This window comes from Balaenoptera musculus, chromosome 2 (genome assembly GCF_009873245.2).
Source record: "Balaenoptera musculus isolate JJ_BM4_2016_0621 chromosome 2, mBalMus1.pri.v3, whole genome shotgun sequence".
Taxonomy (NCBI): Eukaryota; Metazoa; Chordata; class Mammalia; order Artiodactyla; family Balaenopteridae; genus Balaenoptera; species Balaenoptera musculus.
Window position 1 is genome coordinate 91,956,610 of NC_045786.1, and position 248,041 is coordinate 92,204,650.

Genomic DNA, 248,041 nt, shown 5'->3' on the forward strand with positions numbered 1-248,041 from the left:
TTCCCCCGGCGTTGAAAATAGCAGTCCCTAACTGCAGACATCTGTGGGAAAGCAAGTGTTAAAATAGCAAACGGAAAAGCCCCGAATGCCCCTTGCTTGGCAATACATTGTTAAAGAAAATCTGGGAAAAGAGCGCTCGCTCTAGGGTGCACGTTGGTTATAACTCAGTGAATTTGCTTTATTATGTAACAAGGTTTGTTGACTTTGAGTTTTATGGGAAAGGGGTTGTTAAGGAGTTGCTGTCTTCCAAATTATTTAATATACGTAAGAACAAGAGAGTCAGGACTTATTTTTAACAGGGGTGGGGTGATGGTGGACCGAACTCAGATGCTCGGGTTCAGCTGCTCCCCGCTGGAAAGACAAGTGTTGGCTGGAAAGGACGGGTTGCTTTATTCAGAAGGCAACCTGGGGGGAAGGCAGAGTCGCGTCAAAGAACCAACTCTGAAGCGTCTGCTCCACCATGAAAGTTTTTAAAGGGAGAAAGGGGGGAAGCCATTCGCAGTTAATCATTTGGGGAGGGGGGATCAGAGTCTTCCTTATCTTCCACTAAGTGCAGACTTTCTTCTGATTGGTTGGTGGTGGGGTAACAAGGTGGTGTTTCAGGAATCTGGTGCTCAGCCTGAAGTTACCATCTTCCACCTGGGTGGGGCCTTAGTTCTAGCAGAAGAACTCAAAGATATTGTTAGGTATATTCCTGGTTTCTGGGGGAACCAGGACCCTGCTTTATTGTTGTACTATAGTTTCTTGACTGCTCCTCCTTTGTTTCTGCATTCCCTCTTTTTTCTATTTAGCAACTGTTTGAATCTGCCCTTTGGCACACAGGGAAGGTCTAGGAGGCTGATGCCTCTTTCCTACAAACAAGAAACGGGGACACAGAAAGGATTTGTACACAGAAGGGCCTCACAGGGTCCTGCTCCATTTCAGGGAGACAGGAAAGGAAGAATGGTGTATGAGGGGAAAGAGGAGAGCTGATAGAATTCAGCTTCTATCCCCTTCCCTGCTTTGCTAATTTCCTTCTCTGTGGGGCGGTCAATGCCCTTGAAGAACTCATCTCAGGTAGTTTAGTGCCCTGAATCCAGGGACACCATTGCAATCCTGCTACTTAGATGTGGAAGTTCGGGCAAGTTTCTTTTTTTTTTTTTTAATTTTAATTTAATTTATTTATTTGGTTGCGTTGGGTCTTCATTGCTACATGCGGGCTTTCTCTAGTTGCATCCAGCGGGGGCTACTCTTTGTTGTGGTGCGCAGGCTTCTCATTGCATTGGTTTCTCTTGTTGCGGAGCTCGGGCTTTAGGCGCGCGGGCTTCAGTCGTTGTGGCTCACGGGCTCTAGAGTGCAGAGGCTCAGTAGTTGTGGTGCACAGGCTTAGTTGCTCCGCGGCATGTGGGATCTTCCCGGAACAGGGCTCGAACCTGTTTTCCCTGCATTGGCAGGCGGATCCTTAACCACTGCGCCATCAGGGAAGTCCCTCGGGCAAGTTTCTTAGATCTTTTCAGACTCTGTTTCATCTTTTTTTTTTTTGGCCAAGCCACCAGGAATTGAATCGGGCCCTCAGCAGTGAGAGAGCACAGTCCTAACCACTGGACCGCCAGGGAATTCCCTTTCATCATCTTTATTTATTTATTTTTTAATATTTATTTATTTTATTTTATTTTTGGCTGCGTCAAGTCTTAGTTGTGGCATGTGGGATCTTTGTTGCGGCCCGCGGGATCTTTCGTTGTGGCCTTCAGGCTTCTCCCTGGTTGCAGCGCTCGGGCTCCAGGGCGCATGGGCTCTCTAGTTGAGGCACGCGCGGGCTTAGTTGCCCTGTGGGATGTGGGATCTTAGTTCCCCGACTAGGGATCGAACCCAAGTCCCCTACGTTGGAAGGCAGATTCTTAACCACTGGACCATAAGGGGAAGTCCCCCCTTTCATCATCTTTAAATGAAAACAATACCACCCATTGCAACGAGGAATAAAGGAGATTACATATTTAATGACAACACTTTGTGTTCCTTCTTACAGTGCCCCATTCATTAGTCCAAGGTCTCAAACACAGCTAAGACAAAAGCCAGGCTCTGTCAGTTTGTCCAGACCAAAATGCTTTCTTCTTCAGCTCACTGCCTTTCATATCAAGGGTCCCCCCCCACCCCCAGGTGGAGAAGATTTTCAGAATAACCTGATATAGATTGTGGGCAGGTTCTCTACATTTCTGATGATCTGCAGCCTCATGTTTGCGAAAATCTTCCATAGGCACCTTCCAATTTATCTCTTGGAGCCATTCCTTTGCTTTACTTTCAGGGACTAGTAAATGTACAAGCTGGTACAAGTTTGAATATCTAGGCTCATAAGTTCTTACTGTAAGATGAAATTGTTTAGCAAACCCCAAGGGATCCTGTGAACAATCTGGAAATTCCTTAGTTAAGGCCTTAAGTTCTGTCCTAGTCCAAGGGTGTACAGGTAAGAGCAGGTTTCTCCTTAAAGGGGGTGGCTATTACTTTAGGGCTGTCTTTATCCTTTCCCTTAGACTCAACAAGTTCTTCCTTTGAGATTAGAGGTGGAAGAGCAGAGGGGTCAGCATGGGGGAGCTCAGAAAGAAGAGGATACGAAGGAGCCAAAGGAGGAGAGAAAGGAGGAGAAGCAGTGATGACTTCTGAGGTCTTTTCTAATCTAGTCACCATTTCTGATAATTTCTGATTTGTCTCTCACAATGAAACCATTTTATCATTCTCTCGTTTTGAGGCTTCCAGGTACCAATTAAAATGTCTCCATTCTAGCTGTTTGATCTTAAGCTGGCTTTTTCTAATTTAGTGTGCAAATAAAATTTACCAACTTAGGTAAATCGAAAGTGCCCCATTTTGGGCCATCTCAGGGACAAATGATTTTTGGTCAGACCTTCCCATTAAGTTTAATGCTTGCAAGCATCAGTTTAATGGGTGTTATACATAAACCCAGCTGGGGTTCCCATAGGTGGCTATTCATCCGGGAGCTGTTTGGCCCGTGAGGCACGATTTCCCATTATTAATTTGGTAGTCCGGTTCAGGTATGAGATATGATCTGAACAGTTTTCTGAGGACAGTGTGGTGGACTGGATGTGCACTGCTTCTGAGTCTAGCTCCCCAAGGAATTACCCTTGAGTCGGTTTGACTCTCTTATGTGTCTCGGTTTCTCCCTGTGACAGTCTAGAACTGTCATGGGTGCGGGGAGTGCTAAGTTATCAGCTTCTGTTGCGCCCCCCAGATGAGCAGTATTTACTTAATGGTCGTAGTGGGGTTCCCTTGTAGGACCACTGCACATAGTAAGGATTGATCCTCAGACACTTCTGCAAGGTCCTCAGTCACCTGAGGACGCCTTGTGGCCAGAAGGAGCAAAATGTCCCTTTATTCTTCAGAGCTGAATAACTCAGTCTCTCATTTCACTAACAAAAAAGTTTTGTTAAGACCCGATATCAATTTACCCCTTTTTTTCCCTTGATTTAAGCCGAACTTAACAAAAACCAGCTACCTACGTTTCCCTGGACTTGCTGTCCAGATCCCCCTAGGACCCTGCCTAGGAAATTCCTACGTGCCCCTTAAGACAAGTAAAAACCAGCCCAAATAAAATTTTCAGGATCATCACCAAAACAACGAGATCTGGGTATTAGGAGAACTCACCAGAACACCTGAGAGATGCTGAGAAGCCGGTGAGGGTCAAAGTACCCATGCTGGTACTGAGTGCCGGTTTGAGGCGTCTTCCAGGTGTCCTCTGGTCTCTGGTATCCTGCTGACTACACCAAGCATATGTCGAAGAAAAATTAATCAATAGCCAATCTATGAAAGAAATGGAAAATTTTATTTGAGCCAAATCTGAGTACTGTAACCCTCAAATTTGTGTTCCAAGAACTGTTCTGCCTGTTAGAAGTCAAAACACAGTTACCTAAGTTTTTTGAGACAGAGCCGTACATTAGATGGCGTATTATTGACAGTTTACACAATCCAGATCGGCAAGTGCAAACTGATGGGTCATTGTGACCCCTTTACAAGATCAAGAAGAAATGTTGTCTTTTAAGGAGTTGTCTTGTTCCTGCTAGAAGGATGTTGCTGTTTATGGTTGAGCAGGTATTTCTGCCAGCGGGGAAGGTTTTGTGGAGGCAAAATGCAGATACACAATGCACAGTAGAGGGGAGACAGGAGGCTAAAGGGCAGAGGAAATTTTTTTATATTTAAATTTTTCTTGTTTTGCCATAAAATGTGAATTTCATTTCACACACCTTATCAAAAATTGTTTTGGGAGAGTAATGAGACAGGAAGCCAGATTATCCACAGGTGAAAGAAGAAATCACAATGGAAATTAGAACATATTTTGAACAGAAAGACGAATAATGAAAATAGGACATAGCAAAATTTGGGATGCTGCTACCTGGCCTTTAGAGGGACAATTTATAGTTGTTAATGCATATACTGGAAAAGATAAAAATTGAAATGGAATTACCTTATCTTCTATTTTAAGAACCTAGAAAAAGAACAGTAAATTAATGGGAATTCCCTGGTGGTCCTGTGTCTAGGACTTTGCATTTCCACTGCTGTGGGCCCAGGTTTGATCCCTGGTCGGGGAACTAAGATCCTGCAAGCCACGTGGCATGGCCAAAAACATAAAATAAGAAACTTGTTGTGATAATCATTTCATGATGTATGTAAGTCAAATCATTATGTTGTAAACCTTAAACTTATACAGTGCTATGTCAGTTGTATCTCAATAAAACTGAAAGAAAAAAAAGGTACTATGGTAGTGCCCCATGACCTCCTGCCTGCCCAAGGAGTGGCTCAGGAACTAAGATCCTGCAAGTCATCCATCTTTCACACAGTGCTAGATTCGTTTTTTCTAAATCATTCATTATGGTGATTATCTGCTCAAAATGTGTCAGTGATTCCTTATTGCCTAGATTCATGGTTCCCAGACTGTGAGCCAAGGCATCCCTAGGCAGCAAGCTCACTGGGATGCCATGGGATAAACTTTTGGGGGAATCACAGTGATACATGACATGTTAGACGACATGTGAAGTACTGGCTCAAAGTAGGTCAGTATCAACATTAGATCATGCTATGTTCCTCTCAGACAGGATAGGAAGGTGGTAGTGTCCAATTTGATTCCAAGGCTTGAGAAATTAAACTGTGCCCCACATCCCATTAGTAAATAATTGTAGTTATTTAAAAATAAAAATATTTTCTTTAGATTTATGTGTATTATTTTTTCAAATACCTACTAAGTTGTTAGGACATAAGTGCTTATCGTTTGGATCTAACTACTTAAAAATAGAACTTTTAGGTATATCTTTTGGTGTGTCATAAAACATTGAGACACTAGGAGCATCATGAACTGAGACAGTTTGTAAACTTCTGGCCTGGATGATAAAAATCCACTCCTCCTAGCTTGCATTTAAGTTTCTTCAAAACATCTAGTAGCACCATGTACTTTCCACTCCCATTATTCCCTGGCTCAAATCTTTCTCCAGTACTTGCTTGTTGTTTGACCTTGGGCAAATCAACTTCATTTCATTAACTAATTTCCACTCCCATTATTCCCTGGCTCAAATCTTTCTCCAGTACTTGCTTGTTGTTTGACCTTGGGCAAATCAACTTCATTAACTAATTTCATTAATTAATTATATGGATTAATTTCATCTAATTTCTCTGAGCCTTTTTCTTTAGCTATAAAAAGGGTTAATAGTGCTTACCTTGTATGACTGTAATGAGGATAACATGAGAATGAACATAAGGAGGCACACACATAAACATCACATATGGCATATTACAAGTGCTCGGTTAAGCGTCAGATATAATCCCCTCTCATCTTTTTGTTAACATCTTGGCCGTGCCACATGGCCTGCGGGATTTTAGTTCCCCGACCAGGGATCGAACCCATGGCCCCTGCAGTGGAAGCACAGAGTCCTAACCACTGGACCACCAGGGAATTCCTCCCCTCTCATCTTGAACCTTCTGAAGAAGCCCAGTGTTCTTACTTAGTTCCTCAAGACTCATCTGGATATCCCCTCAACTTTTTTTTTTTTCTTCAGTCTCTCATTTTATTTTCTCCTTGGAAGTTCCAATGATCCCCTCCTTGGGTTTGATTGATTTGCTAGAATGGCTCATGGACTCAGAGAAATATTTTATTTGCTAGATCTGGTTTATTATAAAAGGATATAACTCAGGAAGAGCCAGATGGAAGAGATGCATGGGGAAAGGGCGTGAAGCTTCCATGCCCTCTCTGAGTGCGCTACTGTCCCCAAATCTCCATGTGTTCACCAACCTGGAAAGTTCTCAACCCTCTAGCTAGCCTCTCTAAATATTACTCTTCCTTCAACCACAGTCTACCACTTCCATCAAGCCTCCCCCAACCGAACTAGCCCAGAGTTAACTACTATAGCACAAAACTATATCACACAACCCACTGTTGAACTATTGCCTTTGTTATTCAACTTGTGTATCACCTGCGCAATGTTTCACCACACGTACTGTAAGCACTTCTGAGGTTAAGAACGTCATGCTACATTAAAGTTTCCTATAGCGTCTAGCAAAGTGGAGGGTGCAGATCACACTGGTTCATGTAATGCATGAACTTATTCCCGCTGTACATCAGAATAAGCACCACAACACCTCCACATGTACAAAAGGCAGATGGAGCAGCAGAGGTCAGACGGAACACAAGAAAAGGCAAGACTGCACAAATGCTGGCAGGTGGTGCAAAGCAGCGTCGTGAGGTGAAGGCCCCTGTGAGGCCAGACCTTGAGCAAACAGGATCTCAACACTGGGCAACATGAGTAATGGAGGAGTTGGGATAGTTCCATTCTTAGGAGTTAACTAGGGAGACATGACAAGGAGGTGAGGATCTCACAGCTGAGTTTCCCACCCTTTCCTTCCAAGAAGGAAGTAGAACTTTTGGGGGGACCAGAAATGCCAATTACAAATTCACTTGGGTAAACAATCTTTTAAACTATAAACATCCTGAAAATGGGTAGAAGAAAATATTCAGCCCTTCTCACCAGTGAGAATTATTTAACTGGGTTTCCCTATCAAAAATATTTGGGACATAACCAACTGTGTGAATGTTGTATGTGTATGAAGGAAAAGAATTTTAGCCCTATAAGTTAGGGTGGGACGTTACTTGACTTGATTGGGTGGCTCTGGGCAGCCCCAATAATGCTGAAGAGTAGGGGGAGTTGCTGAAGAAATTGGGAGAGGTGCAGAAAAAAATGGGAGATGGCCAAAGCCAAAGTCTGCCTAGTTTGACTATGAAATATGACGGTGCCTTTGGTGATCTGGCGGTTGCAGGGGTTGGGGGTGGCTGCTGCGGACTTCAGTTGACTAAGGATCCAGGGGGCCAAGTCCAGGATTGGCCGAGCAAAGCAATAGCAGAGATACACGCGTACTTAGGAATGCAGGCAGCTAGTGACACAAACCTGGTGGACGGAGTGTGGCACCCACTGCTACAAACAGGGAACACCACAGAAGACTAGCTAATGTTCCTGGAAGATGGGGTTGGGGGGTGTGTGTGGGGGGCACTAGCCACAGAGCATTTAATGAGCGGAAGAAAAATATTCTGGGTGAAACTGGAGGCTTGGACTTGTTACCTAGATTAGTTCGATAGTATTCAGTGGACGTATTTAGGTTAAAAGGCTATTTTCATTTGCCAGTGTTGCAGTCTGAATAGTTACAGAAATATTTATTTTAAAAGTAACACTTTATGAAAAAAAACCCAGAACTGATTTAGATTAAAAGCTCCAAGGTGTATTGTTTCATAGGTGTTATTGCTATTTATACCTTCACCCCATTTATTAAGCCATTTCAGGTAACTTCCAGTTCATAAATTTACAGTGAGGTTGTAGAGCCCAACCAGGATGGGACAGAATGTGTTCCAAGTGAGGAGGGGACCGCAGGGTTCCTCAGCGATGTCTCCCGCGGAGCACCTGCGCACCACTGTTTCTTCCCGCACGTCTGAATGTGACCTTTTGGCTTCTCTGGCTGTGGCTGGTTTAGTCTCCTGATACTAATTCTGTGCCGCTCTGTTGCCTAGGAGGTTGATCCAAGCTTTCAGGCCCCCTCTCTTGTAGGCCTCAGTTACGTATTGTGAGGTTCAGGAGAGCTGGCCAATCTGAAGGCTGGGAATGCTTGCTTAAAGGAGGAATTGCCATTCCAGCATAAACTGTCCTTAATCCTACTGCAGAAACTGTTTTCATTCTGGGGATGGTGAGTCCTAGAAGATCATGGCCAAGAAGCAGACGTCTTAAGTGGCTTCTTCTGAGAGTTTATCCCCAAGAGGGAGCCATGTGGCCACCTGCTTTTTATCACATTTCTAATAGCTGCTCCATTTCCTCAAGGGCTGTTGTAAAATCATTTACTTGACTGTTACATAAGGTCTGCTGTTCTAGGAACTGGGCCCTCTCTTCTTCTTTTATCTTCAACTTTACCTTTAAGGCCTGCATGGAAAGACATTAAAAAAGACAAAAAACAAAAAACCACCAAACTCTGACTCACAGGAAAGACAATACCATAACCAGAACATTATGCTTCTGTTTCACTGAGGAAGACCACTGGGATACTGACAGACATTGTCTTTTCTATCTTAGGTTTGTTTATCTGTGTTGGTTTTAGGAATTGTCTCTCTCTACTACAGAGTCTGTTATCTCAACTGGAGCAATGAAATCCTCTAGGATTCCGTGTAGTATCCCATGGTTCATCCAAGCAATCCAAAGCGGTCCAGACCCAAGAATCGGGGTTTCCTATTACAGGTTTCCCTGAGATATCAAGTTTCTACAGCATGGATTTCACACAGGTGTCAACTGTCAACCTGGAGCCACCTAGCGTGTTGCACATTGCCTCATGCCCTGCAGATGTGAACATTTCTAAGAGTCTTTAGAACAGAAAATTAGTTGAAAAAAATGGTGAAATCAAATAAAGTCTTGGAATTTAGTTAATAGTAATGCATCAATATTGGTTTCTTAGTCTTGACAAATACAGCATGATAATGTAAGATGTTAATATTAGGGGAGTTGAATTCTCCATTATCTTTACAACTTTTCTGCAATCTAAAATTATTACAAAATAGTTTATTAAAAATGAATAAATAGATAAATAAGAAAGAGCCCTCCACAGATCCACCTATTGTGGTAGGAAATGGTAATTTTGCCTTGCGGAGATGTCTGCCTCTCACCTGCAACTCCTCCATCTGCTTTTTGGCTGTTTCGTTAAAAAGCTTCAGTTCATCTTGCAAAGTTTCTAACAGCAGCTAAGAGAAAAGTACAATGTAGTAACAAATCTTTATTGAAATGTGAGAACTTTCTTCATATAAACTAATCTCTTCATGGGAGTTGAATCAGATGATCGCTAATATCCCATCTGTTCAGTCACTGACTGAGTGTCCGCAAAAGTGCCGGGCTCTCTTGTGGGCCTGGAAGAACTGAGTCCACAGGATGGACAGAGAACCCCACCTCCACGTGCTCTGTGCTACACAGGTAATATGAACGGAAGGCAGTAGCCACTAAAGGGGTGACAAATCGCCTAGGGGAGCTGAGGAAGGCTTCCATACCTAGTATTCTAGGATTCTAAAATGACAACTAATCTTCCTGGGGAATACATCACAGAAGCTCAAAACGCTTTAATTGCAAACAATTGCCTTCCTACTTCAGGGAAGGAACCAAAGAGAAGACAGATTTAATTCAGGCTGGACCTTTGTAAGACACAGTTCTCAGCAAAGGAATAAGGGGAGAAATTTGGTAAAGCGAAGAATAGAGAAACCAGAAAGCTGTCTCTACTGGTCCACCCTACTATGGGTTTTAAAGTAGTACATTTTCAACTTAGACTCACTCATATTTGTAAGCACAAAGTCACCTTCCAAGTAAAATATGCTATGTTGAGTACACATCCACCACCCTCTTCCACTACCCTAGATAACTGAAGGCTGCTTCACGGGCTTTGCCAAGCATACGGCAGAGACCTGCCTAGATCTGCAGAGCCTCACGCTCACTGGGCCTTCGCCCACTCACACCCACACCCTCACCATCGAGTCCATGTGATCCGTGGTGGAGTCTTGCTGTGACGCCAGGGTCTCACTGCCTAAAACCAGTAAATACAACAAAGTCAGCCCTGCCTAGGGAACTGCAACTTAAAAGAAAATTAAAAGCCCTCCACAGGAGTATTCATGAGGGAAACTTCTCTAAGCATCTGAAAACTCTCTCCCCTGAGTTTTCACCTTGGCAAGGTCACCCACGCCTGCCCTCCAGAGCTGGATTTTATCTCCCCTTCCTCTCTAGGTATGGCTATGGCCAAAACTTCATCCTGCTTTCTCCTCAGCTCAGCGGAAAATTTGTCCAAAAGAAATGTATAGGTTGTATTTTTTGGTTTTGTTTACAATACACAAAACTATTTTTAAAAGCTTTTCAGGCCTTAAAAAATTTTATTATTTTTGGTAAAAACAGTGCATACACGTAGGAAATTAAAATCATCCAAAAACGTATATGATGACTATCAAGAATATATCCTAAAATGCACAGGTTAATGGCAGCATTCAAAGTCAGCACTCCTTAATTCAAACAAGCCTGGGCTCCTTCCCTGGGCATTCTCAGGCTCCTCAATTCAGGCTCTCTTACAGTCCTGGGGTAATCCCTTCTTCCGCTTCCTCTCTGTGACAGACTCTGCCCTCTAGGGACAGGGTCAGAACAGGAATCACATTTTAAACACCGTGATTCTGCTAGCTAGCCAGCTTTAGGAACCCTTTCAACAGTATTATCTCTCTCTCCACCTGTGAAGCTTACCTGTATGCTATATCCCTTGAAAGAAAGAAAATATTTCTGATCTATTTGCAAGATCATACCTGTCAGCACCAAACTAATGGTATAAAGTGTTCAGATAAGAAAGAGAGAATCCTCTCTGCACAACCATCTGAAACTCCGCTGGGCAGGCAAAGTCAACATCACAACAGAACAGAGAGGAGCTCCCCCAAATCTTCAGGGCTTTGCTAGGCAACCCCTGCACTGACTGGGTCAGCTGACACCATGCCAGACCCCTGATGCACAGTCCCCAATCACCCAGGAAGGGGCACATGCACTGACTCCTTTGAAGGCAGTTGTGTGCCATCTCTTACCTGGGTTGAGGCCCTTGCTCTCCAAAATTGCCAAACAGTTGTCCTGAAACTTCTCCAGCAGCTCCACTTTTTGGGTCAGGTCCTTCAGCTCTCCCTGTAGGGGTGCCATACAGACAGGTAAGGCCTGCCCCATTCCTCAGGGGCAGCCACAGTGCAAGCCTGGCATCTTCTCCTTCTGCACTCAGGCACCTGGCGTGGTCCCTCAGGATTCCACAAGCATCACCCAGTGCAGCTGATGGCAGGTCTGGTGGATCGCTTACCTGAGTTTCAATCAACTTCTGGTGCAACTGCTTGTTGACGGCCTCTAAGAGCTGGTTCTTATCCTTGAGCTCTTCCTCTGATTTCTCTTTACTCAGTGGCTTACAGCTGTAATGATAATCGTACTTAGATGAAGTGGTGGAGGGGTTAAGAGTATGGGCTATGGAGTCAGGTTGGTTCTAATCCTGGCATCACCACATAGTGGTATATGACCTTCAGGGAGTTGTGTAACCTCTCTGAGGCTTTTTCCTCATTTCTAAAATACCCACATCTCATAATATTATTATCATGAAGGATAAGAGAGAATACATATACAATTCTTAGCACAGCTACTGACACAAAACTTTTAATAAGTAATAGCCATAGCCAAAGCAGTCTTGAGGGAAAAAAACGGAGCTGGAGGAATCAGACTCCCTGACTTCAGACTATAATACAAAGCTACAGTAATCAAGACAATATGGTACCGGCACAAAAACAGAAATATAGATCAATGGAACAGGATAGAAAGCACAGAGATAAACCCAGGTACCTATGGTCAACTAATTTACAACAAAGGAGGCAAGGATATACAATGGAGAAAAGACAGTCTCTTTAGTAAGTGGTGCTGGGAAAACCGGACAGCTACATGTAAAAGAATGAAATTAGAACACTCCCTAACACCATACACAAAAATAGACTCAAAATGTATTAGAGACCTAAATGTAAGACTGAACACTATAAAACTCTTAGAGGAAAACATAGGAAGAACACTCTTTGACATAAATCACAGCAAGATCTTTTTTGATCCACCTCCTAGAGTAATGGAAATAAAAACAAAAATAAACAAATGGGACCTAATGAAACTTAAAAGCTTTTGCAAAGCAAAGGAAACTACAAACAAGATGAAAAGACAACCTCAGAATGGGAGAAAATATGTGCAAACGAATCAACGGACAAAGGATTAATCTCCAAAATATATAAACAGCTCATGCAGCTCAATATCAAAAAAACAACCCAATCAAAAAATGGGCAGAAGACCTAAATAGACATGTCTCCAAAGAAGACATACAGATGGCCAAGAAGCACATGAAAAGCTGCTCAATATCACTAATTATTAGAGAAATGCAAATCAAAACTACAATGAGGTATCACCTCACACCAGTCAGAATGGGCATCATCAGAAAATCTACAAACAACAAATGCTGGAGAGGGTGTGGAGAAAAGGGGACCCTCTTGCACTGTTGGTGGGAATGTAAATTGATAGAGCCGCTATGGAGAACAGTATGGAGGTTCCTTACAAAACTAAAAATAGAATTACCATATGACCCAGCAATCCCACTACTGGGCACATACCCAGAGAAAACCATAATTCAAAAAGACACATGCACCCCAGTGTTCAATGCAGCACTATTTACAACAGCCAGGTCATGGAAGCAACCTAAATGCCCATCAACAGACGAATGGATAAAGAAGATGTGGTACATATATACAATGGAATATTACTCAGTCATAAAAAGGAACGAACTTGGGTCATTTGTTGAGACGTGGATGGATCTAGAGACTGTCATACAGAGTGAATTAAGAGAGAAACAAATATCGCATATTAACGCATATATGTGGAACCTAGAAAAATGGTACAGGTGAACCGGTTTGCAGGGCAGAAATAGAGACACAGATGCAGAGAACAAATGTATGGACACAAAGGGGGAAAAGTGGTGGTGGTGGTGGTGGTGGTGGTGGTGGTGTGATGAATTGGGAGATTGGGTTTGACATATATACACTAATATATATAAAATAGATAACTAATAAGAATCTGCTGTATAAAAAAATAAATAAAATAAAATGCAAAAAATCAAAAAAAAGTAATAGCCATTATCATCATCAATATTAAGCCTTTTCAAAGTTCTGAGTCCTTCTTGATAGTATTTTGTCTTCAGAACTTTTAAGTCATGCCCAAATAACAGATGTTATTTCTACAGACTTTTCAGCTTATGTTATTTCTGTCTGCAGGACTGCAAAATGTCCAAGCAAATGGATCCTTCTCCAGAATTTCACCAGCAGCAGCAGCAGCAGCAGGAGCAGGACACTCATCTCGAAATCACTAACCACACGCAGGCTCTCCCATCCTGAGGGCTTCCCACTCCTGCTGATGGGCCACAGCTAGGTTGGGGCAGTGGTCCTGGCATGGAGCCCCCAAACCCTTGTCTGGTACTCAAGATGGTAGCATCACTGATTCTTGCCCTGACAGTGGTTCGCAAACCTGGCTGTGCCTCACCCCTGAAAATCCCATCTAGATTTCTGGGGTGGCACCAGACTCCAACACAGTAAAACAAGTCCTGTGAGTGATTCTGAAGTACAAGCAGGATTGAGCTCCACTACCCTAAAACGGTGGCCAGGTTTCATCTACCCTGACGCTCACCTCTTCCTGATGTTCCTCCTGGTGGCAGTGTCTGTAGCTTTCAGCTGCCTAGAGAAGCAAAAACAAATCAGGATGTTAACTAGACTTACTGCGGTGATCATTTTGCAATATATACAAATATCAAATCATTATGTTGTACACCTGAAACTAACACAATGTTGTATGTCAACTATACCTCAATTAAAACAATAACAACAACAAAGAAATCAATCAGAGAATCACGGTACTGTTATTACTTTTTTTTTTTTTTTTTTTTTTTTTTGTATTTTTGTCCAGGCCGTGTGCAGCATGCGGGATTTTATTTCCCTGACCGGGGATCGAACCCCGTGCCCCCTGCAGTGGAAGCACAGGGTCTTAACCACTGGACTGCCAGGGAAGTCCCAGACAGCACAAGCTTGAGAAGCTCTGAGGGCCCATGCACTTTTGTTTCAGCCCAGACTACTGAAAAAAGCTTATGAATAGGGCACGGCTCCCCTCTTGACCACCTCAACAACCTGACAGACCTGCTTCTGCTCAAGACAGTGTGGCCACTTCGTGTCAACCTCACTCACACGGGAGCTGAACACCAGGTAGAGGGTCACACATGCCCACTACACTGGGCTGGACTGCTCAGAGCAGCAACCTAGGCTAACAACTAGGCCCCACCCGCCACGACTACCACTTAGGGCTCATTTGACTGCAGTGCTGCTATTTGTACACTCAGAGCAAATGCTGAGAGAGCAAAGAATATCTCTTATTGCAACCCTGGCTGTGCCTCTTCTGACCTGATCAACACAGAGGGTTCTGACAAACAGGTCATCAATGCTGCACTGCTATAGGCCACTGACTACAGGCCAATCCTTCAGATACCCTGTGCTCTCAAAAGCCCTCATTCTTGGTACTGAGCAATTTCTAGCCCAATGTTCTAATTGGATACCGATGCTCTGACTCTCACCCATTGTCTCGTCTTGGTTTGATGATTTTTGTAACATCATTTTCTGCATCTCCTGAGTGAGGTCGGGAAACATCGACTTCTTTGGACCTAACAGGTAATAGGCTCTTAGCAGTGGCTCGAGTTTGTGCATCTGCAAAGGAAAACAAGAGGGTGGAATCCCACGCATCATGACCCAACAGTGCAACTCTATAAATTCAGAAGAATAAGACTTCTAGACCAATTGGGAATAGAAACCAAAATTCTTTAAATGTGACAGTACAGTGTGTTTGAGGGTAGCCAAAAGCTTGCTGATACAGCAAACTGAATGGCCAGAGGGTACAGATGTGAAAGTGGAGATTCATACAAGCAAAGAGGATGAGAGGCAGTGTGGCCGTCAGCAAGGCAGAACACAGCTGAGTCCTTCCTCACACAGCAGTTGAAAGGAACTATGTCATTCAGCTCCTAAGCACTCTGCCCGCTCTCCTAAGGCTACACTCAAGCTGCTTCGAGTTTCACCAGTTGCTTAGTTGTTTTGACCAGACTGGTTCCCTAACTAGTACTCTAAGAGACATCTTTGTGCCCCAGCATCTAGGAGAGTATCTGGCATATTAACAGAGGTTCAAAACCTACTTACTGAATAAACGGAACACGGCACAGTTTCATGGGTTATTTCACAGACCATCTCTAAACTAGCTCCTCTATTCTTCTTCCCCTCTTCCATGCTGACTGCCTTTACCACCAGCCCTTTTAATCTGTTTATCCATCGTTAAGTTTAGAGGCTCGTTAGGTTCCCTTTTGGTATTCTGTTCTGATCCTGCTAGGCTACTGCCAGATAACCAGAGAAATGGCCCTGACATGACAGTCTTCTTCCCCAGAGGAGAGCATTTCCCCCCTAGCCCTTATGCCAGCCCTCTACCACACACACTCTTTCTACCACTTATATTCCATAGCAAATTCAAGTCACTTGTTCTGGAGTTAAGCACACACCCCCAGCACATGCACAGGATTCTTCTAGTTTATACTAACTTTCACTTTGTTCATTGTAAAATGGTTCCTTTAAGCTTGACCTAAATTAAGAGCCATAACAATTAAATCAAGCTGAAGATATGAGGTACAAAGCACAGGATCACAGGGATTAGGAAACTTTGTGTTTGATAAAGATTTATTTTGATGACTCTAGCTGCACAACAGTTTGGAATAAATATGATTTCTCAGGCTAACAAATTATTTCATTTATAGGTACACTCAATGGGCACTTACATCCTATTTTCCCCTCTTACCCACAAAACAAGTGTTAAAAAGGTTCTTTCTGAGGTCTCTGTTGGAAGTAAAAGGTAACTTTGAGTGCATGAATTTACCTTCTCCTCTCTCAAGTATTAATAAGTTACACACAATAAGAAATCTATCTCATGCAAAAAGGTGTCAATAGCAAATTGATCAAAATTAACACTCTTCATTGACTGGAATTGGTTTCAATAACCCATATTTGTTAGATCCTATGGACTGCATCATAGGAAAAATTTAGCAGGATTTAACAAAGACTATCTCCTTAAAATGAGAGATGCGAAGGAGGGAATTGGATGGCTGGTGTCAAGGAAGGGAAGACTTGTTTTTCACTGTATGTCGTTTCCCCACTTTGAATATTTATTTATTTTGAATGTTACCTATTCAAAAAACTAAAGAAAAACCACCCCATGCCTAAAATCTAAAATCCTGAGAGGCAGCCTAAAAATGTTAAACTATTGAGGTTACATATGATCATAAAGCTGGGACAAGGAAAAAAGCAAAGAGATGAAAACTTCCAACTTGGCTGGGGAGATGCCAGTCACTCCCCACTGAACGCGAGACTGCTTTCTAAGGGAAAGGCAGCATAAGACCGGCTCCATTTCCTCCATCAACTCCTAGGTCCTGCTGATGCCAGAATTGCCACTCAGGTGTTCTGAAGCAACATAGGACAAACAGAACCGTTTGAAGCCTTTGAAGTAAAGCCTATTTACTTCAAAGGTCAGTCCTGCTACTGCTCATCAGTCAACTGCATGGAGTCATCTGGGAAGGGATCTTAAATAGCTGCTTCAAAATCTCCTATCACAGGTTCTGATGTTTGAAGCCTGTTCTGTGCTATAATCTCTAGATTAGGCAGCTCAACAACTGCAGACTTCAGGAGATGACTTTCAACCACAAGCCGACTAACACAAAGCAAATGGCAAAGCAATCAAACATTGCTTTTATTTTATTTTATTTATTTATAATTTTTTAGTTTTTGACCGCACAGGGCATCTTGTGGGATCTTAGTTCCCCGACCAGGGATGGAACCCAGGCCCTTGGCAGTGAAGGTGCAGAGTCCTAACCACTGAACCGCGAGGGAAGTCCCAAACATTGCTTTTAACCATCTCTCTTCCCCCAAGATTCTCGAATACTAGTTAGGCCTGACCCTTCTCTCTCACTTCACTCAACAACTGCTTACTGAGAATGTATTATATAAGAGACACTGTGCCGTTACAAATGTGAACCAGACACAGTGTGAACCCTAGTGCTCCCTAAGTATCCTGCTTTTCGTATGACTCTCTCTTCTCTCCTCCCTGGCAACAAACCCAGTCCCTCCAGATAGCTCATCTGGAAATAAAACAGGTAAATGTTTAAAAAGGGATTCCTAGCTTAATGGGAATAATATTGTAGAATAATCAGCAACTTAAATCTAATTGGTGAATGCAGCAGAGTTCGGTTTGGGGGAGCAGGGGTGCGGGGCAAGTCTAAATTCCCACCATGTGGCCCTTCCCCTAACTCCCATCATAAGCCTAGACAGCCCGGTTCTAGGGGAGTTAGCAGGTTGTCAGAGCCGATAGAACCCCCTCCCTTGCCGGAGCCCTCCACTCCCAGCCACCGATTTTATCCCCCATACTCCTGGCCTGACCACCCGGGACCAGTTCGCACCGCCCGGGGGTAGGGGCGGCGTGACACCCACCTGCGAGCAGGCCGCTGCTCAGCACAGAGGGGGGCTGCAAGTACACTGTCTTGACCACGCTGGTCATCGTAACGAGGCGGCACGGCTGGGGCCTGGAAGGTACAAGGTGAATGTTACCCAGGGGTGGGCCAGGGGGCCCGAGCAGGCGGAGGACCCCAGAAGAGCGCGACTCGGGAGAGAGAAAATCCTCCATTCCCAGCCCATCCCATCGGCCTCCCACATCCAGCCCAGTCTCCCGCCCCGGGAGAGCCGAACCCAGGCGCCTGCTGCTCCTGCCCGCAGGCCTCGTCGCTCTGGTTCAAAAGATGCTCGGCAATAACTGCCGTACCGCAGACCGGGTCTGCCGCCTGGGTTTCAAACCGAAACTTCCGGTGGCCGGGAGGGAGGGGTGCGATGCGCTCTCTGTAGGCGGCCATGTTGTACGGAAGGCACTGCCGTGGGCGACGCCTTCGGGGGCTGCCATGCTGTACGGAAGATCCGAATCGAGGCACGAGCGTGAGCTTCCTGGCGATGGATGGATGTGGAAGCCCCCAGGTCTGGGTGGGGGAGGGGAGTGGTGCGCTTTGCCGGCCTAAATGGAGCTATGAGTCATTGGCGTCTTATTCCGGCCTTGGGACGCCAACGCGGTCACGTTTAGAGTCCATGTCACAATCCTCTTTCTTTGGTCTGTGATTGTTAGGGATGGTGCATGATACCGGATAGCCAGGAGCACAGAGAGGGATGGGCAGAAAACTACACGTTACAGGGTGGAGAGTGGCAGGCGAGGTTTGGAGAGGGTCTGTGAGCTGAAATACCTGAAACACCTACCCTCAGTCCTAACTTTAATAACACTCATCCAGAATTTAAGCGGAGATTCAAAGCTACTCCTCGCGAACAGGGCAGGGTTCTCAAACAGTGCACTAATTCATTTCTCTCAACAAATATTTATTGAGCACCTGCTATGTGCCAGACCACAATTCTAAGTGGGCGGATGGGATGAGGGCAGCAAATATCAACACTAACCTGGGGTCTGCCCTCCTGGAGTTTACAATCCAGGAAACAGCAAACAATCACACAAACTTGTCAACTATATCTCAGTTAAGCTGGGGGGAAAAAAAAAAAAAAAAATATATATATATATATTTATCAACTATAGTAAAACTATGAAGGGAAAGTACAATGTGCTGTGAGAGAAAAGCAGGGAAACCTAGTTTAAATTGCAGTCTTTTTTTTTTTTTTTTGGCTGCGTTGGGTCTTCGCTGCTTTATGTGGGCTTTCTCTAGTTGCGGCGAGCGGGGGCTACTCTTCCTTGCGGTGTGCGGGCTTCTCATTGCGGTGGCTTCTCTTGTTGCAGAGCACGGGCTCTAGGTGCGCAGGCTTCAGTAGTCATGGCACGCGGGCTCAGTAGTTGTGGCGCACAGGCTTAGTTGCTCCGAGACATGTGGACCAGGGATCAAACCCGTGTCCCCTGCATTGGCAGGCAGATTCTTAACCACTGTGCCACCAGAGAAGTCCCAGGGAAGACATCTTAAGTGATGTTTGACTGACAAAAATGAGTAGGAGTTAATCAGATGAACAATGGGAAAGAGGAGAGCAATGCAAAATCCCAAAGTAGGAATGGGCTTTTCCTAGACGGACTGAAAGATGGGAGGTGAATGGTACTGATAAAGCTGGAGAGATAAGAAGTCAAATGGCAGTCTTTGTAGGCCAAAGGTAAAGAGATTTTTTTCTTTTTTTTTTTTTTTTGAGATTTTTTTTCTTAAGGGTAATTAGAAGTCATTGAAGTATTAGGGCAGGAGAGTGTCATTCAATTTATATATATATATATTTTTTTTTTTGGCCGCGCTGCGCAGCTTGTGTGATCTTAGTTCCCAACCAGGGATCGAACCCGAGCCCCTGGCAGTGGGAGCGCCAAGTCCTAACCACTGGACTGCCAGGGAATTCCCCAATTTATATTTTAAAAAGTTCACTCTGGCTACTCCATGGAGAATGGATTGAAGGGGAACAAGAGCAGAATTAGAGAGACAGTTGGGAGGCTACTCTCATCATTCAAGTGAGAGATGATGGGGGCTTGGCCAGGATGGTGGTGGTGGTAGTGGAGATGGAAAGAGGCAGACACATTTAAGACAGCTTTTGAGGGCAGAATCTCAGGACTCAGTGCTAGACTGGATGTGGGGGAAGGAGGAGTAAGGGGGAGGGAGATCTTAAGGATGACTCCCAGGCTTGAATAATTGTGTGGATAGAGTCATTATTTTGTGTTGGGAAGAGGTTTAGCTTTCAGTTTTGAACACGGCAAACCTGAAATGCCTTTGAGACATTCAAGTGGAGCTGTCAAGTAGGCAGTTGGAAATACAAGCCTTGAGCCCGGAGGAGAGTCTGGGTTGGAGATATACTCTTGGGAGTCATGGGTATACATATGTATTTAAAGCTATGGTATTGGATGAGATCACCAAGGGAAGAAGTGTACAGAGAGCCTTAGGACCAAGGACAGGGATGGCAGTACTTAGAAGCTGCAATGATTAGAAGGTGCCAGCCAAGAAATCTGATAAAGAGGTGCCAGAGAGGTGAGAAGAAAATAAAGAAAGGGTGGTGTCCTAGAAGCTAGGAAGAAGGAAGTGGTAAACTGCTGAAAAAGGGAGTGATAAACTATTGAAAATAACTGAAAGGGCAAGCAAGATGAGAATTTAAAAGAATCCATTTAATTTAGCAACAGAGAAGTCATTGGTGTGTACAAAATCCTGCAATGAATAAACTCATGCATATGTTTTCTCACACACACACAAAAGTCACTGTTGAGTATCGGAAGAGGAATTCTGGTGGAGAGGCTGGAGTGAAGCCACACTGGAACAGATTGAAGAGTACACGAGAGACGAGGAAGCAGAGATGGCGGGTGCAGAAGAGTTTGTGAATGGAGTTAGAACAATTGGGCAATAACTGGAGGTGGGTTGTGGGGGTCAAGGAAGGGTTTTCTTGAAGATGTAGATAATAGTGGGTACATGTGCCTATGGGAGTGAGCCAGCTGAGAGGAAGAAAAGGATGCTTCAGAAGGGAGATGGGATGATCAAAAGAGCAAAGTCATAGAGAAAGGGGCAAGGGAGATGGTACCTAGAGTAGCATCTTCAAACTCCTTTGTGCATGTACCCTCACAAAATATATATTTTTAAAATGCACCTTCTTCATTTTTAGTTGATGCCTTAATTATTTCATAGTTTTAAATAGTTGTAAAGGACATATTTTCTGCTTGTTGTATATTGTGTATGCTCTTTATTCATTTCTAAACTTTTTTTTTCTCTTGGTGTTTCATTTTGGATAATATCTATTGCTATGTCTTCAAGTCCACTAATCCTTTTTTTTTCTAAAACGTCTAAACCGTTGATTCCATCCAGGGATTTTTCTTTTTTTTATCAGACATTTTAGTTTTCATCTCTACAAGTTCAATTTGGGTATTTAAAATATATATATATATTTTTTCTTAAGTCTCTACTTAGCTATGTGAACATATGGAATACAGTTATAATAATGTTTGGATGTTCTTGGCTTTGCTCTATCAAGGACTTCCTCAAGCAGAGCATTCTCAAGTAGTCCTTTTATTTGTTTTTCAGAAAATACTACAGAAGGAGGTGCCAGAGTAGGAGTCAGAATGAAGGAAGGGTCAACTGGGAAAGCGGAGGTTGGGGAGGCGAACTTGCCGACCTAAGGCTCCTTCTTAGGCTGATCAATATGAGGAGAGGAAAATTATGAAGAAGGAAGCTCTTGAAACTGATTCCCTTAAAACTATCTGTGCCCACCTACCTTCTAGAAAGTGTTCATGTCTCTGTGGGGATACAAGCCCTAGTTGAAGGCCTCTGATGCAAAGTGTGTGAAGCCGTTGATGGGGCCATTACTGCTTCTCTCTTTGTAACAGAAGGGATGGGTTGAGAAGCCAGTAGGAGCACGGTAGTTGAGTTGGGGACTTGGTGCCTTGAAGGTGAGCACATTTTGCTCTGATGCCTCCAGGTTTCTTTATGAATAGAGTTTTTTGTCTACTGAAAGTTGGGGTGCAGGGAGGTGAAGGGCATCTGATGTCTGAAGCAGGTAGAGAAAGTATGAAATGATCATTGCAAAGAATGGAAACTAGTAACTGGAATGGAAGCTAGCTAGGCAGGGCTGAGACTGCAGGTGAGGTTGGTGGTCATGGATTCAAATCTACGTCAGTCTGCCCAGCTGAGTGATATTCGTTAGCAATCCTGAAGCTCTTGTTGGATGTTTGTGAACTTGGTAAAATGTTGATCTTTTCCCTATGTTAAGGTCTAACATGAATAACCACACAGAGGCCTCATGATAACAAGTTTATCAAGGTCCTTCCAGGGCTCTTCAGTGCAAGGTGGCTTGGGATGGCCAGCCATTTACATAGGACACAGTGGCTTTCTTTTGTTTCTCATCTTCCCAGTGAATTGAGTTACAGCTTCTTCCCTTAAGCATAAACACCACTACACCTTGAGTTACTGTTGTCCCTGTGAACAAGGGTGAGGTTAGAAAGTGTAAGGAATGTCTGTTTTCCCCACCCCCAAGCAAATCTTGATGCATGGCATGGGTGCCAGAGAGCTTGTCATTGCCCACGTGTATTATCAAAGGCCGAGATAAGGCCACCACGGAAGAAAAGATCAGAAACTCCCCAATATGTCCTCTTTCCTGGTACCCCTCACCCGCCTCCCTGTCTTGTCATGCACTGGGAGAAGGAGTTAGTTGGAGGGGGCTGAGGGCATTTGCCTTATAAATCTCCTGTGAGATGTCTCTTTCAGAACCAGGCTCAAGCTGAGATATTGCCTAAATATCATGGTATGGGATGTGCCCGTAAAATCTAAGATTCTGCCGGTCAAATCAATCTTTAACATTGTCACCAAAGTGCCACAGCCATGGAAGGATGGGTTTCCCCATAGTGACAAACTATTCCAAGTTACATTTTTAAAACATACGGTACACATACTCATGCTCTGGGTGTGAGTTCAAGGATCTGTGGCACAAATAGGAGAAATGACCTCAAGTCCCAAATGAGTGTTAATGCAGTGTCTCAGTGTTAAGAAACCATTTCTTGAATTTTCTAGAGCCATCGTGAATGCTTTGACTGGTTTCCCCTTGCCTCACAGCATGCCTAAGCCTCTCCCGTGTGTCCAGGGCCATACACTCACTGTAACCACCCATAATGATAATAATAGATCTGCTGAAACTCAAAGGAAATAGAAAGCGCTTCAAATCCTGCTTTCTAAAGTTGGGGCTAGAGAGGCGGGCGGGATTACCCACTGCTGTGGGAAGCCTGCTCTTCGTTCGGGCCACTCTGGGTGTGAGGTGCTGTTTTGGATTACCACTGGGTTCTTCCAGTCCTTTGGGCCCGCTGGTGTAAAGAACAAATCCAGTGGGTACCTTGGCTGCTCTGACTCATCTGCCTTCCTGAAGGGTTGTGTGGCCACAGCCTGCCAGAAGGGGACCCAGAAGTCCCTGCGGAGGGCCCTCAGTTGTGCCCAGATCCCTGATGCCCACCCCAGCCACCACTTCATGTTCTCGTGAACATTTCACTGGTTGTGTTCGGGCCAAGTTTCTGAAGCTCCAGTCCCAGACATCAACGTATCCCCCTGCAAGGCACGAAAGAGGGTGTGGAGGAGCTGGTCCTTTTCGTCCAGGGCCCTGCTGCCTTCCTACAACACAGGGCAGAAGAGCCGCGGTGAGTCACTGAGAGACCACTAAGATGCTGGACTCGCTTTTGAGTCAAGGCCAGACTTCTGCTCGTGCTCAGTAAGAAGGGCTCACCTCATCCTCCCTCTGGCTGATGGTCCCACATGAGACCAGAGCTCTCTCAGCCTGGCTGTGTGATAACAGGATATAGTCCATGGTGCAGAGAAGCCAGGCCAGAGAGGCTGAATTCTACTCGGACATGAAGAGAGAGAGGTCCCAGCGGACCTCCAGGGAGCTGGTCCAAGTTAGTCCTAGTCACTGTCTCTCCTTCCTGGTGTCAGGAGTCAAATGGGTATCATTATCTTGCAAAGGAGCCAATATAACCGGTCATTTCTGCCCACGGTCTTCTGTCTCTTCCACAAAGCCCATATTTTCATTGGGGTTCCGGCCTCACTTCTTATGGGTTACTTGGAGTGGGAGGTAGGGCTCAACAATATAGGAAAAAACCCCAAAACACCCCCTGATTTGCCTCCAGCTCTGCCACACACTGTCTCTTTGGCCCTAGAAAAGTCCTTCCCCTCTGTGATACTCACCCATAAAATGACCTGCATCAGTGGTTTCGCACCACATTCTTCAGAGCCACCAGGAGCTTGAGGGGATCCCCAGGGTCCCCTGAGAGGCACAGTAGAAAGGGAGGCTGACCTGGCTCTGTACTCCCCCACCCACAGCGCCCACCAGAGTGGCTGCTTTTTATCTGCTTTTATACTGTTTCCACACAAGGATTCTTTGAAGAAAGGATCCTGAGGCTCCAAAGTTTGAAAACTGCTGGAATAAATGATTGTTAAGGTCCCTTCCAGTTTGAGATACTTGGACTTCTAAAGCCCAGCTCAAGTCATTCCTCCTCCAGGAAGCCTTCCTGGTTACCATTCCTGGGTACTTGAGCTCCAGCAATAGTCATGGTGACAGGCCTATGGCCCTCAGCATGTGCTGCATGCTACCATCAGTGACCCATCGCTGCCTGCATGTGTGTGTGAGCTGTTTCCCCAGCTAGAGAGTGAGCTCCTTAGGGCAGATGTCTGATTTTCCCTCCTTGCCTCTGTCCCCGTGTAGTGCCATAGGCAGAGTTGGTGTTCAGTAAACTTGCTGAAGCTCCAGGTGTCGTGAGCTCTCATGTGGGATAAAACCTTCCAGAGAGACCCTTTGCTTTGGGGAGGGGGCAGTCAGCCTTTGGTCTGCTGAGTGCTCCTAGAGAGACCTGTCCTTAGGAAGCTGGGACCTTGACCTGCGAAACAGCTTCAGACTTACACACTCCTAAAGAGAGCAGCCCTGAGTTCCTGCCTTAATTGAACTCTTCTCAGCCTCTACTGCCCTCAATGCCTCTCCTGGCAGGGACTCTCCACACATTGTGGCCATTGAAGAGGCCTCCTCCTCTTGACCCTGAACCTGGGAATCAGAACAGCCAGGAAACCTTATGGATGGTAGGCTTCTCAGCTGGAGCTGGAGGGAAGCACGGGGGAGATGGGGAGGAACTCCAGGCTTGCTCAGAATGTAGCTCTTTCTGGAGATGGAGGCCTAAAGTGGGGAAGGAGGGGAGTTTACTGAGAGGCACCTGCGAAGGCAGGTTGTTAGAGGGTGTCAGAGGCCAAAGATCAAGACAGCCACAGGCCAATGTCCCTGGGGCAGGTAGACAGGAGGAGAGTGGCAGTTGTGGTGGAATGAGTCAGGAAGCCTGTTCTGCCATTTACTAGCTATGCGACTTTGTGTAAATCACTTAACCTTACCTAGTCTCAATGTCTTTACCTGTAAACCGGTGGCAAAAGGACCTGACCAACTGTAGGCTACCCCATACAGAACTGGTGAGATTCCCAGGACACGACGGGTGTGGAAGTGTTCTGCAAACTAAAAGATGCAGGACGTAAAGGACTCTTATGGTTGTTAACAGGGGAGAGGACCCTTCCATGTCAATGCAGCTTCCCATGAGGGACCATCAGCAATTTAGGAATGCTCTGAGGCTGACCATTCCTCCTCCTCCTGCTTCACTTCCAGCAGCCATCTCTGCCTGGCCTTGACGAACTCCTGGTCAGACTGAGGAGTGTGAGGGGCACAGGTAGTTAAGGACGGAGGGCCCAGCCCAATTCTGGCCCAGAGAGGATCCCCAAAGAGAAGGAAGTGTCCTGATAAAAAGCCCCTGAAAGGTGTGAGGTCCAGGAGGCTGCTGAGGTTTCCCAGGGCTCTTTTGGTTGGTGAGGTGCCCTGGCAGGGTCCCAAGGACTGGGTCCCTTCTTAGTCCCACTGAACTTCTTGTCACTTGGCATGGGGGCCAGGTCAGCCTCCCCTGATACATGGAGCTACACCTGTGGCCTTCCCCCTTCCAGAGGGTGGGTCCTGGTTGGCACTGTGGGGCAGATGCGCCCTTAGCAGGTCACAAGGAGAGCTTGGCGTTTCGCTCCAAAGACCACCCCCCGCGCCCCCCCCCCACCCCCACTGAATCCTCTAGATGTGGGGAGGAAGCAGCAGCCCCTACCAAGGCTGGATCATCTGGCAGCGTTTAAAATCCGCAGCTGGAGAGTGAGACCCCTCCACGCTGATGTGAGGAAACACCAACAGGCTCTAGCCTGCTGCTGCCCCTGCCTTGTCACCCCCGACAGGCTCTGGGCCCCAGTCCGGCCTCTCGGGGCCCCCCTCAGCTGCTGTAGCCTGAAGTGTGGGTGCTGGGCCTGCGCACCCAAACGTCTGGCAGATCTGGCTGGCTGTTGGGCAGCATCACAGGGCTGCCATCCCCTGGCCCCCCACGGCCCTTCCAGGACGAGCTGCTCTGGTGGGAGGCGGGCAGCGATGGATCGTACACGGTCTCCCTCAGCGCCAGCCACAGCGTGTCACGCTTCCCATTCAGCTGGCCCCGCTCAGGTACTGTTTGCTCAGTTTCATCCAGGTCCTCTGGAGAGGCACCCATGGAATCTGGCACACGGGCACTGGGCTCAGAGGTGCTTAGGCAGGTCTCGTCAGAGACACTGAGCCCCTCCAGGGTGCTGGCTGAGGAGCAGAGGCAATCAGGAGGCTCTGCGACCTGGGGCTTGGGCTTGGGGGAGCGGGCTGGGGCTTCCGGTGATGCCTGCACAGGCTCAGCCTTCTGTCCTTGGGAGTCCTGCCTGGCCCGGGTTTTGGGGCTGGGGCCAGCCTGCTTATAGGGGGAGGAGGTCTGCAGGGCTGGGCACTGGCTGAAGAGTGCCTGGTGGTCCAGGAACAGCTCCCTTGGGGAGGTAGGGGCTGGTGGGAGCCGGGAGCAGCAGGGGCCGTCATGCAGCTGTAGATCCTCGGAGAGCACTGAGGGCCGGTGGGACAGCTTGCTGGTGGCTGTACTAGTGTCAAAGCTGGGACTCCGGCGTCGTGCCAGGGGCTGTAACTCGTACTGCTCTGGGCAGGACCCAGGCGCCCCTCCCACTGGCCCTGGTCGTTGGCGGCCTGCCTTCTCCCCACCAGGCTCCCCAGTTCCGGCATCCCACGGCAGGTGGGCACAAGGCCAGAGGATTTGCCCACAGTTCTTCTCTGGTCCAAAGAAACAGCAGAGGGATTGGAAGAAGAAGCTGGCGAAGCCGCAGCTGACGCACTTCACCATCATGAGGACGATGCCCAGCTTGCGATAGAGCAGCACCGAGGCAGGCAACATGAGCACACCGGCTGCAAACAGAGCTGCAGCCCCCACTGCCGTGGCGCAGCTGGTCTGGCGCAGCGAGAAGGCCACGCGGCTCAGGCGGTCAGGGTGTGGGCACAGGTGATAGGAGATGCAGTAGTTGACGGTGAAGTCGACCGAGAGGCCCACAGAGGCAGAGAGAAAGAGGGCCTCAGCAGTGTTGAGCTGCCACTCGAGTAGAACCAGGAGCCCCACCGTGAGCAGCACGGTGCCTGCCACGGCTGCCACAGAGAACAGGCTAAGTGGAACGTTCCAGGTGCCCAGCAGCAGTGTGGCAAAGGCCAGCGCCAGGGCCAGGCCCAGCACCACAGCAGGCTCGGTGCTCAGGCTGTGCTGCAGGCTGTACAGCTCCAGGCGGCTGGTGAACCAACCCCGGCGCAGGCCGGGAGGTGCCCTGCCCAGCTCTGCTGCCAGCCAGTAGCTGACCTCAGTGTAGAAGTGGTGGGCCTGGCTGTAGTCTGGACTATACTGGAAGTTGGTCTGGAACTGCAGGACCAGGGCGGCCAGGCCGCCCTGGGTATTGAAGCGGGCTCCCAGGTCCCGGGTGCTCTCGGGGCCTTGCTCCAGAGCCATCATCTTGAGGCAGTGCAGGAAAAGCTGGGGGGCCCAGGGGAAGCCCGAGTGGCCACAGCAGAGGCCAGGCCCCAGGCGGGCGCAACCGGGGCTCTCCATCCAGCGCCGGAGGGCCTCCACGAAGCACAGTGTGGGCCAGCCCTCTGGCTGGGCCCCAAAGAAGCTCTGATTCCGAGCTCCCTGGCAGAGTGCCAGCAGCCAGCGCTGGGCCTCAGGACTGCTGGCCGAGAAGGCAGGGTCACTCACCAGAGAGCTGTTGCTGCGAGGGTCCAGGGGGTCTCCAGTGTCCACCGGCAGGATGCCCCACACCAAAACCACAGGCATGTGGCCGCCCTCGCCCTGAGGCAGCCGCTCGAACAGAAACTGCTGACGGTACTCGGCGTCGAAGCGTTCGAAGGGGTGGCTGGGCCGGAAGACCTGGCCGCGGGGCGGCGGCAGCGTGGGCAGCCGCAGGCGGGGGCTGACGCCGGCGATGTAGGCGCCCCCCGCCGCCAGCGCGGCGAACCAGCAGATCCAGATGTAGCGGAACTTGATGACGCCGCAGGGCAGGAGGCGCTGGAAGAGCAGGCGCGAGGTGCTGGCGGCCGCCCTCCGAAGCCCGCGGAGCCGCCGGTGCAGCGCCAGCGCCAGTCGCCGGGGCGCGCTGCCGCCCCACGGGCCGCGCGCCCGGGCCGCACAGCCGCGCGCTAGGTAGCGCTCGTGGAGCACCGCGGAGGAGGGCAGCCAGGCCAGCGTGAGCGCCAGGTGCGCCAGCACAGCCGTGCCCATGTAGAGCGCGAAGCAGCGGATGGCGGGGAGGCGGCTCAGGTAGCTGGCGTAGAAAGCCGCGCCCGTGGTGAGGCCCGAGACGAGCAGCAGGTAGCCGAAGTGGTGCATGGTGCGGCCCACACGCTGCGCCAGCCCCCCGGAGGGCAGCTGGCTCTTGCTGAGGCGCCAGAGGTCGAAGAAGATGAGGGTGTGGTTGGCGCAGACGCTGCTCAGCAGGACAAGGGCCGCCAGATTGACGAAGGGGAAGTAGGCCATCCGGAAGGCCACTCGGTAAAGAAAAAAGGCGAGCAGCAGGGAGCCCAGCACCCCCAGTAGCACCATGAGTGTGAGGAAGAGGGAGCGCAGGTAGAGGGCGATGCTGAGGAAGATGGCGGCCAGGGCCAGCAAGGGGTACACCGTATCCTGGGCCAGGTAGTGCCTCAGCAGCTCCTGCTTGAGGCCCAGGTCCATGCCAGTGATGGACGTGTAGTTGTCGGAGAGCCCCCAGGGCACGGCTAGGCGGTCCAGGTAGATGCCCATCATGGAGGCACCCTTCGGGGTGGGCAGGAAGAGCAGGCTGTACTTGAGGGAGGGCACCTGGTAGTCAGCCGTCTGGGGACTCAGAAAGTCCCTGTCCAGCAGGAAGTGCAGGAGTTGGTAGACAGCACTGCTCCGGGAGCACTTGGTGGGAACCTGGGCACAGCGTGGGGGCTTGTCCTTCCCGGGTCCCAGACAAGAGGGCACCAGGGCACCACGGTGATAGTAGAGGGCACAGGCCCGCAGCAGGGCCAGCGTGCGGGCTGCGTCGGCTTGAGTAGTGTCCAGGCAGGAGGAGCGATTGGAGAGCACGGCCACATAGTTGCCCAGGGACCAACTGGGGCAGCACTCGTTGGCTGCTGTACGCTGGCACAGAGCCCCAAAGCTGGTATGGGAGCGGACCTATAGGACACACACAGCAGGAGAGAGCTCAGGGACAGTGCAGGGTCCCAGGTTTCCCCAGCGCTGTCCGAGGCCCTCTCACCTCCTTTCAGGCTGCAGGACAGAGGCAGAGAGGTATCTTGACTGCCCAGCAAAACCTGACTGGTCAGGCCCAGGTTCCAGCAGCTACATCTTGACTCCATCAAAGAGAAGCCTCAGGAATGCTGCCCCAGGCCTCAGCCTGAGAGGTCTTGCCCTAAAGGCCCCAGCAGGTCATACACCCCAACTCTGCACTGCCTGAGACAGGAGTAGGAGTGGAAGTGGCAGCTGCAGACGGAACGGGGCCAAGTGTCCAGGGAACTGGACAGGTAGGAAAAGTGGAGGCCAAAACATTCCAGGATCAGGGTCACTGCCAAACCCTAGCCCCCATCTCTGTCCACTGGTCTGCTTAAACCTTGTGAGGGACAGGGCTGTTTCTTTTTCAGACCTCATGCCTGTTTTTCTCCTCCACCCTGATGCTGACATTACAATAGCTGGTGTAGTTACAGAGAGTGCCAGCCTGGGAATCAGAGGCCCTGTACTGCCGTCAGCTGGATGTATGGCGTTGGGCCTGAGATCGTGGTGACAACAGTAACATTTATTGAGAGATCACTATTGTCAGTCATTATGCTATATTTTTTACAAATTCTACCTTGTTTCATTGTCACAACACCCCTATGAGGAAACTACCATTATTCCCATTTTATATATACAAAGACCGAGGCACTGAGAGGTTGAGAAATGTGTCTGAGGTCACACAGCCAAGGAGTATTAGAGCTGGCCTTGAATTCAGGCATCTGACTCCAGAGCACACGTTCTTTAAGCCTAGTGGTGTTCACACTGTTTTTAGTAGCGAAACTTTCTTCAGATGTTATAGCACATGGTTCTCCAGTTAGCATGACTGGATCTGCAGTGCTTGGGTTGATGGGGGCTGGGGGCCTTGGGCTGGGGCCTCCTCAACAGCTCTTGAGGCTCCTTTTCAGGACCTTTCGAAAATCCCCAGACTCTTGCAGGGTCTGTCTTCCAGCACCTGTGTCTTGGCTCTTCTGGAAACAGCTGACTCTTCTCTCCCCACTCAACCCAGAACCTCTCAGCAGGGTTGCAGTAATTTTCTAAGCAGGGAATGCTCTCTCCTAGTCCAGGCCGGGCGTCCTGGCTCAGCTGTATTTCCTTATGCTCAGGTCCCTGGTGTCCCTGGTTCCCCTCCAGCCCCTGGCACCTCCCTAGCCAGCTCACCTGATCCTGTTCCATGCGACACATGGAATGGATGGCGTGCAGGTTCCACAGGCTGCCCGCTGAGGTGGACATGAACACCAGCTGTGCATAGCTCTTCTCTGCAACACACCACCCAGAGCTCACCCCTTTGGCCCCAGGTCCTGGGCCTACCAAAGGGAAGACGCTTACCCAGGGCCACATGAGGTTTAGATTCTCAGGAGCCTGAAACCTGTGCCTGGCTGCCTGATCCTGGGCCTGCATCCCTCCCCTGTGGCACACCCCCATCCAGCTTGCCCCTACCTGGCTGGAGCACCTGACACCTGCCTCATCCTCCCAGCTGTAACTCAACTTCCTTGGCTTGAATGTGACTGGCCAGGCTCCTTCCCCTTCTGTCTGCCCAAATTTGTTCTCCTGGGCCCTCCTGTTCTAGTAGGTGGGGAGGGGGGTAACCACCATTAAAGCCAGGAACTGGCCAGGCTGCAGCTTACCAGGGGGGCCACAGAAGAAGCTCTCTTGCCCTCTGGCCTCCAGGGGCTCCACCATCCTCCAAGGCCGGACCATGCCCTCCTGGGCACTGCTCCAGGGTGTGGGGCTCAGAGTGGTATGGGGGTTTGAGCTGAGGTAGAGAGAAAATCTGTGCCAGGCCCTCTGACCTGCCTTCGGCTGCTCTCTGAAGACCTCGTTCTTTCCCCGGTTCCCCCCAACAGTGGAAAGATGGGAACCCATTACCTGTTCAGCTCAAGGTCTGGAGAAAGGGAAAGCAGCTTCTTGGGGCCTGTGACGGACTGCAGCGCTCTCCAGACCACTAGCTTGCGCCCAATATCCGTGTCCCGAGGCTCAAAGCCCTGCAGGGAGGAGGGCAGAGAAGATCAGGCCGGCAGGAGGGGGAGTTCTCCTTCTCCCTTCTCGGCTCTGCCCCGTTGGGTCCCTGGAGCAGGGAAGGCTGGCCTGCCTGCCTGGATTGTTGGACACGAGGATCACCTCTATACCATCTCCCAGCTCTCTCTGTAGAGCCCACTGCTGCCACCCCACTCCCAGCTGGGCCACTCCAATTTTCTGCCCCAGACTGAGCTGAGGTGGCCAGGCCTGGGGGCCCATCCCTCCCCTTGGTCCCTCACCAGTAAGGGCTTGGAGAAATCGGGTAGCTGGCCCCCCAGCAGTCCAGCCAGGGTGCAGAGGAGGATGACAGCCAGACACAGCAGCAGCACGGCCACTGGCCACTCAGCAATCAGCTGGGAATAGCTGGGAAAGAGGAAGAGATCCCACATGAATTAGCGTTGGGTGTGATGGCAGGGAGTGCGTGAGCTTAGAAGCCACCAACAAGGGATGGTGGGGCTAAACTGGGCACTGGCCTGGTCACCCCTAGGGTTCCAGAGAAGGCCCAGGCCTACCTCTTTGGCATCTGGAAGGCCCGTACCTGCCTGTGGAAGAGAAGAAAAGACGCTTGCTTGCTAGAGTCCTCTTGTAGGGTGGGAGGTTGGGGTGGGGGTGGAGGATAGAGGAAGATGGCATCAACCCTTTTAGGCTTTCCCACTCCCAAGCTCCAACGCTTCCTTCCTCTTCCATCCAGGCTGCCTCCTCCATCAGACGCAGGGGACATCCTGGGCTGCCTCCTAGTGAAGGAGTCCAGAGCCCGGGGGCGGTCGACCCCACTTTTAAGCCCTGCCCCACCTTCCAGGGCAGCTGGCAGGCTGCTGGACCCCTCCTTACCTGACGCTGACCACGTGGTGCTGCACAGATGCTGGCTTCCAGGCCCCATCATGCTGTGAGGGGGCTGGGGAAGGGCTGAGGCTGGAGCCATGGGAGCACAGCGCTGCCCGGTCCCCAAGCCCTGGAAGGGAGCTGCCCCCCCGGTATTCCTGTGGTGCCCGGGGATAGGTAAAGTGGGCAGGGGCCAAGGGGCTGGATGGGCCCACAGGATGGAGGGTGGAAGTTGCTGGTGGGGGTCCCGAGGAACTGGAAGGGTCCTCAAGGGGGCAGCTGTGGAGGGCGCAGCTTCTCTCTGGGCTTGCCTCAGGGGCCACAGCCTTGCTCTGGGACCTGGGGAGAGAGGAGGCAGGGAAAAAGGGGGTGGGAGACAGCGGTGGTCCACACCGTGCAAGCAGCCTTGCTCAGTGAGCTGAGACGGACGGGGCTCAGGCTGTTCTAGTCCTAAGCCTGGGGAGAGGCAAGGAGGGTGGAGGCTCTGGGTCTACACCCCCAGCCTACTTCTTGGGGTCCACTGTCTCATTCACGCATCTGCCCATGCACCTCAAAACACATATGATCTTATCTACTCCTTTAAAAACCACACAGGGGAAGTACTTTCCTTCTTTTATAGATTTGAAAACTGAGGTTCAGTGAGCCCGGAAGAGCTGGGCCTTGAACCCAGTTCTGACTTGCAGCCCTGTGCTCTTTCTGCTGTAGTTGTCTCTTCATCCTCTTGTCAGACGTTTATTGAGCACCTGCTGCACTTTTGTTCCCACCTTAGAGCCTTTGAGCTTTCTTTGCCCTCTGCTCGGGATGTTCCTCCCCAGATAATTGCACGGCTCACACCATTACCTTCTTAGAGAAGCCCTCCCTGACTACCCTCTCTAAATAATCATCCACCAACTCCTATCCCCCTACCTACTCTATATTTCTTCCTAGCATTTTCCACAACTGGACATTGTATTATATATTGCCATGTTTACTGCCTGTCTCTCCTATGGAATGTGAGCTCCGGGAGAGCAGGGCCTGGTGCATTTGTTCATCTGTGTGTCCCCAGTGCCTTGAGCAGCACCTTGCACACCGAAGGTGCCCCAGGGATGTTTGCTGAGTGAAGGCTGAGTGCTGGACGGGCTGCTAATAGTGGTGACAGGATGAATAAAGCCCGGTCCTTGTCCTCCAGGCACTCATGGTAGGTGGGCGATATGCAGGGGCCACCGTGTTGAGTGCTGTGAGAGGGGAAGTCACACAGGGCTGAAGGCGCCCAGAGGAGGGCCCAACTTTGACGGGGTGGGGGGAGGTCAGGGAAAGCTTTGCAGAGGCAACCACTGCCTTTTCACCAACCCTGGGCCTTGGGACAGGAGGTTTGCTCTGCAACGGTGTGCACAGTTGGGAGAGGGAGTTGGGACCCCCAAGGAACTTGCCAGGGAGGAGTCAGCAATAGATTCCTCTTTCCAAATTACGCACGAGGGCAGCACTCTGTGCATGGACCCAGCCCCACTCCTTGGGTGCAGGCAGAGGTGGAGTCCCACCCCAGGGGCAGGATTGCCAGACCTGGGACAGGAGAAGATGGCCACAGAACAGAGTGCCTGAGGGCCATGGCGGGTTCCCAAGGGGTTCTGGGCCCTCCAGCGAGTCTCCTTTCTTCCAGCCGCCTGCTACAACTTGCATAGCTCCCATGGGAGAGCCAGGTCTATGCCGAGCAAACCCTGGCTTCCAGTCTTGCCTGCTGCACTGCTGAAGGGGCCGTGGGCCAGAGTCCTGGCTGTGGTGGCAAGTGGACATTGCCCACAGAGGCGGGGTTCTGCCCAGAGACCAAGTAGAGGAACTGGAAAGAATAGGCAAGCTCCTCCTCTTTCTCCCAGAAGGCTGGATGGCAGACAGTCAGGGGGTGGGGTATAATTCTCATGCTTGGACTAAAATAGGGGAGCAGTGGAGGTGGGATCCTGGCTCCATCATCCTTTAACTCTGGGGTCTTGGGAAAGACACACAATTCTTGGAGCATTGGCATCCTTGTCTGCTGAGTGAGGGTACGATGATAACGCCTCCCTCTCAGGTTTAGTATGGGCATTAACTGAGGTAACACATGTGGGGTGCCTGGCGTGGAGCCTGGCATGTGGAAGACATTTACTTTCCTGCCTCTTCCCGCACTCAGTGCTGCAGGGAGTGTGTAGTTTAAGAAGTGTATTTATATTTACAATTTGACCTCTTTAGGCACCTCAGATAATATATCTCCATTTGAGAACTTCTCACACCTTGAGAATCTCACTACATATATAATTATAAGTACTTTTCTTTTTGTTATCCAGAAGCAGCATCAGAATTTGTTTCATGATTTAAACCACTGATTTTTTTTTTCTTACTAACTCAACACTTAGAAAAATAGGAATTTGATTAAACTTGTTCTCAAGCAAGACCTCAGATGACCCCATAAAGTTAATGACACAGCAACCAGTGTCCTTGCAGATAAAATAGCTTATGGGCCCATCACCATGGGCCAAAGGGAAGCTGGAAAAATGACCCGGGTTCATGTGTATAAGTGTGGACATCTACTTCTTTAAGATTTTTATTCTGCGGGTCTTTTTTGAGCACCTGCCACATGCTGGGCACTGTGCTTGGTCTGGGTTGGATCCTGAAGGCATGAAGGTGACCCATTAGTCTTGGTCTCCCTCTTTAGAGCAGGGCCTGCTTTCCGCAGTCAGGAGGGTGGGGCAGCCAGGGTGCCTATTTCAGCTGCGCATGGTCTTAGAGCACTCACTGAGCTTTGGGCTTATCCTAGGAGCCAGGCCCCCACTTGGAGTGTCAGTTTCTTTTTCATTAAGGGAAGCCAGCACTCCAGGGCGTGCTGGCAGAGAACAGGAACTCCAGTTGTCCTTCACCAGTCTACCAAATCTCATAAGCCACCCCCTTCCTTAGCAGGCTCCTGTTCAAGGGGGATTCCAGCATCCACCATTGGTTTGCTTCTACTGGGGTCTCCCTGGCCCCAGCCCCTTCCTCTCAATCCCTTCTATTCCTCTCCAGGGACCTAGGATCAGCTGCTCCCAAATCTCACCCTTCATGACTGTGCCCATCATTGTGAATGTGGCAGAATTTGAAACTTTCCACATTCCGACTGCTGTAGAACCGGGAGTTTGTCTTGACCCTCCCAAGGAGAAGAGCCAAACTGTTCTCAGAATAAAAGCTTTCTCCTGCCAGCCCCTGCTGCCCTCTAGAGACCTAGTGATAGTATGAGTTAAGCACCCCACGCCTTGCCTCCCCAGGGGGCTTTCATTCTCACCCTCTCAGTTCCATGGCTCTGACTGGGATGAGCAATTTCCTGGGCCACCTGCCTGGGCCCACTGGTCTGTAAGCTAAGTGATTGGGGCAGGCAGGTAGGTTAATGGAAAGTGATGACACAGGCCTCACTCATGGCCAAAGTCACAGCAGTCAGGGCCTGGCTAATAGTGCCCCAGACACCTCTCTTGGGAGCCCCGTGAGTGGAAAATGTACATGTGTATTAACCATGCCCCCAAGTCCACAGACACGTAGCCATATGGACATCCATGTGATCCTGCGGAGTGGCCAGGACAGATGAGGGAGCAATTCACGCCACTAGGAAAATAAAAAGGTAATTTTAAAAACACAAAGAATGAACTATTTCAAATTGCCCTGTTGTCAATGCATTAGTAAATGTGTGTGTGTGTGTGTGTGTGCGCGTGCTATCTTATTCACTCCTCAGAGTGCTACTTAGTTCAGCAGGAATGTATCTTTGTTTCTTGGATTGAAATGAATCCCTTTGCCTGATTTGTCCAGGGTCTCTGGGGAAGTGCAGAGAGGGGCCAGAGGTCTCAGGGAGTTGCTAGAAGAGAGCAAGTGATTCCTGTGCCCAAGTATGACCCCCACGTGCAGGGGAAGTGAGCAGACCAGACAGGGCTGATCCTTGGCAAAATATCCAAGGCAGCAAATGACTCTCCAGCCCCTTCTAGGGATGCTCCTGGCCCCTGCCCTATCCTGTCACTGTCTCTGCCTTGTCCATACTTGGCTTTTTGGTCAAGCCATAGTCCCAGGCAGCCCCCTGGTCCCGGGAACACATTAAACCTGTGTACCATCCCGTTGAAGAAAGTTCTGTGGCTTTCAGACTGAAAGGTGGCTAAATCTACCCAGGCTGATGTGTCAACATAGAGGGAAGAAAACATTTCCCTCCACTTGTGGGGTCTCCTCTTCACTCAGGTACAGAATGCACATTTTAACTGGGGCAGTCTGGAGACAATGTGTCCACCTCTGCTTTTGCCCCCAAAGAACGCTTCCTATTTCAGTCCAGGCAGGAGAGAGAGGCGGTGTCATGTCAGGTGAGGGATTCTGGGGGCGGCAGACCAGGCAGGGCACAGAAATTGCGCCATATTGCTACCTGGCTGGGCTGTTCCCTCACACATATGGTGGAGGAAGGGAGAGGAGAGGCACCAAGATCTGGGCCCTCAGCGGGAAGATGTTCCTTCTGTCCCGCCAGCCTGGTGCTCCTTCAGGGACGGTACTGACCGCAGCCTGAGCCTCAGAGCCTGCCCACGCAGCGCCTCCAAAGAGTGCAGGTGGCTGCCACACGTGGGGACTCGAGCCTACACGTGCGCAGCTGGCCATGTGGGGCAGACTGGAGACAGACGGTGATGGACAAAGACAGACCCTAGCTTGGAGGCCGAGTGTCTGCCCTCTCCCCAGGACACACCTTGGAGAGTCTCCCGTCTACAGTACACGCGCACCCTCGACCACATTGACTCGCTGGAACCCGGACTGAGGTTGCTGCAGGCTTGGGGCTTACAGAGAAGACGCGGGGGCAGGGCCTAGAGGGAGGGGCTCTGGAGGCCGGAGGGGCTGGGGATACTGGGGCCTTAGAGGAAAGGTAGGAACACTGGGTGGGGCAGGTCCTGGGGGCGGTGAGGGCTAAGGGGGCTGACAGTAGGGGCTATCGGGAGAGAGAAAATTGACCCGGCAGAATGAGGGCGTGGCCAGGGGGCAGGGAGTCTGGAGGCCCCAGAAGGGGCTCTGGAAGGGGCTGGGGACTGAATGGGACGACATATGGCGGCTACTGGGGATACCTGGGGCGGGGATTCTGGGAAGGTCTGCGAGCTGGGTCTGCGGAGCAGTCCGCCCCTACCTGTCCGGGGAGCTGCCGTCTGGAGCCAAAGGCTCCCCCTCGGGCCGCTGCTCCCCTTCCGGACCCGGGCCGGGAGCCGGATCGTTGCTGCCGCTGCCGCTACCGCCGTCCATGCCCGTGGGCGGCGCCGCTGTCCGGGCTCTGGTGCTGAAGCGGCAGCGGCGGCGGCGGCGGCGGCGGCGGCGGCGGTGGCGGTGGCGGGCTCCTGCGCACGCGTCGACGCCAAGCGGGTCGATAGCTGGGCGGGGCCGACGAGGAGCCCAGCCAATGGGCGAGGCACCGGGGGGCGGGGACAGAGGCTTCCCGCCGCGCCGCTGCCGGAAGGCTCGCTGTCTTTAAGACCCCCGGGCGGGAATTGTGGGCCCTTCTACTCAGGCCAAGTCTGAGATCTGCTGTTAGAAGTCTGTGCAGTAGTTCGCACACCGGCCTTTCCTGGGGGGCATCCGTCTTCCCGTGAGGGACCAGGAAACGCGACCCCAGGCACGGTGTAAAGAGCCTCATAACTTGTAACGCAGACTCTTCCAGCCCCAAAGAGGGAGCAGCTCCAAGCCGGCACGCAGACTCTTCCAGACCCAAAGAGGGAGCAGCTCCAAGCCGGCACTTCACTGCTCCGGACGCTGAGGGGTTGAGAGGTTGGGCTACTTTTAAACTCACATTTCTCTCGGCTCCGCTCAGCGTCCCCTCTTTCCTTCCCAGTAAGGCTAGGCACCTGCTCAAGTTGGGTCTTCACGTTGGTCTGGACCTGGGTCTGCGCCCCTCAGTTGTGGAGCCTGGATTCTGTTATTCAAGTGCAGAGTATGGCCAGGGAGAGGGACAAGAGAGACACTCAGAGAAGCCTCAACTCTTTTACAACCACCCCACTTCAGCCTGGAAGGTACCCAATAGTCACTCATTCCAGGGCGCTTGCTGCTTCCCCTGTCAGGGAACGGCTGTGACAGAGGGGCGGTGTGATGGGTGGTGGAGAGGCCTGGCTAGAGGGCTGTTACCACAGCTCTAGAACAGATATGGGCCCTGTGAGAAGCCTGGGAGTTGGGGAGCGGAGAGGATCCCAGAAGTGGAATTTGGATGGGCAGAAGGGGTTTTACAGTAAGCAGGCTCTCTGTGTGTGTGGTAGGTGCCTTGGCTGAAGCATGGGGCTGGGGAGAGAGTCAGAACCCAGAAGTGTTTGGACTATGGGTATCCCTAAACTGTGTGCAAACCGTGTGCGAGGCATAGACCAGTAGGCATGAGGGTGGGAGAGTCTAGAGTTGTAGAAGTGGTGGCCCTGCCCTGAGTAGCTTAGTTTGGTTAGAGAGATAAAAAGCCAGCCGATTAATTGATGCCAACTGGGTAGGGTGTGGTTGGGCCCATGTGATGGTCGATAGGAGCTGCAGAGGAGGGGGCAGTGTGCAAAGACAGAGAGGACCTCACTCATCCTAATGGGCTTTAGGGAAGCCTTCATGTTGATGGTGGAGCTTCAGCTGGCTTGGAAGGAAGGCATTCCTGACCTGGGGGTGAGGTGGAGGTGGTGGTGGTGGGGAAACTGTGCAAAGTTTAAGAGGCTGGAAATTTCTATGTGTTTTCAGGGGATAGTGAGAAATAACATCTGGAGAGTTAGGGATCCATTGAAGGCTTCTGATCTGTAGGGTGAGGCATGTAAGATGGAACCTTGGAAGGCCCACCAGGTCTGGGTATATATGATGGGATAGATGTGATGAGACCATACTTGAGACCTTTTGATGGGGGGTGGGGCAGAAGTGAAAACAAAAGGAGGGGTGACCTTATTCAACCATATGCTATGGACACTACTGAGAATGCCTGACTGGGTGCCGATTTTCACAACTAGGGAACTCAGAGACCACTGGGCCCCCTGAGTGCCAGTTTGGATGTGAAGGAAGATAGGCTCTTTTAAGAGTAGAACATGGCCTCCAGGAGGCTGTTTATTAGATACAGAAGATTCTGGTTCAGGCCCCATGCCAGGTCATGCTCTCCATTCTTATGTCCTGTTTCTTTTGCTTCCTCAGTGATGTGGACCAGGGGGTTGCCCACAGGGCCCTGGGGGGTGGCCCCCCATAGGACAGTGCCCTGGTTCAGGGTGGGAACCTGGAGGATGGTTGCCATGCCAGGGGGGTGCCCACCACCATGGCAGTGCCCAGAGCCAGGGCCGTGACCATGCCCGCCACCATGGCAGGGCCCCTGTGATGAACAGATGAGCCAGATGAACAATATTAGAGTCAGAGGTCAGTACCAATCTTACCTGCAGTCAACTGTCCGTCTCCCTTCCCCTTCCCCCTCTCCAGCCCCTACTCTAGGGGACTCAGGATTCCTGGGCACTAGCAGGGGCTCGTTGTGGAGGTCAGGAGACAGGGATAGCAAGTGACTGCTCCTAGCCCTGGGCCTTTTGCCTTGATGAAGCCGGAGCACAGAGCAGACACAAGGGGAGGAACCTAGATTCATTGGGTTCCATTCCTTGAGCTGAGATATGACTCCCACTCTCTGGACCTCGGTTTATTTTATCTGCAACTAAGAAGCAGAATTATCTCATCTCCTCTCTTCCCTCACCCAGGAACCCATGCAGAGTGATTAGAGGTTTTGCCATGCTGACTACTTAGAAGTGAACGTGGGGCTGGGGGAGGCTACAGAGGGGCACAGTGAGGGCCAGGGGCAAGGAGGAGACAGGAGGCAGGGTGAGGGGAGTTGTGGGAGCCACGGAGAAGGAGAGGCAGCTGGAGGGTGGGAGGAGACAAAGGTAGGAGGTGACAAGGTAAGGATGCGTTTGTTCTCTATGCAGGTAGTGTATGCAGGTACAAGGCTATGTGCTGCATTTACATACAGATAGCTATGTCTGTATACATGTGCATGGGTGGGCGCCTATACATGCCTGCTGTGTGCACAGATACATGTGTATGAGTGCATGTGCCTGGTCGTGTGTATGTGACTGTGGGAGTACACGTGAGCCCATGCCTGTCCCTGAGAAGGTGCCAGACTCAAGAAACCAGGAAGAATAGAAAGTAAAATCAAGGCTTTATTGCCTGAGCCAGAAGAGTCCTGGGAAAAGTGGTTTAACCTTCTGTCTTGGCTGGAACCACTCCTGAGGCCCCAAGGCCAGAGAAGTCTCTTTGCCTCTTGCCACAGGCCTAGGGAAGAGTAGAGACGCTACCTTGCTTCTGGTGCTGGGCACAGGGGACCTGGGGCCCCGGGGGAGCAGGGCTGGGGCTATGGCCTTACTCTGGGGGGTGGATAACTCCCCAGTCTGCTCCTGCCGCCTAGGGCCTGAAAAGGGCTTATAACCAGTGGGGAAGAGGCCGGCTCCATGGTTAGGGGACTTTCCTGTGACCAAGTTAGGGCTGCCGCTGCCCCATCCAGGCTCAGTGATGCCTGGAAACTGCCACTTGCCACCCTGCTTGCCTCTTCTATGACTGTTTTTGTGGTGGGGCCAGTTCCGGGCCTAGGAGCTGGGTCTGCTGGTGGTAGCCAGTGGGGGCTGGGGGAGGGGGAAGCAGGGAGGAGGGCAGGCGGCCTCCCTTCTCTGGCAGAGGAAGGTCACTGGGGCCCTGCAGTGTGGTTGGGATTTGGGAGCAAGCCAGCTATCCAGGGAGGCTGTGAGTAGCCAGGAATGCAGAGAAGCATGGAACAGGAGGGGAAGCAGCAGGAGAGAGGATGGGCTGCTGGGGCAGGGAGGGGATGTGAGAAAAGGAGAGAGACAGATGGGAAAACAGGAGAGGAGCAGAGGAGAAGGCTGCCGCCGGTAGTGGGTGAACTTGCGCTGTGATGCCCTGCTGGGGCTGAGGCCTCCCTATTCTGCATTTGGGGGACATTGTGGCTGCTCCCTGAGGGTCTAGGAAGGGGCTGGAGGTCTGGAGGACGTGGCAGCGGGGAGGAAAAAGGGGAGACGGCTGGGGAACTTTCTATCCTTTGGACCTGTGGGAAAGGAAGGGAAAAAAAGAAATAGCTTTAGTTATTTGGTTCTGCAGTGAGAATCCTGTCTTCCTCCTGGTGCTGATTTTGTGCCCACCTCCCACCCCCCTCCTCCAACAAGCCTCAAGAGCCAGCTGAGTTCTCCTGGGTGGGATGGGGCTAGTTAGGAAGTGTGGGTTCTTGTCCTCACTCTGTCAGCTGTCTGCCCTCCCAACCTTGGCCAAACTCCCTAACACTAAGGGAGGCGTCTGCAGTGAAAACCCTGTTTCTTCTACTTCCACCTTCAGGCGGGCCCCACCCAGTCTCCCCCTCTGCCTCCTCCCCCCAGATCCCACTTTTCCCAGCCCAATCTCTACTCAGATCCTCAGCTGTTTCTTGGCTCCTGCTTATGACCTTCTGGTCCCAGCTCTTAGCCTTTGCTCATGTCTCCTGCCACTTGGAACTCTCTCTTGCTTGACTCTGTGTCGCATTCCTGCAGGAAGTCTGCTTAGATTGGGCCGTCCTGCCTGCCCTCACTGCCCAGCTGCTGGCCCAGAGGGCTCATTCTTGCAGTAACTAATTTGCGTGGTCCTGGGTGTTCTGAAGTGCTCCATTGGTGAGAATCGCCTCCTTGCTGAGACGTATATTTCTTTTTTCTTTTTCTTTTGGCCGCATCACACAGCATGTGGAACTTCCCTGACCAGGGATGAAACCCGCACCACCTGCAGGGGTAGTGCGAAATCTTAACCACCGGCCCACCAGGGAAGTCTGAGATTTATATTTCTTGAGGGCCAGCATGGTCTTTTGTTCCTTGTGAGGGGAGCCAATGGCACAGTTGCCAAGAGCTGTGTTCAGGGCTCCAGACCCAGCCACACCTCCAGGGCCTCACCCTGAGCGTGACCCCTAACTTCCCCAGAGCTCATGTGTACGCAGGAGGAGCCCCTGCCTGTTTTACTCCTGAGGTTGAAGATCTAGTGAAATGAAGGATGTGTGGGCATGCTTCTTAAACTGTAGAGTGTACTACAAAATGTAAGGGCTTGTTTTCATTTCGGAACCCTACCACCACCCACACACACACACACACACAACACACACACACACACACACACTCTTGGCTTGCGGTAGATGTGACTGACTGACTGCCCCTGCCTTCACCACCCTCCCCTTCCTTCTCTCTTCCTTCTTCCACCCTACAGCCTCCCGCTGCAGTACTTACCTGGCTCCATCTTTATGGGGCAAGCACAGAGAGTGACAAAAAGAACACCTGTGAGTCAACAGGTAAAGTTTAGTTTACTGTAATCTAAATCTGTCTCTCCTTCTTCCTCCCAGGGATGTACACACGTAGACCCTTCAAGGGATGAAAGGGATAAAACTGCTCCCTGTGGCTTAGCTTGGGACTCACTATGGAGCTGGACACTGAGTAGGCGCCAGGCAAGGGTGTTGAGCGGATGCACTGGGTTCGTTCATATGGTAGGCAGACGAAGACATGAAAGCATTATGCACCCCTGAACCCTACACCCTCACACGTGACCCACCAGATCCACCCCCAGACTCACAATCCTGTATTAATTCATTTTTTAAAATATAAATTTATTTATTTATTTATTTTTGGCAGCATTGGGCCTTTGTTGCTGCACGTGGGCTTTCTCTAGTTGTGGCGAGCGGGGGCTACTCTTTGTTGCAGTGCGTGGGCTTCTCATTGCGGTGGCTTCCCTTGTTGCAGAGCACGGGCTCTAGGAACGCGGGCTTCAGTAGTTGTGGTATGCGGGCTCAGTAGTTGTGGCGCGTGGGCTTAGTTGCTCCGCATCATGTGGGAGCTTCCCGGACCAGGGCTCGAACCCATGTCCCCTGCATTGGCAGATGGATTCTTAACCACTGTGCCACCAGGGAAGCCCCCTATTAATTCATTTCTACTTGGGTCAATTTCAATCATGTTAATTATTCATGTAGCATGCCTACCATGTGTCAGGTCACAGTACTCAGTCCCTAGGGACTCTTGTCCCTGTGTAGACGCCTGGCATAAAGGTGGGGAGGGAGGCTTAGAGAGATCAGTGCACCCAGAGCAGGGAGAATGGGGTTGGTGGGTAGGGGCCTCTGGGGGATCCAGGGGATCCTAAGACATTTACCCCCGTGGCACAAGTGAATGGAAAACCTTCCTTGATCCAAGCTGCTTGTTCCTGTCTCCTCCCACCAGGACTGGAAGGGGACTTGGGGGCTGAGCCAATCTGTCATTTGCCAATAAGTGTGCTCTCATAGGATGGAGCTTCTGAGGTGCCCTGGTGCCAAGGCTGGCCTTGTCTTGCTTGGGGCTGGCGCATAGGTCATGATGGACCACTCCAGAATGGACCCAGTGCAAATGTGGTATATTAATTAATTTTTTTTTCTGACCCACAAATCAGAATCTAATATGTGACATACAGACCAACTACTTGACATGAGGGCACTCTGGTACTCATATGGTTGCCAAACATAGAGGCACAAATGTTCACACACACAGACACGCACACACTTCTGTACTACAACAGCCCCAGCCCCTTGCAAGACAGGCCCCTGGCACCTTTTTTTTTTTTCTAATTAATTTATTTGGATCTTCGTTGCAGCATGTGGGATCTAGTTCCCTGACCAGGGATCGAACCCAGGCCCCCTGCATTGGGAGCGTGGAGCCTTAACCACTGGACCACCAGGGAAGTCCCCCGGCACCTTTTGAACCACCCATTTTTGCTGGCTTTTACTTATGCAAGAAATGTTCAGCTGAGGTCAGCCTCTGAGCTATGCCATGGTCCTTCCTGTCGCCTCCTTCTTCCCCTTAGTGAGTAATAAGTATGGAAGAGATCCATGGGACTAGGGTTGGGGAGGGAGTGGTAAAGAAAACCTTAGGGCCAGCCAGGATCTGGCTTGGAAGAAAGAGAAAAGACAGGCCTTGGAAAAAAAACAATCCCATTAAAAAATGGGCAGAGGGGCTTTCCTGGTGGCACAGTGGTTAAGAATCTCCCTGCCAATGCAGGGGACACAGATTTGAGCCGTGGTCCGGGAAGATCCCACATGCCGCAGAGCAACTAAGCCCGTTCACCACAACTACTGAGCCTGCGCTCTAGAGCCCGCGAGCCACAACTACTGAGCCCACGCACCACAACTACTGAAGCCCGCGCACCTAGAGCCCGTGCTCCACAACAAGAGAAGACGCTGCAATGAGAAGTCCAAGCACGGCAACGAAGAGTACCCCCTGCTCGCCACAACTAGAGAAAGCCTGCGCGCAGCAATGAAGACCCAACGCAGCCAAAAATAAAGAAATAAATTAATTAATTAAAAAAAAATGGGCAGAGAACCTGACATTTTACCAAAGAAGACATACAGATGGCCAGCAGGTACATGAAAAGGTGCTCAACATCAGTAATCATCATGGAAATGAAAACCAAAACCACAACGAGATATCACCTCACACCTGTTAGAATGGCTATCATCCAAAAGACAAAAAATAAGTGTTGGCGAGGATGTGGAGAAAAGGGAATGTAAATTGGTGCAGTCACTATGAAAAACAGTATGTTGGTTCCTCAAAAAATTAAAAATAGAACTGCCATATGATCCAGTAATTCCACTTCTGGATATTTATCTGAAGAAAACAAAAACACTAATTTGAAAAGATACATGCACCCCCATGTTCATTGCAGCATTATTTACAATAGTCAAGACATGAAAACAGCTTAAGTGTCCATCAACAGATGAATGGATAAAATGTATATTATAAACAATGAATATTATTTAGCCACAAGAAAGAATGAAATCTTGCTGTTTGTGACAACATGGGTGGACCTTGAGGGCATTATGTTGAGTGAAATAAGTCAGACAGAGAAAGACAAGTATCATATAATCTCACTTACATGTGGAACCTAAAAAATTCCCCAAACAAACAAAAAAACCCCTCAAGCTCACAGATACTGAGAACAGATGGGTGGTTGCCAGAGGCAGGGGGTGGGACCTGGGTGAAATGGGTAGAGGGGGTCGAAAGGTACAAGCTGCTGTACACCTGACACTAATCTAACCTTATCGTTAATTATACCTCAATTTAAAAAAAAAAGACAGGCCTTGGACTGTCTCTCCCCAGTTCAGGCCAAGGTGCTTGAGGGGTAGGAGTTGGTGACTCTGGAAGGGAACTAACACAATCTCCTGGACCCTCAGCTAAACCCCTGTGCCTGGCGCATCAGAGGCTGTAAATGCAATTCTAACTCAAGAAGAGAGCGCAGACCCAGGAGTGGGGTCAGGCACCTAGACACATAGCACACAGACCCACATTGCGTTTATGAGAGACACACATGCGCGCGCGCGTGTGCACGAATGTCACCCACACAAAGAGACACAGAGGCACAGGTACCAATTCAGTACACACACACACATACCCAGGGAGACCATGACCACACAGGCCCACAGCACTCACAGAGCCCACAGCCAGCGGAGCCAGACCCTTACCTGGGAGTGCAGAGCAGAGGGCAGGAGGCAGTCTGAGGCTCTGTTTGTCCTCAGGTATATTTGTGAAGGATAGGGAGGGGCTGGGGTGGGCCAGGTGCACTGGGAGGATCCTGGGCTGAAGGTGTGGAGGAATGAGGGGGGCTGGGCTAATCTTTAACTGGGCAAAGAGCAGATGGAAACAGGGTGTGTGTGTGGGGGGGTGTGTGTGTAAGGGTGGAGTGGGTGGGAAGGAGCAGGGAAAAACCCGTTACCCCATCAGCCTGGTAACAAGATGCCACAGAACCAAGGCAGGGGGCCCATACCCTGGCGAGGCTGTTTAGCACCCAGAGGGCCGTCTCTAAACACTTATGGAGCTCCTAGTAAATGCCAGGCCCGGAGGTGCTTCACACACTTAGTTAACCCACTGACTCATACAAAACAGTGAGATTATCACCTGCTTCCATGGGGGGAGGAGGAAACAGTGAGCCTAGTGGAGGGGCCTCTGGAATCTGTGCCCTGGGAGCCAAGCCCCAGGCCTGAGCTCTCACGTGTGCTGCCCCAGCTCAGGCGGCTCGCCTGGGAGTGGAAATTGAGTGAGTCAGAAAAAAACCAAACTTGTGGTTACCAAAGTGGGGAGGGACAAATTAGGGGTATGGGATTAACAGATTAAAAACTACTATATATAAAATAGATAAGGAAAAAGGCTATACTCTATAGCATGGGAATTATACTCATTATCTTGTAATAACCTATAATGGAATATAATCTGCAAAAATACTGAAGCACTATGCTGTACACCTGAAACTAACACAATATTGTAAATCAACTATACTTCAATAAAAAAAAGTTTTTAAAATAGAACTGGGGATAAGATTAATACATTTCCAGGACACTGAAAAAAGAGAAAAAAGAAAAGAAGAAGAGGGGACTTTGGAGTTGGAATGTCGCCAAGCGGGAAGCAAGCCTAGGGTTTTGCAGTCCAGACCACCAGCTTGCTCTGTGCTCTGCAAGCCCCTGCGGCCCGGCCCAGCTGAATCGTCTGGCCTCTTGCTTGTGCCACACCCCTTGGCTTCCCTTAGGCCCCTGCAGACAGACCAGATGCCCCTGTTACAAGGCATTCCCCTCTCTCCCTGCATCTTTCTTCTCCTGTATCCTGCTCCGTGGGACTATCTGCTTACCTTTGTATCCCCAGGGACTGGCCCTTAGCAGCTCTCCTGGCCCTCAGCAGGTGCCCAATAAAAATCTGGTGCATGAATGCAAGGTTGGAGTGTAGTTACTGTTGGGTAGTAACTGGTCTCCATTTCTGTGGTTTATATTTTGTTTATTTTTCTCGCTTTTTTACATATTAAAAACATTTTTTATTTTCTGGAAAAAGGAGAAGGAGGAGGATCTCTCCCATGATGGCAGTCCCCTGGCTGACCTGAGCTCATGCTGCCCACCCCTGGGCTCACCGTGATGGGTGAAACCGAGGCCAGCTGACACTCCCACCCTCAGCTAGGCGAAGGGGCTCGGAGGGGCCCTGTTTCGATCAAGGAGAACAAGGACCATGTGAAATCGAGAACATGCAGGAGGAGGCAGAGAAGTTAAAGCAGCTGCTCTCTCTAGGTTCTCCTATAAAAAGCCTGGTTGAACTGGATGCACCTGGACTGCTTTAAATTCATTTTTAAACAGTGACCTGCCGGAGAGAAGGGAAAACCTGGGCCTCACTAAGGTTTATACTTGAATGTAGTAACTTTGTTTGGAATAGCTAAAAACTGGGGAACTTCTCAAATGTCCATCAATATGTGAATGAATAAACGGATCATGGTGCGTGCACTCCATGGGTTACGACAGTAAAAAGGAATGAACTATTGATACGCACAAAAACATAAGTGAACCTCAAAATAACTGCTGGTGAAGGAAGCAAGACATAAAGAATCCATACTACATAAGTGTCTATAAAATTCTAGAAAATGTGAACCAGTTGATAATGACAGCAGATCAGTGGTTGCCCGGGGAAAGCGTGGTGGGAGGGGGAGGGGCTGGGGGGAGACATTAGAAAGGGACATGAGGAAAGTTTTGGGTTTCATGGATGTTCATTACCTTGATTGTGAGGATGGTTTCATGGGATAAACACACGGCAAAACTTATCAAATTGTACATTTTGTGCCATTTCTGGTATATCATTTTGGCCTTAATCAGAGCTGTAAAAACAGAAGCAACATAACCACATCAGAAAACAATTTGGAAAATGGAGAGGAGGAAAATAGTGACTCTCCTTTATTTCCATGGTGGGCAGGAAAGGAAAGTAGTTGTGTGTCAGTTTCTTTTAAAATACCAATTATCTCACATCAGCTCTTGGGGATAGGTGTTACTATCTTCCTCTCTTTTATAGATTAGGAAAAGCCAGGATTCAGAGAAGTTAACACACTCGCCTGAGGTCACCCAGCCAGCGTGTAGTTAGTCCCAATCGAGGACCATCTGAGTCTAGAGCCTGGGCCCCTTCTCCACATTACGTTGTCTCTCTTTTCAGGAATGCATTTCTGAAAAATTCCAGCCTGCTTTGGTAACACTGTGGGCAAAGGACTTTGGTTTATGACTAGATGGGGAGTTATTAATCCGTCATGTACATATTTGCTGTGAGCCTTAGGGGAGCTAGTGCACAGAGGACGGGCGGAGGTTTACAAAGGCGTGGTGTCTGCAGAGCTCACACCTTCCAGCCCACGCTGCCTGAATGGTACTACCTGTGGCCACCACGCCCTGCCCTCCCCAGCCCTCCCAGCCCCCCTCTTCCAAGAATCCTCCTTTTCCCCTTCTGGGACCCTGATGTCATGACCTGTTCACCCCCAGCCCCAGCCTTTGGCAGAAAGCTAAAAGGAGAGGCCTATGGCTTCATGGACCCCCCAGGGGGAGAGGGGACTGCAGGGCTGAGGAGGGCAGTGGGGCCTCATGCTCTGGGCTCAAGGTTCAGTACCCTGGTTCTCTGCATCTCTGGAGTTAGGGTCTGGGCTCCGGGTCTGCATCACTGCAGGCAGGCAGTAGGAGGCACAGAGGCCTTGGGCCGAGGAGGTAGACCCATCATTTTTTTTTTTTTAATTTTTATCGGAGTATAGTTGATCTACAATGTTGTGTTAGTTTCAGGTGTACAGCAAAGTGAATCAGTTATACATATACATATATCCACTCTTTATAAGATTCTTTTCCCATATAGGTCATTATAGAGTATTGAGTAGAGTTCCCTGTGCTATACAGTAGGTCCTTATTAGTTATCTATTTTGTATATAGTAGTGTGTATATGTCAATCCTAATCTCCCAATTTAGAGGTAGACCCATCTTGATGGGGTGGACAGAGAAGTGAGGACAGTCCGAGTGGTCTGGGTGGGGTGCAGGCCTTCGGGAGGTGAGGAGGATGTCCACAGCAGTGGGTGGGCACATTGGAGTCAATTTTTTTTTTTTAATGGATTAGTCTTGCTTAATAATGTCTTATTTATTTATTGGCTGTATTGGGTCTTAGTTGCTGTGCACAGGCTTTCTCTAGTTGCGGCGAGCGGGGGCTACTCTTTGTTGGGTGCGCGGGCTTCTCGCTGCGGTGGCTTCTCTTGTTGCGGAACATGGACTCTAGAGCACAGGCTCAGTAGCTGTGGAGCACGGGCTTAGTTACTCCGCGGCATGTGGGATCCTCCCGGACCAGGGTTCGAACCCGTGTCCCCTGCGTTGGCAGGAGGATTCGTAACCACTGCACCACCAGGGAAGTCCTGGAATCAATTTATAGCAGAGCACGATGTTCTGTGGGATCCCTCTACCCAATCCTAAGATGTTGGGGGTGAGCAGAGCCTCGACCTCGTGTGGGTCCCCTCTACCCTCTGGCACTGTGCCTTACAGATAGTAAGTGCTTACCAAGTGCTTGGGTTTATTGCCTGGCAGAGAGAGGTGGCCCTTCCCTACCAGAAAGGCAACCAAGTGGAGAAGAAAGGCACTCTGGGAGGAAGGAGAGACATTTCTGGGCTCAGGGAGTGGAGAGGCTGAGGGCATCTCCAGAAGCAGTAGAGGCCCTGGGTGGGGGGGCCTCAGGGAGCGTGTGGACTGATCGTGAAGGCCAAAAGGCAGGATGTCAGCCCTCTCTGTGACCCCCAATCTCTGTCAGCAGAGCCAGCAAGGCCCTTGCTCCTGGGCTGTCCTGGGGGGTGGGGTGGGGAGGGAGGCGGGACAGCCAGGCACCTTTGCAGGGTTTGAGGGGACAGGTTTCTCCTGGCAGGAGGGCAGAGGTGGCCGGCCTTGACCTGGGCTGGAGAGGGTGCTGCAGGGATGCGGCCGGTGCAGCGGGAGGCCCCCACCCGACCACGAGAATCCCGGTCGGGTCACTGACCCTGATCGCCAAAGAGAATCGAATAACACTAGCCCTGGCTAATCCACAGATTTCAAAGCTTGATGAGATCAAATGACATCACATGTGTGAGGGCTTTGGCAGTGTTAGATGTAAGTGCAAGGTGTTATTATGATTATCAGTATTAGCACTGATGACCTATTTGTCTTCCTGGCCTCATCGTTCATCCCCTTGCTCTCAGTGGGATCTTCCTGAGGGACACATCTTCGTCTTTGGCCTCTGGCATCACTCAGAGTATTTCACTCACAGGTGAAGTTTCCCTCCCTGCCCCAGCCTCCTTCCCCATAAAGTGACCAGACATCCAGGTGTGCCTAGGAATGGGGGGACTTCTGGACACAGGACTTTCAGTGCTAAGATGGGCTCAGGTTCAGGCAAACCTGGACAATTGGTCACCCTACTTCCCTTCCACCCCCCAGGCTGCTTCCTCTTCCCTGTGATGACTGTGGTGTCCCAGGCATTTCAGCGTGCTCTCTCTCACCCTGGTTGCCCTCTTCTGCCTTGAAGCCTCTAGGCTGGGTGATACCACCTCAAGAGAACCGGCATCCACCCCCTGCCATTCCAAAGGCCAGCTCTCAGCAATCCCTCGGCCTCCTCTTGGGCTTCTGTCCTTCTCTCTGCCCCTGAAAACTGTGCCAGACCTTTTCCCTATCCCTGGAGGGTGTGACCCCACCCACACCTCATCCCCATGAGAGGCCCCTGTGATGAGCTTCAAGATGGGGAGAGCCTGTCTGTCCCAAGCCAGCCTTCCAGCCTCTCTGCCTGCCTAGAGGAAGGAGCACCCTGGGCACATGCAGGCAAGCCCGGCCTGCTGCCCACATCCATGAGGACCCCAGGCCTGAGACCCTTCCCTGGAAACTCCTCTGCCCTCTCTGGTACAGACCCCTCCCTCCACGATCTGGACTCAGCCTCCTCCCTGGTTTCCTAAACCACTGCATGGCCTACTCAGCCCCTGCTGTCAAACCTTCAGTGAGTCCCTCTGGACGGATTTGTCCCCTCAGTCTGCCCTTCAGTGACCTACCTGGTCTGGTCTGCACTTTCCTAACTTAAGGGTCACTCTCTCTTTTTTTTTTTTAAATTTATTTGGCTGCGCCGGGTCTTGGTTGTACGGCACGCGGGATCTTTGTTGTGGCATGCGGACTCTTAGTTGCAGCATGCAGGATCTAGTTCCCCGACCAGGGATCGAACCCAGGCCCCCTGCATTGGGACCACGGAGTCTTATCCACTGGACCACCAGGGAAGTCCCCTAACGTTTTCTTACTGGTAAGAAGCCACTACCGCTTCATGCAGCACTCTCACTGCCATCCCCTTGCTGAGTCTTGCTCATCCCCTGGAAGGTTATCTCCTGGAAAATTGTAGCAGGGAAGAGCCAAATCTGACTACATGTAGGATCTGTTTCTTTTACTTTAACCTTTGCTTTCCCCTGCTTTTGTTCACTAAAAGGATATTGTGTATACATAATGGCCTGCCTCGGGGAACCCTGCCCCTCTGCCAGAATGTTAAACCAAGTGCCTTTTGTTCAGGCAAACATCCAGACCCTGTCCACCTGTGGATGGCTAAGAGAAAGAAGAAATTAACACTTAACACATCCCTTCCCGGAGGCTGGCCATTCCAGGGGATATTTGCAAAACGTCTGGCCTTTTTACTTTACTGCCTCTCTCCTCCCCCTCTCTGTGCTATAAAAGAAACTGGCATCCAAACCCCGATAAGATGGTTATTTTGAGACTTTAGTCTGCCATCTTCTCTGTCTGCTGGCTACACCTCGTCTCCGATTTATTGGCCTGTCCTGTGGCAAGCAAAACTCCTCAACTGATGAGTCTTATGTCACCCTGGCCTCAGGCTTACGTGGCCTGGTATCGTCAGGTGCCTCTGAGGTAGCGCCTGGATCTTCACTTTTTGTTCCCTCATTGACCGGACCTGGTGAAGTAGCTCAGGGGTTCGGTTCCACGTCAGGGTTCTCTTCCCACTGCCGGCCTGGAGCTGGAAAGCTCAGGATGCCCCAGCCCAGGGCGTGCCCTGGAGAGCAGAATGGAGGAGGGGTTCCCCGAACCATCCTTCTGCCACCTGATGCTTCAAAGGACTTCGGCCCCACCCTGCTCTGGCATGTGTGCTCTTGGGAGTGGTAGGGCCCAGACCGTCCCTGGCATCTAGAGCCTGCCAAGAGCTTGTCCCTCTGGCCCTACCTCATGCACTCTGAGTCCTTCCCACCCAGGGCCAGGCCTGGCCTGACCTGAGAGGCCTGCACTAAACCTCTGGTCAGTAGGAGTCATGACAGCAGTTTCTTGATCCAGGGAGGCGCTGAGGGTCGGGTGGTAGTGCTATGGGCCCAGCCGGCAGGCTGCCTGAAAGGGTGGGGGACCAGCCAGGGAAGAGACACGACCCAGACCTGCGGCCCGCGACGACAGGCCCATCCCTGCGTAGAGAGAGGGAGGGCACACAGTGAAGTATCAGGAGAAACAGCGTTGTTGGGACAGCCAGGAAAAGAGCTGGTCAGGAGGCAGGTGCCTGGCTGCTAGGTTCATCTGAGCCACAAACAGGCTGAGCAGCCTAGGCAGAGGGGTGCTACCTCTCTGGTCTCATCACCAATAAAATGAGGCTCCTGCAACGCATGTGGCTTCTCCGGTCTGATGGAGTTGGGAGGTGGGGGTTATGGAGACTTGTGGGAGGGGCGCTGGGAGCAGAAGGGCGGGGAAGAGGGCCCCCCAACCAGGCTTCGGTAACCCTGCTGCCCCCTAGTGGTGACACAGAGTAACAGAGACATGGTCACCCCTGGGGAACACAATGCTGGTCACACCCCGCCTTCCCTAGACAGGGAAAGGAAATTCACGGTTAGGGACTTTAGCGGACACCGCCTCCCTCAAGGCTGCGTGTGTTCTGGGTGGAGGGAAGGGCAGCCGCAGCCAATGCACAAGTACCCACAGCCACGCACAGGATAGCATGGCTTCCTCACTCATGTATTCATTCTGCAAGCGCCGAGGGAGGCTCTGTAGTGTGCAGGGGCACTGGGCCAGGCCCTGGGGATTTAGAGCCCCTTGGCACACCATTCCTGCCCTCAGAGAGCCTCTGTCCACGGGGGAGCAGACAGGCACACCAGAGACTCTGGAGAAAATAGGAGACTGCCCTGAGGCGTGACTATTGTGTGAGTAACACTTGGGAAGCACATGGCCGGCCACCGTGGGGCTGTCTGACTATTGGTTTCTCCTGGGCACATGGGCCTCCAGCCTGCTGGGTCCAGAGGCCTTTGCCACTAGTTTAGGGGAGTCCTTTCCTGCAGGGCCTTCCAGGGATCTGGGTCGCCCTCCCTGCAGGAGAGCTAGATTTCTACCTGTGTCTGCTGCTCCCCGCTGCTGTCCTGCCCCCACCCTGGCTGGAAACAGGCGCAAGGGGTACGGCAGACCTTGCCTCGCTCCTACCGCCTCCTCTATCTACACCTGCCCTCCCCAAACCTGGTCTGGGGACCTGGGTTCCAAAGACAACAGGGAACATTAGGTCTCAGCTGCATCTCCCCCTCCCAGGCTGGTGCTCTGTGGGCCTTCCAGCTCCAACCACACAGCATGGGGCAGGAGACAGGGGGCCCAACTGCCACCCCACCAGGGCCCTGCCCTGACCTTCAGAGACTAGGCTGGAACTCAGTAGGCAGCACGTGGAGAGGGTGGGAGAAGAAGCAAGTGTGTGTGTGTGTGTGTGTGTGTGTGTGTGTAGCCTGGGTGCGTCACCATCACTGGGAATGTAGACGAATCTGACTCAGTAGGAACATCCGGCATGAAAGGAAGAGAGAGCACAGTGGCATTTCCAAGCAGGATGGGAACTCTGGGTGGTGGAGACTGGCCATGGGGTCAGGGGTGCTGTTCCAAGGCCTGGCCTAGAAAGAGGCTAAGCGTGGTGGGGAGGGGAGACAGGAAGGTGTAGTTCAAGGGGAGCAGAGGTTGGACCTCTGACTGCCTGGGCTGGTCTGGGTAGGAGAGAGGGCAGCAGGGCTTTCTGCTCTGGAGACAGAAGGGGACAAGTCATGCATGGAATCAGAGAAACAGGCCTGGTCAATCAGGGATGAGGGGAAATGCAGGGACTTCCGACCTGACCTTCAGGACCTGGAGGTCGGGCACCTGTTACTACTGAACCAGACCCCAGGTGCTCCTGATACAGAGAGACCACCCCTCCTCCCAGAGGCACTAAGGGTGGGATTGCCAGGCAAGCTGCTCCCCTGGGCAGAGACAACAGCCTCAGGTGCTCCGGGAAGATTTGGGGAGAGACTTTCCCAGGAAACATTACTTCCTTTCTCGGGATCAGAGAGGCTAAAAGGGCCAGCCCTGGAGAGCAAGGCCAGGAAAGGCCCAGAGTTAGGAGCCAAGGGGGAAGGCTGTTGGCCAGCCCTGAGCTGTGGCGGCGCGGACCCTGAGGGATGCTCCCCACACCAAGGGGTGATCTGGACAGCTGAGCGTCCCAGGAGTGACTGTACTTGAAAATACAGGGAAGGGCTTCCCTGGTGGTGCAGTGGTTAAGAATCTGCCTGCTAATGCACGGGACACGGGTTCGAGCCTTGATCCGGGAAGCTCCCACATGCCACAGAGCAACTAAGCCCGTGTGCCACAACTACTGAGCCTGCACTCTAGAGCCTGAGCCACAACTACTGAAGCCCGTGTACCTAGAGCCTGTGCTCCGCAACAAGAGAAGCCACAGCAATGAGAAGTCCGCGCACCGCAACGAAGAGTAGCCCCCGCTCGCTGCAACTAGAGAAAGCCAGCGCCCAGCAACGAAGACCCAACGCAGCCAAAAATAAAAAATAGGTGAAATAAATATTTAGAAAATATATATATATATATATAAAGAAAATACAGGGAAGACAATGTTGAACCTAAAGGAATGAATGACAAATGGTGTTATTTTAGGTATGTGGTAGTACTTGGTGGCCTAGGGGAGGGGAGCTTCTTAATCCCTTCGAATTACTTAAACCAGAACTGATGAGGAGAGCGAGGGGACAGGGGACGCTCATTTGAGTTGGGCCCCTTGGACCAGGGAGCACAATGGGCTGGGCTATAGGTCTTTCTCTACTAATGGGAGGGCCAGAGGGCTACTTGGCTGTCCATCTGTCTGCAGGCAGGCCAGGCTGGGGTCCCACTGGAGCATAGGGCCCCCTGTGTGCACTCAACCCTCCAGGGAGAAGTCCCTGCCAGTCCATCTGGGGATGCTGGGGCAGGGCAGGGAGAGGTGCTGGGCAGGGCCAGCTGGCTGCCGGGGCCCTGATCCTCGCCCTCTGAGGGTGGATGGTGAGGGCGGTGGCCACGGCGTTCCTGGCTGGGAGCCCAGAGGAGTCTTTTGTAATCACAACATGATCTCGTGTGCTGGGCGGTGAAGCCGGCAGGGAGAGGCCGGCAGAGGCCCGGCTCCGGTGGCTCCAGCTTCCCTCCTGCTCTGGCTCCCCCAGGGCTGCTCTGGAAATCTCTCGGTGCCTGCTGTTGCCATGCACTCGGCTGTGAGTGGCACCTTGCCTTTGGCGGGGGGCTTCTTGGGGCTGGGACACCAGGCGGCCACACTCTGGGGGCAGCTGGGGGCAGCTGGGCCTGGGAGGAAGAGGGCTGTGCCTATGCCGGTGGGGGGCTGGGTAGGGGCATCGGCCACAACGGGGTCCCTGCAGCCAGAGAAGGAGGGACCCGGGGATCTCGGTGCTGAGGCACAGTGTGCCCCGGGGTGGCTCCCCGGCTGGGCCTGCCCTCAGAGCTGGCTCTTTCCTGCCCCGACTGACTGCCGGCAGCTCAGGGCCTGGAGAGGCTGGGCCTGTGGGAGTGGCTGTTTCCCACAGGCTGGGCACAGGTTTGGGGAGTGGGGTCCAGGGCCTGGGAGCCGAGGACAGAGCAGGGGCCTCTCTTTTCACCGTGGTTCTTGGCCTGGGAGCCAAACAACCCCCCCTCGACCTCCTGAATACCCTGGCAACTTCCCAGTCACGGCAGGTTCCGCTGCCAGAGCCATTTATAACTCCCATTCCAGGCTCTGCTCGGCATTGGAGCTCCCTGGAGAGCCGGGGGGAGGGGCAGCCACTGCTGGGAGCTGCAGGCCTGGGTATGAGGCCCCGGCCTGGGCCGTGGAGGTGGCAGGAAGATGGGCAGAGAGGCCAGCGGGGTGGGGCTGGGGCCCTTCCATGGGCCATCTCCCCACGTGACCCTCACTCTGGGCCTGGAGTCTGCTCCTTGGGTGGTAAGAACATGGTAGAGTGGGCGAATGTGAAAGTCGAGGAACTGGTAAGGGATGGGCCCAGCAGTCAGGAGCTTGGGCCCCCTGGCCTCTGCAGGGGCCTCATGGGGCCGAGTCCCCAATGAGCAGGCAGGAGGAGAAGGATGCAGAGCTGGACAGGAGGATCGTTGCCCTTCGCAAGAAGAACCAGGCCTTACTGCGCAGGTACCAGGTGAGTGGGCTGTGATGGGCCGGGAGGACTGACCGGGTTGGCACTCCCTGCCCGATCTGCAGACCCTGAATGGTTGTCTCTCCCTGCAGGCTCTGGGCCTGGGACCAGGGTTAGGTTGGGTGTGTTCCATCTCAGGGGCTCTGTGAGGGTCCTGGGGACTCTGTGATGTAGTGCCTCTGCCCCCTGGTGTCCCACTGGTGTCTCTCTGTGTAGGCCTGTTGACATCTGTGTCTCTGTGCACCTGGGGGGCCATGGCCTGTGCTGACCCCGGGCCCTCCCACAGGAGATCCAGGAAGACCGTCGGCAGGCAGAGCAGGGGGGCATGGCTGGGACCACGCCGGAGCTCCTCCGTCCTGACGGCCTCACTGTCACCATCAGCCAGGTTCCTGGAGTAAGACCCACCCGGCAGACAGGGTGGGGTGGCAAGGAGGTGGAGGCCCAGCCCGTGCCAGGGGAGCACAGCTGCCCCCGCTCCTCTGCTTCTCCCGCTTACATTCTGGGGCATACCTACCAGCTCCCAACCTCATGCAGCCCAGGCCACTGCTGGCCCCCATCCCCAAAGAGCCACAGCTGAAAGGTGACCAGAGAGAAGCCTCTTCATGCCCTTTTCCAGCCCCAGAGCTCAGCACCCGTATCCCCAAGCACAGGCCGCTCGTAAACCCCAAACCCCAGGGGCACAGAGATGTTGGGGCTGAATGCCAGGAACAGCGTCTGAGGGACAGAGCCTCATTGTCTGAGCGCTTTGGATTTCCCAGCTCAGAGATGATGGGCCACTGTGGAGTCTTGGGCCCCTGGGTGGCCCCAGGCCCGGATAACCTAATGCCACTGGTATGTGAACGCCTCGCAGCGTCAGCTCCTCTGTGGGCATTCCAGGGAGGGCCAGGGCTGGAACCCAGCCTGGGGAACCACCCAAAGGACCCAACCCCCAGCTTCTGTCCAGTGCCGTCTATGTGGCCTGACGGCACGGCCCCTCATTCTGCAGGGGAAGCGGGTGGTCAGCCGGAACTGGGCAAGGAGCGCCCTTGGACCTGGAGCAGCCAATGAGATGCTTGAGGATGAGGAGGCAGAGGCCCACACTGGTGCCTTCTGCTTGGGGGAGCGGGTGGAGCTGGCTGTGACCATGGAAAACAAAGCCGAGGTGAGCAGTGCTGGTGGGGGAAGCCCGGGCACCAGGAAGGCAGCCTCTTCTTCTCTGGCTCTGCCACACTGCCCATCCTCGCCTTCCCCAGGCCAAGCGGATCGTAAGTGAGAAGCCCACCAGAGCAAGGAGCCAGGGGGCAGAAGGGTCACCTGGAGGGGGCTTGGGCCGGAGCCCCTCCATGCAGATGGCCATCAGCTCAGATTCTGCCCGGAAGGTAGCTCTTCAAGAGGGGCTGGGGACATGAATGTGGTGGTCCCCTTTTGGGGGAGGCATAGAAGCTGAGTCACATATGTCCCCATTCGTGGGGACGTGGCCCAGGCAGGACCTGCAAGAATTTCCCACTCCTTCTTCCTTTCTCTGGCCAGTCTCCACGTTGGGTGGGTCTTGCAGTGAGAGACAGGGTAAGCCAGGGGTGTGACCTAGCCCCTTACCCTGCCTGGACCTCTGGTAGCAAGCTCAGGGGGAGGGGGGGGGGTGTCTGGAGGTCCGTCAGGAGGGTGTAAGAGACTGGCCATGTGCCAGGTGTGGCCTCTAGGTGGCAGCAGCCCCTAGTCTTGGCTCTCGCTCACAGCCACTGGGTGCCTCTCCACCCTGCCTGCACCTGACCACACACCCCAGCAACAACTCTGTGGATAGATGCTGTTATTACCCCCATTTTACAGATGAGGAAATGACACACAGAGAGGTTAAGTAACTTGCCCAAAAGACACCACTAACACGTGGACGGAAACCGTGTCTATAGCAAACAGCATGTTAGAGATGGAATGGATCTAATTTTTTTGGTGGGGGGACCTCAAGATCTTGAGAGAGGAAGGGGTTAGTAGACTCTGGATCCCCATTCCAAGCTCAGGGCTCTTTCTGCTTCGACCCCATGGTGCTTTGTGTCTTCTCCCTGCAGGGTGTCCGGGAGCCCCAGAGTCCAGGCCTGGTCCCAGGCGCAGCTCCCCGCCGGCCAGTGGGGGGCACCCCGGAGGTGGGCTGGGACTATGCCCAGTGGAAGCAGGAGCGAGAGCAGATCGACCTGGCCCGCCTGGCGCGGCACAGAGACGCACAGGGTGACTGGCGCCGCCCGTGGGACCTGGACAAGGCCAAGCCCACGTGGGTGGCAGGGCTGGGCATCCTGCTGGGTCGACATGCTTGTGGGGCTGAGTCGGGCTAACTGTGGGTGTCTCTTGGAGGGCTGCTGGGACCCTCCCCAGGGTGGTGAGGCTCTGCCTGACCCTCTGTTCGGACCCTGGGCTCAGGGCTGTGTGTGGGCACTGTGTTTCCCATCTTCCTCGGGCCCACCCTCTCCATGCTGTCCTTGGTTCCGTGGCTGGGCTTGGGGCTGGGACTGGGGCAGGAGGTGTCGGCCCACCAGCAGCCTTGCAGCCTCTGTGATCCCTGCCAGCAGCCAGCCTGATTCCCTCTCTCTGCAACGCAGGCCACAGGACTCCAGCAAGCCTCGGGAAGAGGGCCCGGCCAGGGTGGGCAGCACGAGGGGTGAGCCAACACCCACCCCTCCTGGATTTTTTCACCCCTTGCCCCCGCTTCCTCTCTGTTCCCTGTCTCTTGGTTTACCACTTATTTTCAGAGCTGGAAGGAAGCATGGAAGGACATCTTCCTTCCTCTCCCTCCCTATCAGAGGAGGGCACCATGACCTCCCTTCCCATCCTCCGAACCCACAGCCCCTGTCCTGGATTCTGACCCCAGAAGGTCTGGGGAGAAGGGCTCACCAGGAAGTCAGCGCTGGGGTCCTTCTGAGCTGTTGGTCCCTTGTGGGCGGCAGCTGCCCCTCGCCTGTTATAGGAACAGAACTTTGCGTCGCTGGCCCCTCATTTTACACACAAGGGAGCTTGAGGCTGGAGAGGCTCTGCCGGTCACCTAGTCAGGAGTGATACAGCGAGCACAGGGACACAGCTCCCCTGACCCCCAGGCCAGGGCTCTTTTTTGGGAGCCAGAACACTCACAGCTGGCAGCTTCCCGGTCCCGAAAGAAGTGATGTTCCTGCTTTGGGTCTTTTGTGACACCCACCCCTTCCCCATTTCCTTTTTCCACTTAGGCCCCAGGGGCCACCGAAAGCTACAGCCCCCACCGTTGCCCCCTGATGGCAAAGGTGAGTTGGGACAGGACGAGGAGCAGGTCCCACGTGCTGGTGAAGGAGCTGGGCTGCTATGGGCCTCTTCTCTCCTGATTTGTGGACCATCTCTTGCAGGCGGTACTACTCGGGGTGGGCAACCCAGCAGACCTCTGGTGGCGCTGGCCACACGCAGCAAAGCTCGGGGGACAGAGAGGCTGACTGGCAGGGCCCGCAGGTAACATGTGGCAGGGAGCAAAATCGAGGGAGGCATCTGGGCTCTCTAATTTCCTGGCCCTCCCCTGCCCCTGGGAGGTCAGGCCCAGCACTGGCCCAGGTGCCTGCTCCAGCCCCCGGGGGCCTCTGCCTCTTGGCTGACTGCTGCCTTGTGGCAGGTTAATGAGATGCGGGGAGAGGCCATCAGCAAAGGCAGCAGCAGCAAGAGCCTGGTGTCCAGGGAGGCTGGTGGTAATTACAGCAGTTACCTTCCCCTGGGAAGTCAGGCACGCCTTTCCCAGGCAGCGCAGGCCGGGACACGCACGGAGTCCCCACAGAACTCAAGGTGCTGCAGGCTTGGCCATAAACAGCAGTTGGGGACCTGCAACGGGGCCACGGTGGGCGGTGTTCAGAGGAAGTGGCTGGGTTTGGGGAGGAAGGTTGGGCTGGAAGGGAAGCATCCTGGAGCCTCGTCCTGGCTCTGAGTTTCCTCTGAGACCCTTGGGCTCTCGCTTCTCCCTGGAGGACATGGGCTGCTGGCTACGGAGCAGGTGACGTGAAGTGGGATGGGTAGTAGTGGGGCCTGCCATGTTCTGTGTTTCTGCAGGTGGGAAATGAAGGGAGGCAAGGAGGAGCTGGAGAGCCAGGAGGTGGGTACTTGGGCATAGGATGGGGCGGGCTAGGGACATGAGCCCTGAATTCACCAACCAGCAGAGCCAACCTCCTGTTGTCAGGGAAGCCCAAGCACCAGAAGGACTCCAAATGAGAAGGAATGTGCGCAGACTCCGAGCAGGATGGAGCCGGGAGGACCCATGAGTGTCCCAGCAACCAGCCCAGCTCCAGCATCAGCGTCGCCAGAGGAGCCAAAAGAGGAGTCAGGAGCTTCGACAGCCAGTCCTGAGCCTGGCTCTCCACAAAACACGGACTTGCTTCCCCTCGACCTCTCTCTAGGATGTGCCAGTAGCCCTGGGCCCGGGGAGGGCACGTGTGCGCTCAGTCCAAGGCCTGGGACCCAGGAGAGCCCTGTGTCCTGGCTGGAGGGTCACGAGCAGCCCCTGGGGTGGACCGAGCCCCAGGCTGAGCCAGAAGCCCAGACTTGTTCTGGGCCCCCAAAAGAGGCAGGGCCCCTGGAACCCAGAGAAGACAGGCCTGGCAAGGCTGGGGCCCAGCAGGTCCTGGCACCTCGAAGCAGACCCCCCAGAGGAGGCAGCCAAAGGGCGAGGGGCGCAGGAGGTATGAGGAGCAGGACAGGGGGTCCTGCCCCTGCAAGAAGATGCTGAGCAAAGCTCTCGGGAGCAGGCGGCCGGGCTGGGGAGGGGGGGAGGGAAGACACCGTCAAGAGTCTTCGAGCTCTGGGCGTGCGGTGGCTGGCGGCTGTGGCAGCCTGGCTGAGCAGTTTGGCAGACTCTCCGGTGGAGTGACACCGTGAAGGCAAGGAGCCAACCCCTGCACCTCACGGGCACCCCCCTGTGCACGTGTGTGCTCTCACCTGCAGGTAGGGCCCCTGGTGTATCCCCACGCCACACCTGGTCTGTGAGGCTGGCAAGCCCTGTCCCAAGCCTACTGCTGCCCAGGCCACAAGCTCCCTGACCATGGCGAGAGGACAAGGCTTGGAAGCACTCAGCACCTGGCTCTCCTGGCTTCCATCACCCCCAGGGCCTGGCCTCCCTCTCCGGCTGCTGGCTCCTGGCTCCTCAGGTACAGGCAGCCTCAGCAGCTGGCATGGCCAGCCCGGGCTCGGGCCCTGTCCTACACCCCTGCCTTGCACCCAGGTGAATCACAGTCCAAGACTCACAGGATGGCCAACCTGGGGCTCTCACAAGCAGCTGGCAGCATCCTGCCTTTCCCTGGGCCTCAGCCTCCTGGAAGAGGAGGCAGAGGCCCAGAGAAAGGGAGGCCACAGCCAGCAGGGACAGAGCTGGGGACAGAAGAGCAGAGCTCAGGTCTCCTCTGTGAAAGGAAGGGTCTCTGGAAAGTCTCTGAAATGGGGCGGGGGGGGGGAGTAAGGAGGGGCCAGCTTCCTCTCCCCACAGCAGGCGCGGGAGCCCACCGTCAGGGCCCTCCTCCCCCACCCCCAGGTCAGACATGGAGTGCGCCCTGAGCGGGGGCAGAGGGCGCCTGCCACCCAGGGTCGTTTCCTGCCATCTCCAGCTTCCTCTTCCCACCGCCTCCCTGCACTGTGTCACGCCAGAGCAAGGTCTCAGGCAGTGACCCAAGAGGCAGAGAAACAGCGACTCCAGCTAAGTACGACACCAGGACTTGTCTTTCCTCCTTAGTCTCCGTTCCCGTCCCTCCCCTGAGGCCCACGTCTCCGCACAAGCTGTGGCTTCCTCTCAATTCAACAGACATTTCCTGAGCACCTACTACCAGCAATGCAGCCGGTGGGCGATGGTGACTTTGCCAGCAAGAGGGAGGGAAGAAACCCCTGCATCCGGCAGACCCAGGTCGCGCAGCAGGAGCTGTTCTTGCCTGCAGGTGCCCGACAGGGGCCGGGGATGGTAGTAGGAGCCCAGAGGGAACCATCCCACCGCTGCTCGCAAAGGCAGGCGCGTCTCCCTTTCTCATCGTGTGTACCCTTTGCCCCCAAGCCCCTGCTTGGATCTCCCCACGTGGCTCTGCCACGGTTGTTCCTCTCTGCTGAGGGTCCTGGGCCTCACCAGCCTCTCTGGGTTCTCCAGGGAGTGTCCAGATCATCCCCAGCATCTCTCCAGTGTCAGTGAGGCCTAAACTGTGGCTCAGCTGTGTGAGGGCTGGGCTTCCCCACTGGCTCTTGCTCCGCTCTCCACCCCCTCTATCGAGGAAGCACGAGGAGGGGGTGTCTTTTTTGGCAGATCAGATTGTTTAGAGCAGTGCCTCTCACACATTAAGGTGCAGAGTAATGCAGATTCTAACTAGGGAGGTCTGGGTTGGGCCTGGGAGCTTGCATTTCTACTAGGCTCCAAGTGCCGCCTCTGCTGCTGCTTCCTGGACCACACTGTGAGAGTAAGCGTTTGGACTAGAGTGTATGGAGGGCTAAGGGCAAAGACAGACTCTAGACTCTAAGGGCTGGCTGCTGGCTCTGTAGGGGATGGGGGCAGGCTGCTGCTGCCCGGTGGGAGCTTCCTGGCCTCAGAGTTGGGTGGGACGCTGATGCATTGGGTAGATGCTTGAGAGTGGGTGGCGTCAACTTCCTGTAGTGGGGAGTGAGAAAGCTGGTTGGGAACGGGATGAGGTGAAGGGGGTTGGAAGAGGTGAGGACTGATCAGAGGAATTTTGGAAAGGCTTGGGAACATTCTGTGCATATGGGAAGAAGACCCCTATGAGATACGAAAAGGCAAGGGTGAAAGATTCCAAGCTCAAGTTTTCCTTTTGCCTTCCAGTCACACGTGCGTGGCTTTGGAATATGGCACTGGCTCTGGAACTCACGACTCCCAAAGGATGGAGCTGGGGTAGAGCAGGTTCGGGCAGCCTCGAATTCAGATGTCTCCCAAATAATTGTGATCCAGAATTTGAATTCTAAGATTCACAAACTTCCCCCAGCCCCCAGTGCCCCGAACTGTACAGATGTGCCTTCATTAAAGGGTCTGTGCCAAGGCATGTTTGACTATGGGATGGGGATGTAGAACTTGGGCAGAGCTCTGGTTGAGGCCTCACAGCAAGACCTAAGCAGGAGAGGAAGCTGGACAAAAGGGCTATGGAGAAATAGGGCTTCTCTTCCTTCTGGATGTTAGGAGATAGGGATGTCACGGGAATGAGTCACTAGGGCTTGGAGAGAATGGAGTCTGGCACAGGACGTCTTCATTGCAGGAGGACTGTAGTGCAAGGCCAAGTATCACCGAACTTTTCTCAAAAAAGGGGAGCCCTTCTTCAGGAGCAATGAACCAGCAGCTCTTGTGGCCACCCCTCCTGCTCTAGGATGGAACCAGCTAAGGAGCAGGAGGGAAGGGTAGACATCCCTCCACAAAGCTTGGGGCCATGGAAGGCTGCTCTGTTTCCTTCTGGCTCCTTTGGTTAAAGGCCTGGCTGGGAGCCTTCTTCTTGGATTCCCTTCTCCTCTCCAACCAACAGACAAGACTGCTCCTCAAAGGTGGGAAGTTCTTCATGGGACACGGCTTCAGGATCCCAGGCACAGAGCTGGAGGAACTGACAAGGGAGAGTGCAGTGGGTAGTAGGGAGCCAGCAGGGAGATGACAGCTTTACCTAAGGCCTCAAAACAAGGAGGGCAGAAGAGGTGGAAAGCATCTCTGTCCTGGCCCATATCACCTTACAGAGGGGAGCAGCAGACCACATTGTAAGGGAGGTATTTTGGGGATGATAGGCAGCACGGTTGAGTGGAACAAACATGGGCCTTGGAATCTGAGAGACTGAATCTGAATCCTAGGTCTGCCACCTGCTAGCTCGATGACTCTGGTCAATTTTAACGTCTTAAAGCCTCAGTTTTCTTGCCTGCAAAATGGAGCTAGCAATACCTATGATGAAGGGTTGTTAAGAAAATTAAACATGAGAATATGCAAAATATACCTGGCACACCGTAGGCACTCTATTCACAGTAGCACACAGAAGGCACTCAGTAAATATTTGTCGAATAAATAAAGTAGCTATTTGTTGTGATCTCTGTCTGCTTGGTTTTCTATCTTTTCCACTGTCTTCTCTTTTAGTCTCATGGTCACTGGAGTCAATACACTCTCAGGGAAACAGGGATGGTTTGTAAATGTTACCCTGCCTTCTAGGACAGTGAGCTGCTTTTAATCCCCCGGGGTAGTCTGGCTGAGTTAAAAGCATCATGAAGTGACTCTGCTCTTACAGGGAATGTTCTTTGCCCTCACCCACCCCCTGGATCACAAGGATATCCTAAGCATTTCCCCCTGACTTTGCACACTGCCTCTTGCAGCTCAGAGTGTTTCCTCTTTTCTTCTGTTTACATCATAGCAATCTCAGGAACTCACTCCCCAGAAACAAACTCCTTTGTGGAGTTTGCTCCATGCCTCCCAAAGTTTTATCACCCAAAGGAGCAGCATGCCAGTATTTTCTTATAATCAAGAGATGGGTAATTGGGGATCCCTGGAAGCAGGGGATCCCCAGCTATCTAACAAGTCCCAAGTTTGGAAGGTTTGACCACCAGTCAGCTCCAGCCCCAAACCCTAGCCTCAGGGACAGGAATAACAGGAAAAGATGGCACTGGCCCCTGAAAAGAAAAAAGGAAATGGCAAAAATCCCACTTTGGCCATATCTTCTTATTTGGGGGACTAAATCGGGGGGGGTCAAGGGAATAGCAGAAACTAAAGGCACCGTTTCACTTCTGCCTCTTAAGTCATTTATCAGTGTCCACAGACCCCGCAAGCATCTCTTCCTGAGTGAGGGATATCAGGGCTTACGAGGAAGAGCTGACACAGGGTGACCACAGCCCCACGGAGGGGGAGAAGGCGAGGCTGGGGAAGGCAATGAGAGAAGCCGCGTAAGGCACAGACGAAGGCTGCTTTCTCTCAGCAAGTCTGCCGGCCTACGTCACGGCCTCTCATTAAGCATCCACTTGACGCCGGGGAAGTGAAATAGCACAGACCTGGCACCAGAAAGGACAAATGTGGCACCCACTGCTCCTTTTAAGGACCGGCTGGAGGAGCTGCAGGCCCCAAGGCAGGAGGTGAGGCAAACACATCAGTACCTTTGTGGGAGGGGGAGGGAGGACTCTTTCAGGCCTGCCTCCTTCCTAACAAGCTCTCCAGGGCAAGCTCTCCTGCAACCTTCAAGAATAACCAACAATGAAGGCTTTTTCCCTTTTAAAACTCTAGGGACACAGTGTTTCCTCTTCCCTCAGCAGGGCAGCGGGCTTCAACCAAGAAAGAAGGTCAAAAGTCACCTTTGGATAACCATCTGTTCAAACAGTAATACCCTAACCCCAAGTTACTGAATCAGAGGGAAAGGCTGGGCCAGTGCTTCTCACATTTTAGCGTGTGTCCGAAACACCCGGAAGGCTAGTTAACACAGCGCGGAGCTCCTCCTCCTGAATTTCTCATTCAGTCGGTATGGGATGGGGCCTAAGACATGGCGTTGCTAACAAGTTCCCAGGTGATGCTGATGCTGGTGGTCTGGGCACTGGTGTACTGTTTACTCCCTGCCCCTTCACATTTCTTCCCATGCATCATTTTTGCCCGAAGGGACAGTCCCTCCCTTGAAAATATATTAATTACCTCATGTGAGTATACTGTACTTTTATTCCCAAGATCTCGAAGCCCTGGCACACCTGTTAGCTCCATTTGCTCTCATGAATTCTCAGTTGGTTAGGAGGAAAGAGAGAGGTCAAGGGCGATAACCAATGCCACCGCTGAGTCTGTAGGCTGCCTGTCTTCCAGTTCAGGGGTCCCTCCCAAGAGCACACTGCCTGCCCAGCCCAGATCCTCGTGACATGTGAGCTGCCTGCAGCTCAGAGACTGGCTGCTGTGACTCAGCACTGCCCACTAGCAGGGAGCTGAAGGGACAGGTGGCCTCCAGCACAGGCCGGGGGAGACCTCAACTCATCCTCTGAGCATGGAGGTAGCACAGAGAGGTAGAGGTGAAAGGAAATCCTTGGTAACCAGCAACTGCTTTTTTGGACAAGTTGGTTTGGGGACTTTTGAGGCTCACTTCGCACACTGTAGGCGATAAATAAATAGTTCTTGAAATAATGGTAGTGGTTTATGGAAAATGTTCTAAGGAGAGTTAGAATCTTACTGCTGATTAACTGATGAGCTATTGTAAAAACAGATTACTGAAGTTAAGGAAACAGGGAAGTAACAAGGGTAGATTCTTGTTGGTAAGCCATTTAGACTGGGCTTGTGTGGGTATCATTTCTTTCCCCCACTGTGCTGAGGAAGTGTTTCTCTGAAGTTTCTGGCATAAGAAATATTTTTAGCATTGGCCCTGGAGTCATCGTGGTGTCACTGTCATGATCTACTTGTGTATCCACAGCCGAGAATCTTGGTTCAGGGGAGTGAATTGCTAGCTCACAGCTGCACTGGGGCACAGGGAAGCTGGTTTGGCTCCGGCGCTCCTTACTGACCAGGTGGCTCAAGTACACTGTGTGCCACTGGGAGCCATGGCTGTTTCTGCGCTTAGGACAGACAGCCTGGTAGAGTCTGGGAGTGTGGTTAAAAAAGAAGATTTCATCTTTGTATTTTTAAATTAGCTACTGGAGGAAACAAAGGGCGTAACACAGGTTTTCTGGCAGCAGAAACCTACATGTTATGTCAGCAAGTAAAACAGATGCGACCAAAAAACTGTTGATAGAGCAGATATTTTTATAGCTCAAGATTGGCCACAGGGCCAGGACAAAGGAGACAATGAATGGGTTACATATTCTCTGTTGCCTCCTTGAAGCACCACATGGAATACAGCTGTGGGCTCCTGGCGCCTGGCAAGAACAGGCAGGCCAAGCCCAAGCCCCTCAACCTGGCAGTGAAGAAACCGCGGCCAGAACGGCCAGTGCAGCTGTGAGCTAGCAATTCACTCCCCTGAACCAAGATTCTCGGCTGTGGATACGCGAATGGATCACGACAGTGACACCACGATGACTCCAGGGCCAATGCTATCCAACGCGGTGATCAACCAGGTGGTCAACAGGGCCAGGCACTGAGCTTAGTGCTGGTCCTCTGAAACAAGCAAGGCCACTGTGCTCCCTCCCTCCACCGAGGGAGACGACAAAAAGTACAGCTGTGGCCCTTTTGTTACTGCACTGCAATTCCAGAAATACCACCATTCTCTGCAGACAGGAAGGGGAGGGCAATTATTATCCCTTTTAAATAGCTGTGGTAGTCCTAAAGCTCGGGACCTGACCTTTCAGTTCCCCTTAAAGAAACATGTAGAAACAAGTAGATGCTCTCCACTCAGCATTTCAAAACAGGATATAAATACTCAACGAAAGAACACACTATCTTAGGATTCCCTAGTGAAAACCAAAAAACAAGGTAGACAGAAAAAATTCCAAAGCTGTGGTCTCATATGTGTAGGAATCTCGAGCTGTTAGGAAGAAAAATGTTTCTTATGCCGGAAACTTCAGAGAAACACTTCCTCAGCACAGTGGGGGAAAGAAATGATACCCACACAAGCCCAGTCTAAATGGCTTAGCAAACTCCTCACCCCTCACCCTCCAGAACTACACTTTCGAAAGAGGATTATTTCATCAAATGCAGGCTGTCGAGAAATAAACGCACACGGTCACTTCTAACATAAGCAAACACCTAGAAATGATCCAGGTAGTCCCAGTGCAAAGCAGTTAAAGGAAAATAATCCCCCTTTGCCCAGACCTCTCCTTCCCGGCTCAAAACCTGACGGACAATTTTGCAGCTAATTTCTAACCCTTGAAAATAAAGCTATTCCAACCGCTGCTCCCTGCCACCAGGCCCTGTTCTGGCGGAACAGTGACCTTCGCATTGGCCAGCAGGCTCCTGCTGCACACACTGCTGTATGTGCCCAACGTGTGAAGCCGTGTGCAACTGCAGAAGCCACATGTCCCCGTCTACAGAAAGGAGGGGCTGGCTTGAAGAACTTTGGAAACTCACTCCCCTTCTGCTCTGCCTTACCAAGCCCTCTCACAGAAAGCCATTGTGTGGGCTCAAGAGGGAAATAAAAGAAGGGTGGACTTTTTCCATGCTCCCCTGCGGACCACAAGGTGATGTAAAAGCACAGCAGCCACCCCCCAACAGCTCCGGAGAAGTACAGGCCTCAGGGGGCCCCACCGACACTGGCATCTCACTCGGTTTCGCACTGGGCAACATTGTCTAATAATGAGCTGAGCTCAATTGCTTGCTGTGTATTTTGCAGCACAACTAATCCCTTATATTTGTGCTTTCCACCCACATGTCTTTTATTGTTTGCTCTAGGGAAGAAAAAGCCTCACCTTTGAAGCAACCTACACCTTCTCTCTGCCCTGTGGCTCTCTCACCTCCTCCACTGTAGACAAAGCTCTGTCCAACCACTGCAGACACATCCATTCGTCTCCCCCAGTATTAGCACTTCTTGAGCTTTCTAGGGGCCAGTGGTTTAAGGGTGAGAACACTGATGTTATCAGGCGGCTGATCCTCACCTCAGCTCAGCTCTCAGCCAGCTCAATGTTTATAATAATTCTTAATCTGCGTGCTTACTGGTCCCTTAGCTTCCTCAGCTGGGCAGCTGCTCAGAGTCCTTTAAAAGCAGAACTTTTTTCCAACAATTTTAGGGTTGGCAAAAGGTAGCTGAGCTAGATATCACTGTTCTTCCAACCCCGTGACTGCTTCCCGACTAAGACGGATTCCTGCCACCCTTCAATCTGGTCAAACCATCAGGCACAGAGAACATTAGAGCAATTGCTTTTTCCTCCTACACCTATTCATTACCACCCGTCCACCACACCTTAGACCATTGCCTCTTCCAACCTCTACTCCTTCCCCAAGAAGCATGAAAAGAGAAATGATCAACTTACACAGGCTGACGTAGAGTTCTTAGAATGTATTTTTGTTCACCTGAAAAATAAAACTTTTAAAAAATATACAGGACTTTTTGAGTACAGGTATATCTTAAATGGCTGAATTATAAATAATGTCTCTGGTCACGCTCACAGCTAGAGCTGGAGCTAATGTCCCAATTCCAGTGAAGGCATTAGAGAGTCAGGAGACCAGCAGCTGGACCCACGAGTGGTTTCTCTAGACTCTGATCCATCCCAAAGTGGATTAAACAGTCCAGAGTGCAGGGGTCAGGATGGGGACAGGGGATTAGACTCCCAGATGTTCTCTTGCAAGTTCAAAGGATTCTTGGAATAAGAGATTGATTTACAAATTATTAAAATATAGGACTAAAAATTCACACAGTAAATATAAATTACAGACTATTATTTAAGTTATAAAGTGGCATTTTATGTTTCTTCCCCCAGGCCCTCACCAAAGATTTAAAAAGGCCTCAGGGCTTCCTAATGACCGAAGTGCTCAGAAATCTCCTTCAACCAGGACACCTTGGGGGTGCTACCAGCCTGCCCCTAGGCTATGATAGCTCAGCTGCTATTATCTTGCCCACACCAGGACATGGCTTAAAGCAAGGCTGTTGTCCTGTAAACTTGGATCAGAGCTAACTGGAGTGTAAGCCAGAAAACTGGAGAGACAAATTGTTTCAGGACTCAGGTGGATAAGTTGTTGTTGTTGTCATTGTTTTAAAGTGCCTCATTTCCCAAAAAGGAAACACGAAGGGGTTTGATATCTTGTCACTACCCACACTCAACTGCCTAAAAGCAAGTGGCGGAAGGAAACGGAATTCAAATTGAGGATGTATAATTCTTGCTGCCCCAGAGCTAGCTCTACATATGTCATTTCACTCGATGTTTCTCATCTCAATAAAAGTATAGGCTGCATATAAGTAGAGCTTATCAGGAGAGGTAAAGACAAGCCAATTTAACCTTCCTACGGCTGGTCTATTATCTGGCTATCCAAACACAATCCTGAGGTTGAAGCCCACCTTTCGGCCTTTTGCGTTCCACAGTACAACTCATAACCAGAGGGTGTGCTCAAAGCTCTGGTTTCACAACAGATTTCGTCCTAATCACAGGGCTACACTGTCACTACAGGCTCAGGGAAGAGGGAAGGTGAAGGTGATTACTGGAACAAGACCAGATCTTGAAGAGCAGGAAAAAAAAAAGATAAAACACTTGTGAGCCACTCTACTTACAAAAGCTTGCTCTTCCTAAAAGAACTCTGTGAGAAGGCCAAGGGGTGAAGCACAGAGGCATTGCTTTTTCCCTTCCTTCTTCCCTGGCCCATATCCAGATACTTAGGGCTGCAACAGAAAGCCTCTTAGGTGGCGGCACTAAGGTGGGAAGAGGAGAGCAGGGGATCAGTACATTCCCCAGCCTCCCTGAACTGCTTCTACTTCTCCAAAGGTTTTCCACTGTCCTTTCAACAAGTTTAAGAATGATTATACTTTTGTCCTGTCTAACCCTAACGTGTCATAAATCTATCTTTCTGAACTAGGAGGGGGAAAAGGGGAAAGAGCGGGTAATGAAAAAAGTGTTTGTGCCCTTCTGGCTAGCTGCACTTTGGGGGCCAGCAAATAGCCCTTGCTTAGCCCTATCCATCAGTCAGTAGCTACCCAGGGTGTGGGAGAATACATGTAGTTCTATGTCATTATAGCTTCTAGTGCATATGTCAACAACTATATACAGGGATCTATAAATTAAATGCATCTGTGGCCACTGCAACTAGGTTGACGTACCTGAGCTCCACTACTTTTGGTGCCCTCCTCCTTGCGAGAGCTTCGGCTTATTAAAGAAGAGCCCCTACAGCTCCCTCCTTCCCCTGAGTCTTGGGGGAAAGCCCGAGTCACCCCTCCCCGTAAGATACCGAAGAGCTAGCGGCGCAGAAGGGTTCGGTGCTGGGATCTCCCCACCCCTCCCCCCATCCCCCTTATGGCTCAGGGCCCGGGCGCAGCACGGTCCTAGGAAGACAAAACCCCGAACCCCCGGAGAATCGTGGTCCCTTGGCTGAAGATCCGACTTCAGGCCCCTCGCCCCTGCGGCGAGCGCGCGATCGTCGGGGGAAGGGAGCCGTTCACTCCCGTGGGGGTCACTACCGCGGGCTCCCCGCCCGGTCCTGCTGCAAAGTCCTGCCTCCGGGCTTGGGGAGGATGGTTTCCGGCCACCCCTGGCACGGAGGGGTTCAACGACTCCCGGGCGCCGCCGCCGCTTCCTTCTCGTCCTCCTCGGCCCCCTGCGGCTGCTCCAGCGGCCCGGCCAGGGGGCTGTCGGCAGAAGGCTCAGGAGACACGGGCCGCGCCGCCTGCAGCGGGGGCGCGGCGCGCGGCGCCTCGCGGCGGGACGACCCCGTGGTGTTGGGCCCCGCCGCAGCCGCCGCCCCTGAAGTCCCGGACGGGCCGGTGGCGTTGGAGCCGCCGGGGGGCGGGCCGGCGGCTCCTCCCGAGGTCCCGGCGCCCACCGGCTGCCAGATGAGGCTGTAGTAGACGGCGAGCACGATGGCGGCCAGCGACACGGAGAGCACGTAAGCAAACACGGTGGCGAGTCGGACCCACTTCTTGTTGGTCTTGGCCGCCATCTTCGCCTTCTTGTCCCCGGTGTAGGTGGCCGGCTTGCCCCGCTCGGCCGGGGCCGCGTCGCGCTCCTTCATGGGAGGGCCCCGGCCTTTGCCCCGGTGCTCCACGGCCCCGGCTGGAGGGGGCCTGGCGGCCTGCAAGGACTGGGCAAGGGGCGGCCCGGTGCCCTCGGTTCCCGGCCACTCGGCTCTCCGCCGCCGCTCCTCACGCCGCCAGCCCGCAGCCCGCCACCGCGTCGCTGCAGCCGCCGCCGGGGCCTGGACCAGTCACCGCCGCCAGCGCCGCCGCCGCCGCCGGCCCGTCAGCTGCTTCCCCGCCGCCGCCACAGCCACAGCCGCCACAGTCGCCCGGCTCCGAGTCCCCATCCGCCGCCGCCGCCGCCGCCGCCTGCCCGGCCGCCGGCCGCCCGGTCTCCAGTGGCCGCGCGGACAGCGCTCTCCTCTCCTGCCCGGCTCCCCCGCCTCTCGCGCCGGCAACAAGGGGCGGGAGAGGGCGCTGCTGGGGGCTGCCTCTTAAAAGGGCGACGGCGGGGTCCGGAAGTGCCGCGCGGGGAGGCGGGCTGCAGGCGGGCGCCGCAAGCCCCACCGAGACGCCCCGTTAAGAGAGAGTTAACGGAGGCTGGCTCTTAAAAGGGCAACGTCGCCGCAGCCCCTTAAGGGCTGGCGCGGCGAGGGTGGCAGCCCGGGGCGCTTCTTTAAAAGGGGAACGGCGTCCTTTGGGGCGGAGTGGTGAACTGGAATGGGGGCGGGGAGGGGCGGGGAGGGGCGGTCGGAGCCCAGAGCTGTCAACTCTGGCGCCTCCCCTCTGTGTCCAGACTGTCCGAAGTGACAGGTGGTATAGCAGCAACGGCTTCCGCTCCCAGGTCCCAGGCCTCAGTTTACCCCCAGAAGTGGGGGTGATTTCACGTTGGTGCTCTCGATTCGCGCCCCGTTCCACGTACCCGCCGGGCGGGGCTTTCAGACCCCTTTACACCTAGCGAGCCTGGACCATGTCGTCTGGCGTAGGCAGCCAAGGAAGCTGGAGCGTGCACTGTGGTTACAGCTGGTCGTGCCCTTTCCCAGCCCTCACCCCCGACCCGCCGCCGGATCCCGCCTGGGCTTCAGGGCTCTCCCGATTCTCTGTCCTCGGAGATCCCCTAGTCGGCTGCCCAGACCTTCCAGAGCTTTCGGGACAGTACAAGTGCGGAGCTGTTTCTCCTCCCACTTTAGTCCTGAAGTTTGTAACAGGTCCCAGGTCCCGCTTTGGGGGGATTCCGACTCCCGGGTTTGGGCTTGATTCATGGACTCAAGAGGCTGCCCTGAACCGGTGGAGCGGCTTACAGGGCTTTTCCCTTCTCTGATCCTCTCCGGGTCTCAGAGCCCGGGCGGCTGTTCCCCTGCCATCCTTCCTAAGTGAGGCTTGTCATCCCTCGTTTAGGTGCTGACGAACCCCTCCAAGCTCGGACTCTCAGTAGCCGCTTACCCTGTGCCTTCCCCCTCCTTCAGCCCTCCTCTCTTTTGGCTTCTCTTCTCCCCATTCCCTGTCTATGAGGTTTTCTAGAATTTCTGGTTCTCTCCTCCTTGAGTTCTACTTCCTGTGTTCCCACAGCTGGGTGTGTGGACCGCCTGGGTATCTCAGTGGGTGTGGGAGACGGCCTTGGCGGGGGGCGCGGGGTGGGGAGAGGACTGCGGTCGGTCCTAATTGGGTTCTGTGGGCGAACCACCCCTCCTGACTCCTGGCTTCAGACTCTGTGGGGCTGGACCGTCTCTGCCTTTTCCATTTCCCCTCCTTCTCTACAGGAACCCTTAGCTTCCAGACACTGTGCCCCCTGATGAAGAAGCCCCACCCCACCACTGCTGCCCTGCCTCCCCCACTGCAGAGAAGTCAAGTGGCTACCAGAGCTCAGTGTGCTGATCAGGGCTGGAACTCCAGGCCCATAGCCCAGCCCCTGACTCCTGAAGCTCAGGTGGGAGTCTGCCACTAGCAATGGCCAACTGGATGCTTATTTCCAAGAACAGGCTGCCTTTTTACTTTCTGAGAGATTTTAAGGACATTGAAAGTTTGGAGTGCTTATTGCCTTCTGCAGGCTGATGGGGAAAAGACAACCACTCCTTCCCCATCCTGCTGCCAGGGTGGCCAGAGCCCGTCTAGCAGGGCGACCTGTTAAGTCAAAATCCCTGAATTGCCTCTGGATGTTGAACTCTCTCTCTACCTTACTCTCTGGCCTTCCTGGCAGGACCGATCATACCAGCTGTACCAAGGTGAATTATTCTTAAAAGATTCCAGGTGAGGCCAACCCAAAGCCTCCTTCCATATGCTTCCTTGAATGCACTCTGAATTTCTTCTGTTGCAAATTAAACTTCTTTCTTCTTGCTTGGCTCCCAGCGGAGTAGCAAAACAGCCTGTCACTTTTTTCCACACTGAAGAATAGATATACTTGAAGCCCCTATTCAATTCCTCTCACCCTATTCTTCTCCAAACTAAACAGTGCCAGATTCTTTAACCTGTCATCAATAAGCCGTATTTATTATCTGGATTTACATAGTGTCTTTTACCCTAGGAACTCAAAATGCTTTCAGGTATAATTGAGGCTCATCTCCCTGGTGCCTGAGCCATTAAGAAACCATTAGTGTATTCCTGTTGCAGGCAACTAAACGGCCCCCTGGTGGCCTGAAAGTGAATATGCTTCTCTAAGTGCCTCTCCTGGACTAAGGGTAGGCAGAGTCAGAACAGAGAATCAAGGCAGCTTGGGGATAGAATGGGCCCAAAAGGTCCTCTTTTGTAAATACCCTCATGGACCCTAGAACCTTCCCCACAGCATCCCTATGGAGCGCTCTCCAGCGTTAGCTAAAAGACCCTCCATGTTGGGGCTTCCTGGTGGCGCAGTGGATGAGAATCTGCCTGCCAATGCAGGGGACACGGGTTCGAGCCCTGGTCCGGGAAGATCCCACATGCCGCGGAGCAACTAGGCCCGTGAGCCACAGCTACTGAGCCTGCGCGTCTGGAGCCTGTGCTCCGCAACAAGAGAGGCCGCGATAGTGAGAGGCCCGCGCACCGCGATGAAGAGTGGCCCCCGCTCGCCGCAACTAGAGAAAGCCCTCGCACAGAAACGAAGACCCAGCACAGCCAAAAATAAATAAATAAATTAAAAAAAAAAAAAAAGATGCTCCTCCTTAAAAAAAAAAAAAAAAAAAGACCCTCCATGTTGGTGTACGTTATTGTCTGCTCCCTAAGGCAGCCCTTTCAGGCTTCGGAAAAGTTCTGACCAATTGTAACAGCAGCAGTTCTGACCAACTGTAACAGCATCCACACCTTTATTATGTGTTAGGCACCATGCTAAGCACTTACATTCCTTGTCTCACAACAATCTATCAGGTAGTTACTATTTATCTTCATTTTAGAGATGAAGAAATTGCCTCAAAAAAGTTCAGTAACTTGCCCAAGGTCACATAGCTAGATAGAATTCAAACCTGAGTCTTTCTGACTCTAGAGCATTAGATACTGATCCCTGTTCTACTCTGCCTCACTGGCAGAGCTGAACTTTGTCTCTGTAGTGGATATTGGGAGTACCACGCACATCACCCTCGGGATGGAGGCTCTCATTCCTCCAGCTGCTAGGAATGTTGGCTACTGATGGCTCACAGCTGCCACTGTCCCTGGGAATTGCCCTGAGGCACCAAAGGAAGTTGTATCTCTCTCTTGGCCTACAAGACCAATAAATAGGGCCAAGTTGCAACAAAACCCAGCCAGAGATGTGCAGGGTTCCTGTTAGGGAAGAGGAGGGCTCTATCTCCAAGGAGCTGCAGAAGTAGCCAGTATGTACTGGCAGGAGCCAGGAGAGGATGTATCGGCTGGATCGAGGGGGAGGTGAATACTAAGTTGAATGAGGGGGAGTTTATTGATATGGGAACACTCTCCCATGAAACAGGATTTAACATCCTGACAAGGATCCTGGGAGACAGGCTCACCAAGTGAAATGGAAATGCCAGAAGTACCATGGCGGAAGATGGAAGAAGGGTTCAAAAAGCTCAGAGAAGTGGGCATGCTCTAGTGAGTATTCCATGTAAGATCAGAAACCCACTTAAGTTCTGCAGGAGGGCCCAGAGGATACTCTGGTTATCAAAGCAAAGAGGAGTGCACTGGTGAGAAGCTGAGTTTTGGCTGTCCTACGCAGGCCAGGGCTGACAGCAAGAGGCCAAAACAGAACTGGCTCCCTAATAGCAATGGGGATGTTAGGACTGTGAAATGATAGAAACCAGAGATTGGCACACTATTATAATAAGCAGCAAGTCGCAGTGGCAGTGGGGGGGTCCTGACAATAGAGCTATGCAGATGGTTAAAAGGTCGTAGCATCTCTGGGGCAAATTAGTGCGAAGAGTGCCTTTTTTTCACATTTTTGCAAGTCACTTAAATGTGGCTTTATAGACAACAGCTGGATTCTCATATCTGCTTTGGTTGGCAATATGCTGTTTTGGTTAAAATATGTGAAGAAAATCCAGCCTCACGAATATATGTATTAACAGTTGGAAAAGAGAGGAGCATTTTAATAGACTTTTCAGCTAATTGTGGGCATTTTCCTTTGATACTACACCAAAACTCAACAAGTAGTATTTTCTTAAATGGTGGTTGTAATGTAGAATATGAAACTATGTCAGTGAACTTTTTGTACTCAATCATATTAAAGTCTATTGATCTACCTTGCATTCTGAATGGCTCTTCTACCTATGCATGATTTTGTAACATCCTTTGGTCATTTGGAAAATATTGGTTCATTGAATTATACAGATCTTTCAAATATTGATACAATTCATTATACAATACTAAAAATCATATTTGTTAGTATCATCAGAAAAAGTTTTAAGTATTGGGAATCTGTCAAGTTCACGATAGTGCATACAAGTTTCCTAAAATTCTAATTTTCATTCGAAAGCTCAAATTGTATCATTGGCAAAAAATACTATCAGTTGCTTTCCTCAAAGTCACAGGCCTACTTGGTTTGAATCTGAGAAAATATCTGCCAAATAACCAAGTCTGAATGACCATAGTTTACCTGTCAGTTATTTTGTCGACTGAAAATGGTGTTCTATGAAAAAAATGGCTAGTTTAGCTCATACTTAATTGCACAATTGCTTTTTCTTGAGAGAACCATTATATTTCTGGGTGCAGTACGGTACTTTCTATTTAATTACAGAGAATATTAAAAAAACATGTTTTTAAGGGTTATGATTTAATAAAATTTAACAAACTTTATTGCTTCATTAAGGACATTCTTAAGTGAAACTGACTCTTTTCTTCCCTTCCTTCCTCCCTCCCTCCCTCCCTTCCTTCCTACCTTCCTGCCTTCCTTCCTTCCCCTTTCCTCCCTCCCTCTGTCCTGTCTTTCTTTTTTTTCTTTTTCCTTCCTTCTTTTTTTACAATGAACTACCAGAACAGTTTAGTGCCACTGCCTTGGTTTGATAAGTTGCCAGAAATTTTATCCAACATTGTGTTTGCACCATCAGTGCAAATGTCAACACAGTTAAAAAGGTATATAATGTCTTAGTATTATTATGCAAATATTTTGACCTTGTGAAATACCTGAAATGGTCTCAGGGACCCCCAGCGATCTGCAGACCACACACAGAATTGCTGAGCTGTACAATGAAAAGAAATCAGGAATGAAAGATCAGGAGGTTGGTGACAGTTGCTCCAATAAAGTCACGATACCTTGTCTGGTTTCCAGACCTGCCTCAATTTTCAGACCCAGAACGCTTTTTTTTTTTTTTAATTTACTTACTTTATTTTTATTTATTTTTGGCTGCGTTGGGTCTTTATTGCTGTGCACGGGCTTTCTCTAGTTGCAGCGAGCGGGGGCTACTCTTCATTGCGGTGCACTGGCTTCTCATTGTGGTGGCTTCTCTTGCTGTGGAGCACGGGCTCTAGGCACGTGGGCTTCAGTAGTTGTGGCACGCAGGCTCAGTAGTTGTGGCTCATGGGCTCTAGAGCACAGGCTCAGTAGTTGTGGTGCACAGGCTTAGTTGCTCCACGGCATGTGGGATCTTCCCAGACCAGGGCTCAAACCCGTGTCCCCTGCATTGGCAGGTGGCAGATCCAGAACCCTTTGACTAAAGGAGAGGTTGGGTCTCCAGGAGGAAGGCTTCCGTAATGCTATGGCAATACAGTAATGATTTTCTACTCCTTCTCCAAAGGGACCTATGGCCATTTACTTGGGTAACTGTACAGTGGGGAAAGTGGAATAGCCAAACATTTTAAGGTCATGCCGTGTCTGAGTTGACACTGATATCTGGAGACCTGAATCATCATCATGGCTGCCTGGTAGAGTGGCTCTACATAAAAATATGTACAGCCTCATGGGCTGTAGAAAACAGCTTGATGAGTTGGTTAGAGGCCTAGAAAGGGAAACAATGGAAAATTGGGAAGAAGAAGAGGCACATGGATGTATCTATGGGAGTGGACACAAAGTGTGAAGATCTATACATTGCATGTTAATGTCCACCCGAGAGCATCCACCATGGAGGAGAGGCTAAATAGCCAAGTAGATAGAAGGACTTGGCTAGTTGACATTAGCCAGCCTCTGTCATCTACCTCTTGTGCTGGCCCAATAGGCACATGGAAAAGTGGTCATGTTGCCATAGCTGGAGGCTACACATAGGCATATAGTGTATGGCGGCAGGGGTGCACCCAGCAGAATGGGCTCCCACTCACCAAGGCTGGCCTTTTTATTGTTGCTGCCAAATCTCCAACCTGCCAACATCTGATGTTACTTGGTAACAAGGTGACTACATTGCACCTGTTCTAATCGGGAAGGCTTGATGATTCATCTTGACTTGAATCAGTATGTATTCTGGACAGCTTTTTCTTTCCTGCTAAAGGCCTCAACCAGCACCACTCTCTGAGAGCTTAAAGAGTGTTTGATTCACAGATATGGGATCTCATATAACATTACATCAGACCAAAAGTCCCACTTTACAGCAAAAGAATGGGCACACGGTCGTAGAATCTTCTGGGCCTATCACATTCATCGCTACGCACTGGTGAATAGAGATGATAGAGTGAAAGAAAAGCCTTTCAAAGGCGCAGCTGAAGCACTGTTTTAGAGATGATGGGACACCATGCTCCAGGATGAAGTATGTACCCTATTCAATAACTATAATATGGTGCTATGGACCAACAAGTAGGATATAAAAGCCTAATAAACAAGGGGTTGAAGTAGGAATAACCCCGCTCACCATCACTCCCAGTGATCCTTTGGGGGGAATTCGTGGTTCCTATTCCTACAGTTCTAGGATCTCTGGGTTTAGAGAATCTAGTTCCCAGAGGTAGAACACTTCCATGAGGGCACAGAAAAAGAATCCCGTCAACTTTAAGTGTGGCTGCTTCCTGCCTGCCTTTTAGATTCCTTGTACCAAGACACCAGCAGCAAAAAAAAAAAAAAAAAGAGTCGCTTCCTGCCAGGGGTACTTGACCCTGATCCTTGGGAAGAGATAGGGCTGCTGCTATATAATGGGGTCAGGGAAGAAGATGTTTGGCACCCAGGCGATCCTCTAGGGTGTCTCTTGGTACTCCCTTGCCCAATTTTGGTAGTAAGTAGACAAATTCAGCAGCATGGTTTGAAAAGGGCATGGTGGTTAGGAGCTCAGACTCCTTGGGGAATGAGGATCTGAGTCACCCCACCAGGTGAGCCACTTAGACCAGGAGAGGTACAAGCTGAAGGTAAAGAGAATCTAGAATGGGTAATGGAGGGATGCTGAATATCGGTGTGACACCAAGACAAGCTTCAGTAGTGAGGGCTACTTACCTTCCTATAAGTTTCTCAGAGGAAACAATCACTAGAATTCTGGAGGGGCTATTCCCAGGCAGAGGGTGCTTACCATATGATGCAAAGAGTTCCAGGCTGTGCAAAGGGGGTGCTGTCATGGTTGCTATGGTGCACCACCCAGATCCTGCCTCTGGGACCAAGAAGCTTATCCCCAAGTTGCTAGGAGTGTTGGCTGCTGAATGCTCACAGCTGAGTCTCTCCCTGGGCATTTCCGTCAGCTGCCAAAGGGAGCTGCCTTGCCTGACTTCATGAGGGATAATCTGCCTAGTCAATGTTGCCGGGTGGGGGTGGGGCGTTCAACCTCAGTTGGGCCAGCTCTGAAGTGTCATCCCAACCCCCGAGCTCCCTGTGGAGGCGTCCTTTGTTGTGACTGCATCCTTGATCAATTTCTTCCTCTGCTCAGTCTTGATTCCTTCACTCCCTCAGATGTGTTGTTTCTGAGAGCACTTCCCAATAAACTTCCTACAAGAAGCAAATCTCTGTTTCATAATGTTTCATGGGAAACCTGACCTAAGACAGTCACCTCAGTCACCTAAGATTCCAACCTTTAGGACCCAGGTGAACAAGTCTCATCCATTTGAAGGTGGACCGCCTGACCACCTTTATGTCCATGCTGTGGTTCCCTCCACCAGCCCTCACAGAATGTCAGGTGCCTCCTACATCCTGGCCACCTTCCACCAAATGCCCTCCAGCTTGTGCGTTTCCCCATGATAAAGCCACCGAGACTGAAGTCCCTGAGTGCATCAGACGTGGTCTGACACGCCAAGAATGAGAATGTGACCGACTCTTCCTTGGTTCCAGAGCCCTGGCTGCACATTGGAACCAAGACTGAAGCTCTTTGGAAATCCAAACGCCTCACTTCCTTCCCCTCTCCCCACCCACCCATCCCAGGTCCTGAATCAGAGGGTCTGGGAACAGTAAGGAGCATCCAGTGTTACCAGAGCTTCCCAGGCGATTCTGACTGATATCAAGATGGCAGTCACTGGGCTCAGTACTCCACTTTAATTCAGCAGCCTAAGAGTCTGTCCGTTTTTTTGGCAGCCTTCTCGTTTGACTCATATGAAGCTGGCTGTCGGTGAAAACCCTCAGTTTTATTCACACATGCTTCTGCTAAGCTGCTACTTCCCCACCCTGTCCTTGTACAGTCGGTGCCTTGGAGCCAAGCCTGGATCTCTCAGTTAAGCCCTGTTCATTTTACCTTGTGAGGTTCAGGCTGTTGCTCCAGCAGGTTAGGATGTTTTGGGATCCTGAGTCTGTCTCTCAACACCTCCCCTATCCTCACTGGCTTCCTGCTATTCACAAAGTTGAGGGGCCGGTTCACTGTGGCTTTGCCCAGGTCCTGATAAACAGATGGACCAGGACGGGAGTAAGGAGGGAAGCAATCAAACAATTCTGAGGGCACTCCTTATGTGCAATGCACCATGCCCACCTGGAGAAGGATGTTGTCTAACTTATTTCCATCACACTTATGAAAATGGGTCCATTTCACAGACAGATAAACAGAGGCAGAGAAGACGAGTAATGTGTCCAAGAACACCCAGTGGGGGGAAGAGCCGATCCTTTTCCTGCCATCTTCAGCTCTCATCTCTAGGTTTGTCATCTCTCAGAGGAAAGTGACAAGGTTGGCCCTTCTGATGGGACAGAGATTTTTAGAGCTGGAAGGAATCTTGGAAATGATCAAAAACTTAACAGATCAGGGAGCTCAGGTAACTTGCCAAGATCTCACAGCTAACCTTTGCTCTGGTTGAAACTAAAATCTAGGTTTCTTGGGGATGGATCCAGTGTTCCCCTAGTTACACCTCCAGGTAAGTTTGATCCAAAATGATACTTCAGGGCTTCCCTGGTGGCGCAGTGGTTGAGAATCTGCCTGCCAATGCAGGGGACACGGGTTCGAGCCCTGGTCTGGGAAGATCCCACATGCCGCGGAGCAACTAGGCCCTTGAGCCACAACTACTGAGCCTGCGCGTCTGGAGCCTGTGCTCCGCAACAAGAGAGGCCACGATAGTGAGAGGCCCGCGCACCGCGATGAAGAGTGGCCCCCGCTTGCCGCAACTAGAGAAAGCCCTTGCACAGAAACGAAGACCCAACACAGCCAAAAATAAATAAATAAAAAATTAAAAAAAAATAAAGGAATTCCTTTAAAAACACAAAACAAAACAAAACAACAAAAACCAAAATGATACTTCAAAGGGAAACACACATGGGACTGATTCTTTTCCACTTCTAAGTCCAGGATGGTTCCTTCTATGATTCTAGGAGGGGTTGGCATGGGAGGACAGGCAACGTCTTCCTCCTGGGTTTCTGCAGAGAACTCTTGATCGCCTGTCCTTTTTCCCTAAGGGATTAGAGCCTCAGCGCCTGCTACCCAGCCTTGTCCTTGCCTGCATTCACACTCAGCTCTCAGCGTGCAGAGGGTGGCTGGATCTGGAGCCAAAGCTGGACATACAGCCGGACTGATGGACACCTCCTGGTCTTCACTGTCACGCCTGCCTCATCAGCTGTGATGGTGTGGAGGTGGTGGGAGGTTGGCGTTTGCCCGTGATGTGACTTCACGAGTTCAGGCTGCTTGGGGGACAGCCTGCTTCACGAGCACCCCTAACTCAGCCTGCCCTGGGAAGGTGGGTCCAGGCCCTGATCCACACAAACTGTTGGAAGAAAAAACCACAAAAAACCCAAAGAGCAAGTCAGTGAAGATAGTTGTGGAAAGAATAGCAATATACACTGAGGAGGAAGTAATAAGAAACTGCTTTTCTCCTGTCAGCGTCTGCTAACAAGTAATAATAATAATAATAATAATAATAATAATAATGATAATAATAATAATAATAATAATAATATTGAGCTCATGTGCAGGCAGGGTATAAAGTACTTTACATCCATTATATTATTTAATTCTTACAGAGTCCTGTGAGGCATAATTATCCCCATCTTACAGGTAAGAAAGTTGAGGCACAGGGCTGTTACAAGATAAACCAGCTAGTAAGTGGCTGGGTTCATAGCGTAGTGAGCCCAGCCTGGCTCCCTGTGCCTGACTAGGAAACAGATCTTCGAGGATGCAACATCTGAGCCAATCTTCATTCCAGAAGTAAGCTAGCCACTGGCCCAAGACACTCAACAGGCCTCCGGGCTTCTGAACCCCACTGCTTCATCAGGTAAGTCATGGCATCAGGTAAGAAACCCACCTAATCTGACTCTCTTGTTTGTCTGGTAACTGGGCCACCCAAAGATCTGAGTTCAACTTCCACCGCTAAACTTCTCTGATGAACAGGTTGAGAAACCAAAAAGCAAGAGGTCCCCACACAAAGCTGCCAAGTGAGCAAGTGACTTCGGGACCTGCCCCCGGGGCTCCAGGCCACCAGTATCTCCCTGGGAGACAGCACGACCTTCTATGGCCCAAAGTTCTCACAGCCTTCTATGGCCCAAAGCTCGGACATGCCAAACTCTCCAGCATACCCATCTTCACAACTGATCCAGACCTAGCAGCGACTTCCCTAAGGCTCTGCCTTCAGGGTTCCCAGCCTTTCCCCAGGAGGCACGTGCTCTCCAGTGTGCCCAGCAGGGGGCATCCTCGCCCTTCCACCTTCTGCCCTGCGGGGGATGAGATTGGCAGACTGTCTGAGGCGCCCTCTTCTCAGCTCAGCCCAGGAGCCAGTCTCCCAAACTGTGTATTCGTGTGACCTCTCTGATTTTCTCTATATCCAGTCTACCATTATTTACACAATATTTTTGTCAATTCACATTTTTAAAAAGCTAAATGTATTTTTAAAGGAAAAAAATCCCTCTTGGATGAAGGTTTTCCCAGCTCCCTTTGCTGCTTGGATTTCTTGCATTCTGAGGGCTGCTTTGCAGGATGTGGGCAGGCGAGGACAGACGAAGCTGCAGCTGGGGGTCTCAAGAACTGGGTCCAGGCAGTGTCATCACTGGGTAAAGATGGGTGAGGCTTTATTCTGTGGATTCAGAGCCTCAAACTTCAGAGCCGGAGGGTAAAAGAGGTAAAAGAGTAAAGAGCCCTGAAATCCTTGCCTTCCTTGTGGCGCCCCCAATCCTGTGAAATGAGAGAGCCTCCACCTTCCCCATCCCCATGCCAAGGGAGAGAGAGGGGATTGTCTTTCCAGGCCCAAAGTAGAGAGAAGGCTGCAGGGTGGACCAGAGGGAGGGACTTGGGTACAGGAGCAGGGACGGCTGCTGGTGACAGGTGCAGGGGCTTTGGGAAGGGACAGGGATTTCCCTTGCAAAATGCATTCAAACAGACAGAGAGGGAACCTGATTCCAGGGAGGGAATCGGAAGAGCAGGAGACACCAGAGGGGCCCCCAGAGGGGTCCAAGGCTGGAGGGATGAGGGAGGAGAGATGAGAGACAGCAGGGCTTAGAGGGAGGGGAGGGAGGCTGAGTCCTAAGGGCACAGGGCATGGCAGCATGGAGGATTCCCAAGCTGTTTCCACAGGTTCAGTCAGGCCTTGCTCCAGGATCCACCCCAGTGGTCTTAGAATTATTTTTCCAGGGCTTATTTTTGTGCTAGGAACCCCCTCAGCTCCAACCCCTAGAGGCCCCCATCCTCCTGCCCTGGGCCGGACTGGCCATCAGAGGCAGTTCTAGGGCCTGGGTGAGGGTCCCGTTGTCGTCAGGGGGTGGCACAAATGTCCATGGTGGGACCTGGAACAGAAAGCCGGGCCCTGAGAGGGGAAGGAAGTCCGGGGCAGAGCTCCCGGCTCCCCCAGCTGGGTTAAGTAGGGTGATGAGAGCAGATTAGGCAAGAGGAAGTGGGCTGGGCTGGACTGGGCCGTGACTGAGCTCCTGGGCCGGGCCCTGGGCCGGAACAGAGTTACGGCCATGAGCTCTGAGCAGCACCCCGAGCTGAGGCCCCTGCAATCAGCCCTCCTGCCCGAAGGTTCTCCTCCACAGGCCCCGGCACAGGGCAGAGGAGGGAGCCTGGCAGGAGAGCAAGGTGGAGGCTGGTGGCTGAGGGGTGCTTGAAGCAGCCGTGTGTGGAGTGGTGGCTGGTCAGTGAGGTTTCAGGCCTCGTCCAGGTCCCGAGGGCCAAGAGGAGGGAGTCACGTGTGACGCGGGTGAGGGGCGCGATTGCCTCACTTGCACCTCATTTTCACGGGGAGGAAGCACCGAGAAGGAGGAGCTGGGTGGTCAGCAAACTTCACTTATTCAAAACGCTCAGTCCCAGCTGGACCCCACTCCTCCCTCAGCTCCCACCTCCAGGGTGGTCCCAGGCTCCTCGGCCTCTGAGAGTGACCCCCGTGCTCTGGGCCCCACCTCTGTGGGGGTCCCTTCCCCTCGTGAGCTCCTTGCTCGCCCCCCTCAGTGTCGACCTGGGCAGCGGTATCCCCAGCTGGCCCCTCCCCACATCTGACCAGGGATTACCCCTGGGGCGGAGAGGGCCCTGCTCCGAGGCGGCCAGGCCTCGGGACCTGCCTCTCAGTGCTGAGCAGCACAGAGAAGGAAGCCCTGAGCAGGAAGTGCTGAGGCACAGGGTGAGGGCGGGGGGCTTTGCGGAGGGGAGCCCGGCCTCCCTGCAGGAGCAGGGACCACAGCCCCCCACTGCGGGCGGGCGGGACGAGGCTGATTTAAAAGGCAGATGGGCCTCTGGCCGGAGCACTCAGCTCTGCACCCAGCTACTGCCCCCCGCGGGCTGTAAGAGCGCCCAGACTTCCGGACTAGCTGGGGCGGGTGCTGTGTGAGCCCAGCTAGTCTCCCCCCACCCCGCCCGCCCTCCTTCCTCCCCTCCTCCTGCGCGCTGTGCCTGCCCAGCCTCTCCTAAGACGGACGCTTGGCACTATGTCTCTGCGTAACCCTGTCCTGCAACCCCCCGGGGTGAAGGCCTATCTGAGCCAAGGCGAGCGCTTCATCAGATGGGATGATGTGAGTGGGGCTGGGCGGAGGGCTGCAGGGGTGGCACCCGCGCTGCCTGGGGCCCTGCGGGGCGGTGGGGGGGGGTTGCTGGCTTGGTTTATGTCTGCCAGGACTCAGGCGCCTGTGTGGCTTGGCCAGGCAGCTGACACAACTACCCAGATAAACAAACCTGGGCGGGAGGGTGTGTGCCACGAGCCTGTGTCCCTGGGCTGCTGGGGCTAAGGCTCTGTGTCTGGATGTGGGAAGGCGATGGCTGCCTGGGTGGTCATAGGAGGAAATTGCTTTGGGTCTGGGTCTGTCTTTCCCTAAAGCCCCCAAGAAGAGAAGGGTGTGTTGCTCCCGGTCTCGGCAGTGGGAGGAAAGGTGTCCCAGAGCTGAGGCAGGGCCAGCAGCAGCGGTGAGCCAGGCCCCTGCTCCCAGCACAGACAGCCCATTCCAGCCCCAGCCGGGCGCCAGGGCTGGAATCCTCACCCCTCCCCACCTGGCCCCGGCCCTGTCCCTGGGATGCCCTGCTCTCCCCCAGCTGCTGTGGGGTGGCCACGAAAGGCTCCTGGACCCCAAGTGAGAACCGGAGGCTCTCCTCCCAGGGCCTGGGAGGGAACGATAGACTTCTGCTTCCGCCAGCTGCTCTCTCAGCCTGGCTCCTGACGCCGGCCCCGTCTGCAGGGAAGGGGAAACCACACTTTGCCTGCACCTCTGTCTCCACTGTGTCTGCTGCTTCCAAACTGGGCCTGCTTCCCAGCCTCCGGTCCTCCCGGAGCCTGAAGATGCGTGTGTTGCCATAGGCCAGGGATTCTCCTGGGCGGCTGAGGGGAACAACTTGGGGCCCCTCCTTCGGGGAGGTAGGACTGTTGGCTGGCCCAGCATGACAGTCAAGCGCTGGCTGCTCCCAGGAAGGGAGCCTGAAGTCTCTGGACTGGCTGTGGGGGGAGGAAGGGCCCTTAGGGCTGGATCCTCCTCCTTACAGGTGGGATGAGGGGGCTCTGGGTCTGTGAGTTACGGCTCTCAGGCCTTTGGGGCTGGGCTAGGCTGAGTAATCTGGTTGCCATGACTATGGGGAGCGGGCCTGTGGTGAGAGGCTTTCTGCTTCCCCACGAGTGGTGCGGTCACTGCGGCATGGTGGAGCCATGTCCCAGGAGCCCGTGGAATGAGGGAAGTGGCTCAGAATGAAAAGTGACGCGGCCTCTCTCCATTCCTCTGGGAAGTGTGTGTAACCTGACTGGGCAGAGGGTCATCAGGGATGGGGACGTGCTATGTGGCCTTCTCTGCAAGCCAGCATCCGTGTACCTGGCAGGCCCGCTGCCCTCCCCAAGGCAGGGCACTGCAGGGTCCTGGATCCTGCCTCCCACGAGCAGGAATCTTCCCCGTCACGGGGCACACGCACCTGCCAGACGAGGCTCTGCTCTCAGACCGCCTTTGGCCCAGTAGGCAGATGACCTGGGTACAGGATAAGCACAATGCACAGGATGTAACCAACTACCAGCTTACTTTTGTGTCCCACAGCCCGTTCACAGTGTATTCTGTGGGAGAAGCTCCCCTATGACCCATGGAAGGAAACTCAGCCAGTCATGAGATGTTCCATTTGCTCCTGGGGAATAGACAAGCCTAGGACACTTTTCCTCAAAAAGCCCAGTCTTACTTCAGAAACTAGTTATAACCTCAAAACTCCAGTCTTAATTTAGAATGACATCTTCTGCCCACCTCCAAGAATGGTTTCAGGTGGGCTGCAGGCCCTGTGGAAAGGCCTGTGGGAGGATTCCCTGATCTTCCTCTATGCCCACTAGGGGTGGGGTGCAGTGAGGAAGGAGGGAAAGAGGTACCAAAGTTCTTAACTGAGCAGCTGCTATCACGAAGTGGGCCTGGTGGAAGTGTAAGGCTTCTTCTTCTTTCTCTCATGCGCATTTTTGAGGATTCTTAGGAGACCCTCCCCCTGAGCTGGGGATCTCTTATTTAGGGTCCTCCTGCCATCTCTGTTTCAGGAGGTCACTCGAAATTACTTCTTTAGCCCCACAGAATCCAGTTACCACCCTCAGCTTCGTGCACCTTCGGCTTTGCCCCTTTCTCCCACAGGCCCACTCTGGACCCAGAAAATACTCACGGGTTCGTTGCCCCACAGACTCTGGGGGTTCGGGCTCACCTAGCACACCAGCATCTCTCTCATCCGCTCAGTTTCCTGGGCAGGAGTCAGACCCCAGTTTGTCATGCACCACAACTGCAGGGGTGACGAAAGCTCTCTAAGTGCGAGCTTAAGGTGAGGGGTCAGGTACCCCAACCCTCCCTTCGGGAGGGAAGGGAAGGGAGCTCACAACACAGCTTTCTCCATAATTAGGTTCCTCACACAGTATTCTCTTTTCCCCCATATCCTAACCGCCCCTGATCTGAGAACCTTTTTCTGGACCATTTCCTTTGTAAATTCTGCATTTGGTCTGGTTTGGTGTGCAGCAACTCTCATGCCTTGTCGGAAACTTCGATTTTAGTATCTTGTTATTTGTGCATACAAAGGCCATTAAAATAAAAGGTAGGCTGTGTGCTCTGTGAGTGGAGCAGGAACTCAGAAGCGAGTTCATCTTTCATTCACTTGCTCCTTCAGCAAACATGGCGCATGCAGCTCATGGTCTAGTACAGGCTTGTTTCCTGGGAGTCCGTGAGCCCCTTGGGGATTTCCTGGAGGGGCTTCTAGGTCTGAGAACCGGCCCCCGCCCTGTTGTTGCAGCATGCCTCAGGAAAGGCTTTGCAGAAGCTAGTCTTTGACGGTATTTTAGGCAAGAGGGGCTGGGTGCTGAGGCTGGGAGGTGGGAAGGCACTTGGGACAGCTAGGGGGTGGGGCGGGGGGGTTCATGGATGGAAGGACTGGGCAGGCAGGAAGCTTAGGCAGCTTTGCGGGAGTTGGGCTCCCGGCTCTCACCGTGTTCAGCTCTCCTGGGGGTAGCATGGAGTCTTGGTGAGGGACATTCTACCTCTTTGGCTGAGCTGTGGGCTTTGAAAACAGGGTGAGGTGGGGGCCAAGACCCTGCTTGGGGTCTAGAGGGAGAACTTCTATTTGGGATTAGAGGGGAAACCCTCCTCTCTTCCAGAAATGTCATCTCCAATCCTCTAACCCCTCCCCACCCCTGGTTCAGAGCTTTTAAGGCTTATACCCAGCCCTTAGCTCTGGAGAACAAAGAGGAAATGCCTGCAGATCCCTGGGACGGCCACCTCCTAGGCAGATGGTGAGCTCTGAAACCTCTGGCCTGGGCCAGGAAAGCTCGGCCTGAAGTCTCAGAGCAGTGGAGCTGACTCCTTCTCTCTGCAGGAAACAACCATAAGCCTCCCCGGTTATCCTCCGTGTGGACCCCAAGGGCTACTACTTGTACGGACATATCAGAGTAAGGTGAGGCGGCCCCTACCTACCATGGCCCTGGCCTCCTGCTGATCATTGAGCCAAGCAGCCCTCTCGATGACGCAGGGGTGGAGGTGTGGATGCCAGGAGTATAGAATGACCAGGAAGGGTGGCTCTGGGCGATCTCCTGTGGGCAGGGGCTACTTGCTTTGGGAGGGAGGATGCAGTCACTCCAACCATGGCTGCCTTGGCCCAGATGCTTCAGCTTTAGCATCCCTTGGAGAGAGAGAGAGAAGGAATTAGAGTTACTGCTGAAGGCTGATTCCTGCCTGTGGTTCTGGGTAAACTTGAGGGCTCAGAGAGATCAGAGAAGGTCCTCGGCACCTGCACGGAAGGAAGGAGGGGGAACCTGGGGAGAGTCCAGGATCAGGGGAGGGGAGGCTGGAGGTCACAGCTCCCAAGTAACTCGAGTGGCCAAGGGGAGGAGTGGCCAGAGAGGAAGGGAGGAGGGTCACCATGAGAAGGAGAGCCCGATCGCTGAGAAGGGAAGGTTGGGGTCTGGGAAGCCCCCCCGTCTTGGCACCTAAGGAAGGCAGCTGGCCAAGACGTGAAGGGGTGTGAAGCTCCCTCCTCGCTGCCCTTCATTCTTGACCTGATGTCTTTGTCCACATCCTGTCTTTGCTCCTACCAGGAGATGGAGTTTCTGGATATCACCAGCATCCGGGACACCCGCTTTGGGAAGTTTGCCAAGATGCCCAAGGTAAGTGGGCCCAGTAGCAGCCCAGGCTCAGCACGGCCACCAGCTCCACGAGGCTGGGGCAGGAGTCCCTGTGGGGCAGGGAGCCTGATCTCTGGAGCCAGGGGAAGGGTTTGTGGGCTGAGCAGAGGGTCTCTCCCTGAGCTGAGGAAGGGGCCTGACTGCCCCCTGGCTCGCTGGGGCTTTGGTATCAGGGCACAGTGGATGGAGATGTTGCGTGGCCAGCTACTGCCCCTAGAGCACCCCAGGCCGTCTGGGAGGTGTTGCTTGCATCCTCTCCCCCTCCACCCCGACTGCTTTGCCTATATTTGCCTAATGCTGGTAGGAAAATTGGAGGAAGGGATTGGTGGGAAGCAGGATTCCCTGAGACCGGGGACTAAGAATCTGTCTTCAAATGAAAAATGGCAAACAAAATACACAGAACTCCCAGGCCCCAAAGTCTTGGTTAATCTCTTCCTGTGGGCCTCTCCCTCCCGTGGTTCCTAAGATGGGCATGGATGGGATGCCACCCCCGTGGGCCAGATTTCAAGTGGCTGAGAGGGAAAAACAGGGAAAGCCACAGTGGGCAGGGACAGGGACACACACCTCTGATCCTAACCGTGGTCACGACCTGCTGCAGAGCCAGAAGCTCCGGGATGTCTTCAACATGGACTTTCCTGACAACAACTTCTGCTGAGACGCTCACCGTGGTGTCTGGCCCCGACATGGTGGGACCTCACCTTCCATAACTTCGTCTCCTACAAAGAGAACGTGGGCAAGGTGCACCGGGGGCGCCTGGCCTGGGGCTGGGCACCTGGGACAGGCCTGAGAGACAGGCCTGGGCCACGACGTGGGGCGGCACCTTTGTGGTCGGGGCCTGACTGCTGTGCCCTGGGGTTCTGCAGACTGGGCTGAAGATGTCCTGGCTCTGGCCAAACACCCGCTGACGGCCAACGCCTCCCGCAGCACCTTCCTGGACAAGAGGTAAGTGCCTGCCTGCCTGGCTTGAGCGCGTGGGGCTAAGTGTGTCAGCCCGGGCCTTGACGGGCTGCTTTCTGCCCACCAGCCTGGTGAGCTCAAGATGCAGCTCAACCCTGAAGGGAAGATTCCTGTGAAGAGTGAGTCTCCCCTCCTCCCTCCCTACATGTCCTCTGAGCTCCCCAAGGCCTTCCCTCTCCAGGCCTGACCCCTCTCTTAGCCTGGCGCTTTTCTCTGCTTCTTCAGTTTTTTCCAGATGTTTTCCTGCTGACCGCAAGCGGGTGGAAGCTGCCCTCAGCGCCTGCCACCTCCCCAAAGGCAAGGTGAGTGGTTTCCTCCCTCCCCAGCCCACCCCCAGCATTCTCCTTCTCACCTGAGTTGCCTTGGACTGGAGGGCACCCTGGGCAGGCCTGGTGGGGATGGGGAGGGCAGGAATGACAGTTCAGTCCCAGCCAACAGCCCGAAAAGTCGTTCACTCTAGAGCCACCAACCGGTTCCTGGTACAAGGCACAGTGACAGAACCGGGGCAGGGGGTTGAGGTGCCCGGGTTCAGAGCAGGTTGGTCTATACCCCTTCAGCTCCAATAGGAAAACATTTTTCCTTTCTTTTTTTTTTTTTTTTAAATATTTTATTTATTTATTTATTTATGGCTGTGTTGGGTCCTCGCCTCTGTGCAAGGGCCCTCTCCAGCCGTGGCAAGTGGGGTCCACTCCTCATCGTGGTGCGCGGGCCTCTCACCACCGCGGCCTCTCTTGCTGCTGAGCACAGGCTCCGGACGCGCAGGCTCAGCAATCGTGGCTCACGGGCCCAGTCGCTCCGCGGCACGTGGGATCCTCCCAGACCAGGGCGCGAACCCGTGTCCCCCGCATTGGCAGGCAGACTCCCAACCACTGCACCACCAGGGAAGCCCTTTCCTTTCTTTTTACTTAAGTAATTTTTAATTACAAGTCGTATGCTAGGTCACCCCATGAGGTGCCTTATGTGACTTACAAAAAGGAGCCCTGTGCGCAGATGCAGTCCTGAGCCAGGGTCCTGCCTGGCGGGGGTAGATCTCAGGCCCCTGTCCTCCCTTGGCCAGTGCCTTTGTGGATTCCGTGCAGTCTTTTCCTCCTGGTAAGAATTGGAACGTTATAAATAAATAAACTAAGTCCTCATAGATCGCTTGTCCACCTGAATCCCAGGAGGAATACTTCCCCCACACTCAACTCTACGGAGCTGGTGACCCCTTGGTGCAACGAGTCACAGGGGATGCAAGCTTGGGGTTGGGGAGAGGGTGGGAATGGGCTCCTGCTGAGGGCACCACTTGCTGCTGTCACATCCACCCTCCTTTCCTCCTGCCTCCTGAGTTCCCACCTTGGCTAAGTCCTCCTTATTTATCAGCTCTCCTGCATCCCGGTAGGAGCCATTGAGCCATCTTTGCTTGCAGCTGATGGGTCCAAGATTCGGTCTAGCTATCCTGCTCAGAGCCTCTGCTCCAAACTAAGACTGATGTTGGCTTTCCAGAGTGATCCTGGAAAACATCTGATGGGTTTTTCTGGAATGGAATGCAAAGGCACAGAATCCCTGAATGCCACCAAATCTACTTTCTGTTTCTGTTTCTATGGATTCGTCTATTCTGGACATTTCATGTAAATGGAATCAGACAATATGTGATCTTTGATGTCAGGCTTCATTCATTTAGCACAGTGTTTTCAAGCTTCATCCATGTTGTAGCATGTATCAGTAGTTCATTCCTTTTTATTGTGGAATACTATTCCATTGTGTGGCTATACCACATTTTGTTTAACTGTTCAACAGTTGATGGACATTTGGGTTGTTTCCACTTTTGGGCTATTATGAATAATGCTGCTATGAACGATTCTGTCTGGACGTACGTTTTCAAGTCACTTGAGGACATACCTAGGGGTGGAATTCTTCGGTCATATGGTAACTCTATACTTAACATTTTGAGGAAATGCCACACTGTTTTCCAAAATGACTATACCATTTTACAATCCCACCAGCATTGTATGAGGGTTCCAATTTCTCCACATCTTCATCAACACTTGTTATTGTCTGTCTCTTTTTTCTTTTTTTTACTTTAGTCATCCTGTGAGTGTGATGTGGTGTCTCATTGTGGTTTTATGTTATTTATTTATTTTTTTTTGGCCGTGCCACCTATCTTGCGGGATCTTAGTCCCCCAGCAAGGGATCAAACCCGTGCCCCCTGCAGTGGAAGTTGAGCCCTAACCACTGGACCGCCAGGGAATTCCCCTCATTGTGGTTTTGATTTGCATTTCCCTAACGACTAATGATGCTGAGCACCTCTTCATGTGCTTATTGGTATTTGCATATCTTCTTTGGAGAAATATCTATTCAAATTCATTGCCCATCTCTCAACTGGGTTTTCTTTTAGTGTGAAGTTGTCTACTACTGGATATCTGATTTGCAAATATTTTCTCCCATTCTTTTTACTTTATTGACAGTATCCTTTGGAACACCGTAATTTTTAATTTGGATGAAGTCCAATCTGTCTATTTTTTGTTATCGTCCTTGTGCTTTTTGGTGCCTCCAACTATTGTCGTTGAATTGTCTATTTCTCCCTTAATTCTGTCAGTTTTGCTTCGTGTATCTTGGGGTTCCGTTGTTAGGTGCATTGTTTGTATGCAAATTGCTTCTTTTTGAAAATGTATCCTCCATTTAAAAAGAATAAGATAGCCCACAGCTCTGGCAAACAGCGTAGCTTGCTTCTGACCTCTTTTCTTCCCAGTTCTGGTCACTCTTAGTTTGAATCCTGTCCCAGCCAAGAGACTAGCCAGTATCAATTCAGGGGCAAAGCAAACCAGCTAAGATGCTCTCTGCTCAGCAACCAGGGCCTTGAAAAGTGGGGCCTCAGGGTGCCCTTGATGCTCTTCTGTCTGCCCTGAGCCCTCCCTCTCCCCAGGCCCCTCGCGCAGGGCTGGGCCTAGTCTGTGGTTCTTAGTGCTGGAAGGTGGGGCAGAGTCATCAGGTGACTCTCTATCCCCCCAGAATGATGCCATCAATCCCGAGGACTTCCCAGAATCCGTCTACAAGAGTTTCCCTCATGAACCTTTGTCCTCGGCCAGAAATAGATGAGATCTTCACTTCCTAGTGAGCTTCTTGGGCTGGGCTGGGTCTCGGGGAAGGGGTGGTGGCTAAAATTCCCACCTGCCATGCTGACAATTAGGTAGCGTCGCTGGAGAAGAGGGGTTGTCCCAGCTCCCACCACACACACGCCCCGCGCCCAGCCCAGGGGATATAGAGGGGACCTGTGCTCCTCTCTTTGGCCTGCAGCCACGCCAAGGCCAAACCCTACATGACTAAGGAGCACCTGGCCAAATTCATCAACCAGAAACAGCGCGACTCCAGGCTCAACTCCCTGCTGTTCCCGCCTGTGCGGCCTGACCAGGTGCAGGGCCTCATCGACAAGTACGAGCCCAGAGGCGTCAACGTGCAGAGGGGTGAGGACAAGGGAACTTCTGACCCTCCACGGTCCTCTCCGGTCCTGGCAGCTGGGCTGCTGCCCTGACAACCACCCCTGTCCCCCAGGCCAGCTGTCCCCCGAGGGCATGGTATGGTTTCTCTGTGGGCCAGAGAACAGCGTGCTGGCCCAGGACAAGCTGCTGCTGCACCACGACATGACGCAGCCGCTCAACCATTACTTCATCACTCCTCCCACAACACCTACCTGACAGGTGGGCCCTGGCGACTCACTGCAACCTCCCCTTTTACGGGGGCTGTTCCTGCTACCTGAATCCCCTGCAGGGGTTGCCCCCGGGCTGCCCACTATGGAGTGGGGCGGGGCAGAGCTGGACTGCCCTTGAGTGAAGCCCCCATCCCTCGCCCCTCCTCTGGCTCAGCCGGCCAGTTCTCAGGCCTTTCCTCTGCGGAGATGTACCGCCAGGTGCTGCTGGCGGGTTGCCGCTGCGTGGAGCTGGACTGCTGGAAGGGGAAGCCCCCTGATGAGGAGCCCATTATCACCCACGGCTTCACCATGACCACAGACATCTATTTCAAGGTGAGACTCGTCGTGTGGGGGCTGGTGGCAGCGGCACTAGGGAAGGGCCCTGGGCCATGAGCTTTTTGGGGTTGGGGGGAGTGAGGCCAGAGAGGAGGGATGGCTGGGAGGCCTTGGACCAGTGTGGGTACTAGAGAGGACCAGAAGAGACACAGGGCCAAGAGTGGCCCTCCAATTCTATGTGTGTGTTGAAACTGGGGAGCGGGGAAGGGCGCCGTTGAGGGAGGGGAAGCCTGGAGGCACAGCACTGACCTCCCATGGGGTCCCCTTCTCCTCCAGGAAGCAATTGAAGCTATTGCAGAAAGTGCCTTTAAGACCTCCCCTTATCCGGTCATCCTGTCGTTTGAAAACCACGTGGACTCGTGCGTATCCAGGCCATCCAGCCTCATTCTCTACCCTGTCCCCATCTCCCGCCTGCAGCTGCCCTCCCCACAACTGTCCCCAGCCTCTAGCCATGCCTTCTGGCTCTCCCCCCGGTCTCAACACAATCTCCTTGGGACCCCAGGCTCTCCTGCCTGCGTCCCTGCCTCCCCAACATCTTGAGCCCCTGATCTGGGTCATCAGGGGGCACAAAAAGATGGGCAAGAGGGTGGAGTGGAGCCGCTGAACCACACCCACTTCTGCTCCCTGCAGACCCCGCCAACAGGCTAAGATGGCCGAGTACTGCCGAACGATATTTGGGGATATGCTGCTCACAGAGCCACTGGAAAAGTTCCCAGTGAGTGGACTTCACTGTGGGGCATCTGGGTCTGAGGGCTGGGGAGCCAGGGCAGGGTGCCAGGTTAAGGAGGCAGATCTCCCCAGAGGATGCTGCGGTTCATTTGGGAGGACGCGGGGCTGGGGTCCTATCATCTACCACGTGTTAGGCACTGTGCTGGGCTTGGGGGGTATGTCAGTGGCAGAGGGGCAGTCCCAGCCTTCAGATCACTTACCCTCTAGTCAGGAGGCAGACAAGTAACCAGGCCATTACAACCAGTGGCTGCTATGAGAGTACCTGGGGCTCCATATCTGGTCTTCAGGATCAGGGAAGGCTTCCTGGAGGAGGTGATAGCTAAGCTGAAACCTGAGGGAAAGAATGGATTTATCTTGGTGAGAGTGGGGAAGGGTGTTCTAGGCAGGCTGAGTAGTTGAGAAAAGATCACTGAGGAGCTGGGATAAGTTGGGTCAGGCAGGGGTTTAGCGCACGAGGTGGGAGTGATGAGAGGAGAGACTGGAGAGGTAGGCCTGGGGCAGGTGGGGTGTAGCTTGCCATGCAGGAGCTTGGGCTACATCCTGAAGGTGAGGAGATAGTGCTGAGGACCCTCTCTCCTCTCCCACAGCTGAAACCAGGCATCCCCCTGCCCAGCCCTGAGGATCTCCGAGGCAAGATCCTCATCAAGAACAAGAAGAAACAGTTTCCTGGTCCCGCAGGCCCCAGCCAGGAGCCGGGTGGGGAGGCTGAGGGGAGCGGCCCACCCAATGTCCCTGTGGGTGAGGACACAGGTGAGTCGGCCTGGAAGGAGTGGGGGTGGCCGTGGAGGAGCATCTGGAATGGGAGAGAGGGGCTGGGCCTGGAGGGGAGAGCCAGCCTGGTGCGGGGGTCTCCCCCGCCCCCAGTGCTGATGGAGCTGTATGTGGCAGTGTGGGCTGGTGAGGAAGGGCTGAGCTGGAGGAGGGAGGAGGTGGAAAGAGGAAGAGGAGGAGTCGGGAAGCCTGGATGAAGAAGAGATGAAGAAGATGCAGTCAGATGAGGTGTGTGGGGAGCCCCGAGGCCCTTCTGCCAGCTCCACTGCAGAGCCCTCCAGGCGGGGGCGTGGGACCGGGTCCCTGGGCTCTGAACTGGCCTCTTCCCCATCCTTCCCCCTTCTCCCTAGGGCACAGCGGGCCTGGAGGTGACGGCTTACAAGGAAATGTCCAGCCTAGTCAATTACGTCCAGCCCACCAAGTTCATCTCCTTCGAGTCCTCTGCCCGTGAGTTAGCATGCGGTGGTGGTAAGCTGGAAGTTAGGCTAGATTCAGGAGAAGGCCCTTAGGAAGCATGTCCTGATGCCAGAGAGCAGCTGATGGGCGGGGGTGAGAGCGAGGCGGGTCCTCCCTCTCCTTGGGCTGGGGGCCCTGCTTATAAATACCCAGCAGAGGAGCCAGGCAAAGGCATGTTTAAGTGGCAGTGGCTCCCAGTGTCCCATCACTGTACTGAGAACTTGGCACCAAGCAGAATGCTCTGGGGTGTGTCGGTGACAGGCATTTACCAAGGGCCACCTCGGCCGGGCGGCCTGGGGCTCCTGCAGCTTCCTTCTGTGGCTGCCTGGGCATGAGAACTCCTGGGAGGGGGAGGAAGGCAAAGAAACCAGCCAGCGCACATCTGCCCCTTGTTCCCTTCCCTTTCTGAGTGCGTCCATGCTGTTTACCTTTATCTTCTCCGGACATGCGCGCAATGAGTTCCTCTCACCCTCTGTGCACAGCCCCGACACGAACACCTTTTTCTGTATGCACTCTGCAGCACTGGCTCCTCACCCCTGAAGCCCCAGCCTGCACCCCCTCCTGTGCACCACCCTTGCTGTGCGCCTCTCACCCCTGCACCCTGCTCCCTGTGCATCACAGCGTGCTCCTGACCCCCGGGCTCGTCGCTGCATGTTTCCCACACCCTCTGAATCCACCCAGGGCATGTACCCCACCCCTTAGGACTCTGGCACGCACACCCCATCCCTGTGCGTATGTATCCACTGTGCGTACCCTTTACCTCCAGCACACACTGCTACCCACACAGATCTGCACATTCCCCACCCCGGGGGTGGCCCCTCAACCCTCAGCCCTTGGTGGAAACGCTAGGTTGGAGGCATCTCTGTGCTGGAGGGAGCCGCGCCACAGGGGAGGGCAAGTCTGTGGGAGGGGATGGGCTGACGCGGACTCTCCTTCCTCTTTCTCCCCTACACAGAGAAGAACCGAAGTTATGTCATTTCCTCCTTCACGGAGCTCAAGGCTTACGACCTGCTCTCCAAGTCCTCAGTGCAGTTTGTGGAGTATCCTTGAGACCTCAGTAGCCAGGGTCCCTGGTGGGGTGGAGGGAAGGGGGAGGCCTGGGACGGGGCTCGCAGGGGGTCTGTGGGTCTTCCCGGTGCAGGTGGCTTTGCCGGCTCCTATACCCTGTGGCAGCTACAACAAGCGCCAGATGAGCCGCATCTACCCCAAGGGCACCCGCATGGACTCCTCCAACTACATGCCCCAGATGTTCTGGAATGCTGGTTGCCAGATGGTTGCTCTCAACTTCCAGACGATGGGTGAGGGCATGCTCAGGCCCTTAAGAACCTTCCCCTGCCCCTCCCACCTTTACCCCTTCCCTGGGGATGGGGGGTCTTTGGAACAGACCTGGGGGCGGGGGGGGCTGATGTTCATTTAGACTCTGGGCGCATGTGCATGTGTGTGAGCGTTTAGTGCATCAGCTCATGCCTATGTGACTGCACGTATACGAGTATGTCTGTGATGATGCCAGGGTGCTGGCATGGGTTCTGGCTGCTCGGCCTGAGTGGGTCTGTGGGAACACCTGCTCCACTGGCCTCAACTCCCACTGTGAGCTTGAGGTCCGGTTGTGGCTTTGCTCCTGCTGACTCCAGGTTGCGGGCCCTTCCTGAGGGATGAGACCCTAAGGAACCAGGCTGGGACATGAGAAACCCTCATCCTCACGGTCCACCCAACCTCCCCATTTGCGAGACGGGAAAGGCTGGGAACTGTGGAAAGAGAGGCTGCGTGCAGACCCAGAGCCGGGCTGCCCTTCCTGAGTGCCCTTGTCCCCCCAGACCTGCCCATGCAGCAGAACATGGCGCTCTTTGAGTTCAACGGGCAGAGTGGCTACCTCCTCAAGCATGAGTTCATGCGTCGGTTGGACAAGCAGTTCAACCCCTTCTCGGTGGACCGCATCGACGTGGTGGTAGCCACGACCCTTTCCATTACGGCAAGGCCCTGAGGTGGACAAGTGGCCGGGAGGGCGGGGGTCTTGAGGAGAAAGACACAGGAGCCCCACTCCTCCATTCCCAACCCCCTCCCCTGATATCCCGAAAACTTCAGCCCCAGCCACTTCATGCAGTAGCAAGTTGCCTTGGAAACTGCCTCCTCCTCAGCACTGGAGGCTGCCTCTTGGTCCCCATGGAAACCAAGGGGAAGGGCTGAGGCTGGGGTGGGGGAAGGGGAGAAGAGTGGGGCAGCAGGAGCCCCAGGCCCCGGGGGGAGGGCCCTGTTCCTTCCTCGCTGGGGAGGGAGGTGGGGAGGCCCACACCTCTTCCCTAAATGCTGGAAGCACCCTGGGTGCCAGAGCTTAGCTGTAACCCTTAAGCCACACAGCCTCTACTCTGTGGCCAGAATTGAATGGGGCTCTTCACAGTACCCAAGAATGGATGTTTCAGCTAGGGGGGCTGGAGGCCCTAAGTTCTGGGGAATGGCCTGGGTGGGGGAGCTGATGCTGGTCTCCCATGGGCCGCAACCTCCAGGTGATCTCTGGGCAGTTCCTGTCAGAACGCAGTGTGCGCACCTATGTGGAAGTGGAGCTGTTTGGCCTTCCTGGGGACCCCAAGAGGCGCTATCGCACCAAGCTGTCACCCAGTACCAATTCCATCAATCCTGTCTGGAAGGAGGAGCCCTTTGTCTTTGAGAAGGTGGGGTGGCTAGATCAGGGCAGGGGCTGCGATCTGTCCCTAGTTCTTGGTCTCTACTTGTAGAAGAGAAAATACATAAAAGGATTTCCTTGATCCTCCTCCTCTCCCCACCCCTCATCTGTGCCCTCCTGAGTATCAAGAGTCCAAAAACCAAGTTTACAGAAATTTCCTTCGTGGGCAAGTTTTGTATGTGTGTGTACATGTGTGTATGTGCAGGCTTGTCCATGTTATGATTAGAGGCAGAAATGTGAACTCCCAGACCAGGGTGCAGGGACCCAGGGAATCACGGGGGCCTTTTGCTCCCATTGGATACTTGCTGACAAAGCTTCCAAGGGCTGTCTGCACCAGGCCCCCTGGAGCCCTGGGCTGCGTATCCAGCTCTCTGCTCTGTGTGGACCAGCCATGACATGAGCCGTTAGGATGTCTACGTGTGTGGCTTAGCGTGGGCCCTCTGTCCTCACCAAATCCAGTAAAGCCTGCCATGTTCTCACACTGACCCTAGATTTCTGGAATCAGGGAAGGGGGGCAGCTTGGCCACTCTCTCCCCTCTCCAGCTTGTCCTGTCCTGAACTCTCCCCAGATCTTGATGCCTGAGCTGGCCTCCCTCAGGGTGGTTGTGATGGAGGATGGCAACAAGTTTCTTGGACACCGCATCATCCCCATCAATGCCCTGAATTCTGGTAAGGATAGGGGTTCTTCTTTGCTGTTCCCAGTGGGTCTGAGACCAAGACCAGCATCAGGATCCCGTCCAGAGGGTGGGGCAGCTTCAGGGAGGTGGCCTTGTCATGTTATCAGCCCGGGAAAGTGGGGCAGGAATAGTACCTCTCCAGGACACTGACAGAGGTGGGGACTCTGCCCACCCAACAGAATGTCTCTAATTCTCTGCAACTACTGGGGCAGTTTCCCAAGTAGCTGACACTTATTGGGCACTTAAAATGCTTTACGGGCTTATAACACTTTCTCACTTAATCCTAACAATAACCACATGAGGTAGAACCAGACTAAAGCCGGAAGTGTCGAGTACTGGGCTGCTGGTGAGCAGGGCTGGGCAGCAGTGGGCTCTGGCTCACTGGCCACTGGTCATGTCCCACAGGATACCACCATCTGTGCCTGCACAGTGAGAGCAACATGCCGCTCACCATGCCTGCGCTCTTTGTCTTCCTGGAGATGAAGGACTATGTACCTGACACCTGGGCAGGTGGGAGGCCCGTGGAACGCTGGAAGCCCCAGGGTGTCCATCCCCCCTCCTCTCTCGGCAAGCCAGCCTCCAGAGGGGGGGGCAGGACAGGGTATCCTGGGGTAGGTGAGGATAGGGGAGGCTCCCAGGTACATCTCCTTACCAGGCCCACCATGTCCCTGTGCACCCAGACCTCACGGTGGCCCTCGCCAATCCCATCAAGTTCTTCAGTGCCCATGATAAGAAGTCTGTGAAGCTCAAGGAAGCCATGGGAGGCCTGCCTGAGGTCTGTGTTGTCAGGTCCTCTGCCAGGGGCCCCCATGAGCTGCAACCCTCTCTGGGGAAGATGAGGGAGGGGGCAGAGTCCAGGGCACAGGGAGAGAGGCACCTTCCTAACACGCTCTCCCTACACAGAATCCCTTCCCTCTCGGGGGTCCAGTTGCCCGCCAGGTCAATGGGGCATCGGCTCCAACGAGCAACGGGTCAGCAGGTTACGCACTGCGGGGTCCCCCCACCTACCGGAAGGGTCTCGACTTCTCCGCTGCACACCGGTAGGCACATCCCAGACGGGCGGGGCAGTTCTTTATAAAAACAAAAAACAACCCCGAAAACTTTCACCTGGGGAGGGAACGTCTGCATGTGAAGCCTCGGTTGGGCAGTGCGCAGTATGGGGCCCACACCGCCACCCGCGGGAGGCGGGGGAGGGGCCGAGCCGAGGGCACCGGAGAGCCTCTCCTTTGGCTCTTGCAGCAGACGGGGCCAAGGCCGGGGAGGAGGCCACGAAAGAAGCTGCGGGTAAGGCCTGCTGAGACCGAGTGACGTTGGGGTCGAGCCCGGGGAGGGTCCGGGACGCGGGGTGGGGGGCGGTTCCCGGGGGGCGCGCGCCTCACCCCTGCCACAGCAGAGCCGCGGACCGCCAGCCTGGAGGAGCTGCGGGAGCTGAAGGGCGTCGTGAAGCTGCAGCGGCGGCACGAGAAGGAGCTGCGGGAGCTGGAGCGGCGCGGGGCGCGGCGCTGGGAGGAGCTGCTGCAGAGGGGCGCGGCGCAGGCGGGCCGAGTTCGGGCCGCCGGGCGCTGGGGGCGGCGGCGAGGGCCGGGGCCGCAAGCTCGGCCCGGGGAAAGGCTCCCGCAAAAAGAGGTAAGGGCGGCGGAGGCATCCTGCCCCCCGCGGCTCGGGCTCGGGCGTCCTGGGGCTCACGGCTTGTCCCCACATGGCCTCCGCAGGACCCCGCCGGGCGAGGACCCCGCCGGGGCGGCGCCGGCCGAAGGCCCCGAGGGCGCGGACGCGCGCCTGCGAGAGCTGAGGGACAGGCTGGAGCTGGAGCTGTTGCAGGCAGGGCGAGGAGCAGTGCGAGTGTGTTCTGAGGCGGCAGGGAAGCAGCAAAGTGGGCCGAGGTGCCAGCGTGGGGGGAGGGGAGGGAGCGACGGCCCGGACCCCGACCCCACACCCTCCGCACAGCCAAGGGCATCTCTTCTGTCTTAGCTTAGCCGCTCCTTCCTCTCCCTCAGCAAATGACCAAGATGATGGAGCTGGCCAGAGAGAGACAGGCTGCAGAGCTGAAGACCCTCAAGGAGACTTTGGAGACGTATGCCTCCCTCCCTTCTTCGCCTGACTCTTACCTCCCAGGAGGGCTCAAGCCGCAGGAAGCATCTTCCTGATGCCCGTTTCTCTGCAGTGACACCAAAGAGATGAAGAAAAAGCTGGAGGCCAAGAGGCTGGAGCGGATCCAGGCCATGATGAAGGTCACCACAGACAAGATGGCTCAGGAGAGGTGAGCCCTGGAGGGGAGGCGCAGGACTCAAACTCCAGGCCCAGTGCTGAGCAGGAACCACACTGGGTGGGAAGGGGCCTTCCTACAAGTGGGTCCTGACTTGCTTCCCAGAGATGTGCCTGTCTCCTGGTTCTGGAAAGTTAATTCTACTTCCGTCACCTCTGATCAGAGAATGTCCTCCTTAGGCAAAACACAGATGCCACCACTATTTGAGGAGAGAGGAGAATTTAAGGGAAAATCAAGTGTGTAAAGAGGGAGGTGAAACCTTGGGAGAGCTGATTCCCACCTGCACTTTCCCATGCATGCCTTGAAGAACAGTGCGTTTTAGTGAGGAAGGCCTTCCCTCAAAGGGCCCCCAGGGCTCCCAATATCTCCTTAGATCCTCCTTGGGTCCCCCTGCTTACCCCTCTGGCTGGTTCCCAGACCAGACATAGATGCATGCCAGCCACAGAGGGTGGATGTTCTCATGTTGCCTACACCCTGTGGAGACTTTGTCTCATCCAGCTCTTCCCAGGGGCCTCCTGCCCTCTCTGAAACTCTGATCACCCCAACAGGTTGAAGAGAGAGATTAACAACTCCCACATCCAGGAGGTGGTGCAGGTCATCAAGCAGGTGTGTAAGAGCTGTGCCCTTCCCAAACACACTCTCTCTCTCTGAGGGAAGGGGTGGCCCCAAGGCCTTTACTTTGCCCTTAGGAGATGCACTGTTGAGAGTGGCCCCCCAGCTAGGGATGGGGGGGAGAGGCAGTAGAGGGGAGGGGCTTCCCCTAGGCCATCCAGGGTTCTGGCCTTTGTGCAGAGGTTGGGATACCAGCCTAAAGGAGTCTGTCTTTGGCCAGCTGCCCTCGATGGAAATGATATGGGCCAGCTGGCCAAGGGGAGGTGGGATTGGGGTGGGTGGGTAAGAGGGAGCAAGGGGGCTTCCAGAGTCAGGCTTCCAGGGAGTCAGAAGAGGAAGGAAAGCCCTGTGGAGAATGGCCCTAAAGCTCCCTGGGGATTACTAACAACAGTAACAGAGCTACCAGCTCCTGAGTCCTGACCTTGTGCAGGCACTAAGCCGGGTGCTTCACATGAACTGTCTCAGATAATCCTTCACAATCCAGCAAGACAGGTACTATTATCCTCATCTTACAAATTAAAAAACAAAACAAAACAAACAAAAACCCCAACTTTTCAAAGGTTAAGGATTTGTCAAAGGCTCACAGCTGGTTACTGGGATTGTAGCTGGATTTCACCCCAGATTGCCTGCCTATGCTGTCCTGATTCTCTGTCTCTCACTCCTGCCCAGATGACGGACAACCTGGAGAGGCACCAGGAGAAGCTGGAAGAGAAGCAGGCAGCCTGCCTGGAACAGATCCGGGAGATGGAAAAGCAGGTGACGGGGGGACCACTACCCTGGCCCACAGCAGAGCTGGCCTGGCTCCAGGGTGTAAAGGGACCCAGCTCCGGGGAGCTGCCAGTCAAGAGGTGGGTGGTGGTGGGGGACTCGCCCCTCTCCAGGGGGTCAGGGCTCTGATTCCCAGGGGATCATGAGGCAGCTCTGCAGATCTCTTTGCTTGGTTGGCATTCCCTCTCCTGAAAGACCCCCTGATGGGCTCCACTACCCCCACCTCCCACCCTGATCTCCTGGGAGGTCTGAACAAACCAGGCATCTCCTGGTTCCACTGTTCAGGCAAGAAAGAGTGGGCAGGTGGCCCATCCTGAGCCAGGGGTGTCCTTGCTGTCCCCACAGTTCCAGCAGGAGGCGCTGGCAGAATACAAGGCAAGATGAAGGGCCTGAGGTGGAAGTAAAGGAGTCGGTGAGGACCTGCCTCAGGCCTGCTTGCCCTCTGCGGAGGAGTGACAAGCCCTGAGAGGACCTACAGGGTCTCCAGGGGGCTGTGTGAGCAGCGATGCCCTCACAGAGAAGACAGACGCCCAGGAGAGCCTCCTTGATGCCCCCCATGCCCTTGGGACGTTCTGCAAGGACATTCACCCTTCCTGGGATGTGGGTCATTCCCCCTGGAGGAAAGGGCCCAGCACTGTGAAGCTGCGGGAAGCTGGAGCTCCCTTGGACACTGGAGCCCCTTTCTCAACAGTCAGGCTAAGTAGGAGGCAGGAACCAGGCCATCTGGGGCCCATCTGGGGCCTGGAGGTCCTCTCCAAGCCAACATCCTGCTCCTCCTGCTTCCCCTTCCCTCTGAATAAGTGTCTGTCACATGTTGTTGAGGGCAAAAGAATATGAACTTGGAGGCAGGAAATGCGGTCCTGGCCCCACTCTGCATTTCCTAGTGTGCCACTCTGGACTCAGTTCCTCACCTGGAGGGTTAGGCCTGGCCACCTGGAACCTCCACTCCATCACCTGTAGTTCAAGCAGGTCCAAACTCCCAAACTCTCCTGCCATAAGGCGGGCAGCTCACCCTGGCTTCTAGGCCCCATCTCGGCTTGCCCTGAGTTGGCCTCATTGTCAGCTCCCTGATTACAGAGTCCAGCACTTCCTTCCAGCTCCCTGGGGACAGCTGCTCCAGGATCCCAGGCTAAGGTGGCTTCCACTGCCTCCTGCCCTTGGGGGATGGGAGGCTGATGTGGAAAAGCGGCCTCAGCTGTGTGGCCCTCAGGCCACAATGAGACAACTGGGGCTGGGGGTGGTGAGGGGAGAAGACGCCTTTTGTGCACTCTCCCACCCAGAGCCAGCCACCACCTTTCCTAGGCCTGGGGGGGTACTTCCAGCATGTGCCCTGCTCTAGACTGTCTGACAAGGTCAGCACCATTTTCTCTCCTGACTTTATGAGGTTATTTATTTTTCTCTTTCTTACTCCTACTAAAGAAACCCTGTCTCAAGATTTCCTGCCTAAGCCTGGCCTCTGTTCTACAGCTAAGAAAGGGGGCAGGGCTTCCCTGGTGACACAGTGGTTAAGAATCCACCTGCCAGGCAGGGGACACGGGTTCGAGCCTTGGTCTGGGAAGATCCCATAGGCCGCGACACACCTAAGCCCGTGCGCCACAAACTACTGAGCCTGCGCTCTAGAGCCCTCGAGTCACAACTACTGAAGCTCCGAGCACCTACAGCCCGTGCTCCGCAACAAGAGAAGCCACCGCAATGAGAAGCCCGCCCACCGCAACTAGAGAAAGCCCGCGCGCAGCAACGAAGACCCAACACAGCCAAAAATCAATAAAAGAAATGGGGGGGCAGTGGAGTAGAGTGGCCCCAAATGAAGTGGGCTGGGGAAAAAAGTCCATGAGAGTTGACTGGGCATGAGGTCCCTTCTAGAGCCCAGTGGAATGGCCCGCCTCTGGACTTGAAGAGGATTCACTTCCCCATCTGCGCCCTGATGCCACAACCACGGGAAAATGATGTCACCCTTCTGCACCACTCCTCACCAGATGTGGCCCTTCCTTGTCTCCACCCTCAGGGCTGGAGCAGAAGAGCCTCCTGCAGAGGTGCCCCCACCCTCTGGGGAGTCGCAAGCTGTCAGGCCACCTGGGCCCCTTTAGGCAGACTTAGAGCGGTGGGATTCTCAGGCTCCTGTGGCAGTTATGGTTGACCAAACACAGGCTGTAGAGAGGCTTCTGGGCAGCTATCACTGCACCTATTGACATAGCCCAAATCCCAAATGAAGACAGACACTGGCTTTGGAGAGGCAGGGTCCGGGTTGATTCTGGGAAGAGGTTGTTTTCTTATCAGAGAGTTGTAGCAAATGCCATTAGCCAACCCCCCCATCCCTCTGGGGGCTTGATCTCTGGGATGCTAGCAGTCCCTGGCTGCAGGGTGAGGCTAGGCGGCCTGCTCATTCACAGGAGTAAGGCCTGTCATTGGTCAGCCTGCATACACACTGGAGACAGCAGAGGTCGGGACACCTACACCCAAGGGCAGTGCCCTGTCTTCAGCACTCTAGCTGAGCACTCAGCTGCCCCATCTCCTCCCCAACCCAGGGGTAGAACCTCACAGGATGAGGATCCAGGCCTAGAGGAACTCACTGACCTGGGCATGGGGCATAAGCCAGAGCCAGTGCCAAATAGGGCCCACCTGGGCAGTCCCAGCTTTGACCAATGACCGCTCAGGGGAAGAAGACTGGCCTTCTCTTTGCCCCTCAGTCAGGCTGGGCAGAGTCTCTAGGCCTCCAGTCTGGGGCTGAAAAGCCCAGGAATGGGGAAGGGGATGCAATCCTCCCTCCTGGAGAGGCCTCTGCACAGCAGGCTGGGGGCTTCCCAGGAGGACAGGGCAAATACCCACCTCCCTGCTTTCCGTCCTCTGGAAAAAGGGCAGGGTGCCCCTGGGAAAATGCCATAGTCCTTGGGCCCTGGATGTGAATTAATCTCTGGCCTCAGGGGATGTGCAGAGGAAGAACTGATGCCCTCCCTCAGGGCTCTAGAGCAAGGGAAGAGCACCTGGCCTCCACTCCTGCTGCAGATCTGTGGGGCTGGGCCAGCTTCCCTGTCCACTTGGCATGCCTCAGTTTCACCTTTTGCGTAAAGAGAAGGGTCGCTACCCCTTTCCCAATCCCACTGCTGACTCAGACGCCAGAGTCCCCTGCTGACTCACCACCCCCCCCCCCACCAGCTCTCTGGATCTCCCAGCCACGTGCCACCAGGCCCAACCCTGCTGAGCTGGTGCAACGTGACAGGGTGAGGGGGCTGGTGACACTTGAGGAAGAAAGAAGGGGGCCTGGGAAGGGGGGCAGCTGCAGACAGAGTGACAGACTGCAGACCTGAGCCGCCTCTGGGAGGAAGCCCTTTTGCCAGCCTGGGGCCTGCAAGGGGGAGGCTCAGCAGGTGGGAGGGGAGGGGAGTGTGGCGTGCCTGCCTGCCCCCTGCCTGCCTCAGCTCCATCGCCTGTCAGCCTTCAGCTCCCTAAGCGACAGCTTCTAATTCCGGCTGTTGGTGCCTCTGTGCTCCGCAGCAGAGTCTCAGCTTTTTTTCATCGTTGCTATTTCTTTTCTGCTCAGAACATGCTGAGCCCACTGGGAAGTCAGAGCAAAGGCTTTAGGGCATGAGACGTGGCACTGCTCCCCCCACCCCATCCCACCACAGGCCTGGCTGGGTTGGTAGTACCAGCTGGGGCAATGGAACGGCCACTCCTTCCAGAGAGTACCCAGCACAGCACACCCTGACGGGCCAGGGTGAGGCCCTGATTCAGCGCCTCTTCTTCCCTGGAACTCTCCATCCACCACAGAGAAAAAGGACACAAATGAGGCTGAGCTGGCTCAGGGAGGAGGGGCAGGGCTCTTTGGGACCAGTGCCCCTTCTGTGTTCCTGCTGCTTCTCTCCTCCACCTGGGGTTATCACTGCCTGGCTTGTTGGGCTGGCCTGCCACACAGATTCCTGGGATACCCCCTCCCCTAACTCTGGAAACAGAGAAAGAAGAGAAGAAAGCAATTTCTTTCATGCTGCAGAAAAGGGAAATGGAGTCATGAAGGGAAGAAAACCTTTCTTCTGCTACCTGAGTAAACAGGGAGAGCATTCCTGCGTCCTTACTAGGGTTGGCGAGTCTATTCCTACTCCAGGTGATACCCCAGGTGGGGCCCGCAGGTCTGGGGGTGGGATTGGGCTTTCTGCACTCTGAATAACTGTGCAGCTCTTTCCCTGACACTCTCTAGCTTGCTGTTGCTTGCAGCAGGCAGGGTTGGTGTTCTTGGCTTCTTTTTGCAGATGAGAGTATGCAGGCCTGGAGCCACACTGCTAGTAAATGCCTTCAAGCTGGGACTTAACTCTGCTGTCAAATACTGTGCCCTTTCTGTGACACCATGAGAGAAAAGTGGCAGATCCCAGAGTAGGGGGATTAAAAAATGCAAAAAGTAAGAAGGGGGGCTTCACGGTGTGCACAGGCATACATCACATGCTCTGCCTAGGAGAGAGGGAAGTGGGAGTCCCTGCTTCACGGCTGGCCCCGATGCCATGTGGGCATCCCTGAAGCCTGGGAGCTGGAGAGAGGTGAGAAGCTCAGGGTGCAGAGCCACGTGCCCACTTTGCCGCGCCCCCATCTGAGCCCAAGGGCTTTTCCCAGAGGCAAATCCTCTCCTTGCCCATACCTTTCCCCAGGCAGAGCCTGCTGCAAAGCTTCTGGTCACTACTTTGCCCAGGCTGAGGACACTTGTGTTCTTCCCTTAATTTCCTGTCTTTCATATAAAGGGACCCCTTAAAGCAGCCCTCAACACTGCCCCTTAAAGCAGCCCTCAACACTGTCCCCTAAAGGTGTTTTTCCTGCTTATATGCCCTTGCGTCTTAGCAGCCAGATCCCACACATCCTTGAAGACCATCTCAGAAGCCCTATTCTCAGAAGACCCTAGAGTCCGCCTTTCCCCACAACTCTGTTTTCTCCTCCAGGGACTGTCTCCGTTTTGTATTTAACATACGTATTCAACCCCCAGGCGATAAACTCGACTTTTTCTGTCCCGATCTTGTTTTCCCGCTTGAGAGGGGAGGTTTCTTCCATCCAGAACCGAATTTCCGCCTCTGTATTTCCCACGGCTGGGAACACACAATACCTGGCTCACAAAAAGTCTCAGTAAATTCTGTAGTCGATACCTGACTCACTCTTTCTTCACAAATATCCATTCCAACCCTACACACCCTCCCACCCTCTGCAGCTCTTAGGTGCTCTGACTCCCCTCCTCCGAGGCCTGCTCCCCCCGCCCCCCCAGGGCGGAGCAGCGGGCCGGAGGGAGAGGGGATGCGGTGGTTTTCTCACACTCTGTTGACTCGTGCTCTCTTCTTATCTCGGAAGGGCTCAGCTAGTGGTCAAGGTCAGAGCCCTGTGGTCTGGGGGTGGTTTTGTGCTCAAGAGGGAGACGGGGACCCTGGGGGACGTTTGCATGGCCCTCGCTCTTTCCGGGGTGGCGATGGGTCCTGAAACAGCGGGGAGGCAGCGCCGAGGAGTTGCTAACGCGGCTGCAGTACTCCCGGATCTTAAGGCGCCCGCTCCGGTCGCCGCGTCTCCGCACCGCCAGCTTCTCAGCCGCCGGGAGCTGGCAGGCGGGCGCGTTGTCTCGGTTGGAGACGTCCGAGATACGAGAGCGCACTCCCCCACCGCCACCCCCGCGCCGAATCAGCGTGTGCGGGAGGAACAATTGTGTGTGCGTGCGTGATTCGCTACACTTCCAGTGGCGGTTCCCAGCCAGACTGAGGGCCCCCAACCCCGCGCAGCGTAGGTACCTCCCTCCCCCGATATGGGGAGTGATTTACTCCCCGCCCGCCTTTCGCCACCACCCCCAGCTCGGTTATGGTCCAGTTCTGCCCTCATGGGGTCCCATTTCCTTCCACCCGCACCGATGGGGGCAGCCGTCGTCTTCTCCGACGGGCTCAGGGTCCCGCCAGTTTCTAAGGAGACCCGGGCACCGACTCCGGTGGGGGCGGAGGGTGGGGAGAGAAGACTGTGACTTTGGGATTGGCCCGGTCGGGTGTATGTGGCCCCCTGCGAGCAGCCCCCGCCCCGCCCCCGCTGCCGCAGCCCCAGGGAAGCGCGGAGGAGAAGCTGCTCCCCGACGTCGTGGCCCACCGAGAGGTGGGTGAAGGTCAGGGGCGGTCTCCGCCGCCCCGTCAGTTTCGGCCCTGACGGCTCAGCCCGCTTCCTGAGTAGCCATTGCCATGCAGACCCCCGAGACTGTAAAACCAGGTATCTATGCGGGCGGCGACTCCCGCGCCGCCAAGCCCCCCAAGTAAGGAGCAAGCGCCCTGGCGTGGCCCGGCCCCCGCGAGAGGGGAGGAGGCGGAGGAGCGGCGCCAGCAGATTGAGGAGCGGCGCGCCCCGCCAGGGCTAGAGGCAGGCGCGCACGGCGGGCGCCACCGTCTCAGCAGGGGAGCGGTGCTGCCCCGGGTGCGGGTGAGTGGCGCGGCTCCCAGCCACTACGGACTGAGGGGCGCCGGACACTGGGAAAGCAGCGGGAGAGTCAGGAGGAGCCCGAGCTTCGGCTCCCATCGTCTTGTGGCGGGCCAGGCGCGGAGCCCGGAGTAGCGAGCAACCTACACCTTCAGGCGGGAAGCCCAGGGAAGGAGCAGCGAGACGCCGGGCGTGCGGCCCAGGAGCGGCGGGGCAGCTGGAGGACAGAGTGGGAACCTCAGGACCCTCGGCCGCAGCCGCCCACGCGCGGAGGGAGCCATACCCGAGCGCCGGCGGGGGCCGGAGCCCGGCGGGGCTCAGGAACAGGGGCGCCCCCGTGCGGAGCTGCCGGGCCGCCTGGGCGCGGCGGCCGAGGCCATGCTCAAGCCCAAGGACCTGTGCCCCCGAGCGGGTACACGTACCTTCCTGGAGGCCATGCAGGCGGGCAAAGTGCACCTGGCCCGCTTTGTGCTGGATGCGCTGGACCGCAGCATCATCGACTGCCGCGCGGAGCAGGGCCGCACGCCGCTCATGGTGGCCGTGGGCTTGCCAGACCCCGCGCTGCGCGCGCGCTTTGTGCGACTACTGCTGGAGCAGGGTGCAGCAGTGAACCTGCGGGACGAGCGCGGCCGCACGGCGCTCAGCCTGGCGTGCGAACGCGGCCACCTGGACGCCGTGCAACTGCTGGTGCAGTTCAGCGGCGACCCCGAGGCGGCCGACTCGGCGGGCAATAGCCCGGTGATGTGGGCGGCAGCGTGCGGCCACGGGGCGGTGCTCGAGTTCCTGGTGCGCTCTTTCCGCCGCCTCGGCCTGCGCCTCGACCGCACCAACCGGGCGGGCCTCACGGCGCTGCAACTGGCCGCTGCCCGCGGCCACGGGACCTGTGTGCAGGCCCTCACCGGGCCCTGGGGCCGCGCAGCCGCTGCCGCCGCGGCCCGGGGCTCCAACTCCGACAGCCCCCCTGGCCGTCCGGCTCCCGCGCCCAGCCCGGAGCGCCGAAGACCCAGCCCCCGCCGCCTACCGCGGCCTCTCCTGGCGCGCTTTGCTCGAGCGGCCGGTGGCCATGGTCACGGCGGCGAGGCTGGCTCAGGGGGTAAGGGCTTCGGTCGGCACCGGGCGCAGGGCAGCGAGCGGCCGGAGCTGGGCCGGAGCATGAGCCTGGCGTTGGGTGCCGTGACCGAGGAGGAGGCGGCTCGACTGCGGGCGGGAGCCCTGATGGCCCAACCACACTCGCCCCAGTCTTCAGGGGCTGGGCGGTGGCGTTCGCAGGAGGTGCTGGAGGGAGCGCCCCCAACCTTAGTGCAAGTCCCCGTCGGCCTTAGCCCCCACCCCGAGGGCGCCCCCGGCTCTGGCCGCTTGGGTTTGCGCCGACGCTCCACAGCTCCAGACATCCCCAGCCTGGTCGGGGAGGCACCTGGGCCCGAGAGCGGCCCAGAATTAGAGCCCAACGCTCTGCCCCATTCGGTGCCTGGGCCTCAGCCTTGGCAGGCGGGCACGGAGGCCGTGGTGCTGCACACTCAGCGGTAAACAGCCTCGAGGCCGAGCCCTGCTCCCCCCCACCTTCCCCCCTCTGCTCCACTGGGATTTCTTTTTCCCAGGTCCCTCACTTTCCTGGCAGTTTCCCACCCCCAGATCCTAGAACCTGTCCCTACTGCCAAGGTGAGACCTCCCTCAGCCCTCTCTCCGAAAGGGACCCCTATCTTATTTCTTTTTTGTGCTTGTTGGTATTCCCTGCCCGAGTCTCTCACCTTTTCTAAAGGCCTGCCGTTCCTGTCATGGAAGCGAGGAGTAGAAGACTGGATCCGTAGGCTACAGCTTTCCAGCTGGACCCCCTTCCCTGGGCGCTAAGGCGCACTCCTGCGTCCTTCAGGCTCCTGCCGGGTTTCCTTCCCCTTGCCGCGTTTTCCCACACCCTAGTCAGCCAGGCAGGCAGAGTTGTCCTGTAGAACAAAGGCCTAGTCTCCCTAGCCCACCCCCACTCCCACTCCCCCACCCCCCAATCCCTGCCCCTCTACCCCAGTGATGCTGACAGTAATGCCCCACATGACCCAAGTATCCCTTCCCCTTGTGTTGGAGTGATGGAGAAGGGGAGCCTGGAGATGGGCCTCAGAGCTTTTCTGAACAGGAGGGAAGGAGTCTGGAGGTTAAATTTTTGGGGGGAGAAACTCCTGCCTCAAGACATTGAAAGCATAGTTTGGGGGTGGCAGGAATGCCAGTTGTACCTTGAACCAGCTTCTGGGTAATTCCAGCTCCTTCTGCCTCAGCCGAAGGCTGACCCAAGATTCAACTTCATCGACAATGTGGGGTCATTTCCCCCCCGCCCCGCTCACGCGCCCCCCTCGCCCCCCTTACCCAGCCCAGCTCTGGGCTCTTGAGCCTATTTCCTCTCACTCTCAGAGGCCTGAAATGGAAAGGACTTAGCACTTCCCCCGCCCCCACCGCCTCGCAGCTCCCGGTCTTGCACGTGGGTGCTCCCGCAGGGGGGAACGGTTGCGAAGGCTTTGATTAATTGTATTTCTTCCAATCCTCAAAGAACTCGTGTTTTGAGTCTTTGTATGTGAAGCAGAAAGCAGCGGGTCTGATCCGAGGCTTAAGAACCTGACAATGTCTCTTTAAATAGAAGCTCCGCGAGGGGGATAATTGACTGAAGTGTTTGCCACGTTAAACGGCGGCGGCGCGCGGGAGTCTGAAGCCCACACGAGCCGCAGGTCCGGGTTTAAATTATATCAAACTCCTTTGAGAGCTGGAAGAGGGCTGTTAAACGGTTCCTGCTTCTCTCTGGGCCGTTAATGGAGGGCAGGGTGGATGATGGATGCTAGAGCTCGAGACCAAGGACCCCTGCCTCTGCCCCAAAGCGTGGGACGCAGGCCCGGCTCAGCTTCAGTACTGGGCAGATTAGTGAGTCAGAGGCAGCAGCGGAGAGGTGGTTAAAGGCCCTTTCCTAGCCTGGCCCTTCGTCCCCATCCCTCCCCGCCCCCGCCCTCATCTTTGTGCCGGCCAAGCGAGAGGGGTCTGGAGGGTCTGGCGAATCGCGTGCCCTAGGATCCTGCGGAAGCGCCAGCACACGAACCTGTGTGCCCAGCCCGTGGGGTGGTAGCGCGTGGGGAGATTTTTGGGAACCCCGAAGGTTGAGCGTGCAGCCCCTCAGCTGCCGGCCGTGGGGTCTTTTCAAGACGTCGATCTATTCATCTTTGCAGAACGGAAGTTTTCTCACCAATAACTCTAGGGGAACTACCCAGAGCGAGAATGACCTGTGATGAGAAATTGGGCCTGGGGTGAGGGATGGGTGATCAGGGGCCGGCCTCGTGTAAGTGTCAGACACCTCCCCAGTGCTTCCACCGCTCCAGAGTCCGCGAGGCCGCGAGGGCCCAGACACTGGACGTGATCTCTGGTGCCCCCTGGTGGCAAAGTTGCGTTCTCGCTGCGCCCAGGCTTGGAGTTCAGCCCTGTGGTTTTATTTGGAGCCACCGCTGTGTACTTCTCCCTCCCTGTGCACTTACCCATGGAATCCTCTTCCTCTTGTGTATTAAATCCGGATACTTGAAGTCATTTCACAGCAGTGAAGTGAGGGACAATGAACAAAAAACTCGCATTTGGAGTAGCAGGAGCCCAGACCCTTTACTTAGGACACCAAGATCTTCCAGGTTAAGGCTCCATATAGAGAGCTCCTGCTGTCTTCTGAGAAACTGGAGCTTCCAACCCATCCCTCACGATTTCTGAACCTTGAGACCTGCTGATTATGCACTGTTTTCTTCTGATGCGATTTGCTTTCGTTTCTGGGGTGTTTTGCCCTTCCCCCATTTTTCTCTCCCCAAATATCTGCCTCTCCTCAGTCCCACTGTCTGGGTGGCGGCTGAACTGAAAAGTTCTGAAAAACGCCTGAAAAGCCAGAAGGAGAGGATCTGGGGTGGGACGGGTGGTAATTGGACACCCCAAGTGCAAACTCCTTTTTTCTGATCCTTGCTTGCTCACTTATCCAACTGTGTTTAATTTTTATGAAGTTTAATTTTAATGGTGTAAGAATACAAGTATTTTGGCTTCTTCAAAATACCACATTGAAGACGTGGGTCTGGGTTGCACATTGTGTTGAAGGTACTGTCATGTTTCAAGTGTTGCTGACACGGGGCTTTTTGGTTGAACGTCACCTTGGGCCCTCTTTATTGGATAAACAACCATGAGGGCTCCTCTCTGGAATTGCCAAGGGTTTGGTGGTTGAAAGTGATGTTTCTAAAAAACCACAACAGATCTTTCCTGTCTGAACTGAATTGTGTGTTTGACTGCCTTGCTGTTCTTGCAGATTTCTTACCAGGCCCAGCTCTGTGCAGAACTTAGATGTTTCACCACATTTCGCTATCCTGAACTTCCTCTTATTGTCAGCCCCAAGGCATTGAGGCTGGGGTCCCCTCGAGCTCAATCTGGTTTAGAAGAGACTTTTCTAAACATTTTGGTTTTCCAATTCTTGTTGCTTTCGTCACTGTGAAGTCACCTGTGCCACTGGAGCTGGTACTCTCGGGTCAAGCTCAGAACCGGTCTGTGTGTGAGGCTAAATGACATACGCACATGCTTTTGGAATGACACTGTGCAGTGGAAGGACTCTTAGAGCTCAAAAGAATAGTTAATAAATCCAGTGTTATTCAGTTGCAAGAACTGGCCTCTTTTTGCCTTGCCAACCACTCCTGACCGTGGGCTTCGGTTGGGAGGTGGAAGGTTCCGCCTTCCCTCAGCCTCCATCCCTGCCCAGCCCACTGTGGCTGCTTCCTGGAGGTAAGACTCAGGTGCTGCTTCTGGCTGAGCTGGTGGGACAGGGGCCCTTAGACCAGGGCAGCTGTCTAGGTGGGGAGCTGTGGGGGAGGAGGTCTGCAGGACTCCTTGCTCCTGGGTAGAAGGTTTCAGTGACCCTGACAGAGAGGGGGTAGAACGAGACCTCAGGAAGTAAGTGCTGGAATCAGTGTCAGAGCTAGAAGATTAAAGACCCAGGCTTCTTGGTTTCCAGTTGCACTCTTTCACAGCTCCTCACGGTCGCCCTCTGTTCTGAGAACCGAAACAGAGACTGCTTTCTCACTGGAAGCAGTTCCAGGCCACTTGCTATGGACAGTTTGAGGAGAGCAGCCTCTGACTTTCCGGGGAGGTGGCAGGGGGGAAGCAAACGGGGGAAGGGAGATGCTGCTGCAGAAAGTGGTCATCAGCCCTGGCAGCTGCCCCAGAGCCCCTGTGGAGCCAGCAAGCACAGCCCACGGCCCTGGCTTTCCGGGTTGGGTTCTTCTCCCCTGGGAAGGAGCCCTGTCTATTTCTCAGCTCTTTCAGTCCCAAGGGCCTTTCACTTCCTGTTTCTCTTCTTCTCTGCCCTCATTTCAGGCCCACATGCCACCAGGGAGTAGGATTTTCTGCGGATCAGAATGACCGTCGGGGGGCTCACAGCAGGGAGGAGGGAGGGCCACCCTGGACACCCACTACAGCGTGTCCAGTTTGAAGACAGCCTGGCTCCACTCCCAGGGACAACAGGAAGGCCAGAGGTTTTGAACACTCAGTTTAATTTAAAACAGGCACAAGTGCAAACAATTCACAAAAGGGACAATGCTTTTGTTTTTAAAACTCTGACCCTTAAAAAAAAGTCCTTGCAATTTTTTTTTTTTTTTTTTTTTTTTTTTTTTTGCCCCAAAGCAGGCCACCTAGGGATAGAGGAATCTAAAAATATTATCTAGATAGGGTCCAGACACCTGGAGTTCTTCCCTGGGATTCCCTGTCTCACAACAGCCCTGAAGGTGGGCAGGGGAGGAGGACAAGGAGACAGGTGTCTGAGGAGGCAGCTAGGGGCAGGTTCGCACAAATGGGGTGCCCGTTCCAGTGACATGATGGAATCGGGAGCTGGTTCACCTCCCCTAGACCAGGATTTTGAAAAGAACAGGTCCCCCAAGCACACAAAAGAAGAGCGGGTCCCCGAGGACCTGGTTGTTGAGATGAAGCTCACAGGTGAAACAAGTTTGTTCCCTCACCATTCTGGTCCCTGGCTCTCAGATTCCACAGTACAGGAGAAACTCGGAAACCGGCCAGGCCCCCAGGATGTGTTCGACTCAATACAGACCTCTTCACTGGTCAGGTAGAACCCCAGGACTTAAGAGGTGGGAAACCAGGCCAAGGAAGCAGGTCACCTTCAGAGCAGAGCTTAGTGGGAGAGAAGATGGAGAAGCCTAACCGAAGACAGCCGTGGGTGACCTTCCTCCACACCACACACACACACACGCGTGCGCGCACACGCATCCTGTAAAGTGAGACCACTTTACCACCAGCTGCCTTCTTCCTCTTTCACCCAGAAAATTCCCCTCCCCCTCATGGCTTCTGAGCAGGCTGTTCACAGTTGGGCGCGGGCTGTGCAGGGAGTGTGTTGTCAGCACAGGTGGGTCGGGAAGCAGGTGCAGGTGGGACTGTGCCTTCAGGAAGTCAGACACAAGGGAGGAAGATGGAGTCAGGCAATAAACACCTTCCCTGTGGTCCTCTCAGACCCCAGGATTTGGAATTGGAGCTGAGAACAGCAAACATCCTGATGAAGACAGGCAGTCTGCCTCTTGGGTGACCTGGGATGCTCGTGTACTACTACTTTAAAATAAAAAACCACAGCAGCCTTTTCTGCTGTGTTGGCCACAGTGGCCAGAAGCACTGGTCTCCATGTTTCATAGAAATATCCCTGTGCAAATAACAAAGGGTCATCCTACAGAAGGGGTCTCCATCATCCCAAAGGCAACTGGGGACTCTTGGGAGGGAAAGTGACTGAGGGGCAGGTCCGGCCTGGCCCAGTGGGCTGAGGGGCAGGAGGGCAGGGTCGGGGCTTCACATTCAATCTTTGGAGAGAATACTGAGAGAATGAGGCAGGCAGCCAGGCCCTGTTGGCAAGTTGGTGGCCCAGTGTCCCCTGCCCGCGGGCACAGGTGGCAGGTGCATTCTGGGGCTGGGCTCAGCAGGTGGAGGCCTGCTTGCGGTAGAGCTGGATCAGGGGCACCAGGCACTCGGGCAGCCCCGTCTGCAGCAGGAAGGGGTGGTCCAGGAGCTCCTGGGCCGTGGCTCTCTCCTGGGGGTCTCGCACCAGCATCCGTTCCAGGAAGTCTCGCAGCACTGGGGAGACCTGTGGAGGCCGGGCAGTGAGAGGAAGCCACAGTTTGCAGCCACTTTGGGGTGACCCAATCTGCCTGGCCCCACTGTCATTTGAAAGTCTTAAATTCTCTTGTTTCTTACTTCCTGGTTCCTCCCAGGCTCAGTACTTTCTGGACTATCAGGTAGGTAAAGAAAGTCAGCATCAGTCCGGGAAAGGTGGCCAGTTCACCTATAGGGGGTGCTGGTGAGCAATGGAATTAGGATACCAGGAGAGCTGGGGAGCTGGGCTCCAAATACAGCCCATGCACCACGCTGCTTCTCAGGGCTCTCAGTGTTCAGGCTCTGTGGAAAGGGGCACGGGATTGGTACCCAGTGATCCAGTCCTGGGTCTATCCCTAATCTCCAGCAAGTTGTACTTTTCTCTAGAGCTCAGTTTTCTCATCTGTAAAATGGGCTAATGATAAAATGTGCTTTCCCTGTCTGCTGCATAGGGCTTTAGTGAAGATAAAAAAAGAGGTCAGGAAGGAAGGAGTGTTTTGAAAAATAGAAAAGGACAAAGTGGGACATGAAAAAGGAAGATTCCTTTATTTCTTTAAGCCTTAGAGTCTAAGTCAAGGGCTTACCCTGGTTCATTTTGAGTCAATATTTTGGGATAAGGCTGAGTCTTGGGCTGTAACGGAAGGCTGCATCCTCTGGGGAATTAGCCAATTAGAAATATCTGCTAGTCTAGGGGGTCAGGAGTGCGGGTTCCAAGGACAAGCTGTCTCAGAAAGTGTTTCCTGTCTCTCCTCCCATCCAGCAGGGCTACAGAACTATCTTGCATTTAGAGACTGAGCTTCAACCCTCTGGGACATTTCTCACTCTGGCCACCAGATGGCAGTGCCATTCTGCAGCCCTGTGCTGAGCTGGCTGCCAGCAGGGGGTGCCTGCCCACAGGTAAGGGCTGTGGGTTTGGGTGGATTTGGCAGAAAAGCGTTACACACACACACACACACACACATTGGTTTTAAGGAAAAACTGGCTCAGATGTGCTTAGGCTGTACCTTGCTGGAGGGCAAGCCAATTCTCTGTGATGGACTGGGAACACTGTGCCTTGGTATGCCTCCCCTGACAGATGGGGTAGAGGTGTTACTGCCTCAGTTAACTTCTCTAGATTCTTCCTAGGACATCAGGGACTCCCGCCGGCCTTGCTTTCCCTTCTTTCAGGCTCCCGTCAGTGTCTGCAGGTGGAAACTTGCTGGAGTGACCATGGGAGTTTGTGACTAGGCTCCACACCAAGGTGCGGGATTTGTGTGGAGAAAGAGGAGCCTTTTCCGGGAGCCCGGGCCCTCTGGTTTCTGTGGGAGGGAGAGGCTGGGCTTGACAGCCCAGACTCTGATCCTTGAAGCCTCAGGAAAACGGGGCCTGCAGGTCACACCTTGTGTACCGACTGACCTTGTGAGTGTTCTTCAGCTGGGTGGGGGGCTGTCCCGGAGCCTCTTCATGGCTTGCACTGGGAGTCACTGAAGTAGGGTGGCTCTCCATCTACCATCTCAATCACCATGATGCCCAGAGACCAGATATCCACCTGCAGGAGGAGAATGTCCCTGACTCCACTGGCCAGAGTCTGGCCCCTTGGTAGCAACATGCCTGCAGCGGGAGGGAGCAGCTGGTCCCAGGTTTCCTTGGTGAGTCGGGCCTCCTTCCTGGTCACCTTCCCTGTGGTAGTTACTACCTGCGTGAGTGACCACTGACTGCAGGGCACAGCTGTCAGCCACTCTCTTAGAAAGGCCACCACACATGGGGAAGCCTGGCCATACCCCAACCTACCCTTGAGCTGGGAGGGAGAGCATTTTGGGGACCAGTTTGTGGCAGCAAAGGTCACAGGCCAGAGAAGACCCAACCAAGAGTGGGAAGGGGCAGTGGACATTGGGGTAGGGTATTGACTAAGTGGGAACCCGACAACCGGGGTTATTTTGGGTGGGGGGCTCTGGAGGAGACCACAAGTAGAAGAGCTATGTGTTCCCAAGCCTCTTCTGGGAGGACTGGGTGATGGAGGGAGCGGTTACCTCAGTCGCATACAGACACCTGGAGATCACTTCAGGAGCCATCCAGTAGGGGGTTCCCACCAGGGACTTCCTCTTAGGGACATCTTTGCTGATCTGTGCACAGAATCCAAAGTCCGAGAGTTTCACCTGGGGTTGGGGTGAGAGGGAGAAAGGGGAGTGAGTGGCGAACTAGGAGGAGGAGCCGTGAAGTGGGGTCGTGGGTGTGCCAGGTTGGGAAGGGCCCTACCCTGCCGTCGAGGGTCAGCAGGATGGAGTCGCTCTTGATGTCCCGGTGGATGACACCCTGGGCGTGCAGGTAAGCCAGGGCCTGCAGCACGGCCTCGCACACAGTGGCGATCTGCTCCTCATTCAGCCTGGACGGGGAAGGCAGGGCCACCAGCAGAAGAGCATGTTAGCTTTGGCGGGGCTGCAGGGCAGACGGGCTGGGCAGAGTAGGTGCCCCTGGTAGGGGGCCCCACAGCTCCTGGACAATGTATGTGGGAGCCCAGTCAGGCCAGAGCCCTGATGGAAACGGGCCTGGGCCTAGGCTGGAGACCTAGTGTCTTCCCCACTGCCCTGAGACCCCTGGGTCTGTTAACCCGAACAGATGGGGGTGGGCAGGGTGGCTCAGGACCACGTGACGGGCACCCCAATCATCCGGGCCTGAGGCTGCCTAATATCCCTGCCAGGGCAGTGGCGGGAGCAGCCAGCGCTGGGTCCCAGCCCTCCCAGCTGCCCACCTGACTTGGGAGATGATGTCCGTGAGGGCCCCGCCCTGCAGGAACTCCATAAGCACCCACAGCTCCTCGCCCACCAGGTAGCTCTTGTACATCTCCACCACGTTGAGGTGCTGGTAGTCCCGCATGATCACCACCTGGGGGCAGGAGGGGACGCCTGAGTGCCGGGCACCCTCCCCACTGCCCCTGCTTGCAGACGTCCAGCCTGCCTCCGCCATCACTGCCCGTCCCACATGCCCCGCCACACCCTCTCCTCCCACCTCGTTAAAGAGCAGCTCCCTGCGCTGCTGCTTCCTGAGGTCCATCATCTTGACGGCCACCTGGCGGCCCGAGTGCTTCTCCCGGGCCAGGCAGACGATGCCCGTGGAGCCCTCGCCGATCTTCACGTAGCTGTCCAGCAGTAGCCGGGGGTCACCCTGGTCCACCACCATCCTGAGTGCAGCCTTGAACTGCTCGTGTGTCACAACGCCCGTTTCCTCACCAGCCAGGGCACCCTTGGCCACTGTGGGGTCCTGGGGCAGGTACAGGTTGCTGGTGCTGATCTGGGCATGCCGGGTGCGGGGGGAGCCTGCCGGGGAAGACCGTCCTGGAGGAGGGCCGGCAGCTGGGGCTGTGCGGAGGGACTTCTGGGGGCTGCTGGTATCCGAGGTGGCCAGAGGGCTGAAGGTCCCCACGGGCTGGTCTGAGGGGAAGGACTGGGCCTTGGCCACCAGGCTTGGGGGGCGGTCTTTCTGCAGTGGTCTGGAAGAGGAGTTGGGCTGCAGGGAGAAAGGAAGAAACAGAAAGGGGTTTGGCTGTGGGAGCATTTGGAGTACCCTTCCCAGAGGCAGGGGGTGGCTGCCGTGACCTCTGGACACGGGCAGGGTTGGGCAGAGCCGGGCTGGGCATCAGACTAACGTGGGAGGTGCCACAAGCGAAGATTTTCAAATGGAGCTGAAGCCAAACCATAGTCCTGCTTGAGAAGTCAACCCCCAGTGTTCCCAGGTGAGCAGACAAAACAACAGCTCTTTATATCCACACCGACCTTCCTGCGAAGACAAAGCCGAGTCCCTGGGGTGCCCTGGGCTGGTATTTCTTCCTTGGGCGACTGACAGCCAGACCCCAGGGAGGCCACCAGGAGGCACTCTGGGTCAGAGGCGTTCACAACCGTGGCTACCCTACCCAAGGGCCCATGCGGGCAGAAGAGGCCCTGGGCACAGGGGCGGGGGCTGCAGCAAGGCAGCTGTGACCGACTCCCAGGACAGGGCAGGGAAGCCACGGCTGCCGTCGGATAGTCCTGCTTGTTCCTGACAATGGGGAGTCTGCGCGTCTGTGCAGTGAGATTGGGTCCCCAACAGAGGACCACAGAGCCATGTTACCATCTTGGGGGGTCCTCAGGTGTCTCCTGGGCTGGGGATCTGGTGCTAGAGAGATCTGGAATCAGGAGGGTAGGTCCGGCCAAACCCAAGCCTTGGGGCCAGGGGTGAGGGGGTTTCCTCAGGGCTCCCCAGAGCAGCTCCTCCACTAGCCACATGGAACTCCTGGCTGATGACCCCCAAGAAGGAAGAGAAGGCAGGGGGCCTCTCTTTCTGGTCTCTGGCAGGGAGGGAGGGAGGGAGGGAAGATGGAACTGAGCAGCAGGCTGGGCCCCCAGTGAGTCCTGCTCAGGCCCAGCCCTCCGAGCAGCCCCAGCAGGAAAGGGTCCCATCCCTGGGTTTCCCCAAGGAGCTGGCGAAGTGCAGCAGGACCCTTCCCAGGGATTATGTTTAAAAGGGCCACCTGGAGAGGGCCATATGCGACCTAACGGGCGACACCTGAGGAGCTGCAGAGAGGCCTTCCCGGAACATCTCAGAGCCCATCTCATAGGCGGTTGTCTAGGTGCCCAGAGGGTGCTGGTCCTCATCCTCAAAACTGAATCAGCTTCCAGGGAATCTACTCAAGCACTCAGCTTGGGCTGGGCTGCTTGAATCTGCGCCTTGCGCGTCACCAGGCTCAGCCAGAGTCCTTTCAACCTCTTCAGCACCCCTTCCCCCCTAGACTTCAGGGCCCTCACCCCAGTCCCTGGCCTTGCCTAGGATCGGGCATGTGCACGGTGCCTCTTCTGGCAGAGAGCCATGCTGTGGCAGGCTCTGCCACCCCCAGCCCCGCAGGCCCACTGAGTGTACTCCAGCCTCTGCCAGGCCGTGCCTGGCTCACGCTCAGCCCTCGAGGTGAAGGAGCCAGGAAAACCTCCCGGGACTGCCGTGACTACTCCATCCCCGCCCGGCAAGCACATCTGTGCAGTAAATGGATTGTCCCCGCCAGCAGGGGCACCCGACCGCACCCCCCTTTCCCTACTCTGTTGTGGTGGAGCAGTGGGAACTCCAGACTGGCGGGTCAGGACCTGGGCTCCAGTCCTGCTCTGCTCTGACTTGTCATGAATCTTAGGCCATTCCCCCTCTCTGAGCCCCAGTCTCCTCTATGAAGGCACAGTGATCTGGGGAGCTGGATAAAATGCAGATTCCCTGGCCTTGGAAATGGCTTCAGTAGGTCCCTAGAGCAGGGACTCTGCATTTTAACAAGGCCCCTGGCTTTTGATGTGAGAGGCACCTTGGACCACAATTTGAGCAGCTCTGTAATTCCATGGCCTTGGGGACCCTGTGGGAGGGCTGGGACTCGGGGTGGAGGGAGCATGGCCACCACCAAGGCTGTGAGGCCACAACCAGGAGCAGCAGGACCATGAGATGTCACCCGGTAGCAGCCTCCAAGGCTCTGTAAAAAGGCTGCCTGCTGGCCTGCGAGGCATGGACCTAACACAGAAAATGTGCTCTCTGAGCATCTGTGTGGGGCTGGGCAGAGACTGGGGATCCGAAAAGCTCCTAAAGCTGCTCTTGAGATTGCTCTCACGGCCCTTGACCTCTCTCCACTCTGGATTTCTAAGGAAGGCGGTAAAACAGTTTCCCTCTCCTTCTGGCCTCCCGGCCTCCTGCATGAGCTCTCTGCTCTGAGGATGATGGACACGGGGAGGGTGGGGACAAGTCATGCGGAGGGGCTGAGGAGGTGGGTTCGCTCCCCCTCTGCTGTCGAGGCCCCTGTGGAGACCCTGCCGCAGGTGCTGGCTGAGCTCAGGGGCCGAGGCTGCAGCAGGTGGATGGAAGCAGCAGACGGATCTGGGGGGGGCCAGCACTGACGTGGCCTGGGACATGGGACATAGGACACGGGGGTGGTCGGGCCAGGCTTGGTCTTCACCTCAGCAGGGTCTGGTCCCAAGTGCCCCTTTGTGGGCCTTGCTGCCTGTCTCCACAAGGAGGGAGATTTTACTTAACGTAACCACGAGAAAGGACCAGATGAAACGTGTTAAACCACTCCAAGAAAGGGAAAGGGGGACAAAAGGTGGAATTAATTGTTAGGGGCTCTGGATTAATTCTGGAGTTACTTGTGTGACTGAGGCCTCTTCTTGGGCAGGAAGCCACTGGAAAGAAGAGTTGTACATGGAGTTACAATGATGCCTCATGTTCCCTTCCCAGGCTAAGAAGACAGGGCCAGGCTCTCCAGCTGTGGGCTCGGGAGGCTGTTCTGTTAGTGCCGCCCAGGCAGAGGCCATTTCATAATATTTAAGAAATACTAAAGCCATTTTATTGAGGGCTTACCACCTTGACAAGGGCCTTAAATGCATTATCTCATTTAATTCTCATAGCCCTGTGGATTGTTTTATTAGCCCATGGGTAATATTATTATCTACATTGGTAGATGAGGAAACAGGCTCAGAGAGGCTAAGTAACTTGCCTAGAGTCACTAAGCAGTAAGGGACAAGGCCAGACTTCACCCCTGGTCAGCTTAACCCCTGATCCCTATGCAGTGGTCCTACTGGGGATCCTTGGCATGTAACCGAGTACATGGTACACAGTAGGTGCTTAACCAAGGTTTGCTGATTGTTGAGGTCTTTCTGACGTGGCCTTTCTGCCGCTAAGTGGGACCACTTCTAAATCTCCCAAGCTCCTAACTGTCTTACCTCTTTGGCCTCTCTGTCCCCACTTGAGGTCTCCTTTTGCTCTTTAGCCAAAGCGAGTGACTGCAGGCCAAGCTGCCTGGGGCTGAGTACAAGAGCTCTAGGGTCACAGACCCTCATGCAGCCACACCTGGCATGCTGTGGCCATTGGTGGCCTGCCCTCCCAGGGCACTAGTGCATGGACTGCTGCTTTAGGAGTTGCTGTGAGTGTCCAGAGCCAGCCTCTGGGATGTGCTGAGTGCGGAGGGCTGGCTGCTGGCTTGGTCTGGGTTCCCAGGGCCCAGGCCTTGGGGGAGGAGGAGGAAACTGAATGCTTCCCAACCATAGGGTAATTTGCTGAGAGCAGTGGTTCTCAACTGGGGGTGATTTTTTTTTCCCTCAAGGAACATTTGGCAATGTCTGGAGGGATCTGGGGTTGTCCCATCTGAGGGGTGCTACTAGCATCTAGTGCGTAGAGGCCAGAGATGCTTCTAAATATCCTTCAACACCCAGAAGAGCCCCTGCAACAAAGGATTATCTGATCCAAACGTCAATAGTACAGGGTTGAGAAGCCCTGGCCCAGAGCGGTTGTGGGGCAGTCTCGGCCCCGCCTTTCAGAGGCCTGGCTTGAGAACATCCATCTAGAAAGGTGTGCCCAGGGGGCCGAGAAGGAAACTACTCCCCTGGATTTGGAACTGTGGTGTTTCTGAGCCCCGGGTGAGCACCACCTGCCTCCTCAGGTGCAGGGGAGACCTCGTACAGCCCGCAGCAGTGGCCCACAGCAGGTGCTTTGTGGGTGTGCAGGGATGGGGGGTTGGCCTGCCCCCTGCTGTGGGGTGCTGGCAGGAGCCCAGGACCGTGCATACCAGTTTCGACACCCCCTTTCTCCAAATCCCTGAAACCACCCCCCACCCCAGCAGGACTCTCGAAGTGCACTTCCTGGCAGGGTGCACTGTCCTGCTCCCACCTTAGTTTTCTGGGGAATGTCTCCCCAGGGGCACAGCCTTCCAGAGACCCCTCGGCTCACAGGCGCTCATGTTTTCTCACGGGCATATCAAGCCACGTCTCATCTGTTCCTCCCTAAAGCCCCCGCCCCACAGGGGATCCCAGCCTACCATCCTTTGTCCCAGTGGGGACTAGAGGGCACAAAGCCCAGAACCTTCCCTGGGTGCCTTGGGCTGGCAGTGACTTAGATGGGGTTGAGGGTCCAGGCCACCCCTCAACCCCCCACCGCTCCTCCACGATTGGGCTGGACACACTGGCGCCATCCCGGGAGGGGGGACTCCATTACTCATGCCGCTGTCGGTGGCGGTTTCTTAGGTGTGACTTACAACCCTTGTGCAGCCTAAGCTCATTTCTGCCCGACCCTCAGGGAGGAGCTAAAAGATGCCTTCATGGAAAAGCCTTCCCTCCCGCCTTCGGCTGACTCATTCGCGACACCAGGGGGTTGTCCCACGCTCTCTGAGTCAGTCTTCTCATCTGCCAAATGGGAAAGGATGTTACTGTCACCACGGACAGGATGTCATAGGGCATGTAAGAAGCAAAAATGTTCTCCTCGGCCTGCCAAAAAATGTCACCATTAGGGCTCCCTTCACTGTTTCCTTTTTTACAAGAAAAATATGTGCATTTGAGGCTGTCACACATGCCAAAAGTCAGCTCTCCTGTTGCTCCCAGACCCAGGCAAATTCAATCCTCTAGCTTTTCATATGGCACACAGTATGAGAATAAATAATTACAGGAATGTCAAACAAAGCAAGAACTACTAGAAAAAGGGAAGGAAGGAAGGGAGGAAGGAAGGGAGGAAGGGAGGAAGGGAGGAAGGGAGGGAAGAATCCTCACTAGAGAAGGGGTAACATAGCCTATGGGAGAAGCAGCACAGAGAGGCTGTGCATGACCTCAGGAGAGCACTGGGACAAGCTGGGGGTCCAGGCAGAAAAAAGATCAGAAAAGGAAGCCAGAGAGACCCTGCCCCTCCCCCCACCCCGGGGCTGGAGCACCTACTTCTGCTGGGGCCTGGGTGGGGTTGCTGGGCACTGGGGGCAAGGGGAGGGTCTGGGCTTGTGGTTAAAGGTGCTGCTTTTTCAGGGGTGCCTGCCTCCCTGTGTGGTCTGCCCAGACACACCCCAGAGGGCAGGAATGTCAGCTGAGGCGTACCATAGGCCCCCAGAGGCCCCCAGAAAACGACCTGACTTGCAACATCTGACTCACACGTGCTAAGCCTTTGGAGCACGAGGGCTCAGCTGGTTCAGGGTAGCTGATGATCTGTTTACCTCACGCTTTCCCCAGCCCGACCCTGTAAGTGGGGAAGGCCGGGCAGGGCCTGTGTTCCCAGTGGATGCTGCCGGGCCAGGCTCCCTGCCCTGTCAAGAGTGGTCCCAGAGGGGGCCGCAGCCTGACCTACCTTGCTCTGTGGTGGAGGGCCTGGCTTGCTGCTGCTTGGAGGGGCGGCGGCAGGAGCAGACAGGAACATGCTTCGGAACAGCCTGCGCTTCAGGCTGCTCTCCGGGGCCTTAGGGCTGGGGCTGCCCTCCCCACCCGGCCTGCCTGCAGCCGAGCCCACCAGGCAGGACTGTGGCCGGGCCTCCTCAGAGCCATGCCCGGCAGTCTTGGGCCCCCGCCTGCCCGCGGCCGTGGCGGCCGAGGTGCCGGTTGGGGAGCTCTGCAGGCAGCGCTGCGGGGCACCCTGGAACTCGGTGGGGCCCAGGGACTGTGCCTTGGTGGCCAGCCCACTGGGCAGGACCCGCGGGCTCTGTGGCTCAGGCCGTGGCACGTGCCTGCGCCCTGCTGGTGCGGCCCCGTTGCAGCTGAGGTAGAGGCCACGGGGGTCCCTGCGCTCAGACTGGGGTCTCTGCAAGTACATGTCCGGGTCGGCGGCCCACCGCTCATCCCCTAGCAGCCCCAGGGACTGTGCCCGCCGCCGGCTGGTGGGGCTGCGGCCACGCAGGGTGTTGGAACTGATGACTGACAACTTCTGGATATCGCTGAGCAGCCCCGAGATGTAGCCGTCCGTAGGTGCCGCGCTGCCACGCACCACTGTCTGCAGGGGAGGGGGAAGAGCGTGGTGAGCCTCCTGTCATGGCGGGGAGGGGGCGCTGGGCGGGGACCAGGTCGGAGAGCCTCCCCGGGGGGCCTCAGGGAGGAGCACCCATGGACCTCGCTTGCTGTGTCATCCATCTATTCTTAATTTTTCAGCCCCTTCCCAGGGCCCACAGCGGGCCAGGCCTGTGCTGGCGGACGGATACAGGGAGAAGCCTCATTTTCACGGGCCCACAGTCTAGCAGGGCAGACAGGTGAGTAGCCATGGTGTTGAATCCAGCGTGCCTGAAGGTGCGGGCAGCTGAGCCTGGGGAGCTGGGGAGACTGCAGGCCCTGCCTGGGGCCAGCTGCCGTTCTCCAGCTCTATCTGTGTGTGGCCTTCCAGGTGACACGCACCAGTCCAGGCCTCTCCTCCCCACGTACTGGCTTTGTGGCCTCCAAACCCTGACAGGGCCCTGACCCCAACCCCTATCAGGCTCTTGCATCAACCCCTCCTGACCCACACAACTTAATCCCCCGGGTCTGTGAGAGCCCGCAGCCCCACAGGGGCTGCAGGTCCAAATTTTGCATGGGACATACTTAAAGATTATTTGTTATCTGAAACTCACATTGTATTGGGCATCCTGTATTTTTATTTGCTAAATCTGGCAACCCTACCACCCTGTGGAGAGGGACTCCCCAGGATCCTCCTCCCTGGGTCACCAGGGAGAGAACGAGAGGCTGATTAGCAGGGAATGAAGACATCCTGGCTAATGATAGCTGGTAATCAGGTGGTTCTTCAGGTGCCTGCGTGGTCTTGCCAGCAGCCCTCTGTGAAGGGGGATGGTCTGAATCCTCCCCCTCCGCCATCCCTGATGCCCGCCTCACCTTCATGGGCTGGAGCTGCACCCGGGTGATGCGTGAAGGGTCCACCACGGGCTTGGGTCGCCGCAGTGTGTCCAGGATGTTCTGCCATTGTGGGGGGAGGCCCACGAACTTGCCTTCTTTGGGGTCGAAGGAGGTGTGGACGCGGTGCTGGAAATTCTGTGGGGCCGAGATCTCAGGGCGTTTCTTTTTCTTCTTGCGGAACATGGTGCCTGTGTGGGGAAGGTCAGACAGAGTTCCAGAGGGGGCGTCACAGGAGCCTGGCTCGGGGAAGGACAGGTGGCCGCAGCGGGTGCTGGGGCCCCAGGCTCCCTCCCCCGCTTCAACCCCCTGCACCGGCCCACCTCTCAGGCCTACTCCCTCAGGGAAATGGCTAGCTCCCCGCAGAGCGGTCCCAGAAGCAGCAAAAGCCCCATAAATAAGCCAACACAGACTACAAAGGAGGAAAAGAGGTGTCTGTCTTCTCATCTGTGCCAAGTCCCCTGCTGAGGAGGCAGACCCTGGGGGTGTGTTTTTATAAGATCCAAAGCCCATGACAAATAACATTCCACCGTCGAAGAATTAAAAGGGGGGTGGGGAAGAGGGAGGAAAGCTGGCAAACTCATTTTACGAAGTATGATCTTGATTCTTAAACCAGATAAGAATAGTACAAGGAAGCCCCCTGGTGGTGCAGTGATTAAGAATCTGCCTGCCAATGCAGGGGACACGGGTTCGATCCCTGGCCCGGGAAGATCCCACATGCTGCGGAGCAACTAAGCCTGTGCGCCACAATTACTGAGCCTGTGCTCTAGAGCCCGCGAGCAACAACTACTGAAGCCTGCACACCTAGAGCCCGTGCTCCGCAATAAGAGAAGCCGCTGCAATGAGAAGCCCGCGCACTGCAACAGAGTAGCCCCTGCTCACCACAACTAGAGAAAGCCCACGTGCAGCAACGAAGACCCAACGCAGCCAAAAATAAATAAATTAAATAAATTAAAAAAAATAGTGAAAGGAAAATTTGAACCGATTTCACTTCTGAACATAAATGAAAATCCTAAACAAAATTAGCAAATTGAATCCAATTGTTCGTTAAAGGGTTTTTTTTTTGTTTGTTTGTTTGTTTATTTTATATCACAGTCAGCTCGGGTTTGTCCCAGGATGGTTCAAAAACAAAAACTGTTAATGTGACATACAACTTCATAAAAAGTCAAGCTGCTGATTCAGAGACATGTTGCCCCATCAGGGACCAAACTAAAAGGGCCCTCATGGTCCCCAGGTGCTCGGCCCTAATGCTGGAAAGGCCCTGAGCTAAGGGCACTGCTGGGGTGGGTGAGGGCAGCTATCTTAGGGGAAAAGCTCTCCAGGAAGAGAGAGCCCACCTCCCTCTGGGTCCCCTTCTCTCTGGTCTCAGAACTCTGATTGTACAAAACATCACCTGCAGTCAAACCTCCATCCCTCGCCTTGCTGGTCTGGGTTTGCCTTAGGCCCTATTAAGCTCTAACAACAGCTCTGTGTGACACCAGCATTCAGATCTGAGAGAGGGAGACTGGAGACCCAGGAGGCAAAGTGACTCTTCCAAAGTGCTGCTCTGGCCTCACCTTCAGGGAGCCCTGGGCTGGGACCACATGGAAGACAGGGTTGGGGGTACCCACTAGAATGCTATTGTATTTGAAGTGGCTCAGAATAGCTCAGTGCATTTGTGTGGGGCAATGGGTGCTAAGGACACTCAGTGGGCTCTTGTGTCAGCTGGAAAAGTCACTTCTAGGTTTGTTTCAACAAGACATGTTTGTTTCTTGAATTGAATGCTTGGATCATTCATCTATCTACAGAACTGGATAGATCTGTGCCATGGCACTCTCTTTTTGTTCCTGCTCCGGAGAGAGAATTTTCCTGGTCACTTTCACAGGTTCTGGAGCAGGTCACAGATCTGGGAGGCAGCTGGTGCCACTCGGGAAGGCAGGGGGCTCAAACAGCCAAATCTCTCCACTAGGCATTCACCAAGCATGAATCAATCTGAATCCATGTCATACCTCTTGGAATGGCAGCCACTTTTTGGGACCTTGAGGTTCAGGAAATCTACCAAACATACCCACCAGGCAAAGCCACGTGTGCAGGAGCCCCAAGGACCAAGGACTTTGGAATGAAATATAACTGTTTGAGTTACAGGTGAGTTGCAGGGAGTCTTCCACTAATTTGGGGAGACTTTGAGCGAGCTATCTAAATGATTTGAGCCTCAGCGTTCTTAATCTATAGAATGGGGTTAATAAAAAATAACGCACAGAGTTTAGGGAGTGTTAAGTGAGCGAATTCCCAGGAAAAAGGGGCTGTTTCTCTTGCTATGTTACCTCTCCGTGCATCCTGTCTCTCACCTCAGGTCCCTGCAGACATCAGAACGTGAGCAGATCCAAGTCTGGGAGTGATGCCCAACTCCTTTCCTCTCGGAGTCACCTGGCAGGGGTCATGCCTGATTTCTCGTTCTGGGGCCCTCGTCACCTCTCCATGACATAGACTCTTCATGGCTTGGTAAAGCTTGACCTCCTCCCTGTAGTCTTTGGCTACAGAAGAGTCTCAGTTCTGCAATTCTGTCCTGACAGACCCTCTATCTCTGGATTAGCTCAGCTGATGGTTTCACTCTCCTCCCCACTCTGTAAACCCTTCTGGAGGTGTAGGGACACAGCCTAGAGTTGCAAAAGAGGTGGCTAATACTTCCCTCTCCCCCCACCAGAACATCCCTGGCCCCAACTCCCCGGCCGCACCCAAAGGCCCAGCGTTTGCTGCAGGAATGCACGGGGAAAGCATCTTGGTTTTTTTTTTTCGGTTTTTTGTTTTTGGCTGCACCGCAGCACTCGGGATCTTAGTTCCCCGACCAGGGATCGGTGGAACCCTCGCCCCCTGCAGTGGAAGCATGGAATCTTAACCATTGGACTGCCGGGGAAGTTCCTGGAAAGCATCTTTAGCAAATGGTCTACATGACTCTGGGATGCCCCTCCTGAGTCCACCCTAATAGCAATTCCAGAATAAGTTCTTCCCACAGGCAGCAGGAGGGGCCTGAGGAGAAAGGACAGTGCAGAGTCCTAGGATCCAGGGGTTACAGGGGAGGTGGGGAGCTGACAGAAGCAATGAACTGAGCTCAGGCTTTGGGGGAGGAGGAGTAGAGATTTAGAAATCAGAGCCAGCCACTTAGCTAGCGGGAAATCCACGCCTAAAGGGAGGCTGCCAGGACTTGCCCAAAACCATGGTGAGGCCAACACTGCCTGGGACAATATGATTGTGTACATAGAAAAATCTACATACAAACTTTTGGGATTAAATGTGAATTTTAGACGTCCCCAAGTCAAGGTCAATATAAAAAAAAATTGTATTTTTGCATACCAGCAACAAACAAATAGAAAATGAAATTTAAAAAAAGATCCTGTGATACAATGGGAAATAGACGATTGGTCTTTGTACACCCCACAGCCTGCCCCCCATTCCTGGCACAGAGCTCTTAAAACTCTTGGAATCCCCAGAGTGACAAGAATGTTGGAACTTTCAGCCTCCCCATTCCCACCTCTGGGGAGGGAAGAGGGGCTGGAGATTGAGTTAATTATCAATAACCAATGATTTAATCAATTGTGCCTACTTAATGAAACCTCCATAAAAACCCCTCAGAGACAGGATTCAGGGCTGGTGAACGCCTCAAGGTCCCGAGAGGGTGAGGCGTCTGGGGAAGGCATGGAAGCTCTGCACCCTTCCCCCATACCCTGCCCTATGCGATATGCATCTCCTCCATTTGGCTGTTCCTAAGTTGCATCTTAATGAACTGGTCAAAGTAAAGTGCCTTCCTGACTTCCACCAGCCATCCTAGCAAATTATCAAATGTGAGGAGGGGGTCGTGGGGACCTCAGTTATTAGCCAGCTGGTCAGAGGTACGGGGACCTGGGCCTTGGAACCCGAGTGCAAAGTGGGGGGCAGCGTGTGGGGCTGAGCCTGAGGAGTCTGTGCTAATCCAGGTAGTTAGTGTCAGAATCAGATGGAATTGTTGAACACCCAGTTGGTGTCAGAGAGTTGGAGAGATGATCTCAGGAGGAGAAAAACCCTCTCCTTTGCTGTCCAAAGTGTTATTAGGAAAAAACCCCTCAGACACCCTTTCCCACTTTACATTAAAAATATCAGACACCTAGGAATAAATCTAATCAAAGATGCGCAAGGTCTCCACATTGAAAAATATCAAACATTAAAGATAATAAAGAATGTTCATAGATTGGAAGCCTCAATATTATAAAGATACCCATTATTCCCAAATTAACCTACAGAGTTATTGCAATCTCAGTCAAAATCCCAGCATACTTCTTTTGGTAGAAATTGACAAACTGATTCTAAAATGTACAGAGAAACATAAAGAAATCAGGAATAGTCAAAACAATCTTGAAGAACAAAGTTGGAGGGTTACACTACTAGATATCAAGATTTATTACAAAGCAACCACAATTAATACAGTGTGAAATTGGCACAAAGACTGATGAGTAGGCCAGTGGAACAGAAGAGAGAATCCAGAAATAGACCCACTCACATAAGGTCACTTAATTTATGACAAAGGTGACACTGCAATATGGTAGGGAACAGATGATCTTTTCCATAAATGTACCTGAAGCAATTAGATATCCATATGAAAAAAAAAGGAGTCTGGAAAAATGAATTCATATCATATCCCCAAACTAATTGGATCTAAATGTGAAAGGTAAAAATAATAAAGCTGGTGGGAGTGATGGTGGGGGGCAGGAGAGAGGGTAACCCCTAGTCTGGCCATCCCCTGCCCCAGGTCTGGTGTGAGTGCCTATGGGGAGCCCGAATTTGATGGGCTCTCCTGGAGCCCCTGACCTGCTGGGGCCCAAACCTATCCACACCCATGGGTGCCGAGGACAAATTAAACTATCAAGGTTTTCTTTGTCCAAAGCAGGCCTAGGTTAGGAGTAGGAAATTCTTTCTAAAGATTTCACCTAGACTAATTTGTAAATGCAGTATGAATATAATGAATATTTGAAGGAAATACAGCAAAATATTCATTGTTGTTGTGTTTGACTGGTGGGGTTCCAGGTGACTTCCTCCTACCCCATCTTTCTACTCTTCTGAATTTTCCTTAAAGATGATGGGCTGCCTTTCTAAAGAAAACAAAATACTTTTAAATAAAGAAAAGAGTGATCCACGAGCACTGAGTTTCCTAAGAGATACTCACCCACTTAAGTATCCGATGTTGCCAGGTCACTGGGTGTCAATCACCTGAGACCCAAGCATCCCCTGCATCTCTCCAGCTCCATGTCCTGGACACACACACGAATGCCCAGACAGGGGCCCTCACTTGCCATTCCTAGGTCTCCATCTTCCACCCAGTTTCCCGCCTTCTGACAAGCCCAAGGACCTCGGGGCTGAGGGAGAGGGGGTGCTGAGTCAGCCGTGAGGTTAAATCACATCAGGCCATGCCCGCCTTTAAAATTGCCATCCGAGAAGCACCACCTCTTTGCATCCACACTCCACTCACCTAGTGGAAGAGCTTTCCCTAAAGAAGGTACTCTGGAGGAGGAAGGAGGATGCTGTTCCCTCAGCGAGCCAGTCCTGCCTTTCCTTCTGCCTAGCCTGACAGAAATGATGTGGGCCTCGGCCACTGAAGTAGAAATGGGTAGAGGCAGGGCGCCAGCTCTGGCTCAGGGTGGCCTCCGCTGCCCGAGCCCCTCCCATCTGGTCTGACACCTCACCCCAACGCAGTGGGCGGAGGTGCTGAGGAGTCTTTCTCAGGCTGGGATGCACCTTTGAACACTCCTCTTCTGAGAATGGCTAGGACATCACCTTCCAGCCAGCAGGCTGGCCCATGACTGGACCAGAGGAGGATGCCCATCACTGGGGAGGGGAGGGGAGGGGAGGGGAGAGCCCTGCCCCAACCAGCTTTAGAAGGAAGCTCCCCTGGCACAGCTCCTGCTGAGGCTGCTTCCTCCAGCCAGAGCCTGGCAGATGGGGAGCAGGTCAGTTCCTGGCAGAGCCTTCTGGAGGAAATGCTGCCACACCCAGTAAAACTGAGGGTGGAGCTGGTGGGAGAGTTCAGGGAGCCACAGGCCTGGGGTCACTGAGGGGTGAGACTATCATGTCAGAGGAGCAGGAGACTCCAGAGAGAAAGGGAAGTAACTTTTCTTGAGCACCTACTACGTGCTAGGCCCTTTCTAAGCACCAACTAATTTAATCCTCACAACGAGCCTGGGAGGTAGGAGCTATTATTATTATCCACAAATCCAGATGAGGCTCAGGGAGGTTGAATAACTTGCCCAGGGTCACAGCACCAGGAAATGACCGAGTTGGTGTTTAAACCCAGAATCTGGCTCCAAAGCCCTGCTCCGTCCACCATGCCCACTCAGAGAGACTCGGGCTGTTGTTAATCTCCTTCCCAGGGGTCTCTGTGAACAGGAAGGGGGCTGGGCAGTCCGTGTAGAAGCGGATGGGCCAGGGCCAGCTCCCTCAACCAAGATTACTAGGTCCTTTCCTGGGCTGATCTGTGAGTCAGAGGCCAAGGGAGACTGGCGCTGTCTTGACTTGCAGGCTGACCCTTACTTTGTTTGGAACCAGGGCTTGTTTGTCTGTTTTTTTTGCCCTGCAGTGGTGGTGGTGGGGTGTTCTAAAGAGCTTGCCTTGGCAGCTGTGATGTCAGGGCCTGGCATACACGGAAAGAGCCGCAGAAACAGCAGGAGAGTATTTTCTCCAGCACAGGTCCACGTTCCCTCCGTAGGGTCTCAGCCTCAAGCCAGGCAACCAGCAGGCCTGGCTTGAGGAGTGGTGGGCAGAGCTTTGTGGCTGATGTTAGTGTTCCACGGTGCCATGGGGTCTGGGTGGTGAGGGCCCCCAGACCAGGCTCTGTGGCTCAGCTGGTCCAGGGTCTACAACAGGGACAGCAGACAGCTGTGCTGGGTGGGTCACCCCCTCAAACTGCTTTTCCTCTTGGGGAGGAGACATCCGTCTGCCAGGGCTTGGGGCTCCAGGACCACCAAGCTGTTGGTTCCCCAACCAGAACCATGGAGAAATGAGTCTGCACTTAAACCTCAAACCAGAGCACAGACTTTCCAACGAGCACTGCCATTTGAGGCAGACCCTTGGGAGTGAAACTGCCTGTTGCAGACGTGCTCCAGGACTTCCAGAAGTCCTCTTGGGAATCAACTTTGGGGCCCATCTTGGGCCAGCATCAAGTGTCTTCCTAACCTGTGGCCCCTGCTTTTCACCAGAAGAGCTGGTGTCTGACGTGGTTGCCTTGCCGCCCGGCTTCCAGTGAGTTTTGGCTGTTCCCACACATCGAATTCCTTTCAAGGAAAGGACACTCAGCCCACTGAAGGGATCCACGAGAACGCACTACAGACTGGGAAGGTGGTTTCCAGAAAGCGAATCTGAAGGAGATTGCAGCCACTCTGGGGGGAGCAGGATTTGGTTGGTTGTGTGAGTTTTGGGATGTAAACTGTCTGTTAGGATGAGGCTGGTGGGATTCCCCTCCATTTCCAGACGAGTGGGAAGAGAGAAGGCAGCTGCACCTGGGGCCCTGTTCCCTCTGAGGGCCAGAGAGTGAGAGTGGGGTGCACGCCTAGGCTCCCCTTGAGGGAGGCATGGTCGGCTTGTCAGGGCTGAGTGCGGGCTCAGCGTGGACCTGGGGCGTGGCGTTCCTAAGTTCCGCTTGTGATCCTGGCCCACTCTTCCTCTCTAAGCCTCAGCATTTCCGGGGCCAACAGGGGCATGGACTTATTCACTTCTGCCAGCTTCTCCAGGTACAGTGAGGAAAGAAACAGCATCTGTCCTAGTTGGAGGGGCTGTTTTGGGTATTTTTAGTAATTGTCACTCAGGGAGTGCCTAGTATAAGCACCAGGCTCTGGGCTGAGCATTTCACACACAGAATCCTCGCCACGAGCCGGTGAGGTGGGCCTATTATTGTACCCGTTATGCAGATGAGGAAACCCTTGTTCAGAGAGATTAAGTGACTTGCCCAAGTGGAGCAGCAAAGAAGGGGAAGACCCCTGTTTATCTGATCCAGATGTGAATAAGGCTGCAGTTAGCTGTCACCTCCCACCACCCCAGCCTGTCATTCTCAGTCCCACGCAAGACGCTCTGTGACATCGAGATAGAGGTAAGCCCCTGAGTCCTAGAGCACTTACAAAGGTACCCCCACTACTGCCACCGTCCAGTCACAGAGGGGCTGATGCAGGACCCTGCCACCTCCAGAGTTGGGCCCTTTCACCCCCGAGGTCTGCTGCCCAACCTCTTCATAACGCCCTTTGGGAACTGTCATCCCACACCCTTCCGTGAAGAGGAATATGCCTCGAAGGCCTCTGGTTGAGAATATCCTGGACAGAAGCCAATCTTTCATTGGAGTATTCTCATCAGCCAGGAAGATCTTTCTCAAATTTTAGTTTCTGGAGTTTGTTTAAATATGAAATTATACTATTCACTCACTTATTTGATAAATTCATTTGTTGTGCATCTGCTCTGCTCCAGGCTCTGGGGACCATGGTGAACAAAACAAAATCCTTGCTCTCGTGCAGTTTAGCTGGCTTTTCCAAATAGATGTTGCCAGACCCCACCCTGACCTGCGCCACCCACCTGTGGGACTTACTGACGGGGTCTGGCCTCCCCTTCGCCCCTGCCCAATTTTCAATCCCTCGGTGGCATTCAGGAGCTGGTCCACGCCCTGCTCGCCTTGCTCCAATGAATTCAGTGATGGGGGGCTCCTCTCACTTTCGGAGGCCCCTAGCCTCCGTCTCTCTGTCCCCTCACAGCTCATCCTTCGTGTGGCGCTGAGCTCTGTCCTCCCTCAGCTTCCACCAGGGGTCCAGGCCTGCCATCCGCCCTCTTCACGTGACATGAGAGGTGGCACCCCAGCACTCTTCCTGTCCCCTAGAAATACACCAGGGGAAGGGCCTGAAGAGAATTTCATTTGCTCTTCTGCCCAGTTGTCCCCTGTAGGGTGGATGGGTCCTAGACCCAGACTGTGGCCCTTACTGCCACTGCCCACAGGCACTAGTTAAGATCTGCCCAGGGCCGCTGTGTGGAAGTCTGGAGCATCCCCGGGATGTAGAGCAGTACGCTGAGGTTCTTCTGACGCACTGGAGTGGCCCAGAGAGAAGCTGAGTGTGCAGGGCAGGGGGCACTGTGCACAGAACACGCCAAAATGTCTGGGTTCCCCACCCTTGTTGTCATTCCCACACTACAGGTCCCAGTGAATCCCCAGGGGAAAGATAATGGGGCTGTTGTTGAAAAGAATATGATAATAAGTCTCATTCAATCACTTGTGTCAACACTCCAGCTGAATGAGAGGCCGAAGAGCTAGGCTGGCCAGCCAGGGAAGGTCAATGTTGACTCAGGCCTGCCTTTTGGGCCCAGCTCCAGCCTGCGAGTGCTGTGCTGCTGCCGCCGTCCAGCAACAGCTCAAGCCGGAGCAGCCCTCTGACCTCTGTTCACTGCACTTGGAATCCTAACCGCTTCCCCAGTCCGCAGCACTGGGGTTTCCTGGGCATGGCATAATCTCCAAGGGAGGAGTGAAGACTGGGAGAGCTGCAGGTCAGGCACCTCTTCACTACCCCAGATTTTCAACAGCTTCCACATATAGAGGCTCGAGACCTCATCACAGAGTCCTCAGTGCCTAGCCAGAAAGAATCTCCAGAGCCCCCAAGTCACAGGATTAAGTCCCCTAGTCACAAAAAGATTATGTTTTTACAGCCCTTAACTTTCTGTATCACTATATTGTTCCCCTCCTCACTCCAAGTTCACAATACTGCAGTGACATGGGCCAAACCTGTTTTACTGGGTGCCTCTTAAGAAAAGCAAGTGACTGGGGAGAGGAAGGAGGGGCCGAGAAAGGGAACCTACACATACACGTGTATAAAGTGCCTAGCACGTGTCAGACACTGTGCTAGGTGCTTTTCACTAGTGCATTTAATGGTCACGACTCTACGAGGTAGGTTTTATGAGCTTAATTTTACAGGTGAAGAAACTGAGGCTGAGAGAGAAGTAATTGTCTGATATGGTGAGTGTGTAGCTGGGAATCAAATCCAAGCTCCAAGCTCTTGCACCATGCCTAGTGCACCCAGAGAAGTCAAATGACCTGCCCCAGATCACACAACTACTCTGGGCAGAGATAGGACTGGAAGCCTCAAGCCAGAGTCTCTCTCTCTGCCCCAGGCTGCGCAGGTGGTAACAGTGTGTCACCTATGGACAGGTGAAGCCGTGTGATGTGTACAGAGCACGCTGCTGTTTCTGCTTCCAAAGCGCGATTCCCTTCCAGAAATGGCCCCTTCTCTGGGGCCACCTTACTACCCACCCTGCACAGACCCTCTGCCGTTACTTTATTCCCATTGCTTTGCTCTAATGTCCTCCACAATCTCTTGCCACACAGCCAGACCAGTCTCAAAGTTCTCCAAGAGAGGAGGGCTCGGGGAGCTTAACCTTTCCCAAAACTGGAGGCTAGGCAGGTAGCCTCCTGCTGGGGCTGTTCTCCTTTATCAGTTATCATTGTGACTTCTCACAATTGCCCTGTGAGGAAGGCATGATCACCCCCATGTTATAGATAAGGACATTATAGTTGGGAGAGAAGTCAAGCAACTTGCTTAAGGAATCAAAGGCAAAATGCCAGAATTCGAACCCAGCTCCTTCTGGTTCCAAAGGTGTTCTCTACCACTGTCCTATATATGGCCTGAGGAGAACTCACAGCAGAGCTCGCACCAGAATGGGGCAAGATACAGAAAACGCAGCCTGCACCCTGGGAACTCCTCATGTCTTAGCCTTTGGTGCTCCCAGCAGCATCTCCCTCCCAGGGTGGATGCCACTCACTGGGTGTGGGCAAAGCTGGAGAGATTTTAGCAGGTTGGAGAGCTGGGGAATGAGCGGGCGGCAGGCTGGGATCTGCCCAGCAGCACCTCTGGCTGGGGCTGCCTCCCGGCCTGCTCAGCACGGACGCTGGGCCTGCTTCTGCCCTTCCTGTTTGGGAGCCTGTTTCCCAAACGAGAATTTAAGTGCACTGGCCTTGGTGACATTGCCTCGCCCCTGACCGGCGGCAGCAGACGGGAGGACAGGCGGAGGCTGGGCCAGGAGCCAGGGCGGGGCATTTGAAGCCGTGCGCGCCTCCAGCGGGACGAGGCGGGTGAAGTAACAAGGCACATCCACTAAGGACTGAGAAATGGCACCTAGTAGGGACCACTGCCTAACAGTACCGAGAACGGGCCAGCCCAGGAGGGCCACCTGCCCGCCCACTGTCCCAGCCTGTCCCTCACGGAGGTCCCGAGAGGGCCCCTGGACACCCTCCCAGGGCTACTCACCTCCGGGCCGCCTTCCCTGCCTCCTCTTTCTCCGGACTCCTCACTCCTCAGTGGGCAGAGCTCTCAGGCACCGAGGAGAGGGAACTGGGGACCTTCGCGGGCCAGTCCTCCGAGGCCTGGGTGGAAACAGGTCAGAAATTCATTGTGACCGATGTAGTAAGTGTCCCCGCGGATTTCGCGACTGGCCGGAATCCAGAGCATTCGGAACCGCCACCCCCCGCCCCCGCCCCCGCCCGCCTCCCGCTGAGACACCTTCTCAGGTGCGAGCGAGCGGAGGCGGCGGGCTCCCCGCAGGGCGCACGGGGCCGAGGGGACAGCGGGCTCAGCGCTTCCGGCCCCTCTGCTCTCCTAGCTCCGACCCAGCGCGGCCACCGGCCCCGCCTCGGCCGCCCGAGTGAGGCGCCCTCTGGGACGAAGCCCCCCGCCAGCCTGGGCGCGAGGGCCGGGCGCCCACGCGGACCGAGGTCCGCTGCCGGCGCCGCCGAGTCCCCTCGGCCCGCGCCGGCGGCCCCGCACTTCGGGGAATGAACACCCGAGAACCGGGAGCCACGCGTGCGGGGAGGCCTGTCCCCCGTCCCGGCCCCTACCCGGGCAGGGCTCGCAGCACCCCGGTGGTCGGGGCACCCACCTGCCGAGCGGGAAGCCCCTGGAGCTCTGGGAGAGGCCGCGGGAGCCCAGCCCGCCCTCCGCCGGGAGGCGCCGGGAACGACGAGGGGAGGCCGCGCTTACATGTTTGTGCAGCGCCGGCTTCACCTGCCGCGAGTTTGATTTCGGGGTGTGGCCTCAGGTAGGACGCCGCGAACGCAGAGCCCGGGAAAAGCCGCCGAGGGGCGCAGGGGCCGCGGCCAGGAGCCTCTCTGCCCGAGGGGTGCCCCCTTTCTCAACCCTTTTCCCCCTACCCGCTCGGCTCCGGCTCCCGCCGGCCCTTTGCCTTCCGGTGCTGGCCCCGGCCGCCCGCTGTGACGTACACGTGGCCCCTCGGACCCTGGGCTGCGGCCTAGAGGCCTGACCTGGACTGTCCGCCGAGCGCCTCTGTGTAATTAGCTTCTTAATTTGCACTGCAGACGCACACTCGGGCGGCGCGTCCCACCCGCCCACCCTGGAGAGCCCGGCTGGAATCCTGAAACCTACCACCTTGGCCTGTCCCATCCCATCGCGCGACAGGCCCTACGGCTGTCTTGGGGTAGCCCCCTTGTGCAGGCAGGAAAGTGGGATTTAAAGAGATTCCAATTCCCTTGCCAGACCCTGCTCAGTTCTGAGAGCCCTCGGGCCTCAGGATTGTAAGGGACCTCTAGGGAAAGAAAACTTCCAGGAGCCCCGCACCCCCAAACAGAGGATAAGGCACGGTTCCAGAGTCAGCATCTCCTAGCTGTCCCCAGCAGTGTCCTGGCCTAGGATTAGGATGCCTGTCCCAAGTGGCTCACTGTGGGCTGCCCTTTGCCCTGCTGCTTCTGGATTGGAGGGTGGTTTCTCCTGTGTTTATATGTTGTGGAGGAGGGCAGGGGCCATCTGTCTCTTCCCCAAACAAGGAAGTGGGAAGACTTCCAGGTCCCCAGGGAGGGCTGTGTCCACCCGAGTGCTGAGGGGAGTCTGGCATGGAAATTCAGTATATCTAGACCCCAAATGGCTGCCCCGAAGGAGGAAGTGGAGGAATTTTTGTCATTGTTGGGCACCTCAAACTTTAGTTACTGAGGTCACTATTGCCATGTATTGTTTTTATTCACTGATTCTTTAGACATATCAGTGCAATTTATGGATAAAGAATTTGCATTATAGGCTCAATTGCTTATGCACAGTTTACTCTAGGCTCCCACCAAACAGAGCTGAGGTGACCAGTGGGAATTCACTACCCCAAACAGGCCTGCACCCTGTCTGGCTGCATCCAAAGCCCTGATGTCCTCAGCCTCCCGGGGAAGGCGTGGTGATGCCAGGTGGAGACGCTGGCTATGGGAAGGAGGCTGTGCTGGGTTGCGGAGTGGGTATGGGAATTGGTTGCTGAGGATTTGAAATGAACCAAGAACCAAAGCTAGAATGAAATGCATTACTTTATTGAACCTAGAATCAACACCCTAAATTATTTTTTACTGACACACATGAATTATTTCCTTTCGATACAAATACCTTATATACCAAAACCACGGCTCCAAGCAGTACTTTTGAACTGTTAAACTACAATAAAGTGTGAACATTAGAATATTATTAGAAATGAACTGGTATTTAATTTGGTTTAATTCAGGCTTGGGTATCCCCAAAAGGCTACACACCCAGTCCCCTCCTTACCCCAAAGGGAGAGAGTCTAGGGTACCTTGGGGGGCCTCTCACCTTTGAGAGCTGCAATGGCATTTGGCGCCTTGAGAGAGACAGGACTCCCAAATAAGAATGACCGAGGAGGTAATGAATCCCCCATCACTGAACATATTCAAGAAGCAGATAACTATCAGTCAGATATGCTAGAGAAAAGGTTCCCATAGTGGATACCAGACTAGACTAGGGGGCCTCTTGGGCGCATCACAACCCCACATTTCCGCCCTTCCAGGTGGGTCTACGGCGGGTCGGCTGCAGAGGGTTGGATGACCCTCTGCATATTGGAATGGCTGGGATGTGCAGAATGGGTCCTGAGTGATTAATTTCTGTGTGTGACTCTCCCCCCGTCTCCATCTTCTTCCGATCCACAACCAACTCGGCCCTGCCCAGGAGGAGGGGGCAGAACAACAGTTCAGGAAGTGGCAGGGACAGTCTAGAGACAGCTTCTCCTCCAGCATCCACATGCCTCTTTCTGGCCTATTCCCAGGTTGCCGTGCCAAGCACAGGGAGAGGGACCAGGCACACCCTCCTTTGAAGAGCCTTGGCAGCTGCCATAGGCCTTCTGGTCAAGGGCGTTGTCCACGCACTGCCATTGCACAAATTGGGCAGGAGTGCTGGACAGGGGCACTGAGAAGTGGCATTTCACGATGGGCAATGGCTCTCGGAGCTCCGCCAGCTCTGGGGCATTGATCAACCAGCCTGGTCTGGGAGGGTGTCAGGGAGGGCACATGGGCAGGGCAGGCACTTCCTGGCTCTCAGACCGTGGCTCTTGGGGCCTGTTGTAACATCTGAGTACCTACAGCCAGGGCTGAGAACCCGGGTTAGGGCCAAAGAGGAAAGATACACATCAACTTGTGGTTTAGAAACACAAACGCATTATCCTTTCCTGGCACCTTTCTGCTCTGTGACTTGAAAAGCTTCCTCAGGGTCCTTTCTCTGGATGACTGCCCTTCTCTAATAATAGTAATAATAATGCCTGCCGATTATTGAATGCTTCAGGTGGGCCAGGCCCCATGCTAAGCTATTTACACATGTCATCACTCAAGTCTTCACAACCACCCTGGGACAGAAGTACTATACTGTTATTATTCTCATTTTACAGATGAGGAAACAGATGAGGCTCAGACTGCTTAAGGAATCAGCTCAGGGTCTTGTAGCTTTTGAGCGGTGGAGCCAGAATTTCAACCCAAGGGTATCTGTCCCCAGTCCGTTCTCTTAACTCTGTACTGCTCAGAGGTCCCTGGTGCCAGGGCCTGTCTGATATGACTTGACCGTGTGGGGTCAGGTCCCTGGGAGCAGCTGGTGGGGGAGGTGCTGGTAATTTGCCTCTTTGTGCCACCTCTGACTGCCACCCAGGACGGGTATGTCATGTGACACAGAGAAGTCGGGGGCTTGAGTGGGGATATCCCTCCTCCATTTCTGATGAGGGCATGAGGACGCCCACATGGCACTGGGTATGAGGGGCAGAGGGGGGCCTCAGTTTCCACCACCCTCTCACTGAGTCATGAGCCAGCACCCTGCCTGAAGTCCCTGAATCAAGCCATCTGTCCTTCACAGACCCAGAATGGGCCAGGTGCCATCAGGCCCACCTGCAGGCACTGCTGGGGAAGTGGGGCTGTACACCTGCTTGCTACCTGCTTGGAGGAGCCCCTTGGGGCCTGGGCTCCAGGGGGGTAGCTGCCCACTCACCCTGAGCCCCCAGCCTTAGGAGAGAGGCACTCTTTCTTTGGAGAAGATCCCTTCCTCCCTCTCTCTTTTGGGCTGTCCCACACCTGTCCCTTCCTGCTATTGGGGTGGCCTGGGCCAGTGCCCTTCACCCTGATGGGACCATCCATCTCTCTGCTGATGGGGCTGGGAGGCAGGTGTGAACCTCTGAGGGTCTGAGAGCGTGAATTGAGAAAGTTGAGGTTGCCAAGCCCTTGGGGTCCTTAGGCAGGAAGGAGGTAGAATCTAGCTGCAGAGACCATGGGTTCCTGCAGGACTGGAGCCCTTCTGCCTTTCTAGACTTCCAGCATGTCTCAGCCTTAGTTTCTTGATGTGTATAACGGGGGAGAGGGTGCCCCTCTCCCTTGGGAAGGTGGTGGAATGATGAGGTCTAGAGCACTGGGGTACAGGGGCCCCAAGGACCAGCACCCCCAAACAGGGTGAGAGTTCTTGGCCCTTGGCCCTCACAGCTGCCGAAGGGACCAAGGAGGAAACTCCCCTCCCCCACGCCATGCGTGCACACAGCTGCCACAGGGAGCAATGGAGTCCAGTTTAGTGTGCCATGGGGGCAGAATCCCAGGGTTCTTCCAGGAGAACTTGCTATTAAATCAACCCAACAGGTGTATCCACTCCAGATCCTGGAGAGAGTACCCCAGCTCCAGCTGGCAGCACCATCTGGGCCCAGTGGGAAAAGTCCACTGGACTGTCCTGCCTGGCCGCTGGACAGATGTGTCCCTCTGCCACCCTGAACTTCAGCAGAAGGAAATGACCACACCCAGAAGCCTCCAGCCTCTTTCTGCCTTTTTCTCAAGTGTATATATGTACTAGGCTTCCTGTGCCAATGAGAATATATAGGCCTGTCTCCCCTAAATGAAAACTGACACTGGCGGCTGAACTTGCCTGATAGTCCCAAAGGGACCTGGTGACCTTGGGTGAGCCACCCAGATGCAGAAGCCACTGTCCACCCACCTCAAGGAGCTAAAGCAGGGGCAGGGCAAGCTGTGGCACCCTTCCCGGGTGCATGGGGGCATGAGCTACACTGGGGAGGGTGGCAACAGAAAGAGCTACCTCTGTGCTAAGGACACTCGTTTTAGAGACATGATGAATTCCTTTAATATCTTCTCACTATGATCACTTTGCAGCCCCTGCTCTTAATGGGCTCCAAAGTTCCATCCAACTGTCTGTTGCTGGCAATTTAGCTCTCTAGCTGGCATTTCTGCTGGTAGAAATGACAGCTGGGAAGCTTCCTGAATGGATACCCTTCATTGTCCTTTCCTCTCTGCTCTGAGCCTCCAGCAGCTGCCCCCAGTCTAAGGCCAGGGCAGGGTTGTGACTGGCACCCACACCCTGGAGCCCAGGGCCTGACTTTCAGGAAGGACAGGTGAGTTGGGGCAGTGGAAGGCTTGTGCCAGACCAGGTAAGAGCTCCAGCCAGAGTCCAGGGAAGGAAAGAGTCTCAGGAAGCATGATGTTGGCTGCCCAAGCCCCATCCACAACCGTCTGGGGGACAACCGTCTGGGGGGAACACCTTAGCTCTAAATGCACAAAGTTCACAGGCTCTGGGCCATGTGGCCTCTTGGGAACTTGCTGCAGAGCTTGTGGAACTCCACCTTCTGCGTCTGCCCTGGGTTAGAAGGCATGACCTAACTGCCACTTGGCTGGGCTGGGCTATGCTTAGAGGGTCCTAGGGTAGGGGGTGGGGCAGGCAGCTACTGCCATCCCTTCTCAGGATCTTTCCATCTTTAATCTCTGGACCACACCTTGACTGCCCTGGGGTGGGCCTGTGGGAACTTCATGTGAACACTGACGCAAAGGGTCCTGGTGTGCACTGCCCCGCCCTCCCCAGTGGCTCTTGCTGGGATGATGGACCGTCTGAGGCAGCCCCTCCTCCTGTCTGACCATCCTCTCCTCTACAGAAGCCCTGCATGCTTGCTAACTCCTGGCCTTGCATTCTTGCCCCTGGGTCTGGCTCCATCCCTCCCCAGGGTCCGAGACCTCTACCTTTCTCCACCTTGCCTGATCCCTGACACACCATCTTCCAGCAAAACCCACTATAGTGGAATATAAAAGACTTCTTCTCCAGCTCGTGCCTGGGGTCAGGGAGACAAATGACAGACAACAGGCCACCTGCTTCTGGGATCTGACCTCTGATGGTGGGCGTTTAAACTCCTGCCTGGGGTCATGGTATATAACTGGTGAAAAGACCACTTGAGGTAAAGGGTCTCCTGCGTTCCTCCTGCTCACAGAGTCTGCCCCAGAATCTCTTTCATTCCTAGATACTATCATCATTACCCCCTCCTTTGGCTTAAGACATTAACAGGCTTATGTTTAAAATGTACAGTGCTTCCTGGGACAAGAAATTGAGTCTATCCATTTACAAATTAGCTGGATCTGTTTATCAGAGAGTGGCCGGGTCCCAGGAGTGGGCCGAGCCTCTCCTTGGGGGGCGCTGGTGAATAAGCGTGGGCTGAGCTGGGGCTCCAGGTCCATCGAGATGCAGGGGCTGGGGGTGGGCAGGAGGCACAGAGGAGTAAGGGGACCTGTCCTCCTACTGTGTTAGGCCAGACCGCCTCTCTCAAGCCATCTTGTTACCTGGCAGCCCTCACCTGTCCCTGCTTGGGGGTGCGTTTGCTGATGCTGCCGAAGGAAAGGCAACCTAGACTGGGAGGCGAGGACCCCCAGGCCTGAAGCTGACTCTGTCACCAGTTAGTTCTGTGATCTTAGGACCCCACTTTCCTTCTCTGGGTTCTGTTTCCCTCTATGAAATTATGAAGGCTGCATTAAACATTCTTTGGGCCTCCCTTTGGCTTGAATGTACTACAGCAATCCAAGGCGGCTAGCTCCTTTCTGGGGCAGCCCTTTCCTCCTCTGCGCTCCTCCCCACTGACCCGAGGCTGTGCTCTGGATGCACACTTGGTCCCCGGCTCCCTGCACTCTCTGTGCCTTCTTGCACAATTCCATGTGGAGCCTCATTCGAAGCTGGAAGAAAGAAAATGGAGGCTGGACGCTCCAGGCCAGGACTGAACCAGAGAACCAGTCCTCCCGGTTTTAATCCCGCTGCCACCGCTGCAGCACTCAGGAGCCTCAGGAGCCGGGCGGACAGGCAAGCAGCAGGGGCCTTGAGCAAGGTGACTGGTTCGTTGCTATTTGCCCTGGGGTGAGTGGGCTGGGTTCCGGGTGCACGGGGGTCAGAGACCAGAACAACGAACCAGCTGACCTGAGCTTCCTGGGCCTGCTTCTCTGAGCATGCAGAGGCCGCCCCCAGGTCCTGGGCAGCCTGAGTGTGCAAGAGAACACAGCCCTGCCTTCACCCCGTTAGCCAGAGGCCCGGGGCCCAAGTGCTTGGCATACTCAGGCAAACCAGAGCCAGGCCGAAAGGTGCCAGTGTTTGCTGACTGAGGCAGCACTTCGAGGGGGAAAGCTTACCACAGAGAAACCACAGGTGTAAAAAAAGGTCATCACTGTCCCCCTGTAAAGTCTCTGCACTGCCTGGTGGGTCATAGTGAGGTTTTATAGAAAACGCTGGCCAGTGTAAGTGTCCCTTTGCTGGGGCTGATGTGGCCCCTTGCAGTTGCGAGGGAGCGGTCCCTGCCTCCACGCTAAATCTCCCCAGGGTATGAAAGTCTGTCCTGTTCAGCTTTCCTTTCCACTGCTCTGCTGAAGGCTGTAAGCTCCCCTGGGGCAAGGGCTCCAGCACTCCACCCCACCCCTGCCCCCATCCTGCCCCCAGTGTTTGGGACTCTGTAGTCAGGCCATAGCTCTTCCCTGCCTGCAAGCGAGTGAGCCAGAACGAGGTGCCAATGGCCACCGCCTAGTGCTGCCTAGAGCCCGCACCCTGCCCAGAAAAGACAAGTGCCCCTTTATCCTACACCTCACACCTCTCACCTTAGCCCCCAGTGGGCCCTCGGGCTGAGCTCGGAAGGAGCAGCTTCCCAGGACCAGTCGGCCTGTTCACCCCGGGCAGGAGGGCCAGCCCCACTTCAGGAAGTGGAGGGCTCTTCCGAAGCTTCCATTTTCCATGCTCTACTCCAACCTGTTGGCTAGTCCACTTCGCTTAGGGGACAGGCTGCAGAAGGCCTGCTAGTGAGGTTTGCTAGCACCCTTCTTACTGCCCGAGTCTCCTTCCCACTCAGGTGTGGAAGGCATCCTACAGGAAGGGCTCCACTTCCAGCCACAGGTCAGCTTCCCATGAGTCCTTCCTGCCTTCTGCGCCCAGGACACAGTGCGCAGAGGCGCCTCTGAGGCCATTTGGGTGAGGAATGAGGTCTCTCAGCGTCTCCGCCTCCGCCCTGCCCGGCCCTCCCACCGAGGCGGTAGGTCTAAGAAAGCCCTTGTCCTGAGCCCTCCCTGAGCTTTTCCTCTCCTCCTGGCCCAGCCAGCTGCCACCCTGCTGGCCTGCTGTTTGTCCGGTGCTCCCCAGCCTCTGCCACTCTGCCCCCAGCTGGGCACCAGCTGCTGCTCAGCTCTGCATACACGGGGCACCACCAGGCTTGAGTGGCCTTTTTCCAGGAGCCGGGAATACGCCCACAGCTGGTAACCCCACGGCTAGTAAATACCCCCATTTTCCTCTTCCTGGAGCCAGGTATGGGGATTAATTGAGTGGGAGACACTTGGGTTCATCCTGACTCTGGTCGCATGGGCTCTTCCAGGACAGGGGGCATTCCTGGTCATTCTTGCGAATTATGCACAGAGTGGGTTTGCCGTGGCTGGAGGCCCCAGACCTGCCTGCACATTTCCCTGTGCCTGGCACATCCCAGGGGGCTCTGCTCACCAAGAATGTCTGTCCTTGGGGGACTGAACGGTCCATGCAGCCGCCATACTCTCCCCTTGTGGCCACTCTCAGGTGCACAGAGCTTTCCACCCAAATCATGGGTTCCCAGAAAGCTTGCTCCTGGTGCCGACCCCTCTTGACTAGGCACACTGGTCACCAGGGCTCCCAGGTTTGTCACTCCTGAGCTGCAGACAGGAGCCCTTGCTTGGCCCAAAGGCCTTATTCTCAGCTAGATGAGCTTCTGTGAGGCCGAGTCCCAGGCCCACCACGGCCCATGCAGCCCAGAGCTCATCCTCTACTTCAGGAACCCGGTTCCCACAAAAACCACTCAGGGAAAGACCCCAAGCAGGACCCTCCAACCTTGGTGTGTGATGCCAGGGAAAGAGCAAACTACACTGCGTGAGCCTTGCTTCTTGGTAGGGCCCCAGTGCTTTAGAAACCCAAGCTCACTGGGTCTGACATCCCTGGAGCCACCCAGGTCATTAACGCTGCAGGGGAGTCTGAGGTCTGTGAGGAAACATGGTGCTCTCAGCCAGGCAGCCCCCTGAATCCGGCCTGAGGCTGAGTTTCAGAGTCAGAATCTGTGCCAAGTCAAGCTCAGCATAGGGGCGTGACTTGGATCCCGGGACCCAGCGGATGCGCCATAAATATCTGAGGGATGCACACATGAGGGGAGTGTCCCAGAGGTGGTGGGGCCTCCTGGAGGGGCGTCCTGGTGGCACTGGCACGGCCCAGCAGGAAGGGGAGTTAAAGGCAGGAATAGCAGAAATAAGCATTTCTCTGGCCAGGGAGCCAGAGGCCAGCTTGGACAGGGGTGCTTCAAAATCCATCTGGGAAGGGAGTGGCAGTTTGGGCGGGGCGTGGGGCTCCTTAGCCTGGGAACCCACAGCTGCCCGCCCTGTCCCAGGTGGTGGGCAACCTGGACACCTTGGCACCCCACCCCGCCAGGGAGGCCCGCGCCGCCGTGGCAGCAGGGACCTTACCTTGGCCGTCCTCTGGGCCCCGAGCTCTCTGATGCAGGCCGGTGCTTGCCTCTAGCCCAGGAAGCGGCACTCCCTTCGGGCAAAAAAGAAAAAAAAGGGAACAGAAAAAGAAAACCTCAGTGCTTTTCTCGCCCAGCCGCTTCTCCCGAAGGCTCCTGGTTGGTGTCGTCTTGCCTCTGTGGGCACATAGCCTTCTCCCTCCAGCAGCTTACTCACTGGTGTGGAGGCGGGGCACCCACACCAGAGCACGTCCTGTGGGGTCAGGGGTCCGAGGCGCTGGCTTGAGCACCAGCCTGACCAGCGGCCCCGCTGTGTCCTGAGTATGGGGGAGCGGAGCCCTGGGCACCATCCTTCCCAGGGATGCACCCGTGAGAGCTCGGCGGAGGACACACGTAGGTGCTGACGGGCACTGCACCGAGAGGGACACAATTCCTGGTAGGAAGCTGTTTCCTTAGTGCCTTAGTGATTAGGGCTGTCAGAAGAGGAGGCAGCCCAAGCACCGTCTGGTGTCCCCGGCGGGTTGGCTTCCATCCTTGGACCACCCCCTACCCGGGCACCCTGCCGTATCTCTGTCCCGTGGGCTCAGTGGGGCCTGGGTCTGTCTGAGCTGGAGCTGCCCCTCACCTGCTCAGGCCAGGCGCCTGGTGTCCTTTTCCACAGCACCCATCTCGGGGCCTGGGCGGGCCCGGCATCAGTCAGGATGAACTGCTGCCAAATCCCCCATCCCCAGCCTCTGCCAGCTCCCCCGCGGTCCGCTTTCACACACACACCTGCTCCTCTCACACACTCATGGGGCCACACCCGGCGCAGAGGCACCTACCTGCCCAGGCCAGCCTAAGCCAATCCAGCCTCGTTCTCCAAATGCCACTCTGACCCTAGGAGCTGCTCATTTACAGAAATAGCCCGTAGGAGGTGAGTTCAAAGCCAGCCCGGGAGGACGCCAGTCAGCATGGACCAGACTCCCCTTCTCCCGACACCTCCAGAGGACAGGCAGCCTCATCACCATATCTGCTGTTGCACTTTGCCGGCCGACATCTCTCCCCGGCCCCTCAGGCCCCCACAGCGTCTTCCATATCCTTAGCGGGGGGCGGCAGACTCCTGGCAGGTCCCATCTTCCTTGGAGCCCCAGGTAGGGAGGGGAGAGCTAGAAGGGGCGGGACTCAGGTGCAGCTCCAAGTTTCCAGTTCCCAAAATAATCAGATGCAAAAGGGAAGGAAGAAACCTCCAGGCCAGCGGTGACTCAGTGCCCGTGGGCCGGCTTAGTCACCTGGATGGTTGCTCCTGGCTCCTGGCACATCAGGCAGGGAGCGATGCCCTCCCCCCTGCTGCCGGCAGCAGGCTGTCAAAGGGAGCATGGCCAAGGAGCCCCAGCTGGCCCAGGGCTCCTGGCAGGCGGCGCTGGCGGGCTCTGGCCTCCACCCCAGCCGCGCCCCCCTCCTCCACGGAACACCTCGGCTCACTTTGGGATTTCTCCATTAAATCCTCAGGCATCAACCCGCTCTCGTTTGGGGCGCCGAGCTGCTCCAACGTTGCTTGGCAATTTTGATATCGTCGGAGGTTGCCATGGGGAGGAGGGTGATGTCACTGACACAAAAAACCCACTGAATTTACAAATCAGCTGGGGCTGGAGCTATTTATAAAAACACGTTTTTTTCCTGCCTGCCTTTAGGGAGGGGGAGGTGGGGGGAAGGGCTGCCTGCCCAGCTCAGTGCAAGCCTCCCTCAGCCCCTGGGAAGCCAGACCTCCCAGGCTCCCCACCCCCAGAGCTGCAGGATTCGGAATTTGGGTTTGGGACCTGGCTGCCCGGCCACAGCTGGCTGAGCTCGCCTTTAGGGGTCTCGGCTGGTTTTGCTGTGAAGGGTGAGAGAGCGGCACGCAGGGGGTGGTGGGCAGCATGGGTACCGGCTTCTGGGGTCGGCAGGGACCCATTGTTTCCCAGACCCTGATCAGAAACAGGGGCCTTTGCAGGTGGGAACTTGAGCTCCCCAGGGGCCAGGCAGAGCTCAGCCTTCTACAGTGCCCTCCCGGTCCCTGGACCCACCTGTCCCCTCACTGGCTCCTTTTCTTCTCCCAGTGCCCAAGCCCAGTCTCGGCCCCCGCTCCTCTCTCCTACACTTGCCCACACTCCCGCTGGAACACCATCCTCTCCATGGCTTTGACCATCGACCTGGAAATGCTCACTCCAGAGCCCAAGTCACAGCTGCCCCAGTGTAGGCACCACCCTGACCTGCCAGTTCCCGCACCAGTGCCCACTGCTGCTGAAGATGGAAACCCACCGTTCCCCTTGACGCTTCTCACCCCCAGCCCAAGGTGGCACTAAGCTGTTTGCGTTATTTTTGAAAACTCTTTCATGAATTTTCTTCCATAGAGAAACAATGTGGCGTTTGGTTAAAAGCCCAGGTTCTGAGTTTTTCCTCCTGAGTTCACATCCCAGCTTTACCGTTCATCAGCTGAGTTACCTTTAGCGTGTTATTTAACCACCTGGACCTCAATTTCCTCATCCATAAAATGGGGATGATTTCACCTGCCTATAGGGTTGTGGGAAATAAATGAACGAAGCTCCTGGCACAGGAACTGCTAATCCTGAGAGCTCAGAAAACATCAATGTTCTTCTCAGCTTTCAGCTCCGTGGCTGTGCTGTTTGTGGTTCATTCTTATCCACACACCAAACAGCAGCAGGTCAATCTTCCAAACCATGACTCCAGTCACCTCCCATGTAACAGTCTCAGGCTGCACACATAGACATTTTGATTGAGCTGCACAGCACTGGACCATGTGGCATTAATCATAAAAACTCAGTTAGGTTTTCTAATGACCAGCCATCTTGAGCAGGAAAGGGACTTTTTGACAGCCATCAGGTAACTAACTCCCAGCACTGATGAGAAGTCTGGAGAATCAAGTCCAGGACAGAAGCCGGGCAGCCCTGAGGTCTCTAGACATCGGGCCTAACTCCACAGTCTCCACGCTTCCCCCACCTGGACGGAAGGTGCTCCCACCACGCGCTCCACCTGATGCACCTCGGCACCTGGTCCAAGAGCAGGGGGAGGGGGAGTCTGGCTGGAGGCTCAGGTCACGTGTCCACCCCTGACCTGGCGGAGGGGAGGGTAGCCTGGTCAAGTGTTCCCATTACCCACATGAGGTGGGGAAGAAGATTAGGGTGCTGGAGGCCAAAAACCAGCCAAGGGTCACCATGGGTCTTGGCTACTTTTTCTCATCCTTTAAAATTCCTGAGCATGATAATCCGTCATTGTCGATTCTGTTTGTCTTGTCTTCAGGGACTTCTGAAAGCTGATGTCTGCACAGACTGGAACTCGTTCCTCTACCATCATGTTGCATGGCTTCTTGATTTGGTGAGGACACCTGCCAACCTAGATCCCTTTCCTCACAGGTTGTAGAAAAGGGGGATCTGCCAGCCAATGGAATAAATCCTGTAAAGGCTTGGCTGCCTGTTGTAGGAGGCAGTTGGCCAGATGCCTGTGTTCTTGGGCCAGTGGTATGCCCTGTGCCCTTCCTTATCCCAGCAGAGTCACCTCTGCTAACCCCAGCAGGCTGCGTTCTCGAGGGCAGGAAACCCAGCATGGTGCCCGGTACGTAGTAGATACCCTCGCAAACTTTGTTGAATGAGTGAATGCATGAAGCGGTTCTGTGCTCTGGTCACCCTTACTTGGAATACAGTGAATCACAGCTGAAAGGGACTCTAGAATCATCAGCCCTGCCCCGCCTTCTGCAGGTGAGAAAACTGCAGCCCCCAGAGATTAAGTGACTCAGCAAAGCCACAGAGGAAATTAGAGGCAGAGTCGGACTGCAACTCTGCTTTCCTCCTCACAGGCCCGTTGTTCCCTTTGCGGCCCACGCAGCCCGTTCTAGGTCAAGCCCCGAGTGTGACGTATCTGTAATTGAGTCCAAGGCAGCAGCGGTGCTGTCACTGTGGGCATTTCTGCCTTTTACTCTTGGCTCCCAGGAAGTGGCAGCATGTGAATCAGCCAAAATGGTGTTTTTACAATTACTTAAAGTCTTTCACTTTACTCTCCATTTTGCTTTTGAAAATAGAGATATACTTAAAGCCTCAAAAGCAACTTGCCTCATCTGTACCATTTTGGTGAGTCAGGTTCCGTTGGATTGACTGCTTATACAGAAATGTCCCACTTCATGGATTTAAACAAATCGCCTGGGGATGGGTTTGGAAAGGCCCTCTAACAGCGAAGTCCTCACATTTTCATAGAGGAATACTTCCCCGGCTTTCCCTAAGAATAACAAGTTTCAGAAACAAAGTCTAGGGTTCCAGTGTGTGGGAAAAATGCCTTTTTACTGCCAACTTTTTCTCGATCTTTAGATTCTTCCCCACACTTCCCGCCCCCCTTGTGCTGTGTGTATAGAGGGTGCTTCACACGGGCCTTTCTGACGGCTGTGTGGGCCTGTCTCCACCTGCCTACACTCGTCAGCATCTCTCGCCGCAGGGCCAGGAAGGGAGGAACAGATCTGCCTGCCTTCACCCCCTACCATCCCAAGCTGGGGCAGGCTCCAGAAAGGAAGGGCTGGTATTAAGGAGCAGGTATTGTCACTGGGGCCTGTGACCTGCATTCCAGGGCTGGTATTACCTCAGAGGTGCCCCTCAGCCCTGGGCCTCCAGGTAAGAGGCAGGGGCCCCACGTTCAAGAGGTTTTCCCAAATGGCTTCCTGCAGGGCAGGTGGGGCTCCCAGGGAGCAGACGCCTCCAGAGAACCCACCCACCCTTCAAGGTGTTGGTAGCAAAAGGGAGAGTGACCAATCGAGTCCTGGGGGTGGTCCTCAGTGGGAAGGAAGCATCAGGGCCTTGTCAGACAGGGATGCTTGGGCCCCTTCTGTGCCTCTCCTCCTGCCCTGCTCCTTCTCCCTCCTGTGGGTCTGGAGGGGGGCAGGGAGGCCAGGGTAATGGGGTATTCTGGTAGCGGGGCAAGGTGTGTGCAAGACAGCTGGCAGGGGGCCGAGAGTGTGACTGGCAGAATTCTCTCCACCACGCTCCATGGAGTAGGAGTGCCTGCCGGGCTGCGTATTAGGGAATTTCTCCAGGAACTCTTCTTCAACAAAAGCAAATTGGAAAAGCCCCGGAGGAGTTACTACTGCTGCCGGCCAACGGCCTTGCTGCCCTGCCACTGTCCCTCTGGCCTTGATCAGAAGGCCCAACGCTGGCCCTCTGCCTAGAAGCAAAGAGGGAATGACGAGGCCTTCCGGTAGCCCAGGCTGGGCGGCAGAACCTGCCTGCACGCTGATGGGCAGGGGAGGTGGGGAGGAAGCCAAGGGGCCGCGGCACAGACTGAGGGAAGACAGGGATTGTTCCCTGAGAAGCTGGTCTAGCGTCCCCCATGCTTCCACCCCGCAGTGCCCCGGCTTCTGGGGCAACTGGGGGAAGCAAGAAGAAAGGGTAATAGGGTCGTGGCCAACGGGGAGACAGACCCAGAGAAGATGGCAGTGTTAGCAGATGGCCTGGGAAGCAGAAGGTGGGCACCACTTCGTATGGTCTTCCCTTCTTGCCCCGTTTGTCACAACGCTGCTGGGGACGTGAGGGAGGGAAGTGTAGAACTGAATCTCATCAGGATTCAGAGTGACCCTGGCTAGGGTGTCTGCTGTTAACCTCCAGGGTTTCCTCTCTGGAGAAACAGGATTTTTCAAGTAAGTGAATAGGGAATGGAATTCTTTTTCCAGAATCAGGTCTATGGAATTGTGAAACTTCCTGGTTTCGTGAGATGGAGGTGGCCGCAGAAGAAAACATTTTTATCAAGTACTCACCATGTTCCTGGCACCATGTTCCTGGCATAGGACGGCTAGGCTCTTTCCACCTGTTAGTTCACTGAATCCTCAAAACACCAAGGTTTGTTTTTTTTTTTTTTTTTTTATTATCCCAGTCCGTACAGATGAGGAGTCTGAGGCTCAGAGTGTTTAAATAACTTTCCCCAGATCAGCTAGAAAGTGGCAAAGCCAGGATCTGTGCCGAGGCAGGAACTCCCTGGGGAGCTTTGGCATGACTGTTTCTGGGAGACACTGCACAGATGGCTGAAGGGAGCCACTCAGTTGGGGTCTGGCCACAGCATGCTCTGGCGGGGCTGAGTGCTGCCTCTGGCTGGCTTTCACTGCTGTGCCGCAAGGACAAGGCCTTTAGACTTCAGGGGGGAGTCAGCCCTCAACGCCCAGTTCAGCTGCTGGCAGCAGGCCCAGCAGCGGCATTTCCCACAGATAAGCCTTCCTGGGAGCTGCCTCAATGGGAGGGGCTGGCCCCCCTCTGTCAGAGCAGGGAAAAGGAGGGACGAGCAGAAACTGGCTGGGACAGTTCAAACTTCACGTGAGACACAGTGAAAAAGAAAAGCCTTCTGTCAGGGAAATGGGTGCCCCTTCTTCACTGTGGCACATATAGCCCTAGAAGTGAATTAGGCTGGTCTCCGGGGGGCTTTAGGGGGTTGACCCTGAGGGGTTAATGGTAACATGAGGGCTGGCTCAGAAACTGGTCAGAGCAGAGTTACAAACTGCAGAGTCCCAAGTACACAGGCCTTTGCAAGTCCAGGCCCAGTCCCCCAGGAGCAGAGCCTTCCTGCCACACCTGAGCTTCAGCTGCAATGAGCAAGGGCTAGTGATAAATCTGGCAGCACAAGTGATGGCAAAGCAGCAAAAGGACATATATGGAGGATTCCCACTGTGTCAAAGACTGGCTAAAAACTCATTTTCTTGAGCACATATTATAGGCTATGCACTGTGCTAAGCCTATGCCACACAATAACTCATTAAATCCTCACAACAATCCAATTAATGAATCCATTCAATAAATATCTACTGAGTGCTTGCTGGGTACGAAGCTCTGTGCTAGGTGCTGGGGATAACTTCATGAAAAAGACAAGTCTCTGTCCTCATGAAATTTACAATCTATGTGAGAATTATTACTATCCCATTTCAGGGGTGAAGAAACGAAGACCTCCTGAAGTTAACTTACTTGCTCAGGTCACTAAGTGACAGGGCAGGGGTCTGAACCCAGGCAATCTGTTTCAGAGTCCAGGATGCTATTTTCCTATCAAGTTATGCCTTTTTTCTTCCCAGCACCACCCATGCAGCAGACACTACTGGTTGCCTCTCTAAATCCATCTCATGTCCCTTCTTACTTGCTGGAAGAAACCCAACTTATTTGGATGTGTACTCCTCTCCTTCCTGTATGCTCAGGGAAGGGCCCCTCCCCAGCACCAGCCCTAGGGGTGAATCTTGATTAGTTTAAACCAATCTTGCTAATTCCCTTCCTTTTGCCAGGGATTGGTTTAGGCCCTAGGCATGTGACAACCGAGACAGGAGTGCAAGTTTGCTGCGAGAGTTTTTGGGAAAAATTTCCTTGTGCTGCTCCAAGTTGTTGAGCTTGCTGTGGTAGCCAACTGGGTTCTAGAAGGGGACCAGCCTGAGGACAAAAGCCAACATGCTGAGGATGGCAGAATAGGTGGAAACAACGTGGGTCTTCCATGAATTGCTGGGTTCAGGCTGTTATGTGAGATAACAGATATTCTTACCCTTTACGCTAGTTTTGATTTTCTGATTTTTGCAGCTGAAAACTACCCGATACAGACCAGCTCCAATCCCTGCCATGCCCTGATGGCTCCCAGGACACCCTAACCCATGCTGACCCTCACTTCTTCAGTGTCCTAACACATCTGCTCCATCTGCTTTACCTTGAGATGTCCTTTGATTTATTTCTCTCTATATTCTCTTGGCTTTTAACCTGTAATATCCTGTTCTGCTAACTAAATTATAAACTCCCTGAAGGGAGAGGGCATGCCTTACATTTCTTTATATCCTTCATGGTGCCTGTCATTAAATGTGGAGCCCTAATAGAGTTTAAAAACATTCATTGGCTAAACATCTTTGCTACATTCCAAGAGATTATTTGCTGTCCTGAAGGGGGTAAATGAACATGTATCAACAGAGTAAAACAGAAGTCAACAGGTTGCAGCTGGAGGCCTGAGTGAATGTCAGGCATCTCCATTGTAGCTTAGATTCCACAATGGATTACACCAGCTCCGGCTGCCTCCTGTGCCCGGCTCTGGGCTGGCTGCTGGGCAGACAGAGACAAATCCACTGCTTGCCAGGAGCCATGCAATTTTCATGTTTAGCAAATATACTGTGTTATTAATTCTCACAACAGCCCTTTGGGGTAGAAGCCTCAGCACTAATTTATAGATGGCAGACTGACCTGCCCTGATCAAGAAGCCAGTATGGAGCAGAACTGGGGTTGGAGCCCAGGTTTTCCAGTTCATGAATCGAATTTATAGGGCTTCCTATGTTCTGTCTTTCCTTTTTCCTATTAAGCAAGTGGTCACTTTTTATCCACTGGCTCAGGAGAGGGATGTAGCAGAGGGTAATATAGAAATAGTTCTGAAAGCCTAAGCTCTAGCAGCAAGAGTCTCAGGAAGAGACTAAATGTCTTGGCCTTAAATGGGGTGAGTAGACCCTGCTCCCTAAGCCAGAAAGTGTTTCCCCTGGTGGGGGAGAGGAGTGAGATGCATCTGCAGGTGGCTAGAGGGAAGGGATCTGCATCTTGCTTCCCACTAATGTGGGCAGCAAGACCTGCCTGTTACGTACTGTCAGAGCAAACAGGACCAGAGGCAGCATTTAAGATTCCTGTGCTCTGAACATGGCACAGAAGCAGCAGAGAGCTGCGAGCCAGAGACCACCTTTGGACTGAAACAGACTTGTGGGCTGAAGACAGGACTAGATGGACCTTCCTGATAGCTTGGTACCTGGCTTATCTTGAGACCGTCTTCTTGAAGTACAAATACTTGGTTCCCTGAAGGTCACTCCCAGTAGAAACTCATTTCCCCTTTAGATTAGAGAACACCATGTTTCTTTCACCTACCTTTATTATATTATAGATTTAGCCGTACTCTGTACTGTAAATTAACTCAAATGACAGTAAGGCTCCAATCTAGCTGGGATTCTAATCTACTCGACAGGTTTCTAGGGAACTTTAGACCACATTAGAACTAAATCAATACAAACATCTACAAGCATTGTACTAAAAGCTTTATTTAGTTCTCAAAACTTTGTAAAGTAGGCACTCAGGTTATCCTCATTTCATAGAGGACAATACTGGCTCAGAGACGGTAAGTAACTTGTTCATTGTCACACAGCCAGGATTCAAACCCAGGCATTCTGGCTGTAGAGGCAGCATCTCTAACCATGTTATTAGCATTTGGTTTGGCACCATAGGCAAGGGGCCATCTCAATACTGAGGAGGTTCTAGCAGGCCCTGGGCCTGTGAAGTTGACCCCCTATAATGTGAGCACCACATGCAAGATGTAACTAGAGTATAAAAAGACACAGTTCTGGGCTTCCCTGGTGGCGCCGTCGTTGAGAACCTGCCTGCCAATGCAGGGGACACGGGTTCGAGCCCTGGTCTGGGAAGATCCCACATGCCATGGAGTAACTAGGCCCGTGAGCCACAATTGCTGAGCCTGCGCGTCTGGAGCCTGTGCTCCACAACAAGAGAGGCCGTGACAGTGAGAGGCCTGAGCACCGCGATGAAGAGTGGCCCCCGCTTGCCGCAACTAGAGAAAGCCCTCGCACAGAAACGAAGACCCAACACAGCCATAAAATTAAAATAAACAAATAAATAAATAAGCAAATATGGTTAAGAAAAATATATTAAAATTCACTTTCTCTGGAAAACTTAAAAAAAAAAAAAAAAAAAGAAGACACAGTTCTTGTCCCAAAGAGCTCAACTGTATTAGAGAGGTAAGGCATGTACATGTACCTGTCCAAGGCAACTGATGATACAATGCAGGCAGGCGCTATGGGGCTGCCCCAGTGGCCTACACCACTGGTCCACAAGCTAGGTAGGGTTCTGGATGTGTCTGCTTGGGCGAGTCCTGAGCAAGTGGCTTCCTTACCTGTTTAGTGGCAGGGTAGTTGATCAGGAAGGTCTCTCCCAGCAATGCTAGTTAACGTCTGTCTGCTCTGCCTAGCTCCTATTTCTGTCTGCCTGATCCCCTAGATTCACTGGGACTCCTTGACTTGCTGTACCACACATGTACTCACCCTTAGCTGTCTCATTTCCTGGAACGACCCAGTCTCACTGAACCTTCATGTGTCATCCTTGTCAATATTTTTATCACTTTATTCTAGCATTACCAGGTTTCTTTTTCAATTTTACTTTAAAATGCAAAAGCAAATGTATGTTCGTCTTTTTGTTCACAGATTTTAATGGGTATTTGTTTTTATGAAATGCCATCCTCACTTTGTTAATTGCAGGACTGAAGCAATTAAATAAAACGCATCACATGACCAGGCCAGTAAGATTAAACTACTTTGAAATTGCAGCATACACTGACTCACGTAACTGTTTTGAATGAATGAGAGGCTGAATTATACACACACGGAAAATAAAGTACACATTTTGATGGAATAAACATACCTGTGAAAATAACATTTAATTTTGAAAAGAGTAAACAGTACAATGAAGTGTATCGTGATGTAAGGTCAGCAGTCGATTACAAGAGAAGGTTAAAGAAACATACACAAAGTGACACACTAGAAATGAAAGTGAGATTATGATTCCAGGCATATCTACAGCCTAGGATAGATTTTTTCCCCCCCTCACCAAGACTCTAATATAGCTAGTTTTTGAACTTGTGGCCGCTATTTTCCAACATTTTAATTCACTACTTATTTTTCTTAACTCACTACGTATTTAATTCACTACTAATTTCTAGGACTATATAAAGTTAATAGACACACAGCCCTTTGCTCACACGGGGTTTGAGAACTAGCAGCGTGACTGGGCAACCACTGCTCCCCATGGAGAAGCCAATTTGCATTTAGTGGACAACACCGCTAGGCGGCTGCAAGTCTGACGCAGGAGCCTCTAAAGTGCAAGACTATTGGGAGTAGTATGCTTTGACGGGAAGAAAGTATGTCTATACACATTTAGCCTGAGTTCATCATTGTTTGTTCCTTTCTTAATCATACAGTGTCAGTTTGTGGAAACTCAAGTTTTTATACGAAAGCCATAAAATGTATTTTGTTTTGAAAAAAGTCAAGTTTTATGTAATTCAATCCCTTGTTCCCAGACATCGGAACTTGTAACAGTAGGAAGATGATAATTTTAGAAAGCGTACCTTGAATAGACACATTATAAAACATTTGAACTTGTATGAATTTTTAGCGTACTAAAAACAGAAGTTTAGATATATTATCTTCAATAATTTAAAACTGTTTTCACGCTCTCATTTTAATTCCAAATTCATCTTGCTTTTATATTTGGATGATAAAGTCTCCCAAATTTCCCACTAAAAAAAAAGCCTAACACATATTAGGCTTTTTGTTTTTTTAATGTAGAGAAGGGAAAAGATGACAAAACCATAGCCCATAATTTCTTAGCCTAGATTATCCCATAGACATAAAAAAAAGTAATCAGGATGTTCAAAATGCTCAGAAATGCACAAATTGAAAAGTAAAAGCCTTTATTTGTTCCTCTCTCCACCCTACTCTCCTCAAAGGCAACCACTTTTTCCCCTCAGCTTTTTTTTTTTTCTAAACATAAGCTGAAATGTCTGGAATTCAACTTTCAAAGCCTCACTCAGGTTCTGCCATCTCTACAGGCTCATGCCAAATTGGAAGACTGGGCACCAATCTTCTTGGCACCAATGTCAAGGCATCCCTGCCATCTACAGAAATTGTCTGACTTCACCTCTGCATTAGTTCCAGGACTCCTCTTTTCCCAGGGTCTGTCACATGGATTATCCCTTTGGGACTAATGAGCTTTGGAAGCAGGGAGGACAACTGTTACAAACAGTGCTTTATCTTTGAGCATCTGTGCCAATGCTTCTTTAAGATAAATTCTTAGGAAAAATTTCTCAGCTGAAGGGAATGAATATTTAAATTAAATAAACATTGCCAAATCACCTCCTAATAGTGTGCCAATTTGCACTCCCACTAATAACATGAGTGCTTATTTCCCCTCACCGTCACAAACACAATTTTCAACCATTTACTATCTGAATGATGAAAATTTCAGGTTTATTTTGCATTTTATTTAAATAGGAATGACAGTGAACAACTCACATGCTGGCCATCAAAATGTTTTTAGTGGATTGTTCATGCCCTTTGTCTATTTCTACTGGTTTTCAATTTTTTAAGAAAGTTCTTTGTACCTTAGGTAAAATAGTGCTTTGACAGTGCTCTAGGCACTGGGGTTAAAACAAGACACAAAGTAAATCCCTGCCCTTAAGGAGCTTAAATTCTAGTAGTGGGATACAGGGGAGAAGAACAAAGTATATATATATATGCTATGGAAAAAATAGGTGATAGGTGCTATGGAAGACATAAAGCAGGGTAAGAGGGACAGAGAGCAACAGCAGAACAGCAGTGTGTGTGTGGGACGCTACTTGTACAGAACAGCCAGGGAAGGCCTCTGATAAGGTGGAGATCTGAGAAGACATCTAAAGGGGAGTAGGGGAGTAATCCATGTGAAGTTATGGGAAAGAACATTCCAGGCAGAAGAAACAAAGCAAAAAGTTCATAAAGAGGGAAACTAGTTGGCATGTTTAAGGAACAGAAAGGAGGCAGGCAGGCTACAGTGGAGTGAGCAAGCGAAAGAGGAGTCAGGGAAGAGGTGAGGGAATAGCAGGGTTAGACCTGGTAGGGTCTTGCAGGCTGTGAGAAGTCTTCCGATTTTGTGCTGTGTGAGATGGGAAGCCATTGGAGGGTTCTGATTTGACTGGAGGTGGGTAGGGGAAGCAGAGAGACTAGTTATGAGACCTTGAGATAATGCAAGTGAAAAATGATGCAAACGTGTGGCAAGTAATTTTTCCTAGTTTGCGTTTAGGGGTTTTTTTTGGGGGGGAGGGGAGAGACAGGTGACTATGTCAGGTTTTATTTTTTATCTATTATAGTAATAAATAGCAATCTTCCTGGATAAATCTTGGTGTTATGTCACAGACAAAAAATTACAAAGTCATCTACTATTTTATATTTTCAGTTTTTTACATTAACATTTTTGATCTATCTAGAATTTTTTTTGCAGGTAAGCTGTGAAACGGGAAAGACCACTGCATATGGCTGTGCAATTTATTTACAAGGGTACCAGGTTGAGAGGGTAAGTGGGGACTGAAATCCAGTCAAGCTATGGTGCACAGGGAGGTACTGAACCTGCTAGAGGAAGGGGCCTTTTTCTAATTTGCACAAAGGTGCTGTATGAACTAGTGGTGGCGCTGGTGATAGAGTTCAAACTCTAATCCATTATTTCAACACCAGTTTTCTGAAATGCCACCTTTATCCTATTAAATATTCATAGCTTCTTGTGTCTTTGGTGGAAACAAGAACCTCATTAAGGTCGAAGTTTGCCATATTAAAAATTTTTTTAAAAACGCATCTTCCTCACTAGGGAAATCTTACTTTTATGAGCCAGATTGGAAGTGAATTTGGTATGAGTTCGTGCAGCTGGAGGAAGAATTCCTCTTTTCCAAATGCAACAGACAAGAAGCATTTCTTTGCTGTCTTTGCCTGAAGATTTTAGCCTAACACAAGAGTCATTTCAAAGTGCTTTGTGCTAACCCTCTGAAAGGCTTTCTTATCTACCTTGAGATAATAGCCCAACTAATAGTCTAAAGTCCTAATGCTAAAGGAAATCTTTTTATTTCCAGATTCAGGTTTGGCATCAGTTAGAGCACTCTGACTTGGGTGGAAGGCTTCTTGTACAGCTGTCACAGGGGGATGAAGGTTCTAACAGTGGTAGAAGATTAGTGGATGTACACTTTGTGAATGGTGAGGCACTATATATTCCATGGTCTCTTTTCAAACAAAAGTGAAGATCCTGTCTTTTCAGCTATGTTTTTTTCCTCAGGTCTATCGTTATGATATTTCTGCCTTAGTGAGACAAGAAATAAGAACCATTTGAAGCTTCAGCCAACAAATAGAGGCTTCCGCTTCCTTCTCCCAATACAAACAACATAAAACATAAGGAAAGCGGATATGTGCCTGCTTTGTGGTATTATGCTCAAAGAGAAAACGAAGACATCATAGGTCCTAATTGGTCAGGTATTATTTTCTCCCCTCTACAAAGAAAGGTCAGGATTGGAGGGGATGGGGAAAGGAGGAAGAGGTAGCAAAATAGTTGCAAGTTCTCTAATAAATTAGCTTCCTCAGATTTTCCTCCCTCTCCTCAGAGTGGACTTTCAGAATCAAAGCTTTATCCATAAAGCAGTGGTTTGTCAGTCTTGCTGTCAAGGTTGCTGAAAAATTCACTAGATGGTAGCTAAGCCTATGTTGAGAAAGAATCTAAATTTACCATCCAGCCTCAAATGACTTTGTGTGTCAAAGAGGTGGATTGAGAAATGAGGAGAGCAGAGGGGTAGATAGGTTCGATTACATAAAAGATACAGATATATAATTTCATATCCTTAGTTGTATGAGAAGCAAACATGAAAATGTTTGAAAAATCATATTTTGGTTAAGAGCAAAAAATTTCTAAGTTGATTATCCTTCAGAGCCAAATCATGTTTTCAGTGCTTCAACTATATATGCTTAAATATTTTTAGCTGAGATATACTTAGAATCTTCTGCTTTCCAGCAATCTTAGAGCAGTAACAGTGACAACTAGAGTGAAAAAAAAATCAGGCACCAGCATAGAGGCACATTTGATAATTTTGATATTTAGATATGAAATAGTTAATTTTCATTGCCCTTTTCTACCAGTTTCCTTCCCTATACCCAAGACCTGGTGTAATTCATGCTTCTGTTTAGCAGTCTAATACTTCATTTAGACCTATTCTCTCCCAAATGATTCCATGCTTCAAAGTCATCTTTTTATTCTAAAATTCTGCCTCTTCAAATCTTCCAAACAACAAAATCTCCTTCTATTCCTTCATTAACCGTGCCCCCACCAAGTCATTTTGCATGTAACAGAATGGTAATTATTCCATTCCTGAAAGGTTGCTAAAGCCCATTCAAAATCTTTTCTTTCCTAACTTGCACAGCCCTAATCAAGACACCAAGTAGCAGCAGCACTGCTAGATTATATAAGTAGACCAAGGGGCTTGGTGGATAAAAAATGAAAACATTAAAATATAATAAAAACAATTTTGCCCCTTGAAATTTAAGAAAATTTGGCCTTGTGTAAACCATTTTATCTACTTTTCAATCTAGACCATTTAGTGGAAGGTCAGGAACACCTAAAGGAATGGTTGGCTATTCTGTCTCGTTACCATCCTATCATAACAGTTACAAGTCTAGAATATATACATTTCCATGGTAAAGTAGCTCCTGTCTGCAAAATCAGGCCATTTATTACCTTAGTTAGCAAAAAGTAGATGAGATGTTAGAAGCACAAATTTAACAGATACTATTTTATTATTTACAAAATACATAGTGATCATAAGGGTACAGGTCACAAATTACAAACGGGAAAAGCACAGGGAAAAGTTGAGACAAATGCGTTAAATGACAACAAGGTACCCATTAATATGGAATCCATTTAGAATAAAACAGTTCTTTGTTAAAGTTAGACAAGGCCAAGAGGAGGTACCTTGTTGAGTAGAAAACGCCAGTTACCTAGAAATATACTTCTACCAAAAAGCAGAAAAGTGTTAGTAGTGTACCTAAATTAAATCATAGCATATACAGGTCCAGTGTTCCACAGTACCACCATTGGTTTTAGGCAGGAATCTGCGAGAGACTTGACTGCCTATCTTGTTGGAAGAGGAAAGCCCCAGGACTGATTAACTTCCCTACCTTCCATAAAGCTTTGTTCAGGTGACTTTGGAATGTGGTGTCAAACATCCCATTCATTTCTGCTGCAAGTTCCCTCAGAACAGACACTGTGGACTCGTCACTGGCATTCAGAATCCGCACAAAGAATTTATTCCACAGTTCACCACCTTTTAGCCTAAAAATATATAAAACCATTTTCATCAAGATTAGGCATATAGGAGTTAGAATTCTTTCTGTGTTTAACTCAGTGGTACATTTATGCACCAACATGATTTAAGGTAATACCTAACTCTAGGGTTAGAGATCATTCAAGTAGTGTCCTTTGAAAACCCAAGGTGAAACTACAAAAAAAAAAAAAAAAAAAAAAAAAAAAGACTACCATAGTGGGAAAAGCCATAATATAATGCACATAAAGGGAAAGAAAATCTTTCATCTGAATCTATAAATTTCCTCCATGTACTAAGATGCAGCATTTCTCTTCTACAAACAGAAGAAAGACGAATTTTGTCTCCTCTCTTCTAACTTTCCTAAAGTCTAGGTCATTAGAAAGACTACAGCTTCCTCTCTCTCCCCGCCCAGTGGTTTATTATCTTCACAACCTTCTCAGAATCCTAAGCTCAACTGAAGTAACTACTGCTTAAGTCTATGATGTTTGCACCTTTTTTTTTAAAGATCAGAGAAGCTTCTATTATTGTATAAGGCAAGGCTGTTAGGAAACCCCACCTGACCCCACTTGCTTCTGTTTGTGTAAGACCCACCTAGGACCATAACCAACTGGAGATAACCTGAATCTATCCTATATGCCTTACATTATATTTCAAACCTATTTTGAAAGTACATGTTAGAGACAAATAAGACTGGCCAAATTCTGAATTAAATAAAGAAAAAAATACAATTCAATTGTTGGGAGGGGAAAATGGAGGTGAAGGGGTGTTAAATTTTCAACACTGACTTTTCTTTTAACCAAAGAATGTATCAGTAAGTTTTAGATTGGTAAGCTTATTCTGCGAAGTTAATAGCTATGATAAGGTAAGGGAGAACATGGGATATTTAATAAGTATTATGAGTAGGCTTGAGGGAATACTAAGGTTCTGAGACCAAGCAGCTGTTATTAAGAGAGCATTTACTTCCTCACCAAGGAGATTCAGTTCTCTGCTTTGGTTTCACCCATTCATTAAATAAATAATAGCCTAAAATTAGTAGGTAATTTAGAAATTTGACTTTCTTCAAGAGATGCTTATTAACTTTTGACAAAAGCTATTAAAAAGGGCCATAAGACTAACACCAATTGGTTAGAAAATTATTCTCATAAAATGTTTCTATTAAGCCTTCTAAATTGAGAGGCTTCCATACTCTAGTCATGGTTTATGTCTATGATACATCTATACATCTAGGTCCAGAAAGATGTCCTGAAGTCCGAATAGCTTGATTCCCATTTTTTTTTTTTTTAACTTATTATCTGGCTCTTTTTTTTTTCTAATTTAAATTATTTATTTATTTATTTATTTATTTTTGGCTGTGTTGGGTCTTCGTTTCTGTGCGAGGGCTTTCTCTAGTTGCAGCGAGTGGGGGCCACTCTTCATCGCGGTGAGAGTGGGGGCCACTCTTCATCGCGGTGCGCGGGCCTCTCACTATCTCGGCCTCTCTTGTTGCGGAGCACAGGCTCCAGACACGCAGGCTCAGCAATTGTGGCTCACGGGCCTAGTTGCTCTGCGGCATGTGGGATCTCCCCAGACCAGGGCTCGAACCCGTGTCCCCTGCATTGGCAGGCAGATTCTCAACCACTGCGCCACCAGGGAAGCCCAGATTCCCATTTTTAATTAACAATTCCTTTGTCCTGCACAAGGTGCTTCACTGATACTCTAATGAAAACTGGTTAAAATTAATGAAATCATGGCATTTGGACTAAGAAACCAAGGCTGTCAAAGCAGAGAGAGCACCCAAGATAAAGAGAACATTATTTGGACAGTCAAAGACCCTGAAATCAACAATACTTACTCAGAAATATTTTGGTTAAGTCTCCAGAGGGACCCATCCCAGAAGACCTGCAGGTGTTCCTTGAACAACAGTAAATGTGCTAAATCTGCTATACCAAACAGATCTACCTGAAATCACAAAAAGCACCATCAGCTAAAATCATTCTCTGCTACTGTCATGGCAATTTATTTATGTAGGAAGTTGACAGGTATTATAGTGCTTAGCTAAGTTTATTTTATGATATACATTTTAGTAGACTGTTACTTATCGTTACAGTAAAGAGAGAAACTCCCCAAAGAAGTGATCAGTAGAGCCAACTCTAGGAATTATCCTAGAACAAAAGATGACAAATATATCTGGATTGTCAAATTCAAATTTGTACACCTACTAAATTTGCATGGACTCCAGCTGTGATCTAAATGTGTTCTACATGACTAGTTCAGGGCTATGCCACATATTCAATCAGCAAAATGCCATATATCCAGAGCTGAGTCAGAAGGGATTTCTGCATATAATGCCACCATATAAAACACTTTATATTTGTCCTAATGTCCTTTTTATATACATTATTTCATTTAATCCTCACAAGAATTCTGATGTAAACAGAGCTGATTATTATCTTTATCTTACAGAGAAGATCACAGAAAATGATTTACAAAAGACCACACAGATAAGTGGTAGAAATGGCCCTGACACTTAGGTTACTGAGTTAGTCATGTGTCTGCACGTGTATGTATAAATTCCTCAGTGTTGTGACAGAAAAATGGTACATTTTGCTTGACTTGGTGATATTTGAAAACTAGGTCATCTGTTCCAGGAGAGACAATATCATTAAACACTAGCTTTCATGGCTTATCTAGGTAAGAAAGAGATTAAGAAACCCTCTCCGTATTTGCTCAAGCTTGTTTTACACTTACCTGGTAGGGAGAAGAACAGTTAGCCAGGATCTTTTGTCCTTCCAGGATCTGTACAGTCCGAAAGCCGCTGAGGTTAAAAACATCTAGCTGTGCCCTAAGGTCAACACTGTAGGAAAAGTCCACTATCTTCAAAGCTTGATTGTTCTTATTACAATCATAGGGATCGTGGATTCTAAGCCCAGATGTAAGAGAAGGAGATAATAAAAATAGGCCATGAAAGAAGCTGCATAGCTGGTCTTTAAAAAAAAAAAAGAAAGAAAAAAAAGGAGGTACTGCAGGTGTGCCTTAGCTATGCCAATAGCTCCCTCCAGTGGTTAGTTATGAAAATGCACCTGTAAGAGCAGTGGCAGTATCCACCCAACTGGGGAATGTTAAGATTAGTTTAGTGACCCAAACTATATCTAAGCCACTGTGCATGGCCACCACAGAACATTTATCAAGTTTCCATATTATATAAACTAAATACTGGAAGTAGACTGCAGGCCTCTGTCTTGCACTGTACATATTAACATATATAACAGCAATGGTTTATACACTGACAAGAATTATGATGGAGGAAATTAAGCTTTTATAGATGTCACAGTCTTTCTTGTTTACTATTAGATTAGGCTTTCCGAGTGTCATTCAGATCCCTCCTTCCCAGAGTTTAACTGAAAACAACATAAGGCTGTTTTTTGGTAAAGTGATACCTTTACAAAATACTGTAAACCATCCTGTTTATATTAAATTAATACCATACTCTGTCTTCCTCTTATATGTAATTCCAATCCTGTTTCCTTATAAAAAAAAAAAAACAGAAAAGAACTTTATAGCACTAATTCACTATTGATTTTCCTCAGGCGTATCTATTCCATGTAATAAAGCTATTCTCCAAAGAGATATAGGAACTATTTATGTGAGGAAAAAATGGATTATTTTTATGTGTTCCTTCTGTTTCTCTGCTTTCTCAGTTGGTTTTTTCAAATCCCTGATTGATATCAGTGGCAGGGCTTACATTCCTAAATACAGGCTTTGATTAATCCTATCACATATACCTCCACGGCACAGAATGATCTATTTTACTTTAAAATTTATGATTCCTTACTACAACTTGTTATTGGCCATCATAAAACTATAATTCCCAAATATTTTCAAAACTTGGGAGAGGTAGGAAAAATGTTTCTGAGAATAATAAAAAGAAGCAGGAAGGTCTCCTAGCTCTCTAATCATCCATTCACTGTTACCCTGGGCAAGACATTCCACTTTTTTGGATCTCATTTTACACACACACACACACAATGTAGAAACTGCATTAAATGATTTCAAAAGGCTCTTTCACACAGACATAGAGAATAGACGTGAGGATACGGGGAGGGGGAAGGGTAAGCTGGGACGAAGTGAGAGAGTGGCATGGACATATATACACTACCAAACGTAAAATAGATAGCTAGTGGGAAGCAGCCGCATAGCACAGGGAGATCAGCTCGCAGCTTTGCGACCACCTAGAGGGGTGGGATAAGGAGGGTGGGAGGGAGACGCAAGAGGGAGGGGATATGGGGATACATGTATACATGTAGCTGATTCACTTTGTTATAAAGCAGAAACTAACACAACATTGTAAAGCAATTATACTCCAATAGAGATGTTAAAAAAAAAAAAGGCTCTTTCAATTCCTTGTGAATCTATATGAAATTTCCTATCAAATTTGAAAAGTTGTGACAAAGTAAAAGGCAATGTCCCTTCAACACTATGTGGTTTCCTGGAGTCCTCTAGTGACTGAGAGGATATCTGAATACACAGCATACAAATGCCTAATCCCAAAAAAGCTTAGAAAATCTCTTTGCTTACAATTTCCATGAAAAGTCCTGAGAACTCTAGCACTATCCTCTGAAATTTCAGTGCTGTGAAATAGAACGAAAATAAAAACTATACCAGGGGTTCTCACATTTGGAAACATATGGGGAGATTTTTGGTGATCACAATGGCTGGGGGATTGTAACTTGTATATAATTGGGTGAGAGGTAGTTACAGGGAAATAGATATAAAACATCCTGGCATGCTTGGACCAGACCTGCACAAAGAATTATCTCATCCAAAGTACCTATGGTGCCCTGGATGAGAAATGCTGCTGTATTATGCCTGGGGAAGCCTTTAGGACTCTGCCATCTCAGGGAAGAAAGTAGGATGCTCTAATTCTTTTGGTTATAATCGCAGAAATACATTGAAGGTTCTTTTAATTTCCATGCCGACTATGATTTAGAGTCTAATTCAGTTTCTTCTTATAGAATAAGTAGTCAGGAGAAATGTAAAGAATGATTCCAGCTTTTAGTGTACACCAATGACCTCAGAGAGAAAGTTAACTGCTTACCCAAGTCATAGGCTTGGGGCAGACAAAGCATCTTTAAACCAGACTGCTTCACTCAAATACCATGAGATCAATGCCCATTATTAGAAGGGTGTGTTGGTCCTCTAGTCCTTTCCATAAAACAAAAATTGTTGAGCATCTTTGCCTTGTTTATGCCTCAATGTTGTCTGTATTTTCTCAGTTCTTGGTATTTGGGCTTCATTTCTTATTTCCTGCTCTGTGCTCACCCCTTGAACCTGATGGCTAAACTGGATTTAATTTGAACACTAAGCCCCTTTCCTTGGCATGGTTTGCATTTGCACTCTGGTTCTACCTGCTTCTCTTGGCAATTACCTCAATCTGGTGTGACTTAAGCTTTGGTCTTTGAAACTGAGCAGTGCCTCAGTTCTGCTAGCATCCTTGCTAGCTCCGCACTGGCCCCACACAAAGAAAGACTAGACAATCTACCTCACATTTCCCCAAATATTCAGATTTTACATCTCTTCTTGACAGGAATCATCACAATAGAGTTGTTAATTCTTTTTTTCTGAATTTTTTCCTCAATGTGTTGTTTTGTTTGAATTCTTTTAAACTATTCCCAGTGACTATAGACTTTTAGGTAGCAAATATTCTCTTACCACACTGTGTTCATTAATATGGCATTTATCAAAAGGCAAAACAGAATGGTAACTATCCATGTTTTACGACAAAGCTGATAGAATTATAAGAGAATGAAAAGGACCAACCTGTTTCTAAGAATCAGACTTCTTGGACTCAAGTCACCATGGACTATTTCTGCTTTGTGTAGTTTCTCCATCATTGTCAAGAGGTTATAAATAATCAACACTGTCATTTCATGGGTAATAAATTCACTGTATTGAAGAAGATCCTGGAAATAGAAGGATAGAAAACTATCTCTTAATTTGGGGTGACTTATACTCAATACCTTGCTTACTGCTGCCCTGTACTCTTCCTTGTTGTTCTCTATTAGAATGTCGGCTCCTTTGTATGTTGGGTTTTTGTCCCATTTTTAATAATGCTGCTCTCCAATAAGATTGTTTATAAGGATTTAATGAAATAATGGATGAAGAGCATCAGGGGTGAGCCTGGCCCATAATAGGTGCTCTATAAATGGTAGTTTTCAAATACCATCATTCCAACCATTTTGGAGAATTTGTATTACCATCAAAATTGCAGCAAAACCATCACTATGTTGTACACCTGAAACTAATATAACATTGTCTATCAACCATATTTCAATTTAAAAAGAGAGATGAGAAATAAAAACCTCGGAAACACTAAACTAAAAAAAGGCAGTAAAACTTTCTTAAGAACATTCCAAAGAATAAAATGATATATTGTGGGGAGTTCCCTGGTGGCCTAGTGGTTAGGATTCTGGGCTTTCACTGCCAAGGGCCTGGGTTCAATCCCTGGTTGGGGTACTGAGATCCCACAAGCCGTGTGGTGTGGCAAAAAAAGATATATTGTGTTTGGGTTCCAAAAATGATCCAGGGGGATAGTATAGATAAAACAAGAGTGGCAAAAATAGACCTCTGGTTTCCATTCCTCACTTAAGGAGCTTGGAAGTTGCCACTGTCCTAACATGTAAAAAGCTGAGCCAACTGAAAAATCAATGACTCTTTTAGGATCTGTAAGCACAGGGGGGCCCCACATTTTTGTGAACTTTACCTCTAGGAGCCAGACCAGGTTCTCACGGTAAATATCATAGAAAAATTCCCCGCTTCCAGCAGCAGGAGGGGAAAAAAGAACCATTTGAAACAGGCCACAGCACTCTGTTCTTTTTAACAAGGCCTGCTTTCAGGGGAAACTAGTTAACCAGAGCCTAACCTGCTGGGGCATTATCAGAGCCTACCTGACCTGGGGAAGGGAAATACACAATTCCAGCCCACTCCAACAATCTGGTCCTACCTAAGCCGGGTGGTAGGGGGTGTGGGGGTAGGAAACTGAGAAACTTGTGAAGTTCACAGTCCAAAGGCATAGGCTCGCTGCAAAAGACGATGAATCATAGCACTGTACAACACCTTCCCTCCCCTCACACCTTATCATCATATTACTAAAGGCCTGTTTACAGTAGTTCCTTTTACCCAGTACATCATGCCTGGCTATCAAGAAAAAATTACAAGGCATACCAAACAGCAAAAAATGCAATTTGAACAAGCATCAAAACCAGACATGGCACGGATGTTGGAATTATCAGACCAGGAATTTAAAACAAAAGTGGACATGAGCTGGTGATGATCACAGTTAGATGACCAGGTCATTACACAATTCTGTCTACTTTTATACGTTTGAAAATTGACATAATAAAAAGTTAAAGGAAGTTCTTGGTCAAAATAACTTGGAAAAAGAAAACAATGCTTTTAACTCATTATTTAATTGGTCTATTTCTAGAAGATTAACAGGAATTCTGTACTAAATTCCTTTGCTAAATGGAGCACAAATCTCTCTACTTGAGGACTTTAAATGATATGTTTTCATATTATTGCAAACCTGAAGGGTGAAGCAGTTTATATATTGGTGCCAAACAATACAGCCATCTTGGTATTGATAACAGATACACAAATTGTCACACTCCTCATTTAAACGTTCCTTTAACTTGAAGTTGATATAAAAGTCCCATGGGACAGGTTGAGACGATACCTGTAAGAAAATATATTTTAAAAATAAGACTCATTAGAATCTATGGTTATAGTTGGCAGAATGAAAACATTCCCTCCAGCCCTTCCTATATCCCAACAGAAATAACAGTAACGGGATATTTTAAAAGGTAGAAATCTATAATAAAGGACGGAGCAGCAGGAAATTCTGAAAGCCGGAAAGAAAATAGTAAGAGGTAACAATCCACTTAACAGACCCAAGAAAGCTGATTCTAGCAGTGGAGAAAGCTGAGAGCAACCAAATTTATACAAGACCATCTCCCTATAATATAAAACTGGTGGTACTAATTACCTCTAGAAGTAAGGGTGAAGGTGGAGCTAAAACAGGAGTGGTTGAACTCTGTTAAAGAGAACATCAGTCCCCAGATTCCCCTCCTGTTCCTGTAGCCCAGCCTAGCAACTGCCTCTCTCTCATTCTTGAAGACCAGAAGTTTATTCCTAGAGAATATAAAACAGAAGGGCTCTGGACTAGAGGACACCATGCATTGTTGAGGGTGGGAATACCATATGGAGAAGAGGAAAAAGTTTATTATATGTCAAATGGAAAAAGTTTATTATATGTCAAATGTTAAGATGCACCTTCCTGCCCCTCTACTCTCCAGACTAACTTCCCCATGCAACTTTCAGGAGGCTAGCAGCCAGGATTACATGCTTTAGGCAGGAAACCAGAAGTTTTCTCTGAGGAATCTGATAAGCTTAAAAGACCCAAAGATTGGGGATTTTCCAACAAAATGGCCAAGTGAGATCATTGTACAGTGAAGCCTACAGCTGTCAAGGTCCCACCATATAACAGAACTTTCAACTGGCTTTCTAGCATCCCACACTTAAATATGAAGAGAGAGCCAAAGACCTGAAGAAAGCCTCTAATATGAAAGACAGAGATCAAAACAAACAAAAGGAAACAGATGATGCAGGGAGAAAAAAAGAAAATTAAAATATCATTAGTACACTCAGAGAGATAAGGAATATTTCATCTTTGAAATGAAGAACAGAATGCTACAAAGAAAGAACTCTTACACATTAAATACATGATAAAAGAAATGAAAAACCCAGTAAGAAGACTGAAAATAAAGTTGACAAAACATTCAGAAAGTAAAGCAAAAAGACAAAGAGAAAATAGAAGAAAAAAGATACGGTTTTTAAAGAATCTGTCCAGGAGACCCCAAATCCTAATAAAAGGAATTCTAGAATAAGAGAACAGAAAAGACTGGGGAGAAGAAATAATTTTTTCTTTGAAGATAATTTCTCAGAACTGAAGGAGTCTCCAGATTGAAATGGCCATCAGGGGCCTAGCATATGGGTGAAAATACACTTTTACCAAAGCATGTAATTGTGAAATTTCAGAATGCTGGGGACAAACATAAGATCCTACAAGGATCCAGAGAGAGGGGGAAAAAAGAAAATCACACAGAGAATGGCAAAAGATTTTAAAAGCAAGGTTAGAAGCCAAAAGCTAATGGAGCTTATCTTCAAAATTCTAAAGAAAAAAAGTTTTGAACCTAGAATTCTAATATCTAGCCAACCTACCAATCAAACAAAGATGTGGAATAAGAAATTTTCTGACATGCAAGGTTTCAAAAAATTTACATCCTATGCATCCTTTCTCAGGAAGCTACTAAAATATGAGGACTTAAACCAAGAAAGAAGAAGAAAATGGGATCCAATGTAACTAGGCATTCAATATAAAAAAGAGGTCATGTGAATCCCTGGGATGATGGTGAATGGAAATTTCAAGGTAATATAGTGTGTGTGTGTGTGTGTACGTGTCAAGCCTAGAATGTAATTTGTCCAGATTGGAGCGAGCCATAAAATTTCAGATGTCCTCAAAAAGATAAAATTGATGTAACACCTGACATGTTTGGACACATTGAGAGATTTACACAATACCCTCTCATTTTTAATATCTGATCTTGGCATATAATGGTGAGTGATTTCTTTATGCATCACTGACTTTCCTATAAGGAAGCTTATAGACTATGAAAAGGATCTGATGGTACCATGGGGCCACAGTTACTGCTTCAACCAACATTATTTACAAAGAAATTGAAATGACAAAGAATCAGTCCCACCTTTATTATGGTTAACTCTGCAGAGTTTCTTGGTGTCACCCAGAATAATTTGTAGTCTTCACATATCAGGTATTGTTGTTTAATGCAATAATCCTCATTATCTGTTGAGAAGGTTTGATTCCATTTCAAAATCACTGTGAATAGGTATAGCTCCCTAGCTTTTACTCCCTGGCTTAAGGGCTAAAGGCACTCACTTTATATTTGCCAGTTAGTAGCATCTAGAATACTTTTCAAAATCATTTTTTAAAAACTGAAAGAGGAGATTAAAAAATTGAAAGAGGGGAAGACAGAATTCCTATTGTTACTGGGACATGAACTTATCAATGTGTCAACTTCTATAATGTTGTTTCTTACATTCTAGAAATTTGATTGTACTTAAGCATCAAATTCAAGTACAAATAATCACTTATTTGTATACTGTCATACACAAAAGGACATGCATTCAACGATACTTACCTAATTCAATTTCCTTCTCTATTTCCAAATTAGGCATTGGTCTATCTTCTACAAAAAACTCTGTAGAGGTACTCAGCTCTGGTAGGGATTTTAGTAGTTGTCTGCGATACTGTGAACACCAGGGTGACTGAGTAGGGCTGTCTGGGGGAAAAAAAATGTTGAAAAAAAATTATCCCAAAACTTAAAATGGGTATTATAACAGAGGAGGGGGAAAAAAACCCATGACTGCATGATCAATACTGCTAACCTAACAACACTCATCTATCTCAGGTCTTTATGATACCGAACTCAGTTAGTACTCACTTATTCTAGAGATTTCACAATTTATGGCAACTTTTCTAGAGAAGAAATACTTATACCTCGGTTTGCTCTGATAAATAAGTGTTCACTGGACATGGATATAGATATTTGTTTACAAATGGTATATATGAACCTACCTGCAGTCTCACTAGTGAGCTCCAGTTTCTCAGGAATTTGAAGACATTTGATGGAGGAGGTGCTTGTAACCGAGGCAGAAGATCCAGAGAACCCAGAGGAGTGTGTGGCTTCACCGCTGTCTTCAATAATTGGGCTGAAAGAACCACAGATGAGTCAATCCTCAAGGGGGTAATTTACATCAACTTTATTATACTTTTATTTGCTATTCAATAGTCTCAATTTTAAAGTCCATTATTTTCCTGAAAAAAAAAAAAGATTCATAATCAGAATCTAGGTAACTTTATCTACTCTGGTTGAAAAGCAATGCCAAGCATTAAATTTATGTTTTATTAACCTAATCTATAGGAAATGCCTTATTCTACATCTATTCTAAACTGACTGAGGAAAACTAAGACACTAACTTCCTTCCTCTTTATCCCTTCTTTGGACTTTATAACTCTTCAATAAGCAAAGGTCAAGAAAGAAAAAGGGAAATTATTCAAGGTGAATACATGCTAGAAAATGTGAAAAAAGTTTGAAAATACAGTTTTAAAAGCACAAAGTGGCAAATTAAAGAATATTCCTGGGCTTCCCTGGTGGCACAGTGGTTAAGAATCCGCCTGCCAATGCAGGGGACACAGGTTCGAGCCCTGGTCTGGGAAGATCCCACATGCCACAGAGCAACTAAGTCCGTGCGCCACAACTACTGAGCCTGTGCTCTAGAGCCCGCAAGCCACAACTACTGAGCCCACGTGCCACAAGTACTGAAGCCCACCCTAGAGCCCATGCTCTGCAACAAAAGAAACCACTGCAATGAGAAGCCACGCACCGCAACGAAGAGTACCCCCACTCGCCACAACTAGAGAAAGCCCACGCACAGCAACGAAGACCCAATGCAGCCAAAAATAAATAAATTAAATTAAATTAACAAAAAAAGCAGCTTGCTCCTTAAAAAAAAAAAAAAGAATATTCCTAAAACTGGAATAAGTCTGTTTAAATCAGGTGACTTTTAAATATGGAGAGATCACAAGGCTTAGTCCCTGGCTCTCTATGCCATTCCCCCCTCTTCTTTATTCATTTCCATCTCTCTATCAAAAGATACTTTAAAAAAACAAGTCTCCAGTGGAGTCAAGATGGCTACCAGGAGGACGCGGAATTCGTGTCTCCTCACAACTAGGGCACCTACCAGGCACTGGTGGGGGACCACAGACATCTAAGGGGACGGGAGGAAGCCCCAGCCACCAGGTAGGACGTGGGGCGTGGGGGGAGTGAAGGGGTAAGAGAAGTGGAGGGGGGACCAGACTGGCGCCCCTCAGGGGCGCCTGAGGGAGGGTAAGGGATCCCATGCCAAAAGGGGGAAATTGGGGAACCATTAGGAGGGCAGAGGATCAAAAGGGAGAGTGGCCAGGTTTCCACTGCCCACTTGGACCCCCAGGAACCTGCTGAGATCCTGGGCCTGATCCTCTGCCCACTGAGGCCCTCTCCAGACGTGTGGGTCCTGAGGGAGTGGGAGGGAGGGAAGGGGGAGCAAAAGTAAAGGTTGGACCTCAGGGACCAGCACCCCTGAGGGGTGTCTGGGGGAGGGAAGGAGTTCCTACACCCAGCGGGACCCACCCATGGTTAGGGGTCCAGTGGCCCAGTGGGGGTAAGGTGGGGGACACCCTGCCAGAGACTGTCGGGGAGGGGCATGAAGGAACGGAAGGTAACACGGCCAGTGCCTTCCGTGTCCAGTCAGGCACTGGGAAGCCTGTTGGGCTCCAGGGCCTAATCCTCTGCCCTCGGAGTCTCCCTCCTGCCCTGCAGAGCCCAAGCCCCGCCCCTACACCCTCAACTCAGGGCCCTACCTCCAAACTCCAAACGCCACACTCTAGAGGTCCTTCTTTCCATGTGCTGCCTCTCCCCTTCTGTGCAGGTCCTAAGCAGAGGCCCCGCCCTACGCTCAAACGGCACCCCCATGCCCTAGGTCCTGCCCCACCCTAAACCCCGCCCCCGCCTAAACTCTGCCCCCATAGTCAAGGCTTTTTTTCTTTTCTTTTCTCCTCTTTTAGATTGGGTTCTGTTTTACCTTGTTGATTCACTGCTGTTGATTCTTTTATATTTTTATTTTTCCTAACCTTTTATTATTCTAATTTTATTTTATTCTTTATACTTTGTTAGTAATCTCTCCTTTTGGCTTCTTCCCCACCCCACACTCCTTTTTTTTCCCATTTTTCTGCTGTGGTTTTATTTTACCTTGTTGCAGTTGCTTCAATTATAGTTTATTTTTCCTAATATATTTTTTATCTTTCTAATTTTATTTTGTTTTTTATTCTTTGATATTGTACTGCTCTTTTTCTTCTTTCTTTCTTCCTTTTTTTATTACCATGCCACAAAGCTTGCGGGATCTTGGTTCCCAGGCCGGATGTTGGGCCTGAGCTCCTGTGATGGGAGCTCCGAGTCCAAACCGCTGGACTAACAGAAAACCTCAGACCCCAGGGAATATCAATCAGAGTGAGGCCTCCCGGAGGTCCTCATCTCAGCACCAAGACCCGGCTCTATCCAACTGCCTGCAAACTCCAGTGCTGGACGCCTCAGGCCAAACGACCAGTAAGACAGGAATACAGCACCACTCATCAAAAAAAAAAAAGAAAAAGAAATGACAAAAAAACTTGTTACAGACGAAGGAGCAAGGTAAAAACCTACAAGACCAAATTAATGAAGACGAAATAGGCAAACTACCTGAAAAAGAATTCAGAGTAATGATAGTAAAGATGATCCAAAACCTCAGAAACAGAATGGAGAAAATACAAGAAACATTTAACAAGGATCTAGAAGAACCAAAGAGCAAACAAACAGTGATGAACAACACAATTACTGAAATTAAAAATACTCTAGAAGGAATCAATAACAGAATAACTGAGACAGAAGAACGGATAAGTGAGCTGGAAGATAAAATGGTGGAAATAACTGCCAGGGAGCAGAATAAAGAAAAAAGAATGAAAAGAATTGAGGACACTCTCAGAGACTCTAGGACAACATTAAATGCACCAACATTCGAATTATAGGGGTCCCAGAAAAAGAAGAGAAAAAGAAAGGGTCTGAGAAAATATTTGAAGAGATTATAGTTGAAAACTTCCCTATCACGGGAAAGGAAATAGTCAATCAAGTCCAGGAAGCACAGAGAGTACCATACAGGATAAACCCAAAGAGAAACACACCCAGACACATATTAATCAAACTATCAAAAATTAAATACAAAGAAAAAATATTGAAAGCAGCAAGGGAAAAGCAACAAATAACATACAAGGGAATCCCCATAAGGTTAACAGCTGATTTTTCAGCAGAAACTCTGCAAGCCAGAAGCGAGTGGCAGGACATATTTAAAGCGATGAAAGGGGAAAACCTACAACCAAGATTACTCTCCCCAGCAAGGACCTCATTCAGATTTGACGGAGAAATTAAAACCTTCACAGACAAGCAAAAGTTAAGAGAATTCAGCACCACCAAACCAGCTTTACAACAAATGCTAAAGGAACTTCTCTAGGCAGGAAACACAAGAGAAGGAAAAGACCTACAATAACAAACCCAAAACAATTAAGAAAATGGTAATAGGAACATACATATCGATAATTACCTTAAATGTAAATGGGTTAAATGCTCCAACCAAAAGACATAGACTGGCTGAATGGATACAAAAACAAGACCCGTACATATGCTGCCTACAAGAGACCCACTTCAGACCTAGGGACACATACAGACTGAAAGTGAGGGGATGGAAAAAGATATTCCATGCAAATGGACATCAAAAGAAAGTTGGAGTAGCAATTTTCATATCAGACAAAATAGACGTTAAAATAAAGACTATTACAAGAGACAAAGAAGGACACTACATAATGATCAAGGGATCAATCCAAGAAGAAGCTATAACAATTGTAAATATTTATGCACCCAACATAGGAGCACCTCAATACAGAAGGCAAATGCTAACAGCCACAAAAGGGGAAATCAACAGTAACACAATCATAGTAGGGGACTTAAACACCCCACTTTCACCCATGGACAGATCACCCAAAATGAAAATAAATAATGAAACACAAGCTTTAAATGATACATTAAACAAGATGGACTTAATTGATATTTATAGGGCATGCCATCCAAAAACAACAGAATACACTTTCTTCTCAAGTGCTCATGGAACATTCTCCAGGATAGACCATATCTTGGGTCACAAATCAAGCCTTGGTAAATTTAAGAAAATTGAAATCATATCAAGTATCTTTTCTGACCACAACGCTATGAGACTAGATATCAATTACAGGAAAAAAACTACAAAATACAAACACAGGGTGGCTAAACAATACGCTACTAAATAACCAAGAGATCACTGAAGAAATCAAAGAGGAAATCAAAAAATACCTAGAAACAAATGACAATGAAAACATGACGACCCAAAACCTATGGGATGCAGCAAAAGCAGTTCTAAAAGGGAAATTTATAGCAATACAATACTACCTCAAGAAACAAGAAAAATCTCAAATAAACAACCTAACGTTACACCTAAAGCAATTAGAGAAAGAAGAGCCAAAAAACCCCAAAGTTAGCAGAAGGAAAGAAATCATAACGACCAGATCAGAAATAAATGAAAAAGAAATGAAAGAAACAATAGCAAAGATTAATAAAACTAAAAGCTGGTTCTCTGAGAAGATAAACAAAATCGATAAACCATTAGCCAGACTCATCAAGAAAAAAAGGGAGAAGACTCAAATCAACAGAATTAGGAATGAAAAAGGAGAAGTAAAAACTGACACTGCAGAAATACAAAGGATCATGAGAGACTACTACAAGCAACTCTATGCCAATAAAATGGACAACCTGGAAGAAACGGACAAATTCTTAGAAAAGCACAACCTCCTGAGACGGAACCAGGAAGAAATAGGAAATATAAACAGACCAATCACAAGCACTGAAATTGAAACTGTGATTTAAAATCTTGCAATAAACAAAAGCCCAGGACCAGATGGCTTCACAGGCGAATCCTATCAAACATTTAGAGAAGAGCTAACACCTATCCTTCTCAAAGTCTTCCAAAATATAGCAGAGGGAGGAACACTCCCAAACTCATTCTATGAGGCCACCATCACCCTGATACCAAAACCAGACAAAGATGTCACAAAAAAAGAAAACTACAGGGCAATATCTCTGATGAACATAGGCGCAAAAGTCCTCAACAAAACACCAGCAAACAGAATCCAACAGCACAGTAGAAGGATCATACACCACGATCAAGTGGGGTTTATTCCAGGAATGCAAGGATTCTTCAATATACGCAAATCAATCAACGTGATACACCATATTAACAAACTGAAGGAGAAAAACCATATGATAATCTCAGCAGATGCAGAAAAAGCTTCTGACAAAATTCAACACCCATTTATGATAAAAACTCTCCAGAAAGTAGGCATAGAGGGAACCTTCCTCTACACAATAAAGGCCATATATGACAAACCCACAGCCAACATCATCCTCAATGGTGAAAAACTGAAACCATTTCCACTAGGATCAGGAACAAGACAAGGTTGCCCACTCTCACCACTATTATTCAACATAGTTTTGGAAGTTTTAGCCACAGCAACCAGAGAAGAACAAGAAATAACAGGAATACAAGTCGAAAAAGAAGAAGTAAAACTGTCACTGTTTGCAGATGACATGATACTATACATAGAGAATCCTAAAGATGCTACCAGAAAATGACTAGAGATAATCAATGAATTTGGTAGAGTAGCAGGATACAAAATTAATGCACAGAAATCTCTTGCATTCTTATACACTAATGATGAAAAATCTGAAAGAGAAATTAAGGAAACACTCCCATTTACCATTGCAACAAAAAGAATAAAATACCTAGGAATAAACCTACCTAAGGAGACAAAGACCTGTATGCAGAAAACTATAAGACACTGATGAAAGAAATTAAAGATGATACGAACAAATGGAGAGATATACTATGTTCTTGGATTGGAAGAATCAACATTGTGCAAATACTACCCAAAGCAATCTACAGATTCAATGTAATCCCTATCAAACTACCAATGGCAGTTTTCACAGAACTAGAACAAAAAATCTCACAATTTGTATGGAAACACAAAAGACCCCGAATAGCCAAAACAATCTTGCGAAAGAAAAACGGAGCTGGAGGAATTAGGCTTCTGGACTTCAGACTATACTACAAAGCTACAGTAATCAAGACAGTATGGTACTGGTATAAAAACAGAAATATAGATCAATGAAACAGGATAGAAAGCCCAGAGATAAACCCACGCACATATGGTCACCTTATCTTTGATAAAGGAGGCAAGAGTGTACAATGGAGAAAAGATAGCCTCTTCAATAAGTGGTGCTGGGAAAACTGGACAGCTACATGTAAAATAATGAAATTAGAACACTTCCTAACACCATACACAAAAATAAACTCAAAATGGATTAAAAACCTAAATGTAAGGCCAGACACTATCAAACTCATAGAGGAAAACATAGGCAGAACACTCTATGACATACATCACAGCAAGATCCTTTTTGACCCACCTCCTAGAGAAATGGAAATAAAAACAAAAATAAATAAATGGGACCTAATGAAACTTAAAAGCTTTTGCACAGCAAAGGAAACCGTAAACAAGACGAAAAGACAACCCTCAGAATGGGAGAAAATATTTGCAAACAAAGCAACTGACAAAGGATTAATCTCCAAAATACACAAGCAGCTCATGCAACTTAATATCAGAAAAACAGACAACCCAATTCAAAAATGGGCAGAAGACCTAAATAGATATTTCTCCAAAGAAGATATACAGAATGCCCACAAACACATGAAAAGATGCTCAACACCACTAATCATTAGAGAAATGCAAACCAAAACTACAATGAGGTATCACCTCACACCGGTCAGAATGGCCATCATCAAAAAATCTACAAACAGTAAATGCTGGAGAGGGTATGGAGAAATGGGAACCCTCTTGCACTGTGGGTAGGAATGTAAATTGGTACAGCCTCTATGGAGAACAATACAGAGGTTCCTTAAAAAACCAAAAATAGAACTACCATATGACCCAGCAATCCCACTATTGGGCATATACCCTGAGAAAACCATAATTCAAAAAAAGTCATGTACCACAATGTTCACTGTAGCACTATTTACAATAGCCAGGACATGGAAGCAACCTAAGTGTCCACTGACAGACGAATGGATAAAGAAGATGTGGCACATACATACAATGGAATATTACTCAGCCATAAAAAGAAACGAAATTGAGTTATTTGTAGTGAGGTGGATGGACCCAGAGTCTGTCATACAGAGTGAAGCAAGTCAGAAAGAGAAAAATAGATACCGTATGCTAACACATATATATGGAATCTAAAAAAAAAAGTGGTTCTGATGAACCTAGGGGCAGGACAGGAACAAAGTCACAGATGTGGAGAGTGGACCTGGGGACACGGGGAGGGGGAAGGGTGGGCTGGGACGAGGTGGGAGAGTAGCACTGACAGGTATACACTACCAAATGTAAAATAGATAGCTAGTGGGAAGCAGCTTCATGGCACAGGGAGATCAGCTTGGTGCTTTGCGACCACCTGGAGCGGTGGGATGGGGAGGGTGGGAGGGAGACACAGGAGGGAAGGGATATGGGGATATACGTGTGCATGTAGCTGAGTCACTTTGCTGTACAGCAGAAACTAACACAACACTGTAAAGCAATTATACTCCAATAAAGATGTTAAAAAAAGAACAAAAACATGTCTCTAATTGCCTATTTGAAATTAGCATCAACCTATCTACCATTATTTTAACCTCAATATTAAAGGAAAAATAAATGCCTCATCTCTACCAGTCAGGTACACTTTGCTGAGTTTTCTCAAAGATACCATAACCAGAAAAATTTACTTTTAACCCTTAAAATCAAATCAGTTAAAAAAAAAAAAAAAATCAAATCAGTTACTAAATCCCATTAACACTTTATCTGGAGGAGCCCAGCTGTCAGGTAAAGCACTTAGCACAGTACCCAGCAGGTAGTAAAAGCTTCATAATTGATTGTTATAACTGACAAGCACACACAGAATAAGAGAGATTTCAAACAACCTGATTTGTACAACCTATAATCACCAGTCACCTCAGCTTCTTGATGCTGAGAGTTGGATTGTAGATAGTGCCACAAGCAGTTTGCTGGTCCTCAGAAGTCTTCACATGTAGGTCCTCTTCCTGCAACAGTCTCTCAGGATCAGAAGGGAGATCCTTCAAGGATATTACCTCATGAAAAGGAGTGGATGCAAAACGAGCTGCTCTAGCGAAGTCACAAGTGTCTTCTGGGTTAGGACAAATAGTTACATTCCTGAAACCTGTGATAATAGCATCCTCACTCAAGGGCTCAATTCCTGTAAATTCATCCTGAAAAACCACAAAAAATTTAGCTCATACATTTCAGTGAGCATATGAATGGCCTATCTTTTTTAGTGAAAGAGATACATATTTAGATAAGTGATTTTTAACACAGGGTGCAAAAGTATCATATCAGAATCTCTAGAGAAAGACAAATTTAAAAAGCACATCATTACATTTGAGGATAAAGGTTTTGTATTATGAAAACAGCAAATTATATTTCATCAAAAAATACACTGTGAGGATTCTCCATACAAAGGAAAAATACTGGACGATGTTTTTTTCCCAACCAATTTCACCTAGGAACTAGAGGACTAATACTATTTTTCTTCTGGCTTTGGCCTAGAATATGTTCCAATAATCTGCTGTCCTCCTAGCTTTTAAGTCTTTTTCTTTGACAAATGTTTAATTTCTATTTTATTTCTTAAAGGTAATTCATGATCATGGTAGAAAATATGGGAAAAAAAGTATAAAATAATGGAAAACATTTAAAATATGCCTTTGTCTTTAAAAGTAATGCAGGTATATAGTTTTAAAAAGTCAACTAGTTTAAAAGGATATATAGTGAAAAAGTCTCCCTTCCACACTTGATTCCCCCTGACGTCTCCACTCCAGTTACTACTCCCCAGAGGCAACTGCTGTGACCATATACATCTGGTAGGATACATGCACAAGCATATTCTATGCATTTAAAAAAGAGGTTTTAAAACAAGTGAAATTATAGCATCTATGCTAGTCTATATTATTCCTTCTCATTATATTTTTTAGTATATTTTCTGTGCTATTAAAAATTCTTTAGAAACATGATGGTAACATTGTGGGTCTATCAGAAGTTGACCAAATGTTTTAGGTTATCTACTGTTTTTCACTGTCATAAAACTATTTTAAATATTCTTGTAGATTTAAATCTTTAAGAATATGTTAACTTTCTTAGGAATAATTCATAAAAGTAGAACTATCAGGTCAAAAAGGTAATTGAACACTAAGGGTCTTTATACATACCGCCTAACTGCCCTCGGAGGGATTGTACCACTTTATACATTTACCTGAAGTACACAAAAGTGCCTATTTCATTTAACCCTTATAGATACTAGATATTAATTTTCTAGATCATTACCAATATGATATATACTCTGAATTTCTGACTCAACGTTATTTAGTAGAGGTGAGATACATCTAGAAGAAACAATAAGTGAAACTAAAAAATGTAAGATTAGAGTAAAATAGATGTCTGCATTCTAAGTATAAATTTTATACAAATTCTACTTATGGCCCTATTAGTTTAGACACTTTAAATTTTTTTTTTTTTGGTAGGGGAAAGAATCCTGGTAGGTATCTATTAACAAAATTCAAGTAAAAGGTTTAAGACAAAAAAACTAGATTGAGATTTACCCCTTTAATAATTTAGTCCATCCTTGAACAGCTGAACCTAGAACCACTACCTCCAAATCCAGCCTATCCATCTATTCTCTGGTGGTATTCTCCAGAACACAGTATGTAAAACTTATTCTTCCACATCATTATCTTTTCATAGCAGTCAGCGGATTACCTATATTAGAATTACCTGGGAAACTATTTAAAACCAATAAAAATACATGCTTGGGTTTTATCCCTGGAAATTCCAATTCAGTATAGTTGGAATGGGGCCTGAGCACCTTTAGTCATAAATGGCTCCCGAGGTTCCTCTGGGTTGCTGGAAATTTTCTGTATCTTGACATGGGTGAAGACCACATGGATATTCACATATATAAAAATTAATATTTGTCCAGTTTATGAATATAAAATATACCTCAATAAATAAGTAAATAAAAACATGTTTGAGTCATTCCCTAGGATGTGGAGAATATACTGTTTTAAATCACTATAGCTACTGATCATGTCTCCCTTTAAAAGTCTTCAGATTAAACATACTCAGTTCCCTTCAATCTCAAGACAAGTTTCCAGATGCTGGTTTGAGACTTCAATGAAATATCACTGATAAAGTTTATTTACTTTGTCTTGAATGTCTACACAGGGTCTTTTTTCATCCTAAGTACTATTATGTCACTAGTCCACAGTGGTTAAAACAAAACATTACTACAAAAAAAAAAAAAAAGGTTGGTTCACATAACTCTTTCATTGCCAATGTTTCATAAACATTTTATATAAAAAGAACAAAGATCCTTGGCTTTCAAGGCAGTGATTTTTCCCCACTTTAAAAAATTGAGATATAATTAACATAACAAAAACTTCACCCTTTAAAAGTGTGCATTTCAGTGGTTTTTAGTATATTGATAGGGCTTTGCAACCATCACCACTATGTAACTCCAGAACATCTTTATCACCTCAAAAAGAAACACCATACCCATTTGTAGTCACTTTCCAACCCACTCTCTCCCTAATCCCCTGGAAATCCCTAATCTACTTTCTGTCTTTATGGATTTGCCTATTCTGGACATTTCACATAAATGGAATCATACAATATGTGTTCTTTTGTGTGTGGCTTCATTTTAGCAGTGTTTTCAAGGTTCATTCATGTTGTAAGATATATCAGTACTTCATTCCTTCTTATGGCTGAATAATATTCCATTGTATGGATACACAACATTTTGTTTATCCATGCATCAGTTGACGAACACTGGCTTGTTTCCAGTTTTTGGCTATTATGAACAATGCTGCTATGAACATTCATGTAAAGTTTTTTGTGTGAAGATATGTTTTAAATTCTTTTGGATATATACCTAGGAGGGAATTGCTGGATCATATGGTAACTCTATGTTCAACATTTTGAAGAACTGCCAAACTGTTTTCCAAAGAGGATGCATCATTTCACATTCTCACCAGCAAAGTATGAGGGTTCTAGTTACTTCCCATCCTCACCAACACTTGTTATTTTGTCTTTTTGATTATAGCCATCCTAGAGCATGTATGCAATATTTCACTGTGGTTTTGATTTTCATTCTCTGATAACGGATGGTGTTGAGTGTCTTTTCATGTGCTTATTTCAAGCCAGTGATTTTCATTTTAACCCTAAACTTTTGTGATAATTGAATGAAACTATCCACTAGTCCATTTATATAAACTTAGGGATATTGCTCCTTACACAAACATCTGGAGATACATCCTCATTTGAGGTGATGCTTTCTGAAGTTTTGAGAATTGCAAGGGGTCTTCGTTGGGCTAAAACCCGTGGGGGATCTGCAGAAGGACTGGAAAAAGACATATTTCATTTAGCAATTTTTCTCTTAACATAGATAACAGTAACCCCCTATTTCATCCTCATTTATGATAACAGAAAACTTTTAATTGTCAAAACAAAATAAAATCAAAAAACCCCTCAAACCTGATAGTCTTTTTTTCTGAAAGAAGAAATTCATCAAAAATGGAGAAAGGTACACTGGAACCTATAGAAGGAGAGACTAAATTTACACTCTTAAGAGTAAATGCCCTACTCTTCAAGACAACTAGGTCAATTAACATTTTTGCTGTTTGAAAGCAGAAAGACAATTTTGTTTATCTTTTATAATAAATAATTTCAAATATATAAAAGTAGACATCATTTAATAACAATTACCTAAACATGGATGATCTTGTTTCATCTTTATTTCCCACCACTACTCCCCCAAACCTAACCCAATTCTGGATTATTTTGAAGCAAATACAAAACATCATATCATTGCATATGTAAATATTTTAGTACATATTTCTTAAAGAGATAGCCTCTTTTTAAAAAGCATAATCTCAAAACATGATCATACTTATAGAATTAAAAATTTCTGTATTCAAATATCCAGTCAGAGGTTTCACATTTTACCAAAACTTTTTAGAAAGTTTGAATTAGGAATGCAAAGTAGATTCATACACTGTGACTAGTTGAAATGCCTCTTAAATTGCTTTTATTTTATAGCGTTTTTGTTTTTGCTATTAATTTTTTATTTTAGAAACTGGGTTGTTTGCCCCATAATGCTGGATTTTTTGCCAATTATATTCTGTTTCACATGTTCTTCTGTGCTTTGCATTTCCTATAAATTAATGGTTAGAATTAGAGGTTTAATCAGATTCTACTGAATTTTTTAACTATTTATAGATGGATATTCATGTTTCTACCACTTTTAACATGTTTCTGAAAATACAACAAATTTGAATATAAAATAGCTTTAGTTGTAAGCTTTCCCCCCTCATTCTTCCTAAAAACCACTTTCCACTCTTGGCTGCTGGGTACTACTGATATGCTTAGCTAGAGTACACTAACTAAAGTGGAAGATTATTTTGTAGTTAGTATAAATTTAAATTACATTTAAACCAAATATTTTAAAGCAATGAGTTATTTTATAAAAATATTCTTTCAAATGTCTAACCTATCTTGAATCATATGCTTATAACTGAATTCCATGATTCAAAGATAACAGTACCTTAGTCCCTCTCTCTGCTTTCTTTCAAATCCTTTTACCACAATCAAGAAAAGTATTTACACTTATTACATAACGCATTTGTATCAGTAAGTTCTTCAAGAGATTGTCAAATAAAACTCACTTTTAGAATGAGGCTGTTCTTGCCAAATGTTTTCTGCAAGTGAAGTTTCCCTGTGAAGAAATTTGTTTTAAAACATGTGCTTAGTACCCACAGAAAGAATTATTTAATTCTTAAATGTCCAAGAGGTCTTTTTATTAAATATAATCTTCTTCACTCTAAGAAAATATTCTAGTACCATTAAACCAAATTCTTTAAGATAGAACCTTCAGTCATTAAAATTGTCATAGAATTATATTTGATAACAGATGTTAAGTTACATTAAATTACATTAACAGTATAAGCAGATTACAAAATGGTAAGCTTTCATTTTTATAAAACAAAACCAAAACAACAAATAAGAAATATACCAATGTTAATACTAGTCATCTCTTGGTAGTAGAAATGGGTGGTATTATCATTTAAAAAATTATTTGATTGTTTTTATAAGAAACATGTATTTTTTTTAACGGAAAAGAGCCAGCACCCAGACCTCTCTCATCAGCATCACAGCTTATGTTGTGACAAAGACTTGCAAAAATCATGTCTCAATACTATAAAAGTTAAGGAGACTTCAAGTCACTAGAGAGTCAAAAATCGGTTCTAGATGCCCTCCTATAAGCATCATCCCTCCCACCAATGCGGTCCTACCTGGCACAAGAGTTTACTGGGCAAACAGAATTGCATAGAGCCATTCCTGGTATTTCCTGAGACTCTGAAACAATTCGCAGTTCAGCTGTCTCCTTTGTAGACATCTTCTCTTCTTGCTATTTGCATTAAATAAACAAAATCAAGAAATATATAGAAAATGCTACCTATTCTCAAGTTTTAGTGCCAAAATTAACTTTACTATACTCTTCCCCTAGACATCTACTAACCATATAAAATGTCTGTACCACAAAAGTTCTTCCCAATAATTCATGTTCCCAGTATAAACTGGTACTGTTGTACTCAACTGAGTAGTGGCAAGGAAATACACACTAAATTTCTTTAGCTAATCTCATTTTAATGGAACATAACTAGAATAAAAATCTAAAGTCAGAAGTAACAGAGTAGTGCTTTAGAATATAACTAAGAAGTCAATAGTCTATAAATTGCATCACTTATATGCCGCAAATTCCATTTGAAGTCACCTGTTAAATTACTTTCATGCTCAACTTTACTGATATTAATAGCGAAGAAACTATCAGAAACTGAGTGGGTCTGACAGGACTTTTTACCTTCTATATTTTTATATTGTTTAAATTTGTTTCAATAAGCATTAATTGTACGTATTGAAAAAGAGAATGACCTGATCACTTGCTCTTTCTTGCTGAGTAGTTTGGATTTCTTTTAGCTTCTTCTCCATCTCTTCAATCTGCTTCTGCATTTCTGCTCTCTTCTCTGCACTGGTCAGTAGCTCAGCTAGAAACAGTGAAGTTGGCTGAGGCATTACTCCTCATAGCAATTTATCCTGTCAAAAACTGTCTTTGGGGCTCATGTCCTCAACATATGTTAATATTACAGATGAGAATGATACAAATGGAGCAAAGCCCTCAACCTGAGGTCTAGGTCTCTATTATTTATTCATTCAATCAATAAAAAATAGAATATCTATTATGTGCCAAGCACAACTTTAAGAATTTAGGTTTTAGTGGTACATAATACAAAGTCCTTGGTCATGTGATGCTAACATTCAATTTGGGAGAGACAAACACAGAAATTAACAAGAAAAATCAGTTTTAAAAATAAAACTAAATAGGTGATGTGAGAATGTGTCACTGGGTAGGGGGATGGAGGTCAGGGGCTACTTAAGACCAGAGATCAGGGAAGATCATCTAAGAAAGTTACATTAGAAAGTTGCAACCTGGATGACAAGGGGCCAGTCATATAAAGATCTGGGGAAAGATTTTAGGCCAAAGGACTAGCTGGCACAAAGGTCCTAATGCAGGAACAAGATTATTGTGTTCAAGGATCCAAAAGAAGGCCAACATGGTTGTAGCACAGATAGAGGGAACAAAGTAAAAGATGAGGTTGGAGAGGTAGGTAACAGCTAAATCATGTAGGGGTAAAGACTCTACTGCATTCTAAGACAATGAAAAAACACTGGAGAATTTTAAATAAAGGAGTGACATGATCTGACTTTTTAAAAAAGATAATTTGCTGTGAATAAAATGGACTGTGTTAAGGCCAGAATGAGGGCAGAAAGTCTAAATGCAGTAGTCCAGCTAAAAGACTGTGGTTTCGATTGAGGTAACAATGGGAATGGTGATAAATGAAAGATTTATGAAATTTTTTGGTGGTAAAGTTGATAGGCTTATTCATTAGATGTGGGGGAACGGTAAAGAAAGAGGGATCAAAGATGACTTCTGGACTTTTTTTTGGCTTGAACCAGTTGCGTGCATGGGGATGCCTTTTATTGAGATAGGGAAGCCTGTGGTACATTTGCATATTGGGGTGTGGTTTGTGACAGAAATCACTAACTTTGTTTTTCTTTAAAATATTTATTTATTTGGCTGCACCACGTCTTAGTTGCAGCACGCAGGATCTTCCTTGCGGCATGCAGGATCTTTTAGTTGAGGCATGTAGGATATTTAGTTACAGCATGCAAACTCTTAGTTGCAGCACGTGGGATCTAGTTCCCTGACCAGAGATCGAACCAGGGCCCCCAGCATTGGGAGTGCAGAGTGTTAGTCACTGGATCACCAGGGAAGTCCCAGTAACTATTTTTGGTTAGGTTGAGTTTAAAATGTCTATTAGGATAGCCAATAGATGCAGGCAACTAAATGTGAGTCTGCGGTTCAGGTGAAATGTCAGGGATGGGGATATGAATTTGAGACTCCATGGTTTGCAAACAGTATTTAATCTATTACCTAAAGATAGCTGTTGAAAGAAAAGATAATTGGGATACTTCAGAAGTCTCCCCTGGGCCTCAGGAAGAGGTCCTGAATGAGAAGAACAGTAGTAAAGGAAACTGAGTGGGAATACACATCAAGGAAGAAGCCAAGAGAAGCATTTCATAAAGTAGTATTTCATCAGCTATGCCAAATGAAGCCAAGAGGTCAATAAAGATCAGGACTGAGAAAGAGCCATAAGATTTGGCAAAAAGGAGGTTTCTGGTCACCGTGATCACTGGAATAGAAGGGATGCTTGAGGAAATAACAGGCAGCAAAAGAAGATTACAATTCCCCCAAAATTTTGCTGTGAAAGAGAGTATAAAAATGGGATAGTAGCTGGAGAAGAATATGAGGATAATGGAGTTTTTTTTTTTTTTTTAAAGAATGGAGACATTAGAGTATATATGTATAAATTAGTGAGAATGGTTTAGTAAAAAGGGAAAATGCTGGAAGGGGAAGAAAAAAGGGCCACTCCTTTGATAGGAACAGAGAAACAATTTTTTTCTTAAATTTAATTAATTAATTTATTTATTGGCCATGTTGGGTCTTCATTGCTGCCCACGGGCTTTCTCTAGTTGTGAGCGGGGCTACTCTTCGTTGCGGTGCACAGACTTCTCATGCGGTAGCTTCTCTTGTTGCGGAGCATGGGCTCTAGGCGCGCAGGCTCAGTAGTTGTGGCACACGGGCTTAGCTGCTCCGCGGCATGTGGGATCTTCCCAGACCGGGGCTCAAACCCGTGTCCCCTGCATCGGCAGGCGGATTCTTAACCACTGCACCACCAGGGAAGCCCCAGAAACGTTAATTTTAACCGAAAGAATGAGTGTATAGGTACAGATTGCAGATATGGCAGATTTGGTGGAAGAAAATGGAGTTACTATTACATTCCTTCTATTTTCTCAATGAAATTAGAAACGAGATTATAGGTGAGGAGGGACAGGGATGCAGATTTGAAAATATGAAAGAAAATTAAATTAGTTGTTTAGCAGAAAGAAGAAATTCACCTACCAGGAAACTAGAATGATTGTTAGGCACTGGTAAATGCTCATTTGAGATTTGTGGTCAAGAATTTAAAATGACTGGACAGCTACATGTAAAAGAATGAAATTAGAACACTCCCTAACACTATACACAAAAATAAAGTCAAAATGGATTAGAGACCTAAATGTAAGACTGGACACTATCAAACTCTTAGAGGAAAACAAAGGAAGAACACTCTGACATATATCACAGCAACATCCTTTTTGACTCACCTCCTAGAGAAATGGAAATAAAAACAAAAATAAACAAATGGGACCTAAGGAAACTTAAAAGCTTTTGCACAGCAAAGGAAATCATAAGCAAGACGAAAAGACAACCCTCAGAATGGGAGAAAATATTTGCAAACGAAGCAATGGACAAAGAATTAATCTCCAAAATATACAAACAGCTCATGCAGCTCAATATCAAAAAAACAAACAACCCAATCAAAAAATGGGTGAAGACCTAAATAGACATTTCTCCAAAGAAGACATACAGATGGCCAAGAGGCACATAAAAGGTGCTCAACATCAATAATTATTAGAGAAATGCAAATCAAAACTACAGTGAGGTATCACTTCATACCGGTTAGAATGGGCATCATCAGAAAATCTACAAACAATAAATGCTGGAGAGGGTGCACTGTTGGTGGGAATGTAAATTGATAGAGCTGCTATGGAGAACAGTATGGAGGTTCCTTAAAAAACTAAAACTAGAACTACCATATGACCCAGCAATCCCACTACTGGGCATATACCCAGAAAAAACCATAATTCAAAAAGACACATGCACCCCAATGTTCATTGCAGCACTATTTACAACAGTCAGGTCATGGAAGCAACCTAAATGCCCATCAACAGATGAATGGATAAAGAAGATGTGGTACAGGCTTCCCTGGTGGCACAGTGATTAAGAATCCGCCTGCCAGTGCAGGGGACACAGGTTCAAGCCCTGGTCTGGGAAGATCTCACATGCCGCGGAGCAGCTAAGCCCGTGCGCCACAGCTACTGAGCCTGTGCTCTAGAGCCTGTGAGCCACAACTACTGAGCCTGCATGTCACAACTATTGAAGCCCGCATGCCTAGAGCCTGTGCACCACAACAAGAAAAGCCACAGCGATGAGAAGCCCGTGCACCACAACGAAGAGTAGCCCCTGCTCGCCGCAACTAGAGAAAGCCCGCGCACAGCAACAAAGACCCAATGCAGCCAAAAATAAATAAATTTATATATTAAAAAAAAGATGTGGTACATATATACAATGGAATATTACTCAGCCATAAAAAGGAACGAAATTGGGTCATTTGTAGAGATGTGGATGGACCTAGAGACTGTCATACAGAGTGAAGTAAGTCAGGAAGAGAAAAACAAATATCATATATTAACGCATATATGTGGAATCTGGGGAAATGGTACAGATGAACTGGTTTGCAAGGCAGAAATAGAGACACAGATGCAGAGAACAAACGTATGGTTACCAAGGGGGGAAAGTGTGGGGTGGGATGAATTGGGAGATTGGGATTGACATATATACACTAATATGTATAAAATAGATAACTAATGAGAACCTGCTGTATAGCACAGGGAACTCCACTTCGCTGCACAGTAGAAACCAATACAGCATTGTAAAACAACTATACTCCAATTAAAAAAAAAAAAAAAGAATTTAAAATGAGACCGATACACACAGTTGCATTTTTCTCCAACTACATTTAAACTATCAATACTTGGATGCAGGTACAGGGTGTGAGCAGAGAGCTGGATTTAACCAGGGCTGAGGTTCTGCCAGGTGAATACAATATAGTGGATGATGTAGGGAGTAGAAAGTAAGATATGAGCCAGGTGCTTAGTCAGTTAATGAGTGACAGGGAGTGACGAAAAAGTCTGAGGTGAGAACACTAAGGAGGCTCAAGAGGTAGAAAAAAAATATTGGAAGACATGAATCCGAAAGAAGCTTTTTGAAGGAGGAGGGGGAAAATGGTGTGGAAGTAGCAATGGGAAGAAAGGATAACAGCCTTGTCTTTAGGCCTAACCTGTGGCTTCCTCATTTCTCATATCCCTACCTGAGAGTGAAAGTCTGCAACAATCTTTGAAGCTAGTTTTCAATATAAGAAGAAACCTCTTTCTTATAGGCATAAGGATTTATAAGAGTACAAACTAGATTCAGAGACAAGGTTAGGAAACGAGTATTAAAGTGTCCTCAAAGGTCAATACTTCTTTTTATCGACTCAAATCCCAACTAACCCTAGCTCAGGTCCTTCTTTGGCTAGTTGAGAATAAAATGTACTATTTTACTTTTATATACTTGGTTTAGCTAGAGCCTTCCCTTCAGGAAACAGTAGTTTTAATCTAAGTACCTAGTTCCTTTCCCAGCTCCTATTTGGCTACTCTGCTAGCCTACTTCTTTGTTGTGGTGGTTCCCACTTCTAAAAGCTTTACACAACCAGCTCCTTGCTTTTTAACCATTCCCTGTCTCCTACCTAGACACGTAGATTCCATTTTTCAATGTATTACTTGAGCCCAGAGCACTTCTGTCAACCTTGGAAGGCACCAGTTGATATAACAAATAAGGCAATTCCAAACGTACAGTCTGCTTTACAGACGTTTGCTTCTAACTTGTCACCTGGAACTCTGAAATATTTTTTTCTCTAACAAATTATAAGTGATGGTTAAGTTTCCCAGCTAGCCTTATGAATGCCACATCTCCTTAGGTGAGCTGAGCTGCAATAGTAGGTTACTCTGGATGCCTGTGTTTAAAAAAAAAAAATTTCTTCTTTCTTGGTATAGATCCTTGTCAAAATGTCTAAATGAATGAAATTTATTTTTGGACTCTCCCCTACCTCCTTTTCTGTACTCTCGCGCATCTTTTAATGCCTTAAGCTCCAAATGCTATACTTCCCTACTTTCAGCCTATTCTACACGCCTCTTGCCCCCAAGTACTTCTAGGCTTCAGAATCAGAACCACTTCCCACTTCCCCCAAATTCCCAGTTTTTCAATTTATAGTGAAGCTTCCCTTACCTTAGAAAGAACATAATGTCTTTAATAAACAGTACACATAACTATCATCTAAATGAGTGAGTATGTTAACCTGAATAAGCCCTGGGAGAAATTTCAGTCGAAGTATCAAAAGTAAAGTGAAATATTTAGGAAATGTTAGGAAAAGCACTTTTCTGTCTGCCGAATGCAGGGAAATTATGAATTGGTCATGCAGTTCCTTTACTTTTGAACACAAACTTAGTTGCTTAATATTTTTCCTCAGGGGTCTCATGGAAAGCAACAATGGAAATTCAGCCTAAATGGAGAAACATAGAAACCATAGAAGCATCACATAAAGGTACACACAATGGGGTAATTTTCCTCAGACTTAACATATCAACTCAATCTTCCTACAACTAAGTTATTTTTACAAACTTGAACTAGATCAATACACATACCTTCTCTTTGCTCTTTTAATTTCTTCCGGAAAACCTCAGCCCGGATCTCTTCAAAGGAGAACTCCCCCACTCCTGCATAAATCTTCTCCTTACAATACATCATTTTCTCTTTCTTCTCCTCAGACTCTTGCTGAAGGCTTTGAACTCTTTGCAGGAGATCTCCTTCTTCCTTTCCAGGCTTTCTTGTGCTTAGAATGTGGTTTATACTGGGTTCAATTTTACATGGTGTCCTAAAAGAAGCAAGATAATTATTATTCACCATACAGATCAAATGAGTTATTTCTTACGTTTTGACAGAACACAGGGACAATGTCAGTAGTGAGGCTATATGTGATCGATTCCAAAAAAACAAAAACAAAAAAGACTGAGAAAACAGGCTAAAAATAATTTACATGGTCCATCAACAATTATGTTCTGAGTACTACTATGATGAAGAAGGAAATTAGGTGTAAGTTAGGGTCATCATATAGCTTTTATTACTTATAGGTAAAAATAAATCTGAATATCATATCTTTTTTTTTTAAAGGAGGTAATATTTTTATTTTTATTAAAAAAATTTTTTTATTGAAGTATAGTTGATTTGTGTGTTAGTTTCAGATGTACAGCAAAGTGATTCAGTTATACATATATATATATTTATATATATATTCTTTTTCAGATTCTTTTCCCTTATAGGTAATTACAAAATATTGAGTATAGTTCCCTGTGCTATACAGTAGGTCCTTGTTGGTTATCTATTTTATATATAGTAGTGTGTATATGTTAATCCCAACCTCCTAACTTATCTCTCCCCCCATCTTTCCCCTTTGGTAACCATAAGTTTGCTTTCTATGTCTGTGGAAATATCTAAATCAAAGCCAGTGCATGAAATGAAGTCAACTTATGCAATACAGCCCATTTTCCATTGTTTAGCACCCCAAAGAATTAGAGTCAGGAATATAGCATTTAGGGAACTGATGATGTGAAATCCAACGTTCTCAGCTGAGGGGGAAGAATGAGAGTGGTAATATAGGTTTGAAAAGAATGAAGCATAAAGTACCTCTATCGGGATAGGGCAGATGTTCTCAATCTGGACAATGGATCAGAATCACTTATATATCTTTTATTTTCTTATGTACCTTTTTACAACTAAAGATACCTGGTCTTCACCTCAGATACACTGGATCAGAACCTTTAATGGCCCAAGCATCTACATGCTTAAAAGCCTTCCTCAACTTGCTCAACTGATAAAAGACTCTATGAAAATCCCACACAAACATCATACCTAGCATATACGAAGGGTTATAGCTTAGTTATGAGGAAACTCTTGCAATGGGGCGCAAAATACGACCTAATATTAGAACTCCACAATGTTACATATTAGACTGAATCTCAGACTGCCTGATTATTTAATCATCATCTATCATATTTTTTCTTATAAACAGAAATGCCAAGGGTTAGGAAGAAAAAGACATCCAGAAAGAAAAAGCAGGTTACGAGGAAAAACTGCCATAATTTCTCATTACTGTCAATAACAAAGGTAGAACACCTCATTTAAATCAGAGAGACTGTTTTTGACTACAGCAATGTAAATATAAACCTATTGAGTTTATTCCTTAATAATACTAACAAATAGTCTTTTAGCCCTAACATACTCAAAAAAATACAGATGTAAAGGAAATAAAACTTTGGTTTACCTTCATCCCCACAAAGAAGAAAATGCCTTTGGGAACTAGGATAGGTGCCCCTGCCCACTCTTAATAATTCCCACCTCAAAATATCTGGAAACCAAACTCACATAACTGGCTGTTGTGCAGTCTCTTCCACATATGGAGTAAAACTGGGAAGCATAGAGGGTATAGCTGTCATAGAAGCTGTATTGCCACGAGGCTGGCGATGAAGAAGAAAATTAAAATTACCATGGTTTTACATTCTGACACAACATATGCAAACCATGCCTAATTATTCAAGAGGAATTAGAAGAGATGCTAAAAATACTCCTCTACTCTAACTCTGAAGTCTTTGTTATGTCAGCAAATAAACTGGATCTAAGAGTCCTTACCCTGTATTCCAAAGGCCTGCCTGTGTTCCAAGGGCCAGCTTGCAGCTCATTCTCTTTGGCCCTGGACACAGGAGGTGCTATCCATGGCTGCCCTGTAGGCCTAGATGACTCCGCTCTAGAAGGTTCATCAGCATTTTCATCAAAGACAGTAATTCTAGAATTACTTTGCATCTGTTGAGGAACTGGATTTTGGAGTCCTCTGTTCTGTCTTGGAGCTAAGAGAAAAATATTAAAACTTGATGTAAAATCTTTAATTATCAATTTAGATGCCCAAGAAGGTATACCTAATTCTTTCCCAAATCAAGGAGATTACTTCTACTACCATAGAATCAGAGATTTTTTAAAATAATAATTTTAAAAACCTTAATGGATCAAATTAGTAATTTTTAAGTCCATTCTGTATGTTACTTATACCCTACCTCTTTTCCCTCACCTGTAATCTTTTATGCATAGATATCCAAAAAACAAATTCTACATCTTCCTTCAGTCATCATTCTAACATTGCCTAATTTTACCAGACTAACCTAATCTTAATCTTCATTTTTCAGTTTAAAACTTTCTCTCAGTGGAAATCAGCTGAAATGTACTGAATCTAGAAAAAACGAATTAGCCCACTTATTAGTGGTATTCTCTTTAGTGGGGCTGCTTATTAGAATCAAACTTCATCATGCTCTGGATGAAATATTCTTTAAGACTATATTCCTTATACCCTAATTCTCAGATCTCCAAGGAACATTCTGAGTATTAATTTTTATTTATTTTTGGCAACGTTGGGTCTTTGTTGCTGCGCACGGACTTCTCATTGCAGTGGCTTCTCTTGCTGGGGAGCACGGGCTCTAGGGCGCACGGGCTTCAATGGTTGTGGCGCACAGGGTCTAGAGCGCAGGCTCAGTAGTTGTGGTGCATGGGCTTAGCTGCTCTGCGGCATGTGGGATCTTCCCAGACCAGGGCTCAAACCCATGTCCCCTGCATTGGCAGGCAGATTCTTAACCACTGTGCCACCAGGGAAGTCCCCATTCTGAGTATTAAAAGTTGATATCAGGAAAGGGATAAGATTTTCTTTTAAAAATCTGGTCTACATGTCTAACTGCTATAAATTTGGTTAATAATTATTTATCCTTGTACCTTCCACTCAATTTTGCTGTAAACCTAAATTTCCCTAAAAAATAGTGAATTTTTAAAAAAGCTATTACTGATCATCTTTAGGTATACAAAGAGAGCCCAATTTCTGACCCCCCAAAAGCTGAAGACCAAGTTAAAACATTCTTTGAGGATTTGGTACACGTAAGCTTTACTTTGATAATACTTGCTATATTATTGCATATATTCTTTCAACTAACAACTAAAACTGAGAAACTCTAGATGCTCCCTGTATATTAGGTTAGGTTTTTCTTTTCCTCTCTCTCTTTTTTTTTGCATTATAAGGGCCTCAGAATGGGTTTTTCTTAATTAAGACACAAAATGCTGACATGTTTTAGTGTTACTGCACACTGTGATCTCAGTTCTCCTTAGACTTTTCTTTTTTGCTACCTAGTACTCAGAACAGAAGGACAATGTCCACATATATATTTATACATGATCTCCTTACATAATTTGCCTACCACCTGAGACTAAGAGCTTCCCATAATAACACTTAACAAACTTACCCTTGAGAGCACCTCCTACACGGCTGATTGGAGCTCTTGCTGTCTTTTTCCCTTTGCTTTTTAGTTCAGCCAGTGTGCTTCGCTGTGGTACAGAAGATCCAAAAACTTCCTCCTCCTCTTCTTTCTCAAGTGCCAACAGAGTTTGCCGAGACACTCGAGCTTGGAATTGTCTAAAGTAAGAGAATGGACAATTAACATTTGGTGAGATGAACACTACTCACCAAATACAAATTTCTTTATTTGTTAAACAAGGGCGAAAGGTGGGATAGGGGAAGAAATATATAGAAATAGCCAAAAGCAAGTGTTTATTCTCTCAGGAATAAAGAAAGCCACCTTGAAATCAGAAAAGGTTTTGGCTAGAATGATTTAGCTCCCCCTCTGTATGTCCAAATCTGACCAATTAAAAATACTCTGAAGAGCACCAGTAGGTTGATCTCAGGATCAGATCAGGGTGTCTAAGATTAAGATCATAGAATTTATTAAGATCAGAGTTTCCCATCAACTTTTTAAACTCACAAAATAGTTGAAAGAGTAAATAAGCACCCATATACCCTTTACCTAGATTCACTAATTGTTAACATCTTGCCACGTCTATTTTTATCGCTGCGTGTCTTTCTCTCTCTACATAGAATCCCCACCCTACCCCCTACCCCACCATTTTTCCTGAATCAGATGAAATGAAGTTGCATCCAACAGGACATTTTACTTTAGCAAAGCTGGCAGAAGTTTGAAGACTAAACTTCCTGTGCTGCTGCCCAAGTTTTAAGCATTATCAAAAGGGTAAAAAAACTGAATAAACTGCAAATACTGGCCAAGATGGAACAAGCTCATGATAGCTTCTCTCTCTCTCACTGATTATAATTAAAAACTCTAGACAAATACAAAAAAGCAACTGAGGTCTCTGAAACGTAAACAAAAGCAAGTGGACTGTGGAGAGGAGTCAAACTTGAAGAAACAACCCACACAGGGCTGCTTCCTGGTTTTTTTGTTTTGTTTTTTTCCTTCATCTCTTTTCCTCACTTTGAATTGTTACACTGGTGGTGTAGGAAGCTAAAACTCCTAGAGAAACCTCATCTTCCTGGCCAGAGGACTGGGAAAACGGGACTCTGAGGGCCAATGAGTATGGAAGAAACACTGGAGAGGATAAGCTGAAGAAAGGGATCTCCTAATTCTATACATGAATGGGCACAAGCTCTGGACTCACCCCTGAGCTATGCATACACAGGGCAGACCCAAAGCAGCAGAGAAAAGGCTTTGAGAATTGAACTATAGTATAAACCACTGCCCAAGTCCTAGACTAACCCCAGAGCAACAGACACATGGGATAGACCCAAAGGTCTTAGAAAATTGAACTGACACTGGAACCAGTACCCACATAAGATGAAAAAGAAATTATGATATCTGAAGGTTAGTTACCTAATAAGACAACAACATCAATATTCTCCAGAGAACATCAACCAACAGGACCTAGAGTCGAATAATTCAGGATAAATGTCCAGGATATAATCCAAAATTACCTCACACACGAAGAACTGGGAAAATGTGACTGATTCTCAAAGGAAAAAAAATCAACAGATACAAACATCAAATGACCCAGGTGTTAGTTTTCAGACAGAGATTTTAAAGCAGCTATTATAATGATGCTCCATAAGATAAAGGTAAAAACATTTGAAATGAATGGAAAGATAGTAGTTCTCAGCAGACACACAGAAAGTATGAAAAAGAATCAAATGGAAATTTTAGACCTGAAAAACACAGTATCTGAAATAAAAAATTTACTGGATATACTCATTATCAGAATGGAGAAAACTGAGAAAAGAGTAAATGAACCTGAAGACAAATCAATAAAAATTGGTCACCCTAAAGAACAGAAAGAATAAAGGTTAAAAATTTTTTTAAAATGAAGAGCTTCAGGGACCTGTGGGACAATATCAGAAAGTCTAACATATGTGTAACTGAAGTCCCAGAAGAAAAGGTATAGACACGTATTTTTAAAATAATGGCTGAAAACTTCTCAAATTTTGTGAAAGGCATGCATTTACAAATTCAAAAAGTGCAGTAATCCCCAAATGGATTAAACATAAAGGAAATCACACCTAGACACATCATGATCAAACTGCTGAAAAGCAATGTTAAAGAAAAAAATCTTAGACATACCCAGAGAAAATCAACACATTACAAAAAATGGGGAAGAACCATTCAAATGACTACAGATTTCCCATTAGAAATCATGGAGTCCAGAAGACAGAAACATGTTAAAAGAACTGTTACCCAGAATTCTACATCCAGTGAAAATATCCTTCAGGAATGAAGATGAATAAAGACATTCTCAGATGAAAACAAAACTAAGATAATTTTTTGACAAAAGACTCACTCTAAATGAATGGCTAAAAAAAACCTCACTGGGCTGAAAGGAAATGATACCAGAGGAGAACTTGGAATTTCAGGAAAAAAGAAAGAACAAAAATGGTAAATATAAAATATTATTTTTCTCCTAAGTTCTTTAAAATATGTATGGTTGATGAAAGCAAAAATTATAACATTGTCTGATGGGGTTTTCTTGTTTTTTTTAAATTTATTTATTTAATTTATTTATTTTTGGCTGTGTTGGGTCTTTGTTGCTGCACATGGGCTTTCTCTACTTGCAGCGAGCGGGGACTACTCTTCCTTGCGGTGTGCAGGCTTCTCATTGCGGTGGCTTCTCTTGTGGAGCACAGGCTCTAGGTGCGTGGGCTTCAGTAGCTGTGGCACATGGGCTCAGTAGTTGTGGCTTGCGGGCTCTAGAGCGCAGGCTCAGCAACTGTTGCGCACGGGCTTAGCTGCTCTGGGGCATGTGGGATCTTCCCGGACCAGGGATCGAACCTGTGTCCTCTGCATTGGCAGGCAGATTCTTAACCACTGTGCCACCAGGGAAGTCCCTGATAGGGTTTTCAATGTATGTAAATATAATACATACAACCAGTGTATCAAAAAAGTAGGGAAGATAAAGAACCTATATGGTTATAAAGCTTCTATATTTTACTTGAAGTGGTAAAATATTAACTCTAAGTAGACTGTGAAAGGTTAGATATATGTATAATATACCCTAGAGCAACCACTAAAAAAGTAACAGACAAAAAGCCAATAAAATAAATTAAAATGAAATAATAAAAAAAAAATTCAAATAATCCAAAAGAAGACAGGAAAGGGGCAAGAGAGGAACAAAAGACAGAGAACAAACTGAAAACAAATAATAACAGATCTAAATCCCCCAAAATTGATAATTCCATTAAAATGTTCTAAATATACCACATAAAAGATACTGCGAGAACTGAGAAAAACACAACACCCAACTCTTTAGTGTGTAAGAACCACTTTAAATATAAAGACATTGACAGGTTAAAAGCGAAAGGAGCAACCTGATTAAAAAATGGGCAGAAGAACTTAAAAGGCTTTTTTCCAAAGAGGAAATGCAGATGGCCAGAAGGCACATGAAAAGATGCTTAACATTGCTAATCATCAGGAAAATGAAAACCAAAACCACAATGAGGTATCACCTCACACCTGTCAGAATGGCTATCATCAAAAAGAACACAAATCACAAATGTTGGCAAGGATGTGGAGAAAAGGGAACCCTTGCACACTGTTGTAGGAATGTAAATTGCTACAGCCACTATGGAAAAGAGTATGGAGGTTTCTCAAAAAACTAAAAACAGAACTACCATATGACCCAGCAATTCCACTCCTTGGTATATATCCGAAAAAACCAAAAACACTAATTTGAAAAGATAAATGCACCCCAGTGTTCAGAATAGTGTTATTTTCAATTGCCAAGGTACGCTAACACATATATATGGAATCTAAGGGGGAAAAAAAAAAAAAGGTCATGAAGAACCTAGTGGTAAGACGGGAATAAAGACACAGACCTACTAGAGAATGGACTTGAGCATATGCGGAGGGGGAAGGGTAAGCTGTGACAAAGTGAGAGAGTGGCATCATATATACACTACCAAACGTAAAATAGATAGCTAGTGGGAAGCAGACGCATAGCACAGGGAGATCAGCTCAGTGCTTTGTGATCACCTAGAGGGGTGGGATAGGGAGGGTAGGAGGGAGGGAGATGCAAGAGGGAAGAGATATGGGAATATGTGTATATGTATAACTGATTCACTTTGTTATAAAGCAGAAACTAACACACCATTGTAAAGCAATTATACTCCAATAAAGATGTTAAAAAAAACCCAAAAAACAAAACAAAACAAACAAAACAAAAAAACAAAACAAAACAAAAAAGATATGGAAGCAACCTAAGTGCCCACCAACAGATGAATGGATAAACAAGATGTGGTATATATATATACAGTGGAATACTACTCAGTCATAAAAAAGAATGAAATCTTGTCATTTGCAACAACATGGATGAACTTGGAGGGGATTATGCAAAGTGAAATAAGTCAGAGAGAGCGACAAATACTGTATGATATCACTTATATGTGGCGTCTAAGAAATACAACAAACTAGTGAATAAAATAAAAAAGAAACAGACTCACAGATATAGAGAACAAACTAGTGGTTACCAGTGGGGAGAGGGAAGGGGGAGGGGCAACATAGGGGTAAGGAATTGGAAGGTACAAACTATTAGGTATAAAATAACCTACAAGGACATATTATACAACACAGGGAATACAGCCAATATTTTATAATAACTATAAATGGAGTATAACCTTTAAAAATTGTGGATCACTATATTGTACGCCTGTAACTTTTATAATACTGTACATCAACTATACTTCAATAAAAAAAAGAACTCCCTTTGTTAAAAAGAAAAAAGTAAAAGGGAATCCACACAAAAACCTGTAATGTGAATGTTTATAGCAGCATTATTTCATAATTGCCAACAAATAAAAACCTAAATGCCCAATAACTGATGAATGGATAAACAAAATGTGGTATGTCCATAGAATGACATATTCTTCAGCAATAAACAGGAATGAAATACTGATATATGCCACAACTATGTTCATCTATGATGAACCTTGAAAACATGCTAAGTGAAAGAAGCCAGTCACAAAAGACCACATAATGTAGGATTCCATTTACGTGCAATGTCCAGAAGAGGCAAATGCAGAGAGAGAAAGCAGATTAGTGGTTGCCTGGAACTGGGGTGAATGGGAATGGGGAGTGACTGCTAATAAGTATGGAATTCATTCTGGAGTGTTAAAAATGTTGTAAAATTAGATTGTGGCAATGGCTGCACAACTCTAAAACTGTTAAAAAAAAAAAAAAGTAAAGAAAGGAAAAAGATGTACTGTGCAAACTAAAGAAAGCTGGACTGGCTGTATCAATATCAGATTAAGCTGACTTCAGAATGAGTATGATCAGGGATAAAGATGAACATTATATAATGATAAAGGGATCAATTCTAAATGTGTATACACCTAACAACAGAACTTCAAAATATATGTAGCAATATTGATATGAGCTCAAAGAAGAAACAAATTCACAATAAAAGAGGGAATTCCCTGGTAGTCCAGTGGTTAGGATTCTGCAATCTCATTGGCGAGGGCCCAGGTTCAATCCCTGGTCGGGGAACTAAGATCTCACAAGCCATGCGGCAAGAAAAACGAACAAACAACCAAACAAACAAAACACAATAAAAGAAACTTCGAAATTCCTCTCTCAGTAATTGATAGAACAAGTAGACAGAAAATCAGCAAGGATACAGAATACCAGAACAGATTACCAATCAACTTGACCTAAATGACATTTACAGAACATTTTATTCCAGAACAGCAGAAAAGACATATTTTTCAGGTATACACAAAACATTCACCATGATAGACCATATTCTGGGCCATAAAATGAACCTTAATAAATTCAAAAGAATTGAAATCATACAAATTATGTTCTCTGATCATAATGGAATTAAACTAGAAATCAGTAACAGGGAGATATCTGAAAAATCTCCAAACACGTCCTAATTAAACAATACACTTCTATATAACCCATGGATCAAAAGGAAGACATAAAGAAAATTAAAAAATATTTTGAACTGAATGAAAATGAAAACATAATATTATATCAAAATTTGTGGGATATGGCTAAAGCAGTGCTTAGACAGAAATTTTTTATATTAGAAAAGAAAGTTCTAGAAATCAGTACTCTAAGTGTCACCTTAAATTAGGAAAAGAAGGGCAAGTTAAACCCAAAGCAAGCACAGAGAAGGAAATAATGAAGAGCAGAAATTAATAAAATTAAGAGCAGAATATCAATTAAGAGAAAAATCAATGGAACCAAAAGCTGATTCCCTAAAAAGATCAAGAGAAATCAATAAACTTCTACCCAGACTGACAGAGGAAAAAGAAAAGACCAATATTAGGATTACCAATATGAAAAACGAAAGAAGGAGGGTTACTACATAACCTACAGACATTAAAAGGATAATAAAGGAATACTAGGAACAATTCTATGTCCATAAACTCATCACTTAGATGAAATGGACCAATTCCTTGAAAGACAAAAACTACCAAAGCCCACTAAGAGAAATCAAAGATCTAAATAAATGGAGAAATATACCTTGTTCATGCACAATATTCATCAAAATCCCAGGAAGCTGATTCTAGAATTTATACACAAAGTCAAAGGAACTAGAAGACTTAAAAAGAACAGCTAGAAGACTCATATTACCTGATTTCCAGACTTACTAAAAAACTCCAGCAATCTAGATAGTGTGATATATACCAATGATAGACACAGAGATCAATAGAACAAAAGAGAGTAACAGAGATAAACCTATACAAATATGATCACTTGCTTTTTGACAAAGATACAAAGGTAATTCAATGGAGAAAGTCTTTTCAACAAGTGGCACAGGAATAAATGGAGGCTCATATGCAAAATTTAAAAAAAAACAGCCTCGATACCTCCTACAAAAATTAACTCAAAATGCATCACAGATTTAAATGTAAAAAGTAAACTATAAAACTTCAGGATAAAAACATAGGAGTGACCTCTGTGACCTTCAGCTAGATGGAATTCTCAGATATACCAAAAGCACGATCCATATAAGAAATAATTGTAAGTTAAACTTCTTCAAAATTAAAAACTTTTGTTCTATAAAAAACACTCCCAGACTTAAGCTGGGGGAAAAGATTTACAAATCACTCATCTGACAAAAGACTTGTTTTCAGAATATATAAAGAACTCTTACAACTCAAATGCATTATGCTAAATGAAAGCAGCCAGAATCAAGACTGTATACTGTATGATTCCATTTATATGACATTATGGAAAAGGCAAAACTATAGGGCTGGAGAATACATCAGTGGCTGCTAGAGGTTGGGATTGTGAGTAGGTGTTGACAACAAAGGGATAACATGAGGGAATTCTATGGAGTGATGAGATTATTCTATATCTTGATTATGGTAATGGTTACATGTATCTACTCACTTGTGAAAATGTATAGAACTGTACACCAAAGAGTACATTTTACAGAATGTTAAATGGAAAATATTTAAATATGTCTTTTAAAAAACTGAATAGCAATGAAGTTAACTTGCCAATCCATAGAGAGCACTTTATTCAGATGCAAAACGACTGTTATTAGTTTTAACGAGTTAAGACAAGCTCCAGAGAAGCAGTTTACCGGTGCTGGGACTGCAGTTTTTCCAGTGGTTCAGCCTTCTGTTGAATCCCTTCCTGAAATATCACATCTGCTTTCTTAAAGTTTTCTCTAGCTTCATATTCTTCAGCCCATGAGATATAGAACTGAGCAAGTGAAATGCCAATTCCTTGGTTATGTAAATAACTGTACATATCCAAAGGTTCATTGCATAAATGCCCCTGTAACAAATGAAAAGCGTTAGCAGTTAACCAATTTCTCTTCACTTACTGAGTGTCTATTATGTGCCAAACCAATCATTGGAGATACTATATGTAATTTCTGCACTGAAAAAAAATATCTATTATAATACAATGTTATAAGGAATATATTGGGAGGACCTAAAACATAGACAAAAGTAAGAAATTAATTTGTAAGAAAAAGAGATAGGGAGGAAAGACTTTAAAAAGGTATGACATTTGAGTGTGGCGCTTAAGGAAGAATAGACTTACATAAGGTAGAGAATGGAAAACGAAGGGCATTCTAGGCAGAGAAAATAGTATAAGCAAAGACACTGAAGACTAGAAATTTGTAGAGGTGTGGCAAGACAGGACTTTGGGAAAAAAAGGTCTGAACAGTCTTGAAAGTCAAGCTAATCAATTTTAAATATACTTGATAGTGAATGTTATATGTGTTGGGGTAGGAGAGCTATAAGCAAAGAAAGGACCTGGTCAAATCTATATTTTAGAAGGGACCTTATAAGACCAGATACAATGTAGATAATTCTAGTAGCAAGAAGGGGAGGAGAAAGGGATCACTAAAAATTCCACACCACTAACAGTTTTATGTATTTTCTTCAGTCTTTGTTTTTCCCTTAGGGAAAAAAAGGAACATATATCATTTTACCCAGGATAAAAGGATTTTTGTCATTTTACAGCTTTAATCATAATTAAATGTTTTTATTCCATCTGACAGTGCATCATTCATTTTTCCATGTGGCTACTTACTCTTCATTACTATTTTTAAATGGGTGAAAAATGTTCCATCTAGTAGATCTTCCATCATTTAATTATTCCCCTATTTTTTTGGATAAACCACTTCTAATTTTGCCTAATGTAAATAACTGTATAATAAATATCTTTAAGCATACTGCCTTTCACAATTTACATTATTCCCTTAAGATAAATTCCTATAAGTAGAACTATGTTAAAAAGTAAATTGCTTTCTAAGATGGTTGTACAAATTTAAAATGTTAGCAGTTATTCCCAAATATAATTTCACAGATAATACTTATTTTTAAAAGTTTCTCCTTTCATATAGAAAGTAGCATTTCAGTGTTCTAGTTAGGAGTTCTTTTACTACTGCAGAGGATAACATTTTCTCCTGTTCATTTACCATCTGTCTTCCCCAAAAAAGTAAACTCCACGAAGGCAGAAAACATTGCTATCTACTATATTCAGGTCCCTACCCAGGGTCTGGTAGAAAAAGGCTGAAAAAATGAAATGCTCCATTTATATCTTTGACAAAAACAATTAGTATTTTATAGTTTAATTTTGCAGTAATTTAATAAATGCAGTTTTTCTGCTTATCCAAATTAGAGATGTTTTCCCATATGTGATGGTGTTTCAAGCAAAGTTATAATTCTCAATGTGTTATCAGTATAAGATCCAGTCCTCGATATCTATTACTACATAAATAAAGCTTAAAATTGACTGCACTTTGTTAACGGCTTTCTGAATAGCTGTGGTACAGCATGGGATAGCCAATACAGATCAGGTTATTCCAGACTGCTGAATGAGATCACTTAAGAAATAAGATAAATATCAATAAAAGTATAAGATGCTGAGATTAATAGATTCAAAAGTTAAACATATCTTTTTGGTAACCTAAAAAAGCCAAATTAAAACAATTTTACACTCTTAACTAAAAATACTGGATATTTTCTAAGAACAAATTTTTCCTTAGCTAGATTGTAGTTATCCTTTATAAAAATAACTCTGGGGCTTCCCTGGCGGCCAATGAAGGAGACACGGATTCGAGCCCTGGTCCGGGAAGATCCCACATGCCGCAGAGCAACTAAGCCCGTGCGCCACAACTACTGAGCCTGCGTGCCACAACTACTGAAGCCCAAGCGCCTAGAGCCCGTGCTCCACAGCAAGAGAAGCCACCACAATGAGAAGCCAGAGCGCTGCAACAAAGAGTAGCCCCCCTGGCAGCAACTAGAGAAAGCCGGCGTGCAGCAACAAAGACCCAACACAGCCAAAAATAAAAATAAATTAAATAAAATAAATTAAAAAAAAAAAAACAAAAAAACCCTCTGACTGCAGAAATCTTTCTGCAAAGCAAAAGAGTAGTGTCAGAAACCCAACTTTACTCCTCTTGACTAAGAAAGACAGCAAAATAGTTTCATATGGACCTTATTTTCCAGGTGCAAAGTTTAAATTGCTGCTGATCACTCTAGGGCTGATAATTTGAATTTGATGGTTATCTAGACCAGTCCTTCTCAGATTACCTGTGGTGAAGGAGACAGTTTTGTGTGTGTGTGTGTGTGTGTGTGTGTGTGTGTGTGTGTGTGTGTGTGTGTGTGTGTGTGTGTTTAAAAGTTTCCATTCCATCGTTAATTTTTTTTTTCCCATTGCATTCATCTATTGGTGTATCATAAATTACCATAAATTTAGTAGCATAAAACAGTTCAAGTTTACTGTCTTACAGTTTTTTGAGTCAGATCAGTTGGGTTCCCTGTTCAAGGTTTCACCCCACTGAAATCAAGGTATTGACTGATATTTTTAAAAAATACAATAAAAAGAGAAGTTACCAGAAAAATGAGGATGTGCTTAGATGTTGTGCCAATGTTAAACTGTTAACAAAATTTCTAAACGCTTACTCTCAATTTTTGTACTTATCTTGAACAGTCTACAGACCATTCTTTCAGGAGTACTGGTTTAGACTATGTCTTTTACTCTATGATAATCACTGCTTTTCAGTACAAGCACCAGGTTAACACAAGTGAACAGAGAAATTATTCCAATGGTTACTTTTAATAGCTCCAACTAAATATAGTCATAGAAACCTGGGATTAAAAGTCACTTTAGAGGTTTATTTAGTTCAACCTTCTAATAAATCACACATAAGAAAATTATATAGAATAGAATGAAGAACAAAATTCATTAGTATACCACCAGGAACCACAGTCTCCATACTAACAAATCTGTTTAGCATTCTTTGTGCACCATCCTTTCTTATAAATTCCCCTAACTACTATCCCTAAGGTAATTTCATCAACTTGTATAAGGATGCCAAGATATGTCAAATGTCCTGCAGAAATCAGATAATTATGTCTTCAGGATTCACCTAACTTCCTGTATTAGTAACTATTTGAAGTTTAAGTCCTCCCCAAGAGATATATTTTAGCCAGAAATCTTATTAATTTCCAATGTCAGTATTTTATCATATTACAATGGTTGTAAATATTCTGTTATTTAGAATTATCTAATTACTTATTTTTAATAAATTTTTAATTTTTAAAAATGTATTTTTAATTTTTTAATATATTTTATTTAAATTTTTTTTATCCAATATCTAATTCTATCATCTAAAATTCTATTCTAAATATTTATCACTTGCTTTATTTCTAATCTCTTTTAGGATAAAAGCAATGAAATTAATGTCTAAGAAACCCTGGCCATAATTTTTACAAAGACATTTTCATAAAAGAATCCTCAAGAGTGTTCCTAAATGGACTACATGTCAAGTAAGATAGTACAAAGTGGTCAGGTCAATATTTTTAATTGTAGCAACATACTAGGTGAAAGAAACCCAAAGACAGATGAAAAATAAACATCACTTTTTTTTTATGGTGAAGATTCAAAAAATGGGAGAAAGGGATACCAGAATCACCTACAAAAGCTTTTCCCCAAACAATCGTACTACTGCCATGTGTTGGCTCCTACACATCCTCCCCCAGTACAGTTGCATGGCCCAATGATGTTTAAAATCAATAAATAACCCACTCCTACAGAGAAATAGACAGGCCTTATGATCACTTTTAAAGGGATAAAAAAATCTTATAGTAAAATCCACCTCTAAAGTAGAAACAATTTAACAAATATTGAATATTTATTAAATGTTTAGTATCTACTGAACGGCTCAGTTTTTTGGTGTACAAGATACCTCTAGAGAAAACCTCTTGGTTTAATATTTTAAACTCAGATGGCACGTGAGAAAGACTTACCAGCTTAAGCCAGAGACTGAGAAATCGAGGATCATTATAATATCGTTTTTCTCCTTGTAGTGCTTCTACAGCTCTTTCTAATAATGTTGACATATTACTCTCTTTCCCGCCCTGAGGATAGTTCTGCTCTGTCCAGTTAATATACCTGAATGAGAAGAGAGGAAAAGAATATTTTTCAAGTTTAACATTATCTTGCTCCAAGACCCATTCCGGACTTTTTAAAGCAGAAATATCTAATATACTGAAAATGTTTATTTAGAGGTCCTCAATGACATGCCCTAAACCTGTATACCTCAAACTTTTCCAAATATTGCTAACATGTACCTGTGGGAAATAATGGGGATGGTGATAGACAGGTATAGCTCAGTCACACCTCAGAAAGATATACTATGATTATTCTGCTTATCTGTGTCTGCAAAACACTACTCTCTACTCTAACACACTGCTCCACACACCCCAGTATGAGATGCATGGCCATAAGGACTCACCTGTTAAGTTTCTATGCCCCTGTTAAATAAAAAGACTCACCTATCCCAAACATCCAGAGGGTCATTTCCAGCATAAAATCGAATTTCAGATTCAAATGCCCTGAAATTTAAACAGAAAATGTGAGCATAAGCAATAGTGATAAGAGCCAAATGAACAAGTATCACCTTCATTTTTATTCACTATTAAGTGTTTAATATCAACCTAGATAACTGCACTGGAGTTTGAGAGTTTATTAAACAGAAAGAAAAAGAATAGAAACAATCAGGATTCTGCCTGATAATATAACAGGAGAGATAAAATATACAGAAATTAGAGAAATTCCAAGACAACATATAGAAAAGAAGTATTACACAGCAGTTTAAATCTCTGGAACAAGACTCCCTAGGTTCCAATGCAGCTCCAGTAATCACTAGCTGAGTAACATTAGAAAAGCTATTTAAACTGTTTTCAGTTTCCTCATCTATAAAATGAGGATAATAATACTATCTATCTTGTTGACTAGTCTTAAGTGTAGTGTTTAGACATAGTAAGTACTCAATAAATGACAGCTATTATTTTATATGTATCTGATAGTACTGAAGAAAAACTAAACACACACACATACAGATATATATAGAAATCAGAATCTTAAAGTTAAAGAAAAATTCCACGGGTAACATTAGTCAGAGAAGAATTAGACCATATATAAATTGGAGGAATGCTTCAGAGAAAGTGTGAAATATGACTTTGTAAAGAGCTGGGAAAGCAGAGGGCTAAGACTAAGTTAAGACTGACCAGTTAGAATAGAGGGGAAATATTGGGTAGTAAACCACAATTTAGATAAATGCTTAATCAATAAAAACTGTATAAGGGGTTATGTTTGATGTAAAGAATAGTCCCTGACACAAAGGAATTTATGCCCTAATAAGAAAGATAATACATAAATGAAAAATTAATAATACAGAGCAGTATATTACAATTGCCAAGAATGGATAGTAAAGACTTTATGAAGTCAAAAGGAGGTATCATAGAAGCAATCTTAGAAGGTGGGACTCTGAAGGAACCATAAGATTTGAAAGAAAAAGGGAATTTTCCAAGAGAGAGGGAAATCAGTATTGAATAAAGTTGTCAAAATGGGAGAGTGAACCCAGAGGGAATTAAGCTATAACATAAAGTCAGTATTGGGAATAAATGGAGCTATCTGGAGAGGTAAGAAGGGAATGCTTTAAATGTAAATTTAAAGAGTTTGGATTCTACCTGTTAAAGCCAGTAGTGGTTCTTCAATTGGAGAGTATCTTGAATATGGTAAGCAAAGATTTCAAAAAGACTAATCAGGTAACACTGAGACAGGCTGGGACCTGGGACCCTTTGCTGCAGTGCTGGCACCTGGACAAAAGTCTCCTTGTGCAACAGAATACAAAGAAACTATAAGGGACTAAAAATAACTGTGTACATTTGCAGTTGGGGCAAATTATGAACAACAAGATCCAAAAAGACCAAAAACCCACCACTTCTGAGGTTTCAGGAACAAAAGCAGAGTACTGCTAATGATCCCTGCACACAGCACCACCAAGGGGGTGGGCAGATCACCCAAGTCACCCCTCTGGCCCAACCCTTGGACCCGGTCCTACCCTCACCCCATTTAAGAAACCAGCTCACCCCAGCTCAGGGGAACCTGTTATTTGTTTTTGCTCCCTGCAGCACGAGTCCCAATAAAGCCTTGCCTGAATTTCTGGTCTGGCCCCTTATCAATTTCTATTCATTAAAGAGTCCAAGAACCCTGGGTGGTAACAACACTATAAGAAAAGGAAAAATTAGAAAAGGGGACACAATTATGTAACTAAGGGGACACAATTATGTACACTACTGATAAAAATCAGCAATCCTCCAAATTTATCTACGGATTCAATGCAATCTAACCCAAATCCCAGCAGTCTCTTTTCTAGAAACTGACAAGATGATTTTAAAATTTGGAAAGGCAAAGGACCAAGAATAGCCAAAACAATTTTGAAAAAGAACAAGAGTTGGAGAACTCATGTTACCTGACTTCTAGTCTTTACTATATAAAGCTAATCAAGACAATATATAATTGGTGCAAAGAAAGACAATTAGATCAATGGAACAGAATAAAGAGCTCAGAAATGATCCACACATATACAATCAAATGATTTTTGACAAGAGTCCCAAAGCAATTCAATGGGGAAAGAAAAAAAAAATCTCTTCAACAAATGGAGGCAGAACAACTAGATATTCACGTGGGGGTGGGGGTGGATGTGGAAGACCTTTTACTCCAACCTCACACCATACTCAAGGATAAATTTAAACATAAAAGCTAAAACAATAAAGTTAGAAGAAATCACAGGAGAATATCTTTGCACCTTTGGGGCAGGAAAAGATTTCCTAGAGAAGATAAAAAAAGCACTAAAAGAAAGACACTAATTAATTAAACTTCATCAAAACTAAAAACTTCTGGACTTCCCTTGCGGCACAGTGGTTAAGAATCCACCTGCCAATGCAGGGGACACGGGTTCAAGCCCTGCTCTGGGAAGATCCCACTTGCTGCGGAGCAACAAAGCCCCTGCACCACAACTACTGAGCCTGTGCTCTAGAGCTCTCGAGCCACAACTACTGAGCCCGCATGCCTAGAGCCCGTGCTCTGCAACAGGAGAGGCCACTGCAATGAGAAGCCCGCACACCACAACGCAGAGCAGTCCCCGCTCTCCGCAACTAGAGAAAGTCTGCGCACAGCAACAAAGACCAAATGCAGCCAAAAAAAAAAAAATTAAAAACTTCTGCTTGTCATATGGTACTGACACAAAAACAGAAATATAGATCAATGGAACAGGATAGAAAGCCCAGAGATAAACTCACGCACCTATGGTCAACTAATCTATGACACAGGAGGCACGGATATACAATGGAGAAAAGACAGTCTCTTCAATAAGTGGTGCTGGGAAAACTGGACAACTACATGTAAAAGAATGAAATTAGAACACTCCTTAACACCATACACAAAAATAGACTCAAAATGGATTAGAGACCTAAATGTAAGACTGGACACTATCAAACTCTTAGAGGAAAACATAGGAAGAACACTCTTTGACATAAATCACAGCAAGATCTTTTTTGATCCACCTCCTAGAGTAATGGAAATAAAAACAAAAATAAACAAATGGGACCTAAGGAAACTTAAAAGCTTTTGCAAAGCAAAGGAAACTACAAACAAGACGAAAAGACAACCCTCAGAATGGGATAAAATATTTGCAAACGAATCAACGGACAAAGGATTAGTCTCCAAAATATATAAACAGCTCATGCAGCTCAATATTAAAAACACAAACAACCCAGGGCTTCCCTGGTGGCGCAGTGGTTGAGAGTCTGCCTGCCAATGTCGGGGACACAGGTTCGAGCCCTGGTCTGGGAAGATCCCACATGCCGTGGAGCAACTAGGCCCGTGAGCCACAATTACTGAGCCTGCGTGTCTGGAGCCTATGCTCCCCAACAAGAGAGGCCACGATAGTGAGAGGCCCACGCACCGCGATGAAGAGTGGCCCCCGCTTGCTGCAACTGGAGAAAGCCCTCGCACAGAAACGAAGACCCAACACAGCCATAAATAAATAAATAAATAAATAAAAATTTAAAAAAACAAACAACCCAATCAAAAAATGGGCAGAAGACCTAAACAGACATTTCTCCAAAGAAGATATACAGATGGCCAAGAAGCACATGAAAAGCTGCTCAACATCACTAATTATTAAAGAAATGCAAACCAAAACTACAATGAGGTATCACCTCACACCAGTTAGAATGGGCATCATCAGAAAATCTACAAACAACAAATGCTGGAGAGGGTGTGGAGAAAAGGGAACCCTCCTGCACTGTTAGTGGGAATGTAAACTGATACAGCCACTAAGGAGAACAGTATGGAGGTTCCTTAAAAAACTAAAAATAGAACTACCATATGACCCAGCAATCCCACTACTGGGCATATACACAGAGAAAACCATAATTCAAAAAGACACATGCACCCCAATGTTCATTGCAGCACTATTTACAACAGTCAGGTCATGGAAGCAACCTAAATGCCCATAGACAGACGAATGGATAAAGAAGATGTGGTATGTATATACAATGGAATGTTACTCAGCAATAAAAAGGAACAAAATTGGGTCATTTGTAGAGGTGTGGATGGATTTAGACACTGTCATACAGAGTGAAGTAAGTCAGAAAGAGAAGAACAAATATCGTATATTAACACATATATGTGGAACCTAGAAAAATGGTACAGATGAACCGGTTTGCAAGGCAGAAATAGAGACACAGGTATAGAGAACAAACGTATGGACACCAAGGGGGGAAAGTGGTGGTGGGGGTGGTGGTGGTGGGATGAGATTGGGATGGACATATATATACTAATATGTATAAAATGGATAACTAATAAGAACCTGCTGTATAAAAAAATAAATAAAATTCAAAAATAAAACAAAAACAAAAAACATTTGCTTGTCAAAAAATATCACCAAGAAAATAGATAGCCATGGACTGGGAGAAAATATTTGTAACACGTATATTTGATAAGGGATTTGTATACAGACCATATAAAGAACTCCTGCAATCCAATTTTAAAACTAGGCCAAATATCTAAACAAATGTACCACAAAAGAAGATATATAAAAGGCCAATAAGCAAGCAAAAAAGTGCTCACCATCATTAGTCACCTGGGAGATGGGAAGCAAAACCATAATGAGATACTATTATACACCCACCAGAATGGTTAAAATGAAAAAAAATGACCACATCAAATATGGGAGTGGATTTGGAGCAAACAGATTCTCATACATGGCTGATAGGAGTGTAAAATGTTACAACCTCCTTGGAAAACCAGCAGTTTCTTAAAAAATTAAACATACATTTATTCTATGACCTAGCAATTCTATTCCGAGAGAAATGAAAATCTATGTCCACAGAAAGCCTTATGCAAGAATGTCCATAGCAGCTTTATTCATAAAGCACATAATTGGAAAGAATCTACTTGTCCATCAACTGATGAATGGATAAACAAATGGAATACTACTCAGTAATAAAAAGGAAAAATCTACTGATACATGCAACATGAAAAAGGCTAAAAAACATACTGAAAGAACTGTAGGATTCCATTTATATAAAATTCTAGAATAAACAAAAGTAACCTATGGTGATAGAAATCTAATCACTGGTTGCTTCATGAGGGAGAGGAAGATTGATTGGGAAGGGGCATGAGAGAACTTTCTGAGGTAATAAAAATGTTCTGTGTCTTGAAATGTCTTAAAACTAACTAAAAATCTGAGCATTTCACTGCATGTAAATTATTCTTTAAAAATAAAAATCACAAATCCTTAGTAATTGACTAAATAAAATTAGAGTGAGAGGGCAGTGAGGTAAGATCATTCAGATGAGTTTTGGTACCATCCATCAAAATGGAGTAGAAAAAGTTAGGTCATTTATAAGAGAAGAGATTCAGTATTTAATACATTAGTGAAACATTTATCTAATTATATGTTACAGGTAGATAAAAAGACATTTATCGACAGAAGGCAAGTAAGAGATGTAAACAGTAGTTAAACAATCCTGGAAATTTTGAATATGGAGTGAGAACGGAGGACAAAGAACAGAGACTTAGGTAAAATGCAGTAGGAAGCCAACAAGAAAAAAGGAAGAGTAGTTAGTGAAGTGGAAAAACTAGTACAACGTCACAGAACCAAGAAGATTTAAGAATAGAACACCATCTGTGAAACAAAACCATAAAATTCAATGCTTTTAAAGATCCAAAGAGATGAACAAGGATATTCATCACATTCTATCAAAGTTATGATAATTTGGGGACTTCCCTGGCCATCCCGTGGTTAAGACTCCGCGCTTACACTGCAGGGGGTGTGGGGTGGATCCCTGGTCGGGGAACTAACATCCCACATGCCGCGTCCAAAAAGTTAATAAAATAAATAAAGTATGTATTAAAAAATTATGATAATTTGCCTATAATATCAGAATTTTGTCATGAGATTGAAGGTAGAAACTGATACTTTACTTTTTTGAAAAAAGTATATTTATCAAAACATTTGTCAGAGGAAAGCAAATTCCATAGGTCCATTTGAATAATGCAGTGGTATTTTTCAGCTTTTCATTATCCTGAGTTTGTTAAATTCGGTTTCTCTGAGGTTTACATTTTCTTTGGAGACCACTATTTCATTTTGGCACATTCTCGAAAATACTTTCCTACAAAGTTAATAATTGAGTACACATAAAAGATAGCAGATTCACTCTCCCTCAGTACTCAGAATCCAAAGAAGCAATTTCATTAACTGATTACTCTCAAAGAGTTCATTCTGTTTAGGGATCCAGAATGACATAATACTTTTGTGAAATATTGTAAAATGATACTTGCTTTACTTATCAGTTCCCCCTGTATGAGAAATATTTCTATTGATACAAGAGTTTGGCTGCTCCACAATGAAATGAAATCCTATAGCTCTTATTCTTAAGTGCACTTGAGGAGATCTTTAGACAGCTGTTGTGTGATGAGAAAGCAGGAGGAGAACAGATGCTCATCCTACCAGCTTTTGAAGAGTAGTTTAGTACTCCTCATGCCATACTGCACGGGTCCACACCCACATTACCTAGCAAACTGGGGATGAATGATGACAGGTTGAGCCCCAACCATTCTACATACCGTTTCTGTTGCTGAAGAGTAGTGTTACAGGCAGATTCTTGCTGTGCCAGTGCTCCCTGAAGTGTGGACATGATCCGCCCCTGCCTTAAAGGTTGGACATTTTCTTTACTCAGCTCCCATTCATCTCCCTCCAAGGACATGACTTCACTGCGAAGAGGGAAACAAAAGTAAATCTCATACCAACACTGAGTTACTATAACACTAGATTATTGTAAATGTTTTCAGAAAAGTGATCGTCATCTTTGGGTCGAATATAGTGGGTTGGCACATTAGTAGTGTTATTATACTCCTAAGCTTCTGAGCCTTTCTGTGACCTGGTTTCCAAGTTTACGGCTGTAGTATTGCCTAATGGAAGAGAGAATATGGCTAGGGTATTGTGAACAATATTATAAGAAGAAAGTTTATGGCAGGAAGAAAAAAAGGGAAAAAAGTATTATAAATTTGGCAAAGTAGACAAAAAGCAGTTCGATGCCTACCACTGAATGCATCATCTAGTTGAATTTAAAATTAGCAACGTGTTTATCAGACTAACACCCCATGTTTCAACTGATGACTTAAAACTGAAGTTTATGTATATGGGTAGCCAAGAGCAGAAGCAGACAAAAGTACAGTTTACTGGTCACAAATGGCTCCCCCAATTCTATCAATTCTATGGGGGGAATCCCCAAAAGTTTTCTGGAGGTAATCACCACAAAGGGTATGTACTCTGAACTTCAGAGCTCTGCAATGGTCGAAGAGAAGCTTACTTCTGGCTGAGAGACACTATTTCTGGGTTTAAAACAGATAGGCACTATTCTTCAAAACAAAGTGAAAAAAAAAAAAAAAAAAAAAAAAAAAAACAAAGTGAAAGTTATGTGAGACCTCAGTCTAGATGAGAGCTGAAAACTTCCTTCAAGAAAGTAAACTGTAAGTGATTAATAATAATTTAGGTTGTAACTACTCATATCTTTTTAACTATTTTGTGTGAATCCTGTAAATGTAAGGGCCATGTCATTTATTTTTATTTTCTCATGCTCTAATATAGGATCTAACACTAGTAAGCACTGAATAAATATTTCTTGAGTTCATCTAAATTTCTTCTCCTGCTCTTAAAATAGCAATTAAACTATCTCTATTAAATAGTATCCAAAACTGAGCTGGGATTGCTTCCTCCATCCCTCCTCCTCCTCCTCTTGCCTCCTCAAAGACCTGGTCCTTCCCTCAGCTCAAATAAATGGCAATTTCATTTTTCCAGTTGCTCAAGTCAAAATTCTTAATGCTAACCTTGCCACTCCACTCACCCACCCCCCACCCCGCCAGTCACTCAGCAAGTCCTGTTGGTTCTACCTTCAAAACATATCCAGAAATTAATCTCTTCTCACCATCTCCATTGTTTCCAGCCTGGCTCAAGCCACCATCTTCTCTTGCCTGGAATATTTCAATAACCTCTAAACTGGTCTCCCTGCTTCCAGCCTTTTCTACCTTTAGTCTTTTCAACACTGCAGCCAAAGTGATCCCATTTAAACACATGTCAGATCATGTCTTTCCTCTGCTCAAAGCCTTCCAATAACTTCCAACTACAGAGTAAAAGCCAAGTCCTTACAATGCCTGCATCATCACCTTTTTTACTTCACTTCCTTTTACTCTCTGGTTCATTCTGCTCCAGCTACTGGCCCAGTGCGCCTCCCTCCCGCAACTCTCACCCTCCAGCCTTTGTACTTCCCCGCCTCCCCCCCCCCCCCCCCCCGCCAGATCTATGCAGGACTAGCTCTTGAGTTTCTTTCAAGTCTTGACCCAAATGACACCTTCTCAGTGAGGCTCTCTGTTCAAAACTATCGAAAATTGCACCCCCCAACTGTTATATTTATTTATTTTTTTAGTACCGACCACCATCTAACTTTTAGTTTATTTATCTTGTTTATTGTCCGTTGCCCCTACCCTCATCCCACCCCAGAACTTAAGCTTCAGGAGGGTAGGAGTAAGAGCTTATATATGTATAAATAAGGAAGAGCAGCCAGCATGCAGACAAGGGCTTTTTAGATTTCTAACTATGCTATTAGCTTAATGCTAGCACCTACCGTGTGCTGAGCACTTATTTGGAGGCAGTTACTTTACAGATACTCTGAGTTCTCCCAGAACCCGGCATGGTAGCGTTAATAGCAGCGTTTTCCATATTAAGACGTGTCCAAGGTCTAAGAGCTAGCAAACGTCTGGGCTGAGGCACCAACACAGACCACACGACAAATTCCAAGCTCTTTGGACCCCTGGCGTCCCACAGCCTCCTTGGCTTTGAAGCTGGATGCGGCATGATTCTCAGGCGCCCTCACCCCGAGGTCGGGGCTAAACCGGCTCTGCGCCTTCACCTCCACCACTTGCGTCCGACGCCAGCAGGGAGGAGGATCCGGCCGGGCCTGCTCTTCTCCTGACCGTGCCGGTCCTCTCCTGGGCTACTCTGAGCGAAGCCTCTGTCACCTGCCAGGCACCCTCGGGGCTCGCAGGCCCAGCTCCCGGCCGCCCTTCTCCGGTACCTACCTCGGAGCACCCCTTTCCTTCTGCATCGCCGCCATCCTGCATTCCCGGCTCAGGACCTCGTCCTGACGCGGGCCTTTCTTCAGGGCCGCAGACCGCCTGGGCCTCCTTCTGGAACCTGCCCTTCGAGGTACTGAAGCGACCGGAGGGCGATCCCGAAAAAACCACGCACCTGACTCCCTCGCGAACCAGGCACCTCAAGCCCTCACGCCCAGCCGCCAAGTTTCAAATTTAACGGTCCCGCGCCGACAACGTGCTACGCCCCTCCGCTCCTCCGCGCTCGCGCCTCCCACCCAAGGAATTCTGGGACTTGTAGTTTATCCCAGGTTTAGTCCACGCTGTCGCGGGGCATAGTGGGAGTGGTAGTTTCCGGAGGACTGTGGCTGTCCAGGTGCTGCAGATTTAGGCGGTGTAAATTCTCTCCAGGTGCTCTCTGCGTCCAGGCTCTAGAGCTAATCTTTGAGCCTAGCGAGGGACGTTTTGAGCACCAGGATTCTCTGATGTCATGAGCATAGTGAGATATCTTTGAGTGCTTGCGCTTGGCCTGACTCTTTTCTGGGGTGGCTGGCCTGGCTATGACCACCCCTCTGCCCCAAGTCTCACACATGTCCTGAGCTCTTAGGCGGCTCTGACCCAGCTGTTTCCTGCCCCACGCTTGAACTGTGAAAAGCCGGATTCTAGTTCTGTAAGAATCGTACCAAATGTGCAACCTTAGGCAAGCCGCATAATCTCTCTGACCTTCGATTTTCCTCGTCTATAATGCGGTGATATTGCGTTGCTTTCTCTGCTGCAAGTCCCAGACAGAAAATGCAGCTATTCCACAGCTCCCTAGGTTTTACCTCTTTTCCCCTTCAGCAGACCAGCCTCCACTGTTCTGATTTCCTAAGGAAGAAACTATGGTAGCCTCAGATGTGGCTGGGAAGCTGAACAAGCCCAGCTACACTGGAGTCCTGAAAGGCTCTCTGTAGCCCTTAATAGCTAAAGCACACCATGAATCTCTGAGGGAGGGGGTGTACTCCATCTTCTAATGCTGCTCTAACAAACTACCCTAAATTTAGCAGCTTAAAACATCACAAATTTATTACTTTGCAATTTGCTGAGTCAGAAATTAGACTCGAGTTTCACACTAAACAAGGTGTTGGCAGGGCTTTGGTTCTGGAAGCCCTTCAGGAGAATTTGTTTCTTTTTTTTCCAGTTTTTAGAGACATTCATGGGTATTCCTTAGCTTGTGGCCCCCATCCTCCATCTTCAAAGCCAACAGCATAGCATCTCTCTGACCCAGTGCCTGTCATCACATCTCTTTCCCTGACCACAGTCAGGAAAATCTCTCTGCTTTGAAGGGCTCATGTAATTATATGAGGCCCATGCATATAAACTGTCTCAGGGTCCTGAACCTTAATCACATCTGCTAAGTTTCTTTTGTCATGTAAGTTGACATATTCACAGGTTCCGTGGATTAGGAATGCACGTCTTTGGGGGCCATCATTCTGCCTGCCACAGGGAGTGCTAAAATATGTTGGCATCTCTAAACTTATTTGACCATAAACCTTTTCATACATCTTTCAGAACAGATTTTGGGCTCTTTGTGTTTTAACAGTAGGTCCCAGGAGAAGAAAATTCATAACGGAATAAATCTTAATGGTGGAATTTCAGGTACAGTGGGAACTGGTAGCAGTTGGGGACTAGCAAGCCTCTCATTTTCACCCATTTATATGCAAAGCCATACCTAGGTGCATCAGTGGCTGTTAGAGGGATTTAGGTGTCAGAAAATCTATGATCTCTTGCTTGGTCTTCTGGAGATGTGTGTGTTCTTGATTGTCAAAGGCTGATTTTCCCCAACTTTGCCTTCATGGGTTATGCAAAGTCCTACTTTAGCAGGCTAAACGCTACAAAGATGAAAACCTCTGGGTCTCCAGGGAACCCTTGGAGGGACTGCTTGTTTACTGTTCAACCACGGGAGGAGAGAGGGACTATCTGGGGGTGGGAGGAAGGTCAAGAGAGACCGAATGAGGGTGTGTGTGTTCAGGGCCTGAAGGAGACCACATCTGGCAAAGCAGCATCACCAAGCTGGCCTTTACCCCAGCAACAGATCAGCCAATCAGAGCAGCAGCTGAGTCTTTTATTTACCAGTGATGAGGTAGAAGAACCAATGAGAAGGAGGCATAATAATCCAAACCATCTTGTGTTGCCAGGAGGAAGGGAGGTGAAGGGTGAAAAGATGCATTAGCCCCAAGGCTGGAGGCTACTGGCTGCTGCCTAGTTGCATCTCACAGTAGCTGTTATTACAGGGTATTAGGGAATCTCCTAGGAGCTGGGTCTCTCCAGTTACATGGAAACTTCTTTCTGAACTCTGTTTTTGCTTTTCTGCAGAACCACCCTACTTTTCATGGGTCTTCCCAAATCATTGGAAATTGCCTGACCCAGAATTTCCACACTGATGTGTGTAAAAAATATACATACTGAACAAGAAGATACCAGTTATCAACTTTTCTGCATCTGGCAGAAAAGGACCAAAAGGTCAGAATGGACCACAAGCTGAGAACAGAAGCAGTCATATGGCAGGGCTGTTAAGATACAAGTTAAGATGTAGAGCTAAATAAGCTATGTTGCTAATAAGAAGTACAAAATTAGGCTGTTTTGCCCTGGAATTAGCCCGACCAGAGTTTTGTGCTCCAGGAAGGTCTTGGAGAATCTAGAGTGTTCCCAAATATTCATCATTGTGCTCAATTTGTACATGAGCTGATTCAACCTCAAGGAAGTAAAGTGTCGATGAGCGTCAGCTATTAAGGAAGAACAGAGTAGGATCTGAATGCTGCCAGCTTCTTACTTCAAGCCCAGTACTCTGGGCGCCACAAACCTAAGCTCTAAATTAAGGGATTCAACCTTAATTTATGTTTAATTTATTCAACCCAAGTTTATGTTTAATAAACGTCAGCTTCTTGGTGCCAAATTCTGGGGGAGGAAACCAGCATCATACGGAGTGGGAGCCTCCACTTACCCTAACATGTTAGATATTTCCAAAAAACTATGGGTGGGGCCCCTGGCAGGCAATTTTGTGTGCTTTTGAGGAAGAAGAACGGTGGAACCACAGACTTGGGGAGAACTGGAATGGGGAGGGCCACTTAATATCTGTCTTGAGCAGCGACCCTTCCTTGGCCTGGCCCCTAGGACCCCTGGCCTTGTAGAGAGAGGGCTGGTAGGCAGAGGCTGTAGAAGTTGGTACTGTGTGATGCTGGGCTCCACCAGCACTGTCTTCGTGCCCAGGTGCCAAGGGTACAGCTCAGCTCCAGCATCTCAAGTTCTGGCCATTCTGAGAGCACTGGGAGGCCACTCCTGGACCCAGACATCAGCACCCTCACAGCAGGATGCAGCAGAGGGGAGATACCCTCCAGTGGCCTCAGAGGTAGAGTCCATCAGCCAGGAAGCTAGAGCAGGAAAGGAAGAGCATGGCAGAGACTGCGTGGTGACAGTGGGGAATGGACTGGTTTGTGAGCACCAGAGCTCTGGAAAACACCCAGATGACCTGGGGGAGGCTTTGAAAGGGAGGCTGATTCAGGGCTGCATGTATAGTTGTTCAAATTATGCCACACCCAAGAGTGCCCCGCCAGAGGCATGAAATGGAGACACTTTTTCCTGCTTCATTCACTCAGAGTAGGCACTTTAAAAAATTCATCTGCCCAGAGGGGCCTCCTTTTCCTGATTCACACAAAGCACTGTGTGTGCTAACCATGACCCTGGGCCTGGAGGTCCTATGGAAGAGCCAGTGGAATTTTCATTACTCATGTTCATGTGGCTCCATAACATTGAGGCTTGAGGAATGAGTTACGTGCTGGTCTGTCCTTATTCGAGGAGGTATTGATGCCACGACAGGGAGACAACAACTGGGATGGCACTTGGCAGAGCCAACCAATATGGGAAACTGACAGGAAGATGGAGTGTGTAGGCGTGGGTACCCCACCTCCCATTGCTTGTCCACCTGGCAAGCTTCCTGCCTCCCTCTCTCAGACGTTGCCTCCTGGGGCCTGGTGCAGACCGTGGAAAGTTTGCTTCTGACATTCTGAGGGGCCCAGCTGTGGGAGACATTCTGCGGATCTGGGCTATGGGCTGCTTTTCCAAGAAATGGTCAGAGGTCAGAGGCCCCCAGGCTGAGACAGGGTGAGATGAGTGGAAACAACTTAGTTTGGCTGAAAGTGGGAGCCAAGCATGGAAATGTTTGGACTGTACAGTGAGAAGTGGCCATGGCTAGATGTGAGGTGATTCAGAGAATTAAGTGAGGTGACAAACTATCTGGCCTCTGCCCCCACCTCCACCTTTTCCCCTGAAGGCTGTCCTTTTTTGGTCCTTGCTTGGAGGTGTGGGTCCTCTCAGGACCGGTCAACATTCTTCCTTTCTTAAAACAATTCTGAGACTGAGGGCCAGTGGGAAACCTGAATTTGGGCCACGTCTAGAGGAACGTTAGAGGAACTCTTCACATTTCAGAATCCCAGGCTCACTCCTGGGCTTGAACATGCCAGTGATAAGAACCCCAGGCTCTTGAGCCAGATCAAAAACCACACCAGCTTCCTTGCTCCACAGAGGTCTTCAGGACGTGTTGCCTCTGGGAAGTTTCAATGTCTTTCTTGCAACACAGGCTCCCAAACTGAAGGAGGGAGAAGAGAATCCAGGGACAGGCAGAGTTAGAAAAACATCCTCTCTTAACAGCTAAAGACAAAAGTGACAGCTAAAGACAATCTGATCCTGTTTCTGATTTTCTAACCAGCCCCTTTGTAAGGAGTTAGAGAAGGCAGTGGGCATGCCAAGAAAAGTGGCAGGGACGTTTGCCAGCTGTGGTCCTTGTGATTTCACCAGGGGAGCTGTGATATTCGAAAGGCTGGCTTCTGCCAATTGCGAGACGTGTGTCTGGAACAGACAGACCCTGGGCATGTACTACCTATGGCGGCTGTCATGGGGAAGACCCCGCCTCACAGTCAGGTATGAGAGAGGCTCAGGCCTCCCATCTGTGGGCGGCAGTTTCTTCCGTAACTGCCAACAGATATTGGACCTGCTGGCTCCTCCGAGCAGCCAAAGGCTCTGCGTTCCTGTGTGTCCCTCATTGGAGTGTAAGAGCCATGAGGCAGGGTGTGGCAGTTCTGGCTCTTCACTGAATTCCCAGGACCTGGCCCGAGGCAGGTGCTCAATCAACACTGGTTAACTGACTGACTGACAGAAGCGAACAAACGAGAAGAGTTTTTTTTGTTTGTATGTTTGTTTGTTTTAACATCTTTATTGGAGTATAATTGCTTTACAATGGTGTGTTAGTTTCTGCTGTATAACAAGGTGAATCAGCTATACATATACATATATCCCCATATCTCCTCCCTCTTGCGTCTCCCTCCCACCCTCCGTATCCCACCCCTCTAGGTGGTCACAAAGCACCGAGCTGATCTCCCTGTGCTATGCGGCTGCTTCCCACTAGCTCTTGCGTCTCCCTCCCACCCTCCGTATCCCACCCCTCTAGGTGGTCACAAAGCACCGAGCTGATCTCCCTGTGCTATGCGGCTGCTTCCCACTAGCTATCTATTTTACATTTGGTGGCGTATATATGTCCATGCCACTCTCTCACTTCCTCTCAGCTTACCCTTCCCCCTCCCCGAGTCCTCAAGTCCATTCTCTACTTCTGCGGCATGACCTTGGTAGACCGAGTACTCCAGGATGTCCTTCATTCACTCAACAAACACTTTATAAATATTTCCTGTCAGGTGCTGTACCTGACAGGTATAGACACATTTTCATATAAATATGAAAAATAGCACAAGTCCTATGCTTGAAAAAACAATCTATAACACGGCAGCTTATGAGCTAAAACCCGGCATGTGCCTAGAGTTAGGGGAACTCAAAAGAGGATGCAGTTCCTTCCTCTGCTTGGGGGCTGGGAGATGGGGAGGTCAGAAAGAACTCCCCGAGAGGGGTGTTGGAAAATGAGTAGGAGATACTGGAAGGAGAGGAAGTGCCTTCTAGGCAGAAGGAACAGCACAGCTAACGTGCTTCCCTAAGAAAGAGAGAGTGTGGGGGTGTCTGGGGGGCCCGCAGGTAGTCATAATGGCACGAGCTTAGGAGGGGTGTGCGGACCTGGCTGAGATGCCCCCACTCACTGCACCTGGCAAACGGCAAGGTTGGAGGGCAAACCCAGCCCTTTCTGCTCCAGTCTAGGGCAGGCGTCCAGCTGCAGTCTGGAAGCTGGATCTCTTCCACAGAGCTCTCAGGTTTCCCACCTACTGAGCCGCCTATTCCTCCCGGCTCTGGGAAGGGCCTGAGGATCCCTCTCCCCCATCCCAGGTGAGAAGGGGGCAGGGCAGGGCACAGAATGGGCACCTTGCCCACCTGGATGCATTCCCTTCCTCACCTCAGACAGCTCAGACGGGCCTTTCGGATGCCCACCTGTTGTCATTTATTTGCTTTATCTTGACTAGGCCACTGAGGCTGCCAGGACCAGGGGGGACTGCCCCAGCTGGTCTGACTGGTTGGGCTGCAGTCGCAGCTCTGTCTCTTGCAGAGAGCTTCTGTGTCTCCCCTGCTCCCCTCCTCTGCTCCGCCCCCCCAGCTCTGCCGTGTTCCCATTGGCTGGGGTGGCTCCTCCAGGGCCAGTGCTCCTCAGCTGGTACCCTCCACCCCTTGGGGATGTGGTGAAAAGCACTGCGATGTTTTAACTTCTGCATCTTTCCTTGCCTCCTGGACCCATCTGTAGACTGAGGCAGCCCGCAGTTGGGCAAACTGTCCACAGTGCAAGAAACACTCCCCTCCAGGGTTTTGTACCCTGAGGTGGTTCTGCTCCTCAGAGGGCATCTGGAGGGTGAGGGTAGCTCTGACTGCCTTGGAGACCAAGGAGCACTGTGTGGGCATTTAATGGGGATGGGGCAGGGATGCCCTGTAAAGCAGGGGACAACCCAACAGAACAATGGATTGTCCCCCCCAAAAGGCAGTAACTTCCCTTGTTGGGAGACACCGCATCGGGCCCCACCTTATTCACAGGGTGCAGTTTGTGTAATCTCTGCAGCAGGGCTCGTCACACTTCATAGTGCATGAATCACCTGCGGATCTTGTTACAGTGCAGATCCTGACTCAGTAGGCCTGGGTCGGGGCCTGAGAATCTGTATTTCATATGAGCTCCCAGGTGTTTTTCACGCTGCTGGTTCAAGACCACACTTTTCAAAGCAAGGCTTTACAGCACAGATGTGCATGTCTTTTCTTTTAAGGGGGGCATTTTATCTGCAGAGTTTGTTGAACTGGATATTGCCAAATGTTTGTTTAGATTAGTGGTTTTCAATGGGGAATGATTTTTGCCTCCTCCCTGAGGGGACATTTTTGACTGTCACAACCAGAGGAGCGGGGGCACAGGTGCTATGGCATCTAGTGAGTGGAGGCCAGGTATACTGCTGAACATCCAACAGTGGACAGGACAGTTCTGCACAACAAAGAATGATCCAGCCCAAAATGTCAGTATTGCCAAGGCTGAGAAACCCTGGCTTAGATAAAATGTTAAAACAATGGGAAATATATTTGTGGGTGATCTGACTTCATAGCAAGTTGGTGACTCCAGCCACGATGCTGTGAATACGTGTCATCCACTGAGTCTGGGGCCCCTCTGAGCATAAGCACATCCAGCGAGTTGGAAATCAGAAGCACTGGGTTGTGGTCCTGGTGAGTAAACTCTGGTAGTAGGTGTAATAATTCATCAGCCTTGGAGAGCCAATTTTTATTTTTTTAAATAAATTTATTTATTTTATTATTTATTTTTATTTTTGGCTGCATTGGGTCTTCATTGCTGCATGCGGGCTTTCTCTGGTTGCGGTGAGCGGGGACTACCCTTCATTGCAGTGCGTGGGCTTCTCACTGCGGTGGCTTCTCTTGTTGCGGAGCACGGGCTCTAGGCGCGTGGGCTTCAGTAGTTGTGGTGCCGGGCTTAGTTGCTCTGTGGCAGAGAGCAACTAAGGGGATCTTCCCGGACCAGGGCTCGAACTCCTGTCCCCTGCATTGGCAGGCGGATTCTTAACCACTGCGCCACCAGGGAAGCCCTGGAGAGCAAATTTTTAAAAAATCTATGGAGGGTAGTGGGTGGTGGGGAGAGGGATAGGATGAAGGAGGAGCACATATGTGGAGGTGGCTGTGGTCCATAGTTTACTTCTAGCACTGGGTGTTCATGGGTGTTTTTTATATTATTTTGAAATAAACAATTTATTAAACAGAAATTTATTAAACAGAAATAAACACAAAGGTGGGCCACGCCCGGATCGGTGAAGAAAGAGAGCTATAGACAAAGGATTGTGATTAATCCAATGTACCTGGGGTTAAAAAAAAAAAGGTGAACTTGCAGGGTCAGTGACTAATAATAAAGTGATACCATTATATTCATGGCAAAAATATCTGCAAGGGGGAGAGAATGTGACAGGTTAAGCAAAAAGACAAAAGTAGGCACCCTGGGAAGATGCCGCTTGCCTTGGATCTGACTCTTTCCCTGCACTGGCAGAGCGGAGGGGGGTCTGGAAGGCGCGGGAGACAGACTCTTTCCTCTTCTGCTCAGTTTTAGCCATGCAAGGACTGTCCCATGGGGTATCACAGTGGAAGGTCAATGCCTCCAGGCCACATCCTGACAACCTGCTGCCCAGAGGTGCCTTCCATCAGGTGCCCTGGTCTGCCCTCCGGGAGCAAGGTATCCGTCCCTGCCCCAACCCGACTCTGAGATCCACAGCCTGGCTGGTCATGCTCAGCTATTCTGCTAGACAGACATAGGCAGCTGATGGTGTTTTCTCTGGCAACTTTCTGTGCCCCACAATTCCCCAGTGTCTTTATGTCCCCTGTGTTCCAGTTACCCAGACTCCTAGCTTCCTTTCTATTTCTTGCAGAATCTCAATTAGTCCCGGAATACACAATTCACCTTGCTTCAGACTTTCTTTCCTATCCACGTCAACACTGACCTCTCCTTTGTCGCCTCCCTCCAGACACCTCTCTCTGAGGCCCGCTGTTTATAAACACCAGAGAATTTTCCTCAGTGATGCTGATGGATTTTTTATTATGATAACCTCCCCATGTGGTTGTATGCACATTTTAACAGGAGATATCTGAATAGCTAACACCTCAATCCAAAGAAACAACTCCAGAAGTGGGAGTTCTTTGGTCTGTGATGGGAATTAAAAATCACCGAGTGTCAGAATGAGAAGAGGTCTTGGAGATCTTCTAGTGCAACTCTCTAAATTGATGGACGAGGGAACCAAGGTTCAGAGAAGTTATTTGCTAGAAGGTCACACAGTATAATGGGGGCAAAAGTGAGAGCACAACCCAACTCGCATTCCTTTATTCAGTCACTCACTTAGTCACTCAGTCAGCAAATCCTTACTGAGCATTTGCTACTACATGCCAGGCACCAACTGCGCGATGGGGTCACAAATAAGATGCGATCCTTGTCCCAAGTCACGCCGAGCCTAGCAGGTGACGACAGCCTAGGGGGAAAGAAAATTGCAATACAGTGGGGTCAATGATTCAGCAGAAGTATCATATTCGGCTTGGACACCTGGAGGAGGGAGAGAGTAATTCTGAGGAAGACTTGGCAGGGCAATCTTCTGACCTTGTCTAGGGTTTCTCTCAATAACTCTCACCAAAGGGGGGACCTGGACAACAGAGAGAAACTTGGAGCTACTCCACGGTGACCAGAGAAATGATTGTCTAAAATAATAGTAGTGATGTGTAGTGAAAGGGGGCACTTTTAATAATTATGCTTGGGTAGCAGTTGTATATTATGTGTTGAGATTGTCCTAGGCAAACCCGGACACAAGGCCTTCCTAACTCTGGGGTGGTACCCATTGGACCCCACTCCTGCCGGCCCTCCATCATGCTGGGGAATTGCAGTCTAGGATAACTTCTACCGTTCTCAGCAGCCAAGTGGTTCTGCTTCTTGAGATTGAATCACCAGGCACACAGTCCTCCCTACTGGCCTCTGAGGATGGCCCAAAAGCTGATAAACCAATCCTTCTTGCCTCTCACCTTCCACCCCAGGCAGAGGATTTGCCTCTCTTCTCTTTGTCCCTCATACCTTGCCGAGGGGGTACAGGGATGATTCTATGAGGACTGTGGAGATGTCCTTGTTCAGGATCTCAGCTCCAGGGAAAGGGAAGCACCGTGGGCTCTTCCAGAGAACACTGGGCCTGGGTTTGAGCCTGGTGTTTTCATACCTTAAAGGGAAGGTGTTTGGATCCTCTACAGCCTTGCTAATCAAAGTGTGGTTTACATTGTAATTAGATCTCCAGGTGATTCAGTAAGGTTTGAGCACACTGTCCTAGGCATTCAGCATAACACTCTGTAAATGTTGGCTTGAGCCAGGAAGTGGGTATACAGTATGGATGGTTAGAGGCAATGCATTTTTGAAATGACATGCTTTGTGAGTCTGTTTTACTGTCCCCATTAAACCGTAAGCTCTTCAGGGTAGGGATTATGTAGATTTCACACATTCTTCCCCAGCTCGTATTCCATTGCCATTGCCCAGGAAGGACAGAGCCTGGTGTGTTGCCTTGGGAACCTGTTTGTTTCCAGTCACCTCCTCTTCTGCCTCTGATGAGTAGATGCCAGCAGAGGAGGAGAGAGATCAGGTGATACGGAGGGTTAGCAGCCACCAGCGGTAGGGGGACCTCGGCACAGAAAGAGTGTTTATGATAATAACTTATGGCAATGGTAGCTCTTTCTCCTCCCCTTCCTAGCCCCTGTCCATCAGCTGCCTTCTCCTCTTGCACCTTCCAGCCCTCCTGGCTGCGTGGTCAAGTCCTCAGGGACACCTGGAGCCCCTTATTACACATTCTACATCAGCTGTGAATTTTTAGTAGTGGAAAGGGCCATGATAAGGCATCTGGTGCCTGGTTTTGTTACTGCTCACGACAAGCTGCAGTGTTTGGGCAATGCCCTTTCAGAGGTCTCAGGCCTTAGGCTCAAGCCAGGGAAGAGTGAGCATATCCCAGATCTGGCACTCCATGGATAGCCATCAATCGTCTTTAAACAAACAATCGTCTTTTTAAATAAATTAAAATAATTTTTATATTTACCCACATATTTACCATTTCCAGTGCTCTTCATTCCTTTTGGTAGATCTAAGCTTCCCACTCATACCATTTCTTTTCAGCCTGAAGAACTTCCTTTAGTATTTCTTGGAGTGCAGGTCTGCTGGCAAGGACTTCTCTCAGCTGCTGCTTATCTGAAAATGTCTTTATTTCTTTTTCACTTTTAGAAGCTATTTTTCTTGTGTTTCTAAAAGTGAAAAAGAAATAATTCTAGATTTTCTATTTTTTTTTCCAATATGTCATTCCACTGTTTCTTGTCTTGCATTATTTCTAAAGAGAAGTTAGTCATCATTCTTATCATTATAATATTCCTTTTTTTCTCTAGCTGGTTTTTATCTTTGGTTTTCAACAATTTGACTATGACGTTCCTATGTGTATTTTATCCTACTTGGGATTTGATGAGCTTTTTGAATCTGTAGGTTGCTGCTTTTCATCAAATTTGTGATTTTGGGGCTATTATTTCTTTTTCTTTTTTAAAAAAAATAAAGTTATTTATTTACTTTTGGCTGTGTTGAGTCTTTGCTGCCGTGTGGGCTTTCTCTAGTTGCAGCAAGTGGGGGCTACTCTTCATTGCAGTGTGCAGGCTTCTCATTGTCGTGGCTTCTCTTGTTGCGGAGCATGGGCTCTAGGCACACGGGCTTCAGTAGTTATGGCATGTAGGCTCAGTAGATGTGGCTCGTGGGCTCTAGAGTGCAGGCTCAGTAGTTGTGGCACACAGGCTTAGTTGCTCTGTGGCATGTGGGATCTTCCCGGACCAGGGCTTGAACCCATGTCCCCTGCATTGGCAGGCAGATTCTTAACCACTGTGCCACCAGGGAAGTCCCTGGCTATTATGTCTTCAGAAATATTGTTGAAACTATTTGTCCTCCTCTCTTTTCTGGGACACCAATTACAGATGTTAGAGTACTAGATATTATCCTATAGGTCATTGATACTCTGTTCACTAATTTTTTCTCCCTTTGTTTCAATTTAGATTAATTTTGATAATTTCACCTTCAGGTTTGTTGATATTTTGTTCTCTAGTGTCCAATATGCTATTAAGCCAATCCAATGAATGTTTTTAAAATTTATTTTTGTAATTTTTATTTTTGGCTGCATTGGGTCTTTGTTGCTGTGCACGGGCTTTCTCTGGTTGCAGTGAGAGGGGGCTACACTTCGTTGCGGTGTGCGGGCTTCTCATTGCAGTGGCTTCTCTTGTTGTGGAGCACGGACTCTAGGCGCACGGGCTTCAGTAGTTGTGGCACGTGAGCTCTAGAGCTCAGGCTCAGTAGTTGTGGCGCACAGAGCTTAGTTGCTCTGCGGCATGTGGGATCTTCCCAGACCAGGGATCGAACCCGTGTCCCCTGCGTTGTCAGGCAGATTCTTAACCACTGCGCCACCAGGGAAGCCCCCAATTCAATGAATTTTTGATATCATATATCATATTTTTCAGTTCTAGAACTTCTGTTATTTTTTTTTATTAATTAATTAATTTATTTATTTTTGGCTGTGTTGGGTCTTCGTTTCTGTGTGAGGGCTTTCTCTAGTTGTGGCAAGCGGGGGCCACTCTTCATCACGTTGCGCGGGCCTCTCACTATCATGGCCTGTCTTGTTGCAGAGCACAGGCTCCAGATGCGCAGGCTCAGTAGTTGTGGCTCACGGGCCTAGTTGCTCTGCGGCATGTGGGATCTTCCCAGACCAGGGCTCGAACCTGTGTCCCCTGCATCAGCAGGCAGATTCTCAACCACTGAGCCACCAGGGAAGCCCTACATTTCTCTCTTGAAATAACCCTTCTATCCACCCATTACAGTCATCTTTTCCTGTGAACACTTTCACATATTTATAATAATTGTTTTAAAGCTCTTATCTGCTAACTCCAATAACTGGATCATCTGTGGATCTGCTTCTCTTGATTATGTGTCACATGTTTCTGCTTCTTTAATCACTTCATGTTTTTTTAAAATATAGTATTCCAGAAATTTTGTATAAAAGAACACTACAGGCTAATATATATATGTGTGTGTGTGTGTGTATTTCTCAGAAAGTGCAATACTCTTCTTCTGTCTAGTGTTTGGGCTGAGAAGCAGACCATTCAGATTTCTTCTAGGGTAGAATTGAGCTGGGGTTGAACTGCTTTTTAATTATATTGCATTCTAATTAGTTCTGATTAGCCCAGCCCCCAAACTTCTGCCTCATTTTTATGTGTTAGTATTTGAGGTGAGAGTGGGTAGGCTACAGTTTCAGATATTTTTGAATCATCTTTGGACTCAACTCTGGCAGGACCCTGGAATCTAAGCACTGTGAAAATGTGCAGGGCTATGCTATTCTCTCCAGTGCCTCATCTGCTGCCACGTTTGTGGCAAAATTCAGGAGGGGTGTGTGTGGGGGGGGGGCGTGTTTGTGGAGAATTACTAGGGCAAATGATCTGGTTTTACATTGGGGCTCTTCCAGATGCCAATATGTCACGCCAGCCCACGATACAGCTCAGCTGATTTCTTCTCATCCCTACAAAGTCTCTGTCTATGGCTTGCTCCTCCACATGATTGTAGCCAAACTGGGTACACCCCCAGGTAAGTGAGCTACTGTGACTTTCTGCACATTTGTGAAAGACTTGTTTCCTCCTGGAATTCAATTCATCGAGGCTTCCATGCATCCACTGCTCTTTACTGGCCCAGTAGAAAAGTATGATTTTAATTTTGTCTGTGTTTTCTTGTTGGGACCATGGTAAGCAAAAGCTTTCCATATCTTTCTACATCCTAACTGGAAGTGGAACTCTCCTAGATTTTAGAGGAACAGCAAGAAGATCAACATGACTGGAACAGAATGAAAGAGTAGAGGAGGAGGAGAGGAAGTCTGAGAGGTAACCAGGAGTCAGTCTGTGCTCAACTTTGTAGGCCATTGGAAAGACTGGCTTTTACCCTGAGTGAGATGGGAAGCAATTGGATGGTTTTGAGCAGAGCATGACACAATCTGGTATGGGTTTTAACAGGATCCACTCTGGATGCTGGGATGAGAACAGACTATAAGGGGCAAGAGAAGCACTAGGGAGGCTAGTTAGTGCAACAGTTCATGCAAAGGATATTGGTGGCTTGGAATAGTGGTAAGATGGTGAGAAGTGTTAAAATCTGAATACATTTTGAAGGCAGAGCCAACAGGGTTTACTGACAGATTACATGTGAAGTAAGAGGAGCTGATGACTCCAGAGTATTAGCCTGAGTGACCAGAAGGATGAAGTTGCTGGTTGCCATGGGGAAGTTTGAAGAAGAGCAGGTTTGTTGGAAGTATCTTCAACCATCTAAGTACAGATGTTGAGGAGGCCCTTGATCTGCAGTTCAGGAAAGAGAAAAGGGCTGGGCTTATACACTTTTTTTTTTCATAAGTGAGTGTGTGAATGCAATAAATCCCATCAGTCTGGTTTAACATATTAGTAGCTAACATTTATTGTTTACTCTGCCAGGCATTGTACTATGTTCTTACAAATGTTAACTTATTCAGTCCTCACAACAACCCTAAGAGTTAAGTTCTATTATTATTATCCACGAAAGGAAGGTATGTTAGTTTGCTAGGGGTGCCATAACAAAATGCCAGAGACTGAGTGGCTTAAACAACAGAAATTTATTTTCTCCCAGTTTTGGAGGCTGTAAGTCCACGATTAAGGTGTCAGTCAGGCAGTTTGCTTTCTCCTGAGGGCTCTCTCCTTGGTTTGCAGATGGCCTTTCCTCTATAGGCATGCTTCCCCAGGGTCTTCTCTGTGTCCTACTCTCCTCTTTTTACAAGAATGCCAGTCAGATTGGATTAGGGTCCACTCATATGACCTTATTTTAACTTAATTACCTTCTTCCAAATATAGACCCATTCTGAGGTGCTGGGAGTAAGAGCTTCAACATATGAATTTTGGGGTAGAAACAATTCAATCCATAAAGGAGGTATAGAGAGATCACACAAAGTTCACAAGGTCACACAGCTAGTAAATGGTAAAATTAGGATTTGAATTCAGCAGGTCTCAGTCACAGCCTACTTTCTTCACATAGTCTATATAGTCTCCTAGTAATGATACTCACATCTTGGTATAGTTTCTTCTCCACCTGTAATAGCTTTTCATACATGTTTACAATCCCTTATCTGAACACTTGGGGCCAGACAATATGGTGCATGTGCCATGTGTTTTGTTACCACCTCCAGCAGGGTCTGGGCCAGCACTCCATTAGTAAATGCTTTGCTAATTTGGCAGAAAAAATGTAGTATTAATCACCCTAAATGGGATAGGAATTCTGAATAGTTTCACACCATTTTAATAGGCTTTGACGCCAAATGATTCTTTGTTTGTTTAAGATTTTTGGAGCATTGGGCTTTCAGAATTTTGGATGAGGGATTGTGGACATGCACCTGGCATTCTCCTCACTGTGGCTGTAACTATCCTCCTTAGTAAGTTTTATACCCCACTTGCTGATTCTGCTTAATCGCTTATGAGGCACACTGCACTAAAGCAGTTTGTCCCATGATGACCAACTGAACAAGTGAGGTGTGAAGCCCCTGTGGGAGAGGGGAGCGGAGGGAAGTAAAAAGGGAGGTTTTGGCCCATGGCTTTGGTCAAAGGAGGAAAAATCCCTTGGTCCTCGGGCGGAGGTTGTGGCTGAATTTTACCCCAGAGAAGCTAGAGCACCTCCTATAGGGGAGGCGACGGCTCCTTTTTCTAAGACTTTCTTCTAGCAACTGCTGCATCTTTTTTTTTTTTTTTAAGGTAGGAAAAGATATTTTTAATACATTAAGCACAAATATTCCACTGTTTTAAAATAGACTACAAATATTTATGCAAGGAAAAAGACTGGGAGAAATACATTATAATGTTAACTGCAACTGCTGCACCTTAACAGGACCTTCTGGATACTCCAAAAGAAGGATTCCAATTGTGGGATCTGCAGGCCTCAGAGAAGGCTGTGGGAACCCAGAGTTTTGGGGACACTTCTCACGTCATTCCACATTGACAACTGCCATCTTGGTCTAAGTGTGGACAATCCTGTGAAGAGAGAAGGTAACTTTAGCAATGCCATGTGGGTGGCTCTGGCCTAAGGGTCATGCAGGATCTAGAGACCTTACTCACGGTTGGGCTCTGACCTCAGGAGACCAGGTAACTCAATGGCTTAAGGGCACAGAGCTCCTTGAGAGCGGAATATGAGGCCAGAGGTCAGACTTCCTCCTAACCCTGAGAGGCTCAGGCCCAGCTGTGGATGCTGCCATACATGCTGTCCCCTCCCACTTCCTCCAGGCACTGCCAGACTTCTAGGGCAGAGTTCTGAGTGACGGCTCATTAGATGCAGAGAGCCAGTGGAAATCCAAACTTCAGAACAATCTGTCTGGCTTTGTCTGGAGCCAGGCTGGTCAGCAATGGCCAGAGAACAAAGGGCTCTGCAGAAGAAAACAGCATGAAACTTTAATGGTGTACTTTAAAGGCAGGTGTAATGGACCAGGGCCAAACTCCATCCCACCCCCGAAACCCCCCGGCTCCTAGGTTTGCTCCTCTGCTTGCCTTCCTGGAGATTTCCTTACAAGGCTCCATGTTGCTGGCATGCTCCTACATGTCTGTCCCACTGTAGGTGCTGTGCATATTCTCTTGGGGGTGTGGGCACTGCCAAAGGGATATGTGCCTGGCAGGTCCCCTCTTCCCAGACTGGGGAGCTCCCTGCAGCCTGAGGATCCAGTGGGGCTCAGGCCTGTCTTAACTCAGTGCTGTCAGGGGAGCCATTGCTTCCCCTGGACCTGGAGGGAGAAGAGGGGAGGGCGGATGGATCTGGATCTGGAGGAGGAAGAAGAGGGAAGTTCAGAGGGTAGAGAGGTCAAGGGAGAACACTAGGTCTCTGTGGCACTGGGCTTCTGGCCTCACTTCAGGGAGACCCCAGAGCAGTAGCTCTTTCTGGGCTGTAGCACTGTCCTGCCCTGCCCTGTGGTCATGCCACCTGCTTCACAAGCCAGCTTGTAATATTAGGGTTGATTGCAACCACCACTGGGCACCCGAATTAATTCACTGTGCACATTTGCTTAAAAGTGTATGCAAATGTATGCAAATAAGCACAACATCTGTGGCTATCCCAAGAGGCTTGGTGTTATTTTTGTTCAGGTTCCCTGGCTGGGAATGTGGGGTTCATGTGGGCTGGGGGCATTTAAAAGACGGGACTATTTCCTTTATAAAACAGCCCATTTTCCCTCTACTTCCTTTTCTTCTTTCTTTTAGAAATTCAGCCCTAGAATCTGTGAGAGAATGGAGACATGTGAACCCAAACCCAAAATTGAAAGCCTAGAAAAAAGCCCCAGGTCCTCATGGGAATAGGTACAGCTTGTAAGGCACTGTCTCCCCTGTGAAGAAATAGGGTCACAAGATTGTCATATTATTTTTTACAATAATCATTCTGGAATTAAAGTAAAATTTTTGTTCTGCAGTTTGAGTTTCTAAATTATGTACTGAGAATGTAGGTTGTCACTGAAAGTGGATTAAACCACAAGTTTGCTGCAGCCCTAGCTGGAGAATTACCAGAGCGGTATTTAACACGGAAATCTTACCCTGTTTTTAACGAGTAGTATCTCTGAAAGACACAGACACTGAGTTGCAGAGACACTGGTGGTTCTGGGAGGTCACAGAGGAGATTCAGGCAGCTGACCTATCATACCCCTCCTGCTCCTTCCCTTTTCTGGGAAAGGGAAGGGAAACTAACATTTCCTGAGCATCCATGTAATCGGTACCAGGCTAAGGACGTGCACGTATGTCATCTCATTTTTAATCGCCAGTTTTTATAAACAGATGAAGAAGCTAGAACACAAAAAAGTTAAGTAACTTATAAGGGGCACAGCAGGATTTCTTCGTATCTGAGATTCCAAACCACACCCTTCTTTCACTACTAGCTACTTCCCTAAAACAGCCTGTGGCAGAGGAAGCTTCTGCTTTACTGGCAGGAGACTGGTGGTTATTCTTGATAATTGCAGGCAAGGCTAAGGGCAAATATCTGCTGCTTCCAGAGGCCATATCTTGCACAACCACTTATATAGGATGACACATGGGCTCTAGGCTACCCTGGCTTCCATTTCACTTCCATACTCGGCTGAGCTCCACACCAGGTTCTCTTTCTGTCTGAGAAGGAGTCTTGGACTTTGAAGGCACCAAAGATACACCAGGTCAGGCAGGGTGTGGCCAGCATACATGCAGGGAACAGGCTGCATCTTGGGACAATCTGGATCAGGCTCCTCTGGTGCACGATTGGGGCTGATGAAGGATCTTTCTTGTTTCATGAATAAGTTAAGGATTTGGGTGACATGAGACCCTCTGTGTTGAAGGCAGACCTAGTCCTCCAGAGGGAATTTAACACGAGTGATTAAAAATGAACATCAGGGGACTTCCCTGGTGGTGCAGTGGTTAAGAATCTGCCGCCAATGCAGGGGACGTGCGTTCGATCCCTGGTGTGGGAAGATCCCACATGCCGCGGAGCAACTAAGCCTGTGCGCCACAACTATTGAGCCCGTGTGCCACAACTACTGAAGCCTGCACGCCTAGAGCCTGTGCTCCGCAACAAGAGAAGCCACCACAATGAGAAGCCCGCGCACTGCTACAAAGAGTAACCCCCGCTCGCCGCAACTAGAGAAAGCCCGCACACAGCAACAAAGACCCAATGCAGCCATAAATAATTAAACAAACAAATAAATATATATATATATTTTTAAAAAATGAACATCAGGCTCGAGCTTTCAGTGTCTGTTCCCCAGGATGGCAGTCCACCTAAGGGGAGGGGAACAGACAGGATGCATTGTTCCACAACCCCCAGCTCAAGCTCAGGTTAGGGAAGAGGCTCTGTTTTCTCTTGTTTTTCTCTTCTTGTAAGGCAGATTTGGGAGGAGGGGGCATAAGACAGAAAAGGGGTATTTTAGGGCCTCTTCCACAACCTGCATTAGTAAGTTTATTAATTTTAAAGGTTGAATCTTCGTCTCTTCTCCTTTTTAAGGCTCTATCTAGAGGTATAGTCCTAAACTCCAGATGTACATTTGAATAATCTGGGGAACTTGGGTTAGGTAATGGTTTCTTAGATATGACACCAAAAGCATAAGTGACATAAGAAAGAACAGACAAATTGAATTACATCAAAATTAAAAATGTTTTGTGCTGTAAATGACATCATCAAGGCAAGAAGTAAAAAGATAACTAATAGAACAGGAGAAAACACATGCAAATCTTATATCTGATAAGGGACTTGTATCCAAAATATATAAAGAATTCTTACAACTCAGCAAAAAAAGACACATAACCCAATTTAAAAATGGGCAAAAGATTTGAATAGACATTACTTTAAGGAAGATATACAAATGGCCAATAAACCTATGAAAACATCCTTAACAGCATTAGTCATTACTTAAACGCAAATCAAATGCACAACGATTCTCCAAAAGATTAAACATAAAGTTACCACTCAACCCAGCAATTGCACTCCAGCTGTACACTCAAAAGAATGGAAAACATGTATTCAAACAAAAACTTGTACATGAATGTTCGTAATATCAAAAGGTGGAAACAACTCAAATGTCCATTAACTGATGAACAAATGAACAAAATGTGATATATCCATGCAATGGAATATTATTCGGCCATCAAAAGGAATGAAGTACTGATACATGCTACAACATGGATGAATCTTGAAAAGATTATGTTAAGTGAAAGAAGCCAGTTACAAAAGACAACACGGTATATGATTCCATTTATATGAAATGTCCAGAATAGGCAAATCTATAGAGATAGAAAGTGGATTAGTGATTACTTGGTTATTTGGGCTGGGGAGTGACTGCTAATGGGTATGGGATTTCTTTTTGGGGTGATGAAAATGTTCTAAAAGTGTGAATATTTTAAAAACCATTAGATTGTACACTTTAAATGGATGAATTTTAGGGTAGGTGGATTATAACTCAATTATATCTCAATAAAGACTATAAGGGCAGGCAATGAGAAGGCAGGCAGGAAATGTGTCTTATACCTCATGGCCTCTCTAACACTCCTCAGATAGTTTGAGGCACGTAGTATGTGCTCAATAAATACTCAATGTAAAGGAGATAGTTTCTTTGCAGAGACGAAGCAATAGTGATTCCAGTTAAACCTGTTGGGGACGTGTAGAAATAGGAAGAGACCCTCTCCCCACTGGCCCCGTTGCCAAAGAATCAAAAGAGATCAAATAAAACAAGGTCCCCAAAACATAAGACTAATTTTTTTAAAAAATCACATTTCAAAGATAATGACACAAACTTTATTTCAAGTACAAAGAAACGGAATACAGAAGCTCTCTGCCTACAGGGAATATTTGAACAATAAACATTTAAGCAAAAACTTCCTTCCTGCAGACAAGGAAACTGGTAAACTCCAGGAATGCTTTCGTAGGGACTGCATTCTAAACCCAAGATTGTTTTGTTCTCCTCCCCTTTGAGAGCTTACCTAATCCAAAGGCACAGTGACCCTGTCTTGGAGCTGAATTAAGCTGGGAAGTAGTAGTTTCTCCCTAAAGTCAGTAATAATTTATGCCAGGGGCTTTATATAGAGGTCAGTTTTGTTTATTTTATTGTGAGAGGGATCCAGATTGAAAAAATGATTCTACTCTGAAGCATCTGGGAATTTTTCTCCAGTTGTGAAAACCAGGAATGATCCCGATACTTAGTTTCTTCATTACAAGTTACATAGTCTCAGATGATGCTTAGGAGTTTATGAAACCTGGAATAGGCTCCATAACCTGGACTGATCTGGGGGAAGAGTTGAGAGTCCTTGGGTTCCCCCTTCATTCCATAGAGGTTATCATATCTAGAACAGGTTTAATGCCCCTGAATCCTTAGGAGAGAGCCTGAAATGGTGCTATTGTTACCCAATTTCATGTTGCAGTTTGACATTTCTTTAAACAAAGTAAACCAGTATTGGTAATTTAAGGCTGGGCTGGTCCTAAAAGGACAACTTGATATTTATTCAAATCACTGATTTTGGTGTCCTAACCCCTGCCAAGAAGTAAGTCAGGTTTGTGGTACAAAGAGCATTGGGAGAGATCCATATAGGGTCACTGGTTTAGCATAGCTATCTCTCTGGGTGAAGAGACAGTAATAACCTCACTCGTAGAGCTGTTTAAAATGTCACTCAGACTCAGGCAAACCACTTTCAAATGGGGATGATAACGTTAAAAGAAGCAACCTCTCGATTTTTCCATTCCTTCTCTGAGGGGCACCAGCATCTTCGAACTGGAGACATCTCAGTGGTCTACATGAGGACTTTGGATGGATGCAGCTTAGATATGTGGTGAAGAGTATCTTGAAGTGAATAAACAGATTCATTTTCATTAATTTGCATTTCAACATTGCTGTATTTTCTGCTTCTTTGTCTTTAATGACCAGTTATGAACGTAATTAAATAATCCATGACTAAAAGTAAAACAACGTAAAGTAAAATAAAAATAAATTTTTAAAAAGCAGCACACAACCTCCACACGGGATGACTTCCACTAAAATGTTGAGCATTTTATGAGCCCATGAAGGGCTGACTGCTGTTGCTGTGGCCCAAGGCGAGGCCAGAGAGTGGTGACAAATGCAGGAGGAAAGCAGGGTAGGAAGAGAGATTAAGGAGACAGATGCTGCATGGGGGAGAGGGAGGAGGAAGTTGGCAGAGAGGGAAAGGAAGTCCAGGATGGGCAGAAGAGGAACTGCAGGGGCAAGGATCTATCCTCAGTTCCAGAAGATTCCATGACAATGTAGGGAGGGCAGCACAGCCCAGTGCAGTGTGTCTGCCTGTCTAATGGGCCTGAGACACCACACCAGAGACATCCTGGCTGTGTTGGCAGGCTCCTCAGCCCCTTCCTCTTGCTGGCCCACCTGACAGCCCACGTGACCCAGACGTGGGCACTCATCCTTGAAAGGCAGATGCGAGGTAATGGTGGCTTCTGGGACTTGTCTCCTGCATCCAAGAGGACTTTTTCTTTGAGCCCACGGGATCTCTGATTGGTCCTTGGCTGGGAAAGCCCCTTCAGCCTGACCTCCCCTCCCCCATCCAGCAGCGTTCAGAAAAAGGATGAGCGCCCCGGTTGGTCCCGTACAAATCCCGTCCAAGCAACAAACCACAGTCCTTTGCCCGGACATGCACGTTTGCTTGAACCCACGGAGCCAGCGCAGGAGTAGAAGATAAGGTAGTGTGCTCAACGTATGCAAGGAGAGAAGCAGGAACTGAAAATGTGCCCCAGAGCCGGGGCTGGGCTGCTGGACCGCTTCCTGCGGGTGATGCAATCGCTTCTGCTGCAGGTGGTGGCAGTGGTGGGAGTGTTTGCGACTAAGAGAGGCTGGAATTCACCTCGCTAGGCTGCCTCAGGCTTGGCCTTCCTGTTCTGGGGGCACTGGGGACAGTGTGTTATTGAGGGGGAAGGGGAGTGAATCCTGCCTGTGGGGAGGGGTTAGGTGTGTCTTTAAGGCCGTAGGCATAGGGGGTGTGAGCACTGGCTTCCATGCCAGACAGATGTGACCTTAAATCAGGGTTCTGTTGCCTGTCTTTGGAGAAGGGACCTTAGCTTCCTTGAATGTAAAATGGCACTGATGGTGATAGATCCCTCTTGGCATTGTTTAGGATTAAATGAACTGTCTTTTGCCATGTGTCTGGCATTCAGTAGATGCTCAATAGGTGAGAGTTGTTTTGATTATAGCCCAGGGACCTAAGGCAGGATTGGGATAAGAGGCTGGTGTTGCCCTCCTGAGCCAGCGTGTTTACCCAAGTTATGCCGCCTCTGAATCTGTAGGGGCAAGGATGTAAATGTGAGTGTTGGAGGGTCACTTGCTGATGGCAGAGCTGGGAACTGAACATCTAGTCTAGAGCTCTTCCTACTCAACCTGATGACAGGTGGGCTTTAGGAACAGGGAAGTGGGGCATCAGGCATCTCCAGGATGCTCTGTGCAAGGAAAGGCAAGACCACTTCCAGGGACGCTCAGCCTCCCCGGGAAGGCAGCTTTCCCTTAGCTCGTGCGGCTGCAGCTCTTCCTGCCATACCCTCCTCCTGCCCCCAGTTTCTCTTTGACCTTGTGTGTAGGTGTGCTGATGAAGGTTCATGTATGGGAAGAAAGGGTGCAGATATGCTAAAGGATCCCCCCCAGGGATTGTATCTGCACCTTTAGCCCTTGGTGTGGAGCCTGGCACATGACAGGTGCTTGGTAAATGTTTGGTGAACTCACATCTGGGTGAGTGAGCCCCTCGTTCATTGTCAGATAGTGGCCCTCTCCCACTCCAGGACAGCAGGGGCGGAGGGGTTGGCTGGGAAACAGCTGATCCAACTCACTTCTCAGCCCAGAGCCTCTTGAACACCAGATTCAAAACCTGAGAGGCTCTAAGCCCAGAAAGAACGGGTCCCCAGCTCCTCCGGTGGCAGGTTTCCTTGATAGCAATTGATTGTTCTCTGGCCTCAGCTGGAAATTTCTGAGATGTCCTTGCCAGTCCCAAGGAGAAGTATGTACTAACATACTAATGTAACTTTGCCCAGGAAAGAGGCTGCATCCTGGGGGATGTAGACTAAAAGGAAGAGTATTTTGATTGGATTTCTTCATTCCTTGGCAGGATAAAGCCAACTTCTTTTCCATGGGCTGGGCAGGCTGAGTCCTGGACTGGGCAAGAGTTGAGGGCACTTCCCGAGGGCCATGCTTGTAGTTTTTCTGTAAATTTATCTCCACAGACTTAGTAAATTCCGTCATGTGGCAAGCCTGGAAAAGGGCGGTCCGAGGGTACCAAGATGTTGATGGCATCACCTTTGCCTCCTGAGAGGAACCTCTGCTGGTGAGAAGAAACTCAGGTAAGGCCAGCCATGCTAAGTGGCCAAGACAATGTAGATAGGACATTTATGGCAAATCTTCCACTGCAGCTTTTTCCCCACTCCCCAAACACAGAATTATTTATATTTTCTAAATGTGGAGATGTACATTCATTCACTCATTCAGCAAATATTTTTTGAGTATTCCCCAAAACAAAACTATGTGTTGTTTGTCATAAGCATGTGATCCCGGACTTCACCTCATCTTTTATGTTCCACTAGGCTTTCGCATGGTAGCCTCAGTCTCTGCATTTCCCTTTACATCCAGGTCTCTGAATTCCAAAATATTTTCTCTTTAGTGCCTGCTTTTTTGATTTGAATCCCACTCTCAAGTGATTGGTAAGGAGTGAGTTCACTGACTAGGAAATCGAGTCTCTCCACTTACTCAATTAGCAGAAGCCAATCTGTCTGTTCTGGTAGCTTCCACCCCACCCCCGCTCCCCCCTACGCCACACATGCGCGCATGCACACACACACACACACACCCCTCTGCAACTCAGAAGAGAGGATCTATTCCTTTGCAGACTGATGGAATGATGCACAGAGAGATAAATTCACTCTGTTAGAGCAAGTCCAGCAAGGGAGGACACCAAGCCTTCCAGGTTCCTGGCCTTTCTTACACACATGATCCCTCCCAGAGGGAGTTAAGAGGCAAGAGGGTCGAGCACTCTGGGTTCCTCCACCAAGACGCCCACCTTACCCATAAATCAGTTTCCAATCTAACCCCTCCCTGGGGGTTGAGTTACAAACCTCAGTAACCCCAGGGCGGCCTGCCTGGTAATTCCTATTATTCAGCTGTCAGCTGGTTTTTTAAAAACCTCCCTTCCCAGTGATCCCGTTACCAGAGTTTTAGAGCCCATTCCTTGTCTCAGAGAGAAACCCTATAGCCAGGTGAAACAATGGAGGGGGCTCCTGCTTGCTTTCTACAGGGAGCTGGGTTTTCTCTTCTGCTGAAAGCAGCCTCCCCTTAACTCTTTGCATTCCCTCTCCGATTGTCGGGAGAGGTGTGCCTCCCTCTCAGGCCTCCAGCCGATGCCTTTGCCTTTCGGAGTAACTTTGCTTTTCTCTGGGCAAAGTTTTGCCTCCTAGAGCCAGCATCAGTTAGCAGAGAAGAAAAACAAGCTGGGGCAAGGAGTGGGAAGAGGGAGAGAGAGAAGAGATTCTTCAAAACAACTGCTGCTGTGGCTGCAAGGTACATTTGCTCTGAGCCCAGTCACAAGTCCAGGGTTCTTCTGTTCCTAGGATGCTGCTCTCGGTAGGGGGCTCCGAGCCCAGATCTCCAGCCCAGCAGGTCCTGACATTGCGGAGTCTGCCCTGTGCTGGAAGGGGAGAAAGGGCACAGAGGGAGGGGTCTGCTTTGACAGTGATGAGAGGTGGGGAGTGAGGCTTCTGACCTCCCTGACCCCTTTATCCCTGACAGTGTTTTCTGGTCCCTCCGGCTCAGAAGGCTGGGCCCCTGCTGCTTGACCTTAGAGGCTGAGAGCACAGGAGGCCGAGCCACGGGGTGTCCTTCAGAAGGAGCCCGAGGGAGCAGGCTGGGAAGGCCTGGGAGAGAGACCTGAGAAGAAATGTCACTAGAGGGTGTGACCCTTCTATCTTTGCAACCTGCCCAGCCCCACTAAGGTGATCCCCTCTGCTCCCCAGCCTCGTTCCCCTACAATGGTGGATTTAAACCTTTTATAGAGTCACAGACCCCTTTGGGAAACTTTTGTAAGCTACAGAGCCACCCCCCACACACAAAAATGTCTGTGTGAACCCACAAACACAATTTAGCCAGTTTCAGGGGTTCACAGACCCTAAAGCTGAGGAGACCCTGGTGAGTCCGGCAAATACATGGATCCCAGGTTAAAACGTTTCTCTATCAGCTTCCTTGCCTTGTGAACCCAATTCCACCTTGCAGGGCTATGGTGAAGCAGACAGAGCTTTTGCAGCGCAGGTGGGTCGGGAGAATCAGGATGACCCGTGCCCCCTGGGGCCTGTGCTGCCCCAGAGGGCAGACTCAGAGCTGGTTTGTCCTTCAGTCCTACCCTTGACCCTAAGTAATGCCCATAGGCCCAACTGGCCTGCCTGAGATACTGGCCCAGGAGGAGAGCCACTAAGAAGAGTAGGAGGCACGGAAGGAGGTGTGTGTGTGGCAAACATGGTGAGGGCTCCTCAGTGCCCTGCATGGAGGCTGGGCTTGGTCTTCTCATCTGCCCACATATGGCATGAGCGCTAGGTCACCCTGACCAGCTCTGACACTCCTTCTTGGCTAAGCCTCCTGGTAAAATAACATACCTCCTTTTGGCTCCGGCACCTCTTTCCGGACATCTGTCAACTTCTGGGGGGACTGGGTTGATGGCCAAGCTTGACTTTCCCCCTTTTCCCTTTTCTCCATCCTTTTGGGGACAGTTTTTCCTATTCTAGCAACCACAGCCCTCATTATGCGTTGCCCACTCTCTTTCAGGTACCCTTTGAGGGAGCTAGGGAAAGAATGGGTAGGAAATAGGTACAAGGAGACTTCAGACTCCACTGGGCTAAGAGTCCCAGCTCCACTTAGCTTAAATCTGTCTGAGTTTACAACCCAGAGAGAGCATCCTGGTAGTCAGAGCACTGCCAGTCCCCACTGTCCCCTGGGTCAGGTCCCATCATTGATCACCTAATCTGTTGCAGGGACTGCGACCTCTCACTGATTTCTGGTCTCTTCATTTATCTTTTCTAAAGTCCAGGCTTAGTCAAGTGAGTCATCTTCTCTAAAATCTTTGCTGGCTCCCCTTTGCCTCCGGAATAAAGTGCAGACTCCCCAGCCTGCCATTCCAGGGACACTTCTGTAATCTGATCTGAACCTCCCTGCCCATGCCCACCCTTCCTCAATCCAATCATTGCACCCAATGATCCTGTCCTCCAGCCTGCCCTTGCTCCCTGGACAAGTTTTCCAGTTCAGCTCTTTATCCTGCTCAAGCTAGGTCTTGGCTATCTTATCTGGCTTTCCTGATGGAAAAATTGCCCCACCCTTCGAGGTCCAACTCAAAAGCCACCTCCCTGAAGCCTTCCCCAGTCTTTGCATTCTGAATTTTTCTGCATTCCCAGCAGTCGTTATCCCTGGCATTAACACATTTCATGTTGCTTTCCATTATTTTCTGGTCTACTTCTCTAGGTAGGTTATAAGCTCCCTGAGGGCAGGCACCAGGTTTTTGGCACCTAGCCCAGTAGCTGGCACAATGTAGGTGCTCAATAAATGTTTGTGAAGTAGCCCAGAGACTCCCTTGCCGATAGTTTGCGGTCTGCAGGACACGTTGCTTTCCTTGCAGCCCCAGAACCATCTCTGGGTGCTGCCATGAACAGGACGCGTGTCAACTGCCCAAGCAGCCCCTGCATTCTTGATCTCTCCTCTCCTCGGCCAGATGTTAATTTTGTTTATGTTGACTATCCACGCCCAGTCAAGAAGAGGACATGAGGGTCCCTTTGGATGTGTTTGATCTGAATGTTACTCGATAACAGTGTCGGACACACGTATTCTCAACCTTCCTACAGCTTTGGTACTGGAGTTTTCTTCTGACCTGCCCAGCAGCCGGGAGGATGCTTTGCCATTCCCCGCTTCCTCCTCTTCCACTCCCTTTCTGGACGCGCCAAAAT

The 248,041-nt window shown here is 49.1% G+C and overlaps 8 protein-coding genes and 1 long non-coding RNA gene across 25 annotated transcripts; 4 read left to right on the forward strand and 5 right to left on the reverse strand.

Moving 5' to 3' along the window:
* Positions 1–7,721: 7,721 nt before the first annotated feature.
* KNSTRN (kinetochore localized astrin (SPAG5) binding protein) lies at positions 7,722–18,089 on the reverse strand. The gene is given in 10 exon segments (XM_036842396.1): positions 7,722–8,432; positions 9,167–9,241; positions 10,013–10,068; positions 11,096–11,189; positions 11,356–11,461; positions 13,752–13,799; positions 14,686–14,815; positions 17,627–17,718; positions 17,882–18,014; positions 18,017–18,089. Coding segments are annotated over 10 exon segments (939 nt in total). The 3' UTR covers positions 7,722–8,300.
* Positions 18,090–21,920: 3,831 nt separating this feature from the next.
* DISP2 (dispatched RND transporter family member 2) lies at positions 21,921–37,419 on the reverse strand. Of its 6 annotated transcripts, XR_005018672.1 has the most exons (9): positions 37,252–37,419; positions 32,148–32,477; positions 31,829–32,050; positions 31,556–31,679; positions 31,167–31,282; positions 30,926–31,053; positions 30,459–30,604; positions 23,390–29,204; positions 21,921–23,277 (listed from the first exon to the last, which is right to left on the reverse strand). XR_005018672.1 is itself a non-coding variant. In XM_036842393.1 (8 exons), exons 1-8 carry the CDS (start codon positions 37,362–37,364, stop codon positions 25,938–25,940), a joined length of 4,206 nt encoding a protein of 1,401 aa, XP_036698288.1. In that variant the 5' UTR covers positions 37,365–37,419; the 3' UTR covers positions 21,921–25,937. The 6 variants fall into 6 exon arrangements, 5 of the variants coding, with proteins under 5 accessions (XP_036698288.1, XP_036698286.1, XP_036698285.1 ...); XM_036842393.1 differs by having other exon boundaries at positions 21,921–29,204; positions 30,459–30,556; positions 31,829–31,858; XM_036842391.1 differs by having other exon boundaries at positions 21,921–29,204; positions 31,829–31,858.
* A 17,842-nt stretch (positions 37,420–55,261) lies between these two features.
* On the forward strand, positions 55,262–64,239 carry CCDC9B (coiled-coil domain containing 9B). Of its 11 annotated transcripts, none has more exons than XM_036843788.1 (12): positions 55,439–56,119; positions 56,214–56,327; positions 56,611–56,718; positions 57,310–57,465; positions 57,557–57,682; positions 58,367–58,566; positions 58,892–58,950; positions 59,510–59,563; positions 59,663–59,762; positions 59,920–60,086; positions 60,348–60,390; positions 60,475–60,576. In XM_036843788.1, the coding sequence occupies exons 1-11, from the start codon at positions 56,024–56,026 to the stop codon at positions 60,356–60,358; spliced, it is 1,191 nt and encodes a 396-aa protein (XP_036699683.1). In that variant the 5' UTR covers positions 55,439–56,023; the 3' UTR covers positions 60,359–60,390; positions 60,475–60,576. The 11 variants fall into 11 exon arrangements, 9 of the variants coding, with proteins under 9 accessions (XP_036699681.1, XP_036699683.1, XP_036699684.1 ...); XM_036843789.1 differs by having other exon boundaries at positions 60,455–60,525; XM_036843786.1 differs by lacking the exons at positions 55,439–56,119; positions 59,920–60,086 and adding an exon at positions 55,262–55,400 and having other exon boundaries at positions 60,475–64,239.
* A 4,924-nt stretch (positions 64,240–69,163) lies between these two features.
* On the reverse strand, positions 69,164–72,406 carry INAFM2 (InaF motif containing 2). The gene is made up of 2 exons (XM_036844992.1): positions 70,928–72,406; positions 69,164–69,479 (listed from the first exon to the last, which is right to left on the reverse strand). The coding sequence occupies exon 1, from the start codon at positions 71,833–71,835 to the stop codon at positions 71,371–71,373; it is 465 nt and encodes a 154-aa protein (XP_036700887.1). The 5' UTR covers positions 71,836–72,406; the 3' UTR covers positions 69,164–69,479; positions 70,928–71,370.
* A 12,784-nt stretch (positions 72,407–85,190) lies between these two features.
* Positions 85,191–104,866, forward strand: PLCB2 (phospholipase C beta 2). Its single transcript, XM_036842012.1, is given in 44 exon segments — positions 85,191–85,430; positions 88,135–88,213; positions 88,728–88,772; positions 88,775–88,791; positions 89,432–89,500; positions 90,117–90,166; positions 90,168–90,207; positions 90,209–90,299; positions 90,382–90,470; positions 90,552–90,594; positions 90,701–90,777; positions 93,464–93,514; positions 93,516–93,565; positions 93,749–93,915; positions 94,004–94,120; positions 94,123–94,149; positions 94,315–94,472; positions 94,752–94,834; positions 95,106–95,190; positions 95,792–95,954; positions 96,093–96,138; positions 96,140–96,203; positions 96,326–96,422; positions 97,387–97,471; positions 97,605–97,729; positions 98,246–98,400; positions 98,933–99,097; positions 99,678–99,777; positions 100,191–100,295; positions 100,466–100,560; positions 100,689–100,764; positions 101,025–101,069; positions 101,179–101,324; positions 101,326–101,411; positions 101,498–101,603; positions 101,605–101,658; positions 101,783–101,859; positions 101,950–102,045; positions 102,600–102,657; positions 103,333–103,419; positions 103,777–103,811; positions 103,813–103,891; positions 103,893–103,934; positions 103,936–104,866. Coding segments are annotated over 44 exon segments (3,942 nt in total). The 5' UTR covers positions 85,191–85,346; the 3' UTR covers positions 104,269–104,866.
* Positions 104,867–110,217: 5,351 nt separating this feature from the next.
* ANKRD63 (ankyrin repeat domain 63) lies at positions 110,218–111,588 on the forward strand. Its single transcript, XM_036844889.1, has one exon. The coding sequence runs from the start codon at positions 110,218–110,220 to the stop codon at positions 111,364–111,366; it is 1,149 nt and encodes a 382-aa protein (XP_036700784.1). The 3' UTR covers positions 111,367–111,588.
* A 3,872-nt stretch (positions 111,589–115,460) lies between these two features.
* Positions 115,461–149,353, reverse strand: PAK6 (p21 (RAC1) activated kinase 6). Its single transcript, XM_036844514.1, is given in 12 exon segments — positions 115,461–116,956; positions 118,360–118,379; positions 118,382–118,423; positions 118,426–118,492; positions 118,974–119,099; positions 119,200–119,326; positions 119,693–119,826; positions 119,950–120,447; positions 126,037–126,672; positions 127,539–127,747; positions 148,588–148,660; positions 149,212–149,353. Coding segments are annotated over 10 exon segments (2,022 nt in total). The 5' UTR covers positions 127,743–127,747; positions 148,588–148,660; positions 149,212–149,353; the 3' UTR covers positions 115,461–116,788.
* A 3,698-nt stretch (positions 149,354–153,051) lies between these two features.
* LOC118891001 lies at positions 153,052–156,375 on the forward strand. The gene is made up of 3 exons (XR_005018873.1): positions 153,052–153,217; positions 154,270–154,435; positions 156,140–156,375. It is a non-coding gene; the product is annotated as an uncharacterized LOC118891001 (long non-coding RNA).
* Positions 156,376–163,919: 7,544 nt separating this feature from the next.
* Positions 163,920–220,774, reverse strand: BUB1B (BUB1 mitotic checkpoint serine/threonine kinase B). Of its 2 annotated transcripts, none has more exons than XM_036840743.1 (23): positions 220,534–220,774; positions 218,023–218,169; positions 211,377–211,436; positions 210,849–210,993; positions 206,663–206,859; positions 199,039–199,208; positions 197,393–197,607; positions 197,129–197,220; positions 195,352–195,581; positions 189,319–189,431; positions 188,679–188,794; positions 188,052–188,101; positions 186,862–186,922; positions 186,622–186,727; positions 183,274–183,548; positions 175,156–175,289; positions 174,719–174,859; positions 174,263–174,363; positions 172,027–172,176; positions 170,262–170,404; positions 167,193–167,364; positions 166,297–166,403; positions 163,920–164,473 (listed from the first exon to the last, which is right to left on the reverse strand). In XM_036840743.1, exons 1-23 carry the CDS (start codon positions 220,566–220,568, stop codon positions 164,242–164,244), a joined length of 3,192 nt encoding a protein of 1,063 aa, XP_036696638.1. In that variant the 5' UTR covers positions 220,569–220,774; the 3' UTR covers positions 163,920–164,241. The 2 variants fall into 2 exon arrangements, with proteins under 2 accessions (XP_036696638.1, XP_036696628.1); XM_036840733.1 differs by having other exon boundaries at positions 186,862–186,937.
* Between the last annotated feature and the right edge of the window lie 27,267 nt (positions 220,775–248,041).

What these genes read in the sequence shown, in the direction of transcription:
- DISP2 (XM_036842388.1), bottom strand. Translation starts at nt 37,364, where the DNA reads ATGGACGGCGGTAGCGGCAGCGGCAGCAACGATCCGGCTCCCGGCCCG. An exon ending in CACCACGTGGTCAGCGTCAG is followed by an intron (nt 32,051 to 32,147) that starts GTAAGGAGGGGT and finishes CTCCTTCACTAG; the next exon opens with GAGGCAGCCCAGGATGTCCC. An exon ending in CTTCTTCTGTGGCCCCCCTG is followed by an intron (nt 30,605 to 30,925) that starts GTAAGCTGCAGC and finishes TCCCTTTGGTAG; the next exon opens with GCCCAGGACCTGGGGCCAAA.
- CCDC9B (XM_036843782.1), top strand. Translation starts at nt 56,024, where the DNA reads ATGGGCAGAGAGGCCAGCGGGGTGGGGCTGGGGCCCTTCCATGGGCCA. An exon ending in GCTCAGATTCTGCCCGGAAG is followed by an intron (nt 57,683 to 58,366) that starts GTAGCTCTTCAA and finishes TTCTCCCTGCAG; the next exon opens with GGTGTCCGGGAGCCCCAGAG. An exon ending in CTGGACAAGGCCAAGCCCAC is followed by an intron (nt 58,567 to 58,891) that starts GTGGGTGGCAGG and finishes TCTGCAACGCAG; the next exon opens with GCCACAGGACTCCAGCAAGC.
- INAFM2 (XM_036844992.1), bottom strand. Translation starts at nt 71,835, where the DNA reads ATGAAGGAGCGCGACGCGGCCCCGGCCGAGCGGGGCAAGCCGGCCACC.
- ANKRD63 (XM_036844889.1), top strand. Translation starts at nt 110,218, where the DNA reads ATGCTCAAGCCCAAGGACCTGTGCCCCCGAGCGGGTACACGTACCTTC.
- BUB1B (XM_036840733.1), bottom strand. Translation starts at nt 220,568, where the DNA reads ATGGCGGCGATGCAGAAGGAAAGGGGTGCTCCGAG. An exon ending in AAGAAAGAGCAAGTGATCAG is followed by an intron (nt 188,795 to 189,318) that starts GTCATTCTCTTT and finishes TAATGCAAATAG; the next exon opens with CAAGAAGAGAAGATGTCTAC. An exon ending in GCTCACTAGTGAGACTGCAG is followed by an intron (nt 174,860 to 175,155) that starts GTAGGTTCATAT and finishes TTTTTCCCCCAG; the next exon opens with ACAGCCCTACTCAGTCACCC.